The sequence below is a fragment of the Cygnus atratus genome, chromosome 4 (genome assembly GCF_013377495.2).
Source record: "Cygnus atratus isolate AKBS03 ecotype Queensland, Australia chromosome 4, CAtr_DNAZoo_HiC_assembly, whole genome shotgun sequence".
NCBI lineage: Eukaryota > Metazoa > Chordata > Aves > Anseriformes > Anatidae > Cygnus > Cygnus atratus.
Window position 1 is genome coordinate 43345695 of NC_066365.1, and position 243793 is coordinate 43589487.

The 243793-nt window shown below is 41.3% G+C and overlaps 3 protein-coding genes across 5 annotated transcripts; 1 reads left to right on the plus strand and 2 right to left on the minus strand.

Moving 5' to 3' along the window:
• Positions 1-6657: 6657 nt before the first annotated feature.
• Positions 6658-198464, minus strand: SPATA5 (spermatogenesis associated 5). Its single transcript, XM_035553149.2, has 16 exons — positions 197948-198464; positions 197564-197688; positions 196804-196961; positions 193069-193127; positions 191396-192025; positions 188959-189088; positions 188235-188291; positions 187238-187361; positions 185688-185943; positions 173286-173440; positions 166167-166376; positions 155275-155328; positions 154798-154877; positions 141493-141619; positions 43570-43734; positions 6658-7560 (listed from the first exon to the last, which is right to left on the minus strand). Exons 1-16 carry the CDS (start codon positions 198462-198464, stop codon positions 7384-7386), a joined length of 3024 nt encoding a protein of 1007 aa, XP_035409042.2. The 3' UTR covers positions 6658-7383.
• A 17-nt stretch (positions 198465-198481) lies between these two features.
• NUDT6 (nudix hydrolase 6) lies at positions 198482-212255 on the plus strand. The gene is made up of 5 exons (XM_050710397.1): positions 198482-198525; positions 198590-198876; positions 203974-204029; positions 207877-207931; positions 211387-212255. The coding sequence occupies exons 1-5, from the start codon at positions 198482-198484 to the stop codon at positions 211773-211775; spliced, it is 831 nt and encodes a 276-aa protein (XP_050566354.1). The 3' UTR covers positions 211776-212255.
• Positions 207302-239625, minus strand: FGF2 (fibroblast growth factor 2). Of its 3 annotated transcripts, none has more exons than XM_035553186.2 (4): positions 239350-239625; positions 219300-219403; positions 212226-212454; positions 207302-211562 (listed from the first exon to the last, which is right to left on the minus strand). In XM_035553186.2, exons 1-3 carry the CDS (start codon positions 239534-239536, stop codon positions 212269-212271), a joined length of 477 nt encoding a protein of 158 aa, XP_035409079.1. In that variant the 5' UTR covers positions 239537-239625; the 3' UTR covers positions 207302-211562; positions 212226-212268. The 3 variants fall into 3 exon arrangements, with proteins under 3 accessions (XP_035409079.1, XP_035409070.1, XP_035409060.1); XM_035553177.2 differs by having other exon boundaries at positions 207302-211646; XM_035553167.2 differs by having other exon boundaries at positions 207302-211756.
• Between the last annotated feature and the right edge of the window lie 4168 nt (positions 239626-243793).

Genomic DNA, 243793 nt, shown 5'->3' on the forward strand with positions numbered 1-243793 from the left:
AGCTAAAATCACTGTTTAATTTTGGGGTAATCTTCATCATTCATGTTTATTTTCAAATTCTTCTCTCTCTCTTCTTCCCCCCTCCCTCCATCACTGTTAACCAAGAAGGGCTTCTCGTGCTCTGCTGATGCAGGTGCCTACCTTCTCACCCAGCAGCCAAAAATTCAGATCCACAGCAGTCAGGTATGTGAAGAGCAGCTCTCCCACCATCTTCTTTTAAGTCTCCCTGGCAAGAGCAAGAAGAGGCCTAACAAAGCTGTATGCAGCCAATTGTGTTATCAAGGCACTTGGCACTACCAGCTGATCCTTGATTACTATTCATCCCCCAGGAAAATAAAACACCCTTTTGTAGTAAAGTGTAACTGGTTACTATGAGGCACTACATTAACAAAAGCAGCTTTTTACCAAAATTACAGATGATGAAAGCCTGGAAGTGGAATTAGACCAAGGCAACCAGTTGTTTCTACACGTTTCAGAGAAAAAGCAGACAGTTTAACCAAGATTTTCACAACGCTAACAAGAAAGAGGTGGATGACTTCGGTTACGTCTGTACAAAAAGTGGTAGTGAGTTCTGTAAAACAAATTTACAGATAACATTCTCTGTTGCAGTGACTTTTCTGTTGTAGCATCCAACATGTGTCACTGCCAGCACTAGTAACCTCAGTATTCATAGGGTCTCTGTAGTATTTTTGTGCTTTTCTTGAAATCCACGCAGCAGTTTTTGATAGGCTTTTACATTTCCACTTTTCTAAGGGTACTACTTTTTAAAGAGGATAATTATCTGAAAGGCAACATTTACAGGGTAGAAGGGTAGAATCCACTGGTTTGGTGGAATAATCCCCATTTAGGTGGTGAGGAAGCATTCCAGAATATTACAGGTTTTGTTCGTGTGCTAATCTACTTAAGCACCCATTGGCCTTCACGCCCCCCCAGCATGTGTGCTTTAGGGATCTTTCATTTCCATGGCCACTATCAATGCAAGAGCTCTCCATTAAAGCCGCAGTACATGGGTTTAGACTCACGGCAGTGCAGCACGCTGACTAAAGGGACATTCACCCCAGAAGAGCTATATGGCTTTGTCCCGTCACCTGCCAAATCCTGTTCTCCTTTCTGCATAACCAGTGCCTGCCTGTACGAGGCTGCAATAGGACGTGCAAGTGCTGCACACACTCGTGCTACTGCTTGCATCTTGCATCAAGCACAACCAACTCTCAGCTAACACGGCAATCCAAATACCATGAAAATGCCTCACACTTAATGCAGATGAGGCCCTACGAACACATTTCATATCCTCAGGTTTAGGAAAGCTTGCTGACTGTAGGGGTAGCTTTAAACCGCATTAAGCAGAGCAAACTCTATGTAAGCAGCTGCCCCTGTGTGAAATTTGAAGCTCTTGCCAGTGGTGTGAAGAAAAGACATGACCTCATTATTCCACAGCCCAGATAACCCATTCCTGGATAAAGTGAGAGCTGACAAGTGTTTCACCTTGAAGGTTATCAAAGCCCTTTCCACACTCTGCTGATGCGGAGGCGTTCGCTTCCCCAAACAGGGATGTGAAAACTGCTCTGTGTTAGCGAAGGAGATAAAAAAAGTCAGGGGGGGGCTGTGGTTAAGACCACACAGCCGTGCCACACAGGTGCAGGTATGGAGAGGAAGAGAACAGCAGCATTTCCAGACCCGTTTGTGCACACGGGATATATTTCCATGGGTTGGTAAAGTAGTGCTCTCAGCATTTCGAGTTACTGCTCTCAGTTCCTGCTGTCTACCTCTGGGCACTTTGTCTAGATGAGTGCCTTAGGGGCCTCTCTTGACATCAGCCCCCACCCCTGCACCTCCACGAAGGTACTTCAGCTCTTAGCTGGGATAAATCACTTGCCTGACCATCTCCCAAGCCACCTCCAACGACTGCTGAGGGAACAGTGAGTGATTCCTCTCCTCCAGCTGTACCCTTGGGTGAATCCAAGCTTTACTGCCACGGCTTTCGCACAGTCACATGCAGGCAAGGCTCTAGCCGCAGATTTCTTTGGAAGGCCCCGTAATCTGTTTGAGCGATGGCTCCGCACTAGTTCAAGAGGAAGGAATGTCATCTGGTTGCCATTGCCTTCTGCAACACCTGCGTTCGTGCTGGAGGCCTGCCATGCAAACAGGCCGGGGCTCTCGCCCCTCACCGGTACGATCCTTGGCAGACTAGCTAACAGAGAAAACACACATCTCCTTCTCCTATCAGAACGCTGGAGCATTGGGTTTAAGTCTGCGGGGAAGAATGACACAACTTAAAATATTTAGCACAGAACATGTAAAGCCCTGGAGAAAATGCATGGCTTAGTTTCCTACAGAAAAGACTAATAAATTAACAGGTAGAAGTTGCAGACAGAGCAGACAAAACCCAACATTAGGAGTGGGTTTCAACTGAAATATTTATCTTCCGGATGTTAACTTGCCATTCAAAAGCATGCCCAAATACTGCAATTCTGCATGCCTCTTGCACCCACTCTCTAGGAAAAGCTCTTTATTGAACTGCATACATTAGATCACCCACAGCATTTTCTTTCATGTCAAAGGAAAAAAGAGGCATCAGCAAAAGCAAAAGATTTTGAGGTTCACTATAGATAAAAATGATTGTAATTCAATACAACCAAACAACAACAATACCAAACACAAATACAGAAGGGTCACAACGTAAAACAACATCCCAGTTGCAACTCTCCTGAGAGCCAGTTCCACTTTGACCCAGACCTCGGGATAAAACTTGGAGCTGCTACAAGAAGCTGTACACGGCCCATCTGGCCACTGTGCCCGGTGCCCAGCACGGCACTCTGGAGCAGCTGGAAGGCACTGGCTGGTTGTCCACCCTCCCTTACTTCGTCCCTCTGTGCCTGCTCGCTCCGCAGCCAGCTCCCTTTGCAAGCCCCTTCCCACAGCCCCGGCTGCATTACCATGGCACAGAACTGAGAAGGAAGCACATGCAGTTTTGTCCCAACTTTGTGATCACAAAAACCAGGGCAAGTTCTTTATGGCTACTTTGTACAAATTCTTTCAGGGGTCTTCGCCACAGTTTTGACAAGGGGTGACTGACTTTCGGGCACTTGCGTGTCCCTTCGTCTTCCAAACACAATTCCTTCTAAGTTCACTCCTTGCTGGCAATTAAAAATTGAGCTACCAAAACCACTGAACATTTGCTTTTCTATTTTCAACACTGCTTCAGCCACCCAATCCATACCTTTTCTCCAGGAGAGCCAGAGACAACCAGAAGCCTCATGGTCAGTCTCCTTCACAGGCCTCATACTTGCCTGTTGCAATAAGGAACGATGATTTTCCTATCCATGAACTTGCAAGCGTTCATCAGTTAACTTCAGCTTACTGGACGGCACACAGCAAAGCACCATGCTTCACGTTTTGACTTTCTCTGTACCTCCTCCATGCCCCATCAGCACAGAGTTTGAAGCTTGCTTCCCAGAAAAAAACCATCCCCACACAGCCTTTCCACAGCACTAATCAACCGATGCTAAGTTATAGGAGCATTATGTTTGGCACGTGCCCAGTTCCTGGAGGAGAAGAACCACACACTGACATTGAAAATAAGTAAAGAATCTAAAAGGAAAGAGCCAGAATACACAAACCAGAAAAATCTACTCTAAGGACACCAAACTCATATGGGCTGACAAGTCTAAGTTCCATGATTTTAAATAACCGTCTTTGAAAATGATCTTTTTTTTGTCCCTGATGTTCTCCCTTGCACCTGAATTAAGCAAGCCTTTTGCTCTATTCTCACTCGGAGACTGCAGGAGAATTATCTGCAATAAACTTCATTCCTTCCTTTTCCAGGATTAAGAATTGTATACTGTACTTGCAGAGCAAATCTGTCTTATGCATTAGGGAAAACACAGGGCTGGACTTTTTTCAAGTTAAGTGAAGACATTTTCGCATTTTGATCGTAAATATTCTCCCGGTCATTTTTTTGCAAACCTGTCAAAAGACATTTTATGCCATTTTGCAAGACGTTGTTATTGGAAGAAAAAGTTAAACTCTGTATTTAAACAAAATTTGCCTGAAACATTGAAAAACTGATTTAATGTTAACAATTTTGCAACTCAAGCAGTATTTGCGCCAAAAACTAGCTCCAAAAGATAATGGCCGACAGGAAAAGAACTGTGCTTCTAAAGAATGTAAAGAAATAAGTACAGAAATCACATCTAGAGGTAAGGAGGGGATGGGAGAGAGATGTTCTTCTCAGATGTGTTCTTTTCTGTTCACCAAGCCTCTGTTGTTTTATTAATATTAAATCTCACAGAAACACCCAAACAACAAGAAAGGTGGTTAACCCAGCAGGAGAAAGAACACCTATCTTTGATTTACTCTGAAGTGTCAAAGCATTCGGGCTTATATGGCCTCATACTGCAAGCAAATTGATTCAGTGCCACGGCACGATGCGTTCAGTAAAACATACTGTGAAAAGTTCAGCTCTGAATTAAAAACCACTAATTTAAATGATAGGTGAGGAGAAGACACTTTTGCAGTGCTCTGTCCTACAGTGCCCTCATCAGTAAATACCAGTGAGTTTGAGGGTGCAAAAGTGCTCACTGGACTGCGATCTCCGGCACATAGATTCAAGCCACATGCAGTAGCTGTTTTGCTGCAGTATTTTCCAAGGAGGATTCAAAATGATTACGAAAGGACTACGTTGCTGATGAGATTGGACCAAAACTGTACTCCAAGAGAAATTTTCAGTTATTTTCCAGAATTCTGATAAAAAGGTTTCAAGTTTCTGTTCCTTGATAAGAGTGATCTATCATTAGGAACCAGAAGGGAAATCATCATCCCTTCCTTTAAGTCTTGTATTATCTGTGGCTTGCGATGGGGTAAGATTTTCAGTGGCATTAGAATAGCCAAGCCTTCCAAATAGACTATTTGGGGGCAACAGAACCCTTCTGGGGATGGATTTCACACATTTGCAATAACTAAGTTTTTTTAAATAAAGAGCATCTTTGTTTTTTGGCTTTTAAACCAAGTTCTGCAAACCCAATGAGTAGCTTCCTACATTTAAAATTACTTCATGCATATAAATATGTATCAAGAGATTTAGTATCATGGGGAAAAATACGGTACCATGTGGATAAGAGGATAAAAGGATAAATATTTGCAGAGATGGTGGTGGAGTTTTTTGTTTGTTTGTTTCCTGAGGCACAAGCAGCAGTCATGGGCCAGCACACTCTCTCTCTCTCTCTCTCCTATCGACCTAAAAGACAATGTGTAAAAATCCCTCTGATGTCAACAGAAGTCCACTTACAGGAAGAGCAGCAAGCTCTTACCTGCCCCTCTCTTTGTCTCAGTTCAGATTCTCACATTGGTGCATGTTCCCAAGCGATCTCAGCACTTCCCAAGGAAGGCAATCCAGTTCTGCTACTCACCTGGAGCATCACTCAGTGCTACTTTTAGGATACAAAATCACCAACAGAATTTTTTTGTTGGCAGTAAAAACTACGATCCTTCATTTCTTCTTTCAGGAACACGCACTGAAGGAAAGTTTCATTGGATTTCATTTTTAGAAACATCTAAAATGTAATTGTTATGATAAATGGTTCTCATCCTGAGCTTCAGGACGGAGCATACACAATTTAGAAAAGAAGGATACAGTAGTTTCAGATATGACCTTGACTTCCAAGGCAATTTTTCTAGTTAACCATTCTTTTTTTAAATCCCTGTCTGATGTACTATTAAAGACTCAAACAATGACAGAAAAAAAAAAAGATAAAAAAACAAAACCTGAACATACATAAGATGAACTAAGTAAACTACCTGCTTTTCTACATCCTCTAATCCTTTTCAGTGGTATGAAATTAAATGCTATTTATAGCAACAAGAGGTTAAGCTAAAGTTATAATAATAATAATATATAATAAGATTTCTTTTTAAGAGCTACAAATTGTGGGCACAGTGGAACTAAGGAGAGAAAAACCATAATCAAGGCCAAGAGATTACTTCTTAAATTTCATATTGATACTATAATTAAATGTGGTAGAAAACTCTCTTTGACAAGTATATTCCTTATAAAAGACAGAAATTTCTAAATAATCATATCTCATTTGCAAACAGATATATAATGACTGCAAGAAAAAAAAGTCTTCACAACCATCAATAAACAGACCCAAAAATAATCTTACACTTGGTAAAGCCTGAAATGATGATCTTTCTTTTTCACTCTGACAAGTAAAAGCAGGATTAGGCTAAAATTTTGACTTACAAATTCTTTTACTTACCTGCAAAACACCAGGGAAACAGATTTACCCACTGAAATGCAAGGTTTAGTCACCTTTTTTGTTTTTATTAAAGTTCTTATTGGTTTTGCTTTACTTTTCCCTCTAGTTTTCCTGTCTAGAATAGAAAAGCTGCCCTTCCACTGTGGGGAAAAATGCTGAAAACAAGTTTGCTTCATTAAGTCTCACATCGAATGCAGGAGTAGGGAGCCCATAGGGATCTGTCACTGTTTCAGCAGGTGATATAACAAGAAATAAGTTGAAAAGTTTTTATCTGTCCCTAAACTATTTTGTGCTCATTTATAACACTTTCTGCAAGGAGGTTTTCTTATTCATTAGGAGTCATCAAGATTTCCTTTGGAAGACTTGAAATTACCAATCACCACCCGTATTTATTTTGAGAGAAACAAACAACAACAAAAGTCTTCTGTTGATGCCTCGAAGTGGTTTCAGGTTAGCCAAGAGTTGGATGCAATTCACTTTTCTGAAATGCAAAGGAAGCCTCGTGATGTACAATTTCTAACGTGCCTGCTCTACAGTATGTGTAAAAAGGAGTTGCTTAATACTGAAGATAAACGTTTCACCGAAATCAATCAGGATACCTCCGCTTTCTCTTGGAAAGCTCTATGGTCGGCAAGCCTGTTTGGCAGCTTTTCTGGAGATCATAAATCAAAAGATTCAGAATAATTTTCAGCATTTTTGTAGTGAGGCCACTCCCCAGGTCTCTGCCTCACTGGGATGGTCCCTGGGATTAAACTGAGGTTAAGGCATGAACAAACGAAGGCAGTCATGACATTCACTGCTACTCTTTTTAGGGCCAAAAATCCACCAAAATCTCAGAATTTGGTAATTATTTTTTGACACGTGGTTGTACACTCAGAAACACTGAATTACACCAGCACTCTTACTACCTCTAAAATGCAGATTATACCATTTGAATTGTAAAACACAAAGGTTACACAATTTCTGTTACACTCAAAAAATCCACATGGGCATTTATTATGATGATTCCGCATTTGAGTCAACTTTGGACACTCCATGTACAATACAAAATTCTTTAGCTCTTGACAGCTTTACAAAGGAAATTTGCTATTCACACTATGAGCAGGCATATGTATTAATTTGCCTTTCAAAGTGCGTGCAGTCCACTTTGCTGCTGATAATCTGCATAAAACTGGATTAAGGAATCGGGAATTCTTGGTGTCACGACTGTCAGTGCATACCGAAAATGCCGTCCCATGATAAATTTGGCATTTATGTCTTCCTGAAGAGCTAGCAGGGCTGCTTCTCTACAGACTGCTGTTATCTGCAAAGAAACAAACAAAAATTGCACCGTATTATTATTATTATTATAAAATGTCTAAGTTGAAATGAAGAAGGCAAGCACAAGAATATCAACATGCTCTAAATGCCAGATACTTACAAGGACAGAATTTCTCCAACACTTTTTTTTTTTTTTTTTTTAAGTAAATGAAGCTGTGGGTGATTAGCACTTCCCAGAAACGTGATAAAGCTCCAAATTCAAACCACAGTAACTTTACATTTCATAGAAGAGGACATTGCAAATTACTTGAACTCAATAATCGTATTACCTTGCCTTAAACTCATTGCAACACCTGATAAATTAAAACCCCAACTAGCAGCAATACATTTTTCTGTACCCAAAGCACAAGAGCAGATATTCCCAGGCTCTGTGGGCACTTTTCCTTTTAAACTTTAAGCTGGGAAAGAAGTAAAAACAATTAATTCAGCAAGGAAGGCTCGAAGGAGAGGGGTGCGTGGAAGGGGAGAAGGGTTAAGGTCTCATACCCTGAAATGTGTTTTTAAACTCTCCGGACTTCAGACAGCGGAAACAGACTGATGCCAGTGTCATTCTAAAGACACATTACTGTGGTGAAAAGACCTTGTGGAATGAAAAGAGATATTGTGATTTCCAGTGCAACAGGGAAAACAGTGATTGATATTGACTGCTCCCTTATATCTGTAAATGAAAGAGCCAGCTGAAACACATTTGTCCAGCTATTCAGCATATTTTCTCTGTTTGTTCACTTACTGAAAAGAGTTCCCCTGCTTATGCTGTGCTAATGGTTGCCAAAGCCGTTTAGTAGCTTTTTAGAGGATTTAGCAGCATGTTTAGGAAGCTTTCACAAGAAAACATGCATGGATTTAGATGGCTTTGTCAAGCTACAACAATATTACTTTTAGTTCCGTGCTGCTCTAATGAGCAGTGAAGCTAAACACTCCTGTTATGCATTTTAATGCTTTTCAGGACTTTAGAGACAGATAAAGGTGGAAGCAGAGCTGGGACTTAGTGCACCAGCTTCTTACAGAGAGAGGCAATGCATCCTTCTACAAATAATGCAGGTGCTTCGGTCCTTTCGTTCAGGTTTTTCAGAAAGTAGACGGTGTGACTATTTCCTACTTGCTAACACAAATACAAAGCTACTTGAAGGAAAAAGAAAAAAAAGGAAAAAAGAAAAACCAAAACAAAGCGTGCACACACACACAAAGAAGATCAGCCCTCCCATCCCAGTTTAAAACCAAACCCAGAAATCTTTCAGAAGGGAGAAGAGTGGTGATAGAAAAACAGATCCCAAACATCCTGAACTGCAAAGCTGTGCTGGTCCTTGAAGGAGGGGTCCCTTTTCCCTCCACAAATACAGCACTAAGGGCACCTTTTCCACAATATGAAGAGGACCTTCTGTGGGTTTTCATATGCAATATTGAAAAAGCCCAGAACACAGCACAGCAGGTTTTGTCCATTATGCCTGCTCACAGAGACCACCAACTATCTGCAGCACCGAAATGATGGTGCAGGGTATTACCGCAGCACAAGACGTTCAGTTGGTGGGTGCTGATATATTTCACGGAAGGAGAAGCGGAAGGAAAGACTGTCAGGCCAGCAGATCCAAAAAAGAAGGAACACCAGCCAGTCCTATCTCTTCCTGTTTCATTTGTACAATGATACTCTTAGGAGGAATTTGCGCATAAGCCAATATTGCTGAGGATGATTGGATGTTTCCTCTGTGCTCTGCCAAGAGTATCAGCAACCGTGACCATAATTAACCTCCACAGGATTTTTTCTTTTAATTGTATTCTTAAAGTCTGAAACACAAGTTCTGTGATAACTGAAAATTACTAGACACGAGAAAACACCAGAAAAATTATATTCTTTTCTTTGTTATTCAGGAGTATTTAAGGGAAGAGGAAGAATTTTAAGGTATCAATTATCATTCTCTCTTTTCCTGGCTGCACTCAGAATTTTTGTGGACTACATCTTTCATATATTATTCAGTAATAAAAGGCAGGCAATATGGCACAATGTTTGAAATTTGGGCCCTTACGCCTGGTCACAGCAGTCCCATGGCACTGTTTCCATTCCTTTGCTAACCGAGGAGATGAGGTTTCTTAGGTAAGAGATTGAACAAAGCAGGTTTAATTATTTTTCTTCATTCAAATATGCAAACTCTAAAAAGAAAAAAAAAATCCTCACAAGTGTTTTCACTAGCTAGTAAAGCTAAATCACCTGTGGGAAGCAAACACAAGTTTGCCTTTGTCTAGCCAAATGGAAATGGGACTGAATTCACCTGGTGAAATCTGCTGTATGACTGGGCTGAGGCCCACAGTTTTTAATAGACATTTTTTGTCACAGTCACATCAAGACATTTCATACCAGAACAAGCAAGAGAAGGGTTTTAAACTCTCATTTCTGCCTGGATTAAAACACAACATAAGCCGGGTCAAGTGAGATAAAGGGGAAAGGTAGCAGAAGGTACTGGCTGGGACTGACCCACGGCTGTGCAGCAGGATACATGTCCTTTCCAGGCTTAGTGTCACTCCAAAACCAAGCGTTCCACCTAGATCACCAGTTTTAAAACCTCGCAATAGATTTATCCTCAGTGAATTCATCCAATTACTTTCTTAAATCACTTCTCCTTTTGGCCTCCACAACATCCTGTAATAAGTGCCACAGTCTAATCATGCATTGTATGAAAAAGCACTTTTGTTTGTCTAGAAGCGGGTAATTTCAACAAGTACCTCCTAGTTCCTGTCCTCTGAGAACAGTGATTCATCTGCTGTTCCCTGCTCACCTTCCCCATATCATCGATGGTTTTATAGCCTTTTATCTCATCTCCTCTCAGTCAAGTCTTTGCAGGCTGAGGAGCCCTGGGTGATTCAGTCCCTGCAGAGCCTGTCCGTGCCTCAGACCAGCTGCCACGGCTCCTCTGGCTCTGCCCTAGCCCCTTGTGGCTAGAAGGAGCCATGCCGCAGGGCTTCTGGGTTGCGCCGAGATGATTTTTTCAGAAAAACTGTCCACAACGCCTCCAGTATTTTTTACTGAGCAACGATGTCTAATTTAGATCTTATACTTGTGAATTTGAAGCCTGGCTGACTTTCTTTTCTCTTCACGGCACTTATCGGCATGACTAGCATCTGCCTGCCTCTGTAAGTGCATGCTGTGAAGCACCATTACCTACCTGCCAGTTTTAAGATAATTCTTAATTATTTTCAAATCCAAATCCAAAGGACCACCATTTTTACCTTTTGAGTATAAAAAGACTTTCAGACCTCAGGGTGCTGTAAAGGATAGAAGTGATGTCCTAGTGCTGTTCCACAGGAAAAATTGCACCTCAAACCCCTGAAGGACAAAATAGATATTCTTGACTGCATCTGAATATAGAGTGGCTTTCAGCACTAGCTGTTAGAGCAGTAATGAAGACATTAAGTGAATGTCAGAGAAAACACTGATTAAACAGCAACAGGCCAGGCAGCAGGTAATTAAGCAATAACTACCGAGGTGTGGGGTGTAATTGCAGAGATGAATAGGCGGCCAGGTGTGGCTGAATACTGTTGAATCTCTGAATACCATAATATACTCTATTTTGATTGTTAATATTATTACCAATGAAAATTTAACAAACGCGATTCTCATTTTCGGCGCAATGAGAACAGATTACTGACCTACGCATTAGTCTGCTATCTGGAATCCTCTCTTAGCATGGAAATAATTTGCAATCCATGTTTAAAAAGCAGATAATCGGGGTTTTATGGTTAACAACAGGAGCTAAACATAAGGAATAATCTGTCATCTGATTGAGCGCTTCCAAGATCAGAAACTAAACAGCTCAAGTAGAGTCCTACTTCAGAGTCAAAAAGGGAACTGTGTCAAGTTATCCTGGGAGGAAGGGAGAGCTCCAGCACGCCATCCGAACCACACACCCCCATCAGCAACCAGCAAAGCCCCACACAAGCTCACAGCTATGGTCCAAATAAAATTGAGTACCAAAAAGAAATGGATTTACACCGAGTTATTCTCTCCTCCCCATTCCACCCCTGGCAACAATAAAATGCCCGGTGCCAGCTACAGCTCCCTGAATAAGCAGCATTCAGCATAACCCATCTTTCTCCTGCTGCCTGATTCAGCCAGGCTGACTCTCCCCCCTCCTGGCATTAAGCACCAACTGTTTCTAGGGGACTGAAAGTCCTTTTCAGCTTCTTTGTGTTTAAAGTGCTCTAAATAGCTTTAAAGAATCTTAAAAAAAAAAAAAAAAAAAAAAAAAAGGAAAAAAAAGGAAAGAAAGAAAGAAAAAGAAAAAAAAAGAAATGAGCTTCTATGTTAAAACCTTAGGTATTTTCAAGAAAGTGGTTTTGTTCGTGCAGGGTCTGTGGGGAACACCTGTGAATGTCGGCTTTAATTGGGCTGCAGCTGGTGTCGATTGTGTGTGCAGTCACTGGCAGACACTGCCTGGCTGTACATTGTGTTTCATTTTCCTTTTTCCTTCCTTTTTAACTCGCTCCTCCACCCCGCCAGTTAAAGTTGTAAGGGGTTGTGTGTAAGAGGGATTAGGAGCCTGCAAACAGAATAGTACCCTGTGGTTTGTGAATAGCGCGAATTGTGGCGCTTCCTGGCTGCAAGCTACCTGCGAGCCTGCGTGCCGGTGGGGTGCGTGCTGGCGAGGCTGAGCGGGTTAGCTCTCCCCTCTGCTCCGGGGAGAGAAAGGGGTCCTGCACGGCCTTTTAACAAGACATGAATGGCTCCCGGGTCAGGACATCTGTTTCTCACTCGGGCAAATTCCCGCCCAGGTCAGACATCCTGCTTAGCCCGAGCTCGAAGCCGCTGGGAGCAACAACCTCGTCCCGCACCAAAATGGGGGTGTCTGGGGGCTCTTAGGGCCCAGGGATTTAGGACCCGATTTGGAAAAGAGATAGCCATGGAAGTCTTTCCAAAGCAAGAGCAGAAAATCAACCAGGCAGAAACTAAAAGGGAGCAGTAGGGGAAGATTGCTGTCCCTACTCTAAAGCTGCCCTAAGTACCTCGGCTCGGCGCCATGCCAGCAGCTCACAGCCTCTGCACGGGATTGGCACAGGGCTCCGGGCAGTGCTGGGCACGGATGGCACCTACCCCTGTGTGTGCTTCCACGAGGCTATCGCCAGCCCCAGCAGGTCTCTCCGTGGTGGGGAGTGACCCCTGGGACATGGTGTCCCCTGTCTGCCCCTTCCCCTTTGTGTGGATGCAACCCACTGCCGGCTTGCACCCCTCTGTTGTGCCTGTGCTGGCACAAGGCTGGCCCTTCCCCAGTCTGGGTCAAATCACCAGACCATCGGAAAACCAAACCAGAAAAATCAACACCAGCTCACCACTATATTACTGAGCTTCACCCTGGTTCAGCACCACCACCCCGCTTCCAACAGGCAAGGCAGCCTGCTGTGGGTATCGCAGCACGACGCTGGCTGGGCGAGGGAGATGCGCTGTAGATAATGCTTTCGTACGTGGTACTGCTTTTGGAGATAAAAATACTCTTTGGAGATAGCACAATTACCATTTTCTTTGTGAAAACAGACTTAAATTGAGAGGATCTTAAGTCATGAGAGGTGGACTTTTCGAAGCATTTCAAAAAGGCTTCAATTTAGTATTTCTCTCATGAATCAATTTTCTTGTTGTATATATTTAAAAAAATATGGAAATACATGATAACGTGCCTTTGTTCTCTTCTCTGAGAAGAGAAAGTCTTATAGGCTACTACAAATCTTGTTCTGCCTAGGAGAAAAATTTTCCAATACTAGGAAATAATCGATTACTCTGCTATAAATTTTCATCTAATCTTTGAACAACATAAAATTGACCCTATATGTATACCTCTTCCTTCCACCCACATCTGTGATCTGCAGAATTAACTCAAATGGATTCTATGTTTGGCCATCCTGCAAATGGAAAACAACCTCTTCTAAACAGAAGACAATCATAGTATATTAGCTTTTCATACAGTACCCATTCATTCCTCAGACTCACATGCTGCCCCTATCACTGGAATTTTGGAGGGAATTTACTAAATATCCGATTGTCACTTTACATGGCTTGCAACAGCAATGCTAAAAAAAATAACACCACAAGTGTGCAAGGCACTTACAGGCCATGTAAGTGCCTCAGTGAGATAGATGCTTCTTTGATTTCAAAGCAGCTTTGTTTTAAAACATTATTGCTTTTCCTGAAGTTAAAGCATATACTTCTAGTCTGGTTCTGTATTCATGAACACTGCCTTGGAACAGATGAGTTTCTATTTGTATTGAAACCATCCTGTGCAACAAAAAACTATAAACTTTTTTTTCTAAGAAGATGGACTTCCTTCTTCCCTGTTTATTAAAGAGACATTCAATATGAGCTGACATTGGATAATCTACTTTAAAACAGGTCTGTAGTAATGAAGAAGCAAGCACCTTTGCAATTCTTCAATAAAGAGGACAGGTATTATGTGTATCTTGTGTCTTTGATCCAACAAACTGAGCAAACAATCTCTGCTATTCCTGATTTCTTTAATGAGAGGTTGTTAAGGAAATGTAATTGAACAAAACCAGCTCCTTTAATGATATTTGTAGGTGACCTTAGTTTAGAACAGACAGGCTCAAGTCTTCATTTAGTATTTAATCTACAGTTTGCTTATTTATGTAATTTCACAGATTGATCGATGCATTTGTGACCATGCATGTGTGTGCCCAGAACCTACCCAAGGTGCTGCACAGGGACACTAAGTGGCCGTGCCACCTGAATACACCCAACCTGACCAGGACAATGGGTCCTGCTCAGATCTTCCTGTGGTGGCCACAACTCCCTTGGGAGGCTGCAACAGAGACCGTGTCCTCCTCTTGGTCTCGGCCAGGAGGTCCAGGCTTCAGGTTCGCCTCATCTACCTGCTGCAGTCCCCTGCTGTCACAGAGCCTGGCACGTTGGTGAGGGACTGAGCCAGGCAACTGGCCCTTTGCTCTTGTGGGACACAATTAATGGCCACAAAACGCTGCATGTAACTGCTCTCACAGGACCAAAAGCTCAGCAGGGGCTGTGCCTGGGCAGCAGACAGTATCACGTGTATCAGTAGCTCTTATTATTCTATAAAGCTTAAACACGCCCAGAGAAGAGAAGGAAGAGATGAGGTATGTAGCCAAAATTAAGCATATGTATCATAACTATAGCACATGATGACAGCTAGAGAGAATAAACTGGAGCCTTCAGTGGTACATGCTAAGTGTCATCATACATACCTCTACTCATCCTGACATGTTCTAACAGAGCAAAACTTCGAATCCATCTGTAAGCTTTCTTTTTATTTCTTTCCATTCTCTTAAAAATATTACTAGATGTGGTATCCTTCCAAGCAATATATAAAACATGTAAATTCCAATTTAACTTTTGTAACTACAAGCCCAAAATGCAGCTAGTTTCCAAAACGTACTATGTCGATATGGATCCCATCACTTTGGCAGAGACATGGCATAGCTACACCTTTCACAAAGGAATTCCGTAACAAAACGAGTTTTTACATGCTGGGACTAAATATTTTTAAACAGCACTCTCTGCCAACTTCAAGTTTCAGCTATATTTGTGCAACTGAAAAAAAAAAAATCACACACATGTTTCTATACAAGATTAAGCTGCATTTCTGGTTAACCTCAGAATTATTTCATTTTTATATAAACATTTAATGAGAAAGTTTAACTTCTTCCCTTCAATGAGGAAAAGGAAGCCAAGCCACTAGAAAAGCAGTCTTTCTATATGTACAAATACATATGTGTGTGCGTGTGTGTTCATTTTAATTAAAAGTAATTAACAGAATACTGTGTTCTCACTCAGAGTACGCTGTTACTACAGAGGACCTGTACATACAGTCAATGCTATTTTGCTGAATGCTGCTAGCAAGACAGATTGAATTATGCAACTAAAATTTTAAAAACTAAGAGTTGGAGGAGACCATTAGCTGTACATGTCATAGGTTTCTCTCTAGAAAAGCGAAACAAAAGAAAAACAACAAAACAGATTTGGCAGCTTCTACCTTATGAAACCTATCACAGTATGGGTATTAATTAGTTGTTTTGTTTGCTTGCCCTCTTTTCAGATGTTGAGTTACACAGATATGAGAAGATACATTCAGCATATTCCAGATTTCTTGCATTGAAAAATAATTCAAGCTTTTGCTTCTCAAGCCAGCAATTCCTTTCTCAAGTTTAACCTGGAAGAGTGGAGAGGCCTTAGATAGGAGCTATCAAAACAAAGCAAATAAATGCAGTTCTGCAAAGGGAATTGGGAGCAGTGTGCTCCCTTCCCTAAAAATATTTTTCTCATCAGTAGAACCCAGCCAGTCTAGAACTGTCTTTCAACTCATTTCAGCTCCAGCAGCATTTCTATTACATTATGCCACCATTAAATGACGGCTAGAGCCCTAAACTTCTAAAACCACTGAGCAAAAAGAAAAGCAAAAAAAATACATCTTATTTGTGGGTTTTTAAACTCTCCCTTTCATCCTGTTTTTAGACCTTCCACTGTGGCAAATATTGTCTTTGTCTAGCAGGTTAACAGCAATTGTACTCGTAGTTACTTATGTATGAGATATCATACTGCAATACGGTAAATGCAAACAAATCCATCTAAAAATAATGGCCAGAAACTCTAGGAAATCTTCTGAGTCTTACTGTTTCTATCAGTTGGATAGAAAACATAAAAATCATATGATAATGAGAATAAAAGAGAATGTAATACCTTTTTTTTTTTTCTGCATGGCTACTTAGACGTGCATACACATCCTGAGTGGAGGCAGGGAGTGGGAAAAGACATTTGTTGTGTAGGGCTTTTAGATTGCAAGATGAATAATGTCCTTAATGGACGCTCCCTTGCTTTTTCATTTATTGGGTCTTAGTTCCTGAAAGGTGCGAGATGTCTCACATGGAGTATCTATTTCCTTGGCAGAGTGCTAGAGGAATTTCAGACTGTTTCTAAGTTTACCTCTTGGAGCTTCCCATGGTACCCAGCTGCTCATGTTTCCCAAGAAAACTGGAGGACTGCATGCCTGTTTTCTAGGGAGGCAGAATATGACCGGGAGTGCAGTTAGACCTAGGAAGCAATGCTCTCAGCCAAAGCTAGATCCCTCCCTGCAAGGTTATTACTCCTTAAGGAAGAAGCAGAAAGGCTGGTAAAGAACTTAAAGTAAGTTTTAAGTCAAGTTTTGATTGTGCAAGAAAAGCAAAGAAGTAATTAGCAAGAAAAAACAATGACATAAATAAGTGAAACAAGAATAGCAAGGGAAGAAGGATATTTTGAGTTATTCAGACATAAACCATTTAATACAATTCTGTTGGCAAGAACAGTGCATTTGCTAACTACTTCTAGTTTCAATAAAAAATTTGAGCAATTTATCTCAGGTATATCATTGCTGTGTCGACTGAATCACTGAGCACGCGTGGTGAGGGATTCATAACGCCATCCAAAAGCAGGAGCTCTCTCCCAAGTGGCACAGCTTGTCCCTAGTGTGGTGGGCACCTCACACGCTGGGAACAAGCCAAAGGACTGAGTGAGGCAACATGAGATAAAATGCTCATCTGTAAGAACCTGTAGCTGCCACTTACCTTCAGTGAAAAGGTATGAGCGACTGGATCAAAATGGCATCTGCGTTTGCATTGTTAACATTAAAACATGTCATCTGAGTGCTCTCCTGCGGCTGAAAAAACTGAATCCATGTCATGTCTGAAAGTCACTTCAGTATTCTGGGTAACCAGATCCGCTACTCCTAAGATAACAGATCTGACTTAGCAAATTCCTTCATTTCTTCTCCTTCGTACTCACTCACAAAATCCTCCTCAGTTTGTGCCACGTTATTACAAAAACCTCCCTGGTCTCTTGGGTTTTCTCCCTTTCCCTCTAAAAGAGAGAGTGTTTTAACTCCTGTCTGAATACAGTAAAAGATGATCAAAAGAGCGAAAACAGCACATACAGGATGCTAGCACAGAAGCACTGGTTTGCATACTAAACAAAAACCAAAACGCTATTTTCTCTACTCTTTGAAATTATTCAGTATTCTAAAGATCAGGATACGCTCTTAGCATTTCCTAATTGATAATAAATGTAATACATTTCATGATATCTGGAAGACTGTAATACTAATGATCTGCTTTGTCTGGTATGAGATAGTCCTAAAGATGTGAAGTGTCACGGGGAAGTCGGATTTTGTTGATCCCTTTTTCTCATGTAATGCCACACAACTACCTCACCAGCCCAGATTGGTGAAGACGCTTGTTTTAGGCAAAAGCAGAGATACGAAGTGCCTAACCTGCTTGTTTGCAGGCTGCATCACGAAGTGCTGGCTGTACAGTGCAGCTGTAATGCACAAAGTTGTGCTTGTGCATCTGCGACTTACCAAGTGTGGTAACGACTTACAAAACAAATCCCTAACCCTGCAAGATGTGGTGTGGATGTGGAGTCACAGTGACCCTCTCCAGCACTGAAGTAATTTTCTCTCCCCACAGACCCAAGCAGGGAAGAGCAGCCGTAGCGCCACAGAGCCTTAGGACAGCGCAGGACTCTCATTCTCCTTCATTAAATGCTATTTCACTAAACTAAAGCCCACAAATAACTCATATCGTATCCATAATCCCATGTATGCCACAGGTTTCACCTCTTTCGATATTTCACTCAGCTGTGGATCATTCAAAACCCCACAGAAGAAATATTTCAGCATTCATACTCTTTTTTTTTTTTTTTTAAATGAGGACCTTCTACCCTCAGTGGACACAGTATTCAAACCGTACTGCCAAATATTATATGATGTCCTTTCCAGAGTTAATTTTTAATTTCCTGACTCTACTGCATGAGAAATTTTCAAATTGCCTTGGCAGTCATTTGACAGCATGTGCAGACCTAATTGCAGAAGTGAATGCAGTGTCAGCCCAAATGCAAACCTCCGGACTAACTGAAGAATTTCTGCAAAATTAGTTGGTTGGTTAAATTAAGTTCCAGAAAGCACTGCCGTCCAAAAAACCAATTGCAAATATAAGGTAAAGGGCACAAACATTTCTTGCCACAGTCTGCCATTCAGTAAGGGGAAACAGGTGTCTTAAACACATCGCTCAAAAATCTGATGATTTTCCATTTTCATGTTTTAATGCCACAGTACCAAACCCAGAGACGCTGTGAGTGGCTATAAATCTTGGCACCCTCTTCATTACGAAAGAATTTCCCCTGGTATCCAGTTTTCTTTGCTTTACCTTAAGTCACCCTAATCATGCTGACATCTACTATCGATGATTATATTAGCTCTAAAAGATCCTTAAACAAATGGAAAGGACTGACTTCCACTCCTAAAGTTCTGCTTCCAATTTTCTAAAGGAAATTAAATAATGTATAAATCAAATGCTGGGCGCAGGCCCAGGCAGCTGAACATCGCTTTGTCCTTTCAAAGTGAAGAGGAAGTGTCTGCTACAGATGGGACAAGCCAAGAGAAATAAAGCTTAACCTCAGCTCCATGTGAAAGTGATTTGGGATAATCGAGGGAATCTGCAAAGAGGTTAAAACTGGGACCACATACTAACAGGAGAACTTTACATGGTGATCAAAAACCCATCAGGAGCTGACCTTCACCTGGGGGAGCTGTGCGGCCCCGGCAGCTTGTTACGCTGGAGTGGAGCGTGAAGGGCAGGAGGAAGAGGAGATGAGCAGGAAGGGGAAATCTATTTATAGCCAGTGTTTGTCATGTCATGGTAATCTTATCATTTTTTTCAGGTTGCAAGATTCATAAATAAGTACTGCCTGACAACTTTACAGCAAGTCAGCTATGCAGTAAATGTGCATGCTGCTTTCCAGCTCTTCTTTCACTAAATACGTACTACTAGGGCTATTAAGGCAGCCACCAAGGGATTTCTTAATTTATGTACTAGTGATGGACTGCTGATCCTTCTCTTTAACACAGTATATATCTAGAAGGGGGAAAAACAGTAAAAATGTGCTAGATATTTTCCTGGTATTAGTTGCTAAGCAAGAGATTGCTATAATTGCCACAAGGCATTTCATAAAACTATTGGGAACAGATGTATTTCGTAACATGATTTCTCTATTAAAAGAAGATCCTGATCAAGTTTACATGGTTCCAACAAGAGTTTACACTGTCATTTTTGCACACAGAAGAGTGGTTTTGAAGTCCGAGATCAGCCCTGGACTTCATAATCAGGGTCAGCATAGCCCTAGTCACATAACCCAGACTTTGATGGAGAGAAAATGATGTGACGTTTAGCTGTTAATGCTATAACTACATACGTCCTTGGCTGTTTACAAAATCTTCCTCTCCTTACCTTCAAAGGCTACAGAATATTTTAAATGTCATGCAAATGGCCCTTAAAAATAGTCTAATACCTATGCTTTCCTGAGAAACCAGCAAAATTAGTTTCAGCGCTGTCATTTAGCAGTTGTTTGGTCTGTCACAAGAGTAATTGGGCAGCTGGCAAAACAGGGATAGCCACATAACAGTTACATATGAATTCAAACATCCTGCTTAGCTGTTACAAACATGTCAGGAAATGCTTCACAGCTAAAAAAAAAAAAAAAAAAAAAAAGTAAATCCTCACACAAAACCACTCTTTTTTTGTTTTTCCCTTTTAAAAAATAGTGTCTGTAAACACACTGTTATTTTGTAGATTTGTTTTAGATTTGAAGTATATAATGAGTACTACTGCATTTTAAATCTCAGAACACAAACTCATCTGAACATTAAGCACACTTGATTCAGAAAAACCAAGAGGTTTACTGGGTTCAAAGACGTATAATTTACAAACAAGTATCCATATATTTTATGATCACTGTAAAAGATTAGGCCAGGCTTCAGGAGCACTATTTTAGCACAGAGGCAATTCAATCAACTGCCATGAGCTGGGAGATTCGCCCATCCATCTTCCACACTACCTCTCTCTCAACAGAGCCTGTGCTAATGAAGAGTTAGCCTGTGCCAAGGCTGTGTTTGAAAGAGCAAAGCAAGCAAAGGAACTGGGGCTTTAGTGGGACCACAGGGCTTTATACAAACACTTCTAGAATAAATGCCTCTGTAAAGACCTCCGAGTTTCTCATCACTTTGTCTCTGCAGGTTACCAAATATCAATAACAAGAAGGAAAAAAAAAAAAAAATAACTGAAGAATAGGAAGTTTTCACAGAATGTGGTTGTTTGCCATCCTTGAATTTAAACAAAACCAGACGCACAATATGTTACTCACACATGAGAAGAGGAGAGCCAACAAGGGAAGGAGAGACTTCTCTCTCTCTTCCTCTCTCCCTGTTTCAAGAAGCATCCCTTAAAGCATACAAGCATATGCTTCAGGCTCCACTGACGTCAGTAAACATGACTGAAGTAAAGCACATGCTTAAATACATTCCAAAACACTTATCTGCTCTGTATAATTGGAAGCTAAGTGGAAGCTATAAATCAGTGACAGAACATATTCAATCAACAAACAAGACACTTTTCATCTTTAAGGTGATGGTACTTACTGGTTCTGCAAAATCTTACACTCATTAGTGTCCATTATTAGAACAAGCGACAGTTTCTAACACAAGACTCATTGAATTAATAAATTTAAGAATGCTAAGACATTTGCACTGGTAACAGAAACAAATCATGATTAACACCAATGTGTCACATTTCTTTGGTGCTTTACACCTTAAACACAGCATTAACTTTAAATAAAGTAGTTACAGCTAGACTACTGCATGCAAAGCACCTACCAGCAGTAGTTGCATCCTGGGTTCCCAATCTCTGATGTGGTATGCAAAGATCTTCTACAAATTACCGTCCTTCATTTTCTTGGTCACCCGAATCCTCTGTTCCCAAGGCGCAAACCATTTGCATTTCACATCTACACATGCTAAATACCTGACTCAAGAGGCCTGTGGCTTGCATGAGAGCTGCAATGCATGCAGGGCACAGGCAATGATAAGTGCCACCTCACCACGCACTCTTCCATTCATTAAAATGGAGTTAACCAGTGAGGATTTCCACCTATTATTTAAATACCGATGTCTACGGTAAAAGGAAAATATGAAGAAATGTGAAGGTCTAGTAGAAGGCTACCCTTTGCCACTGAGGCTAGCTGGATAATTTTGCTCCATTTCATTAGATCCTGTATGGTTAATGTCTGTCCTGTGGTAATCATCTTTATACAGTTACTTACTCTTTAAAAATCGACTCTCTCCCTCTGGAAATAACAAGGCTTACCATGACCTGCAGTGACTTTGAGGTTGTTACTGTCTGCACGACCGTTCATTATTTAAGCACAGGACATTGCCTCTCACGTCTCTTCTCGTGCGCTGAAGAGCAAAGGCAGCCTGACCCGAAGCTGAAAAATGTTAATGCATACTTGAAACAGGCAAAAAGCAGTGCAGCTCTCACTAGAAATACAATTTGCTGCAAGTGTGAGGTTGCAGCCTACAACATAGTTTGCTGCATGTGTATTTATTTGACAATAACATGTGACTCACTGAAGTAGAGATCTCCCAGAAATGGAGCACAGCCTTTGTACCGGCAGCCTCAACTACGTTGAGGCCTATGTTGAAGCATCAACTTCGCAGCAGCAGCAGCAAACTACATTATACACTTGTACCAAATTGTATTTCTAGTGGCATGGGAAGTTAACGTTCTCCTGTATATTGCTTTGTGAGTTATTAGTACCTAGATCCTCTGCATGGTTGAAAGTGTATTAATGAGCTGGAAGACATAATGATCTAATCAGAAGAGATCAGCAGTAATTTATCCTGCAGATGATTTACATGCAGCAGCCATGTGTGTTTGTTTATGATCTCTACATCTGGCAAGGAGCTTTTGACATGATGGAAAGCTGTGGTAGAAAAATGCACTCTGTTCCTCACACCGACTAATTAATGCTGTACTTAATCTCAAGAAAGGCACTTTCAAAATAAACACTAATTTTCAGCAGACTGTAAAAATAGGTAACAACTGAATCACATAGTATAAGGCCTAAAAGCTATTGTAGCAACCTTACAAGCACCAAAGGAGGTGATTTTTAACTCCCACAGTGCCATTCTGAGAGGGTGTGCACTCAGGTACCCCTCCGACACTGCAAACAGTACATTAATGTTTATTTTTTTTTTTCTAAAAGAGAAGTGTAAGCATGCATTTTCCTCTTGCAGAAGTTTTCCTTTTCTACTGTTTCAGGAGCAACAGAGCAGAGACGACGAAAGCCTACATTATAATCTGTAGCAATCTCAAAAACTAGTAAGTGATGGCAGAGCTAAAACAGTCCCCATCACTCACACGTTGGGCATTAAACGATGGTTGGCATCTGGAAAGTAACACTGCAGGTTGTCACCCTCCACATTTTACTGACAAGTGATCACATAAGCAGGAAATCACGTTTTCCACAGAGAAATGGAGGGGAAGAGCAGCCGGTGCCCAGGTGGCCCCACCAAAGGCAGTGCGGGGATGCGGTGCCTGGGCGGCCCTCGTGTCGTGGGGTTAGGCCTCGCTGTCCTCAGCTCCCACCGAAGCCATTCCATGGCTTTGAGTCACTTCGGCAAGGCCTTGTCTACACAGGATGTTATTCTGGAACTGCGACCGCATTTAAATTCACGCCCTATCTCATTCCAGGATAACTTCCTCACGTTGACATGCCCTTAGAAGTACAAGAAAGAGCATTCGTCTGTGGCTGCATTTAGCCCTAGGCTGAAGTCTCACGAGGTAACAGAGAATAGAGATCTGGCTTTATCTTATAAACGGTGCAAATATATATATCACCACCCTTTGGAACGACACCAACTTTTTCTCTCTAATCTCCCAATCATTTCCCACAGAAAGCATGTACTTTCTCCAGCCCAGGAAAGAAGGCAAGGACGTTAGGAAAATCAGAGGGATTGCAGGGCATGGAAAGCCTGTGTGAGCTGCCTCCAAGAGCAGATTTCCCAGCCCAAGACACCCGAACTACAAAATGGCCTCATTCGGTGACTGAGAAACTACTGGGGTGGTGAAGAGAAAACCAGTGTAGGCTACAGGTACTGAGAAACAATGCTGCAGAGCCTCAGGACTGGTCCCCGGCTGGAATTAAAGGTAAGCCAGGTAACACTGATAAACTCGGAGGAAAAAAAAAAAAAGTAGAGATTGAAGCTTTTCATGTATATTAAAGCGAAAATGTCAAAACATGGTTTCTTCTGCCACACAGAACTACCACCCTTCCACTCCTACAGCTTGGTGTACAAAATTTGTAACTCAGGAGTTCTCAAGTGCTCCTGAACTATATTAGAAAATGCATTTTTGCTTTCCTCGCAGGTCAAACCTCTAACCATATCCCACAGAGCTCATCTGCCCTCTTCCTGTCTCCCCAAGACAAGTCAGCAAAGAGGCTCAGGTTTCCTGACAGAGGCAGTGAGGACCAAAGCACCCCTCCGACAGGACATCACAGCAGGCAGATATACCCTGGGGGGGTACAACCGGGCAAGGTCGATAGTGACAGGAACAGGGAGGTGTCAAACTGAACCAGCAATTCCCTAAATACTTTGGTTTCAGAAGAGGACAATGAAGGCTAAAGTCTGCAGAGAAGTGCCAGCCTCTGCTGCAGCACTAAGTACCCGTGAGCAAATGGCATAGAGACTGCCAGTTTTCTCTGCACCTCCCCATCAATCCTTTTCTGATAAAGATTTTAATTAGTTTTTTTTTTTTGTGGGTTGCTAGGTCTATGAAGCACGTGTTCATTCCCCTTAGATTAATTCCTTCTTTTCTTTTCTTCTCAGAGAAACAAGTTACAACTTCCAACCACGTCAGGGTGCAGCTTCAGTGCTGCAGACTCCTCACTCACCCACTGTGTCTCTTTCCTCAATTCCTCTCTATCTGATTTACTGTTTACTTGTGGAACATATGGGAAACATGCAGGGAAAGCATGCATCCGGGTTCATGTTCAGAATAAATACTTTTTATGACTATTCCCATGACCTGCAGCAATAGACTAGATTAGTCACCCACAACTATGTATAATCATGCAATCATTTAAATACGTTTTCAAAACAGAGTACGTTTTAAGATACAGATCAACTAAATATTCCTCTATAGACTCTCTAACACCTATTTCCTACAACTTTACTATTTCCACCTGAGAAAGCGTTATCTTCCAAGAGTTGAGTTCTCCCTCTAAAGTACTGTGCAAAAATAGAAATAAACATGAAAGTATTCGTGCTACCCAGTCGTCTCCATTTTCTTAATGAAAGAACAATGAAGAAGTAGAGTACATAAAGACTGAAAATTGATGCTCATGCTGAAGTAAAAGTGCCATTTATCAACATGTGCAAAGTAACCTTTTTTTTTTTTGATTCTCTTCCTATTTCGGAAAACCAAACTCCCTCTCATTTCAGGTTCATCCAAAAGCAGAATTGCAAACATTTTCTGCTGAACAGAGAACAGAATATTTCTCTAGCAGAATATGTCATTTAATCCAAAAGCAAATAAACAGCAGTTCGAATTCAACCTCACCCATTACACTTAGCAGCAGAATTGAAAGGAAATCTTGAAAAGGTAATTTTGAATTGAAACACTTAAGATCTTTTTAAGCCAAACATTCTGAAATCTTCTAAGGTTAAAAAAAATCAATGACAAAAAAATGAAAATCATAACTGCTTTTTTTCTTTTCTACATAAGCAATGAGACAGCAATGGCCTATACTACCTTAGTTTATTCAGGTTTTTTTTTTTTTTAATTATTATTATCATCCACCTTTGGGCTGAAGAAAAATCTGATGTATCTCTTTTGTTTTGGGAAACAGTCCTGATAATCTTTTAAGTGCTGCTGCATATGCAGCTGCCAGCAGTGAAGAGCGCCTGTTGCTCTCCCCACGCCATCCACCACACAGAAGCCAGAAGCTCATCTGCTACAGGAGAGCTGGAGAACATCTCATCAGCCAAACTGCTTGATTCCATTGTGCTATAAGGCTTAACCAAAACACACGAACATATTCCTTTTCTCACAATCATGCACAAAAGATGAAAAAATAGATTTCATAAAGAAACTCTGCTTTTAGAGCTCTTTTTTGTATGAATTTGAGGGCGAGTGTTATTTCTACAGGCAAATGTTGGAATACTGTAGTAAACCTTTAAAAAGGAAAGGATTTTGTTTTCCTTCTTTTTAAGAAATGCTTTCCCCATATGTTTCTGAGACAATGTGCGAGGCACTATAAAGTCTTTCTGTCTCACCACAACAGTGCAGTTCAGCAAAACACTTAAGCAAATGCTCAGCTGTAAGCACACTTAGGAGTCCGTTTACTCCCAGTCAGTGCAAAGGTTTCTGAACCAGAAGGGACTTGCCCTCTCTTTTTAAGCCAAGCACATGGGTAACAGCTTTCCTGAACTGAGGCCTCTCAGTAAGTTAGTTGTCAGGCACACATGGACGCGTGGTACTGACCACGCTGCTGAAAGAGTCAAGTTGTTCTTGGAAGAGTAACTGGTCGATCTCTGCTGGCCGGCTCCTTCGCCAGCTCCATCTGAACTGAGAAAATGTGGTATCTGGAAAATTGTTTGAAACAACAATTTCCCTTCAACAGGTTTGCTTGTTGTTCTGTTTGTTTGGGGGACAGAAGGCTGAAATGAGATGAATCATTACTTGGTGAAAAGCAAAAAAACATTTTCATGTATGATTACTTACATTAATATGTATCATTTTACATAGTACATCTACATATGGAATCTATTATTATTGAGGAAATGTTTTTTTAATGAGGAAGACTGAACAATACTTAAGAGAGAAAATGTTCAAACCAATGCTAACTTGCAGCAGAAGTAACAAAATATTTTAATAAAAAACAGTAAAAAGTCTGGCCTTCATACCCAGTACCAGCCCTATCATCCTATGTTTACACCTTGAGAACAGGATTCAGCTCGTGTGGCTTTTCCAAGCTTTGCAAACTTCCTAAGCCTAAATTTAAATTCCACCTCTGTCAAAGAGTAGAAAAAGAGTAAGAACAGAGAGTAAGAGTAAGTAAAGAGTAAGAACAAAGAGTAAGTACAGTTTTTCAGCTCTGCGGAAGAATAGAGATAGCTCGTCAGACTTCTTTTTTTCCATGAAAGTATTTTTACTACCCCTGCTTTCTTACAGAGCCTGTGCCTGCCCTCCATCCCTAGTCCCAAACTCATGAAGAAAAAATAAATAATAATAATAAAAGGATTTAGGTAATACAATCACTTCTGTATAAATGTAGCTAATTATATTCTCAATTGCTGAAACACTGTTTCCTCTCCCTCTCCCTGCATGCTGGGATTAATTAAGCTTTCCTTAAATGCTGTATATGAATTAAGAAGAAACAAACAACAAAAAACCCTCACTATTTTCAAATGAAAAAAATCTGGTGTTAAAAGGCCTGGCAGGCTAAGCATTAGTACAATAAAACTGCTGGCTTTTCAATGGTAAAAATAAAGTGACTAAAAGCTCTGTTGTAAAAAGGGGAGACTTTCGAGAAAGCCCCTTCACAGTAGGAGAGGGGTACTTTCTTTCAGGAATCATATCAGAAACAAGGATGAATTATTACTATCAAATATAAGCCTCAAAATAGAATCCCTCTGTTATCGCAGTGCAAATATTAATGCGTATTTGCTATTCCTGCCAAATGTTATCAGCGTTGTTCCGACTTGCAGGGAACAACCTGTTCTGTGTGGATCCTGACTGGACTAGGACTGGACTAGGTTTATCATTTTAACACCAACAACGTTGTTTTGTTCACCTTGAGAAACCACAGCACGAGTGACGCTCACCAGGGGATACGGCAAGGATCTGCACTGGCTCGGCAGGAAAAGCCTCGGGAGCCCTGGCACCGTGAGATGAGCAGAGCAGCTCCTGTAGTCCCCGGTGCTGTCACTGGCCCTGGCACCTACCGTAACTTGCCCTCTTTATTTACCTTCGTACAGACAGCAGTTTTAAGCACTTTTTTATAGGCTCAACTGCTGCATTACTCTTCCCCCCCTCCTCATTTATTTATTTATTCATGTTCACTCTGAATTTCCAGCCATTTTCTTTGCTATGAATGTTTCTTTATATTGATTACAATTTCCTGGAAGATGCATGCTTGGTTCTAATAATCCCTCAGCTTCTCCCATATTAACCCTGCTACTCTTTTCCTTATTTTCTGTCTCTTTGTTTTTGTTTTGCTTTAATCCACATGAATTTCTTCAGTACCCTCTGCTTTATTAAAACAGACTCCTTGTTTAAAGCATGGTAAGTCTGCCTTCTCCCCTCCCCCCTTTAAATATTTTATTTTTTTAAGTTAGCAACTTTCAAAGCTTCCTTGCTATGCTGTCCAAGTCTCTCTTTCAATGACATGGTGTCAAAGTGGCAGTGAAACCAGTACCAGCCCAATCTACACTGGTTTTGATGGGGAACTTACTGGGAACATCCCACAGGAGGCAGGTGCTAAAACAGATGTGTGTCCTGCCGAAGACACAATTTACAATAACGCCCCAATGGTATTTTGAATGTAGATCCTGATTTTGAGTCTGCACATTGCAAAAACAGTCCAACCTAGTATACAAGAAGAAATATGGCAAATGGGCTAGAAAATTATCCTCAGTTCTTACAGGTGATGATACCTCATAACGCAAGGGGCTCAAAACCACAACTCTGAACTAAAATACCTCATGTATAGGAAGAGGACTGGATCATCATCTTTGTCATTGCTGTCCTCTGCTTAGGCTTCTCTCAAGTATAACTGGCCGGCAATTTCTTCGAGAGCCCCTCTACAGGGAAGACCAGCCCCCAGCACCAGGCTGTATTTGGAACTAGGCATCACAACACAAGTGTTTCTCCTGTTACGTCGGTGGCCCATAGATGCTACCACATCCAATGCTGAATGCCTTCCGAGCCTTGTGTAACAACAGATTTCAAATGATAAATCTGAACACCAACACTGTTTCAGGCTTTGAAATACAGCTTACCTCTTACCGAACATGATGTGTCAAATGAATTATGAAATTCACAAGAAAGAAGAAACCTCTTATATGATCCAACCATCTCCCTGCAAGTCCAGGGCTGTTTCCAATGAAATGCAGGATTGGCAGAAGAGAGATTTATTGCCACAGTTTCTTAATTCTATATTTTATACTTCAGCAAGCCTTCCTATCGTGCTCCACATGGTGCTTTTAACAAGTTAAAAGCTATCAGTTTAACAAATAGTCAAAAGTAATCTAAAAAGTTAAACACACTCGTCATCATGACACACAGTGCTAAACACTACTGCTTATTTCCTGTGATGCTTCGTTAAAAAAAAAAAAAAGAAAAAGAAAAAGAAGACTCGAGGCAGGCTGCAGGCTTGGCATTTCCTGTGAAGGTCGGCACTCACCAGGGTGCACCTACACCAAAGCTGTAACTGAAACGACCCCATCCATGGCACTGGCACGGCATGCACCTGGCAGCTCACCTGAATTTACACTTCTGGCCTGAGCCGGTGGCTTATTCCTGACCTACGCAACCTTGGAGGTGATTCCTGCACGTGAAACTGGTTTTGAAAGAAGGTCTTGGATGGCAGGAATCCCACAGAGGCAACTAAAAAGGAGTTTGCTGCTTCAGAAGGATGTGAAAAGAGCGGCAGGTTTGTTAATAGTAAAGCTGTCCTCGAGCGTGCCTACAGTAGCATCAAGGCTAAGCTGAGCTGTGTTCAATTCCAAAACGCTGGTTAAAAGAAGAGGACCTGGCCACTGTGTCTCACAAACACATATAGTCACGGCTCATATTAGAAATCTGCAAAAAGCAGTCCTGAAAGACCTGGAACTTGCAGAGCATTTACAATGACTTCGCTTGGGACTAAATGAAACGGGGAACATGTCAACTCTTTGATCCAATTAAAACATGAGGAGTTTTCTTGATCATGGAGACATCATTTTGCTGTATCACAGCCTAATGGCACAGAGTGTGTTGGGTAGTTCATGATCAGCCGGATTTACAGAAGTGAACTGCTAGGAAGTGATGGGCAAGTAAATGGCAGCAATGGAATATGCCTTCAAAAATGCAACTTACCTTGATACATCCTCTGTTATTCCTGCTGTCTAGTTAATAATATACATTAAATTAGAAGACATTTTAATCTTTAGGAATTAAATAAATAATCCTTGGATTTAGCAAGCTTAAACATGAATTTGATTTTCAGTGCATTAAATAATTCCATTGGTTACAGGGGAATTTTTATGCACATGGAGATCTCAGAAATGCTGTAGGGTAACAACCTCAACTTTGACTAGGCCAGAAATGAGCTGGTATTAAAAGTCTGGCTTTGGCTGAAGTGATGAAGGTGATGAAATTCAGCTGAAGAGTTAAATGCAGATTTCAAACCCCCCTCAAAGCTTTGAAACTGGGTCAGACCAATTTCCAATTAGCAGTTAGCAATTATGCAGCAAATCTCTTCCCCGGTGCAACACGTATGAAAGAAAGGCAGGTTCACAAGACAGTATGTGAGTTTCTTGGTGGAGCTGTGGCATCCCTTTGCACTTCTGAGACAAAGAAAACAGGAGCAGCAACATGCTTTCCAAAATGGAACAGTATGGCTTCAAATAGCTAACTAGAGATCTTTTTAGTTCATGTTTATGATTAATTCCTTCTTCTCTAGGTTTCATGTACAAACCAGATATCTTGGAACAGAAACCTGACGAGTTATTTATGAAATCTGTTGCACATACAGAATTGGAGGAAGCTGACTGTTGCAGTACATATCCAGTCAGCTGGAACACATATAACGAAAACATTTTTTGGTTCGAAATAGCTGCAAAATGTAGTACATCTCCAGGACTACCTGGCTGGATGCTTCATTTGCAGATTTTGTTCCTCCACCTTTAACAGCAAATTCATTGCATGAGCTAAGCGATGTTCACTTAAGAGGAAGAGCCAGTAGACTCACCTTCAACGCTGCAAAGACAGACCTGCATATAACTAAGTGCTAAGACATTTACAGTACAATATATAATGTCAAACACATTGTCATCCAAACGTGAATTTCTGAAAAATCTTAAATCTTAGTGAAAGAATTAAACACGTGGTAGAAGCCCTTCATATGCCTTCATAAGTAAGAAAGGAGACACAAATATATATATATATATATATATACACACACACACAAATTTCTAAAGGGTAACACAAGGAGGACACAAAATCCAAATGAACACTTATTATATGAGCAGCTCAAATGAATGCAATGATAATGCCCTCATGATAATAGGGCCAATTAATCTTTAAAAAGCCTCTAACAAAAGTTGAAATCTTTTTCCATAACGTAAGAGCGACTTTTTGGCTGTTGTTATAGATCCTCCTGAGTAAACCGGTTGAATTGCAAATACGGAACATTATCTCAGGATAATGAAAAGAAAAACATTTTGCTCAGCACTGACGTTTATCGATCCAAAATAGACATTTTTGCCATTGTTTGAAGTAAGGGAAGTAATTAAAGTACGCAGAAGCATTCTGATACCACCACGCTATTTCCTGTCCGTGTCAGTAACGAAACGCCTCTCCCACCGCCATGCACACTGTTCATTAACTCTCTGCAATAAACATCGTACTTCCATATCACACATCTGAAAGTGTTCCTAAACTGTCAAGTTGGGCAAGAGCATTGCTCCATGCAAAAACAGCCAAGTCCAGTCAGGAAGCAGATTAATTTGAAACCCTTAATTAATGACTGAACATTTACACAGCCAAGATTTATGAGTTACAAGGAAGTACGTCCAAAACATAACACTCCCTCCTGCATGCAAGCTCTCTTTTTAATGATAAACAATTAGCCTAGGGTAAGATAGTGTCTGAATTCTCAAGTTCACTTTCTTCCTCCAACTTCCAAGCATTGACAGATGATAAATTGATTTCATGCTTTTTTTTTTCTCCACCTGGTCTTACATAAATATTGTTAATAAACAGGGGTTAATGAATGCAAAATACAGTTTTTCAATATAAAGAAACCAATAAGTTTCAAAAGATGATTTTTTTTAGATCACAAGAATGCAAAAAGAGTATATAGAAAAGAAGAGGAAAAGAAAAAATAGAAGATGACTTAAAAAGCTGACTGATCCAAAAAAGTCTCAGTTTTTCTTCCTTGAGTTTACTTCACTGGATTCACAAATACTTTTGCAAATTTAGTAACACTGAATATCAGGAATGAAAAGTAAGTTTTCAGTTTTGAACATTTTGATTATATTCCATTGTGGATCATAACCACTGTAATACTTTCTTCTGAAGAGAACTGACTTTTTATTATGAGGAGTGCTTACTGTATGAATATTAAAACAAGACTTCCCGTTCTTCTTTGGAAGTCCTCAGGCCTCAAACTAGAGAAGTCATAATCAGGAAACGTTTTGTTCACTCTTGTTTATACCAAATTACTGAATGCATTTTTTTGCCTGCAAATTCTGTTTCGCTAATAAAGGAGTGCGGTTTGCTTCTCCCCCCCAGATCACATATCATGTAAATAAGCAAAAATGACCACAGAAATGGCAAGATCCTATAAAGCGATAACACGTCTGCTTGCACAAGTCTGCAGTGTGCCTTCATCCCCACAGATATGCTGTACGCCCCCCGACAAGGAAACTCCCCCAGACACCTCTCTTCGTGTAAACAGCCGCGACTGCAACCACTGAGCTAATCAAGAATGCAAGCACTATATGGGTTTGAGTTTTTTGGTTTTGAGGTGTTGTTTTTTTTTTTCCTTTTGCTTCCTCTCAGCAAAAGAGAGTCATGCAGTCATGCAGTGCATGACGTGAGCCCCAAGCCCCCACGGGCCAGGCTCACTCCCACATGCTCTGGGCACCCCCAATTAGGTGCGTGACTTTTGTTTTGCAAAGCAGAACCTGCTGCTGCAGCTCTGCGAGGGAAAATGCTTTGCACCTGTATTGAGAAAAAATCCCCAACAACCTGACTCCTGGCTTCTTCTGCTTAGTCCTTCCTTCCTTCTCAGCTGAGCGAAGAAAACCAGTCCTGGCAAGTGACAGTGGCTGCTGGAGAGAGATCAAGTTTTCCTGACACGGACTCACAAACACTTGGAAACATGCAGTGCATATACCCAGAATCTAGCCTAGGAGCTGGCTACATTATTTTTCCCCCCCTCTTCATCAGTTTTTCATCAAACGGGTGCTCACTGGGAACAGTTCCGGAAAAAGACAAAGCTGGTTTATCCCAGTAAAACACAAAGAAAGACAAAAACATACAAGACAAAACAGAAGACAGATTGCTGCTCTCCCACCCCTTTCCCTCCAATGCTATGCTTCACTGTGCAATGTACGTAAAATAGTTATAGCCTACTTTTGTGACAAATTAATTTTGTTTGCTAGGAAATGAAGTATGAAGCCAACCTCTGTAAATCATAACTAACCCCCTTCCCTAAAAAATGAAAAACCAACAACCCACCACCAAGAAAAACCCATCAAACAAAATCCAGAGCAGCCTTTTTAAACTGAGCAAAATGCTCTTAGTTCTCCTCCCCAACAATGGGGATGTCAAGACCAATTAACTACTGCAGTCATCTGGGGTTTTGCTCTGTTTTCTTCCATTGCAAGTGGTCAACCCAGCTCCCATGGCTCATTTCTCTACACGCGGTGTCATAAACAAAGAAGACTAAGACCTCAGAGTTGTTTTCTACCTGAGTATCCTTGATGTCTTCATTACTCAAAGCAAGGAGACAAAAGTTTAGACTGAGAACTAGGTAATAGTTTGAACCAGTTTAATTAAAAAGCAAAATGGTCCACAGGTTTGCATCTACCATGGCTAATAATTTGCTGCAGAGCTATTACTGTGCTGTTTCCATTTGCCAATAACCATTTAATCCTTCTGCCAAAGGCAATCTAAACCTTTATGTATTTCCATATGTATTTTAGGGAAACCATAAAAAATAATTTGGAAACAACAATTTCCAATTTTTGATATACAAAAATTTGAGCTAGAGTAGCACACACAGCCATCAGCATTCCAGCAGTGCTAAGAAACTACTTGACAGCTTCTACTCCAGGCAATGGCTTGAATGCTAAGACCAAAGTTTTGTGCAAATGCAAAATCCTTGTTAGGATCCAAGTACAGAACACAAAGCCAGCTACAGATAGCTCCCCTTAAAGTGCCTTCCTCAATAGGGCTGCAACTCTCATTCTCAAGAAAACCCAGGGTTCAGGCACACTGTCAAAACAGAAGTTACATGACAAAAGGGAAAATTTTCCTGTTTGACGATGTAGGTATGGCTGCAAATACTTGAAGGCTGCTTCCCTCTTCCTGCATTCTGCATCATGACTATCTTAACTGCTAACAACTTTTCAAATAATTTCAGAATTACTGCTGAACAGCTTAATCTCACCAAAGAACCTGAAATTCCAAAAAAGGAAAAGCAGAACAAAGCCTGATATTTCAAATATTCCTTCCCCCTGAAAAGAAAAAAACAAAACAAAAACAAAAAAATCATGCCTAATCAAAACCCCTCTGAAAGAAATGGGATGACAGCAAGTGTGCAAGCTCATGGTTGATACCCATTTATTTGGATGGGAACGATTAAAAATATCACAGTTAAAATGTTAAAAACAAACAAACAAAAAAGCTTTCCAGTCACTGTAGTGTTAGTGATCATCTCTCCCAAAATAAACTCAACACTTACTTTATTGCAGTGAAATTTTGCTTCTATTATATGAGAAAGCAATGGAAGCAGAATAGTTGGTGCATGTTCTGTACCAATGAAGCTTTAATAATGACAGGTTTTAAGTCTGAAATTCAGTATATCTAATGTTCAAGATATTCACAGTCTAATTTAGGCAGACTTACTGATTTTATTATTTTTCTATTATTTGTTTATTACGAGGTTCCAAATTTTCAGAAGAAACAATTACTTCACTGATGACTGCAAAAGGCCAACATCTAATTTTATGTTTACACAAAGATACCACTATATATTCAAATATTTCAGTTCACACACACACACCCCTCCAATCTTTGCTGTTCAGTGAAGTGTAAACAGTTAGTGTTGTTATTAAAACACACGTTCTTCATTCACAAGAACAATACTCAGCTAGATTAATAAGCCTTTATTCCTGGGCTCTATTATTCCTCTGCCATTCATTAACATTTCTTCCACCTTGATGGCAATTTAGCTGGCACAGCACCAGAAACACAAGTAGGTCAGCACAAGGTGTTCCTCTGTATAGTTTCACAGGTTATAAACATCCTACCTGAGTTAGCCTTCAGGTAGTGCATTTAAATATTCCTAGTGCCAACTAAAATAATAATGAGAACTCTCCTGGATATTATTGTCCAAGAACTACCCTTGTTTACAGAGGACAGATTCTGTTAAGACTGACAAGGCAATTTTACCAGAGAAGCAGGGAGCCCCCTGCAGCTCTCCTGGCCAAGCTGATGCCTGAGGTGATGCCTCCGTGCTGTCTCTGTGGGAAAGCCCCTTGCAATCCTCACCATATCCAACGAGGAAAACGTACACACACATAGACAAAGCTAGACTGAACACTGACAGTCAGACATTACATACTATTAAAAGTAATCATAACAGAGATTTCAGCCAGCCAGGCACGCTTTAATCTCAGGATATGGGAAATAACAACAGAGATGTAAGAATATTTACTTCCCCCCCCCCCCCCCCCCCCCCCGTTTATGAAAAAGATGAGTACAAAACAGTGGTTTCACAGAAAATGATATAAAAAACTTTGGACAGATCTTTTGCTAATGTACTAAGACATATTCAGTATTTACAACTCGTATACATTAAGAATCTGGCCCTGAAGTTGGGGCATAAGAGTCAAGGGTCAAAATTTCACTGTCTAAGAAATGTAACGACTTTTTGCTGACTTTCTCTAATTTGTAAGCCTTGTCTTATACTTTAGGACTTGAGTTGAGTCAAACTCAAAGCAGCAAGCTCCTTTCTAGCTCCATACTCTACTACACATCATAACTTACAAGATCAAGTGTCAACACTACAGGCTTAAATCAGAAAAACAGATCACTGGGAGAAAATGTGTTGGATTTATTTTTCTTCCTTTTTTATTTTTAAACATAAAGGCAAATTCTAGCACTCTGCACTGATATGAGCCTTTATATTATGTAAATGAAAATACTTCAAAAGGTATAAATAAATCAATGTTTTCAATTCCTTCCTGATGACTGCACATGCTGTTTTGACTCTGAACATTACATACCCACATTTATGATTATTGGTGTATGGAAAGTGTGTGATATAAGCCACTGAAGAATAATCCCTGCTGTCTGATTGAAAAAAAAAAAAAAAAGAAAAAAAAGAAGAAGAAGAAGAAGAATGAATTAAATTAGAAGTTGCTAGAAATAACTCATAGGCAAAAAATAAAACTAAAAGAAAACAATAGCAGTAGCCTAAAGAGACATTTTTTCCTTCAGGAATGAATTCCCATCTGCTTTTAAAGAGCAACATGTTTTTCCATTACTGGAATCACAGCCAAAAACAGGACAATAAAGCAGCAAAGCCACAGGCAAGAGCAGAGGGCAAGTGAAGCTGGCTGACAGAGTATCAGTCGAGGTCCCTCTTTTATACGCCTCTGCTGTAGTGACAGCTGAACAGCCCCCCGCTGTGCTGGCAACACACTTCCCTCGCTATCCTCAGCAAAGAGGAGCTCCTGGCAACTCTGCTGCATAAAAGGTGCCCTGGAAAAGTGAGGGAAAAGGAAAGAGGAGGAGGCAAACGGTGTAGCCAGCAGGCCACGCTCAGCAGCGGCTGTCCCCTGCAGCCTTGGCCTTTTTGGTGAAATTACCACATTTAGCAGTAGCTCCCTAAAAGCTCATCACAAGTGAGCAGCTCCGCCGACTGAGGATTGCTTACCCCGTGCACCACAGGTGCCCGTGTTGCAGGCTCTCCCTCCAGATGGGCATGCAACACAAATCAACCCTTCAAAGGCACGGCAAGCATAAATGCAAATCCAAGTACCTGTGTACAGAATCTGGGCAGACAACACCATAAAAATAGTTAACTAAGACTGAAATTAGCTCTAAAGGTCCCTGCACCCCAAGGGGTTCAGCAATTACAGAATCCAAACTTTCAGCTCTTTGGACTCAAATCCCAGGTTTGAGAAGCAGGCTAAATTTTATACCTAAATGTTGCTCGGTGCACACTCAGGGGCTCATTCAAATTCCCTCTGGCATTTTCCCCAAGTTCCTCTAAGGATGGCTGTTCTTTGAGCTGTTTAGGAAGCAGTGTCGACGGTATCCTCCTGAGCTGTTAATGGGTCTGACCTTTTCAGAAACGCTAATGTCCCTTCAGCCAGATGCATTAAATCTCCTCTGCTTGATTAAACTATTAGCAAATCATTATCTCACTGAAGGATAAAATGTTCTTTCCCAGATGAGCAAGCCATGCATAAATTTCAGTGCAAACACTCTTCTGTATACCAAGCCCTACATTTTACATAAACATGCCAATTTGCAACCCCGTTTTATAGATCCATGTGATGAAAGCATACAGGAGGAACACAGATCTTTTTTGGGTCTCGGCTGAGACAAGACGTGATGAAAATCAGCCCGCTTAGGGTGAACAACCCCCAGCCCCATCTCTGCAAAACGCGGGAACGGAACCAGATCTTTCTGCAGCGGCTACAGAGGAGAACGGGGAGATGCGGCGCAATGCCACGACACCCTTGTGCTGATGAGTGATTACCCAGGCACTCACACTGCCCTCGATCCCAGTCTGTCCAAGCACATTCTGCACGTACGAGGTTCTTGCGAGACCGGCAGTAAGCAAAATCCCATGGGAAGTCCTGTGTAGTTAGTTATTTCCTTTCAAGTGATTCATCTCGTTTATACCAAACACTGACACTCGGAAAACATTTTGAATGCCAGGTATTTCCTCACCTTCCAGCCACCTGTGCCAAACACATCCTTGGTGCTGATAAACGTGTGTAGGAAGGTGGTGATCCCTGATTACCCACATTGGATGAAGGCTGAGTCTCTTTTCCACACCCACCCACACAAAAATGTTCACTTTTCAATGAGTGATATAAATTAATAGATCCTATGCATCAATCCAAGAGAAGCTTCAGAGGTTCATCTGAGGCCTTAATCTTGCTGCATTTCAATTTGGTGGTGTCCTTCATTTTGAAAATTGCATTTCAGGATAATACTGTACCCTGGTGTGAGGATAAGCAGGACTCCTTCAGATGGCAAGGCCATCCAGAAGTGTCCAGCAAGAGTCACTTCAGCCACAGATGCTTTAACTACCAAAGTATATTTTCAAATCACACATTTCTGATGATACAAGATTTTTTTTTTAATTTTTTTTTTGTGTGTGTATATATATGTATCTTAGAAGGTCAAAATTTGAGGATCCAGTCCCAAGCTTGACATCTTAAGCACTTTCAACACCTGTTGAAGTCTATGGAAATTGAACATGCTCTGCATCTAGCATAATTAAGCATAAAAGGAACAAACATCCTCGTGCTTAAAAATGAAAACCATGAGCTTTAGCTAGGATATGATTTCCAGAGTCACAGAACCTTTACTCTTGCCTTTTTTTTTCCCCTGAAGTCTGTCTTTGTAGGCTGCTATATAGGACTAGATCCATTGCCCTTAAAAAATGTTAACTAGAAAGCTTTTCCCTTAGGTTTGGAAGATCTTTTCCTTCATGGCAAGCTAGATATAAAGAAGATAACACATCGTAATTTGCCGGATGTCTTGTTTTCCCTATATCTAAGCCCTCCCTCACCTTTATTTAAGATGCACTTTAGGAAAGAGAGACTGTTTTCTTCCCGATCTCTTAAAACCTTGTTTACCATCCCACACACCTATAATGGAATACATCCTCACTTCTTTTGTAGTTGGTGGTTTCCTGTGTGAGAAAGAGAGGAGCTTTGGAAGGTTTTCGTTGGTTTGAGTGTTTGGTTTCTTTTAAACTTATAGTTTAAATATGTCAGTATCTGGTAAACAAGTACATGTATGTTTTGAAATAAATATTTTAATAGTCAAAGGCTTCAGCTGATTAGAGCTAGTGTGCTGCTGCAAAGATACTTTTTTGGCATCAAACGCGCACTCATTTGAGCCAGAGCAAACGTTCGTTAGCTTTTTTTTTTTTCCTCTCTGTGTTCCCATTGAGAGTTATTGCAAAGTGAGAAAGATATTTTTTACATTAACTATTCTACTTCGACTAAGAACCAGTGAAAGATTTACAGGTTCCCAGGTTCCCGCTTTACTATTGTTTCCTGTAAGCATGGAAACTGATAATACTATAGAAACAATGTCAGCCTCTGCTTTCACCATGACCTGCTTTCCACCAATTTAAAAACAGTCAGCCCCATTAGCTTATTTTTACAACCACACTTGTCTTAATAATACTACAATGATATCCAGAATATTTAATGTTTTATTATTTCTAACCAACTTTAAACTCAAAACAACTCAACACTTGGTTTCAGTTTCTACCTAAAACCTCCGTCTCTGTACTGCCTTCTCTCCTGTAACAAAAACATAATCTGACAGGGGCCGACATAATAAAAGAAGGTCCCTCACTCTACTGGGTTTATTTTCCTTTTTATTTACCATCTACTTACTGGAATAAAATATTTCTACAGTGGTGAAACAGAGTCTTACTCCCTTGCTCATCCCTTTTCACAAAGTAAACTCCAAGGATTCGAGGTAAGGAATACCCCTTCCATTTCATTTGTAATTATATCTTTTTTTTTTTTTCTTCACAACACAAATCTAATAAAGACATCAGTCTTTGCATATATAAAGGTTGGTGTCCTTCTTCTAGGCCAAAACATGTTCCAACTTTAACCTTTTTTCTAACCGTTTTAAAAAATCTGAGATAATGTATAATTTAAAAATCACATGACAAGCAATTTCCTATCAGATTCTGTCCACGTGATTGTGTTCTTTTTTACACAAGAAGTGCTTTAGAATCACAGAATCATTTATGTTGGAAAAGACCCCTGAGATCAAGTTCAGCCACCACCTGACACTACCAAGTCCACCGCTAAACCACATCCCTAAGCACAATGTCCACACAGCTCTTAAATACCTCCAGGGATGGGGACTCCACCACCTCTGGGCTGCCCGTTCCAATGCCTGACCACCCTCTCTGTGAAGAAATTCTTCCTGATATCCAATCTAAACCTCCCCTGGTGCAACATGAGGCTGTTGCCTCACGTCCTATCACTTGTCACCTGAGAAAAGAGACTTGACACATACCTCACGGCAACCTCCCTTCATGTAGTCCTAGAGAGCGATGAGGCTCCCCTCAGCCTCCTTTTCTCCAGACTAACACCCCCAGTTCCCTCAGCCACTCCTCATATGCCTCTGAGACATACTGAGACTATTGGCATTTTCTATTGTAACAGAGAGCAGCCAATAAGCATGAAAAACCTAAACTGATCCCCAAATGAACAAGCTAGAGCCCCTTAGTTTTTGGAAGGCCCATCGTGTGGAATGCAAGCTAGCTGTAGTGACATCATGACAGGAAACTAATGAGACCCAAACAACTCACTTGCACTTCGTTTCTAAATGCTCCTGTGCTTGTATCTTTAATCATACTTTACAGAAACATGATAAGAAATGAACCAGATAAAACTCCTCAACGTGAATTATAGGAGTGAAAATGCTCTAGATCATTTAGCTATCATCTGACTGAACAATCCCTGGATGAAGACATCTCAAAACTATTAAAAATAACCTTCAGTTATATAATGGTGCAATTTTGCTCAAAATAAAATGCAGAAACACTAGAATTAATCTTATTAAAGTTTTGAGGCAGCAAGACATTTGCTGCTTTAACCATTTTCATTACTCTCAAGGACTAGAGATTTCTCCTCCATGCCTACCAGAGCTCCTTGCTAATGCCACTGCATCAGGAGAGGAGAATGAAGCCGATGGCAAGGCAAAGCACAGCCTCTAGCTGAACCGTGCCAGGCGGCAGCTGCCTGGGCATGGCCTTCAGTGGAAATTTCCTAGAAAAAAAAACAGGGGCAAGACCAGCTCTGACTGCTCCACCACCACACCGGAGAAACCCACTGGCCAGCATGTGAGAGCTAACAGGCTGTACGGTTACTGCAGACCCGTCCGCACAGCAAACAGACCTACCCTGTGCAAGGCTCTGGTTGCGCTAACAAGAGGTTGAGGCAGTCCTGGGAAAAGGCAGATGCCTTCAGGGCAGGGATGCAGCCAAAGAAGTTGCCAGAGTGAGTGGATGGCATGCTTCTTGGTGTCAATATCAGCTCCAAGGCCAAACCTCGCTATTCAGAAACTTCTGAAAGCTATTTCTCACTGTCCTGCTTTACAGATTTCAGGTATCCATGAAGACGAGCCTCAAGCACCACTGCAAAGCAGAGCTATAGAGATGCCAGCATGCATTTCAGAAGGGCCTGGAAATAAAGATCAAGTGCAAATCCAAATATTTCTTGAAAGCTGAAGCTTTGTTTGACCTATCCAATTGGTATAATAAAAGCTAACTGTACAGATGTTGCTCCCCTAATACACTTTTTTTTTTTAAACATTAGACTTCACCTGCACTTGAGAGAAGGGAATTCTAATTCACCCTCATAAATTATCTTCCATCTTCTCTCAAATGAAACAGTGGGAAGTAAACACCCTATTTTGCTATCTCGATATATCTTTAACGTACTCATTAAGATAAACATACATCCAGCAGGTGAATAGAGATAACTGGTCATAAGTGATGACAGGCAAAAATATACACATATCTGATCTGAAAAATTGCCAAGTTGGAAGCCAGATGCGTACTAAACTATCCGCTTTACTTGCAGTTTATTCAGCTCATGGTAGGAGGATTCAACATATCTTTACGTGAAACTCCCTATTTATACAGCATCTTCTAGTCACAAAACTAAGCATTTTCCATTCCTTTTCCAAACAAAGGGTATAACAGTGGAATGGGAACTTGCCATTCAACAGCGGAAACTATTTCTAAAGCTGGGAAGCTGGAGACACTAGGAAGAAAAGGCTTTAATGAAACTGGCCACTGTGCGTGCCAACTGTCAAGACTTTTTATATATTCTTCCAAGGAACACTGACTGAGGCTTTTTCTGTGTTTACTCTTTACATCCCAATTATTATAACTCTTTGAATGATGCCAAAGAACAAAATTCATGAGAAATGCCATATTAGAAACAGGCAGGCTTTTTTCCCCTGCAACTAGTCTGTACTTGTACTCAATGACCCATTAACTTATTTTTGGTTCTGTAGAAAGCCAGCACCAAGACATTTGCGACTCATTATCTAAGCTAAGCACAGGAATTCACCACTAGAGCCTCGGCTGACCCAGATCCAAAGGAAATCCCCATATGCTTGGAATTTCTGAAATACAAGCATTACAGTTGTTGCCTGGTAAGAAAACAGTTTCCATACACAACGGAGGATATGTTTACGTTTATGTTTTCGGAGGCTTATAACTTGGCCAGAAGCAGACAAATTTTCCCAGGGCAGCAAAACTCTTATCACTGACATCGGGGTAAAAACCTAGTAACGGTTCAAGTCACTACTCTTCAGCACATAGGCGGTATAGCTGCAACAGTTCCCTAGACCAACTTTTAAGCCTGCAATAAGTTGATTACTGCCTTCTTTTTTTTCATTATAAGATCCCACATTCTGTTGCAAATAGAAGTCCTACACAAAAAAGTTTTGCTCACTGCTTTGCCTTTGAAGTCCTACACAGAACAGCTTTGCTCACTGCGTTGCCCCCATTCATTTGTCCCCAGAGCACAGTTTGTCCTGTGCTGCGGAGGAGGAAGGCTGTAGTGGATTTGACTTTGGTCCCTGTCCTTACACAGCTTCCTGGAACAAGCCTGGAGGCTTGTCTGGACACCACAGCTGCACATGGCAAGGTCTGACCCCATTCCTTTGACTTGGAGAAGTACTCACAGCAGTGTCCTCACCAGCCAGAGGTTACTTGTGGGCAGTGCTGCATCGTAAAACATACCAGCATTTACGTGGTAGCTAAATGAGCAACGTTTTCCCTGGAAGACATACAGCATATCCAACGGCCAGTCGCTTGAGATGGGCCATCAGTATCACAGGAGTCACACGAACGCTTCAGAGTCACCCTCTCTTTTGAACCAAGCCAAAGATTTAGCTTTGCCCTTGTAAACAGCATACAGAAAGATGGAGGAAGCTAAGGAAAGCAAATCACATTTTCCACTCTGCTATGGAAAAAGTAAAAGGTGACTATGTAATTAGAGATGGTACGATAATGCATTCACTAGGACTGGCTACAGTAAGGTGGAAACTTTAACTCCGGTATTTCATACCTTTTAAGAGGTCGAATTGGCAACCTTAATGACATTTTCTGAATTTTGAAGTAATACAATTACTTTCAATTAATCAAAATGAAGAAAACATGAAATATTCTTTCATGAGGCACTGCCACGAATAATACTCAGGGACCACTGTGCTGACCACTAACTATAATTACCAGGCAGCAGCATCTGAAGAAGTTTCTCCCCCTACCCAGGACAGGACATCATAGCCTGACAGCCATTGTCAGAAGCTGACAGCAATGAGCTATAACAGTAAGTGCTGCTGTGAGCTCTTGATTATATGGAACAGGAAAATATGAGCCTCAAAGTGACTGGTGACTCCTTTGCAATTCCCTTATGCTGTCTGAGAATTGTCTCTCCTTCCTCAATCTGAGTCTGTTTGCCACAATCCTAAATCATAGAATGCAACAGGGTCCCTCACTGGGGATGTAGGCAGGCCCAGCTGAACTGTGTGGACATCTGGGAACACTTGCCCCCATCTCCTTGCACTCAGCCTGGCACCACACTCTTAATAGAGCCACCCATGACCTTACTATGGCTCACCCTTTCCCTGGCAGCAGTACTCTGATGGAGATCTTGAAAGAAAAAAACAAAAACAAACAGATTGTAGTCTGGTTTCTGAGCAGAAACACAGAAATCACAGTGTACTCTGTCAAAGTCTTTCTTATAATTCTCCCCACCACTTAGAGTAGACTCAAGGAATGATACCTGGATGATGCTCTATTTCAATTTTAAAAACACCATTTTGTGCATTGACTCTGTGGCCATGACCATACAGAAAGTTTTACCTCTGCTCCTGAATATTTGTGTGTGTGCTGAACGAGCTCCACCAAGCAGACTTCCTCACTGACTGGCATAGACCGAAACTGAAGTCTGAAGATCTCCTCGCGAGTGGCTGCATCTGGCAATGGCACATAGATAATTCTGTCTATTCTTCCTGGTCTTAGCAAGGCCTGCAATGAAAATGTCACAGGAAAAGTTATAACAAATGACACATCACATCAATAAAGTAAAAAACCATAAGTCAATTAAAAACAATAACAAAAAACCCCAAACAAATAACCAACAATTTCAGCAGAAGCAAAGAACTGCACAAGAACAATCAAGCTTATGTGCACAAGGGGTTGTTCTCTTATGCAAAAATGAATCAGTCACTGAAAAGACAGTAATGCTATTCAGCTTGTGAAATATCAGTTTATGGAAAAAAGGCATCATAAAGGAACTATAGTCATTTTCCTAAAATAATAATTTTAGGCTTGTTGCAAGGTGTGCTGGAATGTTAGGACTTGGCAAAAGGACAGGTGGCAATGGACATATCCCAAGTGCAGATCTTCAATCAAGACAACAAGCAGAGGAAAAAGAAATTGAAGTTAAGCTTACATTCTGTATTCATGTTGATTTATCCCACATTATTAGTGCTGTATACAGAAGAGCAGATTACTCTGTTAGGCTTTCACACACAGTAAGGTAATGATAGACAGAGGCCAAAGATGTTTCAAAAAGGAAAAAAAAAAAAAAAAACACCACAGACATGCAAAAGCACTGTAGTTTAACACCTTTTAGCATCAGCTTTGGACTGTCAGAAGAACCTTTCTCCTGTGCCACAAGAGAGTTGAAAATTCAACAAATTAATAGTTACAAGGTAAGGCCCCAACTTTGCAGCCTCATATGTGTATATGGGACAACGACCACAAAGGGCAGCTTTAAAGGTTCAGACTGGTCTGGAGGAAAAAATCTCTTCTCTAGAGGTGAAGTGTGGCCTTGGGGCAGGTCACTGGGGAGGCTGCAGAAACTCTGTCCTTGAGGTTTTTGAGGCTTGGCTAGACGAAGCCAAGCCCTCCCTGGCCTGTGTTGGTCCCGTGCTGGGTGAGTGGGGGGGCTGCAAGGCCTCTGGAAGCCCCCTTCAACCAACCTGTCTGTGATTCCATGGTTTCTGGACTGGCTCAAAAAGTAAATGCTATCTATATATAAAACAATTATATCTGATATGTAGGAGAAGCCAAGCTCTTAGATTTATGAGATGAGAGGAAGCTCGTGTCCCTGTATTTCTAAAAATCTCCAAGATTTTTAAAAAAACTGTCTACAGTAAAATAAAATAAAAAAAATCCTCCCAGCCTATCCTACTTGACATTTGAGAAAAAAATGTGCATTGCAAATGTGCATAAATAGTCTTTAAAAAGTATTTTTAAAAACTAAACAATGTTTATAAGATTCAGCATGTAACCTAAATTGTTTTTATGTTATGGTTCTCCCTTGGGCAGAGTAGTTTGAGTTCCAGATGACTAGAGATATTGCATGGCTGTCCTGGGCTGTCAGCCAATAAGTCTTTTCCCAGCCTGATCATGTCAGTGAAAGTCATGCTGAAAAAATAGTAGGAAAGAGCTTTCCTTCCTGCACAGCATTGATCAAGTTAACACCCTTCCTAGAGTTTCTTTAAAAAGACTGTTGTGGTGCTTCAGAGTGGAAAAATGTATCCTGAATGTTAAGAGATGTCTTGTTATTTTTAAAACAGAATGTGAAAACGTTCAGCAGAAAGTGCACAGCTCTGTTTCATTGAGCTACGCAGGAACAGAGCAAGGCTCCACAGGGAAGACTAAAGGCCCGTATCTAGCCCAGTACCCCATCTCTGGCAATGGCCAATGCTGGATCCCTTCAAAAAAAAAAGAGTGAGAAGCCAGCCATCCACCCGTATTTCCTAATCAGACGGTGGTACTTGCCACAGCACTCTTGGTATAGCCACTGAAGAACTCGACACACTAACGATAGCTCAACCAGTGTGTAATTTGGTGTCTAAGCCATGCATTTATCGGGATGTTGCCATTTTTTGCCAACACACTTGAAAGAGAAATTTACATGTTTCAAGACTAGGCTTGGAGGGAGCGGAATTATACTGCAATTGCATTCTGCATGCTCTTAAGGAAATGCCCATAGCAAATTCTGTTATTTAGAAGAAACATGAAATGCTCACAAGAATACAGTGGTACACCTCTTTTAAGTCAAAGCAGGTTTAATCAGGAAGCCTAGACAATTAGAACATTTTCTAGAGACAGCTTAGCTCACACTAATGAATGACCAAGGCTGCACAAGTGGGACAGAGAAGTGTTTGATGGAAAGAAAGTCTGATCAGCTGGGACCGAGAGCTGGAGCTAGCAGCTTTCTGCTGAGATACAGTCTCTTAACAGGATGCAGCACCCGATCTTACAAAGCACAATTACAGATGTCAAAAAATGGGTATTTTTTTTTTCTCAGTTATTTAAAATTGGGTTTCCTCCAGTTTGTCCCAAATGCTTTGTGTTTTCTATATACGATCTTAGTTGGAGGCCCGAGTTTAAAACATGCTATCATTACTTTTTGTTACAGTCAGGCCTAGGGACCTTATCCAAGACAGCCAGATGTGCTGGGAACCCTACAAAAAAAGCACAAGTCAGCCTCTGTAGCACTTCCTGCTTAAATAGACATAGACAAAAAGGAGAGGAGAGAAAACATTCGCTAACCTGACTTGAGAGAAGAATCAAATTTCCTCTTACTTCCAAACAGAAAAACAGATTCTGCCGAGAACTGGTCTCTACCAGCCCTCACGACAGGACAGGCAGATGGGGAAACGTGGAAGACCCTGGGCACTGCCCAACTGCTCCTTGCTTCGCTGTTGCATTGCTTTTCCCTTGGGCAAACTCCAAAGGAGCTAAGAGCAGAGGGAGAGGCCACAGGTGGGCTGCAGAGCTGGTGTGCTGCCTGCTGGTCTGAAAGCACACAGGGCAATGACAAGCCGAGGCCATTCTTGTTTGCAGGCCATCATCTCATCCTCTTGGGCTAGATGTTGAGGCCTTTGGTCTCTGTGTACTGCTCACAGACTTATTTTTCTTTTTTGGCCTAAATAACTCAGAAATCAGCACATAGAGGTTGGCACTAAGGGAATAAGATCTTTCTTGATGTTTTTGCACACTGTTAAAGTTTCTCCTGGAGGAAAATGAGCTCTTTCTAAGTTGCTTAGCGAAGTCTATTGTAGGATTTGGTGCAGACATCTGCAGTACCTTTAATACTGAGGCCTTTATGGATGGTGGCACCTTCTTCCTCAGCGCCACTTTATCTGCAGAAATAAAGAAGGTGTTTGGAGGTGGCTGCTCCAAGTGCTATGACTGACAGGCCGTTCAGGAAGACAGACTTTCCATCTTGCAGCTTGCTCATTGGAAACGGCATGGGGAGCAACAAGCACACCCAGGTCACCTCAGGACCGCCCCACAGCCCTCAGGGCGCAGCAGGCACGGTGGCATGGGGACCCACCACTGACCATAGGCTGGAGGTGAAGCCACCTGGAATTGACCTTCGCTGCTGAGCTGGAGGAGGAGAAATTTGGTAAGATAAGGTGGCAGCAGCAGGAGCGAGGCTTGGCTGTCTGTGCAAGAGGAGAGGAGAGGCGAGGAGAGGAGAGGCAGCTGGGGGAGGGTGAAGAGTTGAAGCGGGGCTGCAGGTTCGGGCAGATATGAGCTGCTGGGAGTACAAAATTAACTGCTTGCGGCTGGGAGATGCAAAACTGATTTGAGGCTAGGAGCACACAGAAGGTGGGAAGTTGATGGGGCCAAAATTAATTGATGTGTGCGCAGAGCTACATAATTCACTGATGTTGAGATGTGAGGGTTGCATAATTTATGTAGGCCAGGAAAGGGCACAAAATTAAGTAGTTGGGGTTTTGGTAGAAACCAGAACGCTTCATACCATTAAGCAATTCTTTTGCAAGTTTATGTAATTTTTTTGTTGTTACCACAACAGTTATGAAAGGGGTCTGAGTGCCCACACATGGAAAGATTACTAGTAGTAAACATACACAATATTCTTCAGGGGAGCAACAGGGTTCAGGAAAGTGAGATAACCATCAAGTAATACGTGGTATCATCAATAGTAAAAACACACTTTAATTAAGAAGAAAATACTGCCCTTTCAAAAAGAAATGATTAAATTCTTTAGTAATTAAAAGAGAGCATTACTTCCAAATACAGCATTGGAAAAGATAGCCGATTCAAAAATGTGTATTTTGTGCGCAATTATGAAGTTAATTATTTCAGGAAAGAAAACTTAAATATGTAAAGCCAAGGAAATATTTGTGGTTCCTGGTAAGAATGGACTAGAATTAACTTCAGAGCTTTGCTAATTTTTTTCTTCTTTTCCTTTTCCTCTTTTTTTTTTCCACACATAGTTAGTTTTTTCAAAGAACACTTACCCATTTCAAGAACTACATTGTCAAACAATGCAGAATTGTAACACTGACAGAAACATGTACAGATGATGAGCGCTGTCTGGGATGGACAAAAACGCTTTCCTACTGCCATACCTCTTCAGCCACGTCTACACTCACCAAAATTTTCTTGATTGGATCTTATAACAAAACTACATGGATTAAATATAATTACAAAAACATAGCAAACTGACAATTTTCAATAGCAAAACGTAACTTGCATAGCAAAGCATACGCTGCAGAGGAAACTGCTGACTGAGGTGTGTAAGACAGCAAGTAGGTTCAGCAGGTAACGGAAGTTCACCTGGAAAATTAATGTTACTGCGTGTTGTTCTCTGCTGCAATCAATCTCCACAAGTAGGAACAGATTTTTATATTAAATTTAAGGCTTTTCCTTTCAAGTACACACTTTTTTTTTTTTTTAAATACAGGACCTACAAAATGCAACTAAAAGTTTAATCCTGCCCTTACAGTCCATTGGGATTAGACTACAGATGAAAATGAGAAAACTGGAAATAACATAGCAATCTGTTTCTTTTGTAACTAAATCCTTCCAACTTGAATTAACAATTGCTATTTATGAACCCTGGTTGTGGTCCCTATTTACACAAACTCCTGATTATGAGAGGTACTTTATAACTTGTAATCTAATTTAGTAATGCAAATCTTTTGACTTTCATCATTACACTACTTGAACATATGTAAAGCATTTAGAAGTAAGTTCCTGTAGCCTGCACAAGCCATAACTGTTTGTGAGATCCTTTCAGTGTTCCTGCCCACATGTTAGGACAGATGTATTGCAAGTGGGGAGAGTATTGGGACAGGAGAGACTCTAAGGAAGTGAATTTGTTAATAACGATGAAAGGGCCTTCCTGCACCATCATATTCATCTCTTGCAGGATTGGAGTCAGCTCCCATGATGGTGTTTCTCCTACCGTTTCAAAGCTCACCTCCGTGCCTAATATTTTCATTCTTACTCTGTGCCAGGGCAGGTCAAGATCCTAGTGCAACAAGCCAGGAAGCGCTTAGCACTTTAGGATCATCAAAAGTTTCAGGTAAGGGAAGCTCATCCATGCTGTTCATTAGACATGCTGCTGGAATCTCTTTGCAACTATGGATTAACTAAGCAAGATTAGAAGGTGCTGAGGGGAAAAGACAGGCAAGCAAAAATGTTTGAGTATCACTATTAAAAACTATAGCCCACTGGAGAGTCAAATTTTATTGTTCTACAAGGTTTTTCTTCCCGCTCCATCTAGCACAAGCTTCTTCAGGAAGCAACCCTGAGCTCATCTGTTTCAGGTGACACACTTATGTGCTGTGTCACAAGGATGGAGTCTTGTAATTACAGGCTCCTCAGTCAAGCGATACTGCTTTTTTCTTGCCAAGTGCCCCTTTCCCCACACTGTTCCTCCTCCCCACTTTCCTCCTTCTGTGCCAAAGGCTGTCACCACCTTCAGCACATGCCAACATCTCTAACCAGTTCCCCTCTTTGATGACTTGTTTGTTGGTCACCACCCTTGTACTTCTCCCAAGACTTGTGCAGATTATTCTCTGTTCTCGTTACACAACATCTACAATTGCACTTGGGGTGGAGTAGTTTGTGTCTTTACCTTACAGTATATCCACTATTTTAAAAACTTCATTTGCGAACAGATTTTTATTGGATATTACTGAAGACTAACTCCTGCAAAATGCTGCATTTTCCTATTATCAGTCCCTATATAAAGACTTCACCTTCTGCATAGATTTCTAAAAATCAGGCTATACAACCCTTCTGTCATGTCAGTCTTGCTCAAGACCTGGAGCATTGTGCAAGTTGACAAGAAAAGACATGATACGTTTGACAGCAGGTGTTCAGGAAGAATGTGCACTATCAAGTGGCAGTGAGCACAGCATGAACATTTTACTCAGGCATAAACCATAAGTACTAATTAAAGGCAGAGAACAAATATACAGTTTGATATGCCGACAAATAGTAAAACAACTCGGATGATATAAACTGTTTCCCTGTTCGAGTCAAAACCCAGATGAAGCGATACAGGGAGTTAACCATCTGAAAAATAAGTATGTAACCTGTCCTTGACTGTTAAGCAAATGCCCCTGCTTGCGTAGGATTCATCTACTTGCTTTTCTTATCCTCCAGGTGTAAAACCAGTAGTTTATCTTTTTACTTCAACCACTGATTTTTACCCGTTTGCAGTTCATGTCATCAGCAGAGGGAACCTTCTCCATGTAATTCACAGCATACTCTGAAATTGCTCCCTTTGCTAGCTACCGACAGGAAGCAACACCTTCAGCTGTCATTACAGATTGTTCCCTTAACTTGTTACAGCAAAACTGAGCTTACCCTACAGTTCTAGTAAGCAGAAAAATTAAAAATTCATCTTTTCCTACGAAACGAAACTTGGCAAAAGAACTTCAACTCAACAGAAAACACTGGTGTCCCTTGTTTGAATGACATACCTGGCTTCTGCAACTTATCCAGCAAATCAGCCATTCCCACTAATGGTGGTGAGTTGAAACAGATAAGTGTGTTACTTAAATGACTAGGTTTTAATAGGCATTGCTAAAAGTGAAAGCATTTTGAGCCTACACATGGCCAAAGCATTCAGAGCTGCTTGTGATTTGGAGCTATCTTCTCTCCCCCACACCTGCTGTCAGGCACAGACGAGGTCCCGCTGCGGGCTGGGTCCCCGACCACCGCAGCCATGCTCCCACCAGGCAGCCAACCCAAACGCCCTGGCACCCAGCGATGCTGCCAGGAGCCTGCTGTCTGCTCTGCAGCCCTCACCTGGCTGTCAAACACTGGGGTTTCGGGCTGCTCCAGGTGCGAAGTAGCTGTGCCTCTGCCCTTGGGGATATGGCACCAGGCGCGCAGCGCCGGGGATTATTCAGCTGCCTTATCTTGCCTATACAGCTCGGGGAAGAGGCTCCTGCACCCTCCTACCGCCTCCTGAGCTCATCTCCCACAGCCCCTCCTGTGCAAGGGGGACGGGTGGCAGGGCTAAGGCCTCTCCGCCATCTATCCAAACTGCTTGCTGATAATGAAAACAGCAGAAAAACTGTGCAAAAGCAAACAAACAAAGAAAACCACCCACCAGCCTTGCATTTCCATGCCTGCACAAAGTTGGACGCACCAAAATATCCCAATCTTTTTTGATCAGAGTAACAACATCATCCCAACCGCCGTGCATCCCAGTCCTGCCGCAGAGTTTGATTAATATAGCTAATTCAAGGGGAATCGCGGAGAAAGAGGGCTTGAGGAGACTTGTTTCCTTGCAGCAATGAGACCATGTAAACACAACTGCAAGGAACAATGTGCTCCTTGGCCTATGCAGACAATACCAGAGCACGTTTTTATGTGTTTTTGTTCAGATAGGATTAAAATATCTCAAGAAACGGCGTTTCAATCACTTCTCTTGGCAGAAACATCTGCAGGCAGATACTCTGCAGCTGCAGAACTAGTATCTCCATGCTTTTTTTCCCTGATATTTCAAACAGTTAAATTGGCCAGTTGGCACAACTTACTGCAGTGCTCATTGGGAGCCAAGTTTTGCCCAGGCCTCCATCTATAAAAGTCTAAACCTGTCAGTAACACACCACATTTTCAATGCAATAAAAGCAGTGCAAATCCAAGCAACCCTACTGATATGATTCCAGATACTCCAGTTCGCCACAACAGAAATTCAGCTCAAAAATCAAGCTTCTTGAGTGTATTCAGAGACATGGCAAACTCTGACAGCAGAATCAGGCTCTCCTCTGTTCTATGTTGTCAATACGGTCTTAGAAAAACTGAGGCAATTTAGCACATTCTCCACAATCAGCCCATACTTTCAGGACAACCTAATACAAGTGTTCAAGCCATGAACTCTTTGCAAAAAAAGGTGCTTGGCTTTGCTGCTTCTTCTTGCTCAGGCTGCAGCTCCCGTCCCTTCCTTGTGCCCACGCAGGGCGGCAGAATCTCAGCTCAGGGCTGAGGCTCTGGCTTCATTTGCAAGGCGAACTTCAGACACAAGCTGTTGTTCTTGCCACATGGCAAATCTGAGCAGCCTCACTGCAGTGGCGTGAGGAGAGAGGATGTCCCAAGTTTTGGCTGCTGTCCCGCAATGTTAGTAAGAAGCAGGAGCGACCTAGGATTTTGCCACTTGCTGGGTTGCATGGAGAGGTTCGGATATGGACGAGGAATCGCAGCTCTCCTTCTTCTCCTCTAAATGCTCTGCAGCACTTCCTCCCTGGTTTCTAACAAAATGATTTTTAGTAAAGTTAACTGAAGAAAAAAAAAATCTATCATCAGCTAATAAACAATGTAACACACCCTCTTCAGTGTATGTTTACGTAAGGGAGTCCTTCATGCTCCCGTCTAAGAGGTGCAAAACCTCAGGAATGTCAGCTCTTTTTTTTTTTCCCTTTTCCCTCTTTTTTGGGGTGGGGGTTTAATAAAAGAACCCCTTTAGAAAAGATAACAATTACATGTAATGGAACCTGGAACCAGACTCTTTTGGCAATTAATCACCCAGGAGCCGTTGCAATCCTGCAGGCTGTTTCTGACAGATTTTGAGCGCTTTACAGGAATCACTGGGATAAGATGTGCCTGGGCTGGCTCCTGACAGGGACCGATCATGTACAAAGTGGATTGTTGGTTTGGGGTTTTTTTTAGTCTGTACATTCATACACACACACACAAACGTGTGCACCCGTATGCACATTTATACAGAATTCTCTCTCTGCATACATGTATGCGGAACAACTGCAGAACTCATTCATTAGCCCAGAGGCAGAAAGAAAGAAAAAGAAAGAAAGAAAAAGAAAGAAAAAGAAAGAAAAAGAAAGAAAGAAAGAAAAAGAAAGAAAAAGAAAGAAAGAAAGAAAAAGAAAGAAAGAAAGAAAAAGAAAGAAAGAAAGACAGAAAGAAAGAAAGCCTTTTCTTCCTCTCAGCAAAGTAGAGCTATCCATCACTTAACAGAGATACTTCCTGTTTTCAAGCAGTTGGGAAGGCATGACTTCCAACCCAAATACTTGGCTTGGCAAACTATTCCTGTGTTGACAGATGCTTTTATAACCACTTCATTCCACCTGAAGTTTCAGCATAAAAGGAGGTGGTTTTTTTCTTTTCTTTTTCTTTTTTTTCTTTTTTCTGAGGGAGGAGAAAGGGAAAGCAGAACGGAGAGGAAAGGGAAGGAAAAGGAAGGAAAATACCACAGTTATAACAGCTGGATGACAGAGGTTAGCATAGCTCTGACAGATGTTACCATATAACCTCAAAATGACATGTTAGCGAAAAAAAAACACAAAACCTGTTCCTTGTAGGAAAGAGAATTTTGAACTCCTGCCAAAATATTACAATTCTCCTCAGAAGCTTTTGAAAGCCATAACAATGATCTACCACATAATAAAGTATTTTCCACAAATAACCTATGCCATATTACCATTGCACCGACTGGGTAAATTATCAGCACTGGAGGAGATTCTGTTTAGAAGAACAACTTCTCCTGAAATGACAAATCACACAGCAGGTCAGCTCCATCAGGACCTGCCTAGCAGCACCTTTTCCTATTCTGTGTTCTGTTTTCATAGGATTCGTAAACAGAATTCGCTCCAAACACTTCTCAGGATTGAACACTTCAGTGCGTGACAAACAGCACTAAAAATCCATTGCACACTGAGAAGATATATTTGTGAAGCTGCACGATCCACGTTACATAACCTTTTGTCATATCGGTTTCTGTACTGCTTACCCCTGGTTACTTTGGTGACTATCCTACCACAAAAATCTTGATGACTTTCCCCGGCTTGTGACCAAATTTTACAAACCTGTCTAACAAACTACAGATAAATAAAATGTACAAGAAATGTTCACAGACCAACATAGGTATGCGAAACAAGCTGCTTCTAAAAAACAGATCAGCAGGGATGGAAGCAACATCAGTGAAACAATTCAGAAGAAATTTCAAAAGGAAATCAATAACTTTCCATCATTAAAGCCAACACTATGGCAGAAAAAAAATAGTTTCTGGTTTTCATTATTTGAAAGATGTCATTTTACTATCACGGAAGACCATTTGAAGCAATGAAGTAGGTACTGGTCACAATAACTGTAAGTTCATGGAAAAGTCATTCAACTTGTAGAGAGAACAAAGTCACGAAAGAAGAAGAAACATCACTCATTTATTCTTGTAATTGGAAACCAAGGTGATCTCTTTAAAATCTTTCTCAAGACTTATTTTCCAACAAGACAAGGAGCAAACCAAACAAATCTTGGTTTAAACCTCTGTCTTGGGGAGGTTCAGCCCACCGGCCCCTTACTAACACACACATATTAGGTACAATCCAGCTGCCTACTGCCATTTGGGACCACCTAAGGCATCCAAGATATCTCCACAAAGCCAGCAGGTATTACAATAAGGCCTCCTCTCTGCCAAGGGGGATAGCTGTTTGCTAGCCAGGAGCTCTCTGAGCATAACAAATAGCTCCAGATGCCTGTGTTCAGGCCACCCAGTCCCACTTATGCTTTTGGTATAGGAACAATCAGAAAACACACACTAGGTTTTTAACTCATTACCTGATAGTCCAGATGTCTGAACACCAATAAAGCCCCCTCCCCCTTTCAGAAAATGCACTCTTAACTAATTTTTAGTTATAACCTGAGGAGAAAAAAGAAACAGATCGGTATATACAATCAGAAAGAAGCCGCTAACCAGCATCCACAAAGAGGCAGGTACATGGTAAGGCATTGCTTGCTGTAGGGTGTCTGGCAGCAGACATGCAATATGAGTCTTCAAACACAGCCACGCAGCTGAGGAGCCTTGCTGGGGCTGGAGGAGCACCTCAAGGAAGACGGGCCCTTTGGGAACAGCCAGCTGTGGTCATTGAGGATGCCGCTGCCCTCACAGCACAGGTGACATGGTTCCAGAGGCTGAGAAAGCGCGGGGCGTGCAAAAGAACTGCACGCTCGACTACAAAACCCCAGATAGCAACATGCCAGGATATTAACATAGTCAAGACACGGCCTAATTAAGAACAGCAGAGTGCTGGCTGGGTCAGAAGCCAAGATACTCTGCTTCAAGAAAAGGCCTCGGCAGACATGCCTTCTCTTATTATTGCAAGCAGACAATCACTGACTTCATCCACCCGGATGCAGGAAGACAACCTGGTGGTTTTCTCCCTCAAACAGGCAGAAACCACTTTGTGTGTTGATCTTAGAAACTGGTGGGTGGTGCTGCGATTACATAAATTACAGTGCTTACTGTAGTTGTCAGTTGCAAGTGACAGATACAGCTTGGACTCCGGGATTAAAATATGTACTTCCTAGTCATTAGGCCTGGAGCACTGCTGATACAAGTCCCGAAATCATTTTACAGGTCTGCCAAGTGTTTATAGACCCTAATAGATGTGAAATATTGGATGAAAAAATTTGGTGCCAACCAACTCAAGATTTTGCCCTATATTGGCAGGAGTTCCCTCAAACATACGCGAGATTGCTGACCACTGTCCACCTGGCTTTCTCCTGACTGTCCCCTACTTTTTAAGTCACCTGTAATGCTTCCATCTCCAAGCACGTTTCAATGGAGGAATTATTTTGGTCAGCCCCTTTTACATCATCTACAGTCAGCCGGAAGGCATTCCTGCCATGACAGACAGTCTGGCATCAGATCTGGCTTCATTCTTACCACATATCCTAGATATTTCCATCTTCATTTCTGGATAATTTAAGAGATTAAGTCTTGTTCAACTCCCTGACGAATCTCAGTATTTGTTATAAATTCATTTCATTTAATGCCTAGTATTTCCCTGAGGCATTTACTTTCAAAAGCTTTTAGACGTCTGTCTGTACCTTTGGTGGATTTCCAGCTTTCACATCCATCTGTTAAGGTGGAAACAAAATTTCAGGGGAAGACTCATAGATCAGTTTTAAACTGTAGATGATCAAAACCTGAATCTTCTTTATGCTGGTAAATGCAACTGCTCTCTTACTGATATATATTATTATTTCTTTCTAGACATTCTGTTAGTTCACACTTAATGCCACGCAACGTGAATATGCCTGTTCTGTGTATGACTTGTTTTTGTGTTTTTGTATCACATTATTGGAGTTGAAAATTACTGCGGTTCTCATTATGTCTATTTGGTTTTTAACTTTTTTTTTTCCCTCCTTTGTGCATGAGTGTCTGTTGGTCTGCTGAATCTGGGCTGCCTGGAAAATAACCTAGCTGTGGTTTCTGTTAAGTAACATAATGCATGATCTACCTGAGTCAACCTTTTCTCTCGCACTCTTTTTTTCCCAGTTAAAAGAACAGTGGCTCCAAATAGCAGAGGTGAAAGATTGCACCTCTGCTTGACACCATTGTCTGCATGAAGCAGTATTCATCCTGTCAATACATACTTCAAGCAAGTAAGCTGCTCCTTGATCTAAAGCCTTGATGAGGCAATTACTTCTCTTAACATATCCTGTCATTCCAAGATGTTACAGAGTCAATCCTGATGGACAAAGTCAAATATTATCTTTAAATCTAGGAATATAATCTAGGTTATAAAAACGGGGGGGGGGGGGGGGGGGGGGGGGGAGGGGTGTTTTTAGATTAGTTTTTTCCTGAGTTATGGTAGGGATTAAATCCAATCAGCAAATGATCTCTGTTCTACTGAACTTGAACTGCCTTTTTTTTCTGCCTGAGACAGCACAGGAAAAGTCTTTTCTACCAATGGAAAAAACACTTTTTCTACTGACTCCATACTTAAAAAAAATCAATTACTTTTATCAATTTTTTTTTCAACATCTTCTGGGGACTGTCTACACTTATAGCTTTCCGTGTTTTTAGCTTTTGTATCAAGTCTTTCCCTTCATGCTGTGACCTTAATATCTACTTACAGATACCTTATTTGATAAGACTGATAGATTACTGCACTGTTCAGCTGTTTAGTATTACCATTGCTTATTTTCATCCCTTTTTGTTATTAAGATTTGTTTTTTCCCTAGTAGGCCTCTTGAAGGATATAAACATATGCTGGTAAAGCACTTCCCAATCACCTTCTTAATGCTCATTTATGCTTCTCTGATAAGGTCACCAATGTATCTCTTCTTGTAATGCATTTACTCATGAATCATTTATAAAATTTTTAAGATTATCTAACTTACAGTTTTTTTCTTTCTTTTTTTTTTTTTTTCAATTTCTGAAGGATATTTCTAAACGTTTAATTTGCAGTTTTCTCAACTTTTACATTTACAAACCCATTGTGATTTCTTAATGCTTGGATGTCTGGAAAGCTGTATTTACTGTGCAAGCTATAAAACCGCCAGGCAGAAAGGACCAAAACTGAACTCCTGAGGTGAATTTTGGTTCTTCAGAGAGGCTTTCTAGTTAAGTGTTGTGAGAGTATTACTCTTCTTTAGTTTACAGGTGTTCAAATAGGTGGAAGCTTTCTAAATGAACAAGCCTACACTCCTTATGGAATGCAAATTTTGGAAGCCTCCATTAATACCCAAACATACATGTTTATAAGTTTTTGCCATACCCAATCTGTATGGTTTTGTTTGTTTGTTGTTTTTTCCAAATCTTACAATGAGAAGCCATTTCAGTTGTATCCTGCTGCCAGTGTCACAGAATCACACTCCACAGCACTGAGGAACTGTAATTTATTAGCCAAGCAGAAAAAAATACTGGATGACACCATCATCTAAAAGAAGCTCTGTGTTCTCCCTACCAAACCTAATGGGTGAGTGATAGCTCATTTGCAAAGTGGAAATGGGAAATAAAAATACCTTCAGTGTTCCTAGCTAAGATCTTCCCTGAACCTGATGGCATTTGATCTGAAAGCTTATTAAGTGACTTGCTTAGGAGTCACTTTGAACGATGAGATTTATTTTGGGCTCTGATCATTGTTTAGAAATAGATTTGAGCTGTAGTCAGTTTAACATAACCGTTTGATTACTTCATTTGTCTTTCTGTAGTTATACTCAGAAGGTGCCATGTAGGCATGCAACGTATCATTTAATACGAACAACAGCACAGTTCGGGATACAGTTAGGAATAACATGCCCAGAGTTTGATGTTGCCCAAAGACAATGTGGCTTGTAAGGAGACATCTGTCTTTATTTTCTGTTGATCTGGATTTCCCAAAGCATTTGCAAATTGCAGGAACTGTATCAACAGACATCTGTATCAGACATCAATACTCAAAGCTGACCTCTAATGAAGAGAAAATCTGCATGATTACCCTCTGGATATGGACAACTCTTGAACTCTAATGTTAGCAAAGGAATGTAAGAAAAAAACCTACTTCATATTAGTAACTACATCTCTGACAGAGTGCTTCAAAACTATTGAGATTTCCTCCCACATATTTTTAGTTTTTAAAATTATCCTCATATTCATTCTTCAAGTTTCTGAATCCATAAAGCCGTGCTTTGGCTGAAGGCCAGAATATGCAGGATCAAACATTTCATTTTAGTCAAGCTGCTCAGATGGAAAAATCAGAATTTCAGATTCTTTCTGGGGATGCAAAGATATAATGTTATTTGTTTCAACAGCACATACATGAAGAAATTAGTTTATGGGAAGTCCACGTCAGGGAACTCAGCTCCTCTCATGATGAGCACCAGAACCAGAACAATGACAGAAGTGGGGAGAACTGCATGCATGTTCCCTGAAGGCTTGCACATTTCCACAAAATCCAGATTTGGCACATAATAAATCCCAATGAAGAATTGCCACAGTCACAGGCTCTGTGTAAACAATACACTGAAGTGCACACATCCGCAAAAGAAGTACCCTCCAGGGACTTAAGGGGACAACAGTGGACCCAAACAGAAGAAGAAAGTCCTTTGTTGGCCACTGACACTTACGAAAGCGACCCCATTTTGAATTTATCACACACCAGATACCATCGGGAGGGAATTAAGTTGGTCTAAATTTAGTTTTTGACACAAACCACATTGTTGTCACAAGACACCATTGACCCATGAGGAACTCCACTTAATGGAGACAGGGGTCCTGGTATACAGTAGTCAGGACATGCACAACCATTTAGTACCCTAACAGCATGTAGAGGATGGGGGCTAGGTAATGACACCATTTTACTGTAGACTTCCAGGCAGCAAAATGCACTTGGCTATAGAACACCTTTCCACACACAGTGGCAGAAGCTCCAGTTCTTGAAACTTCAAGACTGAACAACCTACTAAAGAGATTTCTGCAGAGAATGTTCCTATATATATGCACAGCACATGATGGCATTTCCCAGCAGTTACTCTTTTAATCTATATCTGTACTTCTACATTTTTTCCAATGCAGAAAACAGGAAACAGTTTGCTTTTCAACAGGAATTACTTAAGAGATTTCTTTGCGCTGTAATTTCTGCCACAAAGGGTGCTGACAATGAATCAAAAAACCTGTTTTTAAACATAAAAATGAAGATAACTAAAATATAAGCCAAAATAAGTTGCTCTCAAGACAGAGTTGGGGATTATGAATGTCAGATTTTGATGCAACTACAACTTCTCATCTGCCCAAGGTAAGTTAAAATTCAGTTGTTGATGATGCATGATTTAAATTTTCCTTTGTAAAAAACACTTGGCTCAATACCTCTTTTTGAAGGCTGATATTTTAAAAACAATATTTGCACAAAACAGAGAACATAGTTTCAAAACTCAGAAGCCTTCCATTGCTAAATGCAGCTATCAAACCGCTAGCATTGGAAAGTAAGCAAAACAAGAAATGCCTCTCTACAGTAACCTAACAAGATGGGTGCTAGTGGCCGCACCGGAGAATTTCCTCTGCCACACAGAGCCTCTAGCTGCAGCAGTACTTGAGATCTCCACAGATTCCATACTTGTTTGTGGTACACCTGCACAGAAACCAACTAGAGTGTTTCATAACTTGCAGGGCTTCGGACTTCCTGGAAGATTTATTGGCCAATGTGACAGCCATCAGCCTCTCCAAAAGCACACACATCCACCCTACAAAGATGATGAGGGGCAACGAATCTCCAAGTTAACATTGTTTTTTATTCCACTCTGCAGATAGGAAACGCTTCCAGAAAAAACCTCTAAGGCCTTGTACACAAGGCAGAGCCTGCCCCTGTGGAACAGTACTTCACATTTTATTTCCTCACATATCAGTTCAGCCCAGAGACTGACAAAAGCCCACTCAGCTACAGCTGCACACAGCTGCAGGGCCCTGCGTGGCGAGCAGCCCTGGGCCTGGTCACTGCAACTCATGGTAACCCAGCAGAAGCTCTGGGGCCTTCTGCAGTGTCCCCTCAAACACCAGGCTACACCTGCTTTTAACTTGCTCGGATTTCACTATTAACCATCCATTTAAGAGGATCAGTGGTAAAACACAGGTGCACAAGAGCCCGAGCGCAGGCCAGGCTGTGTGTAGAGGGGGCAGGCACCATATGCCATGATGTTGGCAGCGTGCCCCAGCCATGCACAACTGTTGTACCACACCTTGCTTTGTCTGCAGCCCCAAAACGTTATTTCCATCCTCCTGCCTACCAGCATCTCTACTCAATTTCCTATCCATAAATCTGCTTAGCCAGACTGAATGGAAAAGGGCAGCGCTCCTGTCCTCCCAGCCTGTGCCACTGTGACAAAAAGACCTCTGCATGGCGCATGACACAGCCAGAGCACACCTGCACAATGAGAGACTGAACCCACCGTCCTGTCTGCACAGATCTACGCTATAGAAAAACACTAATCTATACATTCATTTATTGCTTATTATTTATGAATATTTATTATAAACAAAAATATTTTTAACAAAGAAGATGGAGGAGGCGGCTAGGCACAGGGATCAGAGAGGTACTGTTAATTGCAACTACGCCCTCGTATATCCTCGTAAATCAATCTAAATGGGACTTCAAAGCATTTACTGAGCACAGGAACAGAAGGGCTAATTACCAAGTCCCAAAATTTTTTCCAACTGTTTGTTTAGTTAAGATTTTGGTATCACATCTGACATTTCCTTCACAAAGAAGGTAAGTTTCAGTTAAAATACATATAAGAAGAAAATAGCATATGCCCAGAAAAACAGATTTTACCAGTGATTTCAAAGTGAAAATACTTCCATTTTATGAAGGACCACATTGACGATCTCAATCTATGGAAATCTATGAAAAGACAGCTTCTCTCAATTATTCACCTTCCTTTCTTGAGCTCAAACTATAAATGCACACAAATAAAACCATTTTCTAAGAACTGAATTTGAATTTGTTATTGTTATAATGTAATATAAACACTACTTACTGCTTAGAGATCCATGCAGATAGTAATAGACAAAGTAAGCAGAAAGTAAGCAGAAATCATTCAGATCCATTAACCCAAACCTACCTAATTCAAAATAAAACAGTATGAAACAACTTCTCATATTCATTACAATACTCACCACAAAACTATATCGAATTCATCAAATGAAGGACTATTGCTCACATATTTTTGAATGAGAATTGATAAATAAGGAATGAAATAAAAAGCGTCCTTTGAATTTTTATCTACTATGTATGTGATGGACACTAAACTATCATAATGCAGATGATGTCACTATTTATATTGATGAAATGAAACTTGACACATTGTAAGTTGTATCAGAAATAATTCCTTTAACTTCCTCCACCTTTTTTTTTTTAAATTAAAACAGGGTATTTGAATATCCCAGAAGAGTTTTTTCTTTCTTTCTTTCCTTTTTTTTTCCCCCAATTACATATTTCCTGCTCTTTTCTCATCAGGTTTTCATTCTTGTGAATTTCAGTGTAGCAGCTTTAAGAAGTAACAATTACAGCAAAAATGTTTAATTACCCAACTAGGTTTTAAACAGTACCTGTGGGCACATACAGTCCTCACATGAAGTTACTTAAAAGTAAACCCACAGGAATTATTGTTAAATAATGGTATGATTATCAAAGAAAATTATTCTGTGTGAGTCATTTTACATTAATTACAATACATTATTTGAAAGGTAATGTAGATGCAGCTTATTCCACAGTGCTCCTAGGAAGTTTAATGAGCGGTCCCACCAGGAACAATAGGCAGGAACTGGACCTACACCGGGCACGTGACAGAGCTCTCACACAGACTAGCTGCATGTGCCAAATCCATCCTGCATATGCTGAAGTCTACATCAGCCTTGAACTTGGCAGGAACGGACTGATGCAGTAAAACTAATGAAAATCAGTTACAAGAGGCTACAAACAGCTCTAAAATATTTAGAGAAAACCATGGAGTTGAAGAGCTGACTAGATTTCCAAATCCCATTTTCTAATGCTCTTAAAATACCCACTTCACTTTTTAAAACTCTCTCCAAACAATGGTTTGATTTAACAGTACTCTCTAAAAACCTGAGAATTAATTCAGAAGAAAGCTATTCATCTACCATTTATAACTGATGTGAGAATATCACTCAGGCAACATTAACAAATGTATAAAGTAAAAGAGTAGCTGTTAATCTCTATGATTTTCACTCTTCCAGGAGGAATCTGGATCATGCACATGCTTTTCTGAAGACAAAAACCTCCTCTTCTATAGCAGTCATCATTTTAAAATGAGATTTAATAATACACACAGGTTATATATTACTCACATGTGTAATACCATGTTCATGTGTGTTGACCTCAACTAGAGTCATGATTGCTCAGTTTTGTGAATTAGACTACAGAGATACTTTTTTTTGTAGAGCTTGCTTTTGATTATTATTCATAGTGAGCTTCCATTACCTCCCCAAATTCCACAGTGCAGAGTCTATTGAAGGGGGAATCGCTGTAACTATGTACAGCTTGTTAAGAAGAGCCACAGTCTGCTGTAGCAAGCCAGCATAGCTCCACTGGCTTTTCCTGGCACTTCAATAATATTTAGGGCAGCAGAGAGGCTAGTTCCAAAAATTAAGCAGTGGCCAGTAGTTTCTCTGTGATATGAGTCAGCAAAATTTATATAACCTCAAAATAACACAATTTGGGCAGCTGAATCTTACTGATAAGTCCATCACTGACTCACTCAGCCACCAGAAAATTCCAAAACTAGGGAAGGATCTTTAACAAACCTTGATCAATCCACAAGAATTAAGGACAGGTCTATTCCGCCCAGGGAAATTAAAGCCCAGGTCAAAGAGCTTCCTTACCGAGGAATCCCAACTAAAATGGAAACCGGCACTAACTATTTCTACCACAGACGAAAAGAGCTTGGAGTTGGACCCAGACCATGGAGGAGCGAACAAGAGAAAAGCAGGAAAACAAAAGAGCACAAAGAGAACAAAAAAAGCCAAAAAGAAGAAAATAGAGTATTTTCCATTAAGATCTGTCAAAAGAGCCAAAGATGTCAATAAGATTCACACACACAAGCAGTTCTTGAAAGGATCTGCCATAATTAGCATTGCAGCTTGACAGTGAATGAAAACGAACACAAGCAGTTAGAACTGGCCAGATTTTTGTTTCCCTTCATTTCCTCAAAAAGACTTTAGGCTAAGAACTCTGGGGTCAGAAAAGCAAGCAAAAGACTCTGAAATGTTTATATGGTGCCTCCCCGGAGTTCCTGCCTGGAGACCATAAACCATGCAAGCTTCCTGGCCAAGCTAGGTCCCTCGGGATGCATGTGGCTGTCCTGGCTGCTGTGCAACCCCACACAGTGCCGTAGGGACAAGAGACAGCAGCACAGCCCCCGAGCGTGGGGACACCCAGCACTGGCCATGAGCAGAGAGGTGAAGCACCTGAGCTACAGCACCTAGCACCATATGGTAACTGTTTTCAAACCAAAGTACTTCTCCCAGTGAAGTAGGTATTTTATGTAAAAGACACTTTGGTTAGTCAAAACACTCCTAGTTTTTCTATTAAAACGAGACAAAAAACTGATCAGAAATGTTGATTATTCACATGTTGATCATTCATTCACCGATGAAATCTTACTCTTTTACCACAAAGAGTTGCTCTTGAAGGAGCAACTTCAAAAAGTTCTCTGCCATAAGAGGAAAAGGAAACCTGTTTTTCTTCAGTCATATGGCTCTGTACATCTCAACTATTCTTAAACAACCTTAGGTATGATAAGACACTCTATCAGGTCCTCTCCATGCTAAAGGGAACTATTAACTCAATTAAGCTGATGGTTTTCTAGCAACAGGAATGGTAAAAATTTCTAGCTTTTGCTATCCAGGCTAGCTAAGGTCAGATCATTTTAGAAATTATTCTTGATATTTTTTGGTCTACGGAAACTATTTGCTCATATTTTACTGATAGCAAAATTGTTCCAAATTATTCCACATCAACATGGCTTACCTCTTAGCACAGAAGTTCATAAAAGAAAGCACAGCAGTCTAGTATAAAAGACCTGATCTATATAAACATAAGGAAAAATTAATCTGAAAGATAAATGGTGTAACAATGCCTATTCTTCAAATTCCTTTGATAAGCACATCCTAGAACTCCTCCGGGGAATAAGCCCAACCTTCTCTACCGTCTAAACATGTTACCATTCAGCCTCTACTATCTTCTACACATAACATACAATGACAACTTATCCTTGTATAGTTTGCCACAGCATTAAAAGCAGGACTTGGGAAGGTAGCCAAACACCTGAGGCTAAATCCCTCGCACATTAAAATTCTATTTACTATTACCCATAAGGCTATTTTATATATAAAAATGCAAAAGGAGATCCGTATGGAATTAAACAGATTGTTCATTTCTGGGCTTTTCCTTTTTCCTTTTTTTAACCTAAAAGAACTAGGTCAACATTTTCCAGAATTGCCCAACATGCTCTAAACTTATGCAAAAGCAAAACTCTTCCCACTATTACTCTTGTTTTGGGGAAGACAGTACAAAATTTACAGGAATTTTTCTCATTTGAGTTTTCAGAAAAGGAAGCACAGTAGAATAAACCTCCGCCACATGGAATAATACAGATTTTTATGTGAAATATCAGTAGACATCTACCACTGGAGCTAATAAAACAGTAGCAGTCTATTACATGGGCCACTCACCAGAGGAAAATGAAGTATATATTGCGCCTTTGGGTTTCACAGTTCTGTTTTCATTTCAGAAGTATGCAGAGAAACCTAGATTCTACGAGACATTTAATGTACCAGTTACAAGATCCATCTGCGTGATTTTACTAATATCGCCTTCTACATCAGTTCATTCCAATTTGCTTAGCCACTTGATACCCAGCTCCATGGATGCCGTTGCTCTCCACTCCACATTGCTGAGGGCCCCACTCTCACCTTTTAGTCCTTCAGGTGATATGGGTGGGAAAACCAAAATGTCAGCAATGTCAAAATAGATCCCATCCAATGACAACTGGTTAGCTACCAAACTTCATTAAGGCTCTAGTGTACATGGAGAAATCGAGGATTACTAGAAGTCACACCTGACCAAATCTAGACAGGTATTTCACAAAGATAACAAAAGGCACCTAGATGACAAAAGTCTGAAATCTCTTCTCCAGCGTACAAGGGGCGACAAAGTTCCGCAATCAAACCCCAGTATTGAAAAGAGACCAATATCAGTATGGTCAAAACTAAGCACTTGAGGGAAGAGCTCATTCCCCTGTTAGCTTTGTCCCAAATACAAATGTGGTATTTTTGCTGAGTTTAAGAAAGCTTGAAGCATCCTTTCAAATAGAAAATAGCAGGCAAGTTGGAAATATATTTTTTCATTGAACGTAAGCACCTGCTGCAGATCACTTCCAAGAGTCATGCCCCACTTCTTTTCAGCCCTGGTGCTATACAAACACTTGTTGCCTCAACAACAGTCAAAAACCCAGAGTGTGTGAAGAGGAACACATCATTCCCCAGTTTGTACCTTCCTTATTACCAAACATTCATAAAAAAACACAGCCTCTAGAAATGCCAGTGGGTCTTATAATGGTCAGACTGTAGTTAATGCATGTTAACAATGTCATGGGTAGATACCCACCTTCTGTGCACTGCTATAAATTATATGCAATTGATTCGACAGTTTGCATCCAAAGTGTTTTGGGGTGTTGGGATTATTTTAAGATTTATTTATTTATTTTTCCAGCACACTGACATTCCATCTGATAGCTCCGGAAGTATTGTCACATTCCGCTCTACTTAAAATATTTAAAAGATTATAGTAAGCAGAGGAAAAGGTAACAGGTATGGATAAGTATACTGAATCATGGATCCACATTAAGTATTGCTTACCTTTGATGAAGAAAGTAAATAATTAGCTACACTTAAAGCAGTTTTCTTCCAATAGCTCAGAACGCTGTTATACAGGCAAAAGCTTTTGAAGACTTTAAGAAGGGAATACTTAAAATTCACAATTGCCCTGTTCAGGCAGGATATCATTGCTACAAAACTGAGCATCTGCAAACACAGTACCTTAAACTGATTATTAAACTATAATATAATATTATATACATATAAAAACTGTAGATATAAATAAATATAGAAATAAAATATAAGTATTATATATAGTGTGTACATATATATAATATTTATATATAAACTATAAACTATTGATTAACAATAATAACAGTTTTTCCTGATGGATGGCCACATAGATAAAACTGATAATTTTGCTAAACCCGAAGTATTTTTTCAGGAATGTGCTCACTTTGATGAAAGCTTTCTTCAAAACATTTCAGGGCTTTGTTTATATTGAGAGAGAAGCAATGGTATAAACATGCAAGTCCAAGGCCCAAAGAAACCTTTTCTTTTGAATATTCCAGTGATTTTTTTTCTTATTTAAGAGGGTCTTTAAGTATTGTGTCATGACCATAAACATCTTAAGTGTCAGATTATGAATCCCTGTGAAATGGGGTTCTTCTGACTAATTATAGATTCCAGCTAATCACCCGTGCACCACTGATATTCAGGGGAGTTTGAGGTGCAATTGTTTTTTTTTTTCTTTTTTTCCATGAAAAAGACACCTAAATAAAGAAAGTGATTAACACCCTTAAATCTCTAAAAGGCTTGACTAGTGGTGTGATATAGATGAAAAAGTCCAAACGAATATAATTTTATTTTGTGTGGTCAAAAATAAACATATATAGTTCTGTCATAGGGCTTTTTCTCATTTGATCTTGGTTTAGTGGCCAGTTCCCCTGAATTATCATTCTTCTTGGTTTAAAGCTCATTCTATATAGTGGCTCATTTAAGAAAGTTTTACTGAACACAAGGGGGGCCGTAATGATGGAGGAAAATTTGAGTAAAGAAAGAAATATTGGAAAGGTTCAGAATAAAAACAAGTCATCAAGCACAGATATTAGCTGCTAGGGCTTTACAAACCTTGTGACACCTCTTAGCCTTTTGCCTTGGATGGTTTCTGATTCTCCAGGATCTACTGAAAGCACTTTTCAGCTCCTATCGACACTTGGCATTGTAGAGCCTAACGCTGCTAAAGGATTTGTAGCAATATTTGTTTTGTTACTGACTGACTTTTCATTTAAGACCCTGGCTTTTTTTTTTAAACCTCTCTAACCTCAAGTAGCATCTCACTAGTCTGCAATATTTTGGTGTAGGCAAAAAAAGATTATTTTATATACTTGAGTCATTAAATGATTAAAAAAAACACCCCACAAAACCAATTAACATGAGAGCATGATTTAAGACCAAGAAAGAAACATCAAAAGACATTATAACATTGTTTGATGCTCCTCTCTTGGCAATAAGCTTTCCCCCATTTCACAAACAGAGGGAAAACAAATGTTTCCAGTTACACGTATGCTCGCACACTGTTGGCTAAGTGAGGCCAGATCTTTCTCTGTTAACTACATTGGTATGCCTTAGTTGCCAACTGGCTTTGAATATTTGTCAGAAATAAGAGGTTCCTCCTGCAGCAATGCCTAGACAGTAAGGGATGATTATGAGATGAAAACATACCAACTTGGACATGAAAATAAATGGATGTGAATACAGTACAATACAACATTAAGAAATTTATTCTTGTATATAGGCCATCAGAACATTTCATTCTCTTTGAGGAGTTAAGGCACTCACACAGCAATAACTAGAAACTACAGTCTTCTAGGGGTAGTTGAAACTCTGGGCTTCATTCAGAGGAGAGTAAAACGGGAATTACCTCCATCGCTCTTAGGAGCACGTGCTATCACTGAAATGAGGACTGGCTTCTTAGGGCATCCCATCCCATCTTACTGCCTACTCCTATCCCAGACACCTCCAGAAGGACCATAGGGTGCTGCAGGAATGCAGGAGCGAGACCCTTTTTGTGCTCTTTCCTCCAAGATAACTAGAAACACTGGACAAAACAGTCATGCTGCTTCTCTCCAACAAACAGGTAGAAAAAAATCTAAACAAAACATTCTATGCTTTGTAACGTAAATTGGAAGAGTCACACACATCAAACATTTCAAAACTATTTCTTAACCATTTTAAAGAATGGTTTCTGGCTGTAAAATTGTGCATAAATTAAGTGGAAAAATAAACAATTAAGGCAGTACAGATATTTACAAAGAAGCAGATGTAAATACATCTCCACGGCAGAAGAAATGTGTACAGAAAAAAATCTGGAAGGTTTTCTCCTCTTCGGACTAAAAAGTAGAGGGATGTCAGAGGGAAGCAGTCAGGAGAATAACTGGGGAAATCTAATGAGCTATAGCTGTTTTCTGAATATCCTCACATATACAGGATTATCAACACACAAATATGAATGAAAAGGAGTTTTCTACAGAATAAATTATTACATTGTTTATCGCATTGCTTGATATTTCCCTCTGCCTTCTACTGAAACAGAAGATTTTTGAAGTAGGTTTCTATCCTTTGTTTATGGGTGCTCTTAGTCTTTCCAGTAACACAACGATATACATACAGCCTTTGACAAAATGGTGTATGGCCATGTAAATGTATTTAGGTGTTTTTACCCCCTTCGGAAACACAGCAGCAGCATGGGGAATGACTGAGATAAAGTGTTTTTGTGGATTATCGATGGCCCATCACATCACCACACAAAACATGGCAACTGCTTCTCCTTTTTTGTGCACTATGACGAACCTCAGTAATCACCTTCCTCTGTGTACCAGGGAACATCTTACGGTGCCTGGAAGCCACAAAAGTCTGGCAAACCATTTGGCTCTGCTTTAAATATTATGCAGATTACAGAGGACAGAGAACATGTTCTACTTTGTAAACACAATTAACAGCTGTTCCATCTGTACCTTTGCACTCAGGTTTTTCATTTCTACAATTTAATCTCTTTGTTCACAGAATGGCTTGGGTTGGAAGGGACCTTAAAGAGTTGCACAACTGTGTCCTACTTTTACGTGTCAGACACCAAAATCCACGCTCTTTTCCCTAAAATCTTTGGATTGCCAGCAGTGGGCAAGACTTGCTGCTGGGTTCCAGCATAACCAGTCTGGTTTCCAAAATATATCAGCACCCTGGAAGACCACTCAGAGCTCAGGGAAGGTTAAAATCAAGGATGTCAAGCTGTCATTCAGGGAAGTGTTTAAAAGCCAGTGAAAGACCCTATTTAACATAAAGGACTTAAAACACTTAAGTACTTTGGCCAACCATGGTCTAAGGAGAGGTTTAAGATCGCCATTTTGAGAATGTTTTGTTTCTCTTCCTCAAGCCTCTACAGCAAATCTGCTAGTGCTTTAAGCTCTCACTGGATCATCTATTTGAGAATAAATGTCTCAGGAATGACATGGGGGAGTTCTAACTTAAAAATTCAAAATTGTGTAAAAAGAAAAAAAGCATAGCAGGCACCATATATGAACACAGAAGGTTACCACACGGGAGGTAACTAGCTGTCTGAAAGGAGCAGATGCAATAGCAAAATGGCTGAGCTGCACAAATAGCAAAATCTACCAATTATCTTGTCAATATAGACCTGATGGTAGCTGTAATAAGTGATTAGCAGATATATTAAGTACAGTATGGTCATACACAGCCTTTACTTCAATGGTTATAATGTGGTCTTACAAAGAACCTAAAGGCTTTTGGTGTACCTACAAGTCTAGAACACTACTAGCCACCTATTAAGTCTGTTAAAATGTTTTAGATTGATTTCCCAGTGCCTAGAATGCTGCCATCTAATTTTATATTGAGTAATAGAAATGAAAGATCTGGATGTGCAATTCAACATGGAGGTTTTGGCAGTTGTAAACTCTTTCTCTCGCTCTGCCTGGTTTAAAACTCTGTCTCAAAATAGAAAACAAACGAAATAAAAACAACCAATAGCAGAATCCACAAGCAGGGAAGGAGAGACTTCAACAGGCTATGAAAAGCAAATGGCTTTCACATGCATCTGAATCAGAGATGTAGCCACTTGCTTCAAAGTAAGCAATGCGTCTCTATCCCTACTAATCAATATAACAGTTAATTATGATAACTTCAGCACATCAATCAATTGCTTGAAAAAACGTTCTCCATTCAAAATCAAGTACAATTGCCTCTAAATCCATCTATGCACTTGCATGTATCACCTTGGAAAAAGAAGAAAAAGTAAAAGCAGTTTGCTCAGGCAAACTCCATGGACTTGAGGGTTAAAATTATGAGAAAAGAAAGACTATTCGGCAATGCTAACAGTCTCATTTTGTTTTGCTCTGCAACTTCCTCTGTGTAGACAAGATAGTCCTAACTGATGTTTGTACAGAACACTGGTAATCTTGCCTATGTGCATAGTATCAAGCATGGGTAAAATTAATCCACAGTGTGTGAGGACAGACAAGAAATTTAAGTAGGCTTTTCACTCCAAGCTGCCTAACTGGAAGAAAGCAGTCATTGGGAAAAAATATATTTGGAGTCTCCAAGTATTTCTTAGACATAATATAACCCCTTTCGCCAAAACAAAAAGCCTTCCTTCCATATGCACCTTCTATTTTTGTACACACCCTTCCTCACTTTTTAAGTAATACTTTGGCGCTTTTAAAATAATACTTTGGCAAAGCATATGAAAAATTCAAAAATAATTGGTCAGGTTTTGGCAAAGCTTAAAAAGTATAGGGAAAGTCTGGAGAACAGAAAGCTGGGCACATGATAATGATAACTTTGTTCTCGTACATAGGCTGAGTTATTCATAGCCCATAATTTGGTGTATGCCTGCATTCACAATTCACAGGTTTTATACAAGTGTTTGTATTTCTCTAGAAATGTCAAGCCTAAAAGGTTTTTCATTCCAAAATAAAAGGACATGAGCATGAAGCTGCAACGTACCTGTTAACCGAAATTTGCTTCCAGCAAGGTGTGACTTCGAACAATTATGTGTACCTGTTGCATGTCATTCCTCTGAAGAGATGCCAACCCCAGCCAGGCTAAATCTCTAACACGCTGTCAGAAGCAAGGGAAGTTTCTGCATTAAGCACAGACAACACTATCCTGTGATTTGCTTCAGCTACAGAGAGCAGTTGTGCATTAGCCGGGAGGTGGCTGGCATTACCTGAGAGGATTGTTTGTGTCTCTGCATTTCAATGGTCAAATTTGGAGATGTCTATCAGTAAGTGGGGATGCACTGGTGTGGCATTTGCCCTTCCCATGAATTTGGCTCTGCAGTCCTTTACTGACCCCATAGATGTTAGTGCTTCTACTGATTTTCTGCTTTTCTTAAATTGTGTTTACATATTAAAATAATTAATTATTAGTAATTTAAATTCAACTGACTATTGGATATAGCATGCAGGAAGTGTTCCACATGGCATTGTCAAGCAAAAGGAAATTCTCATCTGAAGGGAGTTAAAGGCAATGGGTACAGAAAAGTCAAATATCTTTTGAATCATGATCATAGTTTTCTTAACTACAATAAATTTCAAAAATGTGAGCAGATAAAAATCAGATAGGGAAGTTATACCTAAATTTCACACCACATTTAAAATTTTTTCAAGGTGCCTTAAGAGTATGAGTCCCAAATACCTGACGCAACAAGCCCTCCACCCTAAAAGAGTTTGAGCAAAGTGTTTTATTTTATTGAATTTTCACCTTCAGTGAGGTTGTATCATACTGAATTAATAATCCAGTATAAAATATCTTTAAAGAAATGGATAGAGCTCAGGCAATTTTCTGGGACACCTTCAACACAGTACAAGTTGCTAATAAAGTTTCACCAGGTGGATGACGAGGGGGAGAGAGTAAAAGAAGAATCCTTACAGGAAAATCAATTTTTAAAACTCATTTTGAGGATAACTCATTCCTGATTGCCTGCAATCCAGCAATATGCCACAAATGATCTTGGGTTTAAAGTACAGTTGAACTTCAGAAAGGAGATGGACAGAGGCTGGAGAGATTTATGTGGCTACAGTCTGTTGTTGGTTTTACTGTTTGCTGGTGCCCAGCTCTGATTTAAGATGTGCTGAGCAGGCTATATATAAAGTAATAATAAATTACTGTTCTACATGGAGATTTATGTGTCAGGAGCCCAGAGCCCAGAATGCATGCTTAATGAGTTTTATAAATCTATATAAATAAATAGAAATGAAGTCACACTGCGGGATGTCCCTGTCTTGTGTCTCTCAATACTATCTAAATTAAATATTTTAGGTTTATTTTCAACAAGTATATAAAGAAACACGCTAATTATCAGCCTGCAAGATCAGCTTGGGTTTTGAAAGCCAATTAAGTTCCTTGTGGGTTTATTTTTGTCAAAAAAGTCAGCGGATACAACTCTAAACATACACAGGAAGCATATCTGCTGCGTAAGACGAGATTTTTACAATTACTTTTCTGAACATACATACACTTCATTTCTTTTCTTCTTCCTAACTCTACATTTCCCATATATGATTCATGGTGTCATGCCAAGGTCACCCAGGTCCTCAGTATTAAAAGGTTATATAAACACGTATCTGGAGGAAGCAAAATGAATCAGATAGGCAGCAGACAGAGTGCAGGCTCGAGCAGCTTGAAATTGCTAAATGGAGGGAGGGAGAGTTAAAGCCAGATGACCAACATTAAAAAAATTCAGTTTCATTTGTAACTTCACACCAAACACAAAGAAACACGGTATTGCCAGGAAAGAAAATGAGCAGAAAATGATTCATTTAAGAAAGCACTGTTTGAGGGGAGGAGCAGGGAGGTACAAAGGCAGCCCCCCCAATATTTGCCCCTCTGGAGCTATTTGACAACCTTTTAGTGCTCTGCTTTCTTGTGCCATTCCCCAAACCCAGCACCTAGGCAGATCACTGCTTCAAAGACCTGGCAAAGACTTGCGCTTGGATCCCAGTCTCAAACTGCAATTGATGTTCTGTTGGGCAAACTACTCCATAAATGAAACAAAATCAGAAGATGTAAAACTTACAGTCAGGACTAAATCCTTTTCTGTGGTATTTCTGTTAATCCTATTACCCTTAGCTACAAGTGCTGGCATTAGGTATAAAAATGCTGTTAGAGGGATGGTGCAAGACAGTATCGGACAATCAGACTAATAATTTATATATCCACATTTTCAAAATACTGTAATATTAACAGCAACAGTTTACATTCATAGCATCTCTGCAAACTAAGGCAGTTTTACAAGTGTGAAAATTGTGGAGGACAGTCTTTTAGTGTTTTGTCAGAAGCATCCTGGGAGTCTGGTCAAATGAGAATTAGCATCCATTTTTTGCTTCTAGTCTCATACGTGTGCAGCCTTTTATCCCTCCTACACCTCAATCATTTTCTAAGTTCTTACAGACTTCTAAATGACTGCCACAGAGTAATCAGCAGCAACTCCAGCTCTATGATAAAGCACTGAAGTGGAAAAGCGAGAGGCAGTGGCTGGCTTAGTAATGAGTTGCTGGTGAGCAGCTTGGATAATAGCACAGTACTGCAGGTCAGCTTTGACTCGTATCACAGAAAAAAGGCAGACCTGTATTGCAGAAAAAACATCTTGAAGAGTGATCAGGCTACCTGTATACACCCTGGCCCCACGTACCATCCAATTCAGACAGGTGAGTTTGCACTTTGCCTCTAGACTGAACCAAGGAAATCCAGGCAGAGATGGAGACACACAAGCTCCACTGCAAGCCAGAGCAGCTTGGGCAAAGCATCTCTGCAAACTTGAGCTTAAGCCTCAGCGCAGGTCATGCTTCTGCTCATGACTGCAGATGCTATGTTAAAAGCACAAGCTGCTCCCTCTCTTGAACTAACTACAGAGAACCATTCTTCTCCACCGAGACACTGACTGAAGATGAAAAGGCCAATAGTCACTCTGTGTCTTCTGCATGGATGAACCAGGCAGAGAAAGAGCACAGCCAGAACACTTGAAGGCTCAAGCACACCTATTTGAAACTTGACAAGCCGTGGAAATAGGTCACCCAGTGTGCCTGAGCACTGTTCTCAAAAACCCACTTTCCATTAGAAAAGGAAACTCTCCAAGAAACAGAAGCAACTTGTATGGGTAGCCTTGGTTTGATGACCATCAGAAAGATTTTCATATATATGTTCCCAGTAAGCCTCATTTTTCTCTCACTTAAAACAATCTCAAAGTATTTGATAGTCCCAATAGGTCCAAAACAGTTACTGAGAGTTAACAAATAATACATCTGCATATATGCACAGACACTTTTCATGGATGTGTGTAATACCTAGTATCATTTTATTTCTTTCACTGCCTTTAAGTAGACTAAATTCCAAGTTTCTAGTAGACTAGAAATGGGAGAGGAAGAAAACTACTGTTATTCCTACCAGCCAGCAATCAGCAAGCTAAGGATGGTCTACCACTCCCAGACCTAAATTTCTTAATTTTGTTGGTTTATGTAACTGTGAGCTTCTCAATACAACTCCCTGAAGTATCTTAATCTGCTTTTCTGCTTGCCTTAGCACGGCCTTACTGCAATTTCTAGAAATCTAACAATCCTCAATTCTGCTTCATTCTGAATGCCTGTTCTTTCTATTACTCATCAAATAAGATTCAAAGAATAAATGGAACAAGGTGGCAGAAACTAGCTTCCAGCTCTAAATTCCTGACACTACAAACCAAAGTCTGTAATTTATAGTTTTTAAAAAAATAAAAAAGCAATGACTTCTTGTTATTGTTACCTTTATTTGAGAGGTTACAGCCAAAAACTGTCCAAATTCCAGACAGTGCAGGAACAGTCACACTTTCTCCTGCCAACTTACAGCATGTTGGGACAGGAATAATTTTTTGTAAGAGGACAGCATGGTTGAGGCTTTTTCAGAGCAACATTTTTTCAAACAGTAAATTAAGAAACACTATCTATATTCACTGACAAACTGATAACCACACATCTGGCATGCAACCTGCGTGTTCCCAGCCGGACCAACACCCATTTCCTCTGCGCTTGTTCTTGTGCTATGGATCATCTTTGCTGTAAATCTTGAGATCTGGCTGATGTCCTCCACTGCAAGTTCATTCTCCCTTATAGTTTTTCCATATTCCTAGCAAAGGCAGCTCTGCTTCTCCAACTTCAGTGAAAACCATTTCCAAAATCCTAAACTCCTTTTTACCAACTTTCCATTCTTCCAGTTCTAATCCCTGGCTGTCTCTAACTGACTTTTTCTACCACAATCTTTTACATGCATTGTCTGATAGCATCTTCCTCACCAATATTCAAACTACTTTTCCCTATCTTCCGCTGACGTCATCTGACATCAATACAGGTGTGCATGTTTGTCTCCTCAAGGCTTGGCTGCAGGTATCCCTTCCACCAATTTCTTACATTTTCACTTCCCGCAGCAGTCTTGCTGCTGGCTCTCTTTGTTTTCTCTCTCTTCTCCCCTTGCAAACTGTCTTTCAATACACTGAGCTGCAAACATAAACACAACTACTATTCTCACACTGACTACTCATAAATTTTTCGCTGCTTCAGTCTTTTCACTCTCTTTGTCAAGCCAAAATCTTGAGCAGCACTTCAAAAAAACCCTTGCAGAGCACCACCATCAGCTCAGGAGTGACACAGAGATGGCACTGATTTACCTCCATCACTTTCCCACTCAGTGTGAGCCAAAAAATTACCCTGTCAGTCAATGTTATAACAGGAGCACTTCTGACTTGGCCCATTTCCTGAGTTCTTCACACTAATGTGAAATATAAACTTTGCAAGTTCTTCCTGCAAAATATTTCTAAAATAGATCTATTCTTTATCAAAATACCAATGCCTGCCTCACACCTCATATTGCAGTCCTCCATCACTGACTCATTAGATGCTTGGTGTACTTAAAACCAAGCACACACACAGATCAAAATCTAAAACGTTACATGTCCTCCAACAGTTGGACTTGGGAGTGCTTTTTGCCAATAATTTTATCCTGCATGTCCTCCAAATAATTCTTTGGATTCTTCATGGCTATGAAATACACACACCCACATCAAACCCCACAGTCCTTACAAAACCTGGTCTGTTGACATGCTGAGGCCAGTCCATGACGTTGTTGTTATTTCTTCTGTTTTCACCTTTCTGCCTGTAGCCATTTGTTGTCTCAAGCCCTGTACTGAGATTATCAGTTCTTCTGGTCAGAAACCTTACTGGTGCTCTGTCTCTGAGCAATGGGCCCAAGTCCTCAAATGAAGTCCAAAGGCATTGATTGCCATTTGGTAGATAAAGAAAAACTACAGTTTCAGCCCAGCTACAATATTTCAAAATGAATTAATGTGTACTTCTCTCCTGTGCACTAGCTTACCAAAAGCCTAACCAGAATCCGCATTTCTGAAATTTCTGCAGCCCTTTAATACCTGTGTTATGCCTCTTTTTCCTACTGGCAAAAATATAAAAACAAAGCAAGTATGCCACTTGGTTAGTGCTTCACACTAATTAAAAGCAAACAAATACAGTTCTCTAAGCATAGAACATTTTCAAGACGTCGTCAAGAACATTACGTAAGCCTAAGAACATTTTCAAGAAGCACAAGCATTTACAAAAACATCAGAACCTCCATTTTATGGATGGAGTAATGCAAGGTAGAAAACTCAATTAGTTTCTACCAGCAAAATCACACAAACTGAACAACAGTCTTTCAAATATAACCCCATCTGATGTCTCTTCATTTGGTCTTCGATGCAGATAGGCTTTACCCAACAACTTAAGCAGGGAATCCTAAATAGTGCAATAGGAAAACAGAAAACATTTCTACAATGAGCAAAGGGGCACAATGTTTTGTGAGCAAGGCAACTGAAGAACAACAAAGCCTAAGAGTCTCATCTCTTCACTTAGACTGAGCAACCAGATGGATGAAAAAATACCGTCTTGATGTGCTGATTCCGATCAGCTTCTTAGCCAATGAATATTAGCAAGACAAACTACTTAGTTTTAGTTAGAGTTATTAGCCCATTTCATACTGAGGGCTCCTAAAGAGTGAGGCACTGCGTCACCGTCTATGGTACTGTATCAGCCGTCTCCAGGCCGGAACCTATGTTAATAGGATTACTTTGCATAGGTAACATAAATTAAGACTTTCAAGCAAAACAAGTCACCTCCCTGTGTTACTGAATTTCACATAGTCCCCTTTCAGCACAGAGCTGCCACTCAAAACTGGCAAAAACTTAAATTAAGCTCATGAGAACAGGGACCAGGGGGGACAAAGAGAGCTCAGCCTGACTGCTGGGGATGCTCTGGGCACCTCCCATCGACTTGTAAAAGCAAAGACAAAGCTGCGCTGTGCCTTAAGGAAGGCTCTTGAAGTTTCCCCTTCCTGACGCAGCACCCGAGCGCGCACCAAAAGCGAGCCGCACCCGGCCGCAGGCACTGCTACACGAAAGCCTCCAGCTGCCTCCTGACAACGCCATCAGGTGAAACAGGCACTTGGTGCCCTAAATAAACAGCGCTGGACAAGGGAGGGAATTACTGACATTTCCGGGTTTGGAAAGAGACGTCTGGAGCCTCAGCTCCCTTCCAGGTCAGACTGGCTGCCGCCTCGGATGCTGACAGGGACAGGGAGAGCCACGACACTCGCCTTTTGGTGGGCGAGGGCCGGCCTGACAGAGAGAAGGAAAATCGTGTTTCTGATACCTCTCAGGCTCCTGGGTTAGAGAAACCTGTTAGCCCAGCCGTGCGCTGCCGTTGTTATTTTATCGACAGGATTAAGATCCTTATCTCAGCTGAGCTATTTTCTTCAAGTTGAAAATCTACATTTGTTATGGAACCTGGGGAGGAGAAATGGTCTGGAAAGCATGGGCTTGTTCATGTGTGCTGGGTGCAGGCTGACGACTTCAGGCTGGCATTTCCACCAGGGATATGGCACGCACACGTGCTCTCCTGGTCTGACGGTTTTGAGCTGTGATTGTGTAATTTAAAGAACTAATGAATGAACAGAAGCTCCCATTCCACTCAAATCCAACTTCTCTACTCAAAATGCAGATTTAGTATGACAGGAAGATTGAAATGGAGGAAAAAATGAAGTAGTTTTCTAACCTCAGAAATGAAACAACCTACTACGTAATTCATTCTAATAGCACTTGCAGATGAAGGCCATGGCATTCAAACACCTTTCGGTGTTACTGGGAACCTTTTGACTTCGAACTGCACAGCCCTGACATCTCTACCTACCTCTAAGAATTAGCTTGAATGGAAGAAGGAATATTCCCCGGAAAATAATTTCCCATTGAGAGATACATCCCTCTATACTTTCAGTTAGAGTCAGGCTTCCCACATAACTTACTCAGCAGGCACAAAGTTTCTTCAAACAATGGAGGATTAACCGGCGATCATTCCTACCTCTCCACGTCCCATCTCCTCCCAGTTTCCTTTGCAGTGTCTCTCTCTGCTCCTCACCCTGGCGATTCCAGACAGTGGCTGGCATGGACAGCGGCTGGCACAGATGGCAGCTGGGCACATCAGGTTCTGTCCTTGCTCCCAAGAAATTATTTAGCAGGAATCTTTGGCAAACTTAAGGCCCTCACAGAATCAACTACAACCTCTAATCTTCAAGAGTAATGTAACTTGGTATCACAAACCCAAATGCACAGAATATCACAAGACATTTTCATTGTACTGATGTATTGAACTTTTCACGTGTCATTTACAACCAGCCTGTCATTTTTCAAGTTCATTCAAAAGGGGTGGGTGTGTGAAGACGTGCGAACTTATATTTTTTTCTCATGCAATGTAAATCTATTCCTTAGCTTTATGGTTCACTATTATTGTTATGTAGCTGATGTTCTTTTATCAGCTGAGACCATCTATCCTTCAACGATTATTTACAAAATTCAAGCAGTGCCAAGAAGCCTGCACCCAACAGCTGTTATGATGCTCTCCCTCTGCTCATTTGACTAGGTGTCACTTTCCTGAGTCTCTTGCTGAATCTAGACGAAAGATGTGTGGAAATGCAGGCTACTGCATTCTTTCAAGAGTTTTCTCCACTAAGTGCAGCAACGGTTCAGAAATGCATTGTATTGAACAGAGAACAGGAAAGCAAGCAAGATGCAGCCCTCACACACTGCATGGCTTGTCACAGGCAGCAAGGCTGCCCCTGTCCCTAAGTAACTCGTTGAAGGACAGTTTTGTCTGAGTACTTACCTTAAATTCAGATTCTATTTACATTACCCTAACTGTCACTGCCAGAGCACAGTCTTCCTGAGACAGAAGGTATGGTGTCTTTAATGAGAGTGGAATAATTACAGTCTCACACCAGGACCGTAAGGTGTAGAAGAAGAGTCTGAGGGAATAATCTTGCCCTGTTGTCATGCACTTGGGACACCAGTTTCCAAACCACGAGGCTTTCTTTGGAATTACAAAGCCTTCTGAGCCTTTGGTAATAGGGGTATACGGGTGTGAGGCAGGCAGGAGAATTTTCATCTAATGGTCAGGATAGAAACTGCACGCACACACTTTTTTCTAATAATAATGACCTTTTTTTTTTTTAGTTTTTGACCTATTACAGGTGTGGAACCAATTTCTTTCTTTTGCTTTGTGCTGTTTTTAACATGCCACCACTTTTGTATGGTTTTCCCCTCAGAGCTGTCTTGACTTGATAGTAGAAGTAACACGGCTTTAAAAAAAAAAAAAAAAATCAATCTCCAGTACTCCTTCTCTGACCCAGTGAACCTCTTCTGTAACTTTACACCGGAGAACAGCCCTGCTCTGTGTTTCAATCTTATTAAATGCTTTTAAGATTTTAATCATTCATTCATTGGCTGCTAAGTGAATATTATATCCCTTTCCTGTAGGCAATCAGATACTGTAATACTTTAATGTTAAAACTTGTTACTGCTGCATACAAAAAAGTAACAAATAGTTTCTTATTTAGTGCTGGATTGGTACCCAGAACACCACCTAACTAGCTGCAAATATCCCAAAGGCACCTTCATTAAAAGAGCGGATCTGACAATACCTGAAAACAAAATTGCAAAAGACAATGGCTGTAATGAAAAAACAGGCACGGTTTTAAAACAATAGCTAACAGTTGTGTCAGAGGATTTTTAGAGGTGAACACTAAAACTCTATCAGTGCAGTATGACGACATTTTTAAGTCTTAGTGGAAAGCTCCATTACCATTGCTTTTTGTATTTTTTTTCCTATTTTGGTAGTTTTCTTGGTAAGTATACTGTTTGGTCATGGTATTGCAGCAATTCCTGCAATGCACAACAGAGAAAAAACTGCAGATGATATTCCTGATAAGCATGTTAGTGCTCTGTACCGCCAAAGAGCAACTTAAGAATTTAAGTAATTCTTCTGTTCTTTCAGACTCTACTCTTTGGCAGCTGTGAGGGACTGGAAATGGCTTTAGATGAATCACTAGCCTGGCTACTCTTACACTCCCAAAATTTGAAAATAATCTGACAAATTGGTCAAAGGGCTGTGCCCAGCACAGTTTGGTGGCTGCTTCACCAGCTGTGGAACCGATGCTGATGCTCCTCTCCTCGGTGTCTGCTCCCACCCTACATCCCCCTGCTCCGTGCTGCCCCAAGCACTTGTGTGCACCACGCCGGGGGAAATGGGGGCTCAGGCTAACGCTGCTAGCTGCTGCTCTTCGGGTCCGATTCCTCGCCACACACCACCAGGAAGGCATGCAAATACACGTGCTCCTGCGGAGCAGGAGGCAGCAACGGACCACTACTGAACGTGCAGTTGTAAGCTCTTGGTGCATGCTCAGTTCCTTTTAAACGAGTGCTTATTTTAATAAAAACATGATTGCCATCCCGGTAAGATTAGATTGTAAATACTGAAACTTTCATATTACCATGATTTAACTAAGTTTTTTTTTTATGAGGAAACGTCAAAACTCTCTCTTGACTCATGGTTAAAACACTTGCTCTGAATTAAGCTATGATTTGACACAGAAACCAAATAAATTATGGAAAAATCTCCTCTTTCAAAACTTCGGTTTTGTTCTTTCCAGGCTTTTTCAAACCTCCAAGGATCTGACCTCAAGCGCAATAAAGTCAATGAATTTTTTTCTACTATCTTCATCAGATTTTGGGTCCGGACCAAAGCAGTTTTTTTTTTTCCCCCTCCATAATAGTTACAGGCAAAATAGACAGAATAATAACCTGTTGACAGGTAATACTAATTTACAGCCATATGAGAGACAGAAGCTTTGCACACAGATATGCTGTAAACTGAGCTGAATACTATTTGCAACCTATACGGTTTTATGTCTTGGGTTTCTTTACAATCATAACAGCAAGTGTTTTTTTTAAGACAAGTTTTCCTCCAAATTATTACATCTTTTAAATCATTGGGTATCTCCTAGTCTGTCATCAAATAATACAGAACACAATACATGCATAAGAAGTCAGAAAGGAATCCTTTAATACACTTTTACCTAGATGGTTCTGTCAGATCGCGTGCTGCAGGTTAATGAAACAGAGGCACATGACAATTTTTGAATGATTATCTTTTAAAAAACATATTTTAAAAAAAAAACCAACAAATTCTTGCTACAGAAACAGATATCTGAGTTAAAAGAAAGGAAGACGGGGGATGAGGGGGAGACAGGGGAGAAATCTTGGCCTACCAGCAATTCCAGCGTAAGATTTTCCTTCAGTCCCCCCCAAACGTTCATTTCCCTGCCATTCAGTATTCCATGAAAACAAACAACACTTTGCATTAGCTGATTTTAAATTCTGAGTAAGTATATTCATGCAAGAAGTATTTCTTGGCCATGCTGTGTACCAACAAATAGCATTTCTATATATCATATTGCACTACTGAATTACAAAGCAAGGATTTTTATTTCTCATTTTATGCTAAAAGGTAACATCCTTCATACCTGATACACCTTTACTCTGGCAGTGGGGTCACTTTACCTTTCCAGAAGCTGTTAAACCATTACAAACAGAAAGGAGTCATAACTCTTGGGGAAGCCTACAGCATCACTTACAAATAAAAACAAACACCATCAGGCTTCTTCCTCACCTATATATTATTTGAGTTTTTTGTATGTACGTATACCTGCATAGTTTTGATACTTAGAGAGTTACATATAGATGGAAATTCTGTTTTACAGCCACTACAGTTACTATATTTAATGGGAAAACTTGAGGGAATAATGGTATGATCCTGCGGTTTTGCTGGACTGATTTGTTATGTGCCCATCCAAGAACACGAGTCAGTTGGGCCGCAACAGAACAGTCCCTGTGAGCTTCACACCAAGCACACACCGATTTTTCCACAAGCGAACAAGGGTATCGTTAAAGCACCCTGCTAATCCAATAAAGGGCATTCTTTCAGCTGGGAAAGAAAGGGACCACTCAAAATCCCTTCCTTTATACTGCCTGTTTAACATAAACAGGAAGGATGCAAATTAGTGCAGAAACACGATACTTCACCGTCTCTATTTTATTGTAGTGTAATCCAGCCATTATTTTGCAATCAGAAAGGGCTTTTCACCATTATTACTGCTGGAAGGTAAAGTTGGTAATGAATTCAACATAAGCCATTTTGAAGGCGATTCTCTTCTTGACAGGCAACCAGTAGAGCCGTCTCAGAAAGCTGAAATACCTGTTAACTCAAATGTAAACATCTCATCTATCACTGAGCATCGCTAGGCTTCTCTTTTGTACCAGTTCACAACGTTGCATCAATGTATTAATCTGCACTAATGAGCAGGACATCTTGAACAAGTTCACGAGCAACACAATTGGAGGAAAAAAAAAAAAAGCTATTGGAACTACACATTGAAAAATCCCAAATCAAAAGGCCAGCAACATGGAAATAGATTTCATCTCTAGAAAAACAAAAACAAAAAAAAAGACACTTCTGCAAAGCCAGGCACTGTAAAATTAGTCCCATTTGAGAAAGCTTGAACATTCTCAGCCCAGTATTTGCCTTTCTGCAAGTATTGACTGCAATATTTTGAACTTAAACATCCACATATAAATAGTTTCTGTTTAATCAGCAATCATATAAAATCAAAATGAAAATAAATTTGGCGAGATACCAAAATGAGAGTTCTAGCCAACAGCTACACCTACCCTGCAAGACATACCAGTGCAGACTTCCAGACAGATTTACTATTTATAACTGAAACTCACCTTGAAACAACGTAAAGATGTGAACTTAACCTGAAAAACACACAGACCTTTAATGAACCACACACACAGCTTTTTTTTTTTTTTTTTTCCCCTCTTCAGCAAGCTGTTTTGCAGGACATCCTTTTGTGAAAATACATGCACAGAAAAACTGTACCAAGAGGGGCTCTGAAGAATTTTGTGGCTTGATTTTTCTACCTGTAATAGTCATATTGCCACAGCAATGGGAGAAGTATGAGCAATTCTTTAAACAGTTGTTTTAATTCTGATGCCAAGCCTTTTGGTTAGGAAGAATTTTTCTGACTGAGTTGAAAGTCTATCGCAAGTACACAGAAAGACCTAGGGCAAGAACAAAGGTGCAGGGCAGAAGCTAGTTTATTCAGGCTTGTCAAGTTAAATCTTGTAAAGTATGTACACATTTAATTGTTTTCATCATTTATATATGTTTCAAGTACGGAGGGGGCCTCCCGAATCTCCCTGGGTAGAACGCGAGCGCGGATTCTGGAGGTCCTGCTTGCTCCGTGAAGAAGTCATTCATTTCTGGCACAACCTGAGGCTTTAAAAGATCTTTTTGTCACGCTAAAAACCCCAATGACTTGGAACTGTTTAATCTGTTTCAAGCAAAAATCTCTCAACAGCAGCCTGAACTTTGCAGGCAGCCTTAACGTTGGGTTAGACACATTATAAGGGATTAAACAAAGCAATAAAGTAATGGAGAATAAATGAGGGGGCAATGAGCACGTAGGAGACACACTGTAATTGAGAAAGCATTATAAACCAAGGTACCAATTGCAATAACTGCAGTAAAACAGTTAACGAAAGCACAGCACAAGTCTGGTTTCTCTCTTTTGTTGTCACTTATTTTTCTGAATGACTGGATTTGCTGCCTCTTTTCTTCTAAAAAATGAATGATTACAAAAGGGACACCTGGAAAAACACGGATGTGGTCTTTTAGCTCCAGCCCAGCTCCCTGCAGCCCCCCATGCACACTCATCACTGCCCAGGCTCCTCCCCACCTTCTTTCTTTCCTCAAAAGCAGTTCCTCTCAGCCACAGGAATTCCAAGCCATTCTTTCAGGTAGCTCAGCCTCACCATTTCTCCTTTCACATGTCAGGATGTGCCATTCAACAGAGCTTTGTAGGTACATGTTGGGAGGGTGTTGTTTTTTTTTTTCCCCAGCATCTGTACCAGGAGTGCACACAAATGGTTTAAGAACAAAACAGGGAGCAATCTGTACCAGCCTACCAGGTCATCAAAGACCATTTTATTGCTTTTACACAAAGATTTTTCCCTTCTGCTTGCTTTTTGTCCTTGTCTTGACAAATGTTAGCCACAAGAGATCCCAAGGAAAAGAAGAAAAAAGTCCCATATCTCCATTCACCAGCAATACTATTTTAGACAGAGGAACGACAACCTCAGAGGAATCTCAGTTATACAGCTGAGTTGAGTTTTTTCTTGACCAATTTTTGGGCAAGTCTCCCATCAGCTTCCCTACACCCAAGAGGGAGTTAGGGTGCTTACCCTACTCCGTAACCTGGCTTGCCTTCTACGGCTAAAGGAGCAAGCACCTACAGAGTCCGATGAGAACAGCAGTAGCTGAGGATGAAAGAGGCAGTATTACCACACACCTAGGATGCTACTGTGAACATCTGAGGGCAAGAAGCTTGTCCCCAAGTATGTATTTCAGTTAGTTTCTCACAGCAGGAAATAGTCAGCAAAATAGCAGGACTGATACGTCACCCCATGGTTACACAGAATTCAATCCTTGCCATGTGGCTAAGGCAAACGGAATTCAAGGAGTAGGATACATCACTAAAATCATCATTTTTGTCCTTAATGTCCTTACCTGACAAAATTTTAAGAAAGTGACTCTTGGAACAGCTGCAAAATAACAAATCTGCCTCTAAGAGGTTATGACACTGGAAAATATCAATCAGTTTTCTCTGTGATAGAAGAGATGGTCTAATTTTATATAAGCAAAAGCTCTGCAACATCCACACTGACAACAGGATGCAGTTTAGGCATCATGTCCCCTTGTCAAGGATGAAAAGGATGGCCTAACTGAGAATCACCTGTGGAAAAGAGAAGTTTCTGTATAGTCTGCTGCTCTAAAAAAAAAGAAACATTTTAGACGTTTTGAGGAGGTCACTTTGCTTCTTTCCCATTTGGTGATTTTATAAAACAACAATTAGGAAAACATCAGAGTTTTGCAGGAAATGCCAAGAGATCAAATGTACACTGAGAATCATACTACAGCTCACTGGAGGTACTACTGGGACAGGTGTTTGAAACTACAGATTCTTTTCCTTTAAGAATACTGAGGGGAATGTAAGGTCTCTGAGCCCTTTCCCCAAAATGCAACTAATAAGATTATCAGCTTGCAATCCAACACTGAGGCAAAACAAGTACCAAAACAACCAGAAGTCATACCTGTTGCCTGCAAAGCAAACACTAGGCAAGCTCTCAGCCTCTTGTGGAAAGGTTCCTCCGATGTAACCTGGAGCTGTGCTTTATGGCAGAGCACACTGGTCTCACGTGGTCCTCAAAAAGCATTCCACAAAAGTCCTGAAGAATTAGCTGGGTGATTTCTACCCACAATGTTACTCAATAATAAATATCACATGGCAAGCATCAACAGCAATATCACTCACATTAATTGCTTACTTTGCAAAGAAAAAGACGTTTTTTTTTTTTTTTCATAACAACTGAATACTGAAAAGGGTTCCTTGTATCATGTCACTCTTCCAAAATCGAAAATAGTTGCCAAAAATATAATCTGTATATCGTTAGTGAAAAAAATTTCCTGGGGGAAAGGTAGTGTGCATGTAGTTTCCGCTATCTACCACATGGAGTATTTAGGAAACAAACATTCTTTCCCCTCTAATGACAAAACAAGTTATGTGAGCAAGATGAAATGATTCGTGAGCTTGGGCTTTATTCCAAAACCCCTATATATTAAACCCAACCATTAGCTGGATCATCGTGCCTGTTTTCTAAAGAATATAATAGATGGAAATCTGCTTAAACTGTTTTTCATGTAGCAGGAAACAGACAAAATAGCATTGCAGCAGCATTCACAGAGGCAGGAGAAAAGTACTGATCTTGAAATCAGAACTTTTCCCTGCTGAATGCTTTTTGGTTTAACAAAGGTTGAAATCGTGGCACTTTCAGTAACAATGCACAGCCTGGTGTACATCTGTATTATGCCAGATTTTGTTAAGGTGCATATAAACTAAAGACAGAAACTTTCCATTACAACCTGGTACACAAGGCTTTCATGCAGTCGAGTCACACAAGCATAAAGAAGCTCACAAACTACACACAAGCAGCTATGTGCAGTAGCATGCACACAAACAAACACAGGCACACGTACACAAGTGTTAAAATTTTACAATGTTCTTAAATACGCTTTTAGAAAATGTGGCTTCTACCACTTATGATGGAAAAAAAAAACACATTTCTGAAGTTTTAATGCTTCTCCATTACTTAAAATCATTTTAAGGAAAGTGAAAACTTCACCTACTTTCATGTGTAACATTAAAAATAAAAATTGTTTTCTTCTGAAATTTGGTGATAATGGAATGGGGTGATTAAAATATGCACCTCACTGCAAAACACAGTTTCACTTCCACAAAAATAAAAACTGTTCAGTGGACAAAAATCAATGAACTTCTCAGCTATGATCTGGAAACTTCCTGGCCTCGACATCCAAGCCACCAACGCTATTACCCTCTTGAATAAACACAGCGTTTGGAAAGGTTAAACCTGTGAGGTCCTCATCGGAAAGTCCCTGAGTAAATTATAACATTTGATGATGACATTCCTGTGTCTTTTGGAAGCAGCCAGGGGAAGTAAGGGTAGGTCATTATAAGCCACTTGCCTTTACAAGCGGCTGTAAAAGACAATGAGGACAGGAAGCTTCCCACCGAGATCAAGGTGCACAATCCCCAGCTAAAAATAAACAAGCACCGATAGTCACATCTGCTGGAAAATATCATTGGAGCCTGAATTCCCAGGTGCCAAAGCAACGGGAAGAGAATGCTTCAGTTCAGCAGGCTCCCAAAAGACCACAAAATAATAATTATAGGGATTGGAAATGATCGGTGGTCGTGTTAACACTGCAGATAAAAGTATCAGAGAGCTAACTTGTCTTACCAGGAAAAAAAAAGGAAATGAAAATAAAAATCACGTTAAAAGATTTTAAACTTATTCTTGTCATCTGCTAGCTCCCAGACACAAAAAGCTTCCGATCAAAAGTAATAGGAGCAGGAGAAAATCATAAATTTCTACCCCTTCTCCTCAGGTATCTCAACTGTGAAGTCTCCCAGAGCAAATTAGATGCTGGCAGTGCAGGCCCACCTAAAAAGCTTCTGACATTTATGATCCGCTTTAGTTACCGGTGAGCTCAGGAGCACAGGCAGCAGGCTTTAAGACAGCAGAGCAGGCTGCACTTTTCCTCTTTCAGGAGTTGGTGATCTCTTTCCTCACGTAAGCTCACTTACCTTTAGATACTTAAGTCACCAAATTAGCCAGCACTGGACTTTGGACACCTGAGGGCTCCAAAGCCTTCAACAGCCATATGCCCGTGCCAAGAAATATGTATTCTTTGCTGAGAGAACAGGGTTGCCATAGCTGCTGAGATCCCCTCCCATCACACCAGTCATGGGCAAACAATCAGGGCCCGTGGGCAGGCCGGGCACAGCTGAGCAGCAGCGGCAGGAATGATGGAGAACCTCATTTCTGCCTTGAGGATTGTTTTTCTCAGGGAGCAGAGAGATGTCAGAAGCTAGGAGCAAAGGGGGAGCTTGAGGAAGCAGCAATCCTGCTGCTCTCCAGCTAGTGAGGCTGGTGGACAAGGGAGCAAAAAGCCTGGGGGACACAAGTCGAACACCAGGGGAGGTCTGCAAAGTAAGCTCTTGACGTGCTCCAGCTCCTCAAGCAGGCAGAAGACATGATTATGTCACTTACTTATTTTTAACTTTGCGGAAAAAGTCAACCTCAAAAGCAGCTTTAAAAAGGAAACAACAAAGTCTTACGCAAAAGGCGAGCTGGAGCCCCCTCTCCTGCCAGTCCTCGCCCTGACCTGGGGGATGGCCGTGCCATCAGCAGGCTGGCTTCTGCAACGTGCCTGTGAAAAATGTGACTACAACCTGAGTCATAAAATTCTTTCCTATCCTGATTTTTTGTCAGCTCTTCCTGCACAAAAAGGCCTGATGATAGACTGGAGACTGCAGTGGGAATAGCGGAAATTCAGAGTGCTCCAAACCCTAATTCTGACGCCATTAATGCATACGTTTCTTGGACCTGAGGCAGTTTCATTTCATTCTTAGATATCCTAGCAAAGTTTTAGAAACAATGGACTGGAAACCATTTCTGGCTGTCAGAATGAGGAAAGACTACGCGCAGGAACGTACCCTGAAAGCTGATATAAAGATTACCTAAACAAAAACAAGACCTGTGACTAAAATACAGAATGAAAACCACTCCAGTTGCAGGAGGGCTGGAGGAGCACTGTGCTTCAGATGAAGCCTTTATAATGTTTTAATTACTCACATTGCACGATGCGCTGCTTGAAGCCTTCTGCTCCAAAGAAGAAGAGCTTTTCACATGCCCAGTACTCCTCACCTGTGCGCTAGGTGGTTCACTATTTCTTCTGGTTCAAACGGCTTTTGAGTAACACTGCCTTTTTCAGTGCCACCCAGGAACAGCTACAGGTGACACAACTGTTGTAACCGTACATTTATTATGTAATAACAGAATTGCATAATTATACAGGTAACCTGGTTTGAGAAACAGAGTTCCTACATTCTAGGAATCAGCAGGAAAAAAGAGCTAGTGAGCAAAAACTGGTAATTAGCCTTATTTTGGTTTAGTCTTCCTTCTTGTTGATAACTCTTTCCACAGGACTCCTTCCTGCAAAGTGTTAATGGCTAATACCTGTCACCTCCTGCAGACTGTCGCACACCACAACCTGGGAGCTATCACACGCATTCTCTTGGACACATCTTCCACATGATTTGAATATATCCTACCCTTAAAACTATTCTGGCATGACATTAAGGAAGTTGTGGCTCAGGTGGTAAATCCAGGACCATCTTGAAAGGAAAGGCTCGTAAATTAAGCTAGCTTCAAATTAAACGGGAAACCACTGGTTGTTAAGATTTTATAAAACTACCCCTAAGAACAAAAAGCATTTTAAATTCCTATTGACTGCCTAATAGCAGGAGGTATATTCTGGTTCCAGAACACTCATTGTACAACATAAAAAGCTCTTGCATATCCCACGTGAGACAAAGTTCAAGCTGCAGCAGTCCTACAGCCCTGTTCCGCCCCCGAAGCAGCTGGGTTCTCCTGCAGTAAGCAGCATCCTTGGAAGTGGCAGTCCTGTACTTAATGCAGTAGCACTGTACCTATCACCATTAGGATGTTTAGCTCAAGGCCCAAGCAGCGTGTGCAGTTATCACGTAGGTGAGGTACAGCCCTACCATTTTCTCTTCCTTTCCTAAACTTCACATTCCCTTTGCACCTCCTCCCAACACAGTCAACAAAAGCAACGAAGCAAAAAGCGAGGTTCAGTTTGGCTCCCTCCTGCCTGCAAAGCATTTTTTTTCAAAACACTATACAGCATTGAAACTATCTGAATCCAGTCCACTAAAAAGGAGGTACTTCAGGTGTCAATGCAAAATGAAGTTCATGAGCTGAATTCTTTTGTCACTCTGCTCCCCCCCCGCCCCATAACTTTACTTCAGTAGGATTCAAATCTACTGCATATAAAATGTTTATGACGACATTACTTTGTTGCACAGAAGAGCCCTTTTCAGCATGGCCCAGGGTATCAGACTCCTGTATTATCTAGGTAATAGATCACGATTATCACCCAGAAGGGACAGTAACGCTCGTATAGGAAAGAAACAAGTTACCAAGTATTCTGCAATACTGCATTGCTTTAAAACCATAATAATTAATTTTAAATCCACATTAACAAGACCCATAGTACCTTGATAGACTATTAGCTGAAGATGCAAATGTAGGGAAACAGGTCGAGTTTTTTTTTACACTTAAGATTTTTGCAGCAAAAATCTCTGCAAACTAACTTTGTGCATGAAAATTCCCCTCATGGAGGTTTTACAGACGAGCCACAGGAGTTTATTAGAACAGTAATTCATTTCAGTGTGCCCAAGCAGTTCAGCTTGATTGCCTTCTCGGACCAGTTATCATCTCAGCTGCTTTTGTTTATTTATTTATTTTGGACCAGATGCAGAAGGAAACTTCCTTAAGCCAGAACGACTGGGAAGACAGGCCCTTTAGTTCAATTGCTGTGCTGATGGAGATCAGACGTACAGCTTTGGGGGGAAACATCTAATTTCACGTTTTAAACACCTGCATAAAAAAAATCTGAGTCTGATCAGAGGAATCAGGGGACTGGGATTTATGAGTAAGACTGTCAAGAGTATAAGAAACAGAATACAGTATTTCCAGCTCTCTTGCCAAATACGTATTATGACTTCAGTTCATTTTACATAGATTCAAGCAAGCAAAAAAAAAAAAAAAAAGAAGCAAAAAAAAAAAAAGTCTTACAGTCTACAGAAACATCAGGGATTAAATGTCAATAGCAAATCTCTCAGTACTTCCTGCCACTATGCCAAATAAAGCCTGCTTCCAAGCCAAACATCTGCTTTGTCTGTCCCAAACAGGAACTCATGAGAAGGAAATGTAGCACCCTTTACCACTGTGGTCAAAAGACAACATTTTTAAAATTCCACTTAATTCAACAATTTACCTGTAAAATCTCTGAAAAAGTATTAAAAAAAAAGGCTATTTGTATTCTGTTCCTCAAGGGCTTCCATGACCAAGACATCATTCATCAATCATGCAAATGCTGTACTGGCAAGAATATTCACCCAGGCTAATGTTTTTCACAGAAGCTCTCATTCCACATACATTAATTCTAAAAGAATAAACCAGACTGACATTTATTATGTGCACATGTATATAGAGCCCTCTGTCTCTTTTGCTCTCTAAAATATGAGATTATACAAAAATCAGGTGTTCCAATGACATTAACACAACTCTGGGAGTACAGCTTTATCTGTGCCTATGCTATCAAGCCTCCGCCATAACTATAGGGGATCACATATTTTTCCTATTTTCCTGCTCTTTGCTCCAACTGAAGAGTAATATTATAGTATACCAGATTATATTCTGCAAACCAATGCTGCGAATTAATATATATATAAACATTTTTCTAGGCCAAAAACCCTAGCAGACTGCAGCAGAGCTCCCACAGCACAGCATTCTGATGTTCCAGGCTGCGGAGGCTTCCTGGGAACCGCATTTGAAATTTCCTGCTGTCATTTGTGAAGGCTGACAAAAGATTGTCCCCATAGATAACAAGACAGCATTCTTTATGAGGAGCTGGGGTCTTTTCAAATGAATACAAGACTTCTACAATTACAGGTAACGTACTGTACTCCTCCCTTTTAGAAAGAAAATCCTCTTAGATGCCAATACAAGTGGAGGCAAACTGTGAAACTTGGTACGTACTGTGACAGTGAGATACTCTAGAAATTGTTCCTGTGCATTTTACAGAGCTAAAAAAAAAATCAGATATATTTCTCTCAAACAATTACATATCTCAAGCATGAAAATGCCAGTCGATGATGACATACCCAACAGTTCAAAGCAAAAGGAGAAGAACTGTAACAACATATACCAAAATATCCGCCATGTATGTTTGAGCTGCTGCTCCATTCAGCTGAGTTGTACCAATTTATACCATCTGACAATCTTGCCAAAACATTCTTTGCATTCCTATAACAATTTGTATATGCGATTAATTAATTCCCACATCACTTTGTTGAGACACTCAAGTCGGCTTTCTCCCTTTGGAGGCAGGAGATGTGTTGACTAACAAAACTTACAGAGCCAGGAAGGGGCAAAGCCCAGCCAAGCACTTCTTGCTTGCCTTAATCCTGTGATCACTCTCACAGATAGATCACAGGGCACTTAAAGCCGTGGAGGTAAAGGACACAGAAGCTATGTTGCTGTTCAGAAAATATTTAAAATTTAGAATAGCATTATTTGGCTATGAACATCAGAGTTCAAAACCACGGTGAAGGCACTGCCACAGCGTGAACAGTAAAATAAGGAAGGGAAACAAGAAGGAAAGGAGAGACAAAACTGAGATAATCCACCCACGCGTGCACACACACAAAGGAACACTAAATAAATCCATAGCACTATCAAGAAATGAATAAAACAGTTCAATACATTTACCAGCTGTTATGACCTTGAGGTCTCTTTTAAAAGAGATAGTGAGTTCTCCACACTGGAGGAAAGGAACCAGAAGTTCAAGTCAGATTACGTTTTAGATATGAATGTCTGTAGATATATGTCTATATTCAGTTTCTTTCAGGACTGATAAATCAGCAATGAATAAAGAGATCCTAATTCTTTTGGGAATAACAAACTTTTGTTTTTCTCCTAATAAATACTATTGGCATTGCTATTCAGATATTATAGAAGTAAATGGCAAAAGATGGCTGCTAATGGTGAACAGGTTTTCAATAAAGAACAATATTTATTCAGTCTGCATTATTTAAAAAGTATTTTGTTAGGACTTGTTGGAATTTTTAGTTGTTTTTATCTCATAGATCTCTTATCAGTTTCAAGCCAAAAGTCATGTTTCCACATGAAATACTAATAGTCTCATTTTGCACTAGTGGGCATGCTGCATTGCAACAAGCTGCAGCTTGCTGCCAAATGGAGCTTGCATTGCTGGGAACATGCTACATTTTTAGGTCAACATTTGAAAGAAAAACAGCTGTTAAGCATCTCTGTGCAATACACATGGATTCAATGGGTAGTCACCTTCCCTTTGCCTCCTTTAAAACTTCCATTGTACTTACTAATCCTTACATGCATTGAAAGTGCAAGGATTGCTGAGATATTTCTTCTTAATACGGAATACTCCGTGCATCAGCTATGTGCTGTTGGTGGCAGTGCTTTTCTCTGTTCTTGATCTAGATAATACAGAAGCAGACAGGAAACAGAAACTGAGAATTGCGAAAGAAGTGTTAAGTGATGAAACATTTTTAAAAAATCCTTCAGGCCTTCATTCCCGTTTCCTCAAGTTTGCTGCTACGCTGGACGTAGGAAGACGGGGAACTGAGCTCCAAGTCGGACCACCTGGTAGGCTGCTGAAAAGCCAGGAAGGCCTGGGAAACTTTGTATCTCAGTGAAATGAAAGACCTTTTCCCATCCAGCCATCCTTAATTGCTCAGTGTATTTCCTGGCGATTGCAAAGGAAATGAGTTGCTGCTCAATTCACTAGAGCCCTGTTCTATAGCTCACTTTTAAAACAACAAAAAAAATCAATGAGGGGGAAAAAGGCATAAAAGAGTAGCCAAGCAAAATGGGTAACTGGACTTAAAGAAACTCAGATCTAATTCCTAGGTTGCTTTGAGTTTCCCATATGGTTTTGAGCAGATGCATTTTACCTACCCTACCACAGCTGCTCACACTTTCACCTGTTAACGGACTTCAGCCATCACAGAAACTGCAATCCCCACAAATATTCTGATGGAGAGTACCACGTACATCTGTAGGTACCCTCCTTACATCCACTCACATGCCTTCCACTAGTTGTTCGTATCTTTTCTTCTACTTAGATTTATTTTTGTAAAGGAAGGTTCCATGAACATGGTCACACAGCAGCTGCCTGACAGTTAAGGCTGCAAGAGCTTGTCCCTCATAAAGAACACCTGCAATCTCTCTAAAACTTCCACAAGTACACAACACCATACGTTGGTACATGCTGGAGTGAAACCAGGCATGGATTTGGTGTTGGAACCCCAGCAAAGTTTCCAAGGACACAGGGAAAAGCAAGCAGACCTTTAGAAAAGTCAAGCAGTCAGTACTCTGGGACCAGTGTTTATGAACTTACCTTGCCATCAATCAGTTCCCATCTCATATGGGAACTTTATTATCACAGTTCTTTGTGAACCTAGTCTTTGGGGTATTGCCCAAGGGCGTTCCCTTTTAATACAAAAAACAAGCACAAAAATGAAACAAAAAACTCTGACCAAACTGGAAATGAATGAGAGAACGTTTATTAATTCTCTGCACATGAGAGCTAAATTTGCAAAAGTGAATAGTTAGGAAATCTGGACATCTAAAATTGAATTAATTTTTGTGCATCTATTAATATGGCATATATTGAAAGACTTGGTTTTAGATGTGCTGTTGCTAAACTCATTACTGTCAGCCAAATAAAGCATTTACATCTTACATGCCTTTTCCCCTGAAGTATTCTCACATAATGGCGGGTAGGAAGAGGCTATTATTTCCAATTAATGAAATCATCATCTAATTTATTTTATCTGGCTTTAGGAGACAAAAAACATCTGAGGAGCAATACTTTCCATATGACCTGAGCATCATCCACTTGCTAATTCCTCAAGTGTTTGAGTAAAGCATCAGACATAAGCCTCTGTTAACTGGGATCTGGCCAGTTACCACACGTTAACTATTAGGAGCTTGCGAGGGGAGCAGCGAGAGGAGGAGAAAGGGAAAGAGGGAGACAATGAAAGAATAGAAGAGAATGAGAAGACATAGCTACTCGGTGACTTAGAATATATTAAACTGCGGTAAAGTGTTCAAAAAAAGAAAAATAAGTGTTAGAAAACATGAATGTGTTTTGTTAAACATAACAAGTAACTTAAATCCTGTCCCAGGAGGCACCAATTATGTCCCATCCTCTTCAGCAACAGTGTGGTTTCAGCAGTAAATTCCTGTGTTTATTTCTGGAGGAAGGGTTTTCTCCAACTGCTATAAAATACTTGTAAAAAGTTTCATTTGAGGAACACATTATCCTTCTGCAGCTGGAGTAGCAAGAACATCAGCCGCAGAGACCTGATTTCAGACACCGGGAAACCAGCACATCGGAGCCCAGGTGACAATCAAGTGCAATAAATAGTTAATCATTAGATTGCCTTCCCTCCTCCCTGCTGCTGGCACAGTTTCACTCTCTGTTAACCACAGGGGGCTGAGTAAAGAGACAGCTCTACCCCTTACACTGTCTAAAGACAAGCAACATACATGCAATCTAGAGTTTGAACGTGAAGAATAAACATCCTGAGCATCTCTAAGTTTTGGATTGGCCTCGTTGTCTAAAGGAGGAAGGTAATGCAAATTACCTTTTCCAAACCAGTGTACAGTTAAGAACAGACCTGTTTTGTTTGGTTCCCTTAGTTGTAGCAACTTCTGAAATACAAATACAGCTGATCCAGCAAAGCTTTAAGAGCTTCTTCCCTGCTTCCTTCTTCCAGGCAGAGTTAGGATTAATTCAATTAGCTTAAGTAGTTTCAATACACACAAAATATTTTAGATTTACTTTGGTTATCAAATACTGAAAAAAATCCAGAGATACCACTACTAATCTCAAGCACAGCTGCAGTTTGCCTGACATTTATTAGAAGTCACAACACAAAGGAATGGAGCAAAAATGTACCCATCCTCTCGAATTGCTGTGCTCCGTTACAGGCTACAGGACTGGAATTGGCAGGACAACAAAAAGTGCGGCTAAAATACTTGGAGCAGGAAAGGAGGAATGGTTATTTCACAATTCAATCACCTTTTAATTTCCAATTTCTTATAGTTAAGTTCCCCGTAGCTGAACAAACACCTCTCCCTTAAAAAGCATGCCTACGATACTACATTTGGCTGCTCACAATTTAAGGGTACTTACTACATAAGGGTAGTCTGACCTTATCCCACCTTTTAATTGGTATTAATTTTGTCATGCTAAAATGAGGACAGTGATTTTCTTGTAGCAAGAAGCTTGCCTATACTTGTGCTGGTACGAATCTAGCTTGTTTTAGGATCTAACAAAATGAGCAAAATACAACGATGATAGTAAAATGCACACTGAAAACCTAAATTCCATTATTTTACAGTAATTGCAGAGTAGGTTTGTCATGGTTTTCATATGGTAGCAGAGAAACAATAGTAAGAAAAAGACAGTTTGGAAAGATGTAGCTGGTATTTCAGAGTAATTAAGATTGATGGAAGGCTTCCAAACGAGCCCGCTAATGTATCATGCACAGCCTATTAAGCTTGACACAGTAAGCTTTTTCTCATGGCCTTGACAGCAATGACTATTTAACGTATCTGGTGTGTGCTGTCCCCTAGGACCACAAAATAGTCTTTATAAACTGTTAGGACAAACACTGACGTGCATCTAACTTTGTTTATCACTGAAGCCAGGCCAAACAGTGCTAATTGGAGTTCTTCTGCTAAACAATGTTTACGCGCTAATTAGTCCACTTCCTAAACTAAATGTTCCAAGAAAAACTAAGAATATGTGGCAAGCTGCCACCGAATTGCTGTCTCATCAAGTGTGTTACTTCACAGACAGACACAGACAGGTAACAAAGGGTAAATTCAAAACGACAAACCAACATGTGTGGCTGCACAATGTGCAGAAAGCCTCCACTACCTGAGAAAGGAAACAGTCCCACAGGTTTAAATCAGATGGGAGGAAAGCAGTCGGGTCACAACGTTGGAGAAAATACACTGTTGTACCCAACAAGAGGCAATGGGGGATGGGGAAGAAGGCATCAAGACATTAATACGCTGTACCTTTATTGCAAATACACAATACTACTATTATTTATGGTTTAAAACTACTTAAAAAATTAAAAAAAATAAGGAGGATATGTCTGCTAAATGATTTGGAAAGTTAATCATTCAGATCTTCGAAGACAGCAAATCAAACCAGTCAAACAGCAAACAAAATCTGGCGTGTTGCAGAGACAAACTCAAGTCCATTTTGGGGGACGAAGGATGGTTAAAAGACCAAAAAGACTGAATCTCCAATAAGGGCAAATGCTCACAGCCCCACCTGTGGGCAGCTCCAGGAGCAAGGAGTGGACAGGAGGATGAGGCAGAGAAGAAGAAAAGCCATCGACAGGGAGACAAACTGCAAGATCGAAGCAGGGAAGGAGACAGGATGGTCTCAAAGGAATTATCCCCCGTCTCCTTTCCAGGATGGATGTGGTTATGAGACAGTGGCCTCTGGAACACATGTTTTTGTTTACCCTGCACATGATCAAGTTTTTTATTATGTATATTAGAATAATTTAAACAAAGCGTCAAAGAATTTGGATATGAAGGTTTTCAGTGCTATTTTTTTTTTTCGGAAGATTAAGTCACAGGTTACTTGCACAAAAACATGGTAAAAGTAGAGATGTTTTCCTGCACTGCTGAGAGTTCCAAGAGCATTCTTCATGGCCCAGGCGGTCAGTGCAAGGCTGAGTACAAAAGGGTCCTGGTCTCTAGATACTACTGCATTATCAGCATCACTGATAATCACAAATGTCCTTTGCTCTGTTTAATGAAAGGAGGAAAAACTCCTGACCTGGAATTTCAAGCTAGCTTTGCAATTTTTGTCTTCTGACCCCATAGTCTCTGACCTGCGTTTCATTTCACTCTGATGCTGAAAGACTTCCTTGTGCAGTTAGAGCCGAGTGCCAGACACGCAGTCTGATCTGGTCCGGATCTTCAGCAACCTTATCTCCAGCCAGCAACTTCCTCTGCAACTACAAAGGAGACCTGCACCACCTCCAAACAGAAAGGAGAAAAATCCACGGGCATGCCTAACTGGTCCCAGACACCCCAGGAGCCTCCTGGCTTCCCCTGCCTGCTCCATGGGGCAGCCTCTTGCCCACACACCTCGGGCTCCCTCCTACCAGCCGTGCCTATTAAACACAAACCAAAGTCTCTAGAGCGTCCCTTTCTCTTCCTACACGCAGCCTCAAATAGTTTTCTCCTCTATTGCCAGGTACAACCTGGCAAGAGCAGCTAGCTCTGAGTGGTCCCTCTCTCAAGCAGGGAGATGTGGGGAAGAGGGAGGGGGAAAGGCACACATACCCCCGGCGGCCGGGAGGGGCAAGCGGTGCCCCAGCTGCGAGACAGAATTCCCTTCAGGATGTGCAGAAACACCAAGTGGCAAAGGATAAGCACAGTAGACAGGAGGGAGCCAGAAGTACGGTCCATCAACCAACATCTGACCGTTTCTAGAATGCACCTGGGAGCTCTGCTTGAGGCATCGTGCAGCGATACACCTAACTTGGCTGGCCAAAGAGGCTCCCTCAGCAACAGGGTAAGGCTGCAGAACATCCCTCCTGCTGCAAATCTTTCGACACCGCTCTAGAAAAAGCAGTGGTTTCTCCTCCCCGTAGCTTGATCTTTCCTAAATCACACGTTGCCCCTTCTGGAGCTGCTTTCTTTTTTAGCTCATTGGTTTCTCAGTTACCAAAAATCGAGAGCACTGTAATCCTTAGAGATTATAATCATAAGAAAACAATTACTCCCAACTGCCAAAAGAAAGCAAACAGCTCATAAGCTATTAAAACTGTCCCTTCAAAACCTCCAACTGAAAAGACCAGTAATTTTCCTTATTTATTAACAGGCTTTTATATGAACCCACGTTTTCTCTTTAATTCAGTTCTTAATCTTCACTATTATTAACAGACTACGTTCCTTTTCCAGTGATGGGGAAATCCACGCAGAACCCAAGGCTACTTGGTTAATTCACAAACACGTCACGTTGCTGGTAGAGGAAAACGCAGTCTCTGCAGCTTTGTTTATGCCTGTGGATGCCAAAGGATATACTCAAAAGGTACATGTAATCAGCAACCTGCAGAGTATAATTAAGAATAAAGGACAATGTTCCACACATGGTATACATTACAAATGTAATCAGCTTCAGAAGATTTCTTTCTTGAAACATGAAAACCTTGAAAAAATTCATGCCCTCAGTATAACTGAATTTGTCACGCAAGTTTTACGAATGCTCCCATGATTGGCAATCATGATTTATTTCGCCATTTCTTTATAAAGCAAGAATATTGTTTTGCCTGTACATGTGGTTGGAAGAATATTTCGGAATTTGAGGAGTTACTGCTGGGGATCTAATATTCCTGCCGAACCAGGAGCGGCGCACAAATCCAAATGTCAACTATAAAGCAGGCTCGGTGCTATTTCGGGGGTAGCGTACGCTCAAAAATGCAAATGGAAGCTTCTGCATTAGCGTAACTTTTGAAATAAAAGTAGTAAGAAATATTTACCACGAAAATACAGCCCCTTTTAAACTCTTGGGGTGTGATTTTCAGAATACTTCAGCCTGCAGACACACTTTTGGAAAAGCAGCATTCTGGAGCAGTCCTGTCCTACAGCTAGCAGAGAATAACAGCAATTAAAAAGAATAGTAAAGCTGTCAGCACCTCCCTTCTTATTCAGGCCACTGTGATTTCTGTCCTTAAGAACACGTCCTCACTATGAGAGAAATGAAAGAAAGAAAGCTGAGAATGACTGTACATGCTAAATATTCCCGAGCTCCGGTAGGAAGACGGCTTGTATTCATGTTACTTCACCTCACAGCAACCTCTCCCTAGCACCAAAGTCTGCCATCGTAGCAGGTGGACAGCCTGCTGCAGATTTTGGGTGGGATATGTATCAGAGGGAGGCCCCAGAGCCTTTCCCCGTCTCAATTCAGCCTGCCCCTCTCCCACACTGGTGTGTTTGAAGCAGTGAACAGCTTTTTACAACACTTTATAGCAAAGGGCACGTTTCAGCAGACAGCTCCTTGCCTCTCCTGATACACGTGAACCTCCTCCTGATCCCCACAAGGGAGGGACAATGGCTTGGATGGAAAAACGATCACAAAAAAGTATCCCTCAACTCTGAACTTTGCCTCGGGCATGATAATGAGTGTTTTGAACTTTTAGAAGAACGTTAAGGATAAAGGACAGAGAATACAGACTGCTTTAACTCTCCCCCTCTTCTCCAGCTTGTCTACAGAGACATTAATGGCTTCACTAATCCTGCTGGGACACTTGTATTCCAGGATTAATGCTCCTTACCCTGTTCTGCTTGTACTTTGTACACAGCAAAAACAGAAGAGAAGGGAATCTTCCTCCTGACCTGCAAGTGTCCCTGTGAGGAGTTGCACTGGGACAGCCACCACAGGATGACTGCATCAAAGTACTTCCTTGGAGGATAAAGTCTTTATCTCTGCTGCTCATTTGTTCCCTTCCTGTTAACTTGAAGCGAAAAGAAAAGCTAAGTGCAGCAGTTCTCCTGACTGCTAGTTTGGGAACCGTTGGACAGCTCAGGGACTATTACATCTATCGTGAAAATTTTCTTTCTCATAAGATAACAACTTTTTATGATTAGGTCATGTAGTTTCTGGGCCAAATTCGCCCACAGTTTTCAGTGTAGACCTAGTAAATCCAAAACATCTGGGTGAATAAAACAAAGTCTAGAAGTTAGCCTCCTGAGTCTCAGAAATACTAATGTTTATCTCTACATGCTTATGTACCCTAACACTCAAGATAATTTTTTTTTAATTACAACTTATTTTCCAAACTCAGATTGTGGGAGAGACTTGCTTTTTATTGACTAAACTAGAAAAATTAAAATGTATCTGCTACTTAGAGTGAGAAACAGCTACTGTTTCCTTCCACTAAAAGAGAGGTCTGATTCCACCATAATCTGACAAGATAGAGATTCCTTCTCATCGCTGCAGCTGTAGCACCGTAGATTGTCAGATCCATCAGTTTTCTCCTGCAACATCTGTCAAGAAGTAAGACATTTACTAACGCAGAACAGGATTTGCTTAGCTGGGTCTTAAGCTAATAGAAGTATGGAATTGTAAACAGGCAGTGCTTTAGGACAAAACATGTCAAAGGAGCAGAATTTAAACAATGACATGTAAGGAAAAATGAAAAACCAATCATTTGCAATTAGACTCAAAACATGTTTAGTCCCTGTTGCCCCCTGCCAATAGCTACAAGAAATGAGACACAAAAAAGCGTCTCCTTTAGCAACTGTAAAAAGTAATAGTTAATAGAGGGGAAGCTTTATTTGGTGCAATGGGTACAAAGTAAAGGAGAAAAATTAGCTATTTTCATGGGAAGCACTCTCACAGTTTAAAGCTGCGTGTAATTTCAAAGCAGCCTTATTTATCTAGCTCTCATAGTAGATCTACACGAAGACTCTGCCTTAGTGTTCCTTACCAGGAACTTTAGGCTGACACCAAAGAACGAGTAGTGTGCTATGGCTAATCTCCTATTTTCTTCAACCATTCAGCCTGAGTTTTAACTTATTTATTTCTGGTAGCCACAAGCAACAGTAGCAGACAGCTGAGATCCAATCTTCCTTTTCTAATGAACTGTAGCAAATGCTGTCCATTCGGTCAGAAAATACGGGGCTATAAATAAAAATATTGTTGTATTTAATAGTCTAATTTGTCAGCACAGAAGTTTAAAAAAAAAGTATTTACAAAGTAAAAATGCTCTTTCCATTTACATCACTTACTGAGTACATTAGATTAAAAAAAAAATCGATGCTTACTTTAATATCATTATGTTATGATCATATCCATAATTGTTTCCTAAGGTTCCCTCTGTTGGCAAAAATAATGAGATTCAAAAGTACAAATAAATGAAATACAGTTAAATATCTATATGAGTTATACTGCTACGAAGAGAAAAAAAAAAAATCACATTCTGAAAAAAATATACCTTCAGATACATCTGTAAACAGGATCAAACGTCCAAATCAACACAAGAATGTATTTCAGCAGTTGGCCCAACAAATTAAGTCACCATCTCTACCATGAGAGACATCTCCAGTATATTCCTACAAGGTTCTTAATGAGCTTAATATCTCAAGTATGGGAAATTCTGCAAATGCTACAGTTGCAGTAAATAAGAAGTAATACAGTAATGCAGTAAATAGTAAATGGAATTTTTACGAGGCATCATAAAAACAAAGTTATCTCCATTCTGTGATTTATTTTTCGTGCAAAGCTTTAGCTGTCATTTAAAAGTGGTAATATAAAATTAAAATTGTCATTTTATTCTTCACCGAGTGTATATATATCCTACAGGCCAGGAGGGAATTGAATTAATAATGCTCTTTTCCTAATACGTACTTTTTCTTATGACCTTCCCCATCCAGTTCCAGTCACTGTGCTTGCTCACTCCACAGGGGTAGCTCTATTTCTCCCCTTGATAAATACACTAGTTGCATCAACACTGCAGAGCAAGTACAACAGTTTTCTACCTATTGTTGTAATGTGCATTGAACATGAGCACTTGGGGAATTAAACAGCGAATTTTTCCCCCAGGGCTGAGGCTGACTGGAAAGGAGTGACTGGATACAGAAAGCCTTTGGCAAGCAGCTCAACCAGGAAGGTTACAAGAGTGGATAAAAAAACAGCTAGCCAAAAATAATGCTGCAAGTCCACTGCCAACTTGCAGGGAACCCACAGTGTATTTTAACTGATGTCATGAGTTACCTCTCTGGATACGTGCACGTTCCGTACCAAAACGGACAACTGAGCTTCTATGGAAAGTGAAGTAAGACTGCTGCCCACTTGTGCCACCACAAGTTCCTTTCCATTTCTCCCTCTAACTTTAATTCACTAGGTATTGCAGCGAGGGGTAAGGAGAACAGGATGGCATCACTGCTTTTGTTATCACAGGAACCGACTACCCACTTCAGAAAAGGATCTGAACAGTCAGAAGACAGTGATAATGCGCATTTAAAACACAATGACTGCTTTAAGAGGCAGAAGTAAGGAAGAGGTCAAAAAGAACAGAAATAAAAGGATAAGAAACAAAGGTAGAAAAACATTTCAGAAAGGAAAAGAAGAAAGATTTGATGATATACCACAGCAACTGCCAGTTGAAAACAAGAAACACCAGGAAAGGGAAATCTGGGAAGGAAGTGCAGGGGGAGAAGGATAACAGAGAGCAAAAAAAAAAAAAAAAAACTGAAGAAAATTTGGGGAGTGGGTAAAAGGAATCAGAGAAAACACAACTTAGAAAATACCCAAAGCCTTGAAATTTGGAACAAACCACTTTAAAAACAAAAACCCAACATACGAGTCTTTAGCTTCCTGAAATGTGTTTTACAGTGTCACTTGTCCTGAGCCCATTGACATGTTTTGGTCTGGTTTCATCAGGCCATTAGGTTTATGTCATCACACCACATCCAACGATAGCTAAGCACACATATTGTCCCTACTGCTCACCTACATTACACATATCCATTACAGGAGCAGAGCCACAACGTTCCTGCTTGTGCCATGATCGAAGAAGAGTGGACAGAAGAGAGTGAAACCACCAGCATCATGGCAAGGTAGGTTGTGGAGCACCCTCCCACCTTTCACCACCTGTCTGAGACTTCCTGAGGCAAAGGCTTTTCTGATACTAGCAGCAAGGAGGTGATCAAGAGTCCTCTCTCGAACTGGATATACCTGAACAGGATCCAAAGCCAGTTGCTCTATCACGTCAACTACCTAGTGTCTAGACTGGCCCTAACTCCAATTAAAGTTTTTTTCCTCCCCGCTGGCAGGGCATAATGCTTTTTTCCTGCATGGGTTTCCCATGCTGTTTAATACACCATAAGTTCAGCTGTAGCCTTCCAGAAATTCAGAGGAAAAGGTCGGCCAACCAAGATACAAATAAATCCATCAGAAGCTTCATTAGTTGTAGTTGCTTGTGGAATTGCCAGATTTAGCTCTAGGAGGAAAGGACGCTGGTGTGGAAGTTGCTTCTGTTGCCATGAATTATTTTCAAAATGCCTTTTTTAAATTTATCATTTATTTTCACTTTTTTAGGATAACTATTTTGACTCAGTACCTCCCTCATCACAAAACATTAATTTGTAAAACCTCAGATAGCAAATGATTGCTGAAACAGGAGCAGAATCAGGGAAGACATATAAAAAGCAAAAAAAGAAAAAAAATACATTATGATTGCAAGCTTCCTCAAAGATGTTTGATTTTGTCAGATGTGACAAAATGAGAGGTAGCTAATGTGAACAGGAAGGGAGGGAGACACTAAGATAGAGAAATACAGTGCCAAGGAAAAGACAAGAGGAGGAGTACAAAAAGAGAGGGAGGAAAAGCAGACTAAAGTTTGAAACCAAGAAGTCAAGGGAATGAAGAAAGGTCAAGCTGAGAGCAACAGAGAATTTCAGCTGTTGAATAGACCAGTGTTCACAAAAGGAGCAAGTCAGAAGGAAAAGCATCATTAGTGGTGGAAAAGGGCAAGATGTGGTTCAGAGCGAAACAATTGAGAAAGATCTGGAGGAAAAAAAGAAAACACACAAAACACAGTTTGGTAAAGACTGACTGAAGTGATTGAACTGAAAGAGCGTACAGGAGATACCAACCAGAGAACAACACGATGGCTCAGGGAAAAAAAAAGAAAGTATTCCAGAGATGCAGGAATCTAGTTGATTTTGACCTTGGTAATGGAGAACTTGTTTGGCGTATTTGAGAAGGGTCTCAGGGAACTTCAGGCATCGAATACAACTTGGCGCCCTTTCACAGGACATGACTTTGTCAAAACGTCTTTCCGACTTAAGGAAGATGAAGTGTAAAGAAAGATTCTGAAATAAATGCATTTTGAAATTAAAAAAAAAAAACAATAAAAAAAAGCACAACAAACACATGAACTCTGTATCATCACCCTAACTGTTTTTGCAAGCAAAATCTACTTTGCAAGCAAATCTACTGATACAGACCATAAGCAGGAAAGCAAATAGATTTTGAATACATGAGAAAAAAAGTGAGCACAAAGGCAATTACACAATGCCCTTACATTTATAATCTTGTGAAACTTCAGTCTCAGAATTAGGGTGCAAATTCAGCAGCTACTGACTGAGAAATTCAATAATGTGTCCTTTCACCAGTGAACTGAAAGCCTGGTCTGACGTTTCTGAAAGGACGATGCAATGCAGACATTAATCTTCACTACTTAATGCTAGGATTGATGCAACCATCCAAAATGCACTTCGTAACCCTCCCTTCAACAGGGTACAGGAAAAGTACTGTCTCTTATGAATCAGCTGACACAGGAAAAAAAAGATAAGGTTCCCGGCATACATACCACTCTCTAGGTCAAGAAAACACATGCCTGAAAGCTCTTCCATTTCTTTAATGTATTTCTCTGCAAGTCTTGCCTTTCTTACAGAGCTAGACCATGATGCCAATAAGAATGAGATTACCTATCGGTAATTAATCTGCTCCCATAAATTGCCCTAGTCATTTATTCTGTGTTTCGGATTATAACAGGTTGTTGGCTTATCACTGGAAAATGGTATTTTCCTAAAAAACAACAACAACAAAATACAACAACAACAACAAAAACTTGTAGTAGTTTATAGTAGTCCTTACATCACGATTTTAAGAAATGAAATGGCTCTGAAACACTGCTGAATCTTTTGAGTGTTTCACTTGACTCCCATTTCACAGAAATCTAATGAACTACATAAAGAAATCAGGCTTTGGAGGCAGAGGAGAAGAGTGAGAAAACATGCATTATTCCACAGAACAAAATGTTTAGTTACCTACAAAAGAGGTAATTGTAAAATTCTAAACAGTTCTAATTAGTTCAGATATATCTTTTACGCTAGCTCAGAACTATTTCCTGATATTAGTGTATCGAATACATATCTTTATGAAAACCAAAAGGAAAAAAAGCAAGACACATAGCAAAATAAACAAAGAGTAGAAAGTACAGTGCCAGCCAGAAGGAGATGCTTATGAAAGAGCTGCAGTAACGTTTGCAGTTAAGGTCTAATTAATACTTCCACTTTTTTTTTCTTGTGAACTTCAGTATGGCACCAAATCATGTTTGAATTACAACCTGCTGCCATTTCGGTGGGCTTTCATCCTGGCAAGCTGTACAGCAGACTCAGAGCCCTTGTGAGGATTTCACTTCACTATGAATTAGTGTTTAACATTGAGAACGCCTTTCATCATCGGCATGTACTGCCTTCAGGTGCCTATAAATTCCTCTCAGTCTTTATGTAGCACTTGTCTATCAGACCATGTCATCAATTTTACTGCAGGCAAGAGGCAGCCACACCTCTTCCTGAGACACAGTCAACACAACAATTACCACAGCCACTCTTGCATTATCGTTTCGTATCAGCTCATTGCCAACTGCAAATCACCCATGACTCGCTACGGAAAACGCATCACACTTGCCAGGCTCCCTTCACAGTGCTGGTGCTGAGCTGTGAGGCTGCGATGGTCTCAGCACCACCAAGCAAACACCTCCCTCTGACGCCACGCACGGAACACGTGCATGGGGCAGCCACGGCCCTTCCTCTCCCTCTCCATCAATATGCAGTGAAAAACCACCTATATTCCAGGACAATGATTTTTGCTTTGGTTTATGACTTCACTATTTGCTTTTTATTGACTACATCAAGCCTACATAGAAAAAATAAAAATCAATACATGCTATCTGAATTGAAATGAATGGGTAATAAATACTTACAAAAAATAGGGCTTATCAGCCTTTTTAACGAAGTCTGTACTGCACTTGCTTGTAAAGAAGTTATTCTGTAAAGATGAACTTCCTGAAATGATGGCTTCTCTTGTGAATGTTAAAAAAATAATACATGAACACAGCTATCCCTCCAAAGACAAGGCAACTCAGAGATGGAATAGGGAATGCTGACTGTTGAGGGTCACTGTCTTATTCTTGCCTACAGCCAAGAGCAATCTGAAGCTGTAGCCATCACCTCATAGCTGCTTGGTTAAAAGTGCTGGCTCCAGCTCACCAGCAGGGATGAATTCATTCATACTACCCGTCATCAATGAGCTGAGGGATTCCTCACGTAAACATAGGGATAAAGAAGAGGGAGACCAAAGCTTCCGCCTGAAGATATCACTATCCACCTAAATTCACATTTCACATCCTAATTCTGATCCCAGTTAAAATTTGTGCTTCCATTAATATACACTCAGGTCCTAGACTTGAATCCTAAACTTAACACTGCCCACAGAGACATATTCCAGTTAACAATCAGCATTTTTGTGTTTAACTTCTATTGCTGGCAAAGGCAGTTCAGCTAGGCCAAAAACATAGATAAAATTAAACAAGTAGCCTTATGCCAGAATGATAATCTAAATACAGGGGATTATAAAGGCAAACTTTCCCATTTGTTTGACACCTAAAATTGTATGTTGTAGGAAGCAGTCTCCTCAAGTTCATTTTAAGACTCGTTGGCAGAGTTGAGGGAGGAAGGCAGAGAGATAAGATAAGGTTTATTTTTTTTTTCTGTTGGTTTGTTTTCCTTTTTCAGAATTTAAATTAAGTTTGGTATAAAGATTTCTTTTCCCCCAAAAGGGACAATGAGACCAATGGCACGTTCCTGTGTAGGCCCCAGAAATGCTTCTCACTGGCAGCAAGACTCAAGCAGGTCGGTCTAGGTCAAACCACCTGACGAAAGCAGAAACAACAAAAAGCAATGGAGTCGCTGAATCTCAGTGCAATTACTGCCCTTCCCCTGACACACCACGACCAATCTCATCACTCCTAACCCACTGCAATTAACGTCAAGTAAAGTGAATTCAGTTAAACCACCCTCACGGTGCAAACCACGATGCTTGCTTTGGCACAGGAGAACCCACATGATCCATTTATTTTATCTCCGCAGCAACTTCAAGCTCTTGGTAGGAAAGTCATGCAACCTGATAACTTCATGGCTTGTGATGCCAATCCATACTTTTATTGTGTACAGTACCGTACTGCTGTAGTCATGGGAAGCAGCTGATCTGTGCTGCCAAACACCTTTTTTTCTGCATCACGTGCAAGTATTTCAAGAACAATTTCAAGGCAACCTGCTTCTCTCTCTCCTGTTTCAGTAGTGACTGTGTCCCCTGTAGAGAAGGGGCATCCTGCTGCTTTTCCACTCTTGAAGAGCACACCCTAGCAGCTATTTCCCTCCAGGTCCCCACTGCAGGACGGAACGAAAAAAACCATCAAATTATTCTTACAAGACAATTCAGTCTTCACACTGCTAAATCTCATTCAAATGTGTATTTTGTTTGTCACTCCTTTGATTCTGTTTTCATAGGAAGGAAGTAATGATAAACAAATTACCACACAAAAGCATGTGAGCTCTGTCAGGCAGTTTCAAAGCTATTGACAAAAACCAGTCTATTCACTGCAAGCGTCCTACTTTTACAATCTCTCTCTCTGATCAGGATGCTGAGGACTAATTCAATCGTTTCCGATGGAAAAATAGCTGGTGGGCATGTTTAATTCCCAGAGACAATGGTTTGTCACGTGGAGCTTTTCTCTACCTCCATCCCTCTATCCCCCACTTTTTCCCCCCCCTAAGAACTGCACAGTTTGCTCTGAAATACCATAGGAATACTGAACTTCCACAAAACCTACTTTAAAAAAAAGGAAGAGAAAAGAAAAGAGTTTGGGGAGGAGGAGAAGCCTTTCAGTAAGGCTGGGACCTAAGTACTACTTAATCAAGGCAGGCTGCTTCCCACAGACAAGTCCACAGTATGGGATAGATAATAAATGTCAAAAAACATCCTGTATTGTAATTTGTTAAGTAATTCAAAGATAATTTTGCCTCACATAGGACTTTAAATTGGAGTATTTCAAAGCTCTTTCTTAGTAACAGGCTAAAAACAGCAGACCATGCAAATAAATAGCAGTGCTGGTGAGTTCGCAGCAATTCGCACCCTACTTGAAGTCCCTGGCACTAGGCAAGCCAATTTGCTCCCTGTTATTCCAACTACGACAGGGCTCTTCATTCACGTGCCACCAGAAAAAGAGCATGTGAAATCTCACAGCAAAGGTGTTCTAATCTCACAATAGTACTGGCACCACAGTTTCAGTACCTTTCGCAGACCCTCGCCAAAGCAAAATTTAGTGTTGTAAGCCAAGCTATTCCAGTCGTGGTTTAGAATCTCATCAAAATAGTACCCTCATTGCCCTTTTTTTAACAACACTGTTTGTTGGGAATGGAAGAACCATCTAATGCAACTTCACCAATATTTCTCTTACGTTTCCAGAGGTGCCCGCTCTCTTTTGCAATTGAGCGTAACTGAGGAAATAGCCTGAGATTTAAGACATGACAGATCTGAGCCCAAATCAGAAGGCCTCCCCCTTTCTGAAAGCTACTTTTTTTTTTTTTTTCCCAGCTACAGCACCTTTACGTTGTTCCCATTAAAGTAAGCTTCTAGCCACAGCCTTGCCTTTTATTGGATCTCTAGGACCCATGGAAAAGTGTTGGCGAGCCCTTTCAGAGTGACAAGCCTTCTGCACCAAGTGTGCCTCCCGTCTCTGGACAAATTGCTACCACAGAGACCACAGACTCACCACTGGGGACAAACAGGCAAAAATTAGTGAAAAGGTTAGTGAACACAAATGAAAAGAAAGAATTCTAGCCATCCATCTGAAAGCCACTGCATTCCCATCAACCTGGCAATCTTCACAGCATGCGTTACAAATACTGAAGATTTAAGAGGGAGTTCCCTAAACTGTCATGATAAAAGACAAAATTTTTGGAGGAGAACTGGACATAATTTTGAAGCTGTTTTCTCTCCCATAATCATCACAGATCACCAGTGAGAATTTGAGATTTGGAAAGGAGTGGATATATTCTTCTTCATTTTTGGCCAGCAATAGAAATGGATACAAATTTGGGAATTTGGTCATCTACTTAATCTTTACAACAGAAATGCTCCCTTAAAAAGGCAAATTATTGCCTACAGATTTTCAATCCAAAGTACATTAGCTTAATGCTTCTAAGCAAAATTGGAACAAGTAAGCAACTATTAGTTGTCAACATCTGATTGTTCACCATTAGACTTCATGTTTATAATTTACAAAAAAAAAGAAGTAGTTGAAAACGTTCATATTTGAGGTATAACGAATAAAGACTTAGCACTTAAAAAAAATTAAATTGTGATCCAAAATCTAAGATGACACAGTGCATTCAGAAGAGTGGTTGTGATGCAGGCATTTCCAGAGCATTACTTGTGGGATTCTAGACAGTTTTACAGGGCTGGAAACCTTTTTCATTTTATAGTATTCCTCAGAGCAAACATGGTAACAGACCAGCTAATGAGCCTGAAAAATTATCTCCATTCAAGTTACACACAGAGATTTTAAAGAGGGAAGAGCCACCCTGTTCTTTTAATATTAGCAGTTTTATACACCTGGTAGAATTGCAATACTACAGTCTCAACTTTTAAACTGCAGAACAACTCGCACAATCTCAGGAGTGATTTCCTTCCTGTGGGTAACATTACATGAGAAGTCAGGTGCATACCGAAAGGGCATGGATGATTAAAGCTGAGTAACCACAACAGAGAATGCAAGCAACTCCAATCGAAAAAGATGCTATTGGAAAGAATTACCACTGACAAGGAAGTTACTATTTTCTTGATTTTTCTTCTTAATTTTTTTTTTATACAGGCAATATACAATAATCATCTTGGAATTTCCATACAGCAAGTAACTCCTAAAAAAAATCACCTAAATTCTGAACATCCTACATAAAAAATAATGATACAGATCCCTCTGAGTGAATATTTAGACAGTTAGACCAACAGCCTCAGAGCTCAGCAGGTTGCCTTGAAATTTCTTTCATAAAATACTGGCTACTCCTTACTTTTTAGGTTGAAAACCTATAAAGACATTTCACCGTGCTGTCAGCAACTTCTGCTCCTGTGACTGGCAGGCAAAGGGAGCCAGTAACCCAGAACTCAGACATCATGCTCCAAGTTCTAGGCCAATTGTGCAAGAGGGGAAACTGACAAGAACTCGTGGCTTATCACCTCTCACGCCCCAGGAACTTTAGCTTGCAATTGCATCAAGCAGACAGCTTTTCACTTCAGCAGCCTCTCTTCCAAATCCTCCTGGCTCTGCAAATTCTTCTACAGAAGGGCACAACCCAGTGTTATGGTACAAACCCACAAATGACTGATGACTGAAGAGTTTCCTTGCTGTTATCTCCAGACAGTGCCCAAGAAAACACGAAGCAGAGCTCAGCCCTTCACAATGCAGAAGATACATGCTGGATAGACTGTGCTTCAGAAGTTTAGGTCTGAGAACCCAGGAGTTAATATTTTTATCAACATCTATGGCTCTGCCACAAGTGGCAAGACAAAGTATAATGTAGAGCTCTCACAACCCCCTTCGTCTTTGCTCTCCAAACATGCATGTATATGCACACCATTAGAGGACTTTTTGCACTTCTGCAGCTTTTCTTTGTTTCAACTCCAACCTGGAGGAAAACCAAAGCACTCTCCTTCTTTCCCACTCCTCTCCCCCCAGATGATCTGCTTTTAATCACTACTAACATTTAAAACAGACATTAGAAAGGAGAGGCTACCCCTTTATAATTATGGAGCTTGATAATTACCTGGTGACTTGTAACAGCCGTTCTCAATGCATCTTCCTTCCTCTCTCCCTTGATAATGTAATCTAATCTCCTGGCTATGCTTTCATCTGGCATCCAGTGCTGCTCGTTGTTTATCAAACAACAATCTTTTCTTAGGTAATGACAGAACAAAGGCAAGGAAGAGCAACTTTGGTAATACTACAGCACTTACCACTTCAAAAGTAACTGTGTCAGTATAATTTACATTGCCTTTGTGCTTTTTATTTTTATTTTTCCCTTTAGATCTAGTATTATCTTCTCTATGTGAGCCTATGACCTCCCCTCAACCCTTTTACTGGACTCTATGTATTTACATGTTACAGAAGCTATTTAGCTAGATGTCAACAGTGGAAGTCAAAACTGAAAACGTGGGTCCTAAATACAGAAAGCCAAAATACACCATATATGTCTTCATATTTGAAAGGAATTTTTACTGAAAGCAATTTCTATGAAAAGAAGACCATGCGCTTTATGTTACGGGACTATCACAAAGTCTTAGCAATAATGTGCAATGACTATTTTTTTAAAACACATTCTCCTCTCTTAATAACACATTTAGAAATTCTGATAGACTCTAAAAATTAAAGGTTAACTTTCTCAAAAATCTTATACTTCAAGCAGATGTCAGGTTGTAGAAGTTTCTGCTTTGGATTTTCTGGGCCCAGTGATCGTGTTTCCATATATGCTCATACTTCATATGCCACGTGCCTTAACTTTCAGTAGGTCCTCACATCCACAAATCAGATGATCTCTGCAACATCTCATTTGTGCTATGTTCGAGACAATTCTGACAAAGAACCAAGGCCCCAAAGCCTTTATATTTTGACAGTCTGTAACTACAAGCACTATAAATGGTCACAGCACTAAAAACCAGAGCTGCTCAGCAGTTAGCAGCTTGGTATTGAACCAGACAGAAACAGCTGGGTTCATCTGTATAAATGGTACCTGCAGCCCCAAGATAGTCCTAATCACTGAATCCCAGCTTGGTCACTCCTAACATAAGTCTCTTCTACCACACACAACAGAAAACAATTAAAAAGTAGATCTAGGTGAAGGGAGAGAGAGATGAGTGTGAGCTATGCAGATACAGAATACTACTGTAACCTAAGCCTTAAGATATTTGTACCAAAAAAAAACTTAACATTTGCATTATTATAAAAGAAACCTCCTGAGTACCACTCTCCAAGTCTTCACAAGATAGAGTGTAACATGCCCTGGCCACACTTGGATTTATGACCGATTAGCTTTATGACATAATAGCTTTATGGTGCACAACACTCTCCTGAACTAATGTTAGTAAGATGATGATAATACGCTATATTCCTGCTCACTTTTCATGTGATTTGTACGCATTCGGAGAGAAATTCCATCCTCCCTAACCAGTACCTGCAGTGCTCTGATGCTGCTCTCAGAAGATGTAGTGGAACCACTTGCTTAACAAGGAATGAACCAATGAAAGGTTGAGATGAATAACAATAATAATAATAAAAACACTGCAAAACATGGCTGTGAGTGAGTGTGAGGATGCCTCCAAGTTCTGATGCTGTTTCAGTCTGATTGAAAACACCGCCCTGGCACAGACAAATCAGGTCAACTCCAGAACTAAACATGGGCAAAACGGGATAACATCACTGAAAGCCAAGTCTAGGATTGGTGTACACTTTGATAATTCATCGATTAAGACATCCATTCCCTGAAGCACAGGAGTCCAGTTACCTAACAGCACTAAGTTAACCCCCATTATTAAAAACAGACAAACAAAAACCTTTCTCCTGAGAACTTTTTGCTTGCTTAGTGAAGTTGAAAGAAGGCAAAAGAAAACAAAAAAGCTGTGCAAAAAATAATTATTATCCTTCATTGCAATACGATTTCAGAAGCCTTTATAATAATGGTCTTTGCAGACATTCACATAGTTATAAGGAAGCTCACGAGGACAAGCCGAAGAGTTATGTCAAAGCTCTGCTGACAGAACAGAAAACTGTTCCGATTCCACAAAAAGAAGAAAGAGCTCAGGACCTGGTTATCCAACTTAAATTAATTGTTTAAAAAAAACACCCTCAATATATTTTTCAATTGACAGCAACTTTTGCAAAAAGCCAAGGCGCTTCAGATAGGATTGTATGATAAAACGTGAAAAAAAAAAAAAAAAAAGCCATGCTGTAAGAAAGTAGCAGTTATGAAGCCATTTCTCAAGCACGTGAAGTGCAAGCTGTAAAGCTGCAAGCTGATTTCTTCAGCGCCACTGCTTAACTGGGGAGCTTTTACCGACTCAGAGACATCATGCCTCCGGCGATGCTGTGAGAAAGTAGGGCACGCAGCTTCCCCTGTGCTGCTCCGCCATGCGCAAAGGAAGCTGTTGTAACACAGAACAGGTGTGGAGCTTTGACTCACCAGCCACGCACGACTTCCCATTACACACCCATCACTTACGGGACCACTTATATTGTCTTCTGCCACGAGGTTAGGCTGGAGGTGAAAGAAGCCATGCCACATCCTATCAATCTGGCAGCGTGCACACAAAACCTGTCTCCTTGCATTTGTTATATGCACAGACCCTATATGTGCTGTCCTCCCTCCCCACGTGCTCCTGCTCTGGCTTCTTCTGCATCAGCAAAAAGGAAAAAAAAAAAAAGGAATAAAAAGACACTCAGAAGCTGCTAAATAAATAGAATAGATCCTAGCTAACAGAAAAGTTTCATCAGCATGCTAACTATTTAATTTCTTCCCAATCACTTGGCTAGAAGAGTAAACAAATCAGACAAATTTAGGTTGCTTCTAATGGTAATATTTGTAAGTGGTTACCCTACCAGTTGTGACAGCACCAACACTGCTGTAACTGGGACTTAGCAGCTTTTGCACCTGAACCTTTCAGCACAGTCCTCGCACAGCAACTCCACTTACACCCCTGTGGCAAAATACTGGGTCATGCAAAGATACCCAGGGTAATTCAGAACAAGTTAATTCAGGCACCAGTCACGCAGTTTGATTAATGCAACCCTCAGACTAACTAAAAACCTGTTTCTCCACAACGCCATGCGAACAGCAAGGCTGCTGTTGTTGCAGCTGCAGCGCTCCCTGCTCCAGCTCTCTCAGATCAGTTTATCTTCGTGCAGCCCCGTGGCAGGTCAGACACCTTCCTCGCTCTGCTTTGAAATCATCTGGTTCTCCACCTGAAGAGCGCTTCTCAAACTGGTACAGACACCAAAACAGCTTACACAAGAAGTGCTGCCAACCCATTTGTCTCTGGCAAATGCTGTAATTTTTAAAATACAAAATATCTACCTGCTATTCAGTGCACACCAACTGCTGCCAGTAATAAGTTCTATCTTACAGCAGGGCAGTTGCAAGTGTTAAAACACTTCTGCATGCGTTTACCCCTCGTAGCCTTGTGCATTTACAGGAGGGAGAAGCATTTAAGAGCCAAGCAGAGCTGAGCCATAAGCTGGGTTTAGCTTCTGACAAAACAAGACGATAAGACCACAAGAAAGCAGACCCTCGGTAACAAATGACAGGCAATAACAGAAAGAGGGCTGCACCTTCAGCCCAGGCACAAGGCGATGGTTGCACCCAAAACTCCGGTGCTGGAGCAGCCCCAGTTGGAGCCCTGGGCACTGCTGCAGACCAGCGGGAAGGCAGGAGGCACCCCGCCGCCCGCAGCATCTCCTCGGCTGCATCCGGAGGGCGAGGGAAACCCCAAGTAGGTCTTCAGCCCCTTCCGTAGCTCTGCAACAAAGAAATGGCAACCAAGTATTTTCCACGAATGTCAGCCACCCAGCGGATTCCTGCTGCTCCTCACGGCGCGCACCACTGCCAATAATTCTTGGTAAGCACAAAGGTTAGCGAACCTGCAATACTTATTGAATATTTCTCGTAAAAATGACAAGCTACAAGTGAATCATAGCTTTATGAGCCACCCATTACCCCGGTCTATAAGAAAACCATCACAGTTAGCTTTCCCATTGCTGTTCCTAACCTTTCTTACCTTTTGTAATAAAATTTTAGCATGATTACTACTTCTTTTTGCTGTAAGATCATACTATGATTTCGCTACAAAAGAATATTTATCAACTGATGAAGTGTGCGTTCTAGAAAATAAAAATTGGGGTTATTTTCTCAGTTTTCTAAGAAAGTACTGTAAGAGCTGAATAAGGAAAGGTTATTTTAACCTCCAAAGGCTATTGTTCCTTTTTTCTCCCAGAAAATTGTCTGGAGCCAGACAACATAAGACTGCTGTGCCCTGGGCTAGAATGGAAGGGGGGAAGATAGGAGGGGGTGCCTGTTTACAATTACTTCATTCCTGTTTTTAATGAATCTTTCTCAATGACCACTAAGTGCTGGTTTTGTTCTTTGGAACAAGGGAGCTATTACTGGAGGACTAAAAAAGGGAAGGAAAAGGGAAAGCAAACTGAAAGCTGCCAAACTCAAAGGCGTTTCAAACATTTCAGCTGTATATCCCGGAGGTAATCTGCTCCACAGGCACAAGACTGTCCCTACACATTTGCAGTCTCTTTTCTTCCTCTTCCTTGACGTGCTAAAAGGAAACAGCTGAGATAAAGGGCAAGCAGATAGTCTTAGAACTCAAGTAAAAAAAATCACAGGTACCTACTAAAATATGAAGAATTGCATTATTCAAATGTGGGTAATTAGAACTTAATCACTATCTACATTTGGCTCCTACTGCCACTTGCAAATAAGTTTTCCAGAACCACATAGGCAGACTTAAAGAGGAAGGGATGGGTCACCTTTGTCTCACACCATCTCGTCGCCCCGTCACCCTTCTCAAGAGCTTTGTCTCCTATTCCAGACAGCCACTGCTGAAACGCAAAAAAAAAAAAAAAAAAAAAAAAAGGCAAAATCCTCACTCTGCCTCCCTGCTGCACATGCATACCATCCCTCCCCTTTTCAGTGGCCAGAATTTCAGAAATTGTGCTGTTCAATATTGGGCCAATGATTTAAGCTGAAGGACCATCAGTTTGCAAACCACCACAGCCAAATGTGAGTGACTTCACTGGGGAACCTGAGCATTTCACTGAGGAACCTGCATTTCTGTTTTTCTTCCTAGGCTGGCAAGGTTGCAAAACACCCTGATAAGCAGAAAAGAGATTTTGGATTTAGTTCTTATTACATCTTAGTTAAATATCATCCCTTCTTCCAAGCACTGGGAGGAGTACACCTTACTATAAACCAGAAACAGTCATAAAGACAACTAATAAATCTTCCTTCAACAAAGTTGTTTCCAAAAATATGGCATAGACACAAGAAAATGGCACTACATGATTTGTTTTGTGTGGTGCAGTTTAAAGACTCTATTGACACATTTAGAAAAACCTCCTTAAATCCACAGAATTTGAGTAATGCAGCCACAGCAGATTCATGCCAGCAAAACCAGGAGGTAACTCAGCAAATTACCAGGTTTTCTATACGTGTAACTGAGCTTTCTTGAAAAGTCAATCCACTTTATTGAAAATGTTGCTTGGAAGAAAATATTTTCCTTTAATTCTTAAAAAAAATATTTGAAGATGCTGTATGATGTGCCGTATGACTGTCCATTATAAAGCTGTCTGGGTTGGACAATTTCAATTCACTAACTGCTCATCATTTATTTCATTATTTTATTTACAAAAGATACTGATCCTCTACTGTGTATGAACCTGTCCAAGTCACAGAGACGTTAAAACATCCTGCCTGTAATCTCACAAGTCTGGAGTACAGCTCCTTATTGCACCATTTCCCATATCTTCAGAAGCCATCAGATAGATCTGGGCTTGTATAAACGTAAGTTGTACGTGCCTATACTGTATGGAGGTATTTGAAGCTAAAACAAACGTGTGTTAACATTCACCTGCTGCACACGGGGTGAAGAGGGAAACAGTTCTGCACTGCTTTTCAGCTTGCCTATTCACACCGTATAGAAGCAGTTTTTAGTTTTGCCCATTAATCACAGGTGGGGTATTGCAGGACAGGGATCCGAAAGCAACTAACACAGCAAAGGGGAGAAGGTTGTTGGAAAAATATTCAATATCTCAAAGCAAATGGAAGGAGGAGGCAGAGGAAGGAGGAGGAAACAAAACAGGAGAAAGTAGTTTACCTCGAGGTCTGTTTTTTTTTTTATTTTTTTTTGTTGTTGCTGTTTCGGTTTGGTTTTTTGGGCGGGGGGGTTAGAGAAGTAAGTTATCAACAAAAATTTTTCCTTTCACTGTATGAGTTGGACACAGAAAAAAGGTTAGAAAAGGTTAAAAATGCAATAATAGGATATCAGCTCTGGTGAGTAGATATGTTTGCTTGAACACAACTAATAGGCATGCACACGTGGGATTCCTACCAAACAAAAGTGAAATAGTTTATATTATTTAGCATCTTGGTTAATCATATGCACTTTTTGCCACAGCTCACCATGAAGGATTTGGCAATACTTCTGCAACCAACATAATAAAATAAATAATAAAAGAAAAGCTCAGAACAACATATTGTCTCACAGAGTATCGTATAAAGTAAGAAACTGTTCTAAACAGAAAGTCGGCAGTCATTTTTTCACAGTAGTAGTACCCATCTTATTTTAAGATCTTATTTCACACATATCTTCAAAAGAGAGGTCGTCGTCAGTTAAACTTTACCTGTGTACTTTCATCCTTCAACCTGAGGATGTACTTACAGACCTGGAACTGCCATGACTTATGTGATGATAAGAGGTTGCATTGCTTTTACCTTTCGTATGTGGCAAGGCAGATGCAAGCAAAATTTGAGGCAGTCCATGACTCACATCAAGACGGGTAAGTTACCACACATTTACCACAGCACACACAGACGGATGTGCCATGCCATGGAACAGCTTCCACAGCGCAGCTGACCACCTCTGCTGTTGTTTGTGTACCAAAGCTTTTGGTTTTCACTTTGTGAGGACCCTGCAAGCTGCAGGAAGCAGATGAATATCTCTACTACAAGGACTTGCATTCATTTTAAAATGTAGATGTGACAAAGCACATTTATATAATATTTCTTCTGAAAATCTGGACAGTTTTTTTATCTGGATAAATAGAAAATCCATTTTGTAATCTGGCTAAGATGCTCACCTCGGTGATGCTCTATGGCAGTGACTGCTGTGATAGCTCTCTGATGCTGTTTTCTCCACATTCAGCCAAGATTACAATCATAACGATAAAAGACCCGTTTCCTTATCGGAAAGTTGCTCTACTCCCCACACGATTGAGATTGCTGATCTCTGAACCTCCTCCATAACACCGCATCAGCGCTGACCACATCGCTCCATGCGCGAGCAGAGCACTGACCTATTTTTATATCATCTCTATACTACTCGGCGTATATCTCGGCACTTTGTTTGTTTTTTGATTGTTGCTACACTCAGAGCAGATATTTTCACTGGCGTTGGGCCATCCATAAGTAATCCCTCAAACAAATACACTGTGCTCATGAAATCGCAGACGGGACCCTCTTAACATACACACACAGGAGAACAAAATAAGGCTGCAGCTGCCCATGCGGTTCTGGTAAACTCCCAGCATCTGCCTTTACAACCTTAAATTGGCTTTTATCAGATTCTATGTGTTTTTTAAAGCTTAAAAGAAGACTCCTCTGCGAGGAAAAGCAGAAAGCCTGTCACGTGGCACACCGCTGACAGAACAGGAACACGGGGTCACTGCCTCTTACGGTGGGCAGGGACAGGGTTTTTCTTCAGCATTTTGCACGGTGCCCGACCCAGTAGGGTCCTGGTCTGTGACCCGGGCTCGCAGCAGCCTTCCTGCACACACTGGGGGAAGGAGCCAATCCACAGACCAGACACTTTCCATCTGGATGAGGAGAACAATTTGTGGTAGCAGGAGGATGTTGCTCCGTACACGGACCAGCCACCCGAAAGCCCCACCACAGCCGCACAGCCTGCGGATTGCACTGCTGTTTGCAAGGCAGCGGAGAATTGATTTCTTTCAAGACTTGGCTTCTTCCTCTGGCCCCTAAGGAGGAATGTGGTCCAGTGGTTACCAGCATCACAACCAAACACAGATCTCTCTGAAAGGCTGGGTGACTAAATGGATGCTATTTAAGAGCTCTAGTGCAGTTACAATTAGACCCCTGCTTCTCCACAAGTATCTAATATGACCACAAGCAACATCTCAATCATGTCATTTACAAATAGGGTGAGCGCTCCCTGCCTGCCTTCTGTCTGAGATACTGTTCCACAGCGGCCATAAAATGCAGGGAATTAACATTCACTCAAGAGATTAACATGCAAGTTGCTTCTTTTTTTTTTTTAATTATTATTTATTTTTTTCCCCAGATACTTTGCCCTTTCCTTTACCACCAAGGATAGTGGGGGTGCTGCTGTAATCTCGCCTCTTTCCTCTCCCCAAACCCAAAGTCTAGCTCTGTGCTTTGCAGACGAAAGACATCATGGAAAATGAGACTCTGCAGTTAGCACACAGAAAGCAGTATGTTGTCCAGACTACCCAAAATACAGAGAAGATGTTTGGAGAATTTTCTGATAAGCTTATTAAATTTGCTGAGCAAATACATTTTCCACAGCCAAATCTAGGTGAATCCTCCCAGGGAAAGCAATTCTCCTGTTTGGACCATCACCAATGCTCCAAAGATGAAGAGCCTGGAGTTTTTCACAGACTTGATTTAATCTTGACAAATTATTTCTTTTTTTTTTTTTCTTTTAAATTCTCAGAATCAGCTACAACACTGTCGTGAAAACTTACGGAAACAAAGCACAAGCACAGAATATTTCATTTAGTGATTAACACCTGACATTATTTCCTAGCAGGATCTACAGGTTTGGGTACCACAGCCATCAAAGAAAGAGAAGTGAGGCTTTTGGATTTCTTTCTTGCCTATTTCACCTTTACAAATTTTACCTTGTTTGTTTTTGGGGCTTGGCTTGCATCACTCAGGGAAAAGATATAGCTACATCAGCAGAAAATCTCCTCCTCTGCCAGCTTAGCAGTGGAAACAGAGCTCACGGACAACCTCAGCTGCAGCCACACCAGCGGCACCAGACCCATCCGACTGCTCCAGCATGCTTACAACTGTGCAAACCTCGACAGCAAACAAGATCCAAGCCTGATTTTTTTTTCACTGCAGAGCTTTATTTCTAAGTCACTTAAATTTCCATTAATCCAAGCTGATGTAATTTGCATTAACTTGCACGAAAGCGCAACATTAGTTTGAATTTCTTTTCACATACAACATTGCTACTGCTAGTCTTTTGCCAGCTGACATTTCTCTAGGAAGCATATCTTGTACAGAGATTAAAGAGAAAGAAGGAAACAAGGGTATCTTAAAAGGAAATTCCCCACATTGTTTTTCCTCTCAGATCATAAAACAGGATGAAGATGATTTCAAGATTAAACACACTGTATCTTTAGGGTGTCGTTTACAGACCAGATGAAAACTGAAGTGCAACTGAGAGCACAAAGACAAGAGACGGTTCTTCACAGTATTTTCATCAGAGATTTTAACTGACAAATATGTAAAGCCGCAGCCAGCAACCTCAATTTGAAGGAGAAAAATCTATCTTCCTGAAAATTGGTTTACGTTTTCCATGTATTTTGGAAAAAAAGCAACCACTTCATGTGTTCTGGAGAACAGTCTTTTGCCTATGTCATCTGGTAAAAACTAATGAAAGGGTAAAGAAAGAAGAACCAGTGATACGGCCCAGCCTAAACAGTGTCATGTCAGACAACAGCAGTATTATTGTGCTATTAACTCTTACACAACTTACTTTCTCTTTTATTTCCCACACTTCTTTCTTTGCTTTCTCCTGTCACCAACAAGCATTTGGATACCACCTGTTGTCTCATTGTATAAAGCACCTTTACTGTAGAGAGAAGTGCAGTACTTCAAAACGTAGCCATAACGGCAACACCATCTTCCTACTGAGAAAATAAATCAATAAATAAAAGTTTTCTCCCATTCGTTCTTTTCCCTTCTCAATTCCTTGCATCCTTTGCCATCACCATACAACAGTGACTTACCATTCAAGTATCTGTTTAGACAGGATATCTGCTTAGACAGGATTCTTGCTGCTCATACACAAATGTATGAGGAATAACGGGCAGCCAGGGCATGCTGGCGAAAATCCTGCAGTGCTCCTCAATAAGAGGCTGATGGAGAGCAGGCAGAGAGGGGAATGGAGGGTAACCACTTGCTACCACCGCAAGCAGCACTTGCAATAATCACCAGTGACTTAAAATGAGGCAAGGTGTAACCTTTCCATCTTAACACCAGTACTGCTTGGAAGTTACTGCTAGAAGATAGAGATACAAGTCCTTTTCAAGACAAAGGCAAGTGGCCGTTATGAGCATGGTTTCCCAGCAGCCTTGCATACATCTTGCCTTTCTTCAAGGAGAAAATGCAGGGATCATGCCCAGAGGGCCCACACTTTTGAGTTTTACTTTCAAAAACCAAAACAGGCCCATAAAAATCCATAAGAACTTCATCTTCCTAGCCAACACAAAAGCTGCACCACACTTCTCTAACAGTGTGGGAGGACTGCTAGAAGGAAGGAGAGGCATCTCCCTCGCTGCCTTTCCCTCCGGACCACAGCAGCTGTGCAGCGCTGAAGAGCATAGGAGTGCGGATGGTGCAAACAGCACGTGCAAGGAACAGCTAGGGGCCTACACAAAGAGTCATTTCCAAAATTACTCTTTTAGACACTTCAGCGAAGATGCAAAGTTTGTTGTTCTGATGAAGTATCAAATGAAAACTATTATCAAAAGACTTCCAGCCCCTTAAACAAAGGTTAAATATTTCTAACTAATTTCAAAGTTAATTAAAAAAAAAAGTCTCCATTGCCTCTATTTATAATCTTTCTCTTCTTTAGAGGCAAAATAAATTTCAACAATAACCAAACTGTCAGTATGCATCAGAAATGGGCTTTTGATAATACAATGTTAATTAGTTCTGACTTGATCTCCGTTGCCTTTTATCAGCCTTGGCCATCGTAAGAACTCCGCAGTTCCATGACTGCTACAGACAAAACCGGGACACAAAGTTTGGTGAAAACCCTTACTCCTTGTGTCCCCCCAGCCTCCCTATTTTTTGCAAGTGATTTTGAACAGGAAGAATAGATTTACAAGGAAATTAGTACTTGCAACAAGCACAAGTTCATCCTGACCTTTCAATTCCTTTTAACACAGCTGCATTCTGCAGATTTGCTTTTCCATATGAGAATACTTCAGGCTCAGTGGCAAAGCACCACACAGAGAAGTCTCCTTGCCGAAGCTACGACTTTCCCCTGATGGCTTATTAAAGCCAATCCAAGCCAGAATAATAAAAAGTAAAGAAACAAAACAACTGCATAACTGTCATTTAAAAACATATATTCTTAAAAGGCTTTAGGGGTATCATTTATGAAACACAAAGAGATTTCCTTCTTTAGCAGTGTTCCAACACATTACTCTTTCGTGCTTACTCCAAGACATGAATATACTTGCCTAAAATGTCAGCAAGGTATTTATACAAAGGCAACTCTTCAGAAACCTATTATTGTGAATACAAAACAGGAAGTACAGTAATACCACCAGTGTATGTTAAATAATGCTTAGTATATAAACTGTGCTCTTCAATTAATAAGTAGTGTTAACCCCTTTAGGGGAAAGGGAGATGTGAAGTGTGAACTGAAAATACTGACTCATGATAAAACCTTTGAGTAGTTTTCCCACAAGGTTTTTTGTTTCACTGGCTTGTTTTTTTTTTCTTCCTTCCCATCCTAATATGAAAACACAGAGGCCAGAATTTGCAATCCAAGACGACGACTAATTTTCTAAATGAGAAAAAGCAAGGGTTGAAGTGGGGGAAAAAAGCATGAAAATACAGTAAAATTATAGTACTATAAAAGTGTCACAACTATTTACAAAAGGATGCAAATAAAAATACCATATAATAGTGAACATTCTTCAGCCACTTAGCCAGTATCCTACAAAACAGCATGATTAAAAAGTTAAAAATGAATAAAAATATCTTTTTTATAAGCATTAAGCACTGAGTTAGAGAAACATATTTTTTATATAAAAAACCAACTAATTAATAAAAAACATATTACCCCATTCTGAGACAGACACTCCAGGCATAAAAGTAAAGCTCTTTCCCCACACATGTGGAATAACAAAATATTCTTAAATAGACAGACTTCTAGAATACAAGTAAGGCAACCCAATCACCAGTTTGTTCTTTGCAAAACAGTCACAGCTGCAGTGAAAAAAAAAATAATCAAGAGCTTCCTAAGTACAAAGACGTGAAATAAAACCACATGCAAATCCCAGATGGGCAGAAATCAAGGCTCCTCTTCTCCTAAGGTCTGACAAACCTATGTCTGTTTACCAATGCATAAGAACATCTCTTCTGCCACAACTCAGTCACACAGTCTGCCTTTCTCTACTGTCTTTTACATGCACAGTATTTTGAAATCTTCATGCAAGCTAACAGATTGAACTTTGGTTTGACTGCCACCTGCTGATCCCATGTTTTGTGAACCTGAGGCGTCATTTGAAAATGTGCACAAAGCTTTCAAAATGTTCAATGTTTTCTCCTTCCAGATCTTGGTTACAATAAAAATGGAGAATTAGAGGTAGAAGGTATTTATGTTTAAAGACAAAGTAGACCAACTGTCCTGATATCTGTTATGCTTTTGCTAATTTTCAGACAAACAACAAACAAAAACTTAATAACCGTGTATATGAATACAATGACTACAGAAACAAAAGCATCTAACAAGTCCATTGTGATCATGAAACAGAGAATCAGGTACAACAGCTGCTTCTTAAAGAAAAACCTAACTGTAGCAACTAGTAAAAAAAAATAATGAAAACATAAAATAGTAATAGAGTACCTTCATACTCCTCTGCAAGGGTGAAAATCACAACAATCTATTTGGCCACAAAAATATTTGATATTATATAAAGTCCTAGTTTCATTGCGTTCAAATGAAAAAAAAAAAAAAACAATCTCACACTCAAAATACAAATTCACTTTCAGGACTCTCATTTTGCTGTTTTCGTTCCTTCAAAACAGCTTATACTTCTTGAAGAGCTGAACAGGTTGCTGATCCTGAAATGATGAGAATACAATCTGAGACAATACAAGATGAGAATACAATCAAACCCACCAGCCCATTTGGAAATGACCATACCGTGGATGAGGACAGGACTTCAAAAGATTTTTCTAACCAAAACTATTTTTAACAGTATAACACACCGTTACGTTCATATTACTAGTGCTCAAGGATGAAACTGAAGTAGTAAAATGTTTATTCTCCTGTTCCATGTAGGAATGGCTGTCTTGGCTACACAACTTTAGCTTCTATAAGTGTCAGCAAGTAGAAAAATCAAGTGAGTATATATATCCAAGTAGACAGCGTTAAAACCAAAGGGGTTCAGAATTGCCAAAAACAATGGCTGTTTCAACCCAGTCTGTATCCACGGTATATTTTTGCCTGATCTGATACGAACCCTAGTCACCTTTTTCTAGCTCCCAAAATTCCAGTTCTGCAAACATTCAAATATCTGCTTAGCTTTAAAGTAAAACATATGCATAAATGATTCCTGCATTGGAAAAAAAAATGCAATCTTTGACTTATAGGAAAAGAAAACAGTTACAAAGGTTTGAGTGTGGACTGAAGGAATTCCAACAAGTTTACCAAAGTTCCAGGTTGAGATATTCTGTAACAGTATTTCTATAAGATCCATCTGAATAAAAAGTAAACTCATGGAAATCTCACCACAAAAAAAAAACAACAAACAACAGGCTGATATTTGCATAAGGAGTTTAAATTTTTCTACAAGCCCAGAACTTCAGGTGGCACGCCAGGTACACAAATGCTGGTGATTCTGAATGAAACCACAGCTCTTATTCTCTTAGAACAGTACTAATTAAAATAATTTCATTTAAAATGTATTCAGTGTCTCAAAACATTAATGGTCCAACTCAAATTTTGTCTTTTCTAAGAACTTAAATTACTTGTGTTGTCACAGCATTGCTGGCAGATCACATAAAAACACACAGCGTTTTATGGAAATGTGTCTGCTTAAACAATTTCTTTATTTGTGAAGTGGCATCTTATGTGAAACATATTCTGTTTTCATGCTCAAAACAATGATGAAACAGATTCCTGTTCTCTGTAAAACCTGCAAATGATCTAGTACCAAACGTGCAAACAAAGCTTTGATGCTGGGCAGGGAGGGTTCTTTGCTTTTCATTCTCTGTCCACTATGCATAAAAAAGAGCATACTTGAAAGCAAGAGGATTCCCCTTCAGTCATGACTCTGAAATCTCCTCACACATAGTGGGACTGCACAGTCATAGAAAAGGGAAGGATTTTGGTTTTTGTGAATGTTAACCAGCAATATTCTTGAGAAGCAGTCACAGAACAGCACCTAATGTCTCAGTTATAGTCTCTACAGCAGTTACAGTTATTTTGCCTTGCTTTCATCACGATTTCATCACAATTTTGATCACTCTTATCTAGGATGCACAAAGGATACAGAGGTCTTCAATAAGGTGTCATTCTTCTACAGCTGCTGTGCTAGCCATAATTGCAGCGAGGAGCACAGCCTATCTCCTCTTCACACCTACCCCTTGCACTGTTCCTGCCCTCGACAACGCTTCTAGGAGAGCAGGCAGTTGAAGCAATGACATAAAATACCTCCCTGTTCATGCACGAGTCTGCATTCTGATAGTAAAATGCACACACAAGCATGACAAAAAAAAAACAAGTGCATTATTTAGCATACGCCAGCGCTGCTGAAACTAGCCAAGACAGACCTTTCAGTTAAGAAATCAACTGTTTGTCTTGAATTCTGCTGCACGAAACCAAGCCATTAAGAGTAAAATCCTGTGAAGACAATGTTTCTGGGTGAAGAATGTGATCTGCACTCTAGCTCTCGTGGGGACTATATTGTTTCTAAGTGTAGGCAAGGAAGTTCAGAGAAGCACAAAGAGGAACCAGTGGAGAAATTTAGGACGAAACCAGTTACATTTCCTCACACCCACTCTAAAGGCATCGTTAGTGCATGAAGACAATACAGAAGCTCAGATATCAGATCAAAATAGTACTTAAACACTAAACCAAGTATTTAAAGACTTTAACACACTTCACTATTTAATGTATGAAAGAATGTGTTCCAATTTAAGAGAGAATTTTGTAAGCTAGCACAGAGTACTTGCATTCCTTAATAAAACTAAAATAAATGGCCATTTTATAAGTGCAGTAACATGTTCCAAGGTGTGCGTTTGCCAATTACACACACCTCATATGTTGACTGATGAACACACACACCCTGGCGTGTGTTCTTGCTTACATATCTCACGTGCCTCCCTGTTAAGTAATGGAATAAGACTTGCCTCACGAACTGGCTAACGCTGCCTCTTCTCGCTCAGTGACTTCTGCAGAAAATATTCACAGCTAAGAAAAACAACTTCTGGAGCAGAGTTAAGCTATTTACAACCTTAAATATACTCTCTCCGTCTACAAGACCCAATTCTGTGATAGCCTCCATTTGCTGTACCGTTGTCAGGCGTGCTTTTTCCCCCCAGACTGGGCTGGCATTCAGCATTTTTCTGCACGCACGGGAGCCCACCGTAAAGACATGTTTTTTCTTACAGATACCTTTTCCCCACACCAGCTAGATGCCCCCACTGGCTGGCTGTTTCACTACTTCCACCTTCACGAAAAGATCGGCACGCTCATGTTCTCCACACAATGACAAGGTAGACTGTGGTATGAAGACAGCCTCCTTCTAGAATATTTTTTCCCCTTTAAGAAAAAATATCTTTTTTTCTTGTTTTGTTTTTCTTCTACTTGAAATAGCATGCTTATTTTGAATAAATGCTGACTAGTTCGCAATTGCTCTAACAGAAAAGCATGCTTTGTAGAAAACAATAGATTTCTCAGCCTGCTGGAAGCCAATCCATGATTTTTTTTTTTCCAGTCAAAAGACTTAACTCCAGAGATATAAACACCAGAACCTGCACCTCACGTGGTCATTTCTGACAATAAGACAGAGTAGAAAGAAAACACATTGCCATGCTTATTGTTTTTCTCCCCTTCCTTTTCGGAATCCTTGTACAACAGTGTGAAGGAATTCAAATTCTCTAAGTTCATTATATTGTGCGATGCTTTATCTCTCACTCTGTTTTTCAGCAAGTCCAGCTGTGCTTCTCAGGAACTGTCTTCAGATAACAGCATGCACTGGCAGGGTAGAGGCCTTTCCTATGTTACCTCTCTATAGAGACACAATACAGATCCTTTTGTCTCATCTATTTTTCCTGTATAAAATTTACATCTCATTTATCAAGGTTAATACCAAAGAAATGATATAATACAGGAGCCATGACTTTTGATGAAACAGTTATTCAAAGTAACAAGGAGGAAGACTGAGGGTGAAGAACCCTCCAACAATCTCAGGAGACTTCGCAGCCGAACAATATTCAGTAAAAGTAAATGTGAAGTGATGAAGATGGGAAATTCAGTCTTCCATTCACGTATAAAAGGATAGGCTCTCATGAACCATTACCACTTAAGAGACAGACTTTCTAGTTTTAACAAACAGTCATGAAAACTTCAGCCTGATGCTTGGCTGCAGTCAAACAAGCAAATCAAGTGTTCAAAATTGCATACTGCTAATAACAGAGTAAAGAACGAAAACAGAAAGCACCACTACGCACCCATACAAATCCACGTTTCACCCAATCCTTGGATATCGTATGCAGTCACTCAAATGTATGCATTTCTCTCAAAAAGGATATAGAAAATCTGGAAAAGGTTCAGGAAAGGGCAGCAAGGATGACCAAAGACATAAAAAAGCTTTGGTATAAGGAACAGTTGGCTTTCCTCTCATTTTGCATAGAGCCACCTTGCTCACCTATTCCAGTTTTTCAGAAGTTGACTTATTTTAACGAAAGGATTACATAACTTCATAGCAAGGTGGAAGGGTGTGCACAAGGGAAAGGTGAAGTTTCAGATTTGCATATCAGCTACTTTGAGAGCAAGCTGCTTTGCTAGAAACAGAGCACAGAGAAACATACAACTAGGAAACAGAGGCATAGTTTGGAATGAAAAGCATAAATCCTGAGTCTTCTGTGAGAAAATAAGAAAAATTATCACCACCTCTGTTTGGAAACACGCTCTAAAATACCCACAGAGCTGTTCTGTTGTTGTTTATTGGTGGTGGTTTTGTTTTTTGTCAGATTTTTTTGTGTTTATTTATTTTTTTTTGACTTGTCGATGAAACATCAACAAGAGCACTGCAGTGATGTTTCACTTTATCTCTTCCATCTGTGAAGTGATAGGTACTTACTTTGCCTTCTCTTCGCAGGGTTCTGGAAGATATTCTGGCAAGCAGCACAGAAGCATATTCGTATACACATGCCATAATGTCTAAGCCAGCAATGGCTGCAACCCTCTGAAGAAACAGGCCAATGTTTCAACAGGTTTATTTACCTCTATTTATCATCATACTTCATTAGTTCTCTGTCTCTTTGTCTTCACCTAAAAAAACCCCTCTGGTGGCATTGGTACAAGTTCTGTCATCCTTTTTTATCATCTTGCCAACCCAGTTTCCAAACACAGTTTCCAAAGCAAAACTCCCTGTGCAGGAAAAAACAAAGCAGATGTGGGGAAAAAAAGAACTGGAGGGGCATGGGAATGAAAAAGACTTGTTTTACAAAGTTACAGGTGTTGATATGAGTTTACAGGGAAAAGATACCAGTAGTTAGCAGTGTGAATTTAATGCATACAATTAATTTCATAACAGATTTTTCTCTTCCCCAAAACATCTTTTTATAATATAATTGTTATGCTGGAATTATAATTTAGAATGAAGATATTAATGGGAAAATGAACTATGCATCCTATCTGAAGTAGCAAGAGCTGTTTTAAACTCTTTTCTGTATGCCTGGCATAAACATGTTTCTCTGTAACACAAAGCTTAATTCACCATGGATGGTGTGCACTTGCAATTCCAACAAAAGAAGTAACTACACCCTGTTTAATTAAATTCTTCAGCTAAGTAAGAACGTGTAACAGACTCAAGCCCCAAAAGGAGCAGTCACTTCAGATTTTCAGAACTGAAGAGTGGACTCGTATCGACCGTTGCTTGGCACCACTGAATCAAAATACGCATTTGACTTTCAGACACTTCTCTCTCAAGCAGCTTCAAAGACCTTGTAGTTTACATGATTTTCTAGGCTATTTTAAAAATTTAGGAAACACTTGTGATTCTGAGACAGTTTCTACAGTTGTAAATACATCAAATACACGGAGCTTCAAATAAGCTTTTGTTATTAAACTACATTGGCATATGCAACCCTGAGGTACTCTGGTGACCTACAAAGTCATCCACCAAGCTTGCACTGATCACAAGAGATGTTAATGTCTCATTTGGATGAGAACAGAGCCCTAGCTTTGCGCTCCTGCACATATGCATAACAAACCTTCCACATACCTTATGAAAATGATATACTATGAATCAATGACTCAGATCGTTCCTTTTTTCTTTAATACTATATTATTACAGTACTGCATTCATTTAGTTTGATGTTAAGTCTTTTTTTAATAACTAAGATCTTATAAAAAGAACACGTTTTTCTTAAACAAACCCATTCTCTTTTGTTGTTATACTTACTGCACACGAATGGTATTTCTACTTGTGCCTAAGCAGTACGTTAGATGTCTAAGACATCAGCTTTTATCACTGCTGGAGCAAATAAAATGTAAAGTTGGAGCTCTTTCAACATGAAAAAAAAAAACAGCTAGTGGAAACTGCCTATAAAGTCCTATTTTTCCTTCTCCCCGTAGAAATTTCACAAAAAAGATACTACTCATCAACTGAATGGGCTAATGATAACATCCAATATCCATAAAGAGCCTTAACCAAAAGCTTACCGATATCGTTACTGAGAAACAAGTGCATATCAACTAATCCCTACATTCAACAGCTCTTCGGAGCCCCTTGCTAATGTAGAAAGTTTGATCATGTTCCAACTTGCTCATTATAAAGCTCTGAGGTTCAGAGATTTTCTAAACCTAAAACTAAAACATAAGAGGTCACCACCTTAACGTGTACAAGCAAACAGTGAAACTGTACACCAGCCACCTCCTGCTCCTCTCTCCCAGCATAGTCCCAAGCTGTACTCAAGTGAGATGAATACAAAACCAGGGGTACGGACAACGCTAAGCCTTTTGCTTCACCATGACTTCCATTTTTACTAAAACATCTTTCACTCTATTAGGGGAGAGAGAAGTATCAGCACTTATTATTATGTAAAATGATGGGTGACTTCTATAAGGTCACGCATTTAGTAGTTTATGCTATTATGAGCTTTGACCTTCTTGTCCTTTCCAAACTGGCTGACTGCCTTCAACTGATTTGTTTTGTAATGTTCCAGTCAAAACATTTCAGCTGTTGCATGAGAAGGAGACCAGGAAAAATATGTCGCTTTGTTTATAATTTTAAAAACTTAATAAAATGACTTCACCCTAACCTTTGGAGGGAGGTCTTGAGATCTGACCACGTTAGAAGGATTTGAAACATCTTAACTGTAAAACATCAACCGTATGAAGTTCATCAACTGTATGAAGTTCAACAAGGCCAAGTGCCGGGTCCTGCACCTGGGGTGCAACAACCCCAAGCAGCGCTACAGGCTGGGAGATGAGTGGCTGGAAAGCTGCCTGGCCGAGAAGGACCTGGGAGTATTGGTTGATAGGCAGCTGAATATGAGCCAGCAGTGTGCTCAGGTGGCCAAGAAGGCCAACAGCATCCTGGCCTGTATAAGAAGCAGTGTGGCCAGCAGGTCTAGGGAAGTGATTGTGCCCCTGTACTCGGCTCTGGTGAGGCCGCACCTTGAGTACTGTGTTCAGTTTTGGGCCCCTCGCTACAGGAAGGACATGGACGTGCTCGAGCGAGTCCAGAGAAGGGCGACCAAGCTGGTGAGGGGTCTGGAGAACAAGTCTTACGAGGAGCGGCTGAGGGAGCTGGGCTTGTTCAGCCTGGAGAAGAGGAGGCTCAGGGGCGACCTTATCGCTCTCTACAGGTACCTTAAAGGAGGCTGTAGCGAGGTGGGGGTTGGTCTGTTCTCCCACGTGCCTGGTGACAGGACGAGGGGGAATGGGCTAAAGTTGCGACAGGGGAGGTTTAGGTTGGATGTTAGGAAGTACTTCTTTACTGAAAGGGTTATTAAGCATTGGAACGGGCTGCCCAGGGAGGTGGCGGAGTCACCATCCCTGGAGGTCTTTAAAAGACGTTTAGATGTAGAGCTTAGCGATATGGTTTAGTGGAGGACTTAGTGTTAGGTCGGACTCGATGATCTTGAGGTCTCTTCCAACCTAGAAATCTGTGTCTGTGTCTTAATTTGAAAAAGCTTTGTGAGGCTTCTTGACATTTAGCAGATACATTTTCCAAGTTTTGACCACTGAAAGACTGAAACTACCAAGACTCAAGGAGTCTGCAGGCCATGTTGCATCCAGGCTCCCGAAATTACAGCAGGAAAATGACCTCTCCTCTCACTGGAGTTGCCTGAATCTAGTCAAGCAGGAGGAGGAGAAAGAGGATACCAGAGCTGACACTGGAAGGAACAAGAGACAGATATGAGGAATGAAAACACTGAAACCAAGAGTTTGAACACTGGGGCAAAACCGAGGCTGATTAAGAAAGGACTAATTATGGGAACCCAGAAGGAAACAGAAATGGAGAATCCTGGCAGGGCAGGCAGATAAAATGAGATAGAAACCTGGGGAGATTATTCAGATGACTGAGAAGAACTACAGATTTTGGCAGAAAGACTATGAAAAACAAAACACATGCAAGAACAGGCGAAAAAGTTGACATCAATGGAGCGAAAAAACTAGGAGCAAGGATCATACTGAGGATAGATGATAGTTTGCTGAAGGTCAAGAGGTCAGGAGATAAAGGAAAAACAAACCAAGAAGATACTGGATAAAGAGAGAGAAGGCAAACTGAATATGGAGATGACACGAGGAAAGACTTACGGCTATGGAACATTAGAAGAAACATTACTACTGGAAAAGTCATTTATCTACCTATTCCTATATTCTCAGAAAACATCTTGGATAGCAGGTGAAAGTCCCATTCTTGCCTAGTAGGCACCACAAAGAACAGCAAAGGAGTTGAATACTGTCGTCAATTTACCAATTATTTCAAGCAAACAAGTTTTCTATGGCAGACCTAGAGGGTCCTGTACTGCTGATAACCATGAAGATACCAATAGGATACTACACCAGGGGCTCTGGATGCTCACTCCAGAAACTAGTAATTGTTCACCTGATTTGAAACAGTGTAAATCAAAGCTCTTAAACGTAAGGAAATGTAAGTAGTAGGGCAATTAAAGCAGAGGCCATCATAATGACTTGTAAAAATAATTTTCTAAATTAATGCAATTTAATTAATCATGCACAATGAATAACACTAATTAAGGTAATTAAAGATGGCATGATGATGCACATGCACAACGAAGAGTGAACGGAGGTTGTACATGAAACCTCACCTATGGCAGTTCTGAATTCACGAGTGCTCAACAAACACAACACGCTCTGTACTGCGATTTTAATATAGCATACACAAAAAACTACATGCATACTGCACGCTTCATCCACAAAGAGGAAGGCTGGGCAGAAGACCAAGCGCAAACCAAGCCCTAAATGGGTCTGTGGCCACAGCCCAAGTACGCTAATTGCGGCCATTGCTCTAGCTCTGTAGCTCAAAGGACCACACTAACATCCTTTCCAGAGTCATTCCACAAATATTTAAAAAGCAAGTCCTCTTGGAACGTCTCTTCCTTAACTGTTATCGCTACCCTAATGAAGCTTATTAAATATAAGGAGACTCATGCCGTCCAACACATTGACTGTGAAATACGCTTCGCTGCGCTTTGCTCATCTGCCATGGAGCACTGATCCCCAGCCACACGTCACCGAGGCCTCGACAGCTCCTGAGGATGCTCCCTCAGGAACCGAGCCAAGCTCAGCACCCCAGCTGCACCCTCCTCCACGCGACCCCAACACTTGACACGAGCAAACTGGAAGGATTTAGCAGGAAGAGGTTAGCATCCCGTGGGCTGTTCTCAAGTAATTCACATAGGAAGCTAAAACCTGTGCCTTTACAAGCAGTTGCACAAGTTTTAGGGGTTAAAACTCACTGTACAGGTACATGAAACTTCACCATAAAATTGGTATTGCTTCTCTAGATAAAGGTGCTTTGTTTCGCATTAAACGCACATGAAGAATACAGATGACCTAACCCAATGTTTAGGATTTTATACCTCATTTATAGGTACTGCTCAAATCCACTTCATTTTTAGAGGTACGATTCATGTTAACCTCAAAACATATGTTCTCATGTTCTCTTGGCATCATTTTCATGATACAATTGAAAGAAAGAAACACAAAACCACATAACAATCTGGTATCACCGTTACAGACTCATTGAACTGAGGATGCTATTCACACACAGACCAGTCTGAGAACCTTTCAAATTTCCTGCTTTGTTAATAAGTTGGACGCTTTCTGACCTGTTGTGCTCCTCATCTGGACTTCATGAGGCTGGGAGGTACAAATAAGAACAAACTTTGGCCCATGGCCTTTACCCTCCCTTTATTTATTTATTTTTTTTACTTTTCCAAATTAAATAAATACGCCTTGATACCTTCAAATCAGTTTTCTGGCACGTGTTGCAGAGAAGTTTATGGAAGTTATTAGTGATGCTAAAATACATGACTTCGTCAATGTAAGGAATGCTTTCCGTTATAAAGAATAAGAGCAGGCATATTTACTTTTCTGTTCTATTTGAAGTAAAACTATTATATTTTTACATACACTGTTTAGTTGTATGTTTTCACAGACAAAATAAAGCCAATTTATCCTGGCCCTATACTATATCTGTTAAAGGAGAAAATATGCAGCCCAGCAAGTTTTCCCTCCAACCCTTCTTTTCAGGCAAGTAATAAATCTTGAGTGAAAAAGTCACTGTGCTCTTCAGCTGTCACCACTAAGATTTTGTTTTTTAAAACCAGAGCAGCCTTAAGGCTGATTTACTACTCAGTCCTCCACACTCTGACAATCGATGCTGGAAACAAAAATCACTTTTGCACACCTGGAAATATTTTATTTGCTGTACTGGTGAGAAAACAAAGTTTTCATCAGCGAGGGGGGTGGGGAGGAGAGAGCTTCAGGTGAATCTTAAAACCCAGTTCTTGACTTAAAGAGAAACTTCATAAATATGCCCACGAACACAGAAACTGCCTCAACATTCAAACAGGGTGGTAAAGCTCTTTAGGGATTCTCGGTTCGCTCTGCAATCCAGCCTCAAATCATCAACTTAGAGGTCTTGGCCAGTAAACAGCGGTGCTCATCATCTGTGTCTATTTAGACTTTTCAGTTTGGCAGGTGAAAAGAATTTGTGACAATCTTAAAATCATTTCACTTACTCTTTTACCTTTCTTCTTTTAAACAAACTTATAAAGCTCTTAATCACCCTAAAATGTAAACAACTTATATTAATAATGGCAAGATTAGACTCTGAGAAACAGCTACTTTCCAGAGCACCTCTTGGCCCTGGTCAGAATTGCAAGTTTAACAGCATTAAGGGTAAAACCCAAACACATACCAGAGAAAACCAGTTGAAGGAAAATGTGATGGTGCCAAGATTGTGAAACGATTTCAGAATATCAGATCCTTTTTTCAATGGCATGTAGTTCGATATCATTTTTCCCTAAAGCTTCATTTTCTGAAAATTTATTATATGCTCCAGAACAATCTTGTCTTCAAAAGAAATCCCACATCTTCTGTTATTTCAAAGAACCATGCTTGCACCTGGGCAAAATGATGTAAGCACTCTAGGTGCTGGCTGACTAAAAAGTCACAAGACACAAAATCTCTCTCCTCTATTTTTAATCCCAGGGCTTTAGAATAATATGAGGAGTGCCCTTTGACGAGCAGAGAGGCATTTCAGTGTTTAAAGTAAAAAATATATATATATATTTGAAAAAAGAAAAAAAATAATGGTTCAGCAGTATGGAGAGGCATGGTGATTGCATTTACATGCTTTGATTGCTATTCTGAAATACATTCCCACCTGTCCTATTCTAGTGATGACTACAAAGCCTATATACAAATGAAGACTGATTTCAGTAATATGATATCAAGCAAGGCATGTAGTTTAAAAAATTACTTGTTAGTTATCCCCAGTGGTCCCCAGAATGGAGTAGGTTACTCTAGTAACCTAGCAGTACCAAATCAAATAAATAACAAGATTTCACTCTAACTGGTGTTTACTTGGTACTAGTTTGTCCAACTATCATGAAATATTTTGCCAAGCCTTACACATCCCAACGCTGTCTACTTCTAAAAGGCACCCAACTCTTGTGCCACTGGTCTTCCAAACCTGGATGAAATCGACATCGAGGCAATACTGAGAAGTGGCAGTCAGAGGCATATCCCAGCTCCCCAGCTGGGACTCAGCTCACCTGACTGCTTCTCCTCAAACCAAACCCAATGCAGAGCACGATGAACAGGCAGAAATACTTAAATTTCCCTCTCTAGAGTCCTAAAGCCGTTTAGCAGTTCCCCTTCACAATTCTATGTACAATTCTACCCATGTTGAAGTACCTAAAGCAGCAGGGAGAGGTAGGATGGTTTGTAGAGCTGATGGCACCACCCTCTTCTCAGAGGTACACACCAGGGCGAGAGGCACAGGTTGCAGCAAGCTAGACTGCTAGATAGAAGGAAAAGAAAGAAACACACTCTTCATGGTGAGGATGGTCAAACATGGAGCAGGTGCCCAGAGAGGCTGTGAAATCTCCATCCTTGGAGAAACTCAGAGGTCTCCTGGACGAGCCCTGAGCAACACTGAAGTTGGCCCTGCCCAAGCAGGAGTTTGGACCAAGAGACCCCCAGGGCCCCTTCCAACCTGGAGCTATGATCTTGGACCAATCTTCAGGACAGGGGGTTACAGAGAGGAACACAGCACACAGCTGGTGGGTAACGCGGCTCCTAACTCCACAGTCCCACACCGTATTTGGGAAGCGTGAAATCCTACCAAGTCAGGCTGTAACACAGGAAGGCCCTTTCGTAAAACATATCTGACCAAAACGGGTATCACAGATAGGTAAACATGTAAACATAAGAATATAGAACATGGCAGTGAGCTGAGTTAGTGCCACTGCATCTGACTGCTAAGCATGCTTGCAGCGTCACCTGCTTTATAACAGCACACACACATTGCCAGACAATAAGGAATAAATATGCAAGATTCTTTCCTATTTCTTTTAACTTGTAAAACGGCAAACCTAAATATTTGAATTTCTTCCATAAGCCTTCAGAAAGACAGAACTTTGATGTTTTTAAAGAGGAAAGATTATTTACTTTTGCTGCAGGCAAGAAATTATAATTTCTTTACTGATTCTGCCAAATGGCTCTATCACGCATTTTTTTTTATTTTCATCAAAACAAGCCACTTTAAGTTAAGGTTGTCCCAAAGCTAAACAGTAATCAACATTTTAAGGGTCAGATCAACTTGTTGAACCTCTGTTTGACTTTTCTGACCAAAAGAACTCATCCAAAACCCAAATGAACCACAGGGGAAGAGACTTTTATTCTCTTTCCCCATACTTGGCAGTTGCTAGGAAGAATACAGGCTGCAGTTTTATTTTGTTCACATAAGCAGAACAGACAACTCAGTATCCACACAATTCTTAAACTAAATAAGCTGAATTCAACCCCAGTGACTAATACATTGAAGCCAACAGGGCTTCTCTAGTGCTTCTCTGCAGAACAGCATGGACCCATGCCTTGGGGGTGAAGGTAGAGAAAGAAAGTGAGGAGGAAGGCTGGGGAGTACAAAGTTTTTGAAAGCAAAATAAAAGTGCAAAAGGAGGCAGCAAAAATCCTCTGTGCTGGCACAAACCACAGAGCACATGCTCTTATACTAGCACGCAGGATACTTCAAGATGAGAAGCCAAGTTCCCCTGCACTAAACCAGCATTTTTAAAGATCCAGTTCTTCGGTATTCACTGTACCAGTACAGTTTCTGATTCGAGCCCACAAACACCGATGAAATCCAGACCATCATCAATCTAGAGACAATGGGCAACACTGACGGCACAGCATCTCGTTAATCTTCGTTTGTCCTATCACATCCTGTCATTCTTATGCAAATAGAATATTTGAGGATACATCTTTTCTGCACCCCATGACAAGGAGAAGTGAAGCTGTCAGGAGCACCAGGATGTCATCCTATACCACAGGCCATCACTTCACTCAGCGCCTCGTGTTTTACATCTCAGCTAATGTGTTTGACATTCAAATTTGACCCAGCAGGAGGTAAAACTATCTGATGCTGCAGCAGCACGCATCTTGCTTCCTGTGCTGAAACATTCACCAAGGTCCCCGAGGATCTGACAGCCTCCCTTCCTTCATTACATACCCTGGCTAAGGGAGATCGAAATTCTGCTGAAGAGGAGAAAGATATCTGCAAGGGCAGATAATGATAGCAATTCACCCTTCTCACCCAAGAATTAAGCCCGGTATTAAAAGTCTTGCAAAACAGAGGTACCATTGCAAGAGAAAAAAAGGCCACAAAATCCTGTTGAACTGGCGTAGGTTTTCTTCCGTGGAAATCTCTTGGACTACACCAGAAAGTTCATCCATGTATGTCTGCATAAGACGTTTAATTCAAGCTAATCTAAATATCCATGGTGCTCAAAATATTTTATGTGAGGTTTGCAGCCATAAGTGAAATCTCTTGTTAGGCCAACTGATATCTGAATACAGAAAAGCTCTGAATCACAAGCAGCTCCATAAAACTACTGCAACTTTTTTTTAGGCAAAAAAAATCACTCTTGAATGTAGAAGTCACCAAAAATAAAAATATTTTTCCTACTATTGCTCATCAATTCTACATCTAGAGTAAAATAAATAAATAAATCAAGAATAGAAGGGAAGTTTTACTATTATTACTGACTCAGAGTGCTATGTTTCTGTATCACTTTCAAAGAGTGTTCAGAACATCTTGTTCCAGAATATCTCCCTTCTAGAAGAAACTGCTCTTCCTGCATCATACACGGGATGAAAACGGTATGTGCTGGTTTTATTTTCTTACAAAAATAAAGGAAACTATCCCCAAATATTTTCAGCATCGCATGAATGGGATGCAAAGTAGCTACGTGCTACAAACACAGGACACAACTTGAGGGTGAAATAATATTTCAATTAAATCATGACATCTTAGAGAAATTTTCTTATTAACAGACATTTGTAACAAGTCAAAACAAGTTTAAAATTAAACATAACTCTATAAAGGCTGACTCAAAACTACTCACCACACAAAAGCAACACAATGTAGTGTTTGCAGGGATGACAGTGTCTGCACTAGGCTCAGGGGAATACCCTTACATGTGATATTCCCATGTGCTTTTCTCAAAAGTGCAGAAGATTAATCATCACATATTTATCAATTAAGAAGCAGACATAAATGAAGATTGAATCAATTACTACCGATTTTGTAAGTATTTAAAACTTACAAAGCATGCACTCCTCAAACATTTCTTGGTTTGAAAATCTAAGACATAGTCACAAAAAACTATACCCAACATATTCTCAGTACCTGGAAGTAAAGAATATGGATTGCCTTGTGGCTTTATATAACATGTATAGTTCATGCATTAAAAATTACCGTACAGTCACAATACATCTATGCAAAGAGGACACATTTATTGTACTACATTGTTGAACTACTATTCAATACAAAATATTAATTGATTTAATAAAATTTTACACATTCAAGGGCATCACTATAAACCCAGACTGAAAGACTGCCCATTAAGTGAAGGTCATAATACAAATGCTTTCTGGTGTCAGTCTTCTTTTTTTTTTTTCTGGGGAAGAAAATGTGCAACTATTGCACCGGGGTAGCCTGTGTGGCCTGGATGAAGCATGATGAGCATTATACCAACACAAATGTGATTCTCCGCTCCCTTTAAACATCAGTGTAAACCCCTTCTCCGGATTGGTGAAATTTTGCTCTGTTATTCTATAAGTGAACTCTTTCTGCAAAGTTATCAGAACTTTTTTTTTCCTTTATATCTTAGCAAAAATAGTATAAAAATATCTTAAATACCCACTTATGGTTTCTCGCTAATACAATTTCTATAATCACACAACTTGCTACTCTGAGGGGCACTGTCTCATGCAGCATAGACCTTTTCTTTACATTTAGGGTCAGGACTAACAGCTTTATTGGGGTTAAAATCTACCAGCCTAACACTGCCATACGAACACAAGCGTGCTGCTTGTTCTACGTTTCCTTTCTTCCAGCCCTGTACCATGGGAGTTCCTTAACACTCTGCAGGGACGCATATGTATAATATTCTTCCTCTCAGCCTCCACAATGCCTAAAAGTCTTCCCTGTGGTGGCTACTACAGGTTGTTACCCACAGAGCTTTCAGATGTTGCTGATAAACGCAAGAAAGGAAAGAAGGTGGAGTTGACAGAGCGGTTTCCACAACATGTTATCTGTTCATCCTTTCTGGCTGCAAGTATCACTGGTGCCTTGATTCAGTGACACTGCAGGACCTAGCTCATCCCTGCGTAAGCCCATCTCTGCTCTGACTGGGCCACCTATTCTGTGATACGCTATTCCTCTCCATCTCCTGGCTTTTAGTTAAAACAAAGTATTCCTAGAAAAGTGGATATATCAACAGGTCTTTTCAGAAGCAACAGCTCCCCTCATCAACCCCACCAAATTCAGATGCACAGAAGTCAAGTTTTTACCATCAGATGAAAATAAAAACTTTCAGTCACGTCTTTAAGAGATCTGAATTTGCATCAGTGATGGAAATACAGTTGACATATACCTAGAAAATTCTAACAAAAATGAACGTTTATCAGGTCACTGTCAGCTGGGTGGCTTCCTTCAGTTCGAAAGGAAAGAGGCTGTGTTCAGGAGCCAAAATACAGTTTTATTTTTCCTCAAGACTTCATGTGTAAATGAACCTTACTTTAAAAGCATGCATTTGTACCTATTTTATGCCTGAATGCTCCAAGACCAGCAGAAAAAACACTATTCCAGAAATATCTTAAAATGGAACATGGAAAATATGTATAAAACTTTTAAGAAACACTATTAAAGATCAGGAAAAATAAATTTCATTAGCTTGTCATCAAATTATGAATGTTGTGAAGGTGACAAGCTGTAGAATGAAGAACCTTACCAATGCTACAAAACATATCAAAGGAAATCACCCCAGACCGGTCCGTCTGCTGCACTTAGCTGTGAGAAGACCCAGCAGTGACAGACTGTTTTAAAGTGGATTTTCTAGAGGGCTGCTGGGTTGGTTTTGTGTTTGGAGGCCTTCTGCTGTGTTACAACCCTTTCGTTTTTACAAACTTGCGCTCCAGCAGAGCTGCTGTGAGACCTAAGGAGAAACTGCACTGTCTGCAGTTGGAACCCCTACTGCTGGCAGCAGGCGAGTGGCACCAAGGAGATGCTTAATCTTTTGAAAGGAAGTAACTAATGAAACCGACAGTCCAGCAAACCCTTGCATAAACAAACACAACAGAAGCAAAACCCACAAAAGCAGTTTGACAGAAATGTTGTTGCACAAGTTCAATGAGCTTGATTTAGGAATAATTTTTTCTAGGAAACAGATACTTAAATGTCACAGAACATTTTGTTTCTGTTAAAATTTTGTAAGAGGGAAAAAAAAAAAGGCAGGGACATGAACCTTTCCTTTACCTTGTCACCATTTCCCAACATCTACTCTTAATCATTAATTTATTAGACAACAGTTTGGAGAGTAAACAAAGAGAACTGAATTATTCCAGAAACTGGTCTTCTCAAGAGAACAGTATATACCACCCTGCATCTATTTGTACCTTGTCTATCATGTCCGGTCTGTTTGTAGCTGCCAAAATTGTCACGTCCTTCAGCTGCTCTATCCCATCCATTTCCGTTAACAACTGAGCCAAGACACGGTCTGCTACATTTCCAGCACCTGAAGAGCTGATTGAAAAACAATTAGTATTAGCATTAGTTTGCCCTTCCCAGAAATTTGGAGAAAAGGAAGAATACATTTTTCTTTTCAATTTTCAGAAGCGTTTCAACAGAAACTTAGTTTCTCTTTATTTTAACTCTGATGTTTATTTTCACCTTAAACAGCTGAAGGCAAAATAATCAGTCATATGAAGTGAGAAAATGCAAATTAGAGAATTAGTCCTTTCTCAATAACACACCATCTTTCAAAAGCAACTGAGGTTTGCTACTTTCTACCCTGCTGTATAGGCTGTAAAGATTTAACACAATGTGGATGTCTGGAATAAACATTTTTATAACAACTGAATCCATGCAGATTTTTTTACTAGTCAAACAAACTTTAGTTTTCAGCACCATCCAAGTCAGTGCTTACACCAACCCATGAAGTATAAAAATTAGGTAGTTATGTATTTTGCAGAGTTGTTCTACGTTTTTGTATTCTTCCCATCAAACGAGTAAAAATTGAGTGCTGACCAACTCCTTCATAATGGCATTGTCAGTCCTTAGGTCAGTTGATTTTCCAGATACCAGGAAAAAAAAAAGAGAAACAGAAAGTTCCAGTTTTGAAATCGCCAATATGTGAAAAACCTAAACAGGCCAGGCATAAACTATTTTAAGCTTTATTTATTTATTTTAGTCTGGAATTAACTCTGGTAATGTCAATGTTCACAGCAAATTGCTTGAATTGCTTAAATATATGTAGCAAAACATATTACAGAAATAAACTCACTTTCATTAAATCTTCTAACATCTAAAAAAGAATAAGTGATGTACCACCTTCTTCCTAGACATTTATCATGTATGTGTGCACATATATATATGCACGCGTGCGTACATATATTCACATGAATAATGAAGGATGCAGAAGACAATGCATAAATCACACCAAGAGACCAAGGACCTATGTTGCAACAAGTAATAAATCTTATGAACAGCTGTGTTCTTTACACTATCCCATCTTCTTCATTCTCCATAAAGAGGCTTTATTTCTGAAATATTATAAAAATAGGTGACTGCACGTCACCTCATGTTTTACTTTTGAAAAGGTGCTGTACCTAAGAGACACTGGGACTGCACACGGATAACTGTATATGCTCAGATACAGATGCACTATACCAACGATGTATGGGTGTTCCTTTCAGTGCCAAGCTCTAGGTACATACAGATGAAACTGTGTGTTTCAGTATGTATTTATGGAAGAAGTGTATATTACAGCCTGCATTAGCTATAAGAATAATGTAAACAGGTGTCAGTTCTCCCCTAGTCAGAGAGGTGGTGGAGGAGGGAAGGACAAACAAAAAAAAAAGAGGAAATGAGAGAAACAAAGCAAGAAAAGCTGAGAAAAGCTGCCCCACCACCAGGACCGTGCTTGGAAGGAGCAGGATGTGTGCCTGCTGTGGTGCCAGGCTGTGGGCAAGCAACCCCAAAGCTCCTCCTGGCGCCTGGGTGCTGGAAGTGAAGCCCCCGTGAGCCCGGCTTTTGCCCCCCACTGTCGACAGCCACAGTTAGGGCTCCTGGCACTGCTCAGACATCAGCTGCCTCCACACACACCTGTGCCATTTGGGGGGAAAAAGCCCACGGCCACACTTCTCCCTTTGCCCTTGGGAAGGGGCTGCTGGTGATGCTTCCCTCTCTGCGTGCTGGGTAACTTCACTTTTTCCACCCTCAAACGGACATTTTCCAGTACAATTTAACAAAATAAGTCTCCTGATTTCTGAAAAGCAATATTCATTCTGAAATAGAAGCGTTCAGAGCTTTCCCGGTGGATGTGGCACTGGAGGCACCCACTTAGCCACAGAGCTGCTGCAGCTTCCCAAACACCTCGGAGGCGAAGCAATAGATTTTCTCCTAATAATCTCTCCAACTTTCCCATTCTACAACTGGTTCTGTAATTTTCCAGAGCAAAACAGTTAACTTATCAGACCTAGCCTGGAAAATATCTTTGAGGGGTTATAATAAATGTTGGCTAACAGAATATTTAGGTTGCTAAGAAATATTAGAGAAGGGACTTGGGTTAGCTCGTTGTCAGCTTTCTGGTTTGCTGCAGCCAGGTTAGAAGCTCCCGAGCGGGATCAGAGCATTTCTAACATACCCCTGGGTCACAGCCCCATTGACTTGCAGGGGGCTGCATGTGATAAAACACTTCAGGTGTTGTGCAAGGATAGTAAATGCTTTTCGAAGTACACTGAACTTAAAGGAAATTAAAATCAACTTTGTAACATAAGCTAGTCTCAGGAGGGATTCAGGCCTCCCATCCTGCACAAGTTTCACATTCACTCAACTTTATACCCCGTGGATCACACACAAGAAAAAGCTAAGCAAAGGGAAAAAAAGTATTAAGGCTGGGACCAAAATGTTAAAATTACATGAGATGATCTGAAGCTAGAAGGCTTGGGGGGGGATGCTAAACTTTTTTTTTTTTTTTTTAAAGGAAACAAAGGAGAAATGCTTGTTTATAAAGAGAGGTGGCTAGAACGGATATTACATCTTTCCCCAATATAAACATTTCTCTTACAAGTATCGCACTAAAAAGAAAAAAAATATTTACTCTAAAGAAAACCCCTGCTGTTACAGGGGAACGTACATTGCAAAGGCTTTGACACAATTAGGGTATAATCAGAAAATTGCAGTTAAGCAATCATTGATGGCATAATACCCAATAAACAATTAAGGGGAGATACCAACACAATACTAGGGGCTTTTACAAGGGTAATACTAGGGGCTTTTACTAGGGGCTGTTAAAAGTAGTAAGAAGATTTTAAAACCACACAGGCCAAAAATACCAATAATAACAGCAGTACCAAATGAAGCCACGTCTGGATCTGTGACCAGAAGTTTTCAATTTTAGTGCTTTTATTTACATAGTTCACTAAGCCGTCATACGATGCACCATATTTAGCACAGAGTCTAGAGCAAATTAGCTTTTGGCTTACGAGGATACCCCGTGAAATCAGGGGCAGGCACACGTTTACTGAGCCAGATCTCTTTACCAGCCGCTCAGAGCTGGAGCAGCGCAGCACCGCGCACCGAGAGCTCTCGCGCTGCCTAAGCCGTTAATCTGAAGGGTGACACGCAAGTATGCATTTTTCCATTTTCCCATGATTTCCCAGCAAGGGTTTCGAATTAACACAGGCAACGTTCATTAAGGCTGCCTGGACTTTTGACGCAAACAGCAGTCAGAGCTACAAATGATGATTAACCCTCCAGTCCCACGCAGGCGCTGCCAAAACCAACTTCCAGCCGAGTGGCGTCTTTGCCCCCCTCTCTCTACCTGACCTCCGTGCCTCAATGTCATCATCACAACCGCATGGAAATAGCTCGCAAAAGGCACGTACGGGTACAAACTAATTTCCTGTCAACACGCCGCCTGCAAATCCCGGCGGTCGGCATCAGGAACCTTACATAATCCACGCAGGGCCATGTGTGCATGGGCGTGTGCATGCAAGAGCCGTGCCCCGACCAGAAATACCTTGAACTTCAAAATGAAAACGTGTGAGGAAAGAGGAGCCCGGCTGCTTCACGCGGGCCTGAGAATTTGAAATAATCACGTAACAAAATCCATCATTCTGTGGGCTACGTGCTCTTTTAATCTTTTTGCCAACTCCGAAATCCTCGATGAAGTAGTTTTAAAGGCAAAAAAAAAAAAAAGGTATTCATTTGTACTAGTTTACCACATCAGCCAGAGCCAGATATCCTCCCCTACATGAGGTTCCAGCTAATGCTGCAAGTACCCCAAAAGCCCCAGGCCGAGCATGCCTGTGCTCCTGCACGCACTGCCCTCGACCAGCAGAGAAACTTCCCGAACTGCCGAGCCCACCAGCCAAGACTGCCCACGGATTATGACAGGCTCTTCACGGGGAATAGGGAAAATGAAACCTCTCCTCAGTATTTTATTTTACCTGAAGGCGCTTCCAGTGTGCATTCTGGCAGAAGAAAACACACCTGCTACAGCATACCAAAGCATCACCGTTAATCTGAAATAATTTTGGCCTTGTCTGCTGGAACTGAGAGACCCGGACCCCAGCTCCAAATTGCATCGAGCAGGTGAGGGCCATCCACAGCGCCCTTTCTTCTCATCTCCGGCCTCACCCAATGCCCATCTAACCACCCGGATTCAGACGTCAACAGGCACTGTCCCTCCCATGTGAACACCGTAAGCCACTCTCATATTTCTTCCTGTGAATATAAAAGCAACTGCGACCTGATTCTATCACTGCATCAAGGAGTACCTACAACTCATCAGCATATCCACAAGGAGACTGCTTCCAGACACAACTAGATGTATCCAATCCTCAGATTTCAGTGCTACCTTTCTTGTTACAGGTAGTTTGCTGACTGAAACGGCTTTCTTGTTTTGTACATTTTTACTTGTTTAGCACCCTTTTCTTCTTTTCTCCCCTTTATCTAACAGATTATTTTCGTATTTGGAAATAGAAGTACAAGAAAGCAGTGCTTACTATTTCACCTCATGATGAAATGGCACTGCAAGCCGATGCAAATGTACATTTACATCGGCTGAAAACCTAGAACACTTCCAAAGCCAAGACAATGAATGTTTTTTTCAGAACAGCAGATGTTATTTTCATTGGAAAATATATTTAAATCCAGACCTCCAATTAAATCCTGTCAAGGAGAACCAGCGACTCTCCATCTGCTATTGACTTCAGCGACACTGAAGCCCATCTGAACACCTTCGGTACAGAATCAGGACCTTAATTCAGTTACGTTGTTAAACTGTAGGCGTGAAAATGCAGGAACTATTCACACCGCAACCTTCTGAGCACTTTTAAATTCACAGCAACTGTGAAGCTGGGAAACCAGAAGGAAGTGTGGGAGGCCCCATCCTGAGGAGCCCAGCGCTGCCCAGATGACCCCACCTCAGGCAGACCTCAGGGGCCGAAGGGGCAGGCCTCAGGAGATGCAGCCGGGATAAATTACTGCAGGGGGATTAATCTCCACACAGCTGAAATCTGTAACACAGGCTTTGTGAGAAGGGAGTGCAGCCCACCCTCTTTTCCAAAACGTCCTATCAGGCAAGATTTACACACAGATAAAAGCTGCCTTTCTTATTTTTCTCTCTAACAAAAGAATTGCAATAACAATCAAAATTTACTGGTTTTAAAAGTACTCTTGGACATGATATCATCTCAAATAATTCCTTCCCTGGAATCTCTGGAAATAATTTCATATCAAAACAAATGCAAAACTCATTGACACGACAGAACGGCTGGTATCAAAAAATGAGCACGGGTTGAAGCAGAGCTTTCTGGCAGGGCTCTCGGCCTCCCCACAGACGAGGGAGGCAAGACGGTCCTGACGAACCGAAGCCCCTTGCCATCATGCTACCACACCAGCCTCGCCTCACCCGTACCGTCTGCGGGGTTTTATCGAGTCTGACATTTCTGTCAGGGCTTTGCAGGGGTAAACTGTCAGCAAGGAGCACCTGCCAAGGCGGTCCTCTCAGTCCAACTGCCACGGCCGTAATTAACTGTCACACTGTTTTACTTCCTTCCCTCACAAAACCCAGTGAAATACAGCTTTGGCAGCTCAAGGTTTTCCACAGCGTTAGAAAATAAAATATCTACTCCAATAGCAATACCAGAAAAAGAACGATAATGGCAGCATCTTGTCTGACAGCAAACTTCAGTCAAAAATTATCAGTAGGGCATTCTGTCCAGCTGAACGGACACTGCCGTGCCAGTTAGAAAAAGCAGGCTCCTCCACACAAATATCCCTCGCTGAAAAAGTAATTCAGTCAGAATATTCTTATCAGTCCAGACGGGGTGTATTTTAGCTGTGAACTTTGTTTCCCCTGAATGCTACTGGGGCTTCAAAACTGAAACCTTACTAAATATACTGGGTTTACAGAGATACGCATGTTTACATAAGCAGCGCAATATCACTATTTTTCCTATATAACAGCTTTCTGCCCCCCCCCCCCCCCCCCCCCAAAATCAGAACACCTTTAACATCATATACGTATTTCTGCTTATCTATCATAGAATCTTAGAATTATGAAGATTGGAAAAGACCCTCAAGATCATCTTGTCCGACCATCACCCTACTACCAATGTCACTAAACCATGTCTCTAAGCACCAGGTCCAACAAGCTGCAAAACCATCCTCCAGAACTACTAATTGATTCTTCTACACACATACACACACAGCAAATGAGATATTTCATAAAACAAAAAGTCATAGCAAGCATACTTAGGCACGAGTAATCATTATGAAAACACTGGGCCAAATTGACATCTGGCACATGTACAGTACAACTCCCATGCATATTATTAATTCAGACTGCTACAGATGCTAGAGGCTTGGATGTTATTAAAAATCTGGGAAAGAGACACAGCATGCAAATCCTGTGCATAGTATTATCAGTTAAATCACAGAATCACAGAATGGTTGAGGTTGGAAGGGACCTCTGGCGATCATCTGGTCAAACCTCCCTGCCAAGCAGGGTCACCAAGCTCACATCTCACAGGATGGCATCCAGGCGGGTTTTTGAGTATCTCCAGAGAAGGGAGACTCCACAACCTCTCTGTGCAACCTATTCTAGTACTCTGTCACCCTTACAGTAAATAAAAGTTTCCTCATATTCAGCCAGAAATCCCTGTGCTTCAGTTTGTGCCCATTGCCTCTTGTCCTGTTGCTGGGCACCACTGAAAAGAGTTTAGCCCCATCCTCTTGACACTCGCCCTTCAAATATTTGTATAATTTGAAGAGGTCCCCTCTCAGTCTTCTCCAATATATTGGCTATTCATAAAATAATAATAAAAAAAACAACAACTATTAAGTGCTAAAACAAAAACCCACTCCCCATAGCAGGGAATTTTCCTGCCTGTATCATCAGAAAAACTCTGGAAGAAGATAATTCTAAACCCTTCCCTCCTCCATCAGCACCCTACAATTAGATGCAGTCATACGTTACATGCACCTCTATCAGATTTTAACCACTATATTGTTCCACATCTTCCCTTTTGCCTTAAGGCCAAGATTCAAGCCCTACAGAAAGGACATCTTCAGAGGAATACTGGGGGAAGTCACTGAAATTCTGAGACTGGGTAGAACATTTAACTTTATGGTTACCTCCAGCCTCAAAATGATGTGCTTCATGTCATTTGGTCTTTAAAGCATTAGAAAAGCACTGAAATATAAAAGAATTCTTATTCCTTGACTGACCTCCAATGTCTACACAAGCTTCCTGAAAAGAAAACATGAGCTTTGTGAAAACTGGAAATAGTGCTCAGCTGTCAGGAGGTGACTTTATAACAAGCGGCCAGACTGCTTTAGCTACATCCTAATTAATCTCCATGTTCATGCAAGCAGCCTCTTTTGCCCACATTTCTTATTACTGCAGCTTCCAGAAGTTTGTGAAGTAGGTCCAGAAAAAGGCAACACAATTAAAGGAGAAGAGGAGCCAGTCTGCGATGGGTTTGGAAGCAACAGGCTCTCTTCCAGAGGGCTTTCCTTAAGCACATTACCAAATCCTTAAGTACTAGACGGCGATCCATGGCCCATTCCATCTGCCTGCAACCAGACACACGTCTATGAAAGATGGACACGGGGCCTTGCCTTCATCTGGCACTGGCACCACCCAGCTGAAACAGGAAGATGCTGACATCTAGAGCTCTCTTATTCTTTTTAACAGTTGCCACCTTAAAAAAAAAACATGCACCTGATGCACAGTATATTTCCCATTTTCTTTCTTTCTGTTTCCCTCAACATTTCTCCTCTGTGCATTCCTGGAAGTTAATCAAGTTGAAAACTGTAATCAATCATGTCTACCAGGGAAGCTAGAACAGTTTAAATTGGAAGCGTTACAGACCTAGAAGTAAGTAACTAGACTGAATTTCGTTTCATTATAACAGTATTTAAATATGAGAGGCTTACATTCACCTGGAATAAGTTTCATTTATAAGTTTTAATGACAATTATGTTCTCCTTTGATTTTATTTAAAAAGGCATTCAATAATTATAGTCCTAACCCTGCCAGCAGTTGTAGCCTCCTTGTTGGGCCCACGGCATGGGCAAGCTGAACATAGCCATAGCCAACACCATACCAGGAAGCGAAGTGGCCACCACTTACGGCCACTTCTGATCCCTTTAGTCCTGGTATCTATTTCAACTGAGCCTCTGTCAGGAATCCAGACAAAAGGCTCAAATTCATGTCTTTGGTTGAAGCACCTTGCTGCAGGTCAGCCTTGCCACAGCCCTCCTGGGCACTGCAGAACACGCTTACCTACTTAATGGACTTGATTAGTTCCTCTAAATCCTGTAAATATATCCATGCATTTGAATGATTGCAAGAAAAAGATTTGTAGATCCAGTCCTGCTTCCACTGATGCCAATGCAAGTCTTACTGACTTCAGCTGGGCACAAAGCTTCAAATGTCAAAATTACAACAAAGGCTGGCAAAATTACAAATATATATATATATATATATATATATATATTACACACAGAAAGAAACACAGATTTAAAACACATTGTGATAAAGGATTTTTTTTTTTTGCTGGACAAGAATCTTCATGAGTTTGCTTCAACAATAAAGGGGTGCAGATATTTATCACATATACATAACATATGGGTAATGGTATCTGTTAAAACTGCTATTCCAAAACAAATTACAAGCTTTACTGTGCAATTCAGTTATTTCAAAACTTTACTTCTTCACCGTTTGTGAAGGCCTAAAGTAGCTTTTTTACAGCTTTTTTCCCCAGACAATAATTTTTTTTGGATACCAAGTACCTTACAGAACTCAGACCACAATCACAAATTTTCCAGTGCCTCAACTCTCCATCATATCCAAACAAAGGTGATATTGCCAGGAATCAGCTGATGTTCCCTGATTCAGGGACAACCAGTGCCAACGTAAGTCAGAAGATCAAGCTCCCTGCCTAACACAGCCAGCTGCCAGCATCAGGTCCATCACAACTCAAGTACGGCACAGGAAAACTGCATTTCTTCCATCTACTCTTTGCTCATATCCTTTGGCCTTTGCATACGTAATGTCAGGGTGACAATACCTCCTTCAGCTCTTCTGCTGGTGATTTATCAAATGCACAAGCGGTTTTCTGCTGAGAACCTGTAGCCTATCTAATGCCATTTTGCTGTATCCCTGCAGAGTCCAGCCCATAGACTTCACCTCTCCCATGAGGGAGGCTGCCAATTACACAAGGAAATTTGCATAGATACAAAAGTGTGACTGTATGTTCAAGCGTACAGTGTAAATATGTGCTATAATACTCCAGAAAGACATACATCTCGGTTTAAAATCAGAAAATTTATCACAGTCCCTGTTAGAAGTACAGTTGCCATACTACAGAAGAGAAGCTGCCATTCTTTATAGCTTCACCTAGAAGCCTGTGTGCCTCAAAAATTCAGATTGCAAATATTTTAACACCTGAAGTGAAAACAGTACCTCTTTCAGACATTTTGAGCATTTTAATTTGTGGCTTCGGTATGTAGCCATGCCCCCACTCCACTGTACCCCATCATACAGGATAACAGACATCCCTGGAAGAGCATCACCATATTGTAGTTTCAGTGGGTTGGTACCAAAGTCCTCTCACTTCGTCATTTCTACCTTCACTCCAAAAAAGGTTAGTATTGTTCATCTACCAACTTGTTTTGGCCTTCACTAATCAAATGCAAGGTACAGATCTTTGTCCCTTGTCCTTTATTTTCCACCTTGGAAAACTGTATTTAGCAGTATCACATCAGCCTACATTTCCCATCTTACATTACAAAGATTTGCAGTTAAAGAGGATTTTTTTTTTGCTTCTGAAAAACAAGAAAAGGAACAAATATGTCCATTGCCCAAAAATCCTAAAAATCCTACTTGTATAAACAATGTCCCATTTCCAAAGCACATAGATTTCTTAAGTTCAGCAAACAGACTGTCTGTGCTGCATTTACACAGAGCCATGTTCATTCATCACTTTCAAGTCTAATTACCAAGCCATTTCCCTCTTGGCAACCTCTAATGGCCAGAAGAATTAGGTTTTACATGGTCAGGATAGCAAGGAATAACAAATACCCATAATTCTTCGCAGCTGTACTATTTGTTAAGAGTCTTGAGCTCTGAGCAGGGAAGGGATTACTGAGAGGCAAACATTCCTCCCCGTGTGCTGCTGTATCTGGACCAGCCCTGCGAGTCTCCCTTCAGCGCAGTCTCTCCTCCAAAGAGTTGTAACATCAACTTGCAAAAGTAAGGAAAAAAAAAAGTCGTCACCAGCTCATGGAACCTATCACTAATTACAGCCACAGGAAAAATTTACAGGACAGTGGAAAAGATTTCGTGCATCATGTAGCTCACCTCTCCCAGCACAAGACTGCTCCTCGCCGCACGTTAACCCATGAAACGTCAGTTTTGTTTGAAATATGTCAAGTGGTAGGTTGCCTGAGCTTCTCCCATAGGACCAATTCACAGTGAAGAAGAATTCGCCATCTGAACTCTTCCTAATTTTCAGAGGTTTTTCCTGTCTTAATGTAATCATTTTTCCTATTCTAAATTCATTACGTACCTCTACTTTCTCCCCATTTTTTCATCAGTAGGTTTATCATTCCTTCTTTAGAATCAGTTATAGTAAATGTCTTCCTTTTTCCTCACTGTTGGTCCATTCTCTTTAAGCTTCCTCTAATACCTCTATGTAAACCAGAGTGAAAAATCTTCCAAGAGGGCTTGGATATATTAGGTAGAGTGTTAGATGTTGTATTAAAATTAAGGAATTATGGCTTGGGACTGAAAAATAAATAAGACACTGTGGCAGATCTGAATGCACCTACAGTGTTTGCAATGGCTTGTGCAATGACACAGACTCTGCCACATGATGCAAAAGAGACATTGCACATTATGGTGCAAACAAGAAGCTTTCTTGATCTACCTGATATTAATTTGCATCTGCTGATGAGATGGGATTGTTTAGTGATCTCTATAGAGGGTTGGGAGCAAAACGTTTATGTTTTAAACCCACAAGATTTAGTCAAATCTAAACAAGTAATAATGGGTTAATGAATATTTGGCAAAGTGCTCTGAAGAGCGTAAGCAATTACTCAATGTTATTTCACATCTGTATATCAGATCTGAACCGTGCATAAAACTACTCCCATACCTTAACAGTTTATGCTTTTCTGTATTTCTGGACACATCCTGTGAGGATCAGGAGAGGGTACCTACCCAGGAAGTTCTGGGATGCAGTGCATTTTCTGCACAAGACCCACAGCCTACAGAATCCTAAGTAGGATTTAAACTAAGAGGTAAAACTTTTCCAAAGTTGTATCACAGTTTTTCACTGCCAAGATGGAGAAAACCAATTCAACCAACAGAGGGAACAGGGAGACAATATAAACAGGTGTTTCCTTGAAAACTTCAGTATGGTTAGTAATAGTACAGGAAATGGATCTCCAGAGGCCACAAATCGTTAGCATCTCTAATGCATTTGCAAATTCCTACTGTGCAAAGTCAGCCTGTAAAAAAAGGCCATTTCTAATAAGTGCCTTGTCTGGTTTCCTACACCATTTAATTTCAGATGAATTTTATGAGAACTCTGCTACATATTTTACCTCCCATCTGGTTCAGATTTGACAATGAAATATTTGTGCGTCCCACCCTGTTCTTTTTAAAGCTCCAAAACCAGATGTCTCCAGTGCAACATGACTGCAGCAGGTCATACCACATTCTTCAGCAAGCTGTGCCAGGCCTACTACCCCCCACAGACAGTCCCAGGTAAGGTAAAATTGGGTTATTTACCCCCTAAAAGAATAAAACAAATAAACAAGCTCAATGCCTTTAGGGCATGGGGTGAAAAGGATGATTAAAACATACTATGTCTTATTCTTCCAGAAGGTTTTATCTTGATGAAGCAGTGTTTCTGAAAACTAAACACATGAGCATTGCAGCAGAGGGAATTTTTTTTTCCTATTGGCTTGATTCCAGCACACATTTTTGCAGCTTCTCTATTGTGAAAAGCAGGCAGGTGTTTCAGTGAATACCACAGGGTGGCTAGCGTTTCTAGGAAGTTTACCAATGTCACAGTTGCATACACTGCATATGAGAAGGATGCTGATGGGGACGTCTTATATCAGCTTTTGCAGTTTCGACAGAGAATGTTTTCATTTTCTTAGTAGTTTCACAGGGCAGCTCTATGCTATACAAGATGACATCTCCTTTTAAGTAAACAACTCTAGTTGCTGAAACATCAGAATGACTGACGTCTTTAACCCATTTTTGCGGATACAAATGGCCCCTTCACAATAAAAAGGGATCTGTATGGATGCCAAGGTAGCTTCTTTTCCAGAAACATGATAGAAAACTGATGCTCCTTTAAACTAGATAAATACTTTCTACATGCATATATGTCATAGTTCTTCATGCAAATCAAACAAAATAGAAAAAAATACGTAGTTGTTCACCAGAAAAAGTATTTTATGAAAAAAGCGTCCCCCAAGAAAGACTACTTCCATAGCCTGTCAAATCTTAAATGCCACAGCAGCAAATAAAACCTGCTATAATACTCCCTCAGACAAAAGCTTAACATCTCTAATAATCAACAAAAAGCAGGATATTGTAAGAAGATTGTTAGCTGCTTGCACAAGAATCCCTTTTTAAGGTAACACATAAAACGACATAAGCGCTCCTAATTTTTTTGTATGAAGTTTTTTCATGAAGTTTTGATGAATTTTTTTCGTGAAGTTTTTCCCTGTCTAGCAAAATGCTTCAATATAAATTTAAATTTAAGCATATGAGTAGTCTCTTTGGAAATCCCAGAGTTATATAGCATATGATCGTTTGCTTTGCTTGATGGAGGCGCTATATTAGGACAGTGCAACAACCCTGGGAAAAGAAAGGAGTTAGTTACTGGAAATAAACGCAAGTTAAAACCACAGAAAAGAGCCAAAGGGCATGAGAACCAGTAGAATCCTTCCCGCTAATGACATGAGAAAGGATGAACTCCACCAACTTACCTGTTTATGCCAAGTGAAATATGCTTATACTTAAGTCACAAATGCTACTTCTTCTGCATGTGGAATGAATTTATTTAATAAAATAATTCTAGAAAGACAATATACTTGTGATTGCACAATGTACAAGTAAATTATCAGAGAATAATGTCTGTGATTTTTGTAGCAGGATTACTTACCTTCCCCTTTCAACTGCCAACGCATCTATTTCATCAAAGAAAAGAATTGAAGGAGACACCGCTCTGGCTTTCCTAAAGATCTAGAAAAACAACAATGAAGCACTCAGTTTTAAGGCACTGAATTTTTTTTTACATACTGCTATCACCCCCTGCACACCTCAAAAGCTACAGAACAACAAAGAACAGACATAAGCTTTGTGGTCATTTTTTTAAAAACAGACCTTTTATTAGTTATTCCTGATCCTGCATAACACAGGCTTACAGTGAAAAGTGCTACAGGATCCCTAATTTGATGCGCATCACTAGGCCAGTGCAGGATGAAGTTAAACAGCACAAAGATCCCTTCTGGTTGTTGTTTGGTCATTTTAAAAACTTAAATCAAAAGATTTTTTGCAAAATTTAAAGATAACCTTATAAGCACAGAAGAATTTGAACGCCAAGAAAAGTGAACATCATGTATAGCTTGCACTTTCTCACCTCTCTCACTGCTCGTTCAGACTCACCAACATATTTATTCATCAGCTCAGGTCCCTGTAAAATAAAGAAAAAAATGTTTTACATACATATTATATTTACATCCCAAATGACTGTCAAAATCTGCTAGTGTTACCTTACTGATAAACTTACAAGGAATTTTGACAATTTGCCACTTGCAAAAGTCTTACTTGTGCATTTTTCAGCTTACCTTCTACCTATACCAAGTTTTCTTCCATTTATAGCACTGCGCATGCAAGTAACTATGCCTGTAGGTTAATCCTCTTACTATAATGCTTACCTAGTACTTTAATGAGAAACAGCATTAACCAAAAAAATAAACACTTGGGGATTCTCAGAAGTTGTTGGATCAACAGCAGCAACAAGGGGGCTGCAAGTCAGCCAAAAAGATGATTTACGGAAAAGCATTTACTTGTACACTCAACATGCATCCTACCTAGCCAAGCACTGAAGCAGTGACTTAAAACCACGTTTAACAGCACTTTTTTGAACCAGACAGCCTGCAGGTCCAGAGAGGAGCAGCTGCCATAGCTGCACACCTGAAACCCATCTATGAGGCACTCCATCCCCTGCGAGAAAGCTGTTCAGTGTCTTCACTGATTTGCATTCCTTCTCCTCTCTGCCAAGCACAATTATTAGTGCCAGCTGCTGCGGTGCCTGTTTATACTCACAGCCCTGTCCACCAGGAAAAGACCGGAGACCACAGGGTCAGCGCTGAAGTCTTGAGCAAGTACTTACAATTACAAAAAGCAAAACAATGGAGAATTCTCAGAGCATTTTCTGTTTTGCTGTATCCCGTAGGACAGGCTGCTAAAATAACGCTTCTTAATGAGGCTAAGATTCTCATGGGATTGGTAATGACTCATTGACTTCAGCCTGGTTTGCATCAACATTGACCTACAGCCATGACCAGCGATGATTATCCACTGCCCTGAACAAAACGAGCCAGTGGCTTCGGTCTGTTTTCCAGGGAACAGGTGCCCTCATAATTTCACCAGCAGAAACAACGTCCTTCACAGCTGGAAAACTGCACAACCTTCCTGTGCTTCAGTGCAATGAGCACCTTCGGGCAATGCTCTGCTCTGAGCAGTAAGGCAGCGTCAAACAGCAGTTATGCTGGAACCAGGAATGTGTGGCAGACATATACCAGCAGTGACAGAGCTTCTGGCACAACCCCTCTTCCAGCAGGACCACCTGGTCTTTGTACCCAGATGGGCAGAACACAGATTCTTTACTCCGAAAATGTAGCACACTGTTTTTCTTGCAGCCTCCCCTCTCCACTCTCATTTTCAACCTTGCAGTAAGTTAGCGCACTGACTTTATCCTGACACTGGCACCACTGGAAGGCACCTCTGCAAATGTTTGGGAATGGATATATACTGTAATAAGAAAAGCATAAGTTATGTGGTACCAGCAAAGCATACTGGCTATGCCACATTATTATTTTTTATTTTATTTTATTTTTTAGTGTTGGCCGTTACCCATAGGGCCAGGTGAGATACAGCAGCAGCCAGCCATAGCATACCATACAGGTAAAGCCAACTGTGTAAGGGCTGAAAGGAAAAGGAAGGAAAGAAGAAGGAAAGAAGAAGAAAAGGAAAAAAACAAGGTGAGAAGCTGAGAGAGTAATGCAAGGCCTTTTCCTATATTCACCGTGAACATCAAAGATGAGGAGCAAGCAGCCGTTTGTGCAGAACAGGCTTGTAGCTCGAATAGACAGCATCCAGCTGCCCTGGGCTCTTGCCATTCACCATGTTCATTGCAGATGAGAAATGATAGAATGGGCCTAGCAACTGCCGAAGTAACAAGGCAGCAGCTTTCACTTTCTGTCTAGCTTTTTGTCAAACCTCTGCAGATTCTATCCATGATTACAGATTTCTCCTACTACCTTTTTCTTGGAGCTTCTCTCTCATGCCCTTATTCCCACAAACTGTCTTCATCCACATCAGTATTCTCATGGAAGCCAACATCATATACATCAGAGCCAACAGTGTACTCCTCTAGTATGACAAACAACATCAAATAGTCTGACATTTTCTCTTCTATTGTCTGAGCAAAAAATACTTAAAACCAAAACTACTCCCTTTGTGCTTTAAGGTACAATATAATTTCAGATGCATGGAGTTTTATTTTTAATTACACATTAAAATATGATCAAGGCAACATCAAAGCAATACATACTGTTTAAAATGTTTCCAAAGAGAATTATTTTGAATGCATGGTTTTGCTGTAAGCTTTAACATGAAGTTTTTCTCCATTTTTCTCTTCATTAAGCAGCAACTCCGGGTGAAAGACCACTATGTATTAATGACCTGTGCCTCCCTATGGAGAATTTTCATCAAAGTTGATTTGAAGAAGGTCTCATAGTTTACCACTCACCAACAATACCAGAACTGTCATTCAGAAACATGTCTTTTATTACAAGCAGCTTGGAACTCCTATAATACATGGCAATAAAAGGAAAAGACTCCAAAGTGAAAGAAAGAGCACACCAAAGAAGAGGAATTGGTATACGTTTCATCTAATGCAAACACTTAAAACCACAACACAAAAACTAGAAACGTTCAAAGAAGCTGGATGTAGGAACTGAACTGGGTTAGCTCTGGTCCAAGCCAAGCTGAACGTCTGCCTTAGCCTGTGTGAAAACAGGTTGTCCTTTAGCTGAGATTGCTGGCCGCTCTTCCCAGAGATCGGTCTGTATGCGAAGCAGCCCAGTTGCCATCACCAAGCTGCTGGCTGACAGCTAAGTACTGCTTCCAGTTTTCTGAAAGTTCACCTTCTCTTTTCAGGAAACTCGTTCAGAAGTTGGAGACCATTCAAGAAATGCCAGGAGATTTTTTATTATTATTATTTTTCAATGCTTTTCTATTGCTTTAAAAAAATCAAATGACATGAACCGCACTTATTCAGCAAATTGACAGCTGGTGAAACATCATTTTTGGCCTGGAGGTGACCATAATGATTCCTTTAAAAGCTGTTTGCAGCTGTTGATATACTGACCTAGAGGTGCTAGTAACAAATGGTACAGTTTAATGATGCATAGCTCTGCTCTCTTCTGCAAGAAGGAATCCTCCGTATGAAAGGATGTGAAGAAATAAAACCTGTTCCTTCTGGTCATTTGCACAGTGACTCCAAAACCAGCAAAAGATTTGGAGGAGGAAATTGGCAGAAGTAGCTGTAGCTTAGCCATGCATATAAGCATACCATTTGTGAGCTACAACCCAGAGCAATAGTATAAAATCTGCCAATTCAGGCACGCTGTATACTGCTGAGTTTTGTTTATTCAGCCTCAAAATAGGGAGAGTAGTTTCCATGCGTGCTCTGTTGAAAGACTATCCCATCCTCCTTTATAAGATGCATTCCCCTTCTGTCATAACACCTCCCACGTGTTTATCTTCTGGACTGGGTGTTGATTTTTCTCTTATATTGGTAACCCTTTTTAAATATTATAATATATAAATATATATCTATATATATAAAAGAAAAACATCCTTACATTTTAAATATGATCAGAATAAACTCTTGAAAGACTAACTGCTCAAAAGATAAAACCTCTGCATACAGGCTGCAACACGAGATAAGCTTATGTACACACTGTTATGACAGAAGTTCTCAGTATTTTTAAACTGCAAGGGCAACATCTGGTATCCCTGAAGTTAAAGAGTATCAGAGAGTATCAGTAATTTTTCTAATGAGTGCTTAAAGCCACTTGGGGATTTTCTCCACCTGAAAATACTAGGTTAATGCCTTTCAACTGATAAGAAACTTAATCAGTGACTTTCCTCTCTCTTTTTTTTTTTTAAACTGTTGTGACAATCAGGTAAGTTATGTACTTATGCTTGTAGAAATTATTAAACAGACATTAAAATATCAGTCGAATAATTTATGTTTAATTTCAAATTAAGTATATAGAAACAGAGCTCTGCACAGTGAACCTCAAAAAAAAATAAAGCTTCATGTCAAAGCAGTTCTCAACTGCTTAAAATGCACACCTAGGGCAAGGTTTATTTGCCCACATGCAGACATCTGCATCTGAGTTAGACATTCACACTAACTGATTTGGACAGACAGACATCTACCTTGCAGATGCGATCCACATCACTCTGATGTGCTAATTTCTCAGCCTGCCAGAGTAGCGCCGACAGCCAGCTCAGATGAGCAAAGTGTGATCCCAGCCACCAGCAGTACAGCCTTCATGGAGTTAGATGCACCATTTCGGCTTCCCCCTCCCCAGTCTCATGATGATGCAAGTGAGACGACCTATCGTCACATCAGCAACTCATTTGGAAGAACTCAGAAATTAGTTATCTTGGTTAAGCTGCATTTTAGACAAACATTTAGTAATAAAATGCAGTATATTTGCTTGCTAAGAATAAAGCCTCCTTCTTCTCTTTAATGCTGTTTAATGACTTAAGCTGCATCGCTCAGACTCTCAGCAGCCTGTAAACCCCAGGCTCAGCGCACTCACCGTTTTAATCACTTCCTCTCCCTCTGCCCTGCATACCAAAGGACCTTAAAAAAACTTGTTGGCACCTGTCTGGTGTTTTAAAAACTTCAAATTAGACAGGTGCTTGTGGGCTCAAAGTATCTCAGGGAATAGGCTGGCAAAAAATTGTGAGCTGTGGTCCTTGCAATTAAGTTTCTAACAGCAGCGCCATCAAACTGCTAAGGCACTTTCCTTTATCGACTTGTCTGCCTTCTGTCTTGACCAGCAAACTTTAGCAACAACCTGTCTGGGCTTCTTCATGTAACAGAGAAGCCAGGATTTGTAGTGTGCAGTGAACTGACAAGAAACATTGAATAAAATTCATGGCACATTTGGAGAGGGCCCTGCTGGACACAGCCGCCATGATGATTTGTCAGGACTCGGCGTGGGCACCGGCATCGCGGTATCAAGTCAGAGGAGAAATTGTGTGGGGGCAGAGTTGAAGCAGACCCAACAGCACCCCATCCCAGCCACCCCAAAGGCCCCTTTGCAAGTCACTCGTGTCCAACACGGATTTTCAGCACCCCTTCCTATTCAGCACCGCATTTCCCTACAGTGCCAGCCCTCGGGCCCAAAGGCCGCCATCCACTACTCTGTTTAGGACCAGGCTTGTTACCAGGAGGGCACATCCACATGGGATCAACAGCAATATGGTGAAAAAAAGGCAGGAAATCAGCTGTCCATGCTGCAAAACATACCCAGAGCCATACTTCACTGCTCCAGCAGCGCCCGATCCCGTGACTGCCATTTTACCACATCCCGACTGCTGACAAACCAGGCAACTTCAAGAGGGGGAAGCTACGTTCATTAATCTTGCAAGGTAATTGAGAAGGGAGAAGGAAACTGAGATGGGAGATTATTTCCAAATCATTTTCTGTCTGCACGTTCACTGTTGGAAAGCTTAGGGTAAGAATGGAAGAACGCCTTATTTTCAGCTGAGTAAAACATGCAGATAGCCTGAGCATCAACAGTGTTCATAAAGTATCTCCAATCGCTCTCCCTTGTGGAAAATGTTAAATATTAGAGCATTTTCAAAATATGTTGTCTCATTATGTGCTAATTAACTAGCATGTTGCTGTAAATGTGTTACTACACAAATATAACTATATGCAAATAAAATTTGCAAATGTTATTGAATGTTTGCCAGTTTCCCATAAAACCACAACGCTTCTTCCTTTTTAATCTTATACACATCTCTCAGCCAGTCACAACCACCCACCTTTCTTATTTCATGCTTCTGCTCACAGAAATCCCTGTCAGAAGGCTAAACTATCTTCCCAAAATTCAGTGACAGTTCTTCACAAAGCAAAGCAGGCAGCCTTTCCAAGCCTCATTAATCTGTTTTAACTGCCCCAGCCAAGAGCTGAAGGGAAAAGCAGAGGAAACTTCAATTGGAAAATATTTTGACGTAACTGACCCAGATGACAAACTAAACTTAAGCACATGTCAAGCACGGGTAGTGGTACAAAAGCATCTGCAGTGTGATACAGGAAGTTAAATCAAGCCAAGGTGAAGTCAGAGCTCCGAGAACAGTGTATATTTTTGTAATTACTTCTAATTGAAGAAAAGAAAAGATGCCTTCAGCCCAAACTCTTAAGTAACGGAAAGTAAAATGCTGGGAATAATTTCTAACCTTTTTATTTTTGTCTATCACAGTTGGAGCTCCTAACAAACACAACTAATACTTTAGAGCAGTACAGTACATATCGCTTGCTGTTAACATCCTTAAACGTTATTTACCATCATGTTTTGTTTTGTTGTTGTTTTTTTTTAAATATTGTTTTCATGCTTTATCACGTTTACAACAATTATTGTGTCTCACTTATAGAGCTGAATTCCAAGAGATTTAACTTTTGGAAATCTTAATTTTCTGTATGTCTAAACTGTTTTTCTGTCAGTATCACTAAATGAGTTTTTGCTTTAGTTTTGCCTTGAAAGAGCAAAATATTAAGAAGCACTGAGCAGCAAGAGGAAAAATGATGCTTCTAAAACCATTACAAACATACACAAGTTGCATAATTTTTCTTGGTATTTATTTTGTAAACTCGGGTAATCTGCTTGTTGGACAGAAAGCAGAACTCAAAATCCTTTGTTGATACAACCCTGAGCAAAAGCCTCCTGATATTAGCAGAAAGTCTCCCTCTGACTGAGTAAGTACAAGGTAATGCCGGATACCATCACCAACAAACATCCCTTCTGGTACACTGCATCTTGGGCAACAAAAGGGGCAAACGGATTTTCCAATCCCCATGGCCCTTTTGGGACTGGCAGCCAAAGAACAGCTTGTACCTGGCTGATGGAATTTATCTGGGTAGGTGCTGCAGCTGTGCCTCATCAGCCTTACAATGTAAGAGCAAGCTTCAGCGTTCATTTCAAAACAGGTTAATACAAAAAAGTACAATGGCATTGTTGTTAGTAAAGTTAATCACGTAGATATCATAACAACGGAGAGAAAAAAAAATAATCAGAGATTGTCTCTCTGCAAGTTGTCTCCCAGAAGGCTAACAGAAAATCCATGAAGAAATGTACTATTCATTAGATTCTTAGCACAACATAATGATATAGGATTTCCTAAAAATAAAAAATAAAAAAATCCAAGAGGTCAGCCATAGCAAAATCTAAACAAACAAAGATGCAAGACAAACACTGATAAAATTATCATCATTGTTTCCCAATCTATGGAATACAGCAAGATATGGAAGTTTCCTCCCCAAAATACTCTTACAGTGTCACCTTAAAATCTCAGAGATCTAATCAACATACTTCTCTAAAAAGCAGCCAGCGATAGCTGACCCTAAGTGCAGGAACTGTCAAAAAGTACAGAGAGATAATCACCAAGTAAACAGTGAAATGAAGCAGAAAAATCAGAGAAGCAATGCAGTAATATTCAATTTCAGAAAATTAGATCACATCTAAAGCAAAAATGTCACATGTAGTTATATATAACAAAGAGGTGTCATCAGCCTGGCAGAAGTTGAAAATTATATCCCCCATCCTACTAATATTTCTAATCTCTGCATACAATTTTATTTTCCCATTGGTGAAAGACACAAACTACATCTCTGAGGAAAATTACAAGCTTTTGGGCCTGGCCTGCACAAGAGGAGCATGAAGAAGGACAAGAGTGCATGGACAGCTGATATGAATAAGAATTCAGTCAGATCAGAAATTGTCAATAAGTTAAGAGTGATGTTCAACCACCAAAGAATGAAAAAATTATCTTAGTTCACTCCTTCATCCAGTCTCCTATTTGCTTACCTCCATGACTGCAAAACACCGAAAACTCCCAAGAAGTTGAGAACAATTCAGCTGTCTTTTGATAACAGATTTTGGGGAAAAAAGTATCAAGATGATCACTAAACCCCTGAAAAGCCTCAATGCTGTGAGAGATACAGACAAAGGGGTGATAGGAAGGAACAGAAGGAGCCATCTCCTGCAAAGCAGTTGACAACCTCCCTTCCAATAAATTTTGCAGATATACTGTAAGGGAGACAAAGAACGACAGTCCAGTAAAGGAATAAAAATACATGATTCCCCTTAGGAATTATATGCAAGATTGCTTTGTAAAAACAAACAAGCAAAACAACCACTTTTCTCTGGAAAAGCGAAAGGTCACCGATCTTGATGAAAATACAGCTATAAAAAGGTTTTGGCCAGATATCAAAGAGCATGTTTACAAAAGGGCACATTCATTGTAATACTAACCATTCAAACTTCACAATAGATTTTAGGAGAGAACAGGATGCAACGTCAAACATCTGTTATCACATTATTTTCTTCGTCTCCTCTGCCCAGAAATTACATCTAGACTTTGCCTATCTCCCAGACTGGGTTAGAGAGAAGTCAGACGCATGCCGTTTGACCACGTCTCATATGGCGTTGTGACAGCCATCTGCTCCTAAGACATATGGAAACATCACGTTTCAGGAGATTACAGACATGCCAGACAAAGTACCTTACTTAACAGAGGCAGCTGGCCAAGCTGGAGAGACATTGCACAGACACATCTGGACAAGGAGCGCAAAGCCCTCCCGGAGCCAGGGAGATGCCAGCTGCACCCCAGTGGCACAACCAGCCAAGGTGAGCGCTGTCACCCCTTCTGGAAAGGGACGGACTTACTGTGTCCACATAGCTTAAACATGGTGTGCATAGTGGGGCCACCTTCCAAAAAAATCACTGAACCAAGTAAGCAGTTCCCTCTCAGGCTTCAGACACAGGGGGGAGAGGTGGCATCCAGCCATGGACTCGGATCCATCGCCAGAGCAAAGCCTCCTGCCCACGTTGTGTCCCTGCCACGAACCAAGAACCTGAGCCCCCTGAGCTATACTGCGAGAGCACACATGTCCTTCTGGCTGTATGGCAGACACTTTTAATCAGAATTGCTTATTTAGGGCAGGACCGACTGGAAGGAAAATGCAGGTCTGAAAAGTAAATTATCACAAACAGGCTTCCATTTCAAAGAGCCTAGTATCAGTTCCAGAGATGGATATTTGAGACACAATGCAGAGAAAGGGAAAATTAACAGAACCGCTAGCTAGGAAGAAAAATTCTCTCTCTCTCTCAAAATCATATTCATCTATTTTGGATTTATTGCAGGAATACATGCAGTGTAAATGAATTCATGCCTGTTGTGCTTTAAGAAGTGCTACAGACAATGATGTTTAACACATTTAGTACATGATGGATGTTCCCTTTTCTGTCCAGGAAGCAAACGTGAAGTTAGGGAAAGTGGGCTGTGTTCCCTTCCTGGAGTCGACATATCCAATGCTGGATACACTCCAGAGATGTGTCTCTTAGAACATCTGTACATTGAATATTCGACCAGTTCCAGGCCCAGGGATTTAAGCCGACAGGGAATAAAAGGCACTTTCCCCGAGCCAGCCCTTTCTGCTGCAGCTCATCATGGATGGGGGTGTGCACCCTGAAGAAATGCTGCATTGCTGTATAAAAGTATTTCATATCAGTGCACCTTCCCAATCTTTTACGTATGGACGATACAGCTGCATCAGCTATTTTCAGCGATTAAGTTAGACTGATGAATAGTGCCAACATAGTGCCAACACTTAGTTGTAACTGTTTTTTTTGCTGGTGTTTTTTTGTTGTTGTTGTTTATTTTGTTTGGTTTTGGTTTTTGTTTTCCAGATCGAGACTTTTATTTCCTCCCCTTTCAGCCCTCAGTGCTTTGGGCAAAACAAAGAAAGAATGTTTCCTTAAGCGGTGCAGGAGGAAAAGGTTACCTTGTTTACCAGTAACTGGAGTACAAAGACCGACTTTGTCTTCACGGAAGGGGCAGGAAAGCTAGCGTCTCTTAAAGGCTGAGGTTTCCAAGGCTGCTCTTGTTGGTGTGACCACGACCCAGAGGCCTGTCTGCAGCACCAGGAGGCAGAGGCGGCGCAGGGCTGCTGGCTGCAGGGTCAGCGCAACTGCCTCTGCTTCCAGAGCTACATTCACAATGCGACTGAAAGGACAGGCAGAGGAGGAAGCCGCGCAGGAACTAGCAACACAGAGAGCTTTGTGAGCGAAGAGATGGTCAACAGAAAAGAGTACGTGATCGCACTGTTGAGGAGGAGATACTTTTAAAAGAAAAATACTTAAACAAATGTTTTTTCTTGCACTTCATTAACATTCTGACACAGCTGCAAGACTACCCCATGTGGAATCGCTCTACTATCTTTTTTCCCTCCTATGCACTGAAGCTCCATATTATTATTTAATAACTTCCATTCATGTATTTTCCATATGACCCGCAGCAATCAATTTCATAGGCAATTTCTCTGTGTTTCTTAATGCTGAGAGAACATACCGCTTATCCAAGAGTACTCCAGATATAACTGGTTTTGCGAACTTTCTAAGAAATAATGGAATAGAATGATTTCCCCTGAAAAAAGACTAATAGGGCAAGAAAAATCTATAATATAACACGAGTAGTAAGATAAAGAAAGCAACTATTCTTAATGAATAAAAAGGAATGTAAGAGTCGAGATGGTATTATTTCCATGGAAGCAATTATTGTAGCAAGAATATCTATCCACTATCCAAAGTTGCATTTTGCTACCATTGTTTTAAGAATTTGTTTCCATTTAAAAAAAGCTTTTAAAATAATGCTAATAATTAATATTTTTCACCAGAATAAGAGAAGCATTTAAATGCCTCTGTATGGCTTACCCCCCCCATTAAAAAAAATAAATAAATAAAAAAAACAAGTGTACAGGAAGAAAGCAGTTCTCTTCACAAGAAAACACAAACCTCATTTGATATTTACAAGGGATTTTTCTCTAGCAGAGGTAATTATCAGAAATGCCAGGAGCCACTGGATTCTAGCACTGAAAATTGGTAAACTGTCAACTGTTATCCCAGAGTTAAGAAACCATAAGATTAAATGGCCTACCTTCACTGCCAAGAAGTTGAGGCCACTTTCATGAGCCAAAGCTTTTGCTATCATTGTTTTTGAGCATCCAGGAGGTCCATAAAGCAGTACACCTTTTGGAGGCTGAATCCCCATTCGGATGAAGGCTTCAGGATGTTTGAGAGGCCATTCAACTGCCTGCTTCAATTTCAGCTTGACATCTTCTAGTCCTCCTATGTCTGACCAAGATACCTGCAAAGCAGACCATTTTGTTGAACTCGCACAATGGAACAAAATTAATAAAAATTAAAAATAATAAAATGACAGCATGATCATACAGGCAACAACACTTTCTGTGATCATTAGTGAGTCACGACTCAGTTTTCTCTCTCTCAGTAATTTCTAAATTACTAGACTTTGTTGTCTTCCTCAAAGACTTAATGAACCCAAGAAGGTTTTACCTAGTGCTGCAGAGTAAAGCCCTGGTCCCAGCTGCATGACCCCACTAAGCTGAACTTTTGGCAGTTCTTCCACTTGCCAACGTCACCTCTCTTATATATGACTAGAGATTTGACTAGAAGCTTGAAAATAAACAAGCCACCAAACAGACAACTATCTACATAAATAAATAACGTCCAAACACAACTGCATTTAAATTTGCTCTGCTAAAGACACAAGACAGGCTCATCAGTGACACATTGGGAAACCACCAATGCATTCTATCCAAAACAGCAGATGGATCTAAAACCTGCTACACTTCTCTATCTCTACACAAGCCTAAGAACTTACCCCAGCCCTTTCTTTGTTCTGTCACCATCCATTCCTGTCCACCTCAAACAGTAAACATATCAAGATGGACCTAAATCAAATGATCTGGTGTCTTAAAACACTCTTCCAAAAATTTGTAAGATGTAAGTCACCCTTCAACTCCAGAAAGACAGCTAAACTTGCAAGGCTGGCAGAGTATAACCAAGACACAACGCATCACCTCTCACCTGACTCTGAAAATTGCCATCACTCCTGGCTCGTCCCAATTGCTATTTGCCTGATACCATAACAAACTGGAAACTCAAACTGGAAAGTCCCTGAACCAGGCAATTCAGTCTACTACTGAAGAGGAAGAAAAAGAACCTTTGTAAGTGGTGCAAGCACTTTTGTGTAAGTACAAGCAAACTGCAAACCAAATAAAACTTCTATGTCAAAGACTGACAATTGAAGAGAAGAAAATTACAAAGATAAGGGAGAGTAAACACAGAAAATCAGCACATAGGGGTCAACCTCTCAGAAGTACTCTGAGATTAAAGGCTCGCTGGAAGGTGAGGAGCTGCTGATCTGCTGCCAGCAGAACATGTTGTCTCTCATACTGGGAACATGCTACAGGAACTCTAGAAACAATCCTTGTATTTCTTCTTAGTGACTAACAGTTCTTTGGTTCTTCAATAAATAATTACTTTATAAGCCTGAGGAAGTAAGAAATATGTGGAGCTGATAGCCACTGCCCACTGAGAAGGATCTGAGGGCAGAGGGTTATGCCAAGGGTTGAACTCCTTTATTGGGGGGTGGGGGGGGGGGTGGGGGGAATGGGACAACACTAAAATAGAAAAGAAATGAATTCAGTAAGGTCAGAGCAAAGAGAAGACTGAATCAGATACAGCAGAGTAACCCAGTACCAGAAGGGAGGACAGGATTTTAGGATTTTAGTGGGGGAATTATCAAAGTGGCAGGCTAGTTCCCACAGATTGAAAGCCAACTTTTGCAACCTGCCAATATTGCTTTTTGAATTGCTGTTTCAAAGTAGTATTGTGGGGAAAAAAACGCAAACACAACACCCTTCTGTTGCTGTTCCGTAATACCAGCAAGACTAGCTGCACAAATCAGATTAAAGGAATAGATGAAAATGGGCCGCACGCAAGTCTCTAGTTTTGAAATAAAAGCATTTGTCTGAATTCATCAAAAACAGGTAAGTGAGAAACTCCACAACAGTGCAGAAGGGAAGAGAAAAAGAGGAGCACAAATTCATATCACCTAAAATTGACCTCAGTGCCTTGGGGTCCCAACACAGTTGAGACTGAGAGAGAGACAGAGCTTCACAGAGCAACTCAGCCCGATTATCAGCTGCCTTTCAGAAGTCCCACACGTGGTCATCTCTCACCCAGCTTCTCCCTCTTTCCTTCAGTGGGAACAAACATCATGATGAGATGTCTAACTCAGGCACCTCAGTTAGGTGCCTGAAGTTGCAAAGAATCCTCCCTTTCTGCCTAAATTTTCACAATAAGAGGTAATAAATGCAAAAGAGATAATAAATAGAAAAAAAGAGATAGTCATTCCTATCATAATGTCCTTCTATCTAGACACAGAGATTTTGGCAAACACAAAGGAAAAACTTCTTAAAATGAATTAAGACACCACAAATTTCCTACAACTTTCAGCAACAGTGGCAAAATCCATTAGTGGTACTTTGCGCACACAAAAGCCAGGGAGAAAACACCTACATGTTGCTTTCACCCCATTTCAAATATGCAGACTATCGCACAAGCCTTCTGAGGTGCTATTCAAATGAATTTTAGGACCCCCTACATGTCATTTAGCATCAACAAGAGTGACAGAAGTGGCCATACAAATAGGACCACTAAATGTGAGCTTGCAAGGTACGAGTTATAAAAGAAAATAGTTCACCAGGCAAAAATTCAGTCAACTTACTTTGAATTTCTATAATGCAGGGTAGAATTCAAAAAAGCAGTGGTATTAAAAGCAAAAATAGCTAATAACACACTACGTTCACATTCTGGTCAAGTCCTAAACAAAGTACGTGTCTCCTCATTTTAAAAGGATATAGAAAAGTAGGGAAAAACACCACAGTCCCCCACCAACAATGCACTCTGAAGGAAGAATTCAGTTGGATTCACACAAGGCAGTATATGCTCGACAGAACTAGGTGGATTGTTTTTGCATACCATCCTGAGGAACTTGCTGACTGCAATTAACCCAAATCACGGTGCACACGCTGGAACGGCCAGCTACACATCTTCACCTGCACACGAACTGAAAGGAAAGGTCTCGCAGCAGAGCAATGAAGTGTGATATTCTGTCACTGTGGAAATGGTTGCAAAGACTAGCCTTAGGGCTGAGCTTACACACAGGGAGACAGTGCTCTGCTACAGTCTGTAAGACACCAAGATTTCATTACTGCCATAATCTTTAGCTCTCCCTAGGTCAACAGAGCTCAGAATATGATGCAGAACAGCAACTCCCCAGAGGTTGTTCACCAGCAGCAGTAAAGAAATAAAGCAGACGTGCAAAGGATGTCTCATCCAGAACCTTTTGGCTGCAAAGACACAAATCTGAGTGTTGAATTACAGTAAAGGGAATGAAGCGGGCAAGCAAAACCCATAGCACTCTACAAAAATTTCAGAAAGACCCATAGGAGAGGGAGGAACAACTACAGCGCAACTCTCCAAACCGATGAAATATTAACTTCTGATTTATAACGTGCATCCCCTTTCTCCTAAATCCCTGCTGCAAAAAAAGCAGCCTTCTAAAAAGGTTGTAACACATAGCAAAGTTCAAGAAAGGTTCTGTAAAAACAGAAAACGAGATCCCACATGGAACCGGGCAGACAAGGGTTTTGCACGTGTCTTGGTCACCAGCAATGCGCACAGCAGTCTGGACGTAAGCAGAAGGACAGGGGAATGCTGAAAGGCAAAGCACAGGGAGAAGCACACGGTGACACCTCCACCTCAGCAGCTCCTCTTCCTCCGGCACACAGCCTCGCTTTATCTGCCACCCCAAACTCACTTGTAGCTGCTTTCCCCATCCATAACTTTGAATACCCTTGGAATAAAAAAAGAGCTCAAGATGTGTCAATGACAGTTCTTTCATTATCCATGTAACGTGTGAACAACACTGGTCTTACAATCAAAGGGCAACACCGACAGGTTGTGGATCACCTAAAGTGTGAGTTAGTAACAAAAAATTCCTAACTAGCTTGCCATAGAGCACCTTTCAGAAGCAGACAGCAGAGCGTTCTGTAAAGGTTAGCACATATCCTCCAAAACCAAGAAGTAAAGTGACTTGCACAAGGCCACCCAAACCACTCGCTTCTATCACATATCCCTGTTCTTTAGCTACTACCCCAAGTATACGTATAACAGAGGTTTTTCCAGGTCTTCAACAAAAGACTGCAAGAGGGGGATTTGGCTCAGCGGCCTCCTAAACAGTCAAGCAGTTAACGCTCTACTCTACAACCTAAGAAGTGAAGACTGATTCAAAAATTACATTTTCTTTACAGCCTACTTAAAATTCTGCAGATTTCAGAGAACAAGCTCTGCGTTGTCTAAACAATTTGGAGTTCATGATTAAAACAAGTAATTATTTTCATTCGGTATCAGGTGACACCAGCCTCAAAAAACATAAATGGCAAAGGTGTCAAGACAATATGGGATGGAGCACTTGTACAAAATGCCTTTACTTGTAGCTTTATTTTAAGTGACTCTGCACTCTTCTTATTCAGTTTGCATATGGCTACTTCAAATCAGTTAAAAATGGAAAAAATAACAGCTTCTCAAGAATAGAAACTTAAAAATCATAGAAGTCTCAGCTTAATTCAGCATGTGCATCAGTGGATTTACTTGTCACCAACTGCACAGCCTAAAAGCCACCAAGGGGGCTGACAAGTGAATAATGTATATATAACAAATGAAAAAAAAAAAAGAGGTTATTCTTAACGTAGATCAGACTTCTGTCTGCTATTTGGAAAAAATCCCATAGCTGATCAGTTATTTCATGACTGAAAATGTTTTCAGATTGAATTTTTTAGATAACAAACAACATTAAGGTCAAACTTCAAAAGATGAAGGAATGCGATCCCTGATTTTCTAACAAATCCACCCATACAACCAACTGTCTAGCTGGATAGTTCTGGGACAAGGAGCGCAGGCAAATAAAAACCTAACCTTACAGAAAGAAAAAATCTGAAGGTTAATCAATACAGGATGACTTCACAAAATACCATGCAAGCAGATCCATTAACCAGACACATATATGTTTCTTGAAGAAAGCTGGACTCCTATCTCGTTCATGCTTTCTTTTGCTTCAACCCCCCATCATATTTTTAAAAGTTTGCTAAGAACACAACAGATTGGCTACATAAGGGAGCCCTGTGGGTGTACATTACTGCAGAGCACCGACGCAACATAGCGCAGTGCAGCAGGTTAACAGCCAGCTAGGAAAGTGTTCGGTGGATAAGTGGAAAGAGAGGAAAATTAGTAGAGAGGAATTTATTATGGAAATTAGGACTATAAGCAACAGTTCCACAGCAAGTGAGCAGTACTGAGGTTTCCCAGCGCGTGTTGCAGACATTCACGTGAACAACACAAAACAGCAAAGTGTTCTAGGACATAGCACCACCAACATGAGATGCTGTGACTAATTAGTGGCCCTGCAACTGCATCCAGTTAGCTGTTAGAGGCTTGATTTCTACTGAAACCAAGTACTTCAATATCCAATTAACAACAAGTGTCAGAGCAATCAGTCAAACACGTGGCTTCAGCCAGAGCAGTTAGGCACGTAACCTTGACTGGTGAGGCAAAACTGAGTCTATAAAATTAGATTAAGACATACCTAGGAATCATTACTAGAAGCACGCAACATAAAATTTTGCTTACTCTTCTTAAAAATGTATCCAAGGAAACAGAAACTGCACTACATTCTCTGCTACAATACTTGTCCTGGAAGCACAGAAGGAATCTGCACTATGTTGTTACCTTCCCTTCAACAAAACAATGAGTCTCAGTAGTATACCAGTGACTCAGCTGATGTTTAACAAATAAAAGTAAATGACATTTGAGGAAGCCACTGGCAGGATAGTTTAGTGGTGAACTGTCATAGCAGGTTGAACTGGATTCAGAATAGATTTCCTTGAGACCTGACTTATGTATGTCATCATTGCCCTGTTTAGCAGCACTCCATCCAGCTCCAAATGGGTTGATATGGCCAGAAGGCACAGCACAGTGATAATGGCATGAGCTCGAGAGACAGTAGCAAATTAAGCAACAAGAGATTAGTAGCTCTGGTGCTCAGCAGAACTAACCAACCCTTGCAGATGCTGATGGCACTACACCATTTCCAGGAAAAGCTGTCTGGGGCCGACACAGGCATTTCCACCCAGCACTTCGCTGCACAGCACGGACTCTTAACAAGCCAAGTGTGACATCCGAGCTGGCTGCGTGCAGCATCCTGTTCACAGATTTCATTTCCCATTCCTATAGTTTGGGAGCGAGGGTCTGTAGCTGCGCAGCCCAATTCCCAGATGACTCATCATCATGCAGTAAGACAGAAATGTTTTCTTCAAGGGGTTGGGGAGCTGCTGAGAAACACCAGCACAACTGCTTGCAGAGTCAAGAGCCAGTAAGAGCAAATACATTTTCTTTTGCTCAATCTTCTTAAACCAGTGCAGAGTCTTCTTAAAGTAGATCAGCTCCCCAGTTCTATTTATGTTGTGTCTGTTACTGAATTACTATAACAGAACTGAAAGAGTTCTCAGTGGGGCAATGATGACTGAAGATGGCACTGCCAGAATAATTGTCCATGTAATGACAGTCCCTGATGGGTAACTGCTTGGCAGCGATCACCTACCCACGGCATACAGCTCTGCCCTCTGTTAAAACCTTGCGATCTCACTGAAGACATTGAGGGCACAGCGGTAGGAATTGCATGTAAAATTACTCAACTGCTTTACACAAATCGGAGCAATCACTCTTCATAGCATCGTTTCAATGCACTTTGATTACAAATGCTAACATTTGGTTTCTACTTAAATTTGTGTCTGCTTGGCAAAAGGCTCCAACTTACACAGCTATTTAGGATCTGCTCAGAGCAGGCATCCTAAGCTTTTTACTGCTTGCCCCCTCAGCACATAAAACTATGGATCAGGACATATGCTTCTGCACTACCAACTCTTTCTAGAGCGTTAAAAACTCAAGTTTTTGTAAACGGGTTTTTAAAATTCGAACTAAATAAATATGTAAACAAAAGGATGATGCACAACATTTATTGGCAACTTGAGACTTCCACTTTACAAAACGACTCTCTTTTGGTAGGACATTTCAATGCATAACTGTGACTCTAACAATGTTGCTAGTGTACTGCAAAAAAATAACTTACTTTTGGCACATCAACTGCCACCTCCCTCATGGCGCTGGGCCTGACATCATTCATCCCTTGCAGGAAGTCATTGAAAGCAATCATCACTGACCCAGCCACCTCGTTGTCTGAGGGGTTAGCTCGCTTCCCCAGAGCTCTCCGCAGTGCGTACAAACCTATTAAAAACAAAACCCATAAAAACATGTAGACTTCATCCTGTTTCTCACAAACACAAAGTGCACAACACACAAACACACGGCAGCGTTGGAAAGGAAATGATAGTCAAAAGCACGTCCCAGCGCCGGGCCTTAACTAGGTCAAGGAACATGCAAGACACTTCTGATGAGAGAGGAAGAAAAAGGGGATCTTATGACCACAGACAGAATATAAACTAAATCAGTTCCAAAAGACAGAACAAAACAGCCCTATCCCTGTGTTCCTGAGATGAAGCTAACAGGACAAAACCTGCACACGGCCATACACTGATCATTTTTAAATGACAAATTGGGAAGAAGGATAATGAGTATTTGAGACAAGTACTGATTTAACACTTGCAAGATACCCGTAAACGTGTCCATTCCTCTATTTATTAGGACTTTGTTTTCCCCTCCCTTTGCTGTTCTTAAAAAAATAATGCAACTGATGTGATTTCTGTTGCTTTCATTGGGATCCTGTTTTGCTACCTGGTAGGATGCCAAATACCATTATTTTTCTTGATATGCAACAAACACTCCCTCTTTTCTATACCTCTGCATTTCTGAATAGCTCTTCTTTCCTTTCCAGCCATCAGTGTACTTTCCAGATGTACACAGGCCTAGCTTTGACCTTCTCTTTCATTTGGCCAAACCACTGACACACACCATTTATGAATCTTAACGCCAATTCCTAGCTTCTCCCTAAAATCCAGTCCTTCACACCCTGCAGAGGTGGCCCCCACTCACCCCACAGCAGCCCCAGCAGTGCCACCTGCAAGCCCCGCGCATTCAGACCAAGCAACCACATCGCCCACTGTGCAAGACGCCCAGAAGCACCATGCTTTTCCCACTGTATAATTACGCCTTTTAGGGTCTAATACAATTTGGAGTTGTATTGCTGCTATTTCCAATCCAGCTCTATGACTCAGAGCTGTGAAATGTGTGATATATTAATGCGTGATGAGTATAATCCTATACGCAGGCACGCAGACATGTACACACGCAGACATGTAGTACACAGCCTGACGTGTGTTACAAAAAACTGGGACAGTTCATACGGCACCAGATTGTCTTGCATGACCATAAAAAGACAAACATTTGTTAAATCTTTTCTATATTTAACCAGAGAAAACATCAATTAGTGCTACAGGAAAGCACAATAAAAGGGATAAGCTGTTTCTGAAAATAGACGTGGTTTTAACTTGCAGCAGATTATTGTCTTTTTTCTGCAGAGGCACTGGTAGATGGGGACATACAAAGTTTCTGACAATGACAGGAATTCTGCATTTCCTACAATATATACAGCGTGTGAAGAGATATAATATCTCCCCTGTGCACCGGTACAGCTGGTGTCTCTCCATAAACTGCCAATTATGACAGAGTCAGAGCACCTGCATTCAATACCCAGGCTCTTAATACAATAATGAAAAAAAAAGTTTGCAATTCAGGTTTCCCCTTGTGCAGAACATCCAGAACTAATAAGATATATAAATAAAAACATTCCATGAGGCCAAGGAGAAAATGAAAATCTGGTCACCAGAGGACATGCATAAAATACAACTCATTTTAACAACCCAGACAATTTTCATGGTTCTTCCTCCCCCACTTCTTCCTTCCTCCAAAACAGTTCATTTTAAGCAAACAAAAGTGAGAAGACACAGATTCATCTCCATAGATTTAAAATTTGCATCCAAGCAGATAACAAAGCGGGCAGGTTATTCTAGAGCCAGAGCAGCAATGCCATGGAGGGGAGGCAGGTACTGGGGGCCAAGTCCTACGGTTTGGTTTTGGTGAAGTCAATTCATTTGGCACTCGCATCTAAAAAAAATGAAAGAATAAATAGCATAGCATGAAGTTAAGGCATAGAGAAAGCAAGTAACTGATTGCTGTTCCTCATTTCTGTACCTAACTGTTCCATCACGTACTAGTTTAGCACAAGGCCCGTCTGATGAATTTTAACCGCCTCATGGTTATCTTATTCTCATTACATGAGGAATTCCTAACATGAACAAGTTTATTTCAAAAAATTGAGAAAAAAAAAAAAAACAGGTAAAAAGGCACAAAGAGAAGATCACTCTTGAGCATTGTGCTGCCAGTGCTGCCAGGAGCACCCGAGTGAAGTTTCAGCCATCAGCAGCGGGTTTGAAATGCAGCAGCCCTGATCCAGAACAGGAATAAAGAGGTCACAGCTTTCCAAACAAAGCCTGAATTAATTTCAGCATGTGCACGCACACGCCATTGCACAGGTCAGCATTTAATTGAAACAATGTTTTACATTAAAACAATAATAAAAAACAGATTGGAAAAGAAAGCATGATTCTTCCTGTTTCCTCCTGTTATCATAATCATTCTTTCCTGCACTTCAGACTGACCTCTACCCAGAGGGGGAAGAAAGTCTTATTAACAGGAGAAGGATACAGCCAGTGGCTTGCCTGAGGGGAAAGAAAACACATCCTTGTCTAGAGACACTGAAAAATATGTGTAATGTAAGGAAATGCGGGGCAGGGTGCAAAATACACCGCTAGAAGCGGCGCACAGGCAAGGGAGGTGAACCACCAGAGCGAACGCAAGTTGATCTGCCCCACAAAACACCGAGCGGCTCGGCTTGGCCATCTGGCTCCTTTGGCATGGGGATGTGCTGTCCGGAGCACGTGCACCGCTGCAAACTGGCTCTGAGCACGGCACGGTTCAGCGTCGCTTGCTCCTTTTGAGACCCAGCTGACCTGAAGGGATTGCTGAATGCCAGCGGCCTGTCACTGAAACGCCACTCGGAAGGCAGCATCTGCAACCGTGAGCAGCGCTGATGCTCAGCAGAGTATAAATGGAAAATCCCAGTTTACAAAAAAAAAAAAAAAAAAAAAAAAAAAAAGGAAAGAAACAAGCATAATAAGTCATGCATGATTACCAGCAATGGAAAATAAACAATCTGTTCTAGTCTGGCAACTGTGCGCCCTACCTCACTAACTCATCCTGCCTGTCTAGAACAGAGGAAATTAAGCGGACAGAAGGGGAAAAGACCAGCAGAACGCCTTGTCCTGGTACAGCTGGTCCTCCTTTGGTACGGGGCTGAGCATGAGGTAGATAGCATTGTTCCCCTGCAAGATTTTCCTGCTCATAGCTTGGCTAAGTGTTGGCACATTAGATCATAATCGCAAATGCCTGGGTCTAAAAATAGACTCCACCACGCTGCTACATTTGTCAGTCTGTGTATAATTACACCCTACTGTAAATAATAGAAAGCATCCACCCAAAACAATGAACATTCATACTTTAGGTTTCTAAACCAAATACACACAACACACGAGGAAATCAACCAAACCAAACAAAATCATTAAACACGCTTCTTTCACTGCCCATCAGCCACTTCTTCCACAAATCCGTCTTGCCTGGACTTACTCTACCAGAGGCATAACACCAGCATTTGTAAGCGGCTTCACAAAAATTGTAATTTTCATGCAAGCTTGTTTACAAGAGGAAATGCTTCTTCTTTCCCTGCTAATCCGGCATTTCCCTCCCAAATTACTCTGGCCAAGCCCTGGAGACGCATACCATTCCTTGCTGTGACAGCTTTCAGATCCACCACCATGCTCTCCTGCCTGGCTGTAAGAGGAATGCTCAACAGCAAACAAGAGAGATTTCAGCTCCCTAACGGCACTGCATGGGGCATCTTCCTCTACTTCTAGGCCTTTAGACACCGTACTTCAAAATTTAACAGTTTTATGCATAGAAATGAACGTTTCATATAACTTAGAATCAATTCTGAACTTTAGAAACCCTAACAGGGGTATACCTGACTTCACAAGCAATGGATACAAAAGTTATTCCAGTGCTTGATAATTTTAAGATAAGGATCTCTTCTCCTTTATTATTTGACAAATTATGCTAGGAAATCTTTTACAGAACTTCATGTATCACTGACTACAAATCGCATGTATTCTTGAACATGTAACCTCATAAATAAATGGAGTTTATAGTCCTTTATTATGATATCGGATGGTCACTTACAAGAAAAAACACACGTATCTTGTTGCAGGAACCACCCCTCACCATGGCTAGCTGAGGTGTGTTCCGCCATTTGCATCCTAAGAAACTTCTATAATTTAGGAATGTTTTCTTTTGTTTGGTGATTGTTTTATTTTGTTTGTTTCAAACACAGCAATAAATTTATTGAGGAACAAAAAAATACCTGAAGATAAGGCTACTATAAATATGTTTTTAAAACTTATTTCTTGTGATTTTATTCTCTACATAAAAATGCATGCCCATGTAGAAATTTTTCAAAGAGCAGAAACCCTGAGCTTTTTTTTTTTTTTCCCCTCTCTTGTAATCACATACTGCAATTTGTCTTCAGCTGCCAGCGCTGTATGGTAAAATCCCCAAAGAACTTTCATATACTGTTTGCACAGGAAAGATAATGCCCTTAAATCCCTTGTAACCATAACATTGCAAATTCCCTCAGCTAACCTGAGCATTGATCTACTGTAGGGACAGCATACGCAATTTATAGCCCTTTGTGAGGAGCCCTGGCGTTTGCTGGAACATGTCTGTGGAGCTGACTGCAAGTCGCTGGGAGGTGCAGCAGGGGAGGGAAAGGAAGGAAGGAGGAACTATATTTTCAAAACTCCTTTCATACAGGAAACAGTTTATTCACAGATCAGATATGCACACATCATTTATCCTAAGGGAATGACAGCGCAGGGAAGTAACGAATCCCAGACTGCCCGTGTTTGTAGCCCGCTCTCACGTGCGGCACACCTAAGCTAAGGTGAGACCCATGTGTGCAAGAAGGAAAACAAGGCCTGCCCGCCTACCTGAACAGCAAGACGCCACAGAGAGCACCTAAATGCTGGTCCAGTTGTAACTAGGATCGCTCTCAGGCCAGGATACAGCTGAGAGTTAGAGTGGGGAAACCAGGGAAAAGCTGCCCTTAAAAATATTCAAGTTCTGCATCCCAAGAGCAGCATCCATTCAACACACAGATACTTACTGGTCGCCGGTTTTATTCCTGCAGGACTAACAGAGACCTACAACTTGAGTTACATTTTACCAGAGAATCTTTTGTGAACTTTATTAACTACAAAAAGAACTAAGACTGCTCTCAAACCCCAAGTTTGCCATTATATATTCCTAGAAACCATTTTATCGGGAGCCTGAGAGGGAGTCAGAAAGCCTTGACCTTTTCTGCTACTGCACCATTTTTACACAGACACATTCTCTAGCTATAGCCATGCTTGAAACACAGGATGCTTCCTTCTCCGCCTGAATTGGCACCAGCTATGGGAAACAGCATTCTTGATGCAGATACTGAGAAAACCTGCACCTTTGCAACCTGATGATGAGCATCGACTCTGAACAGATCAGTTGGCACCTTCCAGGTGCGAGAAAGATGGAGCGCGACAAACCGCTCTGTAGAGCACTCGGTCCCTCCCCATGTACTGCAATGAAAACAAACCCCCACTGATTTTAGTACGGGCAGGGTCAAAATGGATTTGAGACCAAATCTACTACCATCACTGTTACATTTAAAACCAGACTCAACACAGAAGTAGAAAGGAAAAAAGATGCATACTAGTTGCTTCACAGAGACAATGCTGTATGTGAGCAATGAGAAACCCCAGGGTCAGGAACGAGGTGGGCACATCCCACCTGGGCTCCACACGCTCCTGCTGGCCATGTCTGGCTTAAAGCTCGTGAGTGCTGAAGATGGAGATTGACTGTCTTGGTCTTGTTACACTGCAAATCAGTGGGATGGAACACGGCATGAGAAAACTCAAACATTCCAGTCTAAATATCTATTGCAGTGTTACATCTGTATCACGCCTGGGTTTTTCCCAGTTCTCCCAGTTTGGGTTTTCCACATTTTGAAGTCCAGTGTTCTGCCATTTCTGCAAAAATCTCTCCGGTTCCTAAGAATACAAAGAGATGGTTTATCAAAAATGTAAGTATTATTAATATCCCCTTGAGTTTAGAAAACCATGTTTTCTAAAGAAAAACCATGAAAACCATGTTTCTCTATACCAAAAACCAAGAGGCCCTTCCCCACATCATTTTGAATGGCCCATGGGAATCAGGATTCAGTCAGAGAATGCAGTAGTAGGTAGTTTGCAACAGCTCAATCTCAACCTTTTTCCACGCTTCCAAAAAAACAAACTAGACATGGTGTTTTCAGTCACTTTCCATAAAGGAATAAACTATAGCACGTCAGGCAGTGCTTTCCCTTCATAATCTGTAACTGTGACCAGTTAATTTCAAAACAACTCCAAATATGCCCTACAAAACAAACAATCCCGTTGCCTTGGCCATCCAGTGCCTTTATCAAAGTCTTCATTTTCAACAGCATCTTGGGTCCAAATTCCTACGCTTAGGAATATAATCCAAGAAAAATATTTACAGTTACTGCACACCCCCGGCAGAACTCTGGCCTAAATTGTCTTGGGAAAGGCTCAAGCTGAACCACGAACTTCAAGGCTTAGAGAAAGGATACAGCCTCGTGCTGCCCTCACACCAGGCCACTTCACCGAGACCATGCTGAGCTGAATGAAGGGCTCAGCTTTGCCTTACGAGGCCAAGAAGCCACTGAGTGAACGCAAAGTTTGTCAGATGGAGGGGGCAGCCAGAGGCTGGGCCTCGGGGCACACAGAGATGCACGCTAATCGAGTTAGCCCAAGCAGCTCACGCTTCCTGCAAATGGCCCATTTACCTAAACTGCAGAAAAACACCATTGATCTAACAAAGATGGTCCTGGATTTCAGGGGAATTTGCCTCCCCATTGATTACGGTGAAGAACAAAAAACCTAGGAGCCCTTCAATTCCTTTTTCTTTATAATGCCAGAGGGCTAAGGTGTATGAACAGGTCTTCAGGGTGGGTTGGAGACGTTTTTTTTGGTTCATAAAAGATGCAGCAGAAAGTGTCTCAGAGCCAGCAAAAATACAAATACAGTACCCTACTGAATGACTTCTATTTTTAAAGATCTAGTAGCATATATAATCAATATTCAGAGGTACAGGTTAAAGAGCATAATGGCTTTTCATCCTAGCCATATTACTTATCAGAATGCAGGGGCAATAAAAGGGCCAAGTGAATATCTAGGACAGTAATACCTCGAAGCAAGAGGACTCAACATCATGACCTTAAGATAGCAGACTATGCCATAGGTCTATGAGAGCTGCGTGGCTTCCCCAATTCAGCAGGAATGCCGAGTTACAATGGTCAAAAACGTAGCTCAATTTCTTCTTTCTGTAACATTTTGGTAACAGCCAGCTCATGTCAGTGAAGCGTTATAAACCTGAAGGCGAAGCAAGGTGATGCCTTTACCTGTATTGCAATCGGGCAACTTCCAAAGCTTTGAGGTAAAGCAGAAGGATGACTGCTGCTTTCACAGAAGTCTGAAAGTTACACTGGTCGCAATGCAGCATCCTTACTGGAACCAAACTGATGTTATTGCAAGAGCAACCACAATTTAAACAAAGACATTTGTTCTTCCTCTCCTCATGATGCTATCTTATCACAGTCCAAGTGTTTTATATCAGCACACTGAAATTATGTGTAGCGAACAAGGATGTTCAAGATAAATTCTAAGAGTTACAAAGCAAATACTTCCTCTCTCTGTAAACAAGATGACTGAACCCACTTCTTGAAGAAATCAAGCTATATTTATATTCACTCTCTTGAAATGCTACAGGCAGCCATAGAAGGATAAGTTTATAATAAATTGCTATATTTGGAAACCTTTGTTGCTAAGCATCTTCTAACATTCAGTACAGTTTATACCATTCATGTCCCTGCTACATAATTAACATTTCATATGTTTTTGAAAAAAAGTGGAGTGCTTATCTTTGTTGTTGAATTAAAACCATTATAATTTTTTTAGGGAATTAATAAAAGGCTGTGTGGCCAATTAATTAAAGCAGAAGCAATGAGATCTCATGGGCATACAAATGCTGACATTACATGCAAGGATAGGGCAGAGTCTATCTCCTGAACACTGCCTCTGCTCGAGATAAAACAATTCAGAATGCAGCTGTTCACACTAAAAGGTAGCCTACTAACCAATTTAGGACACGGGAAACCTCTTCCAGCCTTGAGAACATGACTCTCCCAGCTGCACACATAAGCAAGCCATTTTCTTGGCAAGAATTCTGTGCATGTGAATCCCTCAGAGGGCACTCAAGCCCTCAAGAGTCAACTCATCACATGCTGATGTCCACAGGATATGGTCCAGCGCCTGAGAAGGGATTTGCAGGTTTTCCATATTATGCTGTTAACCTTTCTGAAAGGTTACAGGAGGAAGCAACGTGCAGCTAATGGTGGAAACCACAAGCAAATTGCCAGGCAGTAGAGAAACTCAACAAATCACAATTTCTCCGAGGTAGTCATTATAGATAATGTAACCTTGAACAGAGATGAGGCACATTAATTCTGAGAAGTCTTTCATCAAAACCAGTGATGTTTGCCATGTCAGAAATATCTTTTTTTGCTTTTAGCTTTGACAGACTGATCATAACTGCTCAGTTATTTGTAAATCCAACAAACAGTATCTTACTTAACATGTGATAGAGAGACACACGTACCTTGTGCAACGTCTCAGGCTGGGATACACATACAGACAGAGCTGATGCCTGTCACCCTGTTGTCAGCTCTTGCAACGATACCATAAGCTTCATAATTCTTCATAATTTTTTCATATATTCATGTAATTTTGTCATTTCATTTTATAAAATGCTAAAACTATCTTCTGTAGCAGCAAAGAAGGTATTGAAAGAAAAATCCACAAATACTTGAAATAATCAAAACAGTGCTTAACCGATGATTACGACCATTTGTACTTCAGTATTTCACAGGTGCCTGGTCACAGTAACCTGTTTGGAAAAATCCAGTGCACAATGCACTGATTCTCAGATTTCTTGACCTCCTTTCCTCCCGTTGCCCATTCCAGCATAGACAGCACTGCAGTTCCGTACGCACCATACACGCAGGAGCTGAGAAGTGTTCAGTGCAAGCTGAACTTTAAAAGCTCCTTAAACTCCTTAATCACTTCCATGAAAATGCACTGAGCTGCTGAACAGAACAGACAACTGGCCTGTCTGACCCCAGAAGTATCACTAAGCACTCCTTGCATGGAAGAAAAAACAAGTCCTGCCAAGAAAACAGTTGGAATATGGTTAACGCTACAAGAGCTATTTACTTTTCATTAATCCATGTTCTTCAGAATTGTATAGAAGACAAACAAAAGCTTTTATAACGAAGTATCTTCGGAAACCTAACTAGTGACGCCAAAGTGAAAGTTTTGGCTGCCGTAGCCCTACAATTACTCCATTTACCATGTCATATTAATTTCTACAGCCTTGGTTTATATAAGCAGTATATACACAATATATATAATATTGCGTATAAAAAAAACAGAGTTGAAGTATAAAGATAAGGAAGGACGAGTCCTTTAAAAATTATCTAAACTTTGTATTAAGAATATAAACATATTTAGCTTGTAAACTTTCAGGCTTTCCAGCCACAAAGAAAGTAACTAAAGATGCAAATGGGGTAACTGGGACTCCGGAGTCTCCCAAAGACCAATGCTGCAATACAACTGGCAAGCACGATAATCTTGTGCTAAAAACTGAACGGGTATTTCTGAGCTCAGAATTCATGCTTCTAAATTATTTCCACATTTTACCTGTACTTACATGCACATCACGAGTGAAAGTTACATTTAACTTGAAAACTTGTCAAGGTACCCAACTCAGATACTGCCTGAATACTAAACATCTTGGTTACTCAGAAGCACGCATCAGCAGTCCTAACTACATGTTTATATCAGGTTTTATATTTTAATATACACGAATATTACGTTCAATTCTGAGCACCACATTACCAAAAGGTTATTGACAAACTGGAGGGAGTTCAGAGAAGATCAACAGAAGTTCTCAGAAGGCAGGAAGGACTTATTTATGAGGAAAGATTAAACGAGCTAAATATTTATAGTTTGGCGAAGTAATGAATGAGGAGGTAGGGGACATGACAACAGCCCAAGATATCGTAAGGGTGTAAACACTGCGGAGGGGGACTGGATGTGTTATACAAGGATGAAAATTGAAATAATGGGATAAAAGTAAACAAGGAAAACTTAGGATGAATATCAGAGAACATTCCTGGACAGCAAGCCATTTTGGCCCACGGCACAGTTAATGAAGCAATAGAAGCCCATTGCTCACAACAACAAACAAGACTAGACAAAACACTGGAAAACTTGCCATATGGAATAACCCTGCGCTGCTAAGGAGAAATATTGCTTCATAAAAGCTAGTCTTTTCTAAGTTTAACTCCAGTGAAAGTAGTAATATTTTACAAGGTGTTGAAAATTTAATATAAAAAAAATAGATTTCGAGAGCTTAAATGGCGAAGAAAAAACCCTACTAAGAACATTCCTTAACCACAAAGCAATTTAAATTCAGTGTGCGTAATGCTTCCAAATCATGCTTATGCAGTTTTTTGAAAAGGAAAAAATACATGTCGGCTGCAAAGAATTAAAGCAGCTGGACTGTGTTTTCCCCAGCAGAGGTCACTCCAAGTTAGCAAATGACAAGGAAACGTAACAGCACAGACTCCAGCTTCAGGGAAGACTAATAAAAAGGAGACGAACCTCGTTCCGAGCACTGACTTTGGATGCAAAGCTCCCAGATGACAGCGTGTCCTGCAGTCAGACACCACTAGATGCCAGAGCTTTTGGATCTACACAGAGCTCAGAAAACACGTACCATTCAATTTACACAACATTCAGAATTTATTGTCTAAAAAGCCCTCATGAAGTGGGTAAATATCACCTATTTGCAGCCAGATGAAATCAATGTGTGCATGCATGAGCAGCGCCTAGGCTGGATTGTGTTTGGAATTCAAGCCACAACATTTTCACTCAAAATTTTACATTACATGAGCTAAGGGTTTACTATGTCAGGACTGTGACACAGGTAGACTGACAGACTCCCAAAAACAGAGGGAGGAAAACAAAAAGGGGTCTGCTCTGTTGTTGTTTGTATACATTTGTTTTTAAAAGAATGTTTGGTATCTTAAAGCAGAGCTTAAAACACAACCCTAAGCAGCAGAAGAATGCTATAAAAATAATGCTCTCAGTCCATACAAATTTCTTCTTCTTGATCCATACAAAAGGCCAAATTCGTATTTGAGGACTATCCCTTAAAAATTCTGGAAACTGGCAAGCAAAAGCCTTGCTGTTCCAGGTGCCATCAGCCCTAATAAAATTTCCATCAGCTTAATAGTTAATTCTGATGCAAGAATTAACTGAGCATTATGCCACTGCCAGAGGATGCTGTCTGGGTGCCAAAGGAAATAAAAGTAACCAGCACATACAGCAAATACATATTTGCCAACTACAAGGGAGCAAATATGCGTAAGCAGAACTGAAGAGTCATATTTTGACTAGACTGCTTTAGGCAGCTGCTCATGGGCAGATTTAAGGTCACTTAAACCGCGCCGACGCATTCTAGCAAAATATAAGAATTGATAGAGCGCACTTTTAGTATTTCATCCAATGAAAACAGAAGTGAACTCGTGTTTAAGTGTTGCCTGGAACATAGCGAACCCTTGCTGCGTGACGCGTGGACAACTCTCCGGAGCTGTGCCTGCACCGGAGGCCACGGGAGGCTTTCCAGCCCCCAGCCCGGGCTGCACGCCCCAGCTCCACTGCCCAACCTCACCCAGAGCACGCGGTCCCACGGCACCGCTCACAAGTTCCTTGTCTGTAGACAAACGACACAAAATACAGAAGCAACCACGCAGGCTCATTGCTTCTGGATCCTGGTGATCAGGACCTGCAGGACAAGCTGTCCAGCCTGAGACGCTTGGGATTTTCATACAGAAGGGGGAGGCTGGAGTACAAGCAGAAAAACTTTTAGGGGTCAGTCAGTTAACTCGCTAAACCTTTGGTAAACTGAGACACAGCTAGCTATCTGGTGTGCTAGGGATGGCACATGGGAATCCGTAGTCTTATTAACATTTATTTTTAAAATTGATGAATACTCAGAAGTGTTTTCCCGGTCTGCCCAGGAGCAGTTGGTTTTCTTCATGCTCTATGATTGGCTATGTTTCCTTCGACACAAAAATTACCAGGTCTCATCCCTTTAAAAGCCATTACTAGACTGTGGATTTTTATTTTTTAAACAAAAGAAAAAGACTAAAAATGAAGTAAGATTCTGAATAAGATACACAACCCCTTACCTGCTTCTTTGCACAAGGCTGCTAAGTCTGCACCTACGTAGCCATGCGCGCTATCAGCCAGTTGCACCAGCTCTGCAGCTGTAAGCGAATGGGGAACTTTCTTCAGAAGCTTTTGGAGTATATCCAGACGGTCTTGGGCATTAGGAATCCCAATTTCTATTTCTTTATCAAAACGGCCGGGTCTGCGCAGTGCCGCATCCAGAGCATGGGGACGATTGGTGGCCCCAAGTACCACAAGCTGCCCTTCGCTGCCCTCCTGAACATGTCAAATAACAGAGAATAATTAAACTAAATTAATAGTCATGTAGCTTATAAGCATATTTCCTGCTTACTTTTCACAACTACTACACACATTAAATCCTGATGCTAGGTCTCAAGGAACAAAGCAAACATTTCCTAATATACACCCCACAAGTGATCCCACCCAACCTGTGCCTGCAATGTAGCACTACCTTAGGTTTTATGTACATACAAATAACACAAAAGAAACTTTACCCCAAGATCCCCTCATCCCAGTGTATCCCACTCTAATTCCCAAGAACTTGCTTTCCTGTATCAGGAGAGTAAGCACTGAAGAAAAAAAAATTAAGTGTTTGAGCAAAAAGGCAGTGCTGGCACAAGATCAGAAAGGTATCAACAGGCCTTGAACAAGCAAGGCTGGGAAGCACATCATTTAAGGTATAAAAACCATCAGAGACAGCAGGTTGTAAAACCTCCTGTAGGCTCAGCAGGAAAAGCAAGGTCAAAAATCCTAACCGATTTCCTCAAGCTCTGCTTTTTCACTGTTAAAGTGAGGCAAAATCAGGTAGGTGGCTTGCAGTGCTATTCTGGTTTTGAGAATGAAATACTTCTCCATGGAGGACGCCCACCAGCCTTGGCCATCAGAAAATATCTTCTGACTGTGAACAATCCCAGACTGGTCAGCAAAAGCAAGTATGCAGGAAAATAGCAAGAAGTTTGCAGATTAAATAAACAGCAGACTGCTTTTTCACACCGTGGACAGAGTTCTTTAATCCTTCGTGCTAATAATCAGAAAATAATAAATGAGAGATCAGCAAACTTTATGGCCTTAATTCATAATGCACAAATGTCAATTAAATCTATTGTTTCTTCAGTAGGCTTTTGTTTATATCCTAGATTTTACTATGGCAATCGTAAAATCATCATTTCCTTCAGTAATGCAGACCGCCTATCATCAGAAGTATCTTGACTTCTTTGATTTCAGAGCAATCAAAGTCTCTGGCTTAGTTCAATGGTAGGCTATCACTAAAATTTCAGTTTTATCTCTAAAACTACAGAAGTTGGAGAAGGCAAATGAAAGGCAGTGAATGGAAAATTCACTTTTTTTTTTTTTTAATTTCACAGTTATCAGGCAACATTCCCTTCTTATGCATAGCATCCAAAAACCATTAGATTACTATATAAAGTTTCACCTAAGGCTATTTTCTTTTCCCTAGATGATGCATCTAAAATTGGCTGCACTATAGAAGCAAAGTTATTTTGCTCAGTTAGTCCCCATATGCATTAATTGTCTCAGTAAGTCTACTTACCGAGCCAATGCCATCCATTAACGTCAGCAAGGAAGCAACAACTCTCTTTTCAACTTCATTCTGAGCCCCTTCTCTTTTTGGACATAGTGCATCCAACTCATCTATAAATATAATGGAGGGGCGACTGGGAAAAACAAAACAAAACAAACAAAAACTTCAGTAGCTCAGGAGGACTTAAAACATCAAGACCGAGACATGCAAAGCAGTTTAAGGAAAACATCCAGGCCCAATGAAAATTAACAAGCACTCCACTCCCTGAGGCAACTGAAAGTTTCAGCCTTGAACGTGGCACTACTCTAAGAGATAACTACAGTAAGTAAGAAATTAGACAACACCTTAACGCTGACCAGCCCACGTTCCTATGCCTCTCTCCCAAAGACTCAACACTAAAAATACTGTTTTCATAAGTAAAAACTCAGCATTTTGTTTGCCATCTCCACAAATACAGGATGTGATAGCATTTTACTAATGTATTGTGAACAACCACCACCTGGAAGTCTGAAGTCTGCCTTGATCAGGTCGAATAATTTTGGGCAGAACGCCACCCTAAGTCAGAGGCACGCTATACCCAGGACCAACACTAGCTCATTTAGAGCCAGCTACCGTGTCTCAGCTCAGCACTGCTCTGCTCTCCAAAAATAAAACTAGACAGAAAAATTTGGATCCGGGTGAAACTCTGGCTTGTGCTTCCATCTGCCGAAATAAGTGTACAATGCACTAATGATACAGATCGAGCAATCCGGCACCATCTGTAACAGTCCCTGAACCAGGGCAGTGTCCAAAAGCATTTAACAGGCATACTAGAATTTCACTGCTTTCCTTTCAGTTAAGCACTATATAAATACATTTATTTCCTTTTAAAAACCGCTGCAGGAAAAAATTACAATTCAAAGATTCTTGCAAATGTTTTTCTTTTAAAAACATCAACGTTAACATGAACGCTGGAACCAGCACCGCAAATAAGTGAGCGTGAATACAATTAGTGAAAAGAACAAACCGTAGAGAAGCTTCAGCAAATATCTGACGTAATCTTGATTCAGATTCTCCATAAAACCTACAATAATTAAAACATTTTAATAAGAAACTTTTTTTTTTAATTGGTATTTTCCAGGCAACTTGGAAAATTACTGCTCTTGTGTGTTCCAAAAAGCCACAGCACACCCTTTCAAAGTCTCCAGCACATTTATGAAGCACATGCAAATCTACAAGAACCTTCATTTCCGCAAGGACAAAAATTAAGGTAAAACTGGACCCAGGCAAAGATATAACTATTTTCCAGGCAGCAAAAAAATTAAGGGAAAAGCTTGTATCTTCTGATTCTGCATCTGTATTTTTAAAGAAACAAAAAAAATAGTTTGCTGGAGTCATCAATCTGTGCATTGTCGCCGCTGAATTTCAAATACTCTTTAACAAGTCACTCCTCTTGTTGCAGAAATAACACATAACTGTGAATGCAGCTTTAGCCCTCTTTTTAATTTAGTCCATGCCTTACCCAAATTTCTAAGCCAAATCCAATGAAACTCTTTGATTGCAAAAACAAACACAACCTCTGCTTGAGAGAACCCTTTTTCCCGTTTGTTTTTGACTCTTGGACAGATAGCCCAGACCCAGTTCTACAGAGAGGATGATGGATCGATGATGGATCGCCAACGGGTAGATGCCAGTACAGATTTAGGGCAATATATTTGTAGAATTAATGAAAATAAATTGGGTGGACTTACTTGCTTATTATTTCAGGACCGTTAATAACGGTTACATGAGCTCCAACCTCATTTGCAATGGCTTTGGCAATCATCGTCTTCCCGGTACCTGGAGGGCCATACAACAGCACTCCTCTAGGAGGAGGGATTCCTTTGAACAAGCACATGCACACAAACAGAGAAGAAAGTTACTTGTGATAAATGCCTGACTGAACGAGCTCCATTTGCACATTACACTGCCCCGTAGTTATTACCGATTAGAACTTGAACTCGGAATTAACTTCTCTAGCCAACATTATTCTTACCATTGTGATTAAATGGTATGCCTTCAGGGGGAACAGCCCTCTGCACAAAACATTTGTGGCACTTAGATAGGACACACATCTAGGTTTATACTTCTGAAGTCCAAATGATTTTGTTTAAACTGCAACAATTTAAACTGTTTTATTTTTTCAGTTTTAATATGATCATTTTCCCCACGCTTTGTGCTTTTTTTTTCCTGAAAAATTATTGAACTAACCACCTAATCTTCATGAATGTACTTAATAAAGTTACTTGTGACTGTTACAGTGTCATTATTAAAAATTTCCAACAGAAAACCACTTTTTTCAACAGTCCAAAAGTTTCAGAAATACTGCGAGGCTTGATTGAAGTACCTAGCTACACCTTAAATACTTTGAAAAAAGATGAAAAATACACATCCACTCCTTAAAAGGATGAATTTGCCTCTTTACAAGCAAACGTTGAGAGCCAAAACAGACAGAAACATTCATGCACAGAACATAAAGGACAATGGAAGAACCAGGCATTCCTGGATATTGTTACAACTGGACAGAAACTACAGATAACTGCAGAAAAGTAAGATTATGATCCCAGGCCAACAGCTGGAAAAAGCATTTCAAACCAGCAGAGGCAAATTAAAAGGGCACAAAGCCAAAAGCAGAAAGTGAAAATTTAAAAAGCAAAAAGAAGAGACAAACTGTGGACAAAGTATTGACCGTGCCACGGAAGGCAGTGCTGAAGCATGACCAGCACCATGGGTGCTGCAATCGAATGATGCTTGCAGGAGAGGTTACACGACAGCGGTGACGTGGGTAAGTCACCTGGTGAGGACAAGAAGCCTGAATCTTAAGAACTACTTTACTTGAAAGAACAGTATCTGCTAATCGATAGAGGCTAGCAATAAAGTGTCTGTACAGACAGGTTACTTCCTAACAGTCCATTACAGCATGTGCTGCTCCCTCGTGTGGCGTTTCTGGGGCTGGCAAGAAATGGAGCTGCTGAACCAAAGGTCTTGCCTCCAGCGACATCCTCACTGCCTCACCCACGGGGAGGCAAGGGCTCACGGCACTTGGATGGCTACCAAAAGCTTAGCTGGCAGGGAAGCATCATCTTCTCTCATGTAATTAGCAGAGAATCTGATCAAGCCCTTTTAGGACAAAGGGTGAAGAATGCTGATGCTGAAGCAAGGCTTCTGCCAGCACAGAAACACGTGGTGGTGCAGAGGCTGGAGGTCAGAGCACGGAGCTGGACGACGCGGGGCTGAAGTCTCCTCGCACCACCCCACTGACACCCCCGGGCCATGCCCACGCCACGCACACTGAAAGAACCACTCGTGACTCATGGACATCGTCTCCGTGGTCACTGCACTCACCTCCTCTTTAACAGGTGTGTGTGGGAAGAGGGGAGGCAGAGAAATAAAAAGCCTCAAAGCCACGATACGAAAGAAATATTTATAGGCAAGAGCCCTGTCTCACAGCAATGCACACCGAGACAAGTACAGTGAGCAGACGTGCCTGCTTTATGTGCATATCCTTTTGTAATAAATACACAGTACAGTTTTATCTTTGTCACAAAAGTCCTCTCAGTTCATATATATGTTAGATATAATTTAAAATATGGCAGCAGTACTCATATTAATTTTTCAACCCTGTAATTCCATACTAAACTCAGCAAGCAGTTTGGGTTAACAGACTCAAATACTTCCTTAATATTTTACAGGAACCCTACAACAGACAGGGATAAAGACAGCAGAAGAATTAATCTGTCCTAATTTTTATCAACTTTAAAAATACGTCATTAGTTGACTCTGCCAAAAAAAAAAAAAAAAAAAGGTCTTAGGAAGCCACAAGAAACATATGTACCTTTCAAACATCCAAGTATAAAACTCTTTGCTGTTTGCTATAAATTCTGCATATGCATACCTGAGTTTTCCTGGAGATTCAGTAGGAAAGAAATATGTATTATTTTTCACAAAGCTAATAATTACATCTCCGTTACATTCATACATTTTAAACTATAAAACAGTTTGACATTGTTTGGACACACAAGTGTACTGAATTAGCGTTACATAAAATCCAGGGCATATTTCTGGAAGAGTAACTTGGTTAAAAAAGAAGTCATGTTAAAGAAAAAAAAAAAGTATCAAATGAAGGAAGCCAACTCTTAGGCATCATACCGTAACTCTTGAACAGTTCAGCTTGCTTCATGGGCAGTTCAACTGTTTCTCTAATAGTTTTGAGCTGGCTGCTTAAACCTCCTATCATATCATAGGTAACTCGGGATTCACAGTCACCGTCGTCTGCTACGCCGGTCCTGGTTTCAACAAACTGGATTCTAGTTCTCGAAGAAATGTAATAAAAACTGTCTGTGCTGCTTGCTGCTCCCGCCTTGCCAGGCGGCAGGAGTCCCTCCCTGCCTCCCGTCCCCGCCGGCTGTGAGCCATGGGGCAGGTCTGCACCGACCCCCGGGCTGCCAGTCGGGGCTCCCTCAGCAGAGCCGTGCCTGCCGGATGCCGCGGCAGAGCTGGGGGGAACTGGTGAGGCTGGGTCCATCCGCCTGCTCGGTGTGCTCACGGACGCAGCCCCGGGGTTATCGTCCAGGTCCAGCCCGCTGAGCTGCAAGGACAAATCTAGCGCGCTCGCCTCCAGGTCAGATTTCTCCAGGTCTGGCTCCTGCGTTTCGCTGGAGGTGGCCGGGGCGGTCAGCTCTGTGCCATCAGTTCCTTTCACTCTCATCACCACGATGTTACAAAGTTTGCCATAGAAAGAGAAAGCCAGGAGGTTTCCTGGTAAAACCACTTTCCCATCTGTGATAAAGAAAAAAAAGAAATTTCAATCTATTTTGGCAGCAAGAACTTTAAGACTTTTAAGAATACTTTCTTCTAAGTAAGCCTGAAGAGTGCTACAAATTAACGTAACAGAAGGTAGTTAGGTAATTTAAAGGTAATTTCAGGTAATTTAAATGATCCTTCCATACACAAGCAGACTGCACTGGATAAACATTTGTCATCATACATAAACTCGCTACTAAGCTCATCGTTACTTGGAGTTTTTTGAACTTCATATAAACTGAGATTAAGGAATTAGTGCTGTAAGAAGTAAAAATTTTGTATTTGCTGTGTGCCTCATAGGTTCACAATATTGCATGTTTAGCCCGAGTCTTGCCCTAAAAAGGGGAAGGTTTTAGCCTTTGTGTTGACACAGACAGATTTGGAAATGGGATCTACTAAATGCAACCTACAGGCACAAAAAAAAAAAACAGACGCCAAAAGCAAAAATGTACACAAGATTTATTATTTTCAGCCAAACTCATGAATTTGGAATCCAGTTCATGTTTACTGTTTCTTAGCTTGTCAACAGCGTTATTAATTCCTGAACCAGAAGATTACCACTGAGAAGAAAAACTACACCTCTCAGTAACAATACCGTGAAATAAAACTTACCCTGTTTTATTTTTTTTCCTTACACATATCTACCACACAACGAAGAGCAATTTTGGTTATTTACTACCAATGTAGAAAAGATTCAGAGTATGGGATTTCATGCTAATACTGATGCTTTATCTTGTTTTTAATGCATAACATTGTACTCTTGTTCATCACAAAACAAGTAAATTCTGAAGTGCACCACAATATCAGCCAGAAGGCCAACAACAATAGCTAAACAACTAACTGGAAACAGCAATAGGTACAATGAATAAACAAACAGGATTAAGGGAAGTTAGATATTTATAGCATAGTAAAATGATTTGGCCAAAAGACAACAGATCCTTGAGAGAAGTGTGAGCAGACAAAACCTGACCTTCCACTACAAATTTAAACAGTCAAACAAAATGGAACAAAATTTATACCTAGGTTTCTCAGCAGACAGACAGACATTTCCTCAGCTTTAATACAGGCATCTTTGTCCCTGTGATTGGAAGAAAAAGGAAAAAAAATCCAATCAATAACTACTGCAAAAACAAAACAAGAGTCGATATCACTGAGGCACCTGATGATAAATACTACCTACTTTTCACGATACTATTTACAGTCTTTGGCTCATATCATAGTCACACAGCTAAAAAAGAAGCGCACATATTTAACTTGTTTCATTTTTTCCCCATACAAAATGCTGTGATAATCAATACAGTTAGTTATATTTACTAATACAGACTACATGCTTCTCATCTCAGCACACAGAATGGCCACTGCTACGTTTACAGATCAGAAAGGTCTCTTTCACCCCCGCAAACACACATACGTATCATCTACTGATTAAACTGGCACCTTGAACATTTGCAATACTGTGCATGTCTTTTAAACACTGCACATCCACTGTCAATACTACACAAGTTTTCTCCACAATGCATTTTCTAGTCTTCTATTTAATGGAGCTTAAGTGACTCAGGAGATCTTAAGCCCCTTCCCGAGCCAGCCCTGGCCAGGTGTACAGCATTTTCTGAAACACACTCATCGCTGGGATTTAACACATGGCTGAGCACATGTGCTCTCAATCCAAAGCAAATGAAAAGTAAAAGCTGTCTCATATGAACTGCTTTCACTAGTGTTTATATTGACACATTTTACATCACATACATGACTCACTAAGAGCACAGATGTCATTAACTCTCCCTGCTCCTCAGATACGCTGCAACATCACACGTGGTCATTCAATCACTTTTTCATGACAGTTCGTCCATACAATCTTTATCCTGTTTCATCGGCAGCTTTACCTTTTATTAAAGCCATTAAACCATCGTTATAATTCATTACCATTTATCCCACTCAGCCAACCTGTAAGCACCTCACACATCAGCCCTTCTGTTTTCACAAGGCCCATTCTGCACATGGGAGTCCCCAGCCTCTGTAAGCTCTTTGATACGTGTAATGAAAAGCGTTACACAGAGAGGTGAACAGCATCATCAAAGGCATTTAGAGCAGCTGCAAATAAACTTATGATCAAGAGAGGGAGCTCTAAACCTAGAAATAAACATTAATTTCTCAACTTTAATGATTTGAGGGAAAGCAGGATATTACGCTAATTTACCGGAGAGCTCTCAATAAAATCACAGCCATTCCTGGCAAATAAACACACACTCAATTACACTGTTAAGGTCTGAGGTTGGGGGTTGATTACTGACTTGGAAAATAGAGCTAAATTATGCATGCAAGCAAATCCGCAGAGATAGTAATTTTCAGAGAATAAATTACACCTGTAAAGTGTCTAGAAAATTAGGAAACACTGGAATAATGGTATTTCCATTTATTCTTTTAATAATTAACATTCTTATCTGATAGGAAGTTTGTTGATTTACTGTTAACTTAGGACAATTAATTCACTATAATTTACTACAATAGTTTCAGGTAAATTAGCAGGCTTAAAACAGACAATTTCCTGTTTCAATGTTTTCTCTCCTTGATTATATCAAGGAAAAAAAAAAAAGCCATTCATATGACTTTTAACCTGGTGGTACACTACGTATAATAGTTCTAGGAGCCTGACTCTTGACACAAAATCCTGCCTGAGAGGAAAACTCTGGTTTTGGAACACTTTCCAAAAAAATTACCCTAACCATAAATATTTCAGAAGTTACATATAATTCCTCTGACTTCGTCCTTAGCTTATCACAGATTCATAGAACATCCTGAGTTGGAAGGGTCCCACAAGAATCATTGAATCCAACTCCTGACTTCACGCAAGACCACCCCAAAACCAGACCCTCTGTCTGAGGGCGTTGTCCAAACACTTCCTGAACTCCAGCAGGCTCGGTGCTGTGCCCACGTCCCTGGGAAGCCTGTCCCAGCGCCCGACCACCCTCTGGGTGCAGAACCTTTCCCTGACACCCAGCCTGACCCTCCCCTGTCCCAGCTCCATGCCTTTCCCTCGGGTCCTGTCGCTGTCCCCAGAGAGCAGAGCTCAGCGCCTGCCCCTCTGTTCCCTTCGTGAGGGAGCTGCAGGCCGCCATGAGGCCTCCCCTCGGCCTGCTCTGCTCTGGGCTGAACAAACCAAGGGGCCTCAGCTGCTCCTCACACATCTTCCCCTCCAGACCCTTCACCATCTTTGTAGCCCTCCTTTGGGCACTCTCAACTAGTTTTATGTCCTTCTTATATTGTGGTACCCAAAACCACACGCAGTGCTCGAGGTGAGGCTGCACAGAGCAGAGCAGGACAATCCCTTACCTCGCCCCACTGGCAGCGCTGAGCCGGATGCACCCCCAAGGCATGCTGCCAGCTCATGTATTTCAGTAAAAGTCACAGCTTTAAAGAAGGGCTGTCTTGCATATTAACATGGCAACATATATCTAGATTAGTATTATTATTTAATTTAACACAGCTATTATTTTAGTTTTATTTTTTTAAAATGACCCGAGTATTTTCAACCACTAAGTAATAATAATCAAACTTCCTCTAAGACTAAATTAGCCATAACAAAAAGCTGTAATTACATCATTGTTTTCGTTTTCCGGTGAGAAGGGAGGCATGGAAGGTAAAGCATGCTGATTACAGGGAGTTAGTATACAATCTGCAGCCACGTTAACCAGTAAAAGCATAATTAAAGATAGGCTGGTTATATTACCAATGAAAGCAAGGCTGCCTCACCAACATTTCTGAATCAACCTACTGGAAGACAGCATCTCCCCTTTAAAATGGACAGTCACATTCAACAACAGAGGTTTGAAAAAGAAGGGAAGTTAACTTATAGAAGTTAGAGGTGTTAGTAACTTTCAAAAGTAGTTGTAAAATAATTTTAGTTAGGAATTAACTATAACCAAATTCTGCATTGACCCAAATGCTGATATGTGGAATGTTATGAGAACGACAAAGATAAGAAGTCACTCAGCAGATTAATAAACCGCTGATTTTTCAGAGCCTTTGTGATTTCAAGACAGCTTTAATTTGCACCTTCTGCTCCCCATCGTTGATGAATTTCAAGGGAAAAAAAAAAAGAACAAGAAATGTTTGTGAGAGTTTCCAATCCGAAAAAACATTCCGGTAAACAGAAACCACATACATACAGTGGTGACATTTTGAGGGCTCTCCCCAACCTGTCAGCCAGTAAATTGTCTTAACTGTGACAGGACTTGTCATCACGAGCTTTTCAGACAGCAGTTAGCAGCGCACTTCCTAATGACAACAGCCACAACACAGGTTCCTTCTGGTCCTTTCTAGCCTGGCATCATCCTCATCCTTTACAAGTGACTTACAAGTATAAAGAATCTACCTTGATCACACAGTTATACACACCTGCCAAAAGCCTGATCTCCACTTCAAGAGGTGTTAGGCTAACATCACTATTAGTTAATTTAACATAAAATGAAGAACCTCTTGAGACTAGTGGTCTTGGTAGCATTACAGTCTCACGATATCTCTACCGCTCAGCTGAGATTTTGTACAGCAGCTGAGCCACTCTTCAGCCCACAGAGGAGGTATCAGCCCCCAGTTTTTAAACTTCAGCACAGATGATTGAAAGATTAAGGCATATTTGACTTTGTATGCATACTAATTCCATCAAAGCAAGAGAGAAAAGCGGTGTCTTTTAAGATTGCAGTGCAAAGCAGATACCTCACGGTAGGTACATCAGTGGGCCGTGACAAGTTCCATACCTCAACTTCACATCAACCTCTTCTGCCTGGATAACTGCCCCGGTCACAGGCTGCACGGTGACAGCATCACCCGGATTTACTTTCAGGCTCTTCTGCGTGGTTTCACTCAGTCCAACCCTGCCGCCTGGAAAGCCTGTGGTGGGCCAAGCAGTGCAGACCTAGGAAGGGTTTCAAAGCAAACAGCTGTTAATTAAAAGATATCTCCCCCCAGTTTTCAGTCCTCCAGTTAAAGTAAGCAATGTTTTGTTAACAAAAACATGGGCTGAGGAAGGAGGAGGATTAGGCTGCAATGTGGTTCCACGGAGAAATAAGATACTAGTAAGTACTTTTCGAATTATTTTTCTGAAGATAGCTTTCAAAAGGGAAGTGATTGTATTTTGCCTATAAAGGAGACACAAAAATTCCACGTGAACTTTACAGCCATCCTACAGATGACACAAAAGTATACGTTGTACAGGCTAGAAAATGGTACAAACCGATGAAAAATGAGGAAGGTCTATGCTCATTTTTCACAATAAAGATGTATGCGCTGGTGTAAGTAACGCATACCTTCACATAGACAACTTCTAACCTACTTGCCAGGACAAGCAGCGTGGGTTTTTGCCAGTACTGCGAGGAAACATGGCACTACACCGTAAGAGATGTGGAAGAGCACGTTGGTCGTGTTTCTACACGCTTGGTGGATCGAGGTCCGAGCTGACCAGCGAGGATTTGGGGCTGCCTGTTGGGAAGGACCGCGGCCGAGCAGTTCGGGGCTCACCTCCTGCCTCCCCTCCGCGGCGCTGAGCAGGACGGGGCGGCCTATGCATGCACCTGCCGACTTCATGCTGCTCAGCGACAGCTGCGCCAGGCCTGCCCGCAACATCTTCGGCACCTTGTCGTCCCCTGAAATCCCCCGGAGAAGACACATCACCGCTCCGCACCCCAGCACGCCCCGCACCACCGCGCTCCCCTGGCAGGAGCCCCGCCCGCAGCCCCTGGGGCCACACCACCACGCGACGGCTCAGCGCGTTCCCTCCACTTTTCCTTTTTATTTTGTTAATTTTTAAATAAAAACCAGCCTGCCCACGCCCGCCCCGGCGTGGCTTCCCGCCTGGCGGGCAAAGGCGGCTTCTCGGGGCGCCAGCCCCCGGCTCGCCCCTACCTGCCTCCACCGTCCCGGCGACGCCGAGCACCAGCGGCCCGCCCTGGGCGCCGCCTGCCCGCGGGGATCCGCCACCGCCATCGCCATCGCCGCCCGGGGCCGGCCGCCCCTTGCTCCTGCGGCGACAGGCAGCGGCCATGCCGGCCCGGCGCCCAGCCCTTCCGGAGGCAGAGGCCGGCACCGCCCCCGGGGCGGCCGCTTCCCGCTGCGCCATGGCGGGGCCGGGCTCGGGGCTGCTGCGGGCGCTGCGGGGGGCTCGGGGCCGGGGGTCGCCGGCGGGCGGCTGGGCAGGGCTGCGGGGGCGGCCCGACAAGTACGGGGGGGTGAGCGTGGAGCTGGCCCAGCTGCCCCGACCTCGCCGCCGGGAGCGGGCCGCCTTCGGGCGCTGGCTGCGGGGCAAGTGGAGGGGACCCGGGGAGAGCGGGGCCCCCGGGGGATCGGGGCTCAGGGCACGGCCCCGGGGCTGTTTGGCTGGTCTGAGGGGAATGAGGTGGCTTTCTGTTTGTAAACACCACATAAAGGGTCGAGCTGGCCATGCTCCCTCGCCTGCTGTCCATACTAACACATCTCTTGCACCCGTTGGGTCTAGATACAGCCAGCCACACAGGAACCCATTTTGTGAGCGACGGAGCTTGAAACCAGAAAGCACGAGGCGGCGGCAGCCGCCCTGTGCTGGTTCCCCCAAATCTCACGCCTGACTTGGCGGCCCTGCGTCTCTCTTTCAGCCTCGGTCGCCCAGTGGCAGGAGGAAGGCCGGGTCGCTGTCTGGCTGCACATCCCCATCCTCCAGAGCAGGCTGGCGGCGGTGGCCGCATCGCAAGGCTTCACCTTCCACCATGCTGAGTCAGGCTCGGCCACCTTGACGCGGTGGCTGGGCGAGGGGCCCAGCAGGCTGCCCGGGTACGCCACCCACCAGCTGGGAGTCGCAGGTGAGTCCCACAGGGCGCCCTGCGAGCACCGAGCATCGGCAGGCATGAGGGAAGTGGCTGCCTGCTGTTGGGTTGCTTCACCAAGTGTTTCAGTCATAAACGTGCTTCTGCAGCCATCTAGAAACAGGCCAATCCAGAGAGAGGCTTCGCAAACTATTCCAGCCTCTGAAACTATTGCAGTTTGAGAAAATAGTAGACAGGCCAATGAAGAGAGAAGTTTCTCAAACTGTTCCAGTTTCCAAAATTCTACCAGTCTGAGCAAATTGTGGACAGCTCAGGGAGAGGAAACGTGGCCCTGAAGCTTTGACTCATGAGTACTGCTTTTCGTTCATCCTTCTGAGGCATTTCAGCTTTCACCTTGCAGGTGAGAGAGGTTGAATTCCTTGGTTCCAGCTGTTTAAAGTTTAAAAAAGTAGCTACAAACTTCTTAGAAGAAAGTTCACCTCTGTTCAAATGTTCCCTGCCCATAACTGGGTGCATCTACTACATGCATCTGCCTAAACTATGCTCGTTTAAGGCCTGTGAATAGGGTAAACTTGAACCAAGAGGAATTGCTCAGGAGGTAGCCCAACTGTTAGCAAAAATTGGAACAGTCCAAAAGAGGCTCTGAACTAACTCTTAGCTGTGTAACAAGTAGATTTCACAAACATCTGGACACCATACTCTTACCCATCTAGACCTCCCACAACCAGAGTTGGAAAGGGGCAGCTCTAAAAACTAAGGAAACTCCCCAGGAACAAGATAAGACAGTTTCCCATTTTTTATACAGCACAATACAAGGAATGAATACTGAGCCAAAAATACAGTCAGCTTGAACTCAGCCTCACCAAATTTGCATGTTTTTGCCATCTCTCTCAGCAGTCTTGCACAGATACACAGCTACCAGTCCCATCACTTGGCAATTTCCTGTAATCTGGAGGTTGGTTTGGGCCCTGCCATCCTGGCTATATAGCATTCATGAGCACAGCAAAGGCACAGCAAATCTTGCCCTCTTCAAGCTTGGCTTGTTTGGCCTTGGCAACGCAGACCATGTGGGACACTAGTTCTTCACTGAGTGGTTTTAAGCCCTGTAAGCAGTTCTTTGAGAAATCTAGCTCGAAGGGACTCTAACAGCTGGGTTATTCTTTCCTGCAGTAGATCAGGTGAAAGAAAGCTGTCAAAAAATGCTTTCAGTTACACAACTATTGTTCAGTACAAAACCGGCAGAGGGCAGTATAGATGCTGACGGCGGGCTTGGCTTTTTTCAATGGACATGTTAGAGCATGTTTTCCTGAGGTATGAAAATCTCACCATTAAAATATGTGGCAGTAAACTCGAGTAAGGTAATGCGTTTCCCTAGAAAAAATCACCCTATTAGTCTTTATATTTCTTGCATATTTGAGGAAGTATGAATAACTGAAAGGGGATTTTCCTGAAGTAGGTTGTGTACAGCTGAAAATGCTAAAAGAAAATCCTAATACAAGTGTTGTGGCCCTGATGGTTATCAGGAAGGGCATACTGTAAGAAAAATCATAACTGAAAACACTCTCCAAAAAAAATGCACTTTCAAAACACCATTTGCTGTTGTACTTTTGAGATAAACTTTGATTACAGTCTGTGCAAACAGGAAAAAACTCTTTGAGAAGAGAGTTTAATAAATGGAGGTATATGGAGTTCCTATTTTTTTGCACAGATTTAAGTATTACACAACAGATAGCTTATATACTGTGCTACTGCTTTTCAAATCTGTACATTTTTATTAATTATTGTTTTGTTTTTTTTTTTTACCAAGAGGTGAAGACTTCAGGAAGGCATTTGGTCATGTAAACAGATTTCTGTGTGTGAAATAATGACTACAATACTTTTTATTTTCCGGTTTCGTGCACTATCAGTGGGTATGGAACAAGTAGCAGGAATACGCTAGGTAGCGTGGATACCATCTGGCACGTATTTATTCCAGTATCTTTCTACCTCAGGAGACAGAGCCTGGGTAGCGGAAGTGTTTCATTCTATTTGTAACTCATTTTATTGAAATATTGAATTATTTAAATATGTTCACACTTTACATTGTAAGTGTGCATGTGCCATACTGTAGGCGTTTTTATTTCTTGTGCAAAAATCTCCATGTTTAAGAAAGTTTCTGCAATCAAGAGGAGCAAGTTTACCGATGAGTCTTCACCTCTAAGCTGTGGCCAGTCAGTTGAGTACAGTACGCAGTCCCTTGAGCATGCTACAAATAGAAAGGGAGGTTTCCTCCTTGAGGGAGGTTTGCAGAGAGGTCTGCAGGAAGCCAGACAACAGGTAGCTAGGCTGCGCTGCCAAGTAGACCAGCAGCTGTTTTTGTACTGTCTGGAGTTTCCCCACATGGTGAACGCTCCAGGGCTGCTGCCTTTCCATCGTCACCCAGCCAAGGGATGACAAAGGTGTGAATAAGCAAGGTCAGGTCTTATTTTGCCAGACGAGATCAGAGTCGCCAAGAGAGAGTAGCAAATGTTACTCATAGGGCTTGGCCATTATTGTTTAGAAATAGTGGAATGTGTGATCTGTCTTCCAGCTGAGTTACTGCATCCGTTTGTAGGTGGCAGAGTTCTCCAAATGTGTAAAGGTACAGAAGAGCTCCCGATGGGGTGAAGTGATTAAGATGTTTTTGAAAAGCACTTCCCAAATTCACTGCCATCCAGGGAGTGACACATTTGTAAATACGCTCCTTAACAGTGGCACGTTGAGGAAGAAGTGTAAAATGAAAGGAAGAAAAGTTAAAAGTCATTCCCTTCTCCCTCCTGTGCAGTGAAAGCCTTACAACATGGATATGACTTTCATTGTTACCTACCTTAGTCTGGTTGTTGAAAGGAAGTCCTTGGTGTTGAGGTGAGAGAAGGGTCTCCACACAGGTGCATGACCATCAGTGAGCCTTGGCCAGCCCTGTTGCTTAAGGAAGTAGGTAAAACAAGAGCTGCACAAATGTCAGACTGGGGGAAGATGGCCTTAGGGGAGTTACGGCTGTCCAAGGCACCACAAGTGATTAAAAAGAAGGCCTGAAGCTGTTTTACACAGCAATAGTTATTCCTGCCTGGTGATGTTTATAATGCAAGCTGTCATGTGCCCCTGCCTGCCAAGTGCTCTTCTGTTAGGAACATCTTTTCACACCGATCGTAAATAAAAAGGTAGAGTGAAGATGCTTTTCCCCACCATTACTGTCTGGAGTCGTCTAAGGGATTTTTTAAAAAATACGAATCTTACCTATTTCCAAAGAGCAAACAGTCAAAACAAAGCAGTGTCGTAATAGCGAATACTTGGTTAGGCTACAAGTGCAGACCTTTCCAGAAAGCCATCCTGGAGCTGGATGATTTAAAGCTCTAGGTACCACGTTTGTAGCAAGACTGAAAGCTTTCAAAATCACGGGTCAGATTCCGCAGCCAAAGTGTGATATCACTGATAGGAAACACGTGTGGCCCAGCAAGCTTCAGCTGGGGACTCCTGAGTTAGACTTGGGAAGATGAGAGCAGAGAGCAAATCCCATTAGTGGCTTTTCTTCTCGCTTTGAATTTAAGCAGCATCTAGCAGAGTTCTTGGATATCTCAGGGAATTTCACAGGCAAAAGTTATATTCATGGGCATCAATTTCTAGGGAACAAGGGAGAGAAAAGGTTCTTTCTGTTTGATTCAAACGGCAACTTTGTGACTTCAGCAGTCCTCCTTGCTCTCAACAAACCATTAGGCTGAAAAATGGCTTTTCTATAAAATAATCCCTGTAATCACAACATGCATCAAAGCTGCTCCTGCTTTCCTTTCTCCCCTCTTGTAATCAGTACAGTACTTGACCCTGGGCATTGCTAAATATTTACAGGAGGAATTAAATCAAAAAGTAACAAATGAGGAGGCAGATAAGTGACTACCCTCTTAAAGCACGTCCTCTGGCGTATCTTGAAGGAAGACTGGTATTTCATCTTTTAAATATTCCTCCTACGCATAAGCCTGCCATTCGTTATTTAAAAATCGGGATTTTTTGAGCTGGACACTCATTTCTTAATAATTCCCTTCTGCGGAAGTATTTCTCCATAGCATTTTAAACGTGTATATCATCAGACCTATCCATACGCTCTTCCTTTTGCTATAAAATGATAGAAGCATTTTTTTATCGTTACCTACTAATTTGAAACGCATGCCTGACTGTCGTGGAAAGCTGCCACCGTGCTCATTCTGCTCGCCACAGTGCACAACTGTAAAATCTGACAAAATGCCTGTTTTAAAGGGAAGACGTTTTTCAAGTATGACTAATGAGAGTGACATGATGATTAGACATACGAGCACTTGGGTTTTAAAAAGGGGGAAAATCATATTCGGTAGGAGAAATTCTTGGGCTGAGCATGAGGTCAAAGTGAAAAGCTGAATTTCTCAGTCATACATGCTGGTATGTAGAGTTTTTTAAATCAAGTGAAAGCATTTTTCTACTCGGGAGCAATGGTTTTTAATTAACAGGCTTACTCACTGTGCACTTTCTGTCATCAGTTGTCGGATGGGCAGTACATGATGAATTCACAGGTAGTCAACTATCTGAACGTTTTCATTATCAACACAGCCCACTGAGTCAAGTAATAACATTTGTTATTAACCAGAAAACACCCAAGTCTTCACTGCAGTAGGCAGGGGTTTTGTGATGAATTCCACTCGAGAAAAGTTCTCGCCTATCGTGTCTATTTGGCCAAAACCACTGGAAAATTTTCTGGTTTTGCAAGATTATAGGCGCAGCTCTGCTAAGAAAGCAGCTTTGCTAGATTATCTGGGGACATCTTGATTCTAGCATTCTTTAGTGCTGATAATATTAACATATGCAGTAATCTGGAACTTAAATGTGGGCAGTATTTACCTTGGTACTGCTAACTTTGAATTTTTATACAGGATATTTAGTCTTTTTTTTTTTTTTTGTATTTTATTGTGTATCAGTTTTCCACTGACCAACTGCCTTCCACAAATCATCCAGGCAAATCTTGCGAACTTTAAACTGAATATCGTTAGGGGTTTGTCATGCTTTATCAAAACATGTTAAATTAACAGATTTTAGGATTGAACATAATCATCTAGCACTTTAACCTTATTCAGTGTTTTCTCTTTTTAATAGGTGCTGTTTTAGATGAAGACACTGGAAAGGTGTTGGTTGTACAAGACAGAAATAAGGTAAGTGTGCTATAGGATTATAAGATAGAGAAGTTCGTTTAGAAAAGCCTGCTCTGCAGTATAAAATGAAGGTCTTTTTATTTTCATTCCCGTCCAAGTTTGTGATAGTTAAAAGTTACTTCTTTGAAGTGGTCTTTTGTAACACATCCATCAACAGATTGCTGTATTTGCGTTTCAAATTCAAAAAACCCCACGCAAATAAATGATGGACTTTGAAAATCATTTTAGAAGAGATGATCTTAGTTCTTTTAAAAGCAAGCATACTATAAAAATTACTTCAGCATATGGTTTCGTGTTCAGAACAGATCTTTTCCTCCATGTACAGATTTTTAAATAATTTATGTCTCAAAAATTATTTCAAATTTTCAAGTGGATTTCAGACAGTTAACTGGGCCATGCAAGCACAGCTTCAACGCAAGTTTTCATTTGGAAGCAGACCCAAGAATAAAACAGTTCCCTTATATGAGGTTTCCTCCCTTCCAATCAACTAGACAACCACAGTAAATATAAAGTGAGGAGAAGAGATCATTCAGAGGAAAAAGAAAGTGTTCAGTGACAAAGTTGTGATTCAGAATGCTGTCATTCTGGTTAACAAGTAAATTGTATGTTGCGGATTACTGTTGCAAGGGACACAAAAGCCTATGCAGAATTTAAGCATGCTAAAACCTTTTTTCTAGAAAAGTTGGTTTTGAGCAGTAATCCCTTAACAGCAAGAAAGGGTAGAATGCATGTCACACAATGTTCTTAACATGATATTCACATTGTCCTAGAGGGAAAAAAAAAAAAAAAAAAACAACAGTTCAAGTGTTCTAAAGCAGTAGCACACCTATACAAAAGAATACCTAGTTCCTCAAAATAATTTCATTGATGAAGATGATGAGAGTTTGGTTTGCAGTTCCCCAGAATACCATGAGGATGCATCAAATCACTGCCTTTGTACATGTCTGAGCTCATTCTGCCAACAAAGACAGCTCCGCTCTGCTCCCCTTCTTCCACACCCCGTATGTTAGAACAGAGCCCAGGAAACACAGTCCTTTTCTTGGCTTCATCACCCAATATCCTTTCTGCTTCAAGTTTTCTTTTTTCTCCTGTAACCGACGCAAGAGTCCCCAGTCTTGCGTTTGGACCCATGCAGACCTCTGGAAAACCCCCGTGGCTTGAAGCAGATTTTGGGAGATTCTGGTTTTGTTTGGTTTCTAAAATTCCAGGCATATCTGTGGCTTTAAATAAGCAATACCATGGTTGGTCATGACCTGGAAACCACCTTTGTAAAGCAGGTGTAAAGATCATTAATTTTACATAATTTACATTAATTTTACACAAACTGAAGTGCTTGACCTCGCTCCAGAGGATGCCAAACCAGCGAGTATTAGCGTGGTGGCGGTGGGTTGTGTAATGTGGCTTGAGGTGAGCAAGCCATCACGGCTGACGCCTTCCAGCCTCTATCAAGCTGGCACAATTTAGCACAGCAAGTGCACAAAGCTCGCTAGCTCATCTGCAGTTGTCCGTGCTAGTCTACTTAAAATACACTTGCTTTACACCGTGCTTTGACTAAATGAAGGAACATTCACAAACGAATTAAGTGTCTCTAGTACAACGAGGTTAAATGCTATTACAACATGGAAACAATCAACACTGGTATGTGCTAATTGAAGTATACTGGGTTGCGTCGTTTTCATTTCATATGGTTGTATCTAAACCAGAATCTCACTGGGTGGTTTTTCAGCCTTTCCTGAAATAACTACTAAGATATTTTTCTTAGAAACAAAATTAACCATCTCTTCAGTTCCTTGGTAACTACAACACAGTTAATGAACTTCAAGGAAAAGGCATGTCCAGTCACTCAATTTGTAACGCAAGAGTTCAGAAGAAGAGAAGCATTTGTTCCCAATAAACTACCACTTTTACATTGTTACTTACTGTAAAGTAAAATTTCAATGACTTGTATATAGCAGGACCTTCAAGCTTTCATTCAATAATTACCAATTAAAGCATAAATGCAGCTTGCAAGATACAAGCTCCAAAAATGGTTCTAGTTCTGGAGAGTCTCTCTGAACGGAACAGCACACAATGGACTTCAGAAATACTGCATTTGTTTTTCGCTATAACTTCTGTGTGGATAAAAACAAAAAACGGCATGCTTACTGTTCAGTAAATACCTTAAATAAAGAGGTCTCAAAGAATAAAAATGGAAATTGCACATTCTGCAGATTTAGAAGGAAATAGCAGCTTCCTAAGCCCGTGAGGTAACACGGACGTTCAGGTTTAACTTCCTAGCACAGAGTTTTTGTTAAAGCTCACCCACAGCCATTTAAGAGCAAATATCTCCATGCAGTTTTGTAGTGAGACATCCGTTGTCCTATTCAGGTTCTAGGTCCAAGTCCATACTCACCAGAAATGGCTTCCTTTGCCTCTGGCCCCAAAACGTAGCAGGACCAAACGTGGCACAACTCCCCCCTCCAGTTCAGTCTGAACGCAGGGATGGTGTGTTCCAGGTGAACCATCTCAACTTACTTCATCTTACCTTTCTAGAACACAGCTGGTGACCAAGTTGAAAGGAGAAAAGTGGCTGTTTCTGACTCCCCTCCTTACAGCTCTTTTTACTGAGTGGACAGAATTAAGTATAAAAATCGAGGTGTACAAACACCCATACATTTCTTGTGCAGTGAGCAAATATCTCAGTGCAGGACGGTCCTGTCCTCCCTACCCCCCACCGAACTATTTCCCTGAAATGGTGACTCTCTTAATAGAAATTATGTTCCGAAAGCTTCAGAAGTTTTAAGTTTACATGCAGCTTTATAATGCGAGCTAGTTGAACTTCAAGAGTTATTTGGGTTTTATCTTGAAAGGACAATTTCACTGCATACACAGCAAGATTTCCAGGAACTGAAATCAAGTCTGAAAGCCAGCAAATATATGTATTTTCCATCTGCACTATTTTTAACTTATTACTCTAAACTCCTATCCACGCTCTTTAAGAGTGCCCAGGAAAAAAAACATTTCCAACGTAATCAGTGGGGTTTCAAAGCACTGGAAGGCTCACAACTTCCCCCTCTTTGCTGCTTGTTCAAGAAAAGCTACTTTTTTTTTTTATAGAGTGTACTTTTTTCTGCATTAGTTTCTAGTTGAAGGTTAACTTCTTCCTACAAACATGTTTAATATTGAAAGGAATAAAAAAACTAGTATGTAGATGTAAAGGTAAAATCTACAAATCTGTGAGGAGGTGTAGGAACTGAGACTTCTTGATGAGTATTAATTACAGCATCAAGTCGTATTGTTTTAATGACTGAACTTTATTGCAGTTCAATAAATGCTTCTATACACAAATCACACACAAGGCTTCAGGTTTTGTTCCATAAAAACAAATGACAAGTTATACAAAATGGTTATTACAGACACACAAAGTCATCTTAAAGCCAGTGCAGTATAGAACAGTACTACAATCATAATACCTGTTTGTAAGATTAAATATATACACTTTTTTTAAAAGCTAAAACCATGGAAGTGGGATACATCAGTGATTAAATACAAGATTATATAGTCTATAGCAGCTTTTTTAAATATTCAACTACTCTAGTTATCTAGCAGCAACGTTGTCTAATGATTGTTAGACAGTTTGTTTTCAATCAGTAGCTGTTTTGTTCCAATATTTCATACAGACTGTAGATGTCTCTGATCATCACATTAGCAAGAACAAAGTAGTTCCTACCTAAAGCCTTACTGACGTTTGTAAGGGTAACTATAATACTGCAACTTCACCAAAAAACTTGTGTGTTAATCGTCTCCTTCATATTACAGAGTACAAAATAGGCTGCATACTACATTAACATTTTTTCCTCCGATACAGACTGTAAATGCATGGAAATTTCCAGGAGGTCTGTCTAATCCAGGTGAAGACATTGGTAAGTCCGAGGATAACAGGTCAGACATCAACAGAATTACAAAGATGTTAACAGCACTGAAACACGGTGACCCACATCACTCCTATGAGGACTCCCTTCTTTGAAATAATGGCTGATAGGTGCAGTGATGTGATCCTATAACCTTAAAGTTAATGGCGTAACATCACCTTCAGGGTAGAGCAGCTTTGTAACATTTACGCTTTTCCATCAGTTCTCTTAAAGGAGGGCTTGAGGCCAACTTTTGTTTTGCAGGCTTGTTGAGTATGTTGCAGTAAGAGCCAGAAGCACAGAGGATTAAGATAATCTGTATATAACCAAAAATAAAACTGAAATAGCAGGCTCTCAGCTCACACTGCAATCCAGGGCAGTGAGCTCATTGATATACTGAGCAAAAATTTCCAACTTTCAATTTTTATGTGCAAAACAGCAATAAATACACTTGCTTAGTTCCACCCTTGTCCATTTGTTTGTTTAGACCAAGAACTCTTTGGCCCAGGACCAGCATCAGTACAGGTCCTGACCCCTGGGGACACCTCCTTCCAACCAGAGGCAGAAGGCACTTCTGTATTAAAAACAGTGCTGATTTGAGGAAAGCCGTCATTTCTACCTAGCATAGCGCAGGTGATGCTGAATACAGCAGCTGCAGTTATGTTCAAAGGTGAATGAGCAGAAGTGTATGAAAAAATAAAATTGTGCTTTCTCCTTGGATCGCATCCCTTAAAATTAAGATCCGAAGACTGGTTAATTCTCCAGTTACACTGCAGTTACTAGGTTGGTCTTGTTTTCAAAAGTTACATTTGCTCACATTAATTTAGCCCCACATCAGTACTCAGATGTGAAAATAGTCTTCCAATAAATAAACCATGGCTCAAAAACATTGCCCAGTGCAATGCAGCAGCTCTACCAACTGGGTATTGAGACCCTATTGCCTGAACCAGGTCCATACCTTAGAAATCTCTCCATGCTGTCTTAGCAGTAAACCTCTAGCTGGAATACACAAACTCTCCACACATTGTTCGTTACTTCAACACATGGAAAAAGTTTCTGGCTAATGTGATAGGGTTGAGTTGTACTGTTCGTAACTTCTGAGTCACATTTCGACTACATCTTTTTGTAAAGCACAGTGGCAGAAATCATAATTATTTGCGCAACAAAGCAAACACACACAAAGTAGTGGAATGGCTACTTCAAAGAATCCCAAATACTGCGCTTGTTGCCTAGCTGTGTCACCTTGAGAGACAGAGAGAGAAAGGATCTAGGCCAGGAGATAGCACAGGAATTGTTACACTGCAGGAAGAGGATAACTAGCATGGGCAACAGCTTCACCAGGGGAGTACTGTCACTGAGTGTACCAGTGGCCATCCCTCAAGAAACAGGTAAGATTATGGATGGAGCCTGGATGTAGGTAGTAAGAAAGACCTGGGAGCAACAAAGCTCTTACATCTCCCCTCCTGCCACTATTTAACAGTATCATAATAAATGTTATCATTCTCTGCATCACATTTTACAATTACAAAAAGAGATAACTTAGTGAAGCATAAAATATAACAGAGCTAAATTTTCCTTTTTCCATCACTTATATCAAATCTTACAAACTCGCACTCACTCAAGGGCCTAAATTTCAAATTAGAGTTACAATGCTTGAAAAATCCTGTGGTTATATAAAGCAACAAAATATATGACTGCCTACTCTAATGAGCACAAACTGATTTGCACAAGTAATTTGAATCGCTTCATAATGCAGATTAAGCAAAGAGCGAAGATATTTGCATTTGCCTATTTCTGAAATTCAAGCCCTAGTGTTTCTTCTAGTTTAACTGTCATTAAGTAATCAAATACATACATTTAAATAAAAGCTTAAAGCAAAAGGCACTTTGTCTAAAAGAAAAGCTCAAAGCTTAAATGAAATCCCTACCTTCTTTGACCCTTTACATTTAAAACAGCCCTTTGCCTAAAAATAAAACCACCTGCCACAGGGAGATTGCTTTGTAACTGCTCTTTTACACCAAAGGACTGAAAGGGGCTGCTCTGGGCAACATAAAACACAGTCCCCAAGTACATTCGTATCTTCCCCCATATGCAGTAGCCTTTTTAGTTAACACTGTAGAAGTCACAAACAAATCTGCAGACACCATGTATTAATGGGTGTCAAATCCTACAAAGACCTCTGTGTATTTGATGTTAACTTTGTAGAGATTGTTCCATTGCAAGATAGAAGTTTATCTAGTGCAGAAGTATGTGCAGGGTAAGTTATTTGGCCTCTGTCGGACAAATCATTTTGTTTATATATTTATTGCCAGCTACTGGATGTGCTGAAATCATTTTCAGGATTTGAAACTGCACCTGAAAGGTCTGTTTTCTTCACCAGTCAGGATGGTGGTTTGCACAGGAAGGATCATCTCTATGCGGTCTTATAAAATGCATTTTGCTTTCTGAAGCTACCCAACACACTTATGTCTTACCAAAACCAAACTGAAGCAGGTAACACTGCAAAACAGCTGTATATGCAGTTAATACTTAAACAAGACACAACTATGAATTTACTTAGATTAAAAAAAATAACCTAGTTAGTTTTACCTACCAGTAGCTACACCGGGCAGGTAGGCTTTGACAACTACAGTGAAACTGCAGAATTTTGGGAAATAACTGGAATATCAAAAACCTTATTTGGGCTCTTCAACTTATTATTCAAGAGTAAAACTTCTCTTTTGAAGAGCACTGGATAGCTGGGTAATTTGGGGCCTTAATTGCAGTATGCAGACCCTTAAAAGCTCTGAAGTTATAGCCTAGTTTTGTAATGAGAAACGTTAACGTTTTCATCGCTTTGGCTGGTGTACACAAGATGTACGCACACGCACCATGTTTTCTGCAGGAACATGGCACATGTTATACAGGCGTTATAGCCTATTTGAAATGCCACTAGACCGAGATACATTCTGAAAAGGACTTGGTGCCAACCTTCTTCAAACACTATTTTTCCCCATGTTGTTCCACCTTGTGGCAATGTGGAATGACGGTTGTGATCTGATGGAGTGATCTGACACACACAGGTGGGTGTTCAGCTGCAAAGGGTCTGAGCCTGCAAGAGGACAGATATAAGGAGAGGGATGCGGGCTAGGCTGAGGGGACTGACAAGGTGGTGCAGTGCTGCCCTGGGGTAAGAGATCAGCGGAGCCAGCGACCATCAGTTTCAAAACCATACCCTGTACAATATTATGGAAAGCTTTTCTTTCATCATTTTGTAGGATATACGCAAGAAAGGCACGTAGCAATTAGTTTTGTTCAGGGACAAAAAATTAGCTTATCCTTGTGTTGAAGCAAACAGGCTTTACGCTTTGAAAAGCTGATGAAGCAAAACAGAGGATGCTTTGAGTTAGAAACATTCTGCGATCAAAAGGTTTAAAGAGTGCTAAGCTGTTCTTGTGTGCATTGTAAGAATTGCTCTCTTCACCTAGGAGACACAGCAGTTCGAGAGGTTTTCGAAGAGACTGGCATCAAGTCAGAGTTCAAGTCCATCTTAAGCATAAGACAGCAACACCAGCACCCCGGAGCCTTTGGCAAGTCGGACATGTACATCATCTGCCGCCTGGAGCCCTCCTCCTTCAACATCAACTTCTGCCAGCAGGAGTGCCTGAGGTGTGAGTGGATGGACCTCGATGAGCTTGCCAGGACAAAGCACGCTACTCCCATCACCAGCAACGTAGCTAAGCTGTTACTTTACGGATACCGGGAAGGATTCGATAAGATTGATATAACCATGAGAGAGTTTCCAGCTGTTTACACAGGCCTGTTCTACAAACTATACCACAGGGAGCTGCCCGAGTCCTACAGAAACATGACATGATAGCAATAGATTTCACATTTCCTTATATTAATAATTTAGAATTTTTATTTTAAGAGTTATTTAGACCATATTAAAATTATTCATGGACCATTTGATTTTAGGATGAAAATCGATATTTATTCTCTAATAAGCTATAAAGATATAAGTTATTTTAAAAGGTAAATATTTCTGCACACGTGCATCAGATTAGTTTCCCTTTACTCTGTAAAGTGAATGTAAAGTAAATAAAATAGCTCTATATAGATCTCTAGCAGAAAACAGAAGTGTTATTGATTCTGAAAATATATTTTCCAAGTAACTTTACCTCCACACACACTGGCACAATAGGTTTAAAGAGCTGTATAAAGACAGTATAAAACATTCATGTTTTAATCTTTCTGCAAAAGCAGCTAGTATCAGCAAATAATTGCTTCTATTTTTGCTAGCTTGGAGAGGAGCAAGAAACTCTACCTCAAAATGTAGTGTGGCGTATGTTCAGAATCTGCCATGGAAATCAGCTTTTAGCAGACATTGGAAGGAAAAGGATAGCTTTCTGTCCAGGTCCGGTTTTTGGTCCAGGCTTGTACTGTCCAGTTCTTTTCAGTGCCACATACCAATCCGAGTACTTCCGTGATCGGTAAGTGTTATAGTTATTAGATTCCAAGCGCTCAAAAAAGAAACATTCTTCTGTTGCACATTTCTAAAAGGGAAAAAGAAAAGGATTATTGGTATTTCATAGCAACAAATCAGGTGGTCTGATTCATGGGACTAACTTATCCAGACAATAACTTAACAACACATCTGATTTTAAGAAATTTGTATTGTTTCATGTTTAAATTGAGATACAGTTATTATTAAAATATTATTTAAAATACCTACAAAAAGTTTATAAACTATGATTCATTTGTCGTCTTTAATAAAGATGAAGCAGATTCTAGTTTATTTCCACTGTGTACTTCTTTGTTCCTGTCTGAAATTTGGTCAGTTAAATGGAGAGCCCTATCCACTGGCACTTACTGACAGATCCTGAATTCCAAGCTTAGCACATTTTTGTTAACAGCACTCAGAAACAAACAGTAGCAAGCCTGCATGCATCTGTTCAAAGTTTTACTCGATTAATACATTTTAAAAACAATTTTAAGAAAAGATCAGACCTGGCAAACAGGTATATATTCCACACAGAAACCAAACGTACTCCATTCCTGTTTAGAAATACATCTACAGAATTATTCTACTTCTGGAAGTAGGTCTTCAAAAACTCCTCTACCTGGGCTAAATTAGCATGCCTTCACACTTACAAATAAAAGAAGGTGGTTCTTCTCTCAAGGGGTAGAAAATGAGCAGTCAGGCTCCTTATTATGGGATGTTACAGTTTCCCCCAGCTTACAAGGATTCAAGTGACTTTTGAACAAGTTGATGGAAAAGAAATTCACTGAGGTTTACTAAATACGTAGAAACCATTCCTGGCTCAGAAGGCCCCAAAACTGAAATTGGTTGGAGGCTGCTACAGGGAATTGCTACGTCTGCCTTCTCTACCACTCTGCAGTTGGTCACTATCTGATAGAATATACTCAACTGCACATAACCACTCAAAAAGCAAGCCTATTAACAAATACGGTGTGAGATACCTGCACATCTCTGCACGCAGCAGAAACCACTGCTCCCTAACAGTGAACATACTGAAGAGAATCTTAATTGTCAAATGATCCCTTCATACCAGTGAGATCATTTAAGAAAAGTACCATCTATTGCAAGAACTTAACTCACAAATATTCTTGGATAGTTATAACAGCCAAGGGGACTTAAAACCTAATGGTTTAGCTATGGCTAGTATTTGTGGCTGTTCCCAGTCAAGATAAAACAGGGAAGTTTAATCAGTATTCAACTGCAGTTATCCCATAGCATACTGACAACAGCAAAAACCTCGTCAATGGATAACATTGCTCTAATAATGAAAGCAGTGCCAAATTTCCCTGCAGAACCTACACTTTAAGCAAGAGAAATTTTCTCAAATAAAAAGATGGCTGAAGCCCAACACTGCAGTAACTTATTGGGGGAACGAGGGAGAACGATCTTTTCATATAAACCATCTGTCAGCCCATCAAGTCAGTCGTACTCGTTTGCCTTGAAAACGATTCTGGGAGGGTTGGAGGAGGAGGAAAGCTAGCTGCAAAAATAAGAGCATGTAAAAGCCTGGAGAGAAAATAGGAAACGTGAGGAAATTCCCAAAATGAGCAGGCTGCTTTTTGCTACAATCTTCTGTTTATATTCATGAATGCATCAAGTATCCAACCAGAACTAAAAAGTGAGCTGGGAAGAACTAGGCTTCACAGAGAATACATGAAAACATGCAAGAGTTAACTCCTTACACATGCCAAGTTTCTGTTGCTACAAGCAATTAAGTCATTCAAATGCAGTCCATAATAAAGTGATCTGTCTCCAAACATGTGCCTTCAAATGTAAGTCTTGGCAATAAAGAAATACAGCTCTTCCAACCATTTTCAGGTATGAATTTTTATCTCTAAGAAAAAGAGCTTACAAGAAAAAAAAATACATATATATATATATATATATATATAATTTCTCATGTCTATAAGTCACTATTTTAACATTTAAAGTAGCAGAAATCGAATAATTTTCATATGATTTCTATTTTAAATAATCTTTCTCAAGATAAATTATATTTTAATGCCTTTTGTTCTACCAATATGAAAACAGATGCGTTAATCATCTCAAGCCACAGTGATCTAAGTCTGAAATGGATTATAGCAGCCTTAGGAGGACTCAAACTGGGTAAGAAAAAGAAGCACTTAAAACAAAACCAAACCTTTGAGCAGAGCTCAGTACAACTGCCCAAACTGGAACTTGAGGCCAAGAGAAGGGCTGGGGAGCACCTTGTTTTTGCCTCATCAACCCAGGGGTGCTTCTGGAAGCATCGAGACCAGAATCCCTATAAATACTCAGAAGCACTGAGACCGAATCCCTATAAATACCCTGTCATGCCCAGCTTCAACTGCCACTAGCAAGGAAAACCACAGTGAATTTAAGCAGGCACTTGCAGACTCCAAGTGCAGACGAAAGGCAAATTTGCACACACACCCCTGCGCACTAAGTCCTCAAAGTACACAACCAGAATTCAAAGAAATGCATCATGCTTATTTCACCTTCTTCATATTTCTCAGGTTTAAAAAGTAAAATAGATTCAACTCCCCAAACGCACATTCAGGCAGTTCATAGATGTTAGAACCAAAAAGGGTGAGAAAGAAAAAGAAAAAAGGAAAATGAAAAAGAAAAACGTATTTTCTAGGGTTCGTAAAGATAGTTTACAAGGTGCCACGTGGTTCACTCTGGCCACTAAAGTCCTAATTTTTCGACAAAGCACACATGACACAAGTGCCTTGCTGTAGTATGTCACCACTGTAAATGTTTTGACACAAGAGCCAGCATTTAGGTGACAAATGAAGGTTCGTGCTTCACGAGCCACGCGTCCCTCAGCGCTCACCAGAGGTGACAGGGAGGCAGGAGGCCTGCTGCCCAGCAGGACCGGGATGCCAGCCACCCCCTTTGTTAAACACGGCCACTGGCAAGCAGCTGGATACCCATGTTTACATTTTTAATGCATGCCGGCCCAGCAGAGCAAGGTTTCACAGCTCATCACGAAACACCCGAACTGTACGGCCCTTTTTGACAGGGGTAGGCAAACGGAAAATACTGGGGCTGCCGCACGCAGCAGCGCTCCCAGCGAGGACTGCAGGGCCTCCCCTTCCGCCAGTAAATATTTTGTCTACTGCCAAGCAAGGCCTCCAGCCAAAAGAAAGCCGAGCGAGCAAATAATAAAGCCCTGGGTGCAGGAGTGTTCACCAGCAGCAGAGCTCCTCGCCCTGACTCGGCCGCGGCTGACATCGTGGCAGCCCAAAGGGGAGGCCGCTTCCTGTGGCAGGATTCCCCCCTCCCTCCTTCACACAGGTTCGTTTTCAGCACAAACTGCATCTGCCTCGATATCAAACACTATAAGCATTAACTGGTTGTGATGGTTCGGACGCTAATTAGGAATTAAAATTCCTCACGCTTGTTCCTTCTCAAAACTGAAACCAGAGGGAGGTTCTGGTAGCCTGGAACTACTAGAGCCAATGGATTAGAAAAAGGTTGTGATCAAATTTACCCTTTAAAACTATAAAAAGATCAGGAAATGAACACTGTTCTCACAATATTCCTGTGCCACATTCTTAATCCCTAGCATCAAAAGAAAAAAATCTTCCCTTCGAGTCCCTCAGTCTGACAAAGCCTGCCTGGTCACAGCTCAGCCACATAAACACTACGACTGGACAGGTTGCATAATTAAGCAACAAGTTACTTGTGAAATACAGAAGTCAGTCAAGATGACAATTCTTCCTTTCATGGGAAATTGATAAGTTTCTTCATAAAATGAAATAATCGAAAATGTTTGATTCCAGAAAGTGAAAATATTTCAATTGGAATAATTTAATGAAACTGCAAAGTCAAAATGAGATACAGTAGCCACATCAGAAGAGAAATGGTGCAATTTTTCCATTAAAAATCTCATTTAAAAAACTGAATCTGTTAGCAAACAGCACAAACCAGCTTAATTAAAAGTCTCATTCAGCTCTCGAGACAAGAACATGACCCATCATGCAAGAAGTGATATGCTGCCTGTGCAATAAACCATTGTGCAAAATCGAACTAGGAACAAACCATGAAGACACATCATGACGCAGTAATTACAAAGCCATCCAACTAGAAGAAAAACAAGCCCGACAATAATTTTTCAAGTATTTATGAAGATGTCAGTATGTTTATAAAACAAGGATACTACACAAATTGATCCTTGACACCAGAAAGTAATAAAAAAGAAGAAACAAGACAGACATTAAAAAGTGTTTACAGAAGAACAGCAAGCCCACTCCAAATTAGAATTGATTGCTGGGTATTAAAAAGTTTGTTTCACGTAGCGGAAAGCTGGCTTCCACAACAAAGCAACATGCAAATACAGATAAGAGAGCTTGCTATTATCCAAGTGCCAAATGTATCTGGGACAAGAAACTATCTGTTTTATCTGATGTTCAAGTCAGTGTGCAACTGCGCAATACCAAAGAGATTCTTAATCACAGCATCCCAAAAATAACAGACCCTCGAAGATCGGCACACTGTTCATTATGCAAGGTCTCTGCAACATGTCAGTGTATGTGAACACAAAATTGAACAAGGAAGAAACATCGGCTTACGCTAATGTACTGATGATTAAAAATTTTACCAGATGATAAAAAAAAAAGAGGAAATGACCAGCAGTTTCATCACAGAAATTTGTGAAGGTTTCATAATGTTTAGGATTCTTCATTCCACAAACAAATGTACCTCTCAAATGTTCTCTTAATCTAAAAGTACACTACTGAAAACTACAGATGGAAAAGCACAGAATAGTACTTGAACGACTACTGGAATGGAGAACTAAATAGGTGTTCAGAAGTGAAAGGCCAATACTGTTTTAAAAGAAATAACCAGAGATTTCAGATACAAACTCATGTGCACTGATGAGATCACCTCACCACAAAGATTTCCAGAATACGCTCTTACAAAGCTCTCACTGAAACACCACTCCTCAAACTGAAAAAGAAATCCTGGCAATTATTAACAGTTTCATGAACATGTTTATAGGCAGAAAACAGTAGAGGCACAATCGGCCACAAAATGTTGGAAGGCATATTACAGAATTCCTCATGGAAAACATTGTCTGCGCTTCAGAGAATAATCATGAAATTGCAGAAGTATTCAGTAGATGTGAAACACAGGCTGGACCAAGAACAAAATCTTCTTAGAGTTTTCATCTGCAAATAGCAAAAACAAAGAGCTGCAGGAAGCAATGTTTGCAGCAAATATGGCTCAAGTCATATTTGTTTCCAAAAACAAATAAAATGAAGAAAAAAAAGTTCAAATGAGAAGCAGAACATGGTAACTTTACGAGACTGAGAGAGAGTAATTCCAAGTAAAAGGCTCTCTAAGCCTCCAACGTGACTCTCCATCACCTTACACAAGGTGTGCAGAAAAGCCACTGCATATAGCTGTAACAGAAGCATGTTCTACACAAACAGCACAACCAAGAACCACTATGCAGCAGGAGGCTGCAAATCCCAAATATAAACACGCGTGACTGTTTGTAATTTTGCAAATGATGCTAAATGTCTATTTTGACCATTCGCTGCTGCTTGGGCTAAGGAGGGCGATTTGAACAGGAAGCCAAACGCCAGCACACCAGTGCCACAGGAAATTCCCAATTATCCTTAATTCAAGAATAGCTCTGTGGAGCACTACTCACATTTTCTTCAACTGAGCTGTCACACAATGTCCAAGTAAATAACACTGTAACTTGAAACAGGTTATTTAACTGTATTCCCAGGCATAAACAAAATCTGCTTCCAGGAGCAGGAGACAGTGCGCTACATGGCTGAGCAGCACACCCAGGCTCCAGCGCACATAAAGCTGTTGAAATGCTTTGTTTGCCTTCGGACTTATTTCATTTAGGGAGTGCCTGAGCTGAGAGGTAATTTCTGTAGCCCTTTGCAGGGAGAGCTGCAGTTCAGCTGGAATTAGTGATTGGCTTTATCATTAACACCTGTTCCTCATGCTGTCAGCTGGGACTCTCAGAACCCAAACCTGGCCATCTTCCAGATACAAAAGCATCGGGGTTAATTTAAAACTAAAATTCTAGTGGGATGCTCCACAGTGGTATTTCACTGGACACAAGCATTTAAAGTTTGTTTGTATTCAAAGCTATGAACATGGACAAGAGATTTACAGCGTCTGTGTCTCGTAAGCAAAATGACTAACTGCAGCTCTTAAAGCACGATTTAAAATCTAGCCCTAGGAGATCTTATTATCATTCAGATTCTGCTAAACACTGGCTTTAAAACACAGTTAAAAAATAATGTAATAGCAATAAAAAGGCATGGAGTTTAAACTGAAATTAGTCTTATTGGACTAGTTTTAATTAACTTATAATTTGCAAAAATGTTTTTTCTTGCCAATTCTCTAGTTTGGAGGTATGTGATCAAAAAAACTTGATTCTCCACAAAAAGGAAAATGACAAAACAATTTATATAGATTACTACCGAACAACAAAAGTCAAAGTTTTTTAAAAATTGGCTTTACTTCAAAAGTCTTTACCATCACTTTATGTGAAAGTAAGCGGAAGAGAATAAAATTACTTTGGAGGAAACAAAGGGAGAGACTTTACTCTTTGTTTGTTCTCATCATTTAATTTCCTTCCCCAGGTGGTCACTATGATTCTTCTCTCTCAATACCATTCCAGTTAAATCCTGCAGCGTGCTCTGCTGCTTGTAGGTGAGGGCAGAAACAGCCATCTCTTCCTAGGTCATAGTTCAATTAATTGACAAGTTTTGCAGAACTAAATCCTCCTGATATGACACACATGCAGTAGCTCAGCAAGTCCTGCTGCAGGAGAGGTTACTCAACACAGAGAGGAGGACCTCACCATGCGGATACAGAGATACACTCAGAAATGCAGCTTACCAGTGCCAGCAATCTGCCATCCTCCTTCATAGCCAGAAAGCGATTTGCACTTACACCTTTGATCGACACCACTCCTCTTTCTTCTGCTTGAAGTTGCAGTTTGACTGTGAACAAAAAAAAAGGACAAAGTAAATGTTCACGTCCACAGTGATATTTCAGCACTTGACAGTGAAACCTATTACTTCAAGTTTAAAACCAGAGCAAGCCCAAGGTAGCAAGCAATCCTGCAGCAAGATTAGCAAACTATCTGTATCTAGCTTTCTGATCCCATTTTTTCAGAAAAAAAAAAAAAAAAGAAAAGCCTATTACAAAGTAAGTAGTTATTGTCAAGTTGGCAACAGTAAGTTATTCTCCTATAATGCATTTGATATAAAAACAATTAAGAAAAACCCCACAAAATTCCTTAAAGGACCTCTTATGGCACCATTAACTGCTTATAGACGGGAACTTTTCATGTTACTTTTCTTAAGGAGATATTTCTCAGTGTTTATAGAACAGCATCAGAGATGGGATGCTGTAGGGAATTCTGTATGGCCGGACTGTCAGTGCTTACAGGCACGAGTCTGTATGTGCTATGGTTAAGGCTTAGGGCCACTCAGGACCACACCCCTGTGGGAACTCACTAAATGTTCCAGCAGTACCTGACAGAAAAGTGTCAATTAGTTTACACTATGACATCCTACCGGTGGTTACGGTAAGAAAACAAAGAACTGCAGATGTAAATGAGGACAGCAAAGACACAATAATTGGTGTTATACAAATGAGGAACATGAAAAGTGGACGCATTGAAATCAGTTATTTAAAAAAACTCTGACCAGCCATTTCTTGAGAATCTGTAGGATGACACCCCATAGCTTTTAGCTAGTGCCTATGAATCAGAATGAAATTTGAACTGATTTTTTTAGTCACGAGGCAAATCCAGTAGTTTAGATTAACACACAGACACACTTTCCCCTTTGCCTGTGGCCTGTTTCAAGCTGTGACGATAAGCTTCCTTCCTTCTTCTTCCCTGACTGCTCACATCACTGCCCTCAGAACACCAGACGCACCAAGCCTGTCAGTGGCTGGCAGAGCTGAACGCGAGCCAGAAGTTGCACGTACATTGCATTTCTGCCTCACTTCGACACACGTATCTGTGACTGCATAGCTCCAAGTCCAGATTTTTCAACCATTAGCTACACAGGCCTGAGAATACAACAATACAAGAAATTACACTGAGTACCCCAGAGAAAAACACCAAGCATCTTCTACGTGCCTCAGGTATTTGAGGCTCAAAAGCAGTCGAAAGGCTGTGCTGGAACTTCCATTTTTCTAGGGAGAGAACGGAGGGAAAGGAAGCCATGGGCACATTGTCCTAAACCTCACAGGAGGTACTGCTCTATTCCAACCATTTTAGAACATCTCCCCCTGAAAAACCTTACTTTGATTACTTAAAATATCTCTTGAAAAGGGGAAAAGGCGCATACAGCAACTGCAGCAGGTACTCTGAGTGCTTGCAGCTTTACATGTGGCCCTGCCCCCTGCCCTCAAAGGAAAAATAAGCCTGTTCCCTGCAGCTCCAGTCCATCGAGATAGCTTGCACAAGCAGTATGATTCAATCAGATTTCTCCTACAAAACAAACATTTCAGAAACAGCAGAGCACAACTGGATTTCCCAAACTCCCTAGCTTTCCCTCTATTCTAGACGGCCACTACTTCCAGACCATACTGGAGCCACAAATCCTCCTAACACCTAGAAGCACTCCCAGATAAATACAATTTCTCTGCACAATGCTGTGCTTTCATCCACACGCACTGAACAGGGATTTTTAAGAGCAACAGTACTCCCATAGCAGGAAGCAAGCTCATTGCAACACAGGCATCCGAAACGAGGAACAGTTGAGGAACAGCTTCTCACCTTCTCGGGGCACGAAAAGAGAAAGGACGCTTTTGCCAAAGAACTGCCACAGCTAAAGAAAGAAGCATCAGGGTGTTGCAAGCGGGTGCTGGCGGCGTCCCCGTCAGGTGTCAGAGTGAAGGATATGACTCAGCTGGAGGGAGGCTGGCGGCGTTTCCAAACCAACGGGATTGGAACTTACTCGTTCCTCTGTTTTCATTCCAGAAATTATTTTGGGAATTAGTATTAATACTAATAATATGAAAAAAAAATATCTTTGGAGATGCGATGCAGAGATCTGACCACGATAAAAGCCCAGAGGGAGGAAATGACAGCTATGCTCCGTTCACTCGGAAGCACTCAGCCACAGCCTTGCATCAGCCCAGGCTCGCTGCCAAGAGCCTGCAGCGCCTGGTCTGCTTCACCCGCGGGTCTGGTCTGCATGGCAAGGTTGTTTTTGTGGCTCAGCAGGGCAATTCTGATGGGCAGCATGGGTATTCAAGCTTCATTTGCCTACCTGCTTTCAGGGAGGGTTACTGGTTCTCCTATGTGAAGATGCATTATTATAAAGCCTCACCTTTTAAGCTAGCAGTAAACGTTTGAAACGATGGTAAATTTTGGAGTGGAAGAACTCCTGGAGAGTCAGAGGGAGGCTGCTGCTTATTTGACTTTCTGGTCTGGGGGGGACACGGTTTTTGCGGCCCAAGCGAAAGACTTTGTTTTATTTCTGCTTTTGCGAAAGACAGGACTGGAGCAATCCCAACTGTAAGAATATCAGAAGATGAAACCTTCTGGATAACTGCTGCAACCCCTTTGTCAAGCTTTGTAATTATTCCATTTGATCTTTCTGTAGGTACGGGCAGACATAGGAGTCTCTAGTAAGCCCATTATTTTTTTTATATAAAACCACATTATCTTCTTTATAGTGCAGCGTTTGTGTTAAAATGGTCTCTTATGAGTTACGTGCCTGCTACCATTTTCTGCAAGAAAAAACAAAACAAACTCAGAATTCACTAATAACACTTCCAGGGAATACCGAAACTGCAGTCATAAAAAGGTGGTTGAAATGTTTCGTTTCAGCCCAGAACGCCATATCCAACACACAGCTCTCCCCGTATCACTAGGCCCAGATCAGACTTGTGAACAGCTTCACGAGCAGTCAGTGCAGCTCCCTGCCTGCCGGGGAACCAGAAGGTGGAGAAGTGCTTTGGGCAGGGACTGGGGGAATGGACTTCCGCGATGTGCCCAAGCACACAGCTTTCACCGCAGGCTTAACAAGAAACAGCTGTGTGAAATATCTGAAAAGCAGCATTAATTACTGGAGCATGGCTATATTACTCTTCGTGACTTTCTCTTGACAAAAGGAAAATAAATAAAAAAAAAAAGCTCAGTAACTCCTACAATTTCATACTGGGCCAGAAGTTCACATTCTGTAAAAACAAACATTTTAGAAGTTTGTGAGGTCTGTAAAAATATTTGCATAGCTCAGAGAAGCAAAAAGTGTTCCGCTTAAAAAAAAAAATTAAAATCCCGTCGAGTCAGAAATGCACTGCAATACTCACTAAATGCCCCCAAACCCAAACCAGTTTCTCTGGATTTCCAACTTGAAAAACACATGAATAAGCTGACCCAAAGTAATACCTTAAATCTTCCAGGTTTCAGCGTTACTTTAAGGATTTATTAATGCAGCAGTGCTACGTTGATCTGGAGATGCCAAGACATAATACGCATTTGCTAATGAAACACATTTTGACCACGCCATCAGCCCCAGAAGCAACTCTTTTAGGCTCAGCTAAATGCAACTTAGTGCAACATAATGTTTGACACTGATGGTCTGCACCTCTTACAGCCCTAAGGTCACCAGCAGCAATGGTTCAGACATGAGCCATCATTTTAGACCTAGCCACAACATTTGTCTCCAGCATACTTGAACCTCGAAACCAGCTGCATGAAGACCTTTAGAAACGATGGTGGGTAACGCTGAGACACGATAGCAATCACCCTACACCTTAAAACTGCAGTTACCAGCTGCCACGGCAGGGGAGATTTCTTTCCCCCTTGACAAAAGGTAGATCAATTAAGGAATGTGCAACCCAAAGTAGTAGCACTGAGTGTTGTGAAACAGCGAACTGACAAGTGGGGGCCCCAAAGGCACGTTTTCCCAGTTCTTTTTGCAGTCCTTTGGGAGAGTCCCCCTCCTGCACAGCATCACGTATCTCACTACTCACATCCGCAGCGTGCCCTTTAGTTTGTGAGGAATGCCAAGAGGTATCTTTGGGAAGATACAAAAAATTTTGGGTTAGAAAACATGAATGGAAGAAAGATGAAGTTAAGGCACTGCACTACAATAGATGAATTCGAAACCTCCTGCCACAACCTTGTTAAACTTGAAGCCAAGATTATAAAAGTATCCTCAACAAAACTCTCCTCTGAGCAGTTTCCTTGTTCCTGCGTTTAGCATAACCACAACACTTTTACCTACGCAAAGGAACTGGTTAACAAACTGCCATGCGTGGATATAACAACACGGTCCATAATATTGCAGTGAAGATGCTCCCAGAAGACAAGATGGCAAGCCCAGAAGAAGCCACAGTACTGCTCTCTGGTAAACCAAACTGATAAAAGCACAAATAAATAAATAAAGCCTTGACATTGTACGACAGAAAGATAACTAGCCACAGAAAGACAAAATTAAAGTAATTGATAGGTATTTATTGCCTTTGGGACAGACTGCATTAAACATGTCCTTAACCAGAAGGTTGTTTCTTACAGCAATACCTGGCCCAAAGCAAACAGTGTTGATAAACTTTCCAACTGTAGGGAAAAGAACCGTAAGAAGGTACACGATGAACAAATCTCTCCTTGCTCACCCTACAGGTGACATCAGGAGATCCCTTCACACTGCACTCCTTGGAGCCACGTTTTCCAATTCCCATGTGCCAAAGTAAACCCAGAGGTAGGGTGCCACAAGCTGGCCACAACCCTTCTGCAGTTACTTCACCCAGACAGCAGCAGCACTGCCAAGCCCCTGTAAGATCTTAAAAAGATCTTCAAGTGTTCATCACAGGGAAACATGCAAAGGAGATTTTTTTTTTAGTTACGGGTCCAGAGATTTTTATTTTTTTTTTCAGTCATTCTGTTACCGTGAATTTCTCCCAAGTTTTGCAAAAGGATTCCCATACAAAAAAAAATAAAAAATCTCAGTCTGTCATCCTCTGGAACTGCAAAGTGCTTTCCACAGACAGACTGCATTCAAATCCCTTCTCCAGCTGGTGAGGGTGGTGCATCCCATTTCCAAAGTACGGCAATTCTGCACCTTATTGGCAGCTGAGCTGAGAGCTAACTGAGCCTGAGCTCTCCCACAGGGATCCACAGCAACCTCCGCATCTCGATGCAACAGACAAATGGAGAACTTAGGAGGGTGCTGTGGAAAGTGGTTGTAAATGTACGTGAACGATAGCTGAGCCAAAACACAGGAATTCTAGGTCCTATGAAAATTCTGACCACGTTCATTTTTGACAGGACATTTTTCCAGGGGGTCTGACTGGGAAAAAGGAGCCCTAACCCAGCACCCAGCTGTCTGACATGCACATCCGAGCCATCACTAAGGGCTTAGTGATGCCTTCTAGAGCTGTACCGGTAACCTCATCCTCAGAGCTGCCAGTACTGATTTTGATTTAGTTAAATGACTCCTTGCTCATCATGCTATCTCCATCTCTATACAGCAGATTATGTAAGCAGCCATTAACAAGGAAAACACACTACTCTGGATGCGGCTTGAGCGCATTCCACAAGTACTAAAACGGGACAGAGGTGGGACATTGTTAACACAGCCTCCGCGTGTTGCGAGAAGACAATATGTATACACTGATGTATATATACACAAATGATTATACAAGAAAAAAAACAACTTTTTTTTTTTGTTGTTTTAGCCAGCCTCCTTTCCATTACCACAGGAAATGTTCAGGTGCACTCTTCAACTAGTGACACTCAGGCAAAGGGATTCTCACTGGCATCTGAAAGATGTGAAAGACAGGAAGAGTTAGTGGCCTTTTTTTTTTTTTTTTTTTTTTTTAAATTCTAAGGCAATCCAAAGAGAACAAACCTCTTCAAGGCCACTCCCTGATGTGCATCTTCAGCAATGTCAAGAATTTCTCCCCCCCCCCCCAAGATCAGGCCCAGATCCCATAGCAAGTGATGTGTTACTGCCCTGCGACCAGCAGAGACTCCTGCACGTGTTCGTGTTATTAGCAGGCCATGGACAAAAGATTATAATTGCACCTACGTGACCAAGGATGCATGGTCAGGGCAGATTGACAAACTGTGGGTTAAACTGGCCAGTATATCTGAGAAAGGGTAAACGGGCATTTATTTCACAATTACGAGAAGCTTTTCTAAGAATACGAAAGCTGAAAAGTGGTATTCAACAGCCCTGTGGTTGGCAGGGCTTCCATCACATCTCTGCACTAACTGCATCTTCCCCACACTTGCTTAAAGAGCTCAGAAAGAATTTCCGATTCAGTTTTGTGTAGTCCAGTAATGAGCTGTAGGGCCAAGTAGCACAACGCAGACAGAAAAGATGCTTGCAGAGGTGGAGAATGCAGCAGCTGTGTACATTTTCCAAAAGGTCTTTTATTGTCCTGAGTGCCAGAACTGAAATGTTACGTCTAAGATGAAAACTCTTAAAAGTCCTTTTAAGGGACTTCTCCCTCTCCCAACCCCACAAAGGTTCTGTAACGGCCCAGACCAAATAATACTGCACTGACTTAAATGATCCCAAATGGTCTCATTACTCTGCATCATGAAGGGTTCATCCAAAAAACTCCTTGAAAATCTGTTTGTTTAGAAGGTCTTGGCAAAATCTAGCAACCTAATAGTTCAGAAAGAGGGAGCTGCCCATTCTGGAAGTCACTCGCTGCTGAGCTAGTACCACCTTTCTCACGCATTCCCAGTCAGACGTGTGCTGGCAGCTGCGGCGGAGCAGTGCCGCCAGCCTCCTGCATCCCGAGCTCCTTGCCTGGGGCACGCACCGGGCGCCACGGCGTGTGCTGGTGTTTTGCTCAGAGCAGCTGCACTGGCTAAGATGCCACAGTATATCACAAAGGAAGAGCGAAAGCAAAGGTCACAGCGGGGAAAGAAAGGAACAGAAAAGTGTTAGGAAAAAAATTGAGAGATGTAAAGAGCAAGCAGCAACGAGAAGGGGCAGGTAGGCATGCAGTACCTGAGGGTGCAGTACTGCAGCTCGAGGCAAAGCCCTGCACCTCAAGGAAGTGGGATTTGAGATGTGTTAGCCACAGGGATTCGTAACATCTCCTTTTTCCTACTGCTTCACAAGGAAATGGGAAATCTGCCTACTACATCAGGGCAAGCCTAAAATAAAAGTATGCCAGGAGCTCCTGGCTTTGGTTACACTTGCACAGCAAATGAAGGTGTGATTAAAGCCTAAGCTACTCCTGCACTACAATCAACCTAGCAGAGATCACTGCAGACTTGAGTGCAGGCATACCCATGGCCTCACAGAACCGCACCAAATGCGGGTCCGACAGAACCTTATCTGACCCCACCTCCTCTGTCACTTCACGGTGAAAACCCTGCCGCCACATTTTCACTACAGTCAAACACACAAGCTAAACCCGAGCTCATGAGGGCTCACCGACATTTCCTGCAGTCACACCTCGTCCTGCTGCAAGACAAATTCACGGTGCCCCCCGTACACACACACATGCAGAAGATGGTTTCATGCTCTGCGGAGTTTTCTCCCCACCCCAAAATGCTGCTCCCAGGGCTGGACCAGGCAACTGGGATGTCCGCTTCCAGCATGGCCACCCTTCCCTGGAGGACCCCGGACATCGCCCTCTGCCTGTCCCAGATACGAACACCAGGGTTATTGCACACATACAGCTCTCCTTATTCTGCCTCTCTCTCACTTGAACTGCCTTCTCAACACAGGAGGAGAGGGAAGCTCTTTTCATGACTACATCACTACTAACTCCCTGGGAGAACGCGATGGGAAGGACAACGCTTCACCAAGGGGAAGCTGGGCCCCAAAACAATGGCCAGCTAGTGCTCCAAGAGCTTATGTGCACATAGTGAACATCTTGAGAGCAAACACACAGTATCCAAATGCAGCAAGTAACAGAGCAGCTCAGGGACCCTGGAAAAAGAGGAGGAATCCAACACTACCACAACCCTGTTTTCAGTAGTATACAGCTGCTTTGTTTGAACTGCAAAGGTCATGAGCCAAACACCTCGCTCTCGGTTTACAAGAAGGGAGAGTTTCTGTACCCCCCAAAAAGCCCCAGGCTGCACGTCCCTGGATCAATGACTAGTATTACTGCAGCCTCTGCTGCTACGGAAAAGCTAAATCCAAGCCAAAGACTCAGGGCCCATCTCCAACATATTTGCAGAGGCCCTGTAAGGAAAACCCTTCCATGAGGCCCCCAAACGACACCGCCGTGGTGAAGCTGTTGCGCCAGCCCCACGCTGGTTGTCCTCCTGCAGCTCAGAAAGGAACAGAGCAGCGACGATTCTGCTGCCTCACTGCTGTGGCAGTGGTTCACCTTTGGAGGGAATAAATATCAGAAATGCGAAGAAGTTCAGAAAATGAGGAGCAAAATAGCAGTGGACGATGTGTTGCTAAATGCAACACCCTCCTGCATACTTGGTGGCAGAAGCTGCTGATTCCTTCTTGCTTGGCGCAGCTTCTATCCCCAGCCAGGTGCTCAAGCGAGGCGCAGTCAGGCATGCTTGCTCCACACCTAGCGTCCTAAACCCTCCCAAACCCCAGGGCAGGTTCAAAGACACACGTGTACACACACACACAGATTAATACCCCCGCTTTGGCATTTCCAGAGCCAGGCAAAACTGCCCTGTGGGTCAGATCCAAACCTCAACCCACGTGCCGGTGATGCCCACTGAACCTTATTTCTAGGAATTAGAAACATCTTTGGCCGCATTTCTCCCTTATGTAGCCTACAACCCTTTTCGATGTGCCTTTCTCACAGGCATTTTAATGCCTTCTGCTGGCCGACAAGCTTTGCATGCAAGGCATCCCCAGTCCGGAGGCTGCAAACGTGAAAGCAATTCTCTGCTCGCTTTCATAGGGTGTTTGTAAAAGAACCCCGCCATGGGCAGAGCTGCTGAAGCAGATGCCGCCTAAACCCCCAAACACGTGCGCAGGGCAGACAGGAGAAACACGCGTAAACAGCAAGCGAGCCTCGGCAGAAGAGGCGGTCTTTTCAAAAACAAAAACCACAGAACAGCCACCAAAAACACTCGAGCAAACGAAGTGTCACACTGAGAAACAGTGAGTCACGCTCCCGTACAAAGGCACATTTCTTCGCTTTCGCATGACAGCATCCCAAGTGTATCTTTTTCCTTTTTGCCAGCCAGAGGCATAAAACCACTTGCAGACAGACCTAAGGTCTTTAAAATGTAAACATCCACAACAAAAATACACACTCCTGAACTATGAGCACTCTGAAAAGTTCCGGTTACACTTAAGAGTAAATCCAAGGCTTTAAACAGAATAACAACTTGTGGAACTGCATATCAAGCCCTTAAACCAGCGTACCACACAAAGCCGGCATTCACAGGCCTTAGGAGCTTTAATCAAAGCATTACAAATACTGAGCACAATGAAAATTATTTCCCTGTTCAGGTTCTCCATCTATTTTCATTTATCCCCCACCTCCGATTCCTACAAATATCCAACTCCACCTAAGACATACCTATCACACTGGGAATTCTCCTCAGGAAACACCGATTACCAAACGCGCAGCATCCTCAAACGTTCCCTACAAACTTCAGGTAACAGATGGTAAAGTCATCCTGCAGAAGGATAATTTCAGAATAATGTAACACTTCTGGAGTTCCCACGTGCTGCTTACAAAACACAACTCGAGTACTTTGTGCTGCTGAGTCAAGTAAACAGCGATCGCTTGGCATTACGTAAGGATTTCAAGTGCCAGCACTGCAAATGCAACATCTTATAAAGGTATTCTAAATACCTAGCTGCCACTGTTTGCAGTCTCCTTGTCACTGCAGATGAACTGAGCGCATCACTTCAAGTCAGGAGGGCAAAACCAAGCAGAAAAAATTGCCAGCTTTACCAAAGAACCATTACTGGGTACTAGTAATAAAGCCCAACCTCTAAGTACCAATGGCTTTACCCCAAATACTTGATGGAGAACAATGTTTTAGGGTTTCATTATCAAACCCATGAATGCATGTACACACATTTTTTAGGACTTTTTCTGAAGGACCCGTTTTAACAAGAACAAGGTAATTCTTCACGTTTCTTTAAACTGCTTTCTTTAAACTTTGAACTGTGAATTTAGCATTCACAAAAGTAAATGGTAAAATAACCACTTTCAGTTGTTCAGCTTTAAAGCAAAGCTGCTGTAACAGTCTAGCCCACATAACATCACTGAGTAATGTCAGCAGATGCATATGGAACTTGTACAATTTAAGCTCTTTATGCCTATTGTGTGTTCACTAAAGTCATGACAGCTATGAACTGTTTTTCACTTGCAGCAAAATAAACACACATAAAAGCAGTGACAAAATGAGGCGAAGCAAAGAACATCACTTGGAAGACGGAGAAGGTAAAACACAGCACTTTTAAAAGGTATTTTTCAGTGCTCATATGTTCACACAGTAAGTATTCAGTAGCACACAGTATTTTAGGGATGTCAGAGCAGTGGACAACTGATTCAGATGAGATGAAAGGGAAAGGCTGCCACAGCAGCAGTATGACATAGTACCTCATAGATATAATAAGCTTCAAGTGTTACAGATGGAAAGGAAAAGCTGGATTTCGAAAATGCCAAGAAGAATCATCAGCTGGATTTCAGGAGAGTCTGAAACAGTGGTAAAAGAGGAACTGCGTCATGCGTTCAGGGTGCCAGGGACACAGCACAGCTGAAGGGAGGAGGAAGAAACAACAAACCGATAGATAAGGAGCTGAAAAGTTGCCCTTTGGAGCTATTTGCTCTGAATCCAGCCAAAAGGGTAAGAGACAGTTACCATGTTGGTTTTTGCACTTCCCCAGTCTCCAGCACCAATGAAAAGATGGCTTATCAGAATCAACTGCTGACTCTTCAATAAATATTTGTGAGAAGTCAAGTAAAAGCAATCAAAATCCACACACATGCACATAGCATTTCACTGGTACCTGTTCACCTAGTTTGCTGCAAGGACAATGCGAAGACAACACTGAGCCCAGAGCCTTACTTCATCCTCCATCTATTTTATCCCCTTCCATCAGGCTGTGTACCCACCCTATAGTGACATTTAAGTAATGCACCCTCAGGGGAACAGTGCGGGCCGCACACCATGAGGCCAACAAAGGACAGCAGCTGTCAATCACTGCCGACCCGAAATAACAGCGAACCAGAGTCTTCACAGAAAGACTCACGACAAAGTCACTTCCCTGTCTTCCACTTCTTCCAAATAAAAACCCAGTGTGCACTGTTTATTCTGAACACCTTCATATCATACTGGAAGGGACATAAGCACTGTCCTGACGGGAGAAGAGAGACTTCACAATCTGCAGCCTGTAAGAACAGGCCTGCTCGGCTCTCTGCTGCTTCAGCCAGCCCACTACCAGTACCGTGAGGGTTTCAGTCTGTTTGTTGGTTTAAATCTCCACACTGTTCCTGACTTAACTGCAAAAAACATGCCCCCAGTGTATCCTATGGCTGCCGGCACCACCAACAGCACCGTCTCACCTTGTGCCACACCAAGTCACCAGGCAGGCCTGATGTCTCTCCCTCCAAACAACTACATTTTCTTCTTGGTGATAAGTTAAAACTGCAAACACAGGACAGCACTGTAGACCACTTCAGCTTTTATGAACCTTCTAAGGACATGAACATTGTGGGCCTTTTTTCCCTCAATTTTCCCAAATAAACTACATTTCTGTCAGTAAAACGTCCATACGGATCCTGTAAACACTTGTAAAACCATGAAGTGAATCCTTCACATATACATATTAAGAGGCAAGGCCAGATGCATATTTAGCTGTTCATCCCAATTGCTCCACTCAAGTTAGTGAATGCCAATGGACTGAACCCACATGCTATTTCCCAGAAACTGTTCTGCCTGACATGTCTGTGCAGCAGCATACCCTAAGAGACCTGCCAACACAGATGACAGCCTCTCCCCATACATCTTCTATATGACCCTTGCTGCCTGCTTCTTCACACTAAAGTATGCTTTCGTTTTTGTATCCCTCTCTCTTCGGTACCCCTCTTAGGTGTTGATACCCATAGATATCAACAGGACTGTCCTAGGGAAGCATTGCACAAAACTACTCTACAGGTGCAAACTCTACATCCAGAAATATCAGAGTCAGCCCTGCTCTTCCCAGAGCTGTGGGCCTCTGCAAATACTCAATGTAAAACAGTCCTAAAATGACTATTCTAACCTGAAACGTAATAGAGGTGCAACCTCTGGCCTGCTGGTGAACTCGGTGCTAGAAGTGGTGCCAACTACAGCACAGTTGAAGCCGGGCAGGGGGAAAGGGAAGAGACCACCCCTTTTAGCAGCAGAGACTCCTTAGGTCAGCCGAAGTACCTAGCCAGAGGACCTCCTGGTCAGTCAGCGCTGACAGAGTAACAGGTGACGTCCAAATACAACACTGAGGAAGAAAAAAAAAGATTAAAAAAAAGAAAAAAGCGGAAATTTGAAATACCCAAGAGACTTGGGTACTTACTCCCCAGTATCCAGAATCACCAAGAAAAGATAGAGTCTGCCAAAAAAAATGGTGCCAGTCTCAAGAGGTGCTACCGACATTTCCCCCAACAAGGCATACCACACAGCAGCCAAGATGCTGTGCCGCCTGCTTCCAGAGCCTCACCTATTTTGCCAGTACATTTAGAGTATTAAGGACACCCTTTATCAGGAAAAATAACCCCAGGGCTACACCACACACAGAATGGCAAGAGGACTTGTATTAATAAAACACACTGGTGCAAAAACTTTTCCAAGGGGGCACCGAGCATCATGGGCACCACACTGGTCAGTTGGAGAGCAGAAAGGAAAGATCTGAGAAACAGACTACAGATATTTCAAGCTGTATCGCAGCTGATAGCTCTCCTTGCTTTTACAAAACACACCACCACGCAGGATTTTATAGCCAGGAGTATCAGGATTTTGTGACTTTCACATTACAGCTGGAATCCAGATGACTACCGTTTTATGAAACCTGCTCAAGTCTCATCACAAAAGGTAAGCTACAAGCTCCGTAACACAGGAACATCACCCGACATCATATTGTTATTGCAAATGACTACAGAGTCTAGTTCCTAATTTAACTTCTCCTACAATCCTTAATATCTTTCCCCTTTGAATGACTCAAGAAATGTGGTTTTGTGCTCTAAAAGTCAAACATGAGTGATAATATCATACAGGATCACTCAACCAGAAGTGTACCATAGTAGTTTGTGTAAGATGACCTCCACCCAGCTTTGTAGACATCATCTCATTTATACACTCGGACGAGCATATCAGCCTGTAGTCAGAATCTGACCCTACCCTGAATAAACAAAACAAATACATAAGATAATAATCCTGAAATGGCATCAGCACTCCGGACAGTCACCCTTTAGATATTTTTATTGAAAAGTCAGGAGGCAGCAGAAGAGGCAGGCAGGAACTCCAGTTTACCCACATATTGTCACAAAACAAAATACTGAAAAAGATAAATAATGACAGCTACTTTATTTTGAAATGCACCGTCTTAAATGGATACTAATAAGAGTAAAGGTTATTTACTCCCAATCAGACTTGAAATGCAATCCCATAACAAGCTTCTGGGCTTCAAAAGTTGTGCCATAAATATTTCAAATAGCACTTACAGTGCTCCCAAGAGTGTTAAAAGAAAAAAGCAATAATCAGAATACAAATTTCACAAATCACAAGTTACGGATAGATTCATTGATTCAGTTCTAACTGCTTGAACGAATGAGGAAATACCAGAAAATATTTTTCTGGGGAATAAAAACTGAGCTCAGGGAAAAAAAACTTTCAAAGAAACTGTCTCATTACAAGTTTCACTTCAGCACGTTAACAGCCTTAAATGCGCTGAAACCACCGGATAATTACTTTTATAAACTGCTTGCCACATATGATGGCAAACTAAGGGAGCTGGGAGTAGCTTACAAAACAAGATGTCAGTGAAAAGATGACGATTTAAAATTCAGATTGAAAGCCTAATTAATTGAAGAATAATTAAATGGAATTCTGTCCCCCAAAACAGGGGTGGAGCAGGTCCCTGCCTTTCAGAAAATACGATAGGTGTATGTAATCTGTGGAAACTGAACAAGAAACTAGGGCATTTTTCCAGGCTTTTCCTGTGACTGTTAATTCAACTGCCCAAACCAATGCTAAATCTCTTCTTGCCCACTCAACTGCCTGTGTACTTGGCACTCCTCTTGCTTTTATTATGGAAGATGAACTTGAACACCTTTTAAAAAATCCTTGGTAATATACACCAAACTTGCATTAGGAGAAAAAAAAAAGAGAAAAAAACAAACAGCTTTTAATTCAATAACTGCAATTTTTGCTCTTGATCTAGTAAGTCAAAAGAAATCACATAAAAATCACTACTAAAATACTTGGCCTTCTGTAAAATGTTTTTCAACGTACCTCCACCACAAGATAAACTTTTTAGGATCAGCTGCAAAATCCTGAGCATTTATTAGCCAAAAAAACAAACAACATTAGCAGCTGCTTGATCTCATTTGCTTGATGAGCAATTCAAGTGTATGTAGCTCTATTTTATCAAGTTGACAAACATCCGAAAGTCTTCACTGTGTCTTCACCAAATATTATATTTGTGTAGCTGCAGAGTTTTTACCAAAAGCCTTACTATATCCACAGAAGGGGGCCATAAAGATAGCTTTTGCAAATATTTGCATTTCTGTGAATACGTCCATAATCTGAGTATATTCTGTCAGAATCCTACATATTATCTGCATTTGCCATTCATTATAGCTGCGTAATGGCTACGCATGAGTTGGACTGTTTTTTCTGTTAACATGAGTATTTAAGTACCTTAAGCACTCCCAAGTTGTAAAGCCCGTAAGAACTTTTAAGGGCTAAATCCTGCCCTCTAGTGTACCCGTGGACAGCCGTGCCCTGGGAACCTTCCATGCTCCAACCAGCATTATCCAGCCCAGGCACAAAACAGGTAGGAGACAGGACAACTCCCTGCCTGCCTGAGGGCATCTCTCATTTGCCTCTGTCCATCTTCAGAGCGCACCCGCTACTCAACCACACACCTCTGGGGTAGGTAAAAGTTGCCCAATTTTGAGTAAGAGGATTAGCAGACGTGATGACAGATGAGGGAACATCCATCCCATCCCTTGGCAGCACGCTTGCCTCGGTGTGCCAAGCCACCGTAGGCCGTCTGTCCCTCATTTAATTATTTTACCTTGCAGCGCCATGGAGAAAACATTATGCCAGTATTTCAGTGACAAATAAAGTAAGCCAAAGACACACAGGAAAAACATATTCCCAACTTTCCTGCATGCAGGCTCTGTGCTACCTCATTCCCTAAAGCCAACTACATCTGAGAGCCGGGAAGAATTTCTGTCTTGACTATGTCGCAAAGCATTAGTGTTTGGCACAACAGCTAAGGTCTGTGCAATAGATCAAAGGTAATGCAAAATAAGTCTGCTTTCAGAGAGACGTGGGTAGAAGCAATATATTCAGACGTTTAGATTTAGGGCCAGATTTTCAAAAAAAAAAAAAAAAAGTCACCTCTCACCTACCGATAGGATTTGGAACAGGATGCCCTGTTAATAGTTCTGGCCACGTCCATGGGACACCAAAACAGGAGAGATCTTCTGAGTCCTAAATAACTTAAGCACCTATATAAAACTCAGCATTGGGTACTGAACCGTTACACTAAACCACTTAACTCGTTTTCTTCCATTTGCATGATTTTCCAGTAAGTTTTGTATCTTCCTCACTAAGCTGCTATGCTCTAAAAGCATATACTTCAATACATTATTTTAAAAACCTTTAGGGCTTAACCATTTAAATGTTATGATACAAATAACTCATAACATTAACAACTATGATTAGAATCTAATGAACTAATGAAAAGAACTTTCTTCAGAAGAAATTTTCCTGGACCAATATTACCCTATTTTACATTTTCTTGACATATTTTTGGAAAGGTAATTAGGTACTGAGCAGAAAGAAGGTATTTCGGACATTTGCAGGGTTGATAAAGCTCACGCTGCTGAATCCCTTCTGAGTGACTGACTGGAGCCTTGTCATCTCATTAACAAGTGGACAAAAATGGCTCAGGATTCCCTGGATGCCTTGTTTTATACTTGTCATGAAACAGAGCAGCTTGAGAAATTATGGAAATATACAAATGCCGACCATTCCTCAGCGAGGGAAACTGAAGGGAAACCAGCTGTGCTATGAGACATTTCATAAAATGTATGGCTAAGCGTTCCTTTCCCATTCCCCTTGCTTTTCCCCGTCACCAGCACTGTAGTCTCTTCGAGGCAAACACCTCCAGAGAGTTTCTGAAAGCCTTTCCAAGACGACTGGCTTCCTTGTACTTTTTCCACAATATAAACCAAAAGTTGTTGATCAACAACAAGACGTGTTTCTTTGTTTTGCTTTACAAAACAAAACCCTAAGAAAGTGCCTTCTGTTTTCTGTTTGTCTGAAACATACCTCTTTGGGGGAAAAAAACTCAACAGAAATCCCTCGGGTGTGTCCAAAGGGGCACTTCACTGATGTCACTGTGCAGCACGCATCTGATGTGGCAATATCGACCATCGCAGATGTATTGTCCTGCTCTTTCGCTACGTGAATCATATGACTCCTCTCCTCCAGCACACAGGGCATAAACTTCCATTCCTTCATTTCACTGACGACGCAATTATGAATAAACCCAAGTGAATGGGGTGAGTGTAAAACAGTCAAAACTCTTGATGCCAAGACATAAAACAGACTATATACTTCGAACAAGCTGTCCTTAGTGTTTGCGGCAGAATGGGGGAGGCAAAAAAGGACATGGATAACTGAAATTTGTTTACAGTATTAGACTTGGGTCTGGAACGTAAAGGGAGAGTCACTCACCTTCTAAAACAAGGGTTCCCTTTAAAAGTAAAAATGAGGATCTGCTAATCAAATGCTATTTTGTATAATTACTTTGTAATAGCAGTTACCACAAGAATCTCTCCTAACTGTCCTTTAAATAGTTTTCTAAACCAAATTCTCGGCACTCAATACATTTCTTTTTTCAAAATCATCTTATAAAACCTTTTATTTAAACCTAGAAAGCCTTCATGATTTGAGGTGTTTATTTTCTTTGCTAATTTTTTTTTGAAGTCTTTTCACATTGTCTTAGATTTACGTCTTCTCTTTGCCATCTGTCATGCCAACGTGACCCGCCAGGAATACCACAAGATTTCACAGGGACTTCCACAGAGCAGCGTTCACCAGATCAGAGTTCAACACTGTACAGATTTGTATTGAATGACGTACTTAAAACCAAGATGCTAGAGATGTGACCCATGTAATGTCGTAGCAACATGCCTCACTGACGTGCCAAGCACTAATTTCTCTGCTTCTGAGAACTGACTTCTTCCAGGAAAAAAAAAAAAAAAAAAAAAAAAGCTGTTTTCTGATAGCAAGGAAAGGAGGAGGGAGTGGGACTGTCCCCAAGCAAGTGTCCCTGCAAAGCCTGACACCAGGGAAAAAAGGAGAGGAGCAGCTCACGTGTGGTGGCATTCCTGTGCACATAGGCAACCATTGGAAGCAAGCCCCACCAGGTGGGAGAAGTGGCCAGCTGTACCATGCTTACAAATCGTTCTTTTTAACGAGGCATTTTCTGCAGATGACCAGAGAGTGAAAAGCTAAGGAGTACCTGAAGAGCGCCCAGTAGCTGACTTTCTGCAGAGCAGGACAGAGGCCACATCAGTTGTTAATTACTCAGGATTTCCTTTACCTGTTGCCACCATTCACTAATCAGGAAAAAGGGTAGGAAGAGAAAGGGGTTTCAAAAAGAGAGACAGGCATCCAATGAATGAGGAAAAAATACTAATCAGCAGATAACAATGAAGAAACAGAGAAGAAAAAGGTAGAGATACAAAATGGGAGTCAGAAAGAAATGACAGGGAAAAAAAATAGAGGAAACCAGAGAAACTTAAAAGGGAAAGGCATAGGATGGAATCAGTAAGGTATTATCAACACCAGAAAGATTTTCAAACATAATTCCCTACTAGGAAAGCAGCACGAGAAGGCAGTTCAAAACTCTAGTATCGATAAGACTAAATGGGAAAAGAAAACACACATTAGAAAGACTCAGGAACAAAAAACTAGAATTGCTCAGGCAGAACATTAAAAATAAAAGGGGGATGATCACGGGCGAGCCTTATGATGAAAAAGAACGATGACAACATTCAGGGCAGCTTGGCCCAGCCAGGGCAGCACAGAACAGCATGCAGGGCTACTGGCTTTTTTCACCACAAAAAGCAGAGCACTGTACGAGGTAAGCACCTGCGAGCACTGACAGCATCTGGAGACCTAGCTTCAGTCTCGCATGTACCCCTGTCACCGGCTTGCTTTGCATCAAATTTCCAGCAAATTCTCATAGCTACTTCTCGTGGTAAGAAGACCTGCTTTATGAACCAAACACACTTCTTTCCTCTAAGAATTTCCACATTTCCCAAATACAAAAAGGTAAATCAAGCTGAATATATTACTGTGTGCTTTCCAGGACAGACTTCATCCCACGCAGTAACTGACCGGTACATGTGAAGACCAGACCACTGGCTGGTATGTGGTACATTAATGCCTTGCTTTAGGCACCAACATTGGAAAAGTCCATGTGCAATAGTTTACAACTTTTTTTTTTGTTTTGAAATAGATATATTTTGTTACTGCTCATGCAACATCAAGTAACACTTCCCTTTAAACCACTACCTGAGAGAGACAGAAATGCAAAACACGTTGGATGAAATCTCAAAGTTTCCTAGCTTTTTCTAAGAATATTAGTCAGACTAAGAAGGGATTGTAACTTCCTCTACATGTACTGTTCCATATATATCTTCATCCATCCCATCTTACATAAAACAATTTTACCAAAGAGTCACAAAGTAAAATAGCCTCTGACTGAAGCCCAACCTAGCAATACTGTTATTCGGGAACAGTCTGTTGCAATACTTCTTTGGAATTGTACAAAAAGCTTTTTTTTTTTTTCTTTTTTTTCAGATGCGCAATGTTCTAACTGGAAAGGAATATGAATAGTCTCAGAAACTTCTGTTGCCTTTTTATCCACCTCCACACATCATTCTCCTCCTTGTCTCTTGGAGTTTAGCCCCACCTGTGCATCTATTGCTCAGAGGACAGGTTGGAAACAGACCAAGAGTCACAGTAAGACATTTCACCTGCTCTTTAAGCCAAAAGCCCACAGGCAGGCCACTGCCTGGTCACGGCGCCCACCCTGTAAAATAACAAATTTTCTGAAAGCAGGAACTGCACTACGACAATCAGACAAACAAGCAGCAACCCCTTGCACCTGCTTCGAAGCCAACGTGCATTTCAAAAACTCGATGTTACATCAGCAAAAAAGTCCGCACTGAACGTTTTCAAGGTACCCTGTGGTCTGCAAAAGGCATCTCCCTGACAGCCACCTGCCCCGTGCTCCCTGCGAGACCACCTGCCAGGGCGCGGGCTGCGGGCAGCGCAGAAGCAGAGGCGAGCTCTGGGCACGGTCCCGCGGCCGCAGCGCCCGCTCAGCCCGCGGGCAGCCTGCCTTCCCTGCTCGGAGCCTCCTCCTCCCCAAAGCACCAGGTGCCAGGGGACGAGCTGCTTCTGCTGGAATCCGCGGGGGTTATCTGCGTTTTGTGCGTCCTTACGAAGGACACACAAAGTCACGACACGCAACGTTTTAAGCCCGAAGGGTGCTCCCGAGTGTGAAGCGACGCCTACACCGCTGCTCCTCGGAGTGCAGCGAGAGTAGTCCTGCAGGAAGAACCGCACCTCCTCCCTACCCCGAGGCACCCAGCACACCCCCCGCGGCAGGGCGGGGGAGGCAGGACCCCCGTGCCCACTTCACAGCCTCCACAGGCACAAGCACGGAGGCTCCGGGCTCCCCTGCAGCCCCCCGGTCGGGGCGGCTCGGGCACGGGCACTCACTGTGCGGGTCGCTCTTCTCCCGGACGCCGTCCACCCTGCCGTCGGGGTTGATGCGGAGGAAGAAGCCGCCGTTCTTGCAGTACAGCCGCTTGGGGTCCTTGAAGTGCCCGGGAGGGAAGGCGCCGCCGCCGCCGTCGTCGGGCAGCGCCGGCAGCGTGGTGATGCTCCCGGCCGCCCCCGCCGCCATGCGCCGGGCCCCGGCGGCTCCCCGCCGGCCCGGGCGGCCTCGTCCCCTGCCGCGGCCGTCCAGCCTCGCCTCGCCGCCCGCCCCGAGAGCTGCGCAACGCCGCTGCCGGCCGGCCGGGACGCCCAGGGAGGCAGGGAGGAGGGCCCGGGCTTCCCCCGGCCTCGGCCCCGGCCCCGGCCGCCCCGCCCCGGGGAGGGCTGTCGCGGGGCCGGGGAGGGGCGGCGGGCGGCCTGGGGCCGGGGCCGGGCCGCTGAGGGCCCCCGGCACGGGGCAGGGGTTGGTGGGCCGCGGGGAGGGGCAGTGGCCTCGGTGGCTTCGATGACAGCGTGACAGGACACGGGCGGAGCCGTGGAAGCCACCTGGGAGCTGCCGCCTCGCTCGGGGGCACTTACCGGGGCGAAGCTGGTTCCGTGCCCCTTCACCGGCAGAAAGCGGATCGAAAAGGGCAGCACGACAAAACCCTGGCACGGGCCCGCCAGCTGCCCGACCAGTGTTTCTACACCAACTGAGCACTTAGTTTGTAAAGCACAAACCCCTCGAGCATGTGTTTTGTGCCTGAGGCTGGCACCACCACGGCACACACCTGGGAGGATGCAGAGCTTTGTTTCGAGACCCCTGCTTTGCACCCTCGGTCTCCTGTCCAGCAGCAGGGCAGTGCTGCTTGCACCTTGGCACGCGCTCCCACCTCTGTGGCAGCACAGGCAGCCCTGGACAACGCCAACCCAGACAGCTACACCGGCCTTTTCATTTCACAGAGCCAACATACCACAACCTGCACTGGGAAACAAACACAAAAGCAACACCCGCTGTCCTGCATACACCATTTGTAATGTTGTTTTTTTGCTAGCACGTATTTAAAGTAATTTCGTTGCTGGTCAGCTTCCTGTCCCAACTCTGACCCTTCCTTCGCAAGCCGTAAATCCTAATTCTTTACCAGAATTGGTGACAATTACGCTGCTTCCCACACCCTCACTCCAGAGGCTTAATCATGATGGATGGAGCGTGCAGAGCACGGCGCGTCCCAGCCCGGGGCCGGCGCAGGTTCACCCCTGTGTCAGCCAGCCGCCCCTCGCAGCACCGCGGGCACCGCCGAGCATCACGCCCCTGCCGTCATTCTGTCCACGCGTGGGGATTTCAGCCCCGTCGCTCATAGGCATCCCCCCTCTCCTTGTGTTCTCCAGCTCTTGCTTCTTGCTGCCTGTCTGCTTCTGACGCTTTCTGCAATTTCTCCCTGAAATCCAAATGTTATCACTGTACCTGAGAGTTTTAGATGGTCAAACCAATGGCGGAGATGCTCCTGGTTTCCTCTTGCTCTTCTTTTACAAGAGAAGCTGTAATGAGGACATTTTGTGTCCTTGCTCTATAAATTCTTCCCAAGTCCTTGTCTCTTTCTCAGAAGGGAGAGTTGTTCAGGCAGGTGAAGGGAAAGGGGAAAGAAACATTGTTCTTAAACCTGTAAGAAGTTCAAACAACCAGCCAACCAAACAAAAACCCAACCCAACAAAACCACTTTTCTAAAGACTGAACATTCCTAGATTCACTTAGCCATTCCTCAGCCTCCCACTCAGCCTTTACCTACACACAGAGCAGGCCTTTCATAGCCCTCATGCAGCTCTGAGCACTGCCCTGGGAAATCACATTTCAGCACCTTGTCAGCCAGCACTCCTTCGTTTGGCAAGAGGGACATCCCTGTACCCTGGAGCAGCACTGCCTTGACTGGCTGGAAGCCCAAATGCACATCTCACAAGACAGGGCCCTGATATTTTTCAGATTCTTCCGAGCCCTGGCCCGTGTGGCGGGGCCCAACCCGGTGGTAGCAGGGTGGATTTTCTTTAATCAGCTCAAATTACTTACCAAATTATCCTTTTAACAATTTGTGCAGCTGTAAGTGGCTACCAGTAAAGTTACAGAGCTTAAGAGCTCTTTAGAAGCTTGTCACTGGACCTTCTGTCTGTAGGGTCTCAAAATAAAAGACAAGAGCTAAATGGAAGATCATATTCTCTCAGGTATTTCCACTCACCTCAAGATCTGTCCCTCTTTTATATATTTTTCATTTCGCACTTTCTAATGGAAAACATACCAATTTTTATTTTCTCCATACTTACTTCTGCACTCCAACCTTGCGATATGGTCATTAACATTTCTCTTAACATTGACTAAAACAATTTTGGCAGTAGCATTTTCCTTTCTTGTGGCCTCAACCACATTATCCCCACCACCACCCTTCCTCAACTCAGATCTTGTGCACAATTACACCCATAGAGCTACTTCCCCTCCACCCAAGCCATTAATTATCCCTGTTTTCAACCCCATTAATTCTCATTCTCTTGGCCTGCTTAAAACATATTCCATGTTAGAATGCCTTGAACCCTACCTTCCTTCTACATTCCAAATATAAATCTTAAAAACCTATTCTGTAACCCGTTCCATTTATCTAAATTACCTACCTTTTTGTGTTTGCCTTGTATTGTTTCATATGCAGCTAGATTTTTTAATAGCTTACCCCTTAGAGAGACAAACCTGTTTTATCCGGTGCTGCCCTCATGGTTATGGCTCATTCGGAACACAAGGCACTTCATAAATGGGACAGACAGCCCATTCTGATGGTAGATAACCATGGGCCATGTGTATGTCCAAACATTGCCTTTATTGAGTACACAATGCTTACATTTTCTTGAGACCCTCAATAGCATCATACTCAGAACACCTAAAAAAAAAAAAAACAAATAAATTGTATTGTTAGCCTAGTTACAGAAAAAAAATTAAGAGAGTAATTTTTGAGGTATTTCAAATGGGGGGTAACAAACTCCATCAGTTTTATTGCTCTAGTTTTTAATTTTTAATCCAAAGTGCAAGACTCACATCTACAACTTTCCCAGACTTTCCAGCAGATCCTGTCATACCACAACCCTAAGAAATTTCAATCCCCTTTCATGGAAGTTGCTTCAGCCACATGTCCTTCAGTCTGCTAGGACTGTGTCCCCACAGAAACCCACGCAAGATGGTGTTTGAAAGGCACAGTAAACTAACCTGCAGAAGACCTGATTTACATGGAATTAAATTAATTAAAAATAAGCCCACCCTGACTTTTGAAAAGAGTTAAAACTCCTGGAAAGCAAAGGCACAGATGAACACAGCTCATCTATCTTCCCCCCGCTAAGACATAACATCAGGTGGTTTGTGTCAACGCAGCAGGCAGGAAATGCTTCCAGTTATTAGAAAAGGAGCACCAGCCCCAGGCTGTCAGTCCATCACAGCAGTTCCCGGCTCTCTGGGTTTCTTGGCTTCACAATCTCTCTCTTTGGTACACATCCAAGTAACGACTAGCCAAAAGGAGCAAGATAAGCTGTCTCTCCTTTGAAATTTTCCTCTGTTGTCTAGCACTCAGCCAGCAGTGGAAAAACTCTCTCTCACTTTGCTGGCACTACCAAAGCTGATTGCCTCCCACTCAGGCATTTGTTTGTCAAAGGCAACAGCCCTCCAGAGCTTGCCACTCACAGCCAAATCTTCTGTAAACAACCTCAACTTCAGTGTTATGCTAGGTTTATAGGACTGGAGGAGCTGCCAGACCCCCACTAACACCACAGCAGGTCTTGTTCGGAGCAGGTGGTAGCCTACACATTGTCTGGGCTTGTGCACTGCCTCAGTTAGGATGAGCCTCATGCTCTCCAATCATCAATATACGTCAGTGCTATACAACACACCCTCTCCTGAATCTCAAGAATGCTGTGATAAGAAATCTTACATCCAGATGAGATATAGCAGGATTTCTCTGGTCACAGTTCTTTTAATTCAGTCTCTCTTCATCATTCCTTAGCATTAAGTAACGCTGTTTTTTCCTCCAAATAGCCCTGAGGGAAGAGGAGCTTGCAAAGTGAGAGAACGGCATTTTGTAGTTTGGGTGTTGTGTGAAGAAAAAAGTTGTGTTAAGATCAGAAAAGGGAAAGAGCACTCAGGCTCCCTCACTTGCTCTCTTGTTCCTTCCCTTTCCCTCCCTCTCACTCTCACCCTACTTCTTCTCTACAGTTCTCTGCTCCAGATGTCTCCCCTAGCTTAGAAAAAAAATGACAAAATATGTGTGACGTGGATGGCCCCTGAGTAAATCCACCGGAGTGCTCCCTCCAAGCAGAAGATAGCCTTAATGTGAGAGAATGGCTTCGTTCAGGCAGTCCAGACAGATACCTGGATAGGAGAAATACAGTAACTGCCTTCATCGTCTAGTGAATTGTTCATGCTTAAAGTAACACACATGGGAAA

Bases quoted from the DNA above. Each gene is read 5' to 3' on its own strand.
- SPATA5 (XM_035553149.2), bottom strand. From the start codon at position 198,464: ATGTGGTGTTTACAAACAGAAAGCCACCTCATTCCCCTCAGACCAGCC. The intron at 173,441-185,687 runs GTAAGGGGTTGT...TGTTTTTAATAG, and splicing joins AGCCTTGTGCAAAGAAGCAG to GTTTGTACGCACTGCGGAGA. The intron at 141,620-154,797 runs GTAAGTAATCCT...TTTTTCAATCAG, and splicing joins TTGGCAGTTGAAAGGGGAAG to CTCTTCAGGTGCTGGAAATG.
- NUDT6 (XM_050710397.1), top strand. From the start codon at position 198,482: ATGCTCCCTCGCCTGCTGTCCATACTAACACATCTCTTGCACCC. The intron at 198,526-198,589 runs GTTGGGTCTAGA...GCTTGAAACCAG, and splicing joins CTAACACATCTCTTGCACCC to AAAGCACGAGGCGGCGGCAG. The intron at 207,932-211,386 runs GTAAGTCCGAGG...CTCTTCACCTAG, and splicing joins TAATCCAGGTGAAGACATTG to GAGACACAGCAGTTCGAGAG.
- FGF2 (XM_035553186.2), bottom strand. From the start codon at position 239,536: ATGGCGGCGGGGGCGGCCGGGAGCATCACCACGCTGCCGGCGCTGCCC. The intron at 219,404-239,349 runs GTGAGTGCCCGT...TTTTGTTCACAG, and splicing joins GGAGAAGAGCGACCCGCACA to TCAAACTGCAACTTCAAGCA. The intron at 212,455-219,299 runs GTAAGCTGCATT...TTTCCCTTTTAG, and splicing joins ATGGCAGATTGCTGGCACTG to AAATGTGCAACAGAAGAATG.